Source organism: Pelobates fuscus, chromosome 6, assembly GCF_036172605.1.
Source record: "Pelobates fuscus isolate aPelFus1 chromosome 6, aPelFus1.pri, whole genome shotgun sequence".
In the NCBI taxonomy this organism is placed as follows: domain Eukaryota; kingdom Metazoa; phylum Chordata; class Amphibia; order Anura; family Pelobatidae; genus Pelobates; species Pelobates fuscus.
The window spans coordinates 104,706,879-104,995,236 of NC_086322.1; the positions used below are offsets into that span (position 1 = coordinate 104,706,879).

The 288,358-nt window shown below is 41.0% G+C and overlaps 2 protein-coding genes across 3 annotated transcripts; one reads left to right on the plus strand and one right to left on the minus strand.

Moving 5' to 3' along the window:
* Positions 1–14,254: 14,254 nt before the first annotated feature.
* WWC2 (WW and C2 domain containing 2) lies at positions 14,255–160,741 on the minus strand. 2 transcript variants are annotated; one of them, XM_063458143.1, is made up of 23 exons: positions 160,247–160,741; positions 115,537–115,646; positions 101,232–101,435; positions 100,150–100,226; positions 98,110–98,189; positions 89,621–89,750; positions 82,279–82,425; positions 74,231–74,304; positions 70,925–71,167; positions 67,878–67,967; positions 61,477–62,078; positions 55,525–55,654; positions 54,455–54,526; positions 54,290–54,373; positions 44,909–45,101; positions 44,079–44,237; positions 36,526–36,641; positions 33,726–33,918; positions 31,948–32,112; positions 21,902–21,994; positions 21,358–21,600; positions 20,220–20,347; positions 14,255–17,494 (listed from the first exon to the last, which is right to left on the minus strand). In XM_063458143.1, exons 1-23 carry the CDS (start codon positions 160,372–160,374, stop codon positions 17,428–17,430), a joined length of 3,528 nt encoding a protein of 1,175 aa, XP_063314213.1. In that variant the 5' UTR covers positions 160,375–160,741; the 3' UTR covers positions 14,255–17,427. The 2 variants fall into 2 exon arrangements, with proteins under 2 accessions (XP_063314213.1, XP_063314214.1); XM_063458144.1 differs by lacking the exon at positions 115,537–115,646 and having other exon boundaries at positions 160,247–160,329.
* Positions 160,742–260,918: 100,177 nt separating this feature from the next.
* On the plus strand, positions 260,919–278,828 carry DCTD (dCMP deaminase). The gene is made up of 6 exons (XM_063458153.1): positions 260,919–261,044; positions 262,612–262,723; positions 265,318–265,453; positions 272,519–272,635; positions 275,142–275,238; positions 278,251–278,828. Exons 1-6 carry the CDS (start codon positions 261,016–261,018, stop codon positions 278,327–278,329), a joined length of 570 nt encoding a protein of 189 aa, XP_063314223.1. The 5' UTR covers positions 260,919–261,015; the 3' UTR covers positions 278,330–278,828.
* The last annotated feature ends 9,530 nt before the right edge of the window (positions 278,829–288,358 follow it).

The window sequence follows — 288,358 nt, forward strand, 5'->3', positions numbered from 1 at the left end:
ACACTGACACCCATGCAAATACACACACATATATACATACCCTGACACACAGACACACTGAAAAACAGATACACACTTTGACACACATGCAGATACAAATACACATAGATACACATATGCAGACACATACCCTGACACACAGACACACTGACAAACAGATACACTCTGACACCCATGCAGATACACAGACATACATGCAGATGCACAGACACGAATACATATACACAGAGTCACACAAATTGACACACAGATACCTGTACTGACAAACATGCAGGTACACAGACACATATATACATACCCTGACACACATAGAGATACACAGATAAAGACGCTGACACACATCCTGACACACAGATACACACATACCCTGAGACACAGATACACACATGCAAATACAAAAACATATAGATAAATACACTGACACACAGATACACACCCTGACACACATGCAGATACACAGACACACAAACATATACACAGATACCTATACTGACAAACATGCAGATGCACAGACACATGTATACATACATACACTGATACACTTAAGGATACATTCCCTGACACACATCCTCACACACAGATACTGATCCTGACACATACCCTGAAACACAGATAGACACATGCAAATACAAAGACAGATAGATACACACACTGACACACATACACAATGACAAACATATACACACTCTGATACCCATACAGATACACAGACGAACATGAAGATGCACAGTGATACATACAGATACAGATTTTCTTCCACTCAAATGTGTGGTTTTTAATTACATGTCCTATTTAAAGGAAAACTCCACATACTAGAAGAAAACAAGTCACTATTTAGTAAATAAACTTCCAATGAAAACATGCACATATTTATTGCTAAACGTTTTTATGGGTGGTATATTAAGGAAAAACATTTTTTTTTGCCTCTTCTGTCTGCAGTATTGCAAATCCTCCCCTTTTTCCTTGACACAGACTTTCAGTGTACCAGGGAAAAGATCAATTAGAGGCTTCTCATTGGGAAGTCTCAGATTCTGAACCATGTGCCCAGTCGGAGTCTGGGAGAATATGAGCTGGGGAGAATATGAGCCGGGGAGGATACAGACATGGAGAACAATATAAAATAAACCACTGTGGGGGAAGGGTGATCACAGTGTCAAATGGGAGAAGGCAAAGCAACCCTGCCTCTTCTTTTAGCTCAATAGAACACGTAAGACGTAAGTGCCAGTTTACCACTTCTACATGCTACTTACACATTATTATTATTATTATTATTTTATTAATTATATAGCCTCTTCAGACTCCGTAGTGCTGTACAATGGGTGGACTAACAGACATGTAATTGTAACCAGACAACTGGACATACGGGAACAGAGGGGTGGAGGGCCCTGCTCCATGAGCTTACATTCTAGAGGATAAAACACTTCAGCATTTTTTTTGTTTTGTTTTTTTCAAGTGTACTGCCTCATTTATTTGAAAAATCATATAATTAAGGTAATCCTAAGTACCAGAGGGTGTCTAGGGAACACGGATTCATTCTCAATACTTAAAGGATCACTATAGGGTCAGGAACACAAACATGTATCTGCCAGCGCTGGCTCCGCCCCCTTTGTGACCATCAAAATGGCTTATTTTTAGCCAATCCACTGCTTTCCCATAGGGTTAAAATTGGCAATTGGCCTTTCAGGACCTCCTCATAGAAATGCATTGAATCAATGAATCTGTATGAGGAAAATTCAGCGTCTTCATGAAGAGCGTGGGGACGCTTACTGTGCAGCCCTGAGCCAGGAAGCCCCTCCAGTGGCCATTAACTAGTGGCCACTTGGAGGTGTCCCAAGAGGCAATGTATACACAGCCTTTTCTCTGAAAAGGCAGTGTTTACATGAAAATGCCTGAAGGGAGCTAGTACACTCATCAGAACAACTACATTAAGCTGTAGTTGTTCTGGTGACTATAGTGACCCTTTAATGCTCTGACTTGTAATATTGGCCACAACTCTTATTTCAGATAAAATAAAAAGTTTGCAATGACCTATATAATGCAGTTTGCCCTGTATTTATGGCGATAACCTTGCAGTCTATAAACTAATAACGCATTTTAGTTGGCACATAATACAAATGCATGCAGCAGGCTTCGTGTGAGGGGCCTGATTACAGGTCACAGTATTCTGCTGCACTGGGACTCGCATACACAGAATGGATTCATCTAGACAGGTACTTATTTTTAATCATTGGTTCAGCCAGTCCCTGGAAAGGTTGTCTGACAGCGGATCTAGGGGTATGGTAATTATGGTGACTTGAGACTTATTCCCACCCAAACTCAACCCCTTCACCATGCCACCTCTCCCATGAACAGTAATTACATCCAGGTCTAGTTTCAGAGATGGTCTTTGTTAATAGAGAGGAGTCTCTTCATCTGTAGTTTGGCTTAAAAAATAGAAAGCCTGTCACCACATCAAGGTAAACCCTTTGTGCAGGAACCTAACCGGTTATCGGTCACTATCTTATCTTCTACTTTTGTAAATGAAAAAAAAAAATAAACAGATTAGCAGCAATACTATCAACACAAACTTACTGATTCACAGAGACACACACATTGAGAAATACAGACAGATACACATGTGCATTGTCTACCTGTGTATGTGCACAAACAGGGAGTTTCCTTGCATGTGAATGTATGTCTCTGTGAGAATGTGTATGTTTGTGTCTAGGTCCATACGTGTGTGGGGTGTTGTGTGTATGGGAAGCTGATTGTGGTCTTTGTGCATTGTGTTTATAGAGAAGCTGTGTTTCATGACTGTGTGTATGATGTTTTCAGGGCATTACTGTAAAAGGGTGAGTAAACGGGTAACTATGAACAAATAAGTGTGTCAGGACGGGGTGGGTGATAGAGACATGGTTGTGGGGGTGAGTGTGACGTAATGAGGAAGGTTGAGTGTGACAGAATAATGGGTGTGTGACATGATTACAGGGGTTAAAGTAACAAGATGAGTGTGGCAGGGTGGGGGGGTGAGTGTGATAGAGTTGGGGATAGGTGTGGCATGGTGGGAGAAAGGACTGTGACAGGATGAGGAGAGGCAAGTGTGACAAGATTAGGGCTGTTAATGTGTCAGGGTGAGTGTGACATGGTTAGAGGCAAAGGCATAACTAGAAACCACGGGGCCCTGGTGCGAAAAATGCCATGGACCCCAACCAAATGTATGTCTCATCCCCTCCCCTTCAAGTACTCTGTTAGCACTTCCTGTCAGACCACAGTGCTTGTCCATGCTACACACAAAGATCCTCAGGAGGAGAGCAGTACAGAGCAGCGCACCCCTCCTGCTGGTCACCTGGCAACCACGGGCCCCAGGCACGACTCTGAAGTAATGCCGGCGGTCCATGGCCACAGTGGTTACAGCTGCAGCCGGGCCCCCTGAAGTGAGGGGAGTGTGACAGGGTTAACAGGGGTTAATGTGACAGGGTGAGTGTGGCAGAGCGAGGGGGGAAAGTGTAGCAGGATTAGTGTTATTATTGCAATAGGACGGGTGTGGCATGGTTGGTGGTGAGTGTGACAGGATTAAGGCAGATTAATTCAACAGGGTGAGTGTGGCATGGTGGGGGGGGGGGGGTTTAGTGTGACATGATTGGAGGGGTTAATGTGATAGTGTGAGTGTGGCATGGTTGGGGGGTTGAGTGTGACAGGTTAAGGAGTTAATGGGGCCCGGTGAAGGGGGGTTTCTAGCTCAGTGTGGGGGGTGAGAGTGTATAGGCAGGCTGTGTTTCAGTGACCAGCCTCCCCACACTGTAATACATTTTCTTATGCAGAAAAATAGATTCCCTGGTGGTCCAGTGGTCTTCCTCTCCCTCCTTGGTGGTCCTTGCTATGGGGTCTGCAGCTCCACTGTGTGCAGAGTTGCAAACCATGTGGTAATTGTCTAGCAAATTCTGGCACTTTAAGTATGAGCGTTGCCAAGGTAACTTGCAGCTACGCTATGATTGGCTGAGCCCACTGACAATTACTCCATGGTCTGCAGCTCTGCAACCGGCAGAGCAGCAGGCCGTAGGCTGTGCTAGGTAGACTGTGCAAAGAGACCCTGCATCCAGGGCAAGCTGCTGGCCCCCCTCTTGGTGTCCCTCTTGGGGCCTGACAAGTCAGTCTGACGTGGCCTCCCCACTGATCCTGTGCCCTCTGGGCTCCCCAAGACCACCAAGAATGTGACAATTGTCAACCCCCCCCCAATGGTGGCCCTGGATTTATAACCATAAAAGTCAACAACAATTTTGATGTAGTTGCCTTTCTTCAATGGCAGTAGCCAAAATGTATTAACTGCCAAAATGTATTAGTCTACTTCTAGGACCTGGGACTTTCTGGATTTTCAGGAAGTAGGGGCAAGTTGTAAAATGATCTGCCTAAATAAGGAGATCATTAGTAGTGTTTGTGGTACTGCACTCACTCTCATAAATCTGAGCCAGGGTGCTTGCTGAACCGGAATCAAACACCAGATTTCCAAAAATGAATAAAGTAATAGAGGTCCAGGCACTCCTTGGTTCAAGACAGGTACTTTATTAGGAACCACAACAGCAACATTTTGACCCCAAAAGGTCTTTGTCAGTTGCTGTTGTGGTTCCTAATAAAGTACCTGGACCTCTATTACTTTATTAAATATGGAGATCAGTGACTACAGCATGATACTCTTTTCCAAATCTTATGCGTTCTTCTAATTAATAATCTACGCTTACACCAGAATGTGGGTGGTAAGACAAGTCTGATACACAAGGCTATCTTCAATCTATCTACACATTTCTAGTGGCTGTATGTGTGCATAGAGGGAGAGTCCAGAGTTAGGAGTATGAGACAGGGACAAAAATTGGCCAGCATTTAGATGCATAGCAGCCCGATATGGAAGAGGGGCACCAACGGTAAAGCCAGAGAGTAGGCTTGTTGTGTCATCAACAAGGACACTCTCACTCTGAGTGTGATGTCCCTCGAGGGCAGCTCGTGCAGAACCTTATCAAAGAGCTCTGGCATGGGGAAAATGTTGTGTTTGCTTAGCACAGTGCAAATGTATTTAATGACAAACTTGTTCTGCGTTTCTTGACGAATGGTTTCTGGTGTTCCTATAAAAGATATATCAGAGGACAAAAGAGGAACAGGATGTTGTGTGTGTTGGAGTGTACAGTGAAAAGATCATTGATGTTCCAAATCTGAGCACTCCAAAGAAGAAAACAATAGCAGAAGTTATAATGAAAAACTTTTCTTTACTGACCATATAAAAGATCAAAGCAAAAAATATGTCATAGATCAGCAGTAAAAAATCCTATGGCCATACCAGTCTGAAAGTGCTTGATCTCATCAGATTTCAGAAGCCATCCAATCCAGACTCGGGCCTTGTTAGTACTTGTATGGGAGACCAACTAGGAACCTCAGGTGCTTTTTGGGGGCTTTTATTTATTTTCTTTTCACCATGCACTTGGGTTGTGGGTGGTAGCACTTGGTTATTATTTTAGTCCCCCTATAGGACTAGTAGTGATGGTAGGCAATAGCTCTATGCTATGCTGAGGTAACAGGGATTCAGCTTAGGTAGAACTCAGTTGTCAGTATGGAGTTATAGACAGAGTGGTTTCCAGATTATCTATGGCTGTGTTATGTATAGATGGAGCACTTTGTTGTCTACTCACTTAGACTAGGGTATACACCTTTTTTGTAGTACCCCTGAGAGTTACCTGCAGCTTTGCTTTAGGCTTTTATGCCTACCCTACTTTAGTACCTATTAGGTAGGAGACTACGTTTTTTAGCTTCATTAATAAATATAAATATTCTCTTTTTAATCATTAAGCATTCCTACAGGGTTGTACAACTTTTTCCTGACCTAATACCCATTTGGGCATTTGTGTTGGTGAATTAGTATATTTTTTTCTTTTTTTTGTGTGTTTACTATTTCAATTAGGGTTACCCCCTGTGTACTAGTACAACCCGGTGACATCCTTTTTTAGACTTCGGGTTACCAACTGGACCCGGTGTCTATTTATAGATGCAGAGTGTGTGTTTGTGCAGTGGATGTAGTGTGTGTAGTGACTGCAGAGCAGGGCTGGACTGGCCCACCGGGATACCGGGAAATTTCCCGGTGGGCCGCGGCACCTGGGGGCTGCTCTGGCAATGTATGTGCCACCGGGTGGCCGGTCCGGTGGCACATACTCTGAGGGGGCCGGCCGGCCGGCGGCCGCATTGCACGCTGGAGCCGCCGGACCGGGTGGCAGCCTCGCCAGTCCGGCGGCACTCCTAATGCTGGGGGCTGAGGGAGGAGCATGTCTCTGTACCATGCTCCCTCGCGGTTCCCACAATTCACAGCACAGGAACCGCGAGGGAGCATGGTACAGAGACATGCTCCTCCCTCCTCCTTCAGCCCCCAGCATTAGGAGTGCCGCCGGACCGGCGAGGCTGCAGCGTGGAACGTGCCGGCCCCCCTGACTCCTCTCAGGTAGGGGGGGTAAGAAAGAGACAGAGGGGGAGGGAGAATGGGGGGGGGGGGTGTGTGCAAGAAAGAGACAGAGGGGTGGGAGAATGGGTGGGGGGTGCAAGAAAGAGACAGAGGGAGAGGGAGAATGGGGGGGTGCAAGAAAGAGACAGAGGGGGAGGGAGAATGGGTGGGGGGGTGCAAGAAAGAGACAGAGGGAGAGGGAGAATTGGGGGGTGCAAGAAAGAGACAGAAGGGGAGGTAGAATGGGTGGGGGGGTGCAAGAAAGAGACCGTGGGGGAGGGAGAATGGGGGGGTGCAAGAAAGAGACAGAGGGGGGTGCAAGAAAGAGACAGAGGGGGAGGGAGAGTGCCACAGGGAAAGGAGGGAGAATAGAGAGACAGAGGGGGGAGAATAGAGAGACAGGGGAAGAGATGTGGGGGAGAGAGAGAGAGAGAGACACATGGAAAGGGGGGAGAGAGACAGAGGGGAAGAGATATGTGGGGAAGAGAGAGGAAGAGAGACACCGGGAAAGGGAGGAGAAAGAGACAGAGGGGAAGAGAGATGTGGGGGAGAGAGAGACACAGGGAAAGGGGGGAGACAGAGGGGAAGAGAGAGACAGGGAGAAAGGAGAGAGACACCCAAGGGGAGGGGGAAGAGAGAAACAGAGGGAGAAAGGAGAGACACACACAAGGGGAGGGGGAGAAAGGCAGAGGGGGAAGAGAGAGACTGGGAAGGAGAGGGGAGACTCCCCCCCCCCCCCCCCCCCCCACGAGGCTCTCCCCTGGTGGTCGCAGTGTTGAGAGTGAACTCTAGCCCCATAGACACACTACTCCCACACACACACCATACACATGCACACATTGCCCCCACACACATTCACAGCGCCCCACACACACACATTTCCCCACACTACACCCCCCCCCCACACACACACATACACTGAACCTTTCACTCACACACACACTGCACCCCTCACACATTGCACCACTGCTCCTATACCCTACTACAGCCCCATATCCCAGCAGACCCCAGGTAAGTTGTCAAACTATTCTTAACCCCTTAACCCCTTAAGGACACATGACATGTGTGACACGTCATGATTCCCTTTTATTCCAGAAGTTTGGTCCTTAAGGGGTTAAGGACCAAATTTCTGGAATAAAATGGAATCATGACATGTCACACATGTCATGTGTCCTTAACCCCTTAAGGACACACGACATGTGTGACATGTCATGATTCCTTTTTATTCCAGATGTTTGGTCCTTAAGGGGTTAAGGGGTTTTGACTTCTTACTCTGTGAAGGGGTCCCGGCACTCCTTGCACCATAACCACTACACAGAGCAGTAGTGGTTATTGTGCATGGATTTTTTCTTTAAAAAATCTACAAGTGCCCCTCCCGGGATCAGGCTCTGGATCCTCCAATGGTATATGACATGTATATTAATATGTGTATTAGTTAAATACATACATACATACATATACACACACATACATATACATATACACACATACATATACATATACACACATACATATACATATATATATATATATATAAATATATAAAATTATGCCTTTTATATTTACACAAATATTAATGTACATTTATATATGCATAATACACAGAGAAATGTCATTGATATGTACCATATGTAATGAGCAGATATTGGCCCAGTCTTGTTGCTAGGTGCATACTCCAGCACAATAACATATTTAAAGTGAAGAGCGCACCCACAGGACCTCAAAATAAACAAGTCAACGTCAATTTTTACAGTTGTGCCCTACATACATTCACCATTTCAGTCCCATTACCAAGCTTTCCTTAATATGTCAAGGTAGTTGGACTGAAACATTGATTACATGCACGTCTGCTTAAAATAAATCAGCACTTTTGTTTATTTTGGAGCCTATGTGTGCTTTTCTTTACGTTGGAGTAATAGTTTTTAATTTTAAGTTCTCATTTCTAACTCTGTATCTGCACACTATGCTGGTGCGACGCATTATGGGGCTGGTAAATATTTTTTTCCAGGGCTGCTTTTAATTCCCAGTCCGGCCCTGCTGCAGAGTATGTTTGTGTAAGCATATCTTGTGTGTAAATAGAGCCGGATTCTGTGTGGAAAAAGCTTTTTTTGGCTGTTTTTAAAAAATATTTATTTGCACACGTTATGTTATTTCCCCCTCCCTGCTTCTTACCTGGAGATTGTATTCCCTGGCGGCATGGTGGCGGAGCCGTATGCTGCAGGGGGGCCCAGCACACATTTCGGCTAACCTTGGTCTCTAACTCTCGTGAGACCTGCCTGTGTGCAGCACGGAGCGTTGCCATGGTAACCGGGGCTCGCGAGAGTTAGAGACCAAGGAGTTGGAAAGTGAAGTCGCTGGAGTGTGCTGGGCCCCCCTGCAATATACAGATAGTCAGGCGCCTGCAGTGCACATATATCTAGCTAGATAATCGCTAGATATATGTGCACATAGGGAATGTGGGGCTCGAGACTGCCAGAGCAGTCCGGGCCCCCCCGGTACTACTGGGTCCATGACAACCGTCATGGTTGTCATGCCCTGATGGCGGCCACATGTGTGCATAGATCCCATCAACACTACAAACGACAACACTAAATACACACTTGTGCAATCCTATGCCAAAACTACACACAAAACACAATGCTGCAATCAAAACGTAAACATTACATTCAAACACACACAAGTAATAAAAAGTCAACATTATAAACAAACATACCCCAGCATTCAAACACCAAAACTACACACAAATACACCCTACATTAAAAAAAAAAAAAAAAACCAGCACTATATACACACATACACCCCAGCATTCAAATGCAAAACACAGAAGTACACCACTGCTTTCAAATGGCAACACTAAACAAAAACCGACCCATAGGTTCACACACACAATTCATACAAAAACATGCTTAGATTCAAACACTGCTCACAAATAAAATCCTGCAAAAGTGTGCAAATGGTAAATCCCTAGTTGGCAATGCATGCGTGACAGATCGGAATCTAGCTTTTTGCCACCCTTGCACTGGGAGGGGGACAAAAACCATGTCTTGCACCAGAGCCCTTTCAACGTTCCGCCACTGTGCCAAGTCTAAAAAAACAGATCTAGAGCTTTATTCCCCAGTATTGCTACAGATCAGAATTTTTTTTTTTTTTTTTTATGTATAGAAGCAAAACTATTATTTTGTATAGAAAGTTTAAAACTTTAAACCAGATTCCTTTAAATAAAAATGTACACAACTTGAATTTTGTTAAAAAATGTTTTGTTTTTTTCTTCAAATCACGGAGACACATGGAAAGTGCAGAGACAACATTATTCTAAGTGATGTAGCATTTCCACACTATTAACGGACAGACTATGAAAACACATAACATATTCAGCATTTAACCAGAATACATACTTCGTTCAGTTCTGAGCACTTCACATTTAATACAGCTACATACATATAGTAAAAAAATACTTAAGCATTTGATTTCAGCGACAGATTGAAAAAAAACAAACAAAAAAACTTGTTCATTTGGCCTTAGAATAATATTTTCCAACATGTGCCTGTAATACTTAGATTTTTTTTTTTTATATATATATATACATAACAGTTGTAGAATATTAAAATTAACAATAAAAGTTAAATTCATACTACACTTTGTTTTTTTAATTTAACCAAGCACATATTTCTGGAGTAATAGGTAAATAATAAAGCGAAAATTAAGTACACAAGCTGAATATAATTTTGATGATTCGGTAGGTAAAACAAAATCCCAAATTGTATTCACCTTTTTCTGTTAAAAGTAGCTCTTTGGATTCTGCAGAATCAGAATAATACATTAAATGCTTTGAAGGAAATAGGGATTAGAAGCTTACAGGGTTATTCACTATAGCAGTGTTTCCCAACCCAGTCCTCAAAGCACACCTACCAGTCCTCAAAGCACACCTACCAGTCCAGGATTTAAGGATTACCCAGTTTTGTCAAAGGTGTTTTTAGAAAAAAAAGAAAAAACACCTTAGACAAAACTGGGTAATCCTTAAATCCTGGACTGGTAGGTGTGCCTTGAGGACTGGGTTGGGAAACACTGCACTATAGTGATAATTCAATTGTAAATTTAGAAATTCAAGGCCAATATAGCCAACCTGGTAAAATTATCTTAGCTACTTTGGCATTAAATTTAAAACTCACTAGGAATTCTCACTGTAGTGAATAACCCTATAAAGGTCAGTGTATAGCGCAGAGGACAATACCTACAAAAGTTGTCTAAATTGGTGTTAAAATACCGTGGGGCTTTCTATGCTAAGCCTTGTAGTGTGCTTTAGCTATTCAGTTTCCAACTTGCATCAAGAAAATGTTGGGCTAAAAGCACGCTACATCATCATTCGGTTAAATAGTGCATTTTCTATTGGGGGAAATAATAATGTATTTCACAAGTCATCCCTCCTATCTTCAGTTGGGTAGCACTTAAGTAGGACAGCTTAGTAGATAAAGACACTATTGCAAACACACAACCCTCTCTAAGGGGGAAGAACACGTTTCCTTTCAAGAATATAATTATACAAAATTCCACTGTTATAAACTAGTAGATTTGGGGAAACCATTTTGCTGTGCACTTGTTTCTAAGTTAATCTCTTTAATACTTCCTGTCGTATGCTATAAGCCAATGTCCTAATACATTTCTGCAATGAAAACAACTTCCACCCTTCCTGTAGTAAACAAATAACATTAAAAAGCTCTGATAAGAGGGCAAAATACATTACATGTTGAAAAAAAGAAAAACTAATTTTAGCTACCGTAGTTCTCCCAAGTTATTAAAAATATCCTACACTAGACTAAATGTGATCTGACCAGGTAACACATAATGTTAAAGGAACACTATAGGCATTTTAACAACTTCATATTATTGACGTGGTTATAATGCCTGCAGCCATGCCCCCCTCTCCTACACCTCCAAACTCTTTGTTTCATTAAATTTGAAAGCTCTGAAGTGCGACTTCAAGTCATGTCTCCAAACCCTCTGGGTATGAGAGCAGGGAGAATCTTACTGTGCTTACCCGCATACGCAGTGCCTTCACGGTCTGCCATAGAGAATCATTGTATTTAAGGATTCGCTATTACAGAATCTTAGGCGCATGGTGGCAAGCACCACGCGTGTGCCTAAAGCTCCTTTATTATGAGTATTGGATTTGACCGTCATCCTGGAGAATGAGGTCTCCCTTAAGGGTGGAGTATGCGGCAGTGCCAAGGGAGAATCTGCACTGGAGAAAAGGTGAATAATTCAGTTTATTTCAATTTTTTCTCTATATGTGTAGGCTAAAGTAAATAGCAACATACCTGTATTCCTAACGCTACAGTGTTCCTTTAAGAAAAATGGGGCTTGTGTGCTTATTTCAATAATTTTCCTTAAAAAATAAATAAAATTGGGTATTATTCTGATTATTTTGTAAGCTGCACTTGTTTCGTGGCAAAGTATTATGACAGAAAGAATGGAGGCAAGGCTATTTATACAATTACAGAATATCACACAATGGCATGAAATGGAAATATGATCAATGGGGACAGGCAGGTTTCTTTGCTCAGAAAGAGAGAGCAAAATCAGTGAAATGGATTCTAGACTGCTATAGTGGCTTGCCTTAGAAATCACAATAATATAATACTTTAATATTTTTAGTAACAGTTTCACACGTCAAACAATCTGTATGCAATTATCCTTGTATCATATAGAACATAAAAATGACCAGACTTGAGCTACATGAAAGCAAAACATAAATAAGACAGTAAATAAATAAATGGTGAAAAATAAATCATCAAACAGACACTACAGTTCTACACATCATTCTACATTGAACAAAACCAAGCTGACAAACAAGAAACCGTCATTACACCTTCACATTAAGCAATCAGATGAGGCCTGTACTAAGCAGGTCCTCCTATTAAGGAAAGGCTAGATACCTTCAAATTTAGCCCACTTTCCCCACCGCTAACTCTTTGACCTTACAAGTGTGATTATAGGATACAAGTAGTAGTCGTTGATGCAGGTAGCGTTAAGATGTTGCAGCCTTGAACTGGCTTAGAGAAATCCATTGCAAATTTCGGCAATAGTTGTGATTGTCTTGACAGAGACAACTGAAGTCAATGGCTCAATGTCCTGGATTCAAGCTTTGGAGTTCCAGAAGAAACAACAACCCAGAGTTAAAAGGGACATTCCAGTCACCACTTTTTGATCAAGCAAATAAGCATCCAGAATTGAAAGCCTAGTACTAGATGGGTATTTGAAAATCCACCATCAAAACATACAAAATGTTATATATGTATATGACACCACACCTTGCCACATTGATGAGCTACCTAAACGGGATATTAGCAGGAGTTTGTTTTCAAAATGCACAATCATTATATTCCAATGAAATGAACAAAACTGACTAACACAATGCAGTTGAATGAGTCTTTACTTTCTCTTGCTTAAAAGCTCTCCATTCTTTTTAATTAAGGGACTGATAAGCAGAGTGTAACTACTCTGTACTTGTTTGTGCAAATCCCATTAATTTTAATACCAATCATATAGCACACAAACACATGATCCCCAGTGCCTGATAAAGATCCACATCATTCAGCTACCATGACAATTCAGGTAACAAGCAAGATGGTGCAGTTATGAGGTTCATGGCACCTGCATGAGATTGGATGGTGGCGGTAGGACCCTAGACAATGTAGGCTGTCCACACATCATATACAGTCCATAAAAAATTATTTAGTGAGTATTTAGATGCTCTTATTTGGCAGAGACGCAACATATTATTATTATTGACACTCTATAGCTCAACACATCAGCGTTTGTAGCTTTAACCCATGCCTGTACATCTGTACCTGGACCAGAATGTGATCCTGACCGGTCAACAGCCTTGTGTAGACCATGATCTTCCTGTCTTGTCCCTTCTTTTCTATAATTTCGGTTGCTGTTCTGTTTTTGTTTCCTGGTGAAAGTTTATGCTAGATAACCTGTGGTTACACAATTGTAGGCGTCTACTAAACTACACTTCTATGCTGCCTCCAAGACTCTAGGATAAGAATTGACAATAATATAGATAAAGCCCCCTAAAGAATTACATGATTTAGGTTCCATTTCCTCATTAGTCAGATTCCACATTACTTCCATTTGGTTTCCGGTTAGCCCCATTCTATCACCCACCTCTATAGAGTCTGTTTTTGCTACACCCTATTAATGCATGTGTGTGTTTATATCCTGCTATGGGCTCTACAATGCTCTATTACTTTCCTTGTTTGGCAAACATTTGTGCACAGTAATTTACAAACATCTTAGGAGTGATACAGGTACTGGATATAAAATAGTATGTAATACCCAAGACACTTGCCATTGTATAATCCTACCTAGGTCCCTTGAACAGATAACAAAAAAACTAAGGTGCAATATTAATCAGAGAACTTCAATATGATTTAAAAATTTAGCCTTTACCAAAAATAAAATTCTAAAACCTTAAAAATCACTTTCAAAACATCCAGGTGTAAAGTGATAATCTACTCAGTTACCAACATACAAACATGCAGTATGCAAATATACAGAACAAGCAACAATTTTATTTCATGTAACAAAAATAGTGTTCTTGGTAGAAGCCTAAAGCAGTGGTGACTAACTCCGGCAATGCTTGGTTTTTGGCCTACAATTCCCATGATGCTCATTGAGACAGTGCCAAGCTTAGCCATCACAGCGATTTTACTACTACTCCAACTAGTAATTCTTTTAAATGAAAGGCTTTTTGGTTACAATTTTGTGCCAATCATCTTTTTAATACACTTATTTGGAATTTTTAACCTGGCTTCCTTTTATCTTCGTGTGATTCCAAGTATATCCAAGGTGGGGATCATGCCACCAACGCTGACATTACAGTGCAGTTTGCCTGCACTTCACTTGTGAGTAAATTTTTATTTATGTTTACTGCATATTTTATTCTACTGAGAGCACTATTGGCTGTCTTTCATATATCCATCTCCTGAGTGTTGGATACCATCCCTCTGAAGGACTCCTATCACGCCCTTCACACCAGAGCTGGCTGTAGCTATTTTAAATGTGAGTTGATTGAACATATTTGTTTATTTTACCCATTTTGGCTTTTATATACTGCATCATTGGGTCTCCTAGTTTTTGTCTTGCATATAAGCGGGACGGTTGGACCACTAGGGACATTGAGGACTCTACACCCAAAAACAGGCACCTTATAAAGATACTTCTAAGTGAGACCTCAATATTATTGGACTTTACCTTAAGTTACTCCATCAGAACTTTAGTCCCACCATATCAGTGAGACCAACTACGTTATATTGCCCTACCTATTCAGATGAACTTTTGCACCTTTTAACTATTGGCACAGCCCTTTTCCTGTATTACTTTGTGTTACATCTTCTATCAATCATGCTCCATCAAATTCCACGCACCCTAAAACGACCTTTTCCCAGGTCCATAAATTTAAATCCCTTCCAAAAACAAATCCTTTCCTTAGTCCCAAGTTTAAGCACTCAAACGCTAAACCTGAAAAAAATAATTTTTAAGAGGAGTTAAACAAATGATCACAGTAAACGCCCGCTGTATTCCAATACTAAACTTAATCCCACTGTAACTGTAAATCCAATAATCCTAAACACCCCTTATACCACAACTGCAAACACTCTAAAGCTTTTAATAATCCTATTTACACCCTAAGTAACCCAATTTTGGCATTAACCTCTCTCTAACTTGATGCCTCCCGTTACCATAATAATTTCTAACTTCATCTTGGACCCTGTCTGCATTTACACAGCTGCAAGCACACCCAGACGCGAACAATATTACAAGCAGGAACATGCACAGACATATACACATATGCAACTTTTGTCAAATATGAAGAGAATGTAGCTATGCATTATAGACTTTTTGTCAGGTGCCAGATACATAGACTCTAAATACATGCATAAAAAAAAAAAAATAATCTGCACTCACCATCTTTCTAGAGGGTCTTTTCTCCCTTTATTTATTGAGTATAAGTTTAAAACCGCACGATCTGAACTTTCCTCAGGACAAATAAAAGTTTCAAAATACAAAACATTTTTCTATGTACTAATAATGGACTATAAACTAACCCAACCCATGTGCAGGTGTTCATTTGGCCCGAGGAAAGTTCAGGTCCGGACTGAAACGTTAATAATGATATTAGCATGCGGTTTTACATTTGTATTGAAGAAAATAAGGAAGAAACCCATTGGAAAGACTGAGTGTAAATAATTTTTTGTAAATCTTTCCCGCCAGCTTTCGCTGCCTGCCACGTGAGAGACAGAACCAGCATCCAGCTTCTTCAGTTCTGCAGAAGTGTGATATCGTAAACCTGCCTACAAAAGGAGACCAGGAGCCTGGCGGCACCCATGTAAGAGGGAAAACCATTGTAAAACGATATGCCCCATTACCTAGAAACAGGTCTAGCAGGCTGTAATAGTTATGATGCTTGGAGTAACCCTTTCAATGAAAAATAAATATCACATTCTGATATTGCCACCAGGAGAGAGAACCAAAAGATCAAATTGGCAAATGCACATCTATTGGGTGTGTGTTATACAAAGCGGATTGTTATTGGAAAGATAATGGATTTCATTATTCAGAAATACTCACTTATTTTATTTATAGAAAGAACCAGCAGGTTAATGCATGTCCCTCCACAAATTACATTGACGATAAAGATAGAATGGATGAGAAATAAGTCATATATGTGAAAGATCCAGACAGACACTCAATGTGCTTTGCATTATGTTGGCCCTCACGGTTATCACTGGCATGGTGTATCTCTATGAATCAGGAGCATACAGAGAGAGCCTTACTACAATAAACGCCTAGCTTGACTAAGGAACTAAGGATTCTGGTCATACAAAAGATAGACATAAGACTATGGCAGGTGTACAAACCCACCTATTTTATAAGACATACAAGAGAATCAATTAAAGCTTCACAGTTCATTTATGTGCTCAGAGATGTTAAGTAACAAGTGCAGGAATATCTGTGTGCTAGATAAAGGTGTTCATTGTGAAGGATACAGGCTCTTGGGGCAATATCACACACAAAGGGAAATGTATCATTAAATAAATAAATAACCCTATCGAACTTTAAACACAGCTTGCCTTAAATCTTCGGACAGTTACATTTCTGGGATTAGATGCACCTTAGAGCAAAGTTTATGAATAGATTTTACAATGTGCTATAGTAAGTATGAGTGACAAATCAATGAACACACACACACAAACAAACACACAAAGAAACGCACAGTAAAAAAGATGCACTAGCACGCCATATATGCTAATGTAATTTAAACCAGTTTGCTTTTTGTAAGCTTTGTTTTCATGGTTTTATAGTAACTTTATACTCCATTATCAGGTCATTCGTCAGGCAGTTTGCAGATTTGGGATGTTAATCTCCACTTTTAAAAACTCACTTAGTTAAATTCGCTCTGAGTTAATAATAGTGATATCAAAGGCACCACTGAGAGACTCCAAGTGCTTGGGATCAAGAGACAGTCTTTTTGTTTTGGAAAATTATTTTGACTTCTAAAATTCAGTCTCTGGTGCAAAAATGAATATTCACAGTCAGCTTACATACATATAAAAAAAGTTAAACAAGTCCATTGAATGTAAGATGTCTGCACAGTGCACTGCAACAGGAAATACACTTGATACGCTTGCGTCTTCTTGCATCTTTGATCCAAATTTACAAAATATATATATAACATGAAGAAACTGTACAAATTTACCATCCATGGACCAGATTAGTCTACTTTGGTTGTTGTATGATGATTTTTTTTTTTTTTAGAAATGGTAGGGATTTTGTTAAAATATTAATTTTTTTCCCCCATCAAAAAAGCAGATATCTATACTAGAGAAACATTTAAAAAAAAAAAAAAAGATTAACAATTGAAGAAAAAAAAAAAATACAGCCAAGATTTTTCTTTTAAATAAAAACTATACATCATCAGCTGATAGAGATGGTATGCTGATTTTTGCTCTGGTGAAGTAAGCAATCTTCTCCCTAGAAATAAACACATACAACATTTTGTTAATGGTACTGTTAAAACCATAGGTATACAAAATGAATGAATGCCTACCAATGCTAAGGTTGACCTAAAAAGGGGGCATGTCAATCTGAAGAGCATATATATAGGCTTATCAACAAACTACAATCTTTGAGTTTGGATTCCAATATTGTTGAATGGGTAAGGCAGTGGCTGAGTGACAGGCAACAGAGGGTTGTAGTCAATGGAGTATATTCAAAGCTTGGGCTTGTCACCAGTGGGGTACCTCAGGGATCTGTACTTGGACCCATTCTCTTTAATATTTTTATTAGTGATATTGCAGAAGGTCTTGATGGTAAGGTGTGTCTTTTTGCGGATGATACTAAGATATGTAACAGGGTTGATGTTCCAGGAGGGATAAGCCAAATGGAAAATGATTTAGGTAGACTAGAAAAATGGTCAGAGTTGTGGCAACTGACATTTAATGTGGATAAGTGCAAGATAATGCATCTTGGACGTAAAAACCCAAGGGCAGAGTACAGAATATTTGATAGAGTCCTAACCTCAACATCTGAGGAAAGGGATTTAGGGGTGATTATTTCTGATGACTTAAAGGTAGGCAGACAATGTAATAGAGCAGCAGGAAATGCTAGCAGAATGCTTGGTTGTATAGGGAGAGGTATTAGCAGTAGAAAGAGGGAAGTGCTCATGCCATTGTACAGAACACTGGTGAGACCTCACTTGGAGTACTGTACACAGTACTGGAGACCCTATCTTCAGAAGGATATTGATACCTTAGAGAGAGTTCAAAGAAGGGCTACTAAACTGGTTCATGGATTGCAGGATAAAACTTACCAGGAAAGGTTAAAGGATCTTAACATGTATAGCATGGAGGAAAGACGAGACAGGGGGGATATGATAGAAACATTTAAATACATAAAGGGAATCAACACAGTAAAGGAGGAGACTATATTTAAAAGAAGAAAAACTACCACAACAAGAGGACATAGTCTTAAATTAGAGGGACAAAGGTTTAAAAATAATATCAGGAAGTATTACTTTACTGAGAGGGTAGTGGATGCATGGAATAGCCTTCCAGCTGAAGTGGTAGAGGTTAACACAGTAAAGGAGTTTAAGCATGCGTGGGATAGGCATAAGGCTATCCTAACTATAAGATAAGGCCAGGGACTAATGAAAGTATTTAGAAAACTGGGCAGACTAGATGGGCCGAATGGTTCTTATCTGCCGTCACATTCTATGTTTCTATGTTTCTATATGCTGACCCGACCATGCAACTGATTAGCGTATATGCAGTTTGCACATAATTGATATACTGAAGACGTGGCATAACTGTGTTCGATGTCTGTCTACAATAGATGTTTCTGTCTAAAAAAAATTCAGGACTGCCCTGCTCTGTCCAGGGAGGTGTGGCTTCTGTAGTGGGATGATCACCATACAAAGGGTGAATGCAGCACATCACGTCATGGCTCCTTAAAAAGTAATGCAGAAAGGTCTGGCAAATTTAAAAAACAATAACCATCTAGAAAGGGAGCTGTGGTGCAGGATAGAGGTTTGCAGTGAGGAAAAACGTGTTCCTATAAATGGGGATGGTTGCAAAGAGTTGAAGATATCTGTGAGGCCAGCAGTAGTATTCCCTGCAATTAATTGGCTGATAAGAGCATATGCCATGTATTAAAAATAGACTTAACAACTATAATGAAAACGTACAGCAGCAATAAATGAGTAGAAGAAAAATTGTTATGAAGTCTGCGTGCATGTGTGTGCATTGGCATAGGGGGGATTGTTTTTTTAACCTCCACACTAAGCTCAGTATTTAAACAAAACTTTTAGGTAAGGGGGTGAGATCGATTTTGGTCTGGGAGAGTTGCTTGGCATGTATCCATCACCGAGGGTTATAATAGGTGGTGGATCAGTAGGCACAGCATGCATGTAGTCTGCACTTCTTGCGGGTGCAGACCTCTTTCACGTACTCTGTGAATGAGTCAGAGCATTGCATGGTAACCCAACTGCAGCACTCTGAAACATTCACTGAGCAGAAGGACTGCGAGTGAACAGACCTTAATCTGCATCCGTTGCAGGCACAGATCAGGCAGAGAGATCTATTGATCTTCCTATAACATCCTGAAAAAGTAAGGCACCCCCTGCATATATTCCTTGCTTTCAAATTGACTATCCCCTGGTACGCAAACCACTGGTTAGGACCCTTTCAAGGAGTCCACCTCATTGCAACTGTTAGCAGTGATATTTATTATTCTGTCTGGGTCAGAGCACAAACAAGCAAACAAACACACACTAACCTAACCACTCTAGGGTAAACAGAACACACTTTTGCCAAAACTTCTTGATGTATTATTAACACCATTTAAATCGATAACACTGGAACAAAAATAGAATGAGGATGGGACAATTTCCTTAAATGAAGCACGCAGAGTCGAGACGGAACAAGCAACAGGCCAAGTTTGATACATTTTGTATCATGCAGTTGTGAGAACATTGCAAAATCCAATGACCCAGAGCCAAGAAAAAAGTCCTTAACAAATTTGCTTTTGTTTCCAAATAAGTAATCGCAAAGCAATGTAAAGAAGTGGCATATTTTGCAATATTTGTGTAGTGTTCTTGAAATGTTTTGATGTTTTATCTAGGATAATTGCTTCACCTGTCCCCCAAACTGAGGCTTCCAGCACCAAGGGTTATTTAATCAGTGGTCCAAGCATTTATCACCTGAAAGACTGTACTTGAAGAGGTACATTCTGGCTCTGTTCCCGTAGTCTGCATACATCCTTTGAGGCTTTTCTCATTAATTTTTCAGCGCTTAGACCTTGCTTTTGTTCTTCTTTTGATTGTTCAGCCTACAGAAAAACAAACAAACAAATCTGTTTTGTTATTAAAGGTTCAAGAAATTGCTTGACCTGGATGTATTTAATACCTTCTACAAACCCATAATGAGCCAATAACACTTTGCTTCAGCTCAGAGCAGGGTAGAAAAGTTGTCAAGGATGATTCCTAAACCTCTCTGGACTAGATAAGATATTTAAATTTCCTAATGCCTATGAATGTGAAAGACCATAGATCGCCAACATTTGACACCTCTGCCGAAGAAGATATAGTGCATTTTATCCAGCTAGCAAAATAATAGGCTGAGTATCATGGGAAATGTATTCTGCGTAAGTTGTAGTTCAAAAGGTTAGCTGAAAGTGAGGCACATGCTCTTCTGGTTCAGAGCCCTGAAGACATATAGAAAGAGTTGGAACAGAATGCCAGGTTTCACATACTGCATGTGCTGGAGTCAAAGAACTTAAGAACCTGTAGCTATTATCTTTTAATGGAGGTTAAATTACAGTTTGACATTCAGAACAGACAGACCCCTGGACATACCAAATAGGAAGAATGAAAGACGGAGAGAGAGAATGACGGAAACAGTCAGGCAGATTCAGTATATAAGTGTGATGTGCTCACAGGGCTTCATAAAGAATTGAGATGTATTATATAGACCCATTCAGTATTTCAGCCAGATAGATTCAGTGGTTCCTGCTTCGATGGAATTTTTTTTATTTTTTTAATTATTGCAAGTGAAAGGCAGCCTGATGGCCAGTGCATCATGCTACCCTGCATATCTATATCGATATACATCTCTCGCTATTTTCCTATCTTTGTCCAAACAGTTTAATAAATCTTGGTCTATATTATTTCTTTGACACTATGTTTATGAAAAATACCCCAAAATTCCCTTGTTTGTGCATCCTTAATTAATTAAAATTTCAAAAAAATAAATAAAAAATACACAGCTAAATCGATATACATTCCCAAGGAAGTATATTCAGCGTTAAAGAAACATTATACTGCAGAGTGCAATCGATACCTTTTTTTCAGCTTGTTTCAAGAGCTTCTGAAACCGATCATCTTCCAAGACACACAATGGTAATTCTGTCTGCCCCCTCACTTTCATATGCTCCAGTTTTTGCTTCAGATCTCTCAGGGACTGCAGTTCATCATTGAGACGGCTCTGCCTGGTCCGAGATGCTTGGAGATCCAGCTCCAAGTCTAGAGAAGTTCGCTCACGACACTCGTGCATGGCTCTTCTTGAGATCGTCTGACAAACAGGCTAATTAAAAAAAAAAAAAAGACATGAGATTTATAGGACAGAATTGCACAGATAAAGGACTTAGTTTGGGGTGTCAGATTCGCACCCAGATGTAAATGTCAGTGGATTAGCATATGGGGGAGGGGAAGTAAAACAAATAAAAAATCCTCTCTCCCCCAACTTTTCTTTTCTCCATTTTTTTTTTTGTCAAACAGGCTTGTTCTGTAAAGATGTTTTGTGAGGCATTGCTCCCTGTAACATGACAATGGAATGTTAAGAATAAAGTAAATCAACAGTTTTGGTATCACCTAACTATACATACCCTCTTTACTCTTAAACTCCTTCTCTCTGTTGCATTCCTAACAAATGGAGACTTTTTGGCAAGGGTGGAGCTGTCACTGTCACTTCGATTTAGCTGTAAAAAGCAAAAAATCACAAACACTGTTAAAATGGATGAATTTATGTGTTGTGTAATATCACTGGGGTGCGGTATTTCTTTAAGTGCACCCATTCTGTTAATGCTTGAGCAAACAAAACACATGCACATGAATGCGTTCTATGAATCTCCAGTTAATCCAATATTCTCTTTATGGTTCCAAGACTTAATGTGCTCTCTGCAGTTATGCAACTGGTATTAACATAAAGCAAACATATCTGAACAGTTTATGTTAAAGGGACACGGTAGGCACTCTAACCATTTAATCTCATTGAATTGGCTACAGTGCCTGGAGTCCCCTGACACTGTCCCTACATTCAACGATAAACCATTTTTGAGCATTATAACAGAATAAGGATCCATAACCCACATGGAGATGACGCTGAGGCAGAGATTACACACTGAAAAAGAGAGGAACGTGACCCAAGCTGAATCAGCTTCAGGAACACTAGAAAATAGTACTGCAATGATGATTCTACCTGATGTAGCGACCTTAAAAGATAATAAACTTTAATGCGGGCATCATAGAAAGTAGGTATGATCCCAGTAAAATTATATAGAGAAAAAAGGAAACTTAATACACCAACACAACTATAAACCAAAGGGGGGGAGCTCGTAATAGACTAAACCTATATAAGAATATAGAATGCCTATACATAGAGCTCGTAGTGCCTATAGAAAAACAGCCCTGCTGAAAAGTACCTCTATATGGAGACTCTCTATGTAGAGAGGCTAGAGGTGTATATACGCGTGGGCTGCAAGCCAGGCACTGAACAGTGTAAGGAGAGGCTCTCTATAGCAACTATCTGTATAACAGGAGTGAAGGAGTGTATGGGGAAAGAGAGAACAAAGTATCTCTTCCACTCTTGGAAAGTTGTAACCATATAAACTAAATCCAATTGGTAGATCTTGGCAAATGCTGCAGAGCTTCAGTTTAAAAAGAAGGTTGCAACAGTATGTGCTTGATCTGATTAGTGGATCTCTGTAATTGCTACAACACCCAACTAAAGAGAACACTCTAGCCTGTATATAGAAAAGCTAGTGGTGGCTATAGGGAGAAGAAAATGTCTACACTGTAAAGGCTCAGAGGCTAGAAGCTACCCCTGGTATCTCACTGATGAGTCTCTATAATTGCTGCAGAGCTTGCAATCAACAGCTGGAGAGAACTCCATCTCCTGTATAGGAAGAGGAACTAGTAGTACAGCCTGTAAGGAGAAAAAGATTTCTACACTGCACAAGTGGAATAGCTACTAGCTACTGGCTAGCTCAAATGTCAAAGGCTTCCTCCCCTAGTGATCACATCAATCCGTGTATAATAAAATAAAAAAGGCATGAGACCTAACGCACGTTTCGGCGCTGCTAAAGCGCCTTTGTCAAAGGTAAACCATGTACTCCAGCATACAGCATTTAAATACTGGGTCATATGACTTAAACAGCCAATCAGGGCGCTGGGCGTGTACTGCCTCTTGGCGCCGAAACCCTGGATAGCTGTCTGTGTTGTTGTCACTCATCATTAAGTCCGCCCACGTGGGTGTGAGCGGGGTGGAGTCAACGCACTGTATCCCTTTCGCCGACTGAACCTGACTGACCGTAATCAGTCAGATTCAATTAATGTCGAACGAAGTGAACTGTAGATAGACAGGCTCATTTATCCGTTAGCCGTATAAGTAATACCATTCATAGATCTGATGAAAGGATATGGATGATCGTGAATGGATGGAGCATAGATCGTACTTAGTCATGAAATGAATGGACTCCTCACTCATTCATAACACATATACATGTGATGTAAGCCCAAAATATATATATATATCACTGGAGTGCTTAGACAGAGATCCCTATAACAAGGAGTATCAGAGGATTCTGAGGCCGTATATAGTGTAAATAGAGCCAGGTTTAGCAACTATTTATTGTGACCAAATGGATGTGACATAGGGGCCACCCTACGAATACATGAAGGGGTGGTCTTCTTTACTTCAAGGGCAATCATAGAGAAATATGTATACAGGTTGAGTTCCTCTTAGCTTACAGGGGGACCATAAGAATGTCATCAGTCAAGACTTAAAGGGGTATGTCTTCTATCCCAATATAGGGAGGTAATTCTTGTACATACATTCCCATGGATGCCCCTTATATGGATAGGCTGGATGGACAACCTGATTTAACCATTAGTGCACAGAAGGGTAGAAAACCCATTATATCAATGGGATCACCTCTAGGTAGTGCACTAGTCTTTCCTGTATATATGCTACAAGGGAGACTTCCTTATGTGTGAATACACTTGATAAGCTTTACAGTGTGGGCACTTATACACAAGGTGGTAGGTGACCCTTGAATCAACAGGGTCACCTTTGGAGAGTCCTGATATTATACTTCATCATTGGGCTATAGGAAAGAGGATGAAGACTAGTTCAGTCTATATTAGTGCTTGTGAATTTAGTGTGACAAGATGGAAAAGGTAAGTACATGGTTATGCTAAACTATGTGAATACAAGAACATAAAATCCAAAATTCAAATTTCCTTTTGGATTTTATTTTATTTTCTTGTATTCACATAGAGTTTAGCATAACCATGTACTTACCTTTTCCATCTTGTCACACTAAATTCACAAGCACTAATATAGACTGAACTAGTCTTCATCCTCTTTCCTATAGCCCAATGATGAAGTATAATATCAGGACTCTCCAAAGGTGACCCTGTTGATTCAAGGGTCACCCACCACCTTGTGTATAAGTGCCCACACTGTAAAGCTTATCAAGTGTATTCACACATAAGGAGATCTCCCTTGTAGCATATATACAGGAAAGACTAGTGCACTACCTAGAGGTGATCCCATTGATATAATGGGTTTTCTACCCTTCTGTGCACTAATGGTTAAATCAGGTTGTCCATCCAGCCTATCCATATAAGGGGCATCCATGGGAATGTATGTACAAGAATTACCTCCCTATATTGGGATAGAAGACATACCCCTTTAAGTCTTGACTGATGACATTCTTATGGTCCCCCTGTAAGCTAAGAGGAACTCAACCTGTATACATATTTCTCTGTGATTGCCCTTGAAGTAAAGAAGACCACCCCTTCATGTATTCGTAGGGTGGCCCCTATGTCACATCCATTTGGTCACAATAAATAGTTGCTAAACCTGGCTCTATTTACACTATATACGGCCTCAGAATCCTCTGATACTCCTTGTTATAAGGATCTCTGTCTAAGCACTCCAGTGATATATATATATATATATTTTGGGCTTACATCACATGTATATGTGTTATGAATGAGTGAGGAGTCCATTCATTTCATGACTAAGTGCGATCTATGCTCCATCCATTCACGATCATCCATATCCTTTCATCAGATCTATGAATGGTATTACTTATACGGCTAACGGATAAATGAGCCTGTCTATCTACAGTTCACTTCGTTCGACATTAATTGAATCTGACTGATTACGGTCAGTCAGGTTCAGTCGGCGAAAGGGATACAGTGCGTTGACTCCACCCCGCTCACACCCACGTGGGCGGACTTAATGATGAGTGACAACAACACAGACAGCTATCCAGGGTTTCGGCGCCAAGAGGCAGTACACGCCCAGCGCCCTGATTGGCTGTTTAAGTCATATGACCCGGTATTTAAACGCTGTATGCTGGAGTACATGGTTTACCTTTGACAAAGGCGCTTTAGCAGCGCCGAAACGTGCGTTAGGTCTCATGCCTTTTTTATTTTAATATACACGGATTGATGTGATCACTAGGGGAGGAAGCCTTTGACATTTGAGCTAGCCAGTAGCTAGTAGCTATTCCACTTCTGCAGTGTAGAATTCTTTTTCTCCTTACAGGCTGTACTACTAGTCAGTAGCTAGTAGCTATTCCACTTGTACAGTGTAGAAATCTTTTTCTCCTTACAGGCTGTACTACTAGTTCCTCTTCCTATACAGGAGAGGGAGTTCTCTCCAGCTGTTGATTGCAAGCTCTGCAGCAATTATAGAGACTCATCAGTGAGATACCAGGGGTAGCTTCTAGCCTCTGAGCCTTTACAGTGTAGACATTTTCTTCTCCCTATAGCCACCACTAGCTTTTCTATATACAGGCTAGAGTGTTCTCTTTAGTTGGGTGTTGTAGCAATTACAGAGATCCACTAATCAGATCAAGCACATACTGTTGCAACCTTCTTTTTAAACTGAAGCTCTGCAGCATTTGCCAAGATTTAGTTTATATGGTTACAACTTTCCAAGAGTGGAAGAGATACTTTGTATAACAGGAGTGAAGGAGTGTATGGGGAAAGAGAGAACAGATAGTTGCTATAGAGAGCCTCTCCTTACACTGTTCAGTGCCTGACTTGCAGCCCACGCGTATATACACCTCTAGCCTCTCTACATAGAGAGTCTCCATATAGAGGTACTTTTCAGCAGGGCTGTTTTTCTATAGGCACTACGAGCTCTATGTATAGGCATTCTATATTCTTATATAGGTTTAGTCTATTACGAGCTCCCCCCCTTTGGTTTATAGTTGTGTTGGTGTATTAAGTTTCCTTTTTTCTCTATATAATTTTACTGGGATCATACATACTTTCTATGCCCGCATTAAAGTTTATTATCTTTTAAGGTCGCTACATCAGGTAGAATCATCATTGCAGTACTATTTTCTAGTGTTCCTGAAGCTGATTCAGCTTGGGTCACGTTCCTCTCTTTTTCATTGTGTATATACAAGGGTTATGCCCTCTTAGTTCTGCAACACACTCTAGTTCCCATTCATTGGGAACGCCTGCACCCTCGTGCCTTCTTCCTAGAGATTACACACTTCCTTGGAACCATACCAATTCATACCTTCAATGGCACTGTGATAGGCTCAAATCAGTCCGCTATCACTCTCAGTTGAACGCTCGCACCTTCCACACCTCCCTGCTATGTCAGTCCCTGTATTGGCTTCCAGTTAGATATAGGGCTGAATTTAAAATTCTGGTGCTTGCTTACAAGTCCCTACATAATGCTGCTCCAACCTACCTATCCTCCCTAATACACAAGTATGTCTCGTTGAGGCCCCTGCGCTCTGCCGAAGACCTACGTCTATCCTCTGTCCGTACTCCCACCTCTAATGCTCGCCTCCAAAACTTCTACAGGGCTGCAACTCTTCCGGGGAACTCCCTTCCCTTCTCCGTAAGACTTTCATCCAGTCTCCGCTCATTCAAAAAATCATTGAAAATTCACTTCTTCAAGAAAGCATATCAATTAAACTCTTAGCAGGTTTTTATCCCCCACCCACCATGACTCCTCTCCTGCAACTGTCAAAAATTACCAACTAAGCCCTCAGTGAATACTTTTCTAACAGCCTACTTCGTACCCCTACTTTTACCCTTTGTGTCACTATACACTTTTCCCTCTAGATTGTAAGCTCATTGAGCAGGGCCCTCCACCTCTCTGTTCCTGTACGTCCAGTTGTCTGGTTACAATTACATGTCTGTGAGTCCACCAATTGTACAGCGCTACGGAATCTGATGGCGCTATATAAATAATAAAATAATAATCACAGCTCTCTATTGTTTCCTCATGAACACCAGCAGCACTGCAGCAGAGGGGATGAATGGTTGGAGACTCTTGTTTGGCATTTAAACATTAAAAGAAAAAGTTTAATGATGACTGGAAAGACAGTGCCAGGGCACTCCAGACACTATAACCACTTCAAGCACTTACAATGCCTACAGTGTTCCTATGGGTATTAAACTCTTCAATATGCCACTTTATGTTTAGCAATAATGTACCTGTAATGTTGGCACCTTATTTTTATGAAGGGAATGTTGCACCTTTTATTTAATGAGAACATCAACATTCTAAATCTCCTAACTGGAGCTTTTAATTTAGGTTAAGAGGTTATACAAGTAGTGCACTGAGAGCCGTGATGCCAAGATACTGGTCACCAATCAGGGTACAGCCAAATGACCAATGGAAGGACAATAGGATTTCAAGCCTGTGGCCAGATTGCGCATTATTTTCCTGTGTCAACACTTTCATGGTGCCAGAAAATGACTTATGTCATGTGGTAAATTTGCAGGTATTAAGCCTTGTTTTAATTAGTAGACAAAGAGAGTAGCAGTATTCGAGGTATTGCATCCAGGGCATCTGCAAATAATAATGGTGTCAGGCTTAAAGTGGATTTATCAAACACAAAATGTACCTAAATATAGGATCAGGATAAGAATAACATTGCAGTACTGCAACTAGAACTGTGGACTATAGAGGGGTTCTCTCTTCAAGCAGAGGGTATAGCAAAGTTAATTTATAAAAGTGCCAATTTCTTTTGGAATCTGCACTTTTTGTAAAATGAAGAAAGAAAAAAGTACACACTCTTAACACATAAAGCACTTTAGCAAGCATTTAAAGAGGCCCTCTAGGCCACTAAAGCACTTCAGCTTTAAATGCTTTGTATAGAATCACAAGTTGGCTTCTGCTCAGACGATATACACTGCAGAGGCCTTTCCTTTTCTTTTTCCATTTTATGAGGACAGAAGTGGGAAAAAAAAAAGTGTTTAACCCCTTAAGGACACATGACATGTGTGACATGTCATGATTCCCTTTTATTCCAGAAGTTTGGTCCTTAAGGGGTTAAATGAGAATAGAATCTACACATTTGCTAGTACCATACAACGTTATTAAATATTGACCTGCTGCATCAACATCCTGGGTCTGCATACAATTCTAAAGCCCAACATGACCTGTGCTAACGAGTTTCATAAACCCGAAGTGGTACTTAATGAATGTATCTCTGCTCTGTGACAACGCAAACTTTCAAACTTTAATGTCATCATTTCTGCAGCTCCACCATTAGTTATAAAAGTCTAACTTCGGCATATTATGAAACACTAACAAAACGACTTCAAATGGGCCTTAGGCAATAACTGTGCTTACTGAGAAATGACTACATTTGCATTGTGTGGCTGTTTTGTAGAAGAAAATGGGTTTAATGTTCATTGTGGGAGTATCTATTGCAAACATAATATGAAGAAAACAGGGAAAACTGCTGTCAATTAACTATATACAGACTCTTAACTGTATGTGAGATGATTCAACAAACACCACCATCCCATTCGTTATTAAATATGCCAAAAGATAGCCTTGTCATTGTCAGAATGCTTGTTATTTTCTCCGGCATTAAACTACTGCATGTGCCCATTAAAAGCTTGGAAAAACAGAACAGATGTGTAATTAATAAAATTTCCTTCAAGTACACTTCGGTTTAATTTAGAATTACTTATTATACTAGTATGCTCTGTTAATAGCTTGCTAGACCCTGCAGGAGGCTCCTGTATGTAACTAATGTTCAAATTACAGAGCAGGAGATTACATCTGATTAAAAGTGAAACTATTTTTTTTCCATGCAGGCTATATGAGTGACACTCAGGGAAGGTGTGGCTTGAGCAGCATAAGCAGAAACAAAAGTGATTTAATGGAGCGCTATAAGGTCAGGAACACACACATGTATTCATGCCCCTATAGGGTTAAAACCACCATCTAGCCACCCAGGTCCTTTCATGCCTCCCTAAATATAGTAAAATCTTACTTGTATTCAAGTCTGCAGCTGCTTGCTTTGTCCCGATTTCCTTCTGACCTGCCCACTGCCTGCTGACATCAGCAGAAGTGGTAGCCTGATCCAATAACAATGCTTCCCCATAGGCTTGGCTGAGACTGACAAAGGGGCAGATCAGGGGCAGACCCAGCACAATTCAAACACAGCCCAAGCCAATTGAATCAATTAATCTCTGTGAGGAAAGTTCAGTGTCTGCATGCAGAGGGAGGAGACACCAAATGTTTGGATGCATTTTAGGCAGCCTCGACCCAGGAAGCATCTCTAATAGACATCTTAGAAGTGGCCAGTTAAGTTATCACTAGGCTGTAATGTAAACACTGCATTTTCTCTAAAAAGACAGTGTTTACAGAAAAAAGCCTGAAGGTAATGATTCTACTCACCAGAACAAATTCAATAAGCTATAGTTGTTCTGGTGACTATAGTTTCCCTTTAACACCTATATGGCAGAGAATTGAGCAGAGAGAATGCAGAGGCATGATCTATACACAAAAACAGCTTCATTAAGCTTCATTCACTAAAGTTGTTTGGTGACTATGGTGTCCATTTAAGTTCAATACAGTTCACTTACAGTGTAGACTGAATGTGCCAACCTAACAAACTGTGGTAGAAAGAGGATCCATGCACTCCAAGTATCTTCAATTTTATTTATTTGGATAAGTGAGACACCACAACGTTTTGACCCCTGAAAGGGTCTTTGTCAATCTACTCCATGTGGCTGGTGCTGGCCCATGGTCCAGTTTAGCACCCGGATCTGATTGGAGTGCGGTTTGTTTGTTTTCTCTTTTTGCTACCTGCCAAACTGGACAGATGTGATTAAAATCCTCTTTGTTTTGGGAACCTTCAGCTGGGCTACTGTATTGTACAATACACATCTAGAAGTGGGGTGCTTGCATGCATACCCCATCTGGCCTTCACCTGGGATGGAATTCCCCCAATTAGAACTCTACTGCTGGTGCATCGGGTGCTTAATGCAGCTTACGGCAAGTTGCCAGTAAAGAGCCGTGAGATGCATAATGAGGAACTAGGTTTTATTGAAAAGGTACTGTTTTACAAATAAAGAAGCTTCATTGTAAAATTATTTTAATATCCTTTTCCTTATGTGCACTTTATTCTCCAACATGCAGTGTACAATCCCCAAAGTTTAATTTATTTTTGGAGAGAGTATAATTCGATTCTGTCACATAAAATCAAATTGGAAAATCAGGAAATAACCCAAACCTTAAATGATTTTACTTTGGTTCACACACCTTTTGAGATTGCCTGGGCTAAGATGCAAAGTGAAGAAGTAAATGCATTTACTTCCAGAATCCATGTCAGCACACATACAAAAATAGAACCGCTACACTCTAGGAAGTTCAAATGAGGAATCTTCTATCAGAGGTCTTTTAGGAGAGGTGTGTCTTCATCCAGGTTGAGATAATGTAATTTTTGGATGTGGTTCAGCTTTTAATGCAGGATTTATAGACATGCAGGTCAGTTTACAAAAGGAAAAAAAAGATCTGCACATTTTTGTTTGATGTCTCTGCATCGGTTTAAGTAACAGAGAGGAGGGGTGCCAGACACAGAGAGTGCTCTTTAAAATGAATTCAAATTATCCGGTGATATTTGATATGTATGTACAATGTGTGGTGGGGATTGGTTTACGGCATGGTTACAATCCATACCATTCATGAAGAAATTTGAACAATGACTTTACCTCTAGTGACACGGAATGGGTGCAGGCCAGGTTTAAAGAGAAATAGCTCATCTGAATGGATCTTCAAATCTTTGGCCAAAATATTTTTAAAAGGGTTGATTTTAAGAAACTAGTTCATTGTTACTAAATAACCAAGTACGGTAATAAAATCTGAAAAATCTTCCTGAAATATTTCTCCCTCAAATAATACTGAGTAAGGTACACTAATTGATCAACAAATAACTCCTCAACTAGAACGTTGATTACAATAATCTAGGGGTTACACCAGCACCTGCTGCTGCAGAATCACTAAAAATGTTATACAATAGGGCTAGTCTACAAGCTTCTGGAACACAAGACACTAATTATTATTATTATTTATAAAGAGCCAAAAGGTTCCGTAGCGCTGTAGAATGGGTGGACTAATAGCAAAGTATTTGTAACCAGACGAGTTGAACACACAGGAACAGAGGGATTGAGGGTCCTGCTCATTGAGCTTACATGCTATGAAAAGCTTATGAAAGCATCAATAAAACAAGATAGTGGACAAAGCATATTACAAGACAATATATAACAATGTATTGAGATATAAATACACATTTTTCTTGTTGTTTTTTTTTTTTTTTAAATTGAAATTATTAAATCCTAAAATAATGTGTACTTTTCCAGATCTTACCCTACATATATACTGGTTCTTTTCCCCTGGAGAAAAAGTCTGTGACCGGACGATCATACTGTTTCGCACAAATGGTCGCTGCCTGGAGCCAAGGTTATTCCTGTCTTTGGGTCGGACAGAAATATTTTCATGAGCTGCTTCTTCTGTGTTGGTCTCTTTGTCAACCTATAAAAATAAATTGAAATGCTAAATAATTGTGTTTGTGTCCATCAAGTGCATGTCCTACAAATGTCGATTTTTAGAAAAGAGACACCACAGGCCTCACTAAAACTCAGTAATGTATGTTCGAACTAAATGTTCTATATACATCTATATTCTCCGAATATACACATACACACACGTTATACATATATATATAGTTTACATAACTGGCAAAATTGTCCCTCTAGTAAACTAGTGCCAGCAATAGTAAGCTAAATATATGTAGTTATATACTTTGCATTTCAACCTTCATATCACATCTTTTAGTACAGCTATTGTACAAGTCAAAGAGGCATCCAGCCACTATGATGGTGTGTACAATTCCCGGTGATTTTAATTTCTAATTTTGATTACACTTAAACCCCTTTGAAGCACATGTGCCATTGAGGGGTGCATGGAAATATTCAACTAAAACAAACACACACACGTTATTTTTGTGACTATGTTTCAATAAACACCATTGAATTTATGGAAAGACCTGTGATTTGCACCCTTTTTCTAATTTGGTATATATGTATTTAAAAAAAAATACAAAAAATTATATATATTTTTTTTTTTAATGGAGTGCACATATTCTCCTATGTAAGATCTAAAGTCTACAACAGTCTATTAATAAATGCATGTTTAGATGAATATTTCCATGCACCCCTCAATGGCACAAGTGCTTCATAAAGGGGTTTAAAGGGACACTATAGTCACCAGAACAACTACAGTTTATTGAATTTGTTCTGGTGAGTAGAATCATTACCTTAAGACTTTTTGCTGTAAACACTGTCTTTTCAGAGAAAATGCAGTGTTTACATTACATCCTAGTGATAACTTCACTGGCCACTCCTCAGATGGCTGTTAGAGATCCTTCCTGGGTCATGGCTGCCTAAAATGTATCCAAACATTCAGTATCTCCTCCCTCTGCATGCATATACTGAACTTTCCTCATAGAGATGCATTGATTCAGTTCATCTCTATGCGGAGATGCTGTTTGGCCAGGGCTGGGTTTGAATTGTGCTGGCTCTGCCCGTGATCTGCCTCTTTGTCACTGTCCGCCAATCCTACGAAGAAGCATTGGATTTGGAACATGATTACCACTTCTGCTGATGTCAATAGGCAGTGAGCAGGTCTAAAGGAAACAGTGACAAAGCATGCAGCTCCAGACTTTAATACAATAAGATTTTACAATATTTAGAGAGGCATGAGGGGAACAGGGTGGCTAGATGGTGGTTTTAACCCTATAGGGTCAGGAATACGTGTGTGTTCCTGACCCTATAGTGCTTCTTTAAAATGTAATAAAAATTTGAAATCAAAATCACCGGAGAATTGTACACAGTAGTCATGATACAGTTTTTAGCTATAAACAATATATTGTGTAGAACAAACAAAACAAAAAACTGAAGACCAGTTTTAAAATGCACAGCTGTCATTTTCCAGAAGGAGTGTACTTTAATTATTGTTATTTGCTTCTGGTTCCAAAACCTTTGTTTTGGAGAACCATGCTTTACAATAAGAAAAATAAAATAACCTTTCATTTTTGGCAGTCAAGTGATTTGATTCTATGCCTAGAAAATAGATTTTATATTTACCAGAGTTGGTAACTCAACAGCAGTGAAAGGACTAGAGGTACTCTCCCATTTGCCTGGATCTTCATACATTCCTTTTGATGACTCTGCTGCGTCACCAGATAAATGCAATGGTGCTGAGTATTCGTCATCCATGAGGGCTTCTGCTTCTGGCTCTCCAAGAACATCAAAAGGTACTTCTGGTGGGATTTCTGACCTGTTTCACAATAAAATTCTGAAGTGATGCCATACATGTTTCCCCATTAAAACGACCAGTGAGATTTTGATATCAGACAAGTTACAGAGATGCAGATAACTTCGAGACAAACACGAACAAAATGAGAAAATTTTGAAAAGAATATAAAAAATGTAAGCACAGTTTCTAGAATAAAATCAGAATAAGTGTACCTACGAAAAAATGGCTTTAGAACGGTTTCATTTATCACATTATTGACTACAATTCTGAATTCTGTAGTTGCAGTCACACACTGGCTCAGTAACCTGTAAATGATGGCTCAGGGCTGTCTGGTGAAGCTTTTGAGAACAATGCCAAGATTGTTGGTGGAAAATATCCAGCTTGAAGGGACACTATAGTCACCAGAACAACTACAGCTTATTGTATTTGCTCAGGTGAGTTGAATCATTCCCTTCAGGGTTTTTGCTGTAAACACTGTCTTTTCAGATAAAATGCAGTGTTTACATTACAGCCTGGTGGTTTTAACATTATACGCTTAGAACAGACTTTTAGTACAGCCCTGAGATATGCTCAGTATGCTTCTACAACTGATTTGTGACATCACTCAAAGTTTTCATTGCCAACTCTGGGAATGCCTCCCTTGTAGGGATATCTCGGTTCACTTGCATACCTAAACCCAACAATGGAGTTCGTACATAAGGCGTCAGAAAGAAACTCAGAATCTTAGATTTCTGTCACTTTGGCAAAAGGCCTGATCTGAGGAACAAGCAAATCTCCTTGGACTTGCCACATATGTCCCAAGAAGCCAAAGTGGGTATGAGCAGTGTTCAGCTTTAGGTGACAAATAATGTCTTGCAAGTACCAAACAAGGAGACCCTCAGTATGTTTAAAGCTGTGGTGCCAGTTTTTACATTTACATGATGCAAGTTGCAGTCCACAGCAAGTGAGCCTAATAGATCTGGAAAACTGAAGGGGCCAGGCATGTCACTCAGTGAATCCTTAATATACGTTTCATCACTCAAACAGAAAGCAACTGGAAGTTCATCAGTACTCTGTGGAATATTGAGATTATTCATTGACTAAATCTCAGACTATCACAAGCGATCAGTTGGGTGCTTTTTATTTGGTCAGAAAAACTCTACTTAAATATCTGTTCTAGCGTGCTTTTATGCTCACCTGTCATGGAATCTGTCTCAAGAGTTGCCTACTCAACGTGCTTCTTAATACCAAGTGGCTGCAAGGAAAAGGTTGCTAGGAGACAGGTGAGGCCCACTAACTAGTCTACTTTTTATCGTCGTAGGTTTAGAGCAAAAAGAAGGCACAATAGATTGATGTGTGGTGTTATTTATAACCAACTTTCTCCCTTTATTAACATATAGAAAAAAGAATTTTAGCACATTATTGAGCTAATTAACCTAGTAACGGATAAAGTCACCCATTACTAGGTGAATTAGCTCAATATCCTAAAGCATTAACAAAGCTTAAATCTCTTCCCCCTCTCATTCTTAATGTTGGTTATAATTCACACCAGGCTAATTAAACACACTAATGCAATTCTGAAAACTGACCACTAGATGGTATAATAAGCCTATGGGTTAATTCTTCCTCTATAGATTGTAAGAAGAGGTTTTAGTACTCAGCACACAGAAATTTGATTTTAAAGAGATGGTATAGTAAATAAACCGAATTACTAGGATTAATAATTGAAGGAAGATCGTGCAATATTTTGAGGCATCAAGTCTCCACTAAATTCTTCACTGCGCACTACGGCCAGATGCACAATAAGAGCTCCTTATAAAAATCCTTTATTCAAAACCCACGAAGGAAGCATGAACTACCTTTTAATGACAGTAAATTAGCGTGGCTAATTTTAATTTAAAATTATGCTAAACAATAAATGAATGGTTTTTGTAGGATACTTTTTTTCCACTCCTCGCAAGTTCACTACATTGTACAGTTCTAAGGATTTGCGATGCCTGATGTTGAAAAATAACATTGTGGCACATCACACAAAAGTAGTAATCCTGAGCATAGAGCAGACCACAAAACAATGGGTGGAACTTGAGAGGGAATTAATCTCTACTGATTAAAACACTGAAGTGGTCATGGTGCTTGAAGTAACCCTTTAATATTATTATAAGTTATACAACGCCAATATAGAGCTTTACAATTAAAAGCAACTGAGACCTTGAGAAGCACTACACTACTAAATACAGACATTTTTAAGCTTATTCACCAACATGTGGACTATCAGTCATTCGCGGTGAATTAAAGGTTTCCAACAATTCTCACTTTAGTGAATAACCATTTTTGTTTAAAATTATTTAATTTTATCCCATTAATTATGGTCTGTTAAAAAGGCATAGGTTTTCTCTCAGGGCCCAACCATACAAGTTGAACTTGCAAACTCTACTTTGCTATAAAGATTATATATCTCTAGTTTTTAGGACAGCTACAACTGGCTATATCTAATTACATGATGTCTGTGAAAGAAGCCTTTGTAACTATATTATTTAATGAAATGTCTTTGTGCTATACACGTACTTTGAAGATCTGAGTTCCAACGTATGTCTTCAAAGACAGCAGGAGAAGGAATACAGTTAAATGAAAAGGATCCTCATAACATACCATTCTTCCCCAGAACATTTCTGATCCTGTACTTCTTCATCTTCTTCCAAGGCCAGTTCTTGCTCTACAGCTTCAAGCTCAGCAGATGTCCTCTCCAGCAATGCTGACACAGCATCCTGACAGTGAATGAGATAAAGCAGTGAGCAGAAATGACCATGAAAGGAAACATGCAAGCAAAAATCATGTAATTACAACTTCAGCATCCTAATCTTTAATTGAAATTCTGTTTGACTTCGGTCGTATGGTATCTGAGATTGCAGAATAAATGAAACCGTATACACCCAGATACTTTTTGAATGTCCACTCATTCATGTAGACTTCTGCTTCAAAATGTAGGTGTCAGTCGACAGGAGTCAATTGTTCTTATTTGCAACTGGGAAAAGGAAGAACCAGATAGAATTCTTTATTCCTTTACTATGTTCATTTTTCCAAATTACCAAAAACATTTAAAAGGAAAATGTCAGGATTACAGTTGATCCAGCACACAGAATAGTATCACACAGGGCCGCCATCAGGGGGTGACAACCATAACTGTTGTCACGGGCCCGGCGGCCCTGGGGGGCCCGGCCGCCCGGGCCCCATGTGTAGCGGCGGAATTGCCGCCGGTGCAGTTGCACCGGTGCCCGCACGCTGATGGGGCCCATCGGGTGGCCCATGCACTTAGGGCCACCCGATGGACCCCATATCTTCAGGGGCCCGGTCAGCGCTGTGGCCGTGGTATAGCGCGACCGGGCCCCTTTAAAAAAAAAAAAAAAGCAGCCGCAGCAAGTGCTGCTGGGAGGAAGTGGTCACTTCCTCCCAGCTCACTCCGCGCGGGAGGAGCGCGCGTGTGCGGCAGTGAGGGAGAGCCGGCCGACTACTCCCATCAGCCACAGCCACCCTCCTGCAAAGACAAGGTAAGAGACAGGAGGGTGGCTGGAAAATGAGCTTTGTGTGTGTGTGTGTGTGTGTGTATGTATGTCTGTATGTATGCATGCATTATGTCTATGTATGTCTGTATGTATTTATTAATTTTGCACGGGAAAACGATCAGAGAAGTCTAGATATGAATACAGTAAAGTGCATGTTGGGTCTCTTACTAGGGAACACGTGGCCATTGTTTCCAGTGTTTCATCAATTTCTAGAGGTATGAAATCAATGTTTAGTAATCAAATAGTAATTATTTTCCAAAGTACATATTCAGGGGGTGACTAGTTTTTGTGTATTTAAATACCATAATTTATTGCAAATTTATCCTGGTAAACATGGGAGGAGGGAGGGAGATTTTATAAATGTAATCATAACCGAGAAGTGGAGCAAAGTTTTAAAAGAGAGCAATCAATCGTTGAGGACATTTATTGTTACCACTATGATTGCTCTTCTTTTCGAACTTTGCCCAAACCTCCTTTTATCAAAACATTTCTAAATTCTCTCCATGTGTCATTCTATGCATGTCAAGGTATTTGTGTGCATCAAAATAGATACGCAAAAAAAGTAGATTGTCATAACTTGAATTATTTATTTATATATCTTTAAATAGAAAAACTGAATTTAGTGGAGCATAAAATTCATCTTCATGGATTTTCTTTTCTGTATTTTCAGTATATACATGTATGCCATTAACATTGTGGGATGTCAAATTTGACATTTGGGTAGAAACTGATGCAGTGTCATCCACATATAGAAAGTGCCCTTACTCAGGCACTTCCTAAAAAGATTTCAGTTTGTGGTGGATGTGAATAATTTGGGGGCATGCATTATGTTTGTCAAAACAAATGGACTTTCATTTTTCTCAGCATGATATTGGCTGTCTGTAATAGCATGCTATTTGATGTTACCTAAAGATCATATTCAGTATGGGAGATTGATTATGGTAGTCTGAATTACATGAAAAACTATATGTAGACAACTGAGTAGAATTCAGGTACAAGCTGGGGCGATTTTGTTAAGCTTCCAGCACAAACATAAAAAGCTAAGCTGTTCTAAAGTTTGTTGATGTTGGAAAAAATGTTTTGATAGCACTTTGTCGGTAACACATCATCTACATATTGTACTAGGCAACCAGCTGGGACAAAACCACAAGGTACGTATATAACTTAGTATACATATTTATTTGATCTCACTAACACAAGGTGTAAATAGGGTTGTATTTAGAGATTCAAAATTTCCAGAAATTAGGAAGTCCCGTTCTTTTTCCGAAAAAAATTGACATTTTTAAAATATGCATAGTGTAGTAGTTTTACAAACTGAAAATAATTTTGTTACACTGGGAACATGAAATGCAGTGTATATCAAAGTATTATGCTTGAAATAAATGTACAGCATAATCAGTAAATAATAAACTAAATTTGCTTCTTTTTTTTTAAAACTTCATTTTTTTTGTTACAAACGGAACAAGGTCTGTAAATGTTAAGAACATTTCAACTATACATGAGAACAGGTAACTCATCCCTTTCCCTCAAAAGCTGCAAAAAAACAAACAAAAATAAAACCATCAACATAAAAAAAATCTTCTCTAATCCTCCTCAAAATCTTTCACTGGGTGAGTGATCACAAATACCCTATCAGATTTGCACATTGGCACAAATTGCAAATAAAAGGTAAGTAACTGGCATTATTTGTGCCGGTAGGATGTGGCCACATGGCATTGTGGAGGTGGAAAGACCACCTCAATATTTAATCTTCATATTGAAGGTTTAACATTGGAGTTGTCCTTTAACTGGCATAAGAACTTTGGAGGAAAAAGCTACTTGCACTTTCATTGCTATGGCCCTCATCGTTTAATTCCATAAAGTATTTCTTAATGTCTTTAGGACACTTCTGGCGTGCAAGGGTGTGTTTTGTCATCCTTGGAGCATTTGGGAAATAATATTTCTTGTCATAGTATTTGCAAATTACAGCATTGTTCTCAGCAGAAATTGCATTGTGGAAATGTTTACCAATACTGAATGTTGGTCTACCCATCTTACTGAGAGGAGGAAAAGAAAAGCCAATTTACTGGCCAGACAGACTCAGACTATAGGTAAACATTACACAGTTAAGGGGGAGAACATTAATAGGAATCTTATAGATAAAGGTTATAAAGATAACATATTTTTTCAGAGTAATTTAACTTGTTACCTGTCAACTATAGACTGTAAGCTAGTTTGAGCAGGGTCCTCTCCAACCTATCGTTCCTGTAAGTTTTCCTGTAATTGTCCTATTTATGGTTAAATCCCCCCTCTCATAATATTGTAAAGCGCTACGGAATCTGTTTGCGCTATATAAATGGCGATAATAATAATGATAATAATAATAATGTATGTCTATGTATGTCTGTATGCATGTATGTCTGTCTGTCTATGTATGTCTGTCTGTATGTCTGTCAATATGTATGATATTATGTATGTCATTATGAATGTATGTCTGTATGCATGTATCAATGTATGTCATTATGTATGTCTGTCAGTATATATGTATATATGTCTGTCAGTATGTATGTCTCTGTCTGTATGTCTGTATGTATGCATGTATCAATGTATGTCATTATGTATGTCTGTCAGTATATATGTATATATGTCTGTCAGTATGTATGTCTCTGTCTGTCTGTATGTATGCCAGTATCAATGTATGTCTGTATGTCTGTATATACGTCTGTATGTATGTATGTATATATGTCTGTATGTATGTATGCCAGTATCAATTTATGTCTGTCAGTATGTATCCGTGTCCTTTTGTATCAGTGTGTGTGTGTGTGTCTTTGGGCGGTATTTGGAGGCGGATCCTGTGGGCGGTATTTGGAGGTGGGCCCCAGGGGGCCCAGACCCTGAGCTGAGTTAGTTAAAATTTCTGGTGGCGGCCCTGGTATCACACCTAGGACCAAGGATAACATCTAGCCGGACATTAGAATGGCAGGACTTCACGTATCAGAGAATAGTCAAAATACTTGCAGAGGCCAGGGACATAGAATGCGATGCAACAAGGAGGAGAGCCAGAAGTCAAGGATACCAGAAATCAGGGAAGTTAAAATAAAGCCAAAGTCAAATACCAGAAAAAATACAATCAAGAACACATTATCTGATAACCAGCAAGTGGAAACCACGACGGGCAATGGAAAAAAAGGCAACTTGGGTTCAAATAACCCTCTCTAGGCTGCAATTGGCCGTCTCTGAATTCTGACCCCAAAACGTGAATGCACTTGTATGACTTGACATAGCACGCACGTTGGCACCATCTTTAATGTGGGCGAAGGCAAGTTTATTATAAAATCCTGGACCCCAGCGTCCGGCGTTCCTAAGAACGTCGCACCCGCTAGGGATCATAACGTTGGGAGACCGGGCAGCTAGTTTGAAACCTTTCTGTCGGCGTGGCTGCCACGGCGTCAGAAGAGCCGAGAGCCGTGACAGAAAACTCCAGGCACTATACCAACTTCATATAAATAAACGCACTCTGACACGAAGGGGTTAAACCATTCTCAGTTTAACCCCAAAGTTGCCTCCAGCTCACCCACCCCCGGCAGCATTTGAAATTTCACTTTCAGGAAGAGTGGAGTGCCACTGGGCAGGGGCACCGCTAATTGCCTAAATGCAGTCAGCTGAAACTCAAAACTAACCAGTGACTCCCCATTCTTAAAACAGGCTTGGAAAGAAACGTACCTTTTCCATGTGGAAAAGAATAGGGAGTCACCGATTGGCTTAGAGCGTCAGATGACCGCACGCAGCCAGCCTACTGTGCCCCATATCTGCGACACTCTGCGCTTCCAAAAACTGAAACTTCAGAAGAAGGATGTCATCTGGGGGGGAGGGCACATCCTGCGTTGCCCCATGCCTGCGGCACTCCGCGCTTCCCAATACTGAAACTTCAGAAGAAGGAGTTCATCTGGGAGGGTGGGGGAGTGGGGGGGAAGTCACATCCTACTTCCAGCCTGTGGTGCCTCAGCTCTGCGGCACTCCGCACTTCCTAAAACTGAAACTTCAGAAGAAGGATGTCATCTGGGGGGGCACATCCTGCTTCCAGCCTGCGGTGCCCCAGCTCTGCGGCACTCCGCTCTTCCCAAGACTGAAACTTCAAGAGGAAGGATGTCAAACGGGGGGGGGGGGGGATGGCACATCTTGCAGAGCCCCATGTCTGCGGCACTCCGCGCTTCCTAATACTGAAACTTCAGAAGAAGGAGGTCATCTGGGAGGGTGGGGGGGAGGTCACCTCCTACTTCCAGCCTGTGGTGCCCCAGCTCTGCGGCACTCCGCGCTTCCTAAAACTGAAACTTCAGAAGAAGGATGTCATCTGAGGGGGAGGGCACATCCTGCTTCCAGCCTGCGGTGCCCCAGCTTTGCGGCACTCCGTGCTTCCTAAAACTGAAACTTCAGAAGTAGGATGTTATCTGGGGATAGTGGAAATCAGCACTGAAGGCAGCTTTGGAGTTAAACTTTTCCTTGAGGTAAGAATGCACCGTGGGCTTCCTGGCACCATAACAATGTCATTTAGATGAAGTTGTTATGGTGTCTTAAGGTGACTAAACTGTCCCTGAAAGTCTCATTAGATTAAAAGGGATTTACCAAAACTTTCTTACTGTAATTACTTGGCTTTAAATGAACTTTGGAAAACAAATTTCACCAAACTGTTTATGAAGCCCTATTAAAAACTTTAGCAAAACATGAAAAACAGATTTATAGATTTTTGGATCTTAGACAAGAATATCTTCATAGCGAAATGCCAACCTAAAGCATGGGTTATCTTACATGTTAATATAGTGAAGACTATATTGGAAAATGTGAAATCATACATTTTATATATGAATAAAAGTTTTTCAGAAACTTTGTGCATGCATGTTGCGTGTAAATTATATGACACTTCAAATGTACCTGCCACGGTACACACAAGTTAGATTCAATTTGAAAGAGCATCTAAATCTATTTTGATAACAGAAGCAACAAAAGCAATGCATGTCAAGGTTTACAGTTATATTATTTATACAACAGATTCCACAGAGCTTTACAGCTATACAATTAAGGATGTACAACAGAAAGCCAGTGATGACAACATGTTGATAGAATCACAATCTAGGATAGGCAAAGCGCATGCAGCATCTCAGTTTCAAAGTCTAATTTTAGTAGGTCTGTCTGCAGCTACAACCAGACCCCTTCCTCATTTAGAAGAGATCTCTAGTCATGAATAGCTCATGGGGTCTATTCTTATTCAATCAAGCCATGTCCAGCAGAAGTTTATGGCATGAGTAGTTCCATTCATCACATGGGATAAACTGAACTGTTCAGTAATAAAGAGGCAGCTATAAGTTTACACATAGGACGGCTCATTTTTAGTGATTCAGGTTATTATTATTATTATGTTATTTATATAGCACCATCAAATTCCGCAGTGCATTACAATGGGTGGATGAACAGACATGTAGTTGTAACCAGGAACAGAGGGGTTGAGGGCCCTGCTCAATGAGCTTACATGCTAGAGTGGGGAAAAATGACACAAAAAGGTAAGGATAGTATTAGACTAGTGACAGTTGCAGAAGAGGAATCAGTCGGGAGCTATTAACAGTTTAATTGATACGCTTTTATGAAGAAGTGTGTTTTTAACGATTTTTTTAAGGAGTGGAGACTGGGTGAGCATCTAACGGACGAGGGAAGCGAGTTCCACAGGAACGGTGCAGCCCTCGAGAAATCTTAAAGGCGAAATTGAGCTCTATGTAGGGACTGACAGAAGGGTAAGGCATGGGAGGTGCGGGCGGACAGGAAGATGAGCCTCGCTGCCGCATTCATTATGGACTGTAACGGTGCAAGTTGGGAGCACGTAAGACCACTGAGAAGCGGATTACAGTAGTCAAGGCTAGAAAAGACAGTGGAATGGACCAACACGTTAGTCGCATCTGGCGTTAAGTAGGGGCAGATGCGCACAATATTTTTTAGATGGAAATGACAGGATTTGGCGATAGACTGAACATGAGGCTTGAAAGAGAGGTCGGCGTCAAAGAGAACAGGTTATGTGCACCGATTGGCAGAGCCATTTCTGGAAAGAAACAGAGTTCTGGACAAATGGTGTGTGTAACATACATTAAACACATGCACCATTTTGATATAATTTACCGTATATTGAATTGCTACACTCAATCCTGAAAGAAAGTGCTTGCTTCACCTTCAACTTCACAATTGCGCAAAGTGTAGTCACTCTCAGCATAATATTAAATATTTAAAAAAATACACAGGAAGTTGAGCACAAAAAAAATCAAACCAAACCAAACAAACAAAAACCTGCATTGAATAGATTAAGGCATTTGTCTACTTTATGGTGGTGGTGGGTGGTGTGTGTATATATATATATACACACATATACATACACATACACACACACACACACACACCACCACCACCACCACCACCATTTCTTTCCAGAAATGGCTCTGCCAATCGGTGCACATAACCTGTTCTCTTTGACGCAGACCTCTCTTTCAAGCCTCATATATACATACACACAGATATATTTGCTTCATGGCAGTGTACATTTCTAATGAAAAAGACATGTCAAAAAACATTTTATTAAATTAAGCCCAACCTCACACGCTAGGAGTCAAAATGAAAGATTCTTACCAAATCTAGAGCTGCAATCCTTGGCTTGCTTGTATCGAACACTGACTTTACAGAATGCTCCTTCTGTAGAGGTATTGGTCTGCATGGTAGCAAGTTATGCCACTGAGTATATCCTTCATTATTTAAAGCAAAGTCTGCCAGACTGATCTGTGTCCCAGCCTACAATAAAAAATTAAAAAAATTAAAAAAAAAAATGTAAAAGTATTATGTTTCACTTATTTTTATTTAATTTTTTTTAAATCTTAAAATTCTTTCACCTAGTGGGGATATATTTTTTTATGCTTCCGATTTTTTCCTTTACAACCCATTGTGCATTTACTATAGAGCCTACTGGGCTTTCGCTCTGCACAGGTCAAAAGGAATAATTTGTGTTTTCAGTCTTCTTGCCTTGAAACATGCTGTTATCAATAAAAACACTGTCTGTTTAAAGAGAAGCAATTCATGTAGTGGAGACGGAGCAGACAATATATCATAATCATCGAGCAGAACAGTGACCTGACAAACAAAAGGACATGTCACCTAAGCAGTGCTGATGGATTAAAAACACCTTTCGGTGACTTATACAGCAAAAATGATTTATGTAATCTCTCCAAAGTAATGGGGTCACCATACCTCATTATTGAATCTTCACAGATCAACTCTAGGGTTATATTACATGTATAACATTTCCTTAATGTTTAATTGTACAAAATAAGGAAAACAAACAAAATTTTCATAGGATATTAACTATGTGCCTAGCAGTCAGCAGGAAGTTTAAAGACGCTACCTATCATACTCAGCATGCCCCTTAAAAAATATAGGTATACTTGAAAGTAGTAAGCCGATCATACCATGCATTCCTCTCGATGCGTCTTGCCAACAGAACACACATCGACTCTCAGAGTCTTTTGCTGTAATGATGTCTGAGAAATTGACATTCGAAACAGCTCATTAAATATCAAAATCTCAGCAGATGGGTAGACTTTGGTCCGGAAAAGACAGCTGATGTCACTGGAAGATGGGAGGACGGCTACTCTGAAATACCTGCAACACAAAGTAACATTTTATTTTTTATTTTTTTTTAACATCACAATCTGAAAGCGTAAATAGCATTCAAGCATTTAACGTCTTGCTTCTTTAGTTATGGCAGAGTACTTTCACTAGTGGAAACAGGATATTATGTTTACTTATTCCCTTTATTTAAAAACTTAATTGTGAATTCCACACTTATTTATGCATTCTGCAAATGGGTACCATTTGACTCCCTGTCAATCAATAGCAGCAATAATGTAGAGAGGTCCCTGGTGCAAGAAGTTATTTTTTTGTCCCCGCTCTAGTGCAAGGGTGGCCAAAAGGTTAATCCTCAGCTACTGTACAACTCCCGTCTCCCACTGTCATGCCAACTGGGGTTCTACCATTTGCCCATCCTTGCAGAGTTGCATTTGTGAGCAGTGTTTGTGTGTTTGAATATAAGCATGCTTTTGTGCTTGAATATAGGATTGTATTTGTAGGTACTGTTGCCATTTGAATGCAGGATTGTGTTATTCAAATTTGTGTGTAGTGTTGGTTTTGAATGCAGGTGTGCAGTTTTGTGTAGTGTTGGTGTTTTAATAAAATGGTGTTTGATTGTGTATTGTATTGGTGCTTGAATGCTGGGATGTATGGACATATACACACACATACACACTGGCATACAAACAGTTACACACATGCATCACAGCTTACATATTTCTAGCCACTCCCCTGCTTTTGTACTTTTTGATTGCAGGAGGATGGCTAGCCTGGGGTCCAGATCTAATTGCTTTAACCCATTAAGGACACATGACATGTGTGACATGTCATGATTCCCTTTTATTCCAGAAGTTTGGTCCTTAAGGGGTTAAACAGACACATGATTGAAATATTGCTGTTTGCGCATTGCAAATAAAGGAAATCGACTTAAATTACATGGAATGCTGGACATCATATTCGATCAGATCTGGCTGTTGTCTGAGGCTGAGGTCCAGGCTCTCCGCCTCCCTGCACAGCATTCTGTTAGCTTTGAGGAGGCATTCCTAATGGCCGCATATGTCCCTTAGTGTAAGGGACATCCAATAAGCCCCTCAAGTTTGTGGGCACGATGCAACCGCACTGGCTGCACAGCTGGAGGTTCCGCCATTGTTATAAACTCTGTCCTTTGCACCAGATAGTCATCATAGAGAAGGCGCACAGAAAGGAGAAATTAAACGGTGTTCTATTTCTTCCCTTTAATTACAATGTGTGCCCCCTGGCTGTGTCTGGACTGAATTGGATTGTGATGTAATTTGCTACATATTCAAAATAACCTTAAACACTAAAGCATTAGGAATACAGGTTTGTATTCCTAACACTTTAGTGTCCTGTCCCTAGTTACAGAGCCCCCCCCCCTTCTATTTCCAATACATTTTAATAAAATAAAGGTTTTTACTTGCCTATCTCAAGCGCCAAGGCTCTGCTAACCTCTTCTCTTCCCGCAATGTCAAGGAAAAGGCATGGCCACATGTGCATCTATGCTCCCACACAGGAAAGTATTGAATCAATGCTTCCTTATGGTGGCTTCCGATAGCCATGTCCATGGAATTATTTTGCCCACACTGGAGGTGTGTCTAAAGCAGAGACTACACACTTTCTAGCCGTAACTATTTATACCTGAATTGGTGCTGTGATTGGCTGATCTATGTTAGCCTATCAGTTTTTGCCTAGGTTAGGTGTTTTTAATAAAACTAGTCAAATCTGTCTAGACAGTTGTAAGTGAGAGTAGGACCTGCCAAAGATGGGGTACATTGACGTTTGTGGCAGGCTTATGCAATGTATGATCATATAGTGTAACTAAACCCCCATTATTTTTTGCCTAGATTAGGTGTTTTTAATAAAACTAGTCAAATCTGTCAGCATCCAAGTAGCTGTTTAGTTGATAGGTGAGTGCGCTGGATTTCTATTTTTACTTAGCCTATCACAGTTGGCCATTGTTGCTCAGGCTAATGCTATCTCTTTACCCCAAGCAGCACAGGGGGAGATGACGTTCTGAGGACTCTCCCACAGCATTAAAACTTAAACGATTTAACACTAAATGAAGGATGTTGCCAGGAAAGCTCAGACACAGCAGCCCACTTCAATGACATGAAGCAGTTAAAGTGCCTTCACTGTCCCTTTAAACTTCACATCGGCACATAGAATGCAAAACTCAAAATGTCTAATTGTATTTTGCATGGAATCAACCAATTATTCAGGAATTGCTTTTATTCTTATGTTTTCTTGTGAACATGTACAATTTCATCCAAAGGCTGCCAAAATCCCCATGCTTAGGTAAGGTTATCTATAATGACGACACTGTGGCTGGGGCTTGCAATGAATTTTAAGAAACCTTTAATATTTTATTGATTTAAAGCTGTATTTATATAGGTTTTTTCAATTCCGAAATTTCAAGAACCCCACGTAATCGCACCGGATTCCAATATCCCTTTAACTTTTACAACACACATCGTATCTGCTAAACATAAATAAAACATTTCATCCCAGTTTAGTTTACATAGTCTGCATGGAAAATATTCTGAGAAACATTAAAACTATACCAGCGTCTTTCTAAGTCCCTTGCAGTAGCCGGAGCTATTTATTTTATTTAAGTTGCAGGCAAACTAAGCTCGTAAATGATTTATGTCAGCAAGGAGTTAAAAATATGCAAGAGATTTTCAATTATTAAATTACTTTTATTTTCTTGAAAGCTCTTAGAAGAGGTTTAATCCTCAGTAAAAAGAAGAAGGAATAAAAAAAAAAAAAAAAAGCTTATGTAGTTGCAATTAGGGAAGGCAATACCAAGATGAAAGAGATAACTCAGACATCAACCAAAACAGCAGTCTCCATTGTATCTGCTTTACACCCTTTGAACTTGTATATCTAGTGCAACACAAAGCACTTAGTACTTGAGAGTATTGTTTTCCCCTTTAACTCTTCTAATAAAGCGAACTCTCTAACTTGCTCCCTGAAGGTTGTTTTGAAGAAGTCAATGTGAGGAAAATCTGCCTATAGTCTTAGAGGCTTACGTATGACTATGACCGTAAGACAGATAACCCTAGTCCTTGTAGCACCAATGCAATTAAAGAGATGTACACTTCCTAATTCTGGCAGCATTATAAATAATATTCTAGTCCAGTCATGATTAACCTTTGCACACCCCAGATGTTTGTGAACTACATTTCCCATTATGCTCAGCCAACCCTGTGCTCAAAGTAGGGTTTCTAGAGACATTATAATATATCACAAAAACAAAGTGGTTTATAAATGTGTCTAGAAACCGGACATGGAATTATTCCCCACCCCCACCCAACACATGCCAAGTGTTGGAGCACTGTAGGGGTTAATAATTGGCGTGTAAGAGGTTAATGCTTAGTGTAGCATTTCAGGGTAATGTGCAGTGTGTAAGGTGATGTAAGGGTTAATGGTTAGCTTTAGTGTGCATGTTAAAGGGACACTATAGTCACCAGAACAACTACAGCTTATTGCATTTGTTCTGGTGAGTAGAATCATTAGCTTCATGCTTTTTGCTGTAAACACTGTCTTTTCAGAGAAAATGCAGTGTTTACATTACAGCCTAGTGATAACTTCACTGGCCACTCCTCATATGGCTGTTAGAGATCCTGCCTGGGTCGTGGCTGCCTAAAATGCCTCCCTCTGCATACAGACACTGAACTTTCCTCATAGAGATTAATTGATTTAATTCATCTCTATGAGGAGATGCTGATTGGCCAGGGCTGTGTTTGAATCATGCTGGCTCTGCCCCTAATCTGCCTCTTTGTCAGTCTCAGCCAATCCTACGGGGAAGCACCAGGGCCGGACTGGCCCACCGGGATACCGGGAAATTTCCCGGTGGGCCGCGGCACCTGGGGGCTGCACTGAGCAAGTATGTGCCACCGGGTGCCCGGTCCGGTGGCACACACTCTAAGGGGGCCGGCGGCCGCATTCCGCACTGGAGCCGCCGGACCGGGTGGCACTCGGCAGTGGCTACATACCAGGGTCGTAGCCACTGTGGCCAGCCTCTTCTCCTGGGGGGCCCAGGAGCCGGCCACCTCAGGGCCCCCCGAGGCTGGCACTGCTGACACCCCACGGCCGGTCATGCGGGCGCGCGAGGGAGCACTCTCCCCTGAGTGCTTCCTCTTCAGCTCCCTCGCGCACCGCACCGATACCGGAGCCGGAAGATGACGTCATCTTCCGGCGCCGGCATCCCTACGCAGCGTGCGAGGGAGCTGAAGAGGAAGCACTCAGGGGAGAGTGCTCCCTCACGCGCCGGCCAACCAGATAGACAGCCCACCCAGTGACCGGCCGCCCAGGAGCCCAGCAGCACCACTGGACCCCAGGGAAGCCCCTCTCTACACTCCAAAAGGTAAGGAGGCTGGGGGGATTAAATTTAAAAAACCGTTCGTGTTTTAGCGTTCGTGTTTTAGCGTTCGTGTTTTAGCGTCTGCTAGTGAGTGTCTGAGTGTGTGTCTGCTAGTGAGTGTTACTGTGTGTGTCTGTTACTAAGTGTGTTTGTGTGTGTTAGTGAGTCTGTTTGATATCTGTTAGTGAGTGTGTGTTTGTCAGTGAGAGTGTATGTTTTGTGTTAAAGGACCACTCTAGTGCCAGGAAAACATACTCGTTTTCCTGGCACTATAGTGCCCTGAGGGTGCCCCCACCCTCAGGGTCCCCCTCCCGCCCGGCTCTGGAAAGGGGAAAAGGGGTAAAACTTACCTTTTTCCAGCGCTGGGCGGGGAGATCTCTGCCTCCGATCCTCTTCCGTTCCGCCCTGTCGGCTGAATGCACACGCGCGGCAAGAGCTGCGCGCGCATTGAGCCCGTCACATAGGAAAGCATTTACAATGCTTTCCTATGGACGCTTGCGTGCTCTCACTGTGATTTTCACAGTGAGAATCACGCAAGCGCCTCTAGCGGCTGTCAATGAGACAGCCACTAGAGGATTTGGGGGAAGGCTTAACCCATTAATAAACATAGCAGTTTCTCTGAAACTGCTATGTTTATAAAAAAAATGGGTTAACCCTAGCTGGACCTGGCACCCAGACCACTTCATTGGTGCCTAGAGTGGTCCTTTAAATCTGTTTTTATTGAGGTCAACACAATAAGCAGTTTTCCCACGCAGGGGATAAAGCGTAAACAATTCATTCATTATGGAAAAACATGAATAGATATGTGTACAATTTTATCATAGCATGTTATAGCCCTACAATGCGGTACACTTTTCATATGTTTTTTCTGCATTGGCTGAGTTCAAAATGGGGCCTCATATGTTACTCTGCCGTTAAGTTGTGGTAAAGCTTTCCGTATATGATCAATTGTAAGCATAAAGTAATAACAGTCAGGCTACGCATGTCCGCTAAGGAGATCTTAAAACGTTGCCAATATCAGTACCTGATTGGAACGTAGGCAAGTAAGACTGCTACTTTCAGAGTTTAGGGATGACCCTTTTAATTACAGCAGCTATTTAGGCAAAACATAAGGCATGTAGCAAAATCAAGAAACCCCGCACTTTACAGTATAGTAGCCCAGTTGCAGAATGGTATTTGGCCAACATGCGACCAAAGCATAAAGTACTTCAGAAAGTGGTAAAACTTAGCCTGAGTTGGCGGGAGGAGGCATTATGCTGAGGCGTTAATGATGTGCATTGCGTTATGTTACCAGGTATCGTATGGCTAATGTGTGTGTCAAATAATTGTATGCATATACCTGAAGAGTGTATCATTACTATGTTAATCAGCATAGCGCCTAAAGTAAACGTTCTGTATAGAATAAACTGAGGAAAATGGATAAGATAACTTAATTAACTAAGACCTGATGTTAACTGTGTAATAAAAATGTCCATCTGCTTGCAAATCATTCAAGACTATATGCGGATAGTCTAGCGTATGACTATGTGGCAGGTTAACACTGTATTATGCAGACAAGCAGAACCTGCTATGATAAAAAGAAATGTGGTTTAAAGTCATTGCTGCAGGGTCCAATGCGTTTCAATCCGTAGTGACTTGTAGATAAAAAAAAAATTAAAATAATGTAAAAGTACTGAAAAATAGAAGAAATAAAGGTGGATATGTAAAGTCAAGATGACCATAGCCAAGATTTCTGTGATAATCCGATCGGGGCTGTTCCCAGCTTAGCAGGTATGACCCTAGTGTGTCGGGTCTCCATCAGCCCTCCCCAGGGAGTGTATGTTTTGTAAGTGAGTGTGTATTTGTCTGTCGCTGAGTGTGTCTCTGTCAGTAAATGTGTGTGTCTGTTAGCAAGTGTGCATGCGTCAGTTCGTGAGAGTGTGTGTCTTCAGCACTAACCTTTCCCCAGCGCCGGACTCCCTTGGTTCTGGGGATCCCTCCGCCTCTCAACTCTGAATGCGCATACACGGCAAGAGCAGTGCACGCATTCAAACCGCCCATAGGAAAGCATTACTCAATGCTTTCCTATGGACGTTCAGTGTCTTAGAATCGTGGAAGCTCCTCTAGCGGCTGTCAGTGAGACAGCCACTAGAGGCTGGATTAACCCTCAGTGAAACATAGCAGTTTCTCTGAAACTGCTATGCTTTCAGCTGCAGGGTTAAAACTAGAGGGACCTGACACCCAGACCACTTCATTGAGCTGATGTGATCTGGGTGTCTGTAGTGGTCCTTTAAGTGTGTGTGCATCTGGATGCACTGGCGTACATACCGCGGTCGCAGGGGTCTCAGCCCTGCAACCCCTGCGACCAGGTGCCCGCCGCCATGGATCAATTTTCGCACCGGGGCCCCATGGATCAATTTTCGCACCGGGGCCCCATGGATCAATTTTCGCACCGGGGACCCATGGGTCATGTGTATGCCCCTGACTCCTGTCACTAATGCTGGGGGCTGAGGGAGGAGCAACGTCAATTTTTACAGTTGTGGCCTACATACATTCACCATTTCAGTTCCATTACCAAGCTTTCCTTAATATGTCAAGGTAGTTGGACTGAAACATTGATTACATGCAAAGGCACGTCTGCTTAAAATAAATCAGCACTTTTGTTTATTTTGAAGCCTATGAGTGCTTTTTTTTACGTTGGAGTAATAATTTTTAATTTTAAGTTCTCTTTTCTAACTGTATCTGCACACTATGCTGGCGCGACGCATTATGGGGCTGGTAAATATTTTTTTCCAGGGCTGCTTTTAATTCCCAGTCCGGCCCTGGGAAGCACTGTGATTGGATCAGGCTACCACTTCTGATGATGTCAGCAGACAGCTTGTTTTTCTGAGGCAGACAGGGCCAGCAGCTCCAGGCTTGAATACAGCAAGATTTTTACTATATTTATGGAGGCATGAGGGGCCCCAGGGGGCCAGATAGCGGTTTTAACACTATATGGTCAGGAATACATGTTTGTGTTCCTGACCCTATAGTGATCCTTTAAAGGGTTACTCCAACCCTGGTAATAAAAAAAATTACAAGGCGTAGCTGGCAGCGGAGCAGAGCGGTCGCACTCACCAAGAGCTCCCCAATACAAACCACTAACAAAGCGTTATTTCAGGTGAAATCCGACGACCACCCGGGCTCAACAACCTACACCTGACACAGGATTAGCCATGGAATGCAAACACAAGAAAACCAGAGCAGATAAAGACCCGACTACCCACGATATCGGGGAACTTCTCCGGCGCTCGCAAAAGTCCGCATGGTACAAGATGGCGGCGGGAGATGACGGCTACTCATTTTCATCTGATGATCTCTCTATAGACCCCGGAGAAGGTATGGCACAAGCCCTACCATCCAACCCAAAGCCCTCACAAGCCACTGCAGAAGACCCTGTCACGCCTTCTATCCTTAAGAGCATGCTGGCAGAGCTTAGATCCAATATCGCAGCAGACATGGCCGGTATAAAAGAGGCAGTAGGGTGGGGGTCACTACCAGGGTCCAGCGACTGGAGGCCTCAACTACCTCCCTAGAGGCAAGGATAGCGTCCTTAGAACAAGCACTTACTGAGGTGCAATCACAGAAAAGCATAACAAACAACTGGATAAACACCCTTGAGGACCTTCGACGATGCTATAATATCAAGATCCGTGGCATTCCGAATTCAATAAGCCAGACAGACCTGCCGCCCAGACAGGCAAAAGCAATATATAGCAATGATAAATGCCCTATAAGGAATAATTAATAAGTTCTCCCTGTAAAAAAGGTTTCTAAACGTACCTTAATCCAGGGCCAGGCAAAGCTCCTGGCACAGATTTTCCATGCCCGTCATGATATCACCCTACACTTTTGTGGTCCAATCACAGACTTCTCAGAGAAGCCTGTGGTTGGACAGTTTCATTGGCTCAGAGCACATATACACAATCTGAGCTGGTGAGAGGAGGAGGGATGGAGAGAGTAAGAGAGGGAAGCAACGTTTTTACATCTGTTGGCGGCGTGCAGGGCGTTCTGAGATGAAAAATATGCAAACAATTGACGTTCAGGAGCCTGGAACAGAGTTCTGGGCCTAAGTCACATCTACTGAGGATGCAACTAGCCCCAAACACACAATTAAGAATAGCTCTGCATGTTAAGCGTTTCATGCAGAAACACTGCACATCCAAAGTCGTATCACAATAACCACATCAAAGAACTAAAGTGGCCATGGTGGCTGGAGTAACCTTTTAATCTGTAGGGCAACGCAGGGAAAGGGAAGACTATTATAAGGTCACAATTTGGCCATGTCCCAGAACTGCTTAAGATTAGTGGGAATTAGTATTGGTTGGAAGCAATTTCAGCTGCTGACAATAAGATGGTATTAGGTTCTACTTGTAACTTGCACTAATATCAGCAGACATTACATATATGTACTGGTTCTGATTCAGATTAGGGCCATTAGAATACATGGAGATGATCTATGCATTATAGCACATTCACTGTTTGAAATAACACACATGATTTCACCACTCATACGATACAGGACTCTAAAAATAAAACAACAAGCAGATCATGTAATATACATACATTATATACATATACAGTATACACACACAGTTTTATTATATTAACCCCGTATTTTAATACGTTTCTTCATTACAGCACTGGCAGGAACACAGTAGCTACCTGCCAACAGGAATGATTACACTTCTTAATGTTTCAACTGGATTTAGTTCCCTGCGAAAAGCAATGGCTGCAGGTAAGGGTGTATCTTACTAAGTGCTAATGGGAACTCCCTTGCTTGTATCAACCAATATGTAGCACATGCAGCATTTTTACTTACATTCTGGACCCATACGGGACACATGAGTGATTGTTTTGTGCCTGGACAATGATGATGACGAAGCTGGATTTTCCTGAATCATATCTAAAGAAGGAAAGACAAAAAATGATATCGCTCTGATTTTAAAACAAAAATATTAAAAACACTCAGAATTGCATTTCTCACCTGAGAATTAACTGAACTTGAACAGACCCTAGAGATGTATAGTCTTCCGAAGAAGCTGGATCCTCACACGCTCTGTAATATGAAGAGAAAGAGCTTAATCTTAATCCCGACAGACTTATTATGACGAGACAGGGAAGCCAGGAAACCCCAAAAAAGATCTTTGGCAGAAGCACAATTTAAGGCTTTAGAACGATATCAAATGTTCACTAAATTCTTATTTTACATATTTCCTTCTACTTAAAAAAAAAAAAAAAAAAAACTCATGCGACCAGAGGGTTTATTTACTAAGTAAAACGCTGAGAAAGCCAACAACCAAGATAGCAAAATCTACTTAAAAAAGAAAAAAGAAAATATTTATTTAGACAGCGGAGATTTTTTTCTTGGCTAGCGTTGATACTATTACCCACGTCTGGTAAGTCATTTGTCATCAGATCACTAAGCACCATTTAGTGAACAAAGCCCCAGATGTCCCCCACAATTCGTACGCTCATTGGAAATGTATACTGGAAATCGGCAGTGAAGTCAAAATTGGCCTGCAGTCTGGTAATCCGGTTGCATCCTGGTTAATTTATTGTGGCACATAATCAACATTTTGGTTCACAACGATGCCTTCATTTAGTCTTGAGAAAGACTGCTCCGAGAGTCAAAATGTTGCTTGTGTGTGACAATAAGTTAATCAAGACACTACGTGTGCCAGATACTTTGTATGTATTGCCATTTAGAAGCTTGGCCATTCTAGACGTCCATGTGGCTACTGGTTGTTTGCGTTTTTGGATGTATGCCTTCCTCTTTTTGCTTCATCTGGTAAGATGGCAACACGTCAGGTAAGGCAGCTTACATCTAAACATCACTCAAAGATGACAAACCTGGTTCTTTACAATAGAGCTCATTCAGAAACATTTAAAAGCAGTACAGAATATTTATCAAATGTGTACAGTACAGCTTTTTCTGCTCACGGCATACAAGTAGGAAAATTAAAGCTTAATGCACACTTCTAACTTGAGTTTAATAGATTAATTTAGCATCTGCAACAGAACAGTAACATGGATCTATTTCAGCAGAATACATACGCTTTCACACATGGTTCATATACGCCACTGTCTCCTGCCACAGACTCATCTGACACTGCCGCAGACACACTGCATGCTGCAGTCTTTTCCTGTTGAGTGTCACTCTCCGATTTTCCAGAAAACTCAAGATCTAAGGCAGGGAAAACAAAACACAAAAGCATTGTCACATCACAGTAAGCGTATGTTACACAAGGTGTACAATGTACTCTACAAAAATGGCTGTATTAATCTTCCATCCTTACTGGATGACTAGGCAATAGAACAGTTGACTTATCAAGCTTGTGTTCTAAAATGAAAACTATGTGTTGTCATTTAAAAACAGTGTATAAATACTTCAAAGTTTCTGGTTTCTGAGGATCTACTTTATCTATTATAAATATATATTTTTTTCTTTCTTTTTTGAAAACTGTGTTCTAAAAAGAACACAAAAGAGAAACCTTCCACAAGGGTAATATCTACAGACAAAAACTTCTTTATTGTTCCAATGAACAAGTTCCACCACGAGCTGTAACTCCTAACTTTTCATCTGTAACCCTTTTTGAGGAAAAGGTTCCCCTGTGGCTCACCAAAACTAATTTTAAGGCATATTGTAAAGTACCATGTGGGGCTGTCATTATGTGCGAGCGAGTGCGTATAGTAGTGCACTCCTCTCCCTTACATCTTGTTCTGATGTGTTAAGATCTACAATATAAAGCCTTGAAACTTATTGCTGGATGTCTTTCTTTAAGCTTGTACAGAAGTATGCTGATTTTTTTTTTTATATATCACCTCTTATGATAAAAGAAGCTTTTTTCCCCTCATATTTGGTTGTGTGATGGGGAGAAGGTGGTGACAGAATTTATTGATTACCCCCGGGAATAGCTCAAACCGTCCTCAAAATGACAATGACACAGACTGACTTTAGAAGGACTTGTTATTGCGCCTTGCATCCTGACAGCAGGAGGTCCCCACAGTTCCCCAAATAACAGACGCGACTTCAGATGTACCTTTCAAGAGATGTGTGCCAGGGACGGGTGTTTCAAAAGCAGAGTGTAGACTTAAAACATTTAACCCATCTACATTTCAAGCAGAGTACCATGGAGTGTAGGAACAGCAGTTAAATGGTGATTATTATAGTATTCACGCTGGGTGCTTGCTGTGTTTACAGGCTATGAAACAATCCCTGTAATTTCATTTTAACCCTGTACTGGCCTGGATTTAATTGATATATGTATGTATATATAAGTGTCAAAGGCGTGGGAAGCTATTAGGGTATGGTACCAAGGTCACTGAAAGGGGAAAAGCCAAAGACTGTCATGTGCTTCTCTCACGACTACCATTTTGCATTCTAAAAATCATGGACACTGATATATATGCACCATGTATCCACAAAGAATGTAATTAACAAAAAGCCCTAAAGAATTCATAATAATCTCTCGTCTTTATTACCACATGCTTGCTACAACCAAACCATCCAACATTTAAAACCGAGAAAGGAAAGACATGGAGAGTTTTCTCTTTTAGTAACTTCATTACATATTGATCACCTGAGTTATTTATAATAAAAAAACACAAAAAAACCAAACAATGTATCTTTCTTACATAAACAAATTGCTAAAAACATTACTGTAGTTCAATTCCAGACACATTGCTTGAGTTTTATAAGGAGTTAATACAAACTAGAGGCAGCAGAATAGAATAACTGCGGGATTTGAGTCCAAAAGAGAAGCAATATAACAGTATGATATTAACTAATATATGCAGAAAGCTAAACATGGGCTGGCATCTTTGAGACAGGACTGTTATGGTATCTGGGGTTTGCTGATCAGGTGCCCACCACATGACTCCATGGATTGAAAATTACAATATGGTCACATGCATAGATATATCATGTGCGCTCCAGTGCTAATGTATGTTCTGAGCACACAGGAATGACCCATGCAAATTAAATTTCTTTGTCCATTTTTCAATGCTTGGTGGTATTAAGTTGTGTAAAGTGACAAAGTGGGACACTTTCATTGCATGGTTGATAGTGTGAGTGTGGTCAGGTGTGGTGGGGCTGTTGTAAATTTTTTTTTTAATGTGATTTACTAGTAATTTAATCATAATAATAAACATATTTATGTAGATTCAAAGCACATTATTGTGAGTATTGTTGCTGTGGAGCTCTGTTATACAGTCAGACAAACTAATAACATGGAGCTTCAAGAAAACAGGGACATGAGAACTAGAAAAGAGGAATATTATAGTCTTGCAGTTTCTGTCTTTAGGTCTCCCATTGACGGCGTCCCAAAATACAATTCACTGACTTCACAGTGCAGGTACTCTATACTTATACTAAAAACTAAATGACACGCAGGGCCGGCCTTAGGGGTGTGCGAGCTGTGCGGCCGCACAGGGCGCCATGGAGCAGGGGGCGCCCTGCGGCCGCATAGCTCACACGGCAGGGGCGTATTAGCCGCGAGGCAAACAAGGCATTTGTCTTGGGCGGCATTTTCCAGGGGGCGGCAAAAAAAAGCCACCCCCAAATGCCCAAGGCAAATGTCTTGTTAGCCTTGCGGCTAACAGACATGCTGCTGGGCGGTCGGGCGGCGCTGGCGGGCGGGCGGCTGGCGAGGGAGCACTTCCTCTGAGCTGTCTGCTCAGCTCCCTCGCGTGCTGCAGAGTGAGGCTGGGAGCCGGAATATGATGTCATATTCCGGCTCCCAGCCTCACTCTGAGGCGCGAGAGGGAGCTGAGCAGACAGCTCAGAGGAAGTGCTCCCTCGCCAGCCGCCCGCCAGCCAGTGCCGCTCGCCCAGCAGCCACTGGACCACCAGGGAGGAAGAGATACCCCCCTCTCCCCCAGCATTCCCAAAGGTAAGGAGTGTTTAAAGAAATTTTAAAAAATGTGTTAATGTGGGTGAGTGTGTGTGTGTCTGTTAGTGTGTGTCTGTGTCGGTTAGTGTGTGTCTGTGTGTGTCTGTTAGTGTGTGTGTGTGTGTGTGTGTCTGACTGTGTGTGTATGTGACTGTTTGCCTATGTGTGTGTGTATGTGTGTGCGTGACGGTCTGCGTGTGTGTGTGTGTGTGTGACTGTCTGCCAGTGTGTGTGTGTCTGTCTGTCTGTGTGTGTGTGACTGTCTGCCAGTGTGTGTTTGACTGTTTGTCCGTGTGTGTGACTGTGTGTGTGTGGATGTTTGCCTCTGTGTGTTTGGCTGTTTGTGTGTGGCTGTCTGTGTGTGACTGCCAGCCTGTGTGTGTGGCTGTCTGCCTGTGTGTGTGTGTGTGTGTGTGTGTGACTGCCTATGTGTGACTGTCTGGGCAGACTAGATGGGCCGAATGGTTCTTATCTGCCGTCACATTCCATGTCTGTGTGTGTGTGTTTGTGTGTGGCTGTCTGTGTATGACTGCCTGAGTGTGTTTGTGTGTGGCTGTGTGTATGACTGCCTGAGTGTGTTTGTGTGTGTGTGTGTGTGTGTATGGCTGTCTGCCTGTGTGTGTGTGTGTGACAGGGTGTGTGGGAGGAGGGGACGGGAAGGGGGAAGGAGTGGGGGAGGAGGGGACGGGAAGGGAAGGGGGGGCGCTGTGAAGATTTTTCGCACAGGGCGCCCAAATGCCTAAGGCCGGCCCTGATGACACGTCCTTAATTATGTGAGTGAATCTCCAAAAACACAACTAAAAATGAAAGCTAGAAAATTGTGTGTCAATATAAATAAAGAGTAAACAAGTAACAAAAAGATGGGCTGTCCCAAGACAATGAAAAGTGCACTGGGATGTTTCCCTAAATGTGGAAATTACAATGCATTTTGTAAGTTCCTTTAGTATGAATATAGAACTTTTCTATAGGTTTACTGGATTCGATGGTGCGTGTCAATTGAAGACACAACTGAAATCAAGGATTGTGCTGGGGAAGGACTTACCCAAGTTGGAGCCCTGAGAAAATAACCCCTCCAATTACGTAATTTGTGACGAAGCAACTTTAAAACACGATAATTGGAGTTATTCACACAGCATACTGTGGGGGTAATGCTGTGGATGCAGGTTTAAATATGTAAGTTTGCAGGTGTAGAGTTTATAAATTTAGATAAATATAATACTCTGAGTTCTTTCATAGATTTTGCATCGTTTATTGATGTAATTTACAGATCAGGTTTTAGGCTGAAGCCCCTGATTTTCTCACCACTCCGCAATCACCATAATACTCACTATGGGTCAAATCACCTTATCAGAGCTTAAATAATATGGGAGTTTTGTCCTGCGACACGCGAGGGAGCTGAGCAAACAGCTCAGAGGAAGTGCTCCCTGTGAGTGTGTGTCTGTTAGTGAGTGTGTGTGTCTGTTAGTGAGTGTGTGTGTCTGTTAGTGAGTGTGTGTGTCTGTTAGTGAGTGTGTGTGTCTGTTAGTGAGTGTGTGTGTCTGTTAGTGAGTGTGTGTTTCTGCGTATCTGTCAGTGAATGTGTGTGTGTGTGTATTTAGAAGGCGGGGTGGGGAGAAGGGTTGGGTGGGGGTGGCGTGGGGGGGGAGAGGGGGGCGCCTGAGTTTTGTCCTGCCTAGGGCAGCACAAAACCAGGATACACCACTGGCTGGGTATACATAGCCTAGTGTCCAATGTAGTCTCTTAATATGGTGGAGCAAAATGTAAATAATAATCATTATTATTTTTGTTATTATTATGTTATTATTTATATAGCGCCATCAAATTACGCAGCGCTTTACAGTGGGTAACCCACAACAATATGTTGTACTGCAGGCTTAGACAACCTTCTGCACTCCAGATGTTGTTGACTACATCTCCCATAATGCTTATACCCACAATGCTGACCGCAACATTTAACCTACCCCTGCTGTAGTGGATATGGTGCTTTGAATTTCCATTTCAAACTATAAAGCAACTCATTCCCTTAGTCCAACCATTATACTCACTCATCTGAGATTGTGTATTCCATTCTAATTAATTACCAAATTTCAGCCGTCATTATTGGTTTCAAAGAGATAAATTAATTAAAATGAGACGATCGGTGGCTTACAATTGCCTGTTTCTGCCAAAGTGACAAGTACTGTTTCTGCCACTAGATGGCAGGGTAACACAACACACAGCTCACTAACATTTTTTCCTCTTCATTGAAAACACAAATTACCCCAAATAAGCTGAGGTATTAAAGTCACACTGTTTTTATGCAGCAGGAGGTCTATTCAAAGAGAAATCAAGCTGCATTTTTGTCACAAAGTAATACAGGTTTTTGAAAGCTGCTGCTTAGCAGGCGGGAAAAAAAACTCTAACAGCCCCTACAGTCACTTTGTCTGCTTTTGTTTGTATTTGCATAACAACACTAGTCCTTTGCGATTTCTATTCTAATTATATCATTAGATGGCAAATCTACACGATGGACCTGTGTGATCTATAAAATTATATGCATCTCAGCTTACCGCTTTATCCTTAACACAGATTGCTGAATGAATTCCTCAGCACAGGGGTTGGTGTTAAGACACAGAAGTAAATCTTTAGTTGGCTTTTTTGAGCCACTGTTAATATTCTCCCATAAATCTTGAACCATTGTTGCATTTTGCCCAGAGCGGTTACGAACCACTGGGAATAGCTGCCCATTGCCCTCATGAACTACCAGGAATCTTATATAAACAGTTCTCTTGAACTACTGTGAACACTTGCCTATAGCGATTTTGAATCTCCTTGAATCTTGTGCCTTTCGTTCTTTGAAATTATTGTGAATGTTTGCTCATAGCATCTGAAACAATGTGATGGATTCACTGACCAGTAAAGGTCTGCACAGTCATAACATTTTCTATATGAAGCAATTCCCTAATAATCCTTTCAACATAACTGCTTACTTGATAGAAGGCATGGGCATGTCTTTTTTTTGTCCTATGAAAATGTGTTAACACTTTGTTACATTTATCTTTACCTATATTTTAATTTTTTTAAACTTAAAAGCAAAACTTTTTTGCCAAAAACCCTTATTTTTTATATTTCTTACCTATTCTTCCTTCGTGCAATGCTATTGAAGCTTGCGGCCTTCTACATTCCACAATAGATTTCCCTTCAGGCAATGCTGAAGATTCTCCAATGACTGGGTCCAATAAATCCAAATTTTCACGCAGGCTCAAATCTACAAACGTCCCAGAAAGTTCACAGCTCTCAAAATCAGTCCTGAGCGAGTCTTGAGAAGTCAATGAAAAAGCTCCTTCCAAGACTGGGGGAGAGCCAGGTGGAGACAATGATGAAAGAGAAGATAGAGATGATAGTGAGGTCACGGATTTAGGTGGTTTGGCCTCTTCAGAGTCCTGCTGGGGGGTAGGAGAGTTGGTATAGTCTGTCCTGCCATGGCAATGGACCACTTCATTTTCATGGATTGTGGTAATAGGTCCAGAAGGAATGTAACCACTCTTTTCTTGCAACAAAAAGTCTAGCTTATACTGATAGTCCAAGTCTGTCCCATGATCTCCTTGGCTATAGAAGAGGTCAGTGGAACTTAGAGAATTGAGAGAACCACGGCTAGATGTGTTCAAGGAACCACGACTAGATGCTAAGGAGCCAAGGCTGCTTCCTGAAGATACAGACAATGTACTAGCAGACAGACTGTAATATAAACAGAGGAATGGATTGCATTATCAATTTAAGAAAACACATCACTGTTATGTGTTTTATAAAATCAATCTTAATTATTTTAACAGGAAAAAATAAAAATAAATAAAAAAAGTTTAGACCCCCCCCCCCAACCCACACCCCCCCCCCCCCCCAAACATAATGCCGTAAAATTTAAAAGAAAAAAGCTAAAACTGAACACAAAGACAAAAATCAAATCAAGGAACAAATCACAAGAGAAATGCACGGCAGGACAAGAAATGAAAGATTTTAGAGTGGACATGTTAAAAAATACAGACAAAGAAATGTGTGGTGTTCGGAAAGTCAGTGTTACATAGTCATTTAACTAGTCAATTTAAGAAAAGCAGTTAAAATACAATTCTTAATGGCACTTCCCTGTGATTATTCAAGCTAGCAGTCTTGTCAAACTCAATTAGCTCTCCAAATACAATCCCTGTGTTTGTTTGTTTATTTTGCTACAAAATAATTAGGAGTACCAAACAGATCATTATTATTTTTGGATTATTAAATAGTGTTCATTTAAAGAAATTTATATGAGAGGATCACACAAAATTAATATCCCAAATGACAAAGACATTGTGCTAATGTGAAGTCGTATCATTTGAAATCAATGTTTGATTTCCAGAAAACAATAAAATTAACAAGTCAGATATTATCTGAATTTAAATGAATTTTACGTTTAACAGCACACAGAGAAAGGAAGTTCAACTATGTACATAATACTATCATACTCACCTGTTACACATCTTATTGCTAGAACAATAACTGTATTTTAGCAAAAAAGCTGTAAAAAAAGTTGTAAAACACCCCAAGAATCACAACCACTACAGAACACTGCAGGTGGCTAATAGAAACTCCATTGAGGCAGTGACTGGCAGATCTTAGGTAAGTTGTCAAAGAGCTCACAAATGGTCTGCCTACGCACCCTGTAACTACGTACAGTGCAATATAGTGGTTATGGTGCTTTGAGTGTCCCTTTAACATTGTATAAAGAAAAATTTATGAAGCAGTGTATAGGGTTGCTGGACTGAAATGGTAGGGCAGGGGTAGGCAACCTACGGCACTAGTGCCATGCACGGCACTCGAGGTGTCTTTGCACGGCACTTAAGGCTGCTAGAGCCAAACAGGCTCTGGCCTATCAGGATTCTTAGTAAAACTTCAGATATCTGCTATTCCGAAAAGGTGGTGAAGGACAATCCTCAGTTTATGCATTGCAGCACATAGAGGAAGTGAGCTCAGATCACCTCCTCCCAGCACTTGTGAATGGGAATCCACACTGTAGTAGAGCAGCTCGCAGTTGCTGTTTCAGCTCCTGTCCTTGACATGTACCTGGCCAGCCTAGTCTCCACTGGAAGCCACCCACACTGCTAGATATACACAGAAATGCAGAATAACCCTCCCCTCATACAAATAATACGGACAGCCCACACACAAACATACACACAATCCGCACAAACGAAACACCACTAACAATCCACATACATGCACACAACCCCACATGCAATACCCCAAACAGCCCCCACACACTACCAAACACACACTGTGACATATCCATCCCCACACACACAATTCCACAAGCAGCCCCCATACACAGCCCACATTCATATGTATCATACACAATACCATAAACTACTCATGAACATATACAATATATAATAGCTCATGAACATATACAATATATAATAGCTCATATACGCAGGGCCGTCTTTAACGTGGGGCAAACTGGCCAGCTGCTCTGTGAGCTCTGCTGGCCTCAACTATTTCTAACCCTCTGGCCGGTAATCCGCACACTAAGGAGGCCCACCGGGTGGCCCATGCACAAAGGACCACCCGGTGGGCTTCTGTCAGCAGGGGCCCGGTTGCACACTGAGGCACTTTAACAGCGCAAGCGTTTGCTTTTCGGGAGCAGGCTGGGAGGAAGTGACGGCCGCGCATTACTTCCTCCCACAAAGAGAGGAGCGCGCGGGAAAGAAGAGTAGGCAGATTGGAGGGGGGCTGGCCAAGAGCGCTAGACCCCAACTCCCAACACCTTCAGCCACCAGCAGGAAAGGTAGGAAACTGGAGGGTGGTGTATGTCTGTGTCAGTATGTCTGTCAGTGTGTGTGTGTCATCTGTGTGTGTCATCTGTGTGTGTCATCTGTGTGTGTCAGTATGTTTGTGTGTCAGTATGTGTCAGTATGTCTTTGTGTGTCAGTATATCTGTGTATGTGTGTCAGCATGTCTGTGTGTCAGTATGTGTCAGTATGTCTTTGTGTGTGTCAGTATGTGTGTCAGTATATCTTTGTGTATGTCAGCATGTCTGTGTGTGTGTCAGTATGTCTGTGTGTGTATCTGTGTGTGTGTGCAAATTTCAGTGTGTATATATCTCTGTGTGTGTGTATATGTGCATACATCTCAGCATTCACACACTAACACTACACACAAATACACCCCTGCATTCAAATTTCAACACTACGTACAAACACATGTCTGTGTTACACACCAAAATTATATGTAAATACACCCCTGCATTCAAAAACCAACACTACGCAAATACATGCTTGCAATCACGCCAACACCACATACAAACATATTCCATACAAAAACCTGTTTACATTAAAACACACAAAAACTGCTTAGTGCTAAATACAGAGCTGCAAACATGGGTAAATGATAGAGCCCCAGCTGTCAATGCATTTCTGGAGCTGCACGACAGATGGAGATCTACCTTTTTAATCACCCGGGCAACAGGGAGACCCCCAAAAATTCTTGCACCTCTCTACTTTAGGTCCGCCACTGCGTTGAGGTGGAGGACGTGATTGCATGCCTGGGGAGGGGGGACAGGGTCCAGGGGGCCCCAAGCAAATGCTTTGCCCAGGGTCCAGTTACTATTAAAGACGGCCCTGCATATACGCACAAATACAACGATACAAAGCAATTACAGTAAAAATAACACAAGCAGAATACGGCAGCATACACACCTCAAATAAAAATAAATAAAAAATAAGACCGGCACGATACGGGACATCACATTCTTATATCGGCACAGTGCTGCTAAAAGGTTGCCTACCCCTGTGGTAGGGGTTAATCCATCAAACAAGAGGAAACTAAGCTGTCCAGTGACCAAAATTGAGCATAACAATTTACTTTTAATAGATTCAAAATTTAAAAGAGCTGGAAAAATACCTAGCTCCAGACAAATACGCATATTAGGCACTACATAGACCCAATCAGAGAAAGAAGGGAGAACAAAGAGGGTATAGAAAAAAGAGATAATAAATGTAAAATAAAAAATAATGCAAATATTGTCCCTGCTATACTAATAAATAGAAACAGAAACAGTAATGTCTAATTCCCAATGTACAGAGATGTTCTATACTGTTAAATTGAAGCTGAAACAAAATCTCCGTTTAATTGAGACATTGATCATCTAAACAGAGTATCTAATTTGTCAAAGGGAAAGAGAGAGGTTGACTGTTCTAAATTCACAATCTCATAGTGTCAGGCTGAGACAATAGAAATACCCAAGTAGAGGCTAAGTCTGACTGAAACCTATGCAAAAGTGGCCCCGAATGTCTAAACAGTGACTTGGGGTTGCAGCAAAGTTGGTTGCACAGACCTAGACTAATAACAATAGTCTGAATGAAGCCATGGTGAGGCCAGAAGGATCAGCTAATAGGGAAAGTCAATGGCAGAATCTAGTCTAGTGCAGTTTTTCGGTGCCAAAAGAAGCAAAACAAAATGGCATGTTTCGTGAGTTACGGTACATTTTTTATTCCCCTTTGCAGGATTTTCTATTAACCATACAATTACCTTCTCTGAAGCATTTTATTTAAAGACAAGAAACCTTTTTTTAAATGAATCTGTGAAGTAGTTGATAAACCTAGTCAGGAGCACAGGACTCCAGTGCATATTAAAGGGATACTACATTGCCAGGAATACAAAGCTGTATCGCTATGTTACTCAAGCTAGTGCAGCTGCTGAAAGTCATTCCAAAAAACACCCAAAATTAAAGAGACACTATAGTCACCTGAACAACTTTAGCTTAATGAAGCGGTTTTGGTGTATAGAACATGCCCCTGCAGCCTCACTGCTCAATCCTCTGCCATTTAGGAGTTAAATCCCTTTGTTTATGAACCCTAGTCACACCTCCCTGCATGTGACTTGCACAGCCTTCCATAAACACTTCCTGTAAAGAGAGCCCTATTTAGGCTTTCTTTATTGCAAGTTCTATTTAATTAAGATTTTCTTACCCCCTGCTATGTTAATAGCTTGCTAGACCCTGCAAGAGCCTCCTGTATGTGAATAAAGTTCAATTTAGAGATTGAGATACAATTATTTAAGGTAAATTACATCTGTTTGAAAGTGAAACCAGTTTTTTTTTTCATGCAGGCTCTGTCAATCATAGCCAGGGGAGGTTTGGCTAGGGCTGCATAAACAGAAACAAAGTGATTTAACTCCTAAAAGACAGTGAATTGAGCAATACAATTGCAGAGGAATGATCTATACACTAAAACTGCTTTATTTAGCTAAAGTAATTTAGGTGACTATAGTGTTCCTTTAACCACTACAACTCTAGTTTCAAATTGAATGTTAAAGGGGTATGCTAACTACCATAATCACTTCTGATTTTATAAGTGGTCATGGTGGTTGAAGGCTGTATGTGCAGCATTTATGCTTAACCCCTTAAGGACACATGACATGTGTGACATGTCATGATTCCCTTTTATTCCAGAAGTTTGGTCCTTAAGGGGTTAAACACACACACACACACACACACACACACACAGTTCCAGGCTGCCAAATGTCAATTCGTTGTGCTGGAAGTGCTGTCTACAAAGGGAAGCTTGATTCGCCCGCTGCTTCCCTTCGTGTGGATCCTTCTTGATTTCCTTATAGTCATTTGCCTTTTTTTAAAATAACTATATTCTTCCATTAGTCCACCACTCTTTCCCTGCCCTTTCCTGCTCAGAGTGTGCACACGTGCGTTGAGCCTTGAGATTGGATTTCAACGTGGTGTAAGTCATAACTCCGCGTACATTTAAAAAGGGGGTGGATATGATTAAAAGAGCCCAATGGGGCATTATGAGCTTTAAAACGTGTAAGGTTACACATAACAGATATTCTTAACACATGGCTCTGTTCAACTCCTGCATGTGAAAGCAAATGTGGAGTTTCGGTAATTAATTTGTAGTTAATAAGTGCACGGTAGAATCAGCTATTACTGCACAATAACATCTACAATACATTTGGACATCCTTTGCCTGGTAAGCATATCATTGATAAGAAAGTTAAATGCCACAGAAAAAAAGGGAACATTGATGGCTGCTATGGCATATACGGCTACTAAATTTTTTGTTTTGTTTTTTTAAACTTTTTTTTTTTTTTTTTTTTTTTAAGTACCTGACCTTCCCAAAAGTTTACCTAGCTAGCTAAGGGTTAATGGAAAAGATTACATTTTGATTACTGTGCTAAACATTTTGTCTTCATGGAGAATGGCACATCCACCGGCGAGTACACAAAGCATTAAACCTGACTTTCAATTCTCTTTACATTTGTTCAAAGGCTCTGTACTCCAGAAGCCCTGAGTGTGCAGATTACAGAACAGACACACAACAGAATGAAAACATTTAAAGCTTTCACGGTGTGTTCGCTCATGTAACTGCAAATGCTACTTCACCTGTGTTAGTCTGGAAAAGCATGACAAAGAAAAAAAATAATAAAAATAGCATTTCAGTCAGAAAATGCTGCAAGGGGCAATGCTGCGTACGGCAGTAAATGCAGCCAATCTACCTTTTAAGCTGAGAATGCAGATAAGTGGCTAGTTTTGTTGTTTCTTCCAATTTCTTCACAAGTTCTTTCTTTTTCTCCTGAAGTTTCAACCTGAATCAAATAAACAGGATTAGAATTCCCATAGGAAACAAAGAGTTCTCAAAAGCAATGATCTATGTAACATATACTCTCCCATTAAAATGAAACAATTGAGTGTATTTAGACAATTAAAATAAACAAACCTTGATATTTATTTTTAAAACAGTCATACAAAAATGTATCATGAAGGCTACAGAAGTTGTAATAGCAGACCTCATATGAACTACGAAATAGGAAACAGCTGAGATTATTCAGTCTGCCGTGACCCACCTTAACGCGAGTGCTGAAAGCATCTCTGTTTACTAATATTTTAATTCATGAAAATGCATGAATACAATAACCACACAAGCTATAATTGATATTTTCCTGGCCCTATATGTGCCTGTCCTTAAGACAAGCTTCCTTATAGCTTTATAAAATTAATTAGATGGTGACACGTGACGTATATACCACATACTAATACTTGCACTGTATGGGGTAGAGATGGACTTAAGTTTGCAGTGATTTCTTGTTTTTTTTCCCCTGAAGAAGCAATAGATGTTACTATGCCACCAACTTCTTTAATGATGTGTGCCTGCCGTAGGGTGCTTACAGGGATAACCCTTAACTTGACAGGGCTCAGAATTTCATGTCAGGGACAAAATGTACTAGCCACTGCACTCCTTTTATTTTCAGTAAAAAAAAAAAAAAAAAAAACATCTATAGAGTGGATAAAAACTATTTTAGTATTATATATATATATATATATATATATATATATATATATATATATATACACACACACACACACACACACACACACACATACATACATACATATACACACACACACACACACACACACACACACACACACAGTGGTACCTCGGTTTACAAATTTAATGCATTCTCCAGGACGTTTCTTATTGCGAAAAATTTGTAAACCGAAACGCGGTTTCTCATAGGAATGCATTAAAAAACAATATTGCCATTCTGGAGGTCAGAAAAAAGTCAAAATTAGCTGGCATGGAAACCAACCCACAATGCAGAACACACAATAAAAGGCATGCAGACAACGAAGCTCAGCTTCCTACCTTTCCACAGCTTGAGAAATGCACCAAAAAGTCCCAAAACAACAATTTACAGAATGGCTCCAAAACTCTATGCAAAAGCCGCTCCAACACCTCCACCCTCTACGCCACATGCTACCCACAGACTCCAGCATGCTGGGGTCGGTGCTATAAACCTCCCAGGTGCAATGCATCCTGGGGAAACTTGCTTTGTATTGCGAAAAAAAATTGTAAACCGAGGCATTATTTTAAATAGATTTTAATTTGTAAACTGAAAATAACAGGCGTTTGTAAAATATATATATATATATATATATATATATATATATATATATATATATATATATATATATATATATATATATATATATATATATATATAGATGAAAAACCCCTGCACTCCAACCAAAAAATCCAAAATACCTGGTGCTCTGGTTGCTAGATAATACATAGGGGAAGATACCGGCACTCCAAGGATTTATCATTCAAAAGTTCTTCTTTTATCCAACAAATAATTGACGTTTCAGCTTCCCTAAGGAGCTTTCATCAGGAGACACCATCTGATTTGTTAGATACATCTCCATTCGAACATGTAGCTAATATGGTAATTCAAACCACCATATATCTAGCTTTTTATGGATTCTTACGTCCAAGGGAATTCACCATCAGTAATGCAACAGCCACAGAATACCTTAAAATAGTTGATATCCACAAATACATAGATCATTACATTCTTTCACTTCACCACTCTAAAACTAGCCAGATGGGACGCACGGTTGACATACCTTTTTTACCTACCTATAATAAATGGTGCCCAGTTAAGGTGATGGATACATATTTGAAAACCTTTCACAAACAACCACTACTAGAACTACACGGTTCACTACTGCTAAATTCATGCTCTATGTCAGTGTGCCATTGACTAGACTTGGCCTAAATGTAAATCATTACCCAGGACACTTTTTGCATAGGAGCAGCATCATCTGCATTCTCCAACCACATCCCAGCTCATATAATCAAGGCTATGGGACGCTGGAAATAATCCGCTTACACTCTATACATACCAGAACCAGTTAAAGAGTTACGGCAGGCATTTAATGATTTTTTTTTCCCCAAATAATTGATGTTCTGTAGTATGAATACATTTTGTATGGTACACTTCTTTTTTGCCCTCTTTATTACAGACCTACTGCATTGTCGGTTCCAGCACACCACACCTGACGGGTGTTATTAATTATGTTTATTGTATACAAATTAAATGTTATCTTTCCATCACGGCAATATTGCCCTAACCACAAATTTAAGGCTGAGCCTGCAGTTATGGGAGGGGCTTGGGTCCCCTCTATAAGGACTTCCAATCCTCTCCACTTTACCGTTGTTGGTCTGGCGAGTTGCCCCTGCCACCACTCCCTTTTTTCACATCACCCTCTAAGGTGTGCCTCTTTATTACAGGCCTACAGCATTGTCGGTTCGGCCACACCACAACTGACTGGTGTTATTAACTATGTTTATTATATATGAATTATATGTTATCTTCCCATCCCGGCAATATTGCCCTGACCACAAATAAATAAAATATATATATATATATATATATATATATACATACACAGACAGACATATTTATATCCATCCTGATGAAAGTTTGGGTGACAAACTGAAATGTTGATCTTTAATTGAAGAAAATAAAAGTTACGTTTTATTATTCAATACCTTTGGAGTCCTGGGAGTGCAATCTTTATGCTATTTGGTCATATTTATATGTATGAAAGTGTAATAGTTTTAATTCCAGCCTGAAGGCTCTCTTCAAGCCATGCATTAATTGAGGCATGGTCATATATGATTAGATCACAAGGAATTACAAGTTTTACAGTAATGACCCACAAGTGTTCCAAGCTCGGAATGAATCCAGTGATATACCTCTCCGTAAGTGCTTCGCTGGGAGTATTCTTTACAGACAAGAGATCTTCTTCCAGTCGCCTCCTCTCTGCCTCTAGCCGTTCCATCTCATCCGTAGTGCGCTTTCTAGTTGTGACAAACTGAAGTTCTTTCAGAAGCTCTTCCTTTTCATTGATCAACATAAGTTTCTCCTTTTCGATATCGACAGCCCCTGGCCAGGCCTCACTATCCAACTTCGCTAATTCGATCTTTAGATTGGCCATGCTGTTAAAGACATACAAACATGCAAATGAGATGGGTGCAGAGAATATCTGGGTAAATCGATTCTCACTATTCAATAGTACAGAGTCAAAAGAAATATTGTATTTACCAACTCAAAAGATGTTTTAGATAAAGTTCTTACATGATCTAATTATTCCACTTGCTGCTGGGAGAAAGGAGTAAATGAAAGATTAAAAGAAAATCAGTATGTGCTACATTTAGAATCTCTGAAGGAAAAAAAACAAAAAAATGCCATCCATCACTTTCCTATGCTGTTAAGTAAGAAGAGTTGCAAGTGAAAGACAATTACTTAAAGTACACACATAGAGTGCTCACACAATGGAGATAAACTTTTAGAACAATCTTGGCGTTTGCTGGCTTGATCATTAACTTTCAGAATGGTTTCAAAGTGACAGATGTTCCAATTACAGACTTCAACTGTGCAATCATTTTTAAAATACACAATAAAGAAATATGTGGACTGGGGAGTCAAGTGCAGGTATTAAAGAATATATATATATATATATATATATATATATATATATAGGGGTTTTACTAAAAATTACTTTAAATAACTTTGTGTTTACAAAAGAGTCATTGTTGAACATACAATGGGATTGTAAAGCAAAACGAAAAGTGCCAAACATGTAACTGTGGCAGCACATTTCAAATCAGAATACAGTCAATAGGGACCAGGAACAGTATAAAATATCACTAGTCCTAATTACTGATAGCATACAATATCATTTGTCTTTAAGGGTTTAAAATAAAAATGTGAAACACTCTCATCTGATCATTTAATAATGTCTCCTGCAAGTGTTCAGCGATTTGAATTTTTATTGGCTGAGCAGACTGCTGTGGAAGCACGAATAAAAATACAGAACCTTTATTAGTACAGAATCTTCCAGAGGTGAAGGAGGCAGTGGATTTATTTTTATTTTAAGGTTACTGCTCCGTTGAGTCTGACTTTGCTAGTGAGGACCGCTTCCTTCTATGTTACGAAGGTGGCTTTTGACAATGCAGTTTAATATTTCCATGCCCTCACACTAGTCTCTGTACACAGAAATCTTTGCGTGCCTCATGTATACGGTGCAATGTTTGTACTATTTACGTATGACTGTAAAAAAATAAAGTAGTCATTTTAAAAAAAGCTGCTGCTCCTTTAAGCCACCTATTGGACACGTGCGACAAAAATTGATTGCCGTGATTATAAACCTGTTAACATAGCAAACAACATACGCCTTGCAGATGGCTAGTGTATTAGCAAATATTTATAGCATCTGCTCACTAACCTAAGATGTGCTGTTCTTAACTTTTGCAAAGTGGCAGACACTGAACATTAACGTTTATTTTTCTCTCTTTTTTTTTTTATCTATAAAATTGCAACTATACATCTGTCCCTTTTGGAAGCATGATTTCATTACATTTTATCTTTACATGTACATGCGCAACGTTTTGTCCGTCTTAGAACACTACAGAAAAATGCTGAGGAACTCAATAAATCCAATTATATGCAAGTTATAGTCAGGAGATCATATATTGTTACGCTTGACGTAAAATGTAATAGGGAGACAACTCTTTTGATAAACTATTTTTTTTTTACCAATATTTTTAATAAAACGATGGTTTGAAATGTAGGATTTCTGTACAAGTCAAGCAATTAAGTGAAATTAAGTTAATTGCGTATTAAACCTTAGAAGTAATTATACATACCACTGAATGGCTACATCAACTTACATTTGTAAGAAGAATACTAAAATAAGAGCACAATACAAGTGCCAAATTCGAAATTTGATACAATACTTTATTCTGATAGGACTAGCGATTTTTTTTTTTTTTTTTACTGTACATATTCCAGATTACTTGATTAAAGAATACTTGTGGGCCTGAATGTGATCAGTTCTTCAAACAAGGGCCCCATCTACCTCTAGGAACAGTAGTGCCTCTAGGCTTACCTTTACTGAAGTGCCATAGTGAATGTAACATAATCAATGTTCTAAAATTATTATTATTTATTTTTTTTAAACTTTTACAACGTCGTGCCTGCAACTGATCAGTTATGGGGTACATTCCACAAAAACAGCATGAGGATGTTTGTGTGCCCTGTAGATCAGAGTATTGCTGTGTTGATAAACACGTTACTAGATCACTTTTTTTTTTTTATAATTAGTGATGCTGTGGGGCTGTGAATTAGAAACCTCAGAGGGTATGTAGAATTCATATGTAGCAGTGGAGTGTACAAAATAATCTGACATATGCCTTTGGGATCCTTGCTATGATAGATTACTTTGGGCTTCTGCCATGATGGTTTGATGATTTGCTTTCCCTGCTGTAGCACGTGAATACTACATAATAATGGGAGTGCACACATCACCAAACACAAAACCTTCAGGCTTCGTTTGCAAATACATGTCAATCTCACACACTACTTTTTTAAAAATATATATCTTTTTTCTGTAATCTTTTCTAATGATACAGGATTGAATGCAATACAATGGTATTTGTCTGTGGAAGCTGATGAAAGATATTCTAAAGCCATAAATGATGGATAGTTAATGAATTAGACAACCTGCTCTTACTGATTACAGTCAATGGAATTATTCTTACCTATGCCATGAAGGCTTTGGCATTGAGGCATTATATGGATCAGGGTCTGTACTGATGTTTAAACAGCTACTGGTTGATTTTTTGCGAAACATAATATTCAGTTATATTTGATATGTAGTTTTACAGCTTCTTAATCCAAGGGGTCAAAAATGTGTTATTTTGATAGTTTGTGGCAATACTGGAAAGCGTTTCAAACTGTTTTTTTTTTGCCTAATGTTGGATTGACAGCGGAAACAAATGTGAGAAAGTCTGAACTTGCTGGACACAAGTCTTTTTTTCAAGCTTCTTTATCTATGTAACTATAAATCAAACAATAGTGTTAAAATAATCTGACACCTTAATGACACAATGATAAGTTTTGTGATTGAATTCAAATGGTGTAATAACTGCAAACGACCAGTAGATGTCAATGTTAAACAATTTTTTCTCTGCCAGTGCAGGTTCACAGGAGCACTGTACCTTCTTTTAGCCTCTTCATATTGCAGACTGAGCCTGACCTTCTCTGCTAGGTTTGATCTGTTCCTCATTCCAATCTGATAATAAAAACCAAAAAAAAAAAAAAAACACAACATGTAGATAGGTAATTTAAGAAATTCATTTTAAACTGCTCTGTACAAAAGCCTTTTTCACACTAGTGGCACACAAACTGCCAGATGGAAAATGTGGACGCAGCTTTAGTGTAAATAAAAATAATGAATCTAAACTTAAACATGGTAAAAAAATATATATATATATATATTTAATATGTACAGCTTTTTGTCCGATTAGTTTTATACATTATGCTGCCTGTTAGATTGTTTTAAATCAGCTGTGTGAATTGGCAAAAACACACACACGCTCTCTCTTTGCCGAATTAGTCCGGTAGACAAGATGCCCAAGTACCAGAGTATTGCAGTATGCAATGAAACCTTTTTTATTGGACTAACATAATACTTAAAAGACAAGTTTTCAAGAGTTGTTCTCTCTTCCTCAGGTCTGAAGAGAATGGGAGAGGGTAAGGAGGGTGTCAGGTGTCATAAATAGCAGAAGATCTGAGAGTGAAATGTGCAGATTGGTTGAGAATAGCTGGAAAACAAGTAAATAAACAGTATTAATCATACTGATCAGTATTGCTTCAGACCCGAGGAAGAGAGGAAAACTCTCAAAAGGTTGTCTTTTAAGTATTATGTAAGTCCAATAAAAAGGTATCATTGCATACTGTAATATTCTGGAATTTGGGCATTATAATTATATTATTATTTAAACATTTGACTAAAGCTTATGCCAACAATGCATCTCCGCTCCAATGGAAAACTGGTCAAAGGGAAAAATAAATACAAATCTTAATCTTAGGAAAATAGAAGCTTTCTGATTACACGAGGCCGGAAATTAAAACTCAGTGCTGCATGTTTTCATTGGGTGCCTAGCGTAGAGTTACATTTCAGAAGTCGTATGTAAATACGCAGGTGACGTGACTAAAGACAAATGAGCACTATGCATTGAAGCCTACACACACTGTCTGCGTTGGATTATCACTTCAGCAGTGCAAACGATAATATCATTAACACATATTAGAACTCCAACGTGTGATCGCAGATTTATTCTTTAAGTTGAATTAACAATAACATTTTTTACACTGAATAATACAATTTAAGTGCAGCCTGCCTTATTGCATACCACTTAATGGTGATGAATAATAATGTATTTTCAGTTAAACAGAAAGTGCAGAAAGTAACACGGGCCCTGCATTAATAATAAACAGCCGCTTTGGTCTCATATGGACTGACACTGAACCTTGATCATATAAAACATTGTGTTTAGATATCAACTATACAGCAGACAGATTTTGTGTGATGTTTCACTTTATAACACCATTTAAGATTTTCTCTATATTTTGTTCTGGAATATTTCCAATTAGCAATTATTTTCCTTCCTTTTGAAGGTTTTGTACTAAATTGTACATCTCATTTCAGGGGTTCATTTTTTATCTTGATTTAAATAGCACGTTAGGTGCTCAAAAATCTGGTGTAGGGCTGTGATGGTGCAATAAAGAAACCAAGTATATCGCTGTAATAGAATACTCACAACTATCAGTTATTCCTGTACTATGAATATTTTGAAATAATGTGTTTTGTTCAGAATTCAGCTGACAAATCAGCTTGGGATTCATTTTTCAGTGAAGTTAGGGCAGTTCTGTACAGGGCTGGCCCAAGACAATATCCTGCACCCACCCCTGTGAGCGTGCCGAACACGCACTTCTCACAAATCACATATCAACATACAAAAAAACTCACATACACAACTGCTTAGCAACACACACTCACTCATCCATCCATACAGGCAGACACACAAACACAAACTCTTATTTCTTGGCTGTTTGTAGCTGAATCAGCTGCCCCCTTAATACCTAAAATGACCTTTACTCCACCGTAAGTTGTCAAAATGTTTTATAGGTCATCTGCTTAAGCTAAGTGAGCGAGCCCTGCAGAACTCTCCATCAGAAGTAGTGGATATAGGGAGCGTTTCCTGGCAGTCACATTGTAAGTAGTCAAACCACTGTAAAATTTTATACACAAAACATTATTTTTTTCCATTATAAAAGCAATCAAACAACACTGATACAGGAGCATGCTAATAATCTCCTTGTTTCCAATGCAGAAAGCACAGCTTTTAAAGGGATAAAAAAAAATGTCTTCATCAAGCTCCAGATCTTGCTCGAACAGCAACGTGTTCGGGAATAAAATCCACTGGATATATGGCAGTCACCTCTTGTCTTACAGACTCATAACATGCAGGATATGATTGTATCAGCAGTTAAAATTTGCTGCAGAACAGAACATCCTTTTTTGGAAATGGATAAGGCATCAAAAAGATATTTAATTTCACTAGTTTTTCTAACATCCTAAAAAATTTTTTATTTTTTTTACATTTAACAAGTGGTGAAGGGTCTGAGAACAAAAGAAAAATAGTCCAAAGCTCACAACTGAGTTATATTAACTATTTAATAAACCAAAATAATGTATACACCTATCAAATGAGCTTAGATAAGGAGCGGATAATTTCCTTCTTTTCTTCAATTAAACTGAATGTTCCTTCATATACTCCAAACTAATTGAGATCTATGCTAAGTCTCTACAACGTCTACAGGGAGAATCTAGGTAGAAAGATTGTGATCACAGCAAAAAGAATAACAAATAGGGAATTAGTCAATCTGCACTCAGCAGGTGTAGTTCAGATACCAATATAAGGATACATTACATGACCAGTATATACACTGACAGCTACAACATTAAAACCACCATCCTATTATGGAGTAGGTCCCCCTCATCTGGTGTGTTGAGGCATGGACTCCACAAGACCTCTAAACATAGTAGAAGTTGTGACGTGGAGCCTCTATGGATTGGATTTGTTATTCCATCTGACAGATGCTCAGATTGAGATCTGAGAAACACCTTGAACTCTGTCATGTTCCTCAAACTATTTCTGAGCAATTTCGGGTGTGTAGCAGGACGCATTATCCTACTAAAAGAGGCCACTGCCATTGTGGAAAACCATTGCCAAGGGGTGTACATGGTCTGCAACAATCTCTAGTTGTCTTCTTCACACGCTGTCTTCTTCACATAGTGCATCCTGTTGCCATCTCTTTCCTTGGTAAATGAGACACACACACCCGGCAATTCACCTGATCTAAAATAAAGCGTGATTCATCGGACCAGACGACCTTCATGCATTGCTCCATGGTCCAGATTTGATGCTCATGTCTATAATAAAAAGGCATTTTTGGCAGTGGACCGGAATCATAATGGGCACTCTGACTGGTCTGTGGTTACGTAGCCCCATACGGAGCAAACTAAGATGCACGGTCTGTTTTGACATTTCTTTTATGGCCAGCATTACATTCTTCAGCAACTTGATCTATAGTGCCTCTTCTGTGTGATCTGGTTAGACAGGCTAGCCATTGCTCCCATGTGCATCAATGAGCCTTGGGCGCCCAGACGCTGGTTCACTGGTTGTTCTTCCTTGAACCACTTTAGGTAGGTACTAACCACTACATACTGGGAACACCCTACAAGACTTGCTGTTTTGGAGGTGCTCTGATGCAGTCGTCTAGCCTTCACTATTTGGCCCTTGTCAAAATAACTCCGATCTTTTTCCTTGCTCTTTTTTCCTGCTTCCAACACATGATATTCAAGAACTAACTGTTCACTTGCTGACTATTATATCCCACCCCTTGACAGGTGCCAGTGTTATACTATAATCAATGATATTCACTTTACCTGTCCCTGGTTTTAATGTTGTGGCTGATCAGTGTAGAGTGCTTTCATAATTCTTTAAAATTACAAAGGCAGAAAAACAGAGTAACCCCCAAGTTTCTCAAGTGTTCATTGAGGGCCGACAGTGAAAGGAGTTCTACAGCATAACAAAGTGCAAACTGCTGGCATCCAGTGTGAAGAAGAAGTCAGGTGATTTAATAAATACATTCCACACTCTGATTAGCCGCATGCTTGACCTGCGTTTGACTTGCATTTTTACCAAATAGTTTAATACTTGAATTACAACCAATTTTCTGCTGCCCAACCAAAGCGAGTAACAAAATAACATTTAAAAAAAAAAAAGTCTGATGAATTAAAAATTTGTGACAGATCTCTCATCATGGCTAAATCCACATTGTGCATCCACTAATAAGCCAGGGTTCTTCTAATCTAAAATGTTTACATGTCGGGTTATAAAGCAGCCATTATAACCTTCAGTACAAAAAATACGTTCGCCACAAAATGAAAGAGGTTACTAATGCCAATCCCTGCATTTTAAAGCCTAGCTCCTAGACAATGAACAATAGGAGGAAATAGGCTTTATTAGACAAGCCAATCAGTCCAACAGGGAAGTGGTCGATAGACTAGAGATTACATTTATCCATCTAAAAAGAGATTTGATATGCCATTAGCTATTCAGAAATGTAATTTGCAATTACTTAAAACTTGGGTAGTGCTGGAAAAAGAACCTTACAAGAACCCATATGCAAGAATATACCATGCCAGACATGGCTATGAGATTAATCCCTGGCTTAGGTGGGAGAGGCACACACTTTGCCCTATACCATGGGTTAAGCTAGTTTTCAAAGACATAGAAAGAAAGAAAAAAAAATTATAGAAATGGATCTTTACAAACCCAGTACAGCATTAAAAAATAAATAAAAAAAATTGTACCTGTTTATATATTTAAAGGAGCAAAATAATGCATGAACTGCATGGCAATGTTCATATTCTGTATGTACACATTGGTTTAAACACAAAATGTATTAGTTGTTTGTTTTTTACATTATCAGTAGTGAATAAATAGAGGGTTTTTTTGTTTGTTTTTTTGCAGAGTTTAGCCAAGAATATCTAGCTTCTCTGCCACTTATCTCATTGTGGATTCAGATAGTATTAAATCAAGCCCGATACACAACCCATACATTCCGATATTGCACTGGTACGAGGACACTTTTCTTAAAACACTGCACGACATAAGACTGGCATACTTTTAGAGTGGACATGTAGAGGTTATATCAAATTCCTCCAGATGGTGCTCTTGCTTTCAATAACACAGCAAGTAAAGCACAAATGGACACAAATCAGAAGTAACAGCAAATTAGAATATTGGCAAAAGGGTATATTTGAAAATCATGATTGTGATCAGTCAGTGCTCCATGCATTTTATTTTTATTAAAGTAGAAAGTGAATTTCCTAAACCGGCAGGTATGGGTACTTGGGGATCCTCCATAGAAATTAGACTTGGACTCCAACAATGCCAGAAGCTGAAGAAAGAAGATGGTGACATCTGCTTGGGAGTGCATCGGGTAAGTATATCGGTTTTTCAAAACACCACTGAACCACTGCACACCAAGCTACAATGTCAAAATCAGGGGTATACCTTAAACGATGACAAACCCACTTTAAGACCCTGTAGTCTGGCCAGAATCATACTTAAGTTACCCGGCACCCAGGTTGAAAATGCACACTGGCACCCTCTTTCCCCTCACTAAACTGTAGATTCTTTTTGTCTCTCTGCAATGCCACCAACACCATTTTGTTAGGAAAATTACACACATGCAATACTCACGTTTATATACACATGCTCGCTTTCCTAACTCCACATGGAAAAAACAATATTACTCCTGTAGCACACAAAACCAGTGGTGAATAAGGGAAACACACAATAATAAGTTACCCTTACTAGGAAGTAGGAAGACTCCTCAAGTTCTTCAAAAATACAAATATAAATAAAAAAGCACTACCTACAAGATAAAATCAGTGAGGAACCACAAATGGTGCAGATAAAAACAAAACCATAAAATAAAGTAAAGTAATCTCAAATGCACTCACAAACGTAGGATAAAATAGGTGGAATATTTAATTCAATTCACACTTCTAGTCTTCTCTTTCCCAATGTTCATGTGCTTTTAGGGAAAAGGAAAGTCACAAAACATTGTTCAAAACTGCATAGAGTTAGCAACATCATAAAAACCAGTCTTATAGAGAACATATGTTTATACACATAAAAATAAAAAAATAAATCAAAACTTAAAGGACCACTATAGTGCCAGGAAAACCAACTAATTTGGGACCCCCCCACCTTCTGGGTCCTCCTTCCACCGGGCTGAAGGGGGAGGAAGGGGTTAAATTCTTACCTTTCTCCAGCGCCCTCGATGCTGGGGACTCTCCTCCCTCTTCCGACGTCATCCGCTGAATGAGCAAGAGCCGCGTGCGCATTCAGCCAGTCCATAGGAAAGCATTCTCAATGCTTTCCTATGGATGCTGGCGTCTTCTCACTGTGAATATCACAGTGAGAAGCGCCTCTAGCGGCTGTCAATGAAACAGCCACTAGAGGCTGGATTAACCCGAATGTAAATATAGCAGTTTCTCTGAAACTGCTATGTTTACAGCAGGCAGGGTTAACCCTAGATGGACCTGGCACCCAGACCACTTCATTGAGCTGAAGTGGTCTGGGTGCCTATAGTGGTCCTTTAAGAGAAGAAAAGAAAGTGAATATAAAACCTATATATTAAGATATATATATATACACACACACACACACACACACATCTATATTGCTCATTATTCTTATATTTTATAAGCATTGGCCACTTTTATTAAAAAATGATCTTTTAAAGGATGAACTTCCCCCGGTCCCACAAAATCATTTTTAAAAAAAGGTCAGGAATAAACAGAAATTTTGACATGCTGTGTTTCCTATAGGGCCCTCTTCTCTGTCCCGGTTTTGAGAATAATGCACAATATAGATGTATTATATATATATATGTTAAGTTTTGATTTATTTTTGGGTGTATAAACATATGTTCTCCATAAGACTGTTTTTTATGATGTTGCTAACGGTTTTATATATTGTTGGTTTACACATGGTGATTATGTCTTTTGTCTCCGCATATTTTGCTCATCTTCCACAGACTTTAGAGGACTGTGCAGCCACATGAATCAGATGAAATGAATGTACGTTGCACCACCAAAGGAGGAAGGGATCGCAAGTACATCAGGTGGAACGCATATGCATATGTGTTCCACTGCCAAAAGAGGAAGTGTGAACAAACGGATGCGATCGGCAATGCAAACGTAATGACGCTTTTGTCATTGCAAGATTGAGGCTTGATACACAGATGACCAGGCAGCATGGAAGAGAGGCTTGGTATGCGGATGATCATTTATTTTTTGATACAGGTGGAATATTTGACGGACTCTTCCCGGATAGGCTGGAAGGCATTTGGGGAGGTCCAAGATGTATATTTAAACAGAAGAGCTTAACAGAACTGTACTTCACAAGCCGGATTCCCCTGATGAAGTCACTTTGAGGACGAAACGTGTAGGGAGGCTGAACTACTTTATTTTGCAGTATTATTTTAAGTCTTTAATTTCTTACTCGCACACTTCTTATTCCTGGTGGATGCCAGCTTCTCCGCCTCGGTCTAGAAATGGATCTGCGATTATGATGGGCTTTTAACTACTTACCTTTTGTAGGTGCAACTTTAATAAAGTGTTCATTTGTGTATGCAGTTTTGCACTATGTTTTGTGACTTTCCTTTTCCCTAAAAGCACATGAAAATTGGGAAAGAGAAGACTAGAATTGTGAATTAAATGAAATATTCCGCCTATTTTATCCTACGTTTGCGAGTGCATTTGAGATTATTTTACGGTGTTATTTTTATCTGCACGATTTGTGGTTCCGCTCTGATTTTATCTTGTAGGTAGTGCTTTTATATTTATAACTTCACATTGAATTGGCAGAGAACGCACTTGGCACATGACAAACACCACCAGTAGACAAGTGCCTGCTCTGACGAGAGCTGCCAGTCACCTGAGACAGACTTCACCCTGGTTTGTTCACTACTCCATCTTACCCCTTTTGTGGCTTATCCAGGCCCCTTTTTCACAATGCATATACACATCTTCAAAACGTGGATATTAACATTGGAATAAACAAGTCTGTTTATAAAAAGATAAACGTTTTGAATACAAAATGTCAAAATAACTTACATCACCAGAAATATCAGTTTGGGATCCAGCATCAAGTGTTTGTCGGGACAGAGACAACTGGGAGTTTACAGGGCTGGATCTTAGGTCTGGTTCAGATCTTCCTCGTTCCTCATCCAGATGAAACCTCTCCTTGAGTTTAGCAAGGCTCTGAAATATCACATAAGGAGAGATCACTATTATAATACATTATTAAACAGATGTAAATTCCTCCTGCCATGTCACACGTTCTATACTGGAATATACTCACTAGATTGATAGTGTTATGTTATAGTAAGGTAGCAAGAAACTGGTGCCTTCCAGCTACTAATCCTGGTTGACTTAAGAATTAATTCAGGAGACTCAAGGCTTTGGCTAAATTGGAAGCTGCTGATTAAGGATTTAGGATAGCATTGCAGCCTATAGGCCTAACATGGAATGAGGTAAAGTCATGCATGCCAAGATATTATTCAAGGATAAATTTGATACAGAAAGCAAACTTTAACGAGCATTCATATTAATGGTGGTCACATATTTATTGACCAGTTATCCGGTCAATAAATATAGGAGAAATCAGAGTTTAATTTTATGGCAAGACAGGAGGCTTCATATTTGCTTATCTTTCTTTACTGTAACTCCCAGCAGCAAAGAAACAGTTCAGTGTAAAAAAGTTTAACCAATCAGCATGCATCACAGTAATATAAGCTGACAGCAGGCTCCTCCCAATTCCTCTTTCTTTGCTGCTTAGCCTCTCAGGTGAGTCTATTCTAATTATATCCCTATTAATAGCTCTTAAGCTGACTATTATCTTTGTAATAATCTTGCTCTTTAGCTGTCAATAATCATTTAATGTATTATTATTTATTTAATATTTATTAAAAATGTGAAGTGTTTTCCTCTTTTAGTACACTTAGTGGGCTGACATTCCAGTCAGCCCACAGCTTTATATTACTTCCTATAGTAACAGCCTACTTAGATTGTGCACTGTCAGTTTAATTAAATCACTGACAGTTTCGCCGAAATTCCCGGCATTTTGCCGGTCTGTTCAGCCGCTTTGTTACTGTGCTCACTCGCCTTCCCCTCAGCGTCTCCATGGTGACGCGTCCCGCCCTTTCCTCTGTGCCGCGGCCATCTCTCTTGCTTTTTCCCGTGTTTTTTGCTCGGGCGCCATCTTGTGGACGGTCTCTGTGCGGCGGTTTCGTTTCTGTTCAGCTCCTGATCTGTGCTTGCGATCCAGCCGTTAGGTAAGTAAATGTTTTTCTTCTTAAAGTCCCAGAACGTTATTTATTTATTTAAAGGTGTACAAACCCAAAACTCAAAATATAAATTTTTCTGTTACAGATTCCCAAACCAAAACAAGTGCCTTAAACCCTTGCATTACTTTGAGGGTGACCCCCTCTAGCCTATATTCTGAGGGTGACCCCCTCTAGCCTCTATTTAAGGGTGACCACCTTTTGCCTCTATACAGGGTAAACCCCTATATGATTACACAGGTACATACCTGTTATTAATGTTGGACGTTATATTGTCCTTTCTTTTTCTCTGGGTGAACCCCACTGATATACTGTGGATGAACGCCACTTGTCTAACAGGTTAATTCTTTATGTATTTTACAACTCCTGTTTAAAGTCCACCGCCTCTAAAATATATATATATATATATATATATATATATATATATATATATATATATTTATTAGTGGTGACCCCACTGTTTTTGACATTATGTCAGATTTACCAGATCCAGCACTCTCTGCTGAACTTAAGGCATGGCTATACAATGCAATTGCCAACTCTATACCCAAAGCTTTAGCGGCTTTCCGCGAGCAGTCAGTTTCAGCCCCTACGGCGACTATTACCCAGCTGTCAGACTCTGAGGAGTCTCAGGGTTCAGACCGGGATGAAGTTCATCGCAAGCGCCCCTGGAAGGGCAATAGCGCTCCCGCCGGTAAAGGCAAAGTGCCTGCCAAACACCCTAAAGTTTCCCTTTCTAAACCCAGGGAGGTACCCTAGATCTGCCGAATGGAAACCCCCGGACCACATTGCCAAATACTGTAGAATGTGGCTCCGTCGGCCTTTAGAAAAAGAGGTGAGAGCCAAATTGAGGGCAGAATGCCCATGTTCCATTATCCAGGACAAGTTAGCCATTACACCCGAATTCGACCCCTTCCTTGTTACCTTTCTGACCAAGTCAGGGAAAGACCCCATAAGGGTCTAGAACAGGGTATGAAAGCCACCCACGATAAATTGATGGATGTGGCGGGCCCGCTTATACAAATTTTCATTTTAGCAGACGAGGCTCTATCAGGTGGCACTTTTGACGCACATATGGTGCGAGAGTGGGCACAGAGGGCTTTATACCTTTTAGGCAATGCCAATGTGGCGATCGACAGAATGGCGAAAGGCCGTCCTTTATAAAATTGATGCCAAGCTTGCCGAATTGGGCATTAAAGAACTTGGTCCAGAGGCTCAAGGCATGTTATTCGGAGACAAGTTCATAAAAGAACTAAGTAAACACGTCTCTGTATTTACTACTCTAACGAAAGCGCAATCCTCCATCTGCAAGGTGTTTCGCACACAACGTTTTTCCGGGAGGGCTGGTCGCTACAGAGGCTGAGCGACTGGCAGAGCCGCCTTCACAGGCTACAGGCCTCGACCCACAGACCATTGAAACTCGGGCAATACCCGATTCCACCACAGGCAGTTTTTTCCCTCTCGCGGAGCTCTCAGAGGACGTGGATCTGCTTCCCTCCGCGGTCGCACTGCTACAGGTAATGGACCTTACTTATTCTCATATTCCTATTGCAGGCCGGTTAACCCTTTTTTCCCAACAGTGGTCTCGACTCACTCGAGATCCTTGGATCCTTCAGACTGTGTCCGGGTTCCACCTGGACTTTTCAGACGAACCAATACAAAAATCTCCTCCTATCCCGATCAAGATGTCATTGTTAGACGAGTCGACTCTTCGGAGCGAACTCAACAATCTATTCACCAAAGGTGCGATCGAAAGAGTTGTTGGCCCACAGGTCTTCATAAGCAACATGTTTCTGGTCAAGAAAAAAATCAGGAGACCTACGACCTGTTATCAATCTAAGAGATCTGAACAGGTTTATCACATACTGTCATTTCAAAATGGAGGGAATCCATTTATTGAGAGACCAGCTCTGGGAGGGAGATTGGTTCTCCCGCTTCGATCTAAAGAATGCATACCTAACTGTGCCGGTAACACCAGCCCACCGCTGCCTCCTTCAGTTTCGTTGGGAACAGGAACTATGGCAATTCACCTGCCTCCCCTTCAGCCTATCTTCCGCAAACTAATTACCAAACTAATGAAACCAGTAATGGCGTTACTGCGTTCCCAGGGAATCCGGTCCATAGTTTATCTGGACAATATTCTCCTCATGGCGCAGGACTCGTTCCGAATGGGACCCGGCAGGCAACTTTCACCCGTTGGCAATCCAGGATCATCTCCGACTAGTGGCTTGGACCGTTTCAGGGGATCTTGGAATGTCTGAGGCCTTTCGACTACTGCTCAGGGACTCCTTTGGGATTCATGGGCCCCAGGAACCAGACGCTCTTACATCTCTGCATGGCATCATTGGAGTTGCTGGTGTTTGGAAAGGAACTTTGATCCCTTTTCAACATCTATAATTAATATTATCAAGTTCCTGCCATCTCTGTTTGATCAGGGTAAATCCTACCAGACTATTAACGTGTTTCGATCTGCTATTTCTGCAGCGCACGTTCCTATTGAAAGTTCGTCAGTAGGCAAACACCCTTCTGTGTGTAGACTCTTGCGGGGCATCCGCAACGCTAGACCTCCGGCTCCCAAATATAATCAATTCTGGGACGTAGCTCTCATGCTCACATTCTTAGAAGCTTGCCAGACAACGAGGTGCTTGCCCTATGCCAATTGTCAGCCAAATTAGCTCTCCTCCTTTGCTTGGTCTCCTTCCGAAGAGTCTCCGACATCAGGGCTTTCGACTTTCATGCCCTCGATTTTACACCGGAAGGGGTGCACTTTCACATCACTAGACGCACCAAGACCAATTCATCTACAGTGAACTACCCCTACTTTACGGAGAAGCCACTTCTCTGCGTAGCCCGTTGCGTAAGACACTACATCTCTCGCACTACCCCTCTTGGGGCACCTACTTGGCCCCTCCTTGTGTCTTATGTGCAACCACACAAACCAGTCTCGAGCCCTACTATTGCTCGGTGGATTAAATGACTGCTAACTCTGGCTGGCATTGATGCGTCTTTCGGGGCCCAATCGGTTAGAGGCGCGGCTGCCTCCTCTGTGTTCATGGCTGGAGGTTCCCCTGGCGGAGATTTTGTCCTCCGCCGATTGGTCTAGAGAATCCACTTTCCGTACCTTTTATTTTAGACATTCTCCACACGTTTCTTTGTCCATGCTATCTACGCGTTAAAATAGCAAATATGAAGCCTCCTTGCTTGCCATAAAATTCGGGATTATTCTAACTTCTAGTGACCTAATAATCTAAATTTTATTAAATACAGGAGGGCGAATATTTTCCCACCTTGGAATACCATTACCCACCCTATTAGGTAAGTATCTCTTAGCACCTCCATCTCTAACTAAGTGGCTAGCCTCCTTTCGACTGGTCTTCTTTTCTGGCCTTTACTAGTCAATTAATTAAGATGTTAAAGTTTGCATTCAAATTGAACGTTAGTTTCATTGCATTTTTAATTTGGGTCTCACTTACCCAAGACACCATACAGTTAGTTATTATATGTTAAAACGTGCACTTAAATTGGACGTTAGTTTCATGGCATTTAATTAGATTTTCTCTTGCCCAAGAGACCATACTTTCACGATGTTTTCTCTTTCCTCCTAGTGTGAAGATCGCTCATCATCTGTTTCAAGTCTCCCCCGCGAGTTGAGCACTGTTACCTACTCATCGTTCTAATGGTTCTACGTTTACATGGTTGACTCTACGACTGTTCGGCTACATCAAGAAAGAGGAATTGGGAGGAGCCTGATGGCAGTTTATATTACTGTGATGCATGCTGATTGGTTAAACTTTTTTACACTGATTGTTAACCGTTTCTTTGCTGCTGGGAGTTACAGTAAAGAAAGACAAGCAAATATTCGCCTCCTGTATTCTAATAAAATTTAGAATAATCCCGAATTAGTAGTCATCTATCCCATTTCTCTCTAAAGGGTTTACTCACCAATCGTCAAGTTATAGCTCAGATAAAACTAAACATTTCTAAACAGGAGGAATATGTTGATAATTTCAATCTCTGCTCGTTATCTCGGTTGCTCACAATAGAATTTTAGTTTACTTCACTGGTAATGGAGTTTAAGTTAAGTGGGTTTTCCAGAATTGAACATTGAGGCCCATATGGTCAACATTAAGTTCACTTAGATGAAAGGTGAAGTTTTTTTTTTTTGTTTTTTTTTTTTAGCAGAACAAATTTGAGTCGATTTACAATCCATTGCAGCCCTCCATGAATAATAAATTATATGCCAATTAAAAAGGGAAATCTAAAAACATAGTGTAGCACTTCAATAATAAACAGTGAAAAAGCAAATATTCAATATTGCAAAACACAACGTAAAAAAATATTTAGAAATATGTCCCAGTTTCAATGGCAAGGTCAAGGTCACCTATAAAGTACCAATGCAACCAACATTTAAATAGAATTAAACAATGTTGAGTACAAATCTTGCAAACTTCAATGTGATTGTTTATCCCAACCAATAATAATATCCCTTTAAAAAGTGTCCCTGCAAACAACTTATAGTGCTATGATACTTTGCAGCAATGGAATTTTCACAGAGATTGGGACCGCAAAAACAAAAATAGTACACAATAGCACAGATTGTATAATACAAATATATATATATTGTTATACCAAAGCCCCCCTGTGAATGTTCACTCACATGAAACAGAGCCCAAGATTTGACTCTAGCATAACACCTTGGAGCCTTTATTTAAGTACTACACCAGTGGTTCCCAAACCAGTCTTCAAGGCACCCTTACTAGTCCAGGATTTTGGGATTACCCAGTTGTGTCTAAGGCAGGTTTTTTTTTTCTTTCTAAAAACACCTTAGACACAACTGGGTAATACCAGATTTGGGAACCACTGTACTACACTAAGTTTTTAGATTTCACTTTTTAATTGGTGTGGGGAAGACACTTGGTAGTGATAAGCAGCCTATTCATTAGATTTTTATTTGGAATTTATTTTTTTGTAAAGAAAATAGATTTTAATCACCTTTATATTTTTCATTTTTATAATTTTCATTGTTTAATAAAACGCTATGCCCACTTGTCTATACTATGCTACTTAATCCTCTCCAGCGTCATTCTCCAGGAAAGTCACAGGTCAAGCTTACAGTTAAAATATGGTATTTCAGGGTAAGTGCCCATGTTGCAAAGCATAATACAGAAAGGAAGGGGCTAACTTAGACATACACGGATGAAGCGTCAAGAATGTGTCTTCTATTGATCTTTTAAATCATGTTTTCTTTCCAAATCATTCTCTCCTGGCTAATAGGTACTTTTACTAGTGTACATTTGAAAGCTGCGATTATACTTCTTTGCAATCAGTCACATACTAATGGACATGTTTACAACCTGCCAATCTAACATCATAGCACTTATAAAAAAAAAAAATAATAATAATAAAAAAAAAAAACCTGTTGGCGCTTTATAAATAATAATAATAACAGGAGATAGCCATAAAAGGTTGGATAACTCCTGTCAAATCACATTTTAATTTTGCTTAACTGGTTTCATCTTGATTCTCGTTGTCAGCTGCTTTTCATGCAAATGCAGCCCATTTTTTACTTGGAAATAAACAGTCACTCAGTTCTGCACTGGCCACAATATAGTTCTAAATAGGATGGAATGTTTAGATACACCGAATAGTTTTGAATAATTATAATGCAGCTCCCATAATGCTTTGCATTCATCAGTCAAAAAAAAATAAAAATGATATATATCCATACACACACACACACACCGCTGACTTGCCGAGTATCATGGAAGATGTACATTAACAAAAACTGAATGGCATCCATATATGTGCAGAATTAATCAAAATCTGCTGCCCAATATTTCACCCAGTTTGTCATTAAATCATGAACAAGACAGAGGGAAATAGGGGAGCAGGGGAACACAAAATGTGAATCAAAAACAGTAATTTGGGGGATTATACAGTCTTAGACAGAAGTTGGGAATTCTGTTGCAACTTGCCATGTATTTTGTCTGACTTGCAGTGCCTCACAAAAATATTTACTTCTTTTAAATCCTTGGCTTTGCACATCATTTCTATAACAAGTACGGCATGTGCGGTGCAGCTGATTGATCTGAAAATAAATGATGTTATCAAACCTGCATTAGGTCCTGTTTCTCCTTCTCTCCGCTACTGATGGCCTTTCTAATACTTTTCAGCTCCGATAGAATGTCCTTTGCCTCTTTGAGCTCATAACCACTCTGTCCCCCTGACATTTTTTGGTCAATACTGAAAAAAACAAAAACATAAAACAAAGAATGAAACAAAAAAAAGAAAGCATAGGCTCACAAGGCTGCAGCATGAACTGGATAGAATTATTGATGAAGTGATGAAGATATATCTATTGCAAAGACTTCTGTAAAATCTCCACTTTGTGCAGTATAAAATTCAAAAACAAAACTATATTTTACAATCACGGGACAATGAGAAGTGTTGTCGGAATCATAACACATCTAGGCTATGCCATTAACCAGGATATTCAACTGACAGCTCATACTTAAACTAAAACTCCCATTAACATTAGCAAGATTATATCAGGTTGAGTATCATCACACTTATACTTAATGTGTGTACGTGTGTGTGTGTGTGTGTGTGTGTGTGTGTGTGTTGAAAAACGTTGATTATATTGTTGCAATGGAACCTGTCAAGGCTATATTAGGCAGCAGTCAGTCAGTTCTTGAATTTCATGTGTTGGAAGCAGACATAATTGGCAACGAAAAACCATACAAAGCTGAATACATTTGACGGAGGCCAAATAGTGATGGCAAGAAGACTGGGTCAGAGCACCTCCAAAACTGCAAGTCTTGTAGGGTGTTTCTGGTATTCAGTGGTCAGTATCTACCGAAAGTGGTGCAAGGAAGCACAACCAGTGAACTGGCATCAGGGTCATATGCACCCAAGTCTCACTAATGCACATGGGGAGCAAAGGCTAGTACGTCTAATCCAATCACACAGTAGAGGTACTGTAGCTCAAATTTCTGAAAACATTTAATGCTGGCCACGATAAAAAGGTATCAGAACACACATTGCCTCACAGTTTGCAGCATATGGGGCTGTGTAGCCACAGGCAGATCAGAGGGCCCACAGCCAAAAGCGCCTACTTTTTGGATCTGAGCATCAGATTTGGACCATGGAGCAATAGAAGAAGGTTGCCTGGTCTGATGAATCACATTTTCTTTTAGATCAGGTGAATGGTCGTATGCGTCGTTTACTTGGGAAAGAGATGGCAGCAGAATGCACGATAGGAAGAAGTCAGGCCGGTGGAGGCAATGTTATGATCTGGACAATTCTGCTTAGAGACCTTGAGGACTGGCATTCCTGTAGATGTTACTTGGACACATTTCACCTTAAAGAACATGACAGAGTTCAAGGTGTTGCCTTGGCCTCCAAATTCTCCATATCTCAATCCAATTGAGCATCTGATGTGATTTGGAAAACCAAATCTGATCAGTGAAGGAACCTTGGAACTTGCTGCCAGATACCACAGGACATGTGCAGAGGTTTTGTGGAGTCCATCTGAGCTTTTTTTGCAGTACGAGTGTGACCTACACAGTATTAGGCAGGTGGTTTTAATATGGTGGGTGATTAGTTTATATACAGGGCTCCAAAATCCCACTTGCTCACTAGCCATTGGCAAGAGAAAATTCACTCCTTAGTGAATCTGCCATAGGCCGTCCAAGCATGAAGGGGTGAATAGCTTTTAGGCGAGTCTAGATGTGTTGGATTTGAAATTTTTAGCCTTGATATTTGCATATGCTTAATACAATATATACATTCTCAGAAAGGTATTCCATATTCTACTACTTTTTGTTGACATACAGTGTGCTAAAAATAAAGAAATACACTGACCAAGTAGTTCAAGGGCCAGCAGAGTAATAACTCTCTTAAGATTGTGTATTCACCATTTCTGAAAAATCAATTCCACCCTTGCCTGCGAGATGACTCTTAATTACGGAGTCTGTCTACTAAAGGTCAGTAGGTGACATTGAGTGAAATAGCCGATTTGGGTAAAATTCTCTAGGTCAGCTAATCACTTGAGTCAACTGCAAAGTCACATTTTGCAATCAACTTGCTATACTTCACTCATTTATTCTTACAGCTCAAGGTAAAAAATAGCCCACATTTCAATGAAACCTACAGCAATATTTAGGTATTCTGAAACACTAAAACTTGACTTGCGGAAGAGATTTAAACGTATGCTATTCAAGGAAAGGGAGTCCAAGACTTTAGGTCAGTACCAGAATAATTAATGATTCGAACACTGAGCAATGTAAATGTTCTGTGCACTCAGACATTAAGTTATTTCATAGTCATAATAATAAAAATAATCATAATAAAAAGCGGATGTAAATTGAACATGGTCATAAAATTCAAAGGCAGAGCGTATGTAGGACACATCTCTCTCCATACCATTGGCTGTAGTCTGCAATTATTAAGAAGCCAATGACAGAAATCCCCTGGCTCATCAGATATTAATCAACAACTCTATTTTATATCCACTAAACACTATATTGCCAATCTTAGGTTAAAATTTAGAAAAATAAATCTGTATATCTTTGGTTACTTTAGCTGAAATTTGCAATTCAGTTTTGAATTAGCTACAAGTCTGGGTTTAGTAGACAAAAAAAAAAAAAAAAAAAAAGGATGTGAAGATTTTCTTTTTATTATTATAATTGTTATCTTTTTACTGTATACCCCCTCGAAAGCTCAATACTTTTAGTAGGCCATTGTATTTGTTTTCGTGTAACACTTAAAGGACCACTATAGGCACCCAGACCACTTTAGCTTAATCAAGTGGTCTGGGTGCCAGGTCCAGCTAGGTTTAACCCTTTTTTCTATAAACATAGCAGTTTCAAACTGTTATGTTTACATATGGGTTAATCCAGCCTCTCATTGACAGCCACTAGAGGCGCTTCCGCGCTTCTCACTGTGATTTTCACAGTGAGAAGACGGCAGCGTCCATAGGAAAGCATTGTGAATGCTTTTCTATGGACTGGCTGAATGCGTGCGCAGCTCATGCCGCGCATGCGCATTCAGCCGAGAAGGAGGAGAGGTGGAGCAGAGTCCTCCGCCCCGGCACTGGAGAAAGAGGTAAATTTAACCCCTTCCACCCCCTAGAGCCCGGTGGGAGGGGGGCCCTGAGGGTGGAGCACCCTCAAGGCACTATAGTGCCAGGAAAACAAGTATGTTTTCCTGGCACTGTAGTGGTCCTTTAATGATTTAAATTCTCTAGCTTAAAGGGACACTATAGTCACCTGAACAACTTCAGCTTAAGGAGGTTGTTCAGGTGAGAACTATAGCTCTCTGCAGCCTCTCTCATGTAAACACTGTATTTCCTGAGAAAATACAGTGTTTCAATTGAAAGCTAGGAACACCTCCAGTTGCAGTCACTCAGAGTGAACCAGAGGGACTTTGGAGTTGATGGAGGCATAATATGCCTCCATCCACTCAGATCTGCTGTCAGCAGAGCACAGGGCAGCACTAGGCACAGCATCCTGTAATTCAGTGTCTCCTCCCTCTGCATGCAGACACTGAACTTTCCTCATAGAGATTCATTGATTCAATTCATCTCTATGAGGAGATGCTGATTGGCCAGGGCTGTGTTTGAATCACGCTGGCTCTGCCCCTGATCTGCCTCTTTGCCAGTCTCAGTCAATCCTATGGGGAAGCACTGTTATTGGATCAGGCTTCCACATGTCAGCAGACTGCTTGTTTTTCTGAGTCTAACAGCATGCAGATTTACAGCTTCAGGCTTGAATACAGCAAGATTTATACTATATTTATGGAGGCATGAAGGGCCCAGGGGGGCTAGATGGTGGTGTTAACACTATAGGGTCAGGAATACAGGTTTGTGTTCCTGACCCTATAGTGATCCTTTAAAACAAAGCAAATATGTAAGCTGCAACGTGGGCCAATGTCTAAACTGACTGAGGTTTTAATTTATGGCATTTTGGGGTAATCTATTCCATATTTGGTTGTTGGAATTTTTATTTTTACACAACACCATCATTAGATTTGTTCATCACCACTACCACCTAACCCCCCTCCTTAATTCTAATCTATGGTCTTTCAGTAAACTTAAAAACTATATTCATGCTCCAAGCATATATCATGGCTAGGTTTCTTTAAAAGGACTGTAACTGACTGAGCATGCTGGGAGTCACAGTGCAGAGTAATTTCAGAATGGGGGCGGCCTTTCTTTTGTACAAGATCTGGCCGTCTCCAAAAACCATCCATTGTTTCTCTATGGTATGTTGTTGACAGTTTCTTAAACATGCTTTGGATTCCTATCAAAATTGCTCGCAAGCAAGCTGATTTAAAACAATACTTGCTTGTTGTATTTATATAATAAGAAGAGCACAGCGCTTGGTTAACCTTTAATACTGGCACAGGGCATGAGGTATGATCACTCCAGAGTAAGAAGAATTAAGGAATACAAGATTGCATTTACTAGTGTCTGGATTTTGCACAAACCAAATGCAACTATTGATTTTTCTCTTCCACTCCAAAGAGCTATGACTACCAAACAAAATAGCCTCCTTTCTGCAAGAGAACGTGTATATTTTGTCTGGGTGTAGGATGTAAATACTTCTGAAAGGTTTAGTTGTGTGAATGCACAAGCAGGGCAATAGAAAAAAAAAAAAAAACTTTTCTTTCAAAACAAATCTATAGTTAAAATCCAGTTTACAAGTTCACAATTCTTATCTTTCTTGCCCTCCACGGAAAAAAAAACAAAAAAAAACTGTTACACACACACGTCATCTGGGATGCAAAAGGACATTATTTAATAGTGAAATGTGGTGACCTGAAAATGAAATTTAGGGCAAAATGGATGGAAAATAAAAAAAGTTGATCTGAATAATCGTTTCTATTTTAATTCATGATTTGTTCAATAAAGTGTATATTAAGCTGGGCTGTCCAAACTGCTAAATTTACCAATATGGACATATATTTTTCACTTGACTTTTAAACGACTGTGTAAATAAAGCTCATGGTAATTATGGTTACTGCACGTTGACACCACTTGCATGAAGAGTCACAATTGCAATTCAAAGGTGGTCTTTGAGTTCCCTGGGAGTTTCTAAGTTCAAATTCAGTTTAGTTCAACGGCAGGAGTATTCAAGCAAACCCTGACACATGTTCCACTGAACTAAGGAGTAGCTGTCTGTGAACTGAGCTGACGAATGACAATTTCATTTACAGTATATTCCCCATTACACACAAACTGTTCTATAAAGTTGTTTCATTTGAGTGCAATCACCTCATAAAAACACTTAACCCAGAGTTTAACTCACTTGCACTCAAGCTACTTTTCATGGTGCCTTCTTTGGAGCTTAAACTGACATTTAGTAAAAACCATTATGACAAAAGGTACAGAAGCTGTAAATGAAGAAGGCGTATTAGGGGCAATTATATGTTTTTATACGATGCTCAGGCGGGTTGTTACATTAATACACAACATACAGACTATATTATTAGGTATTCCAAAGTTTGTTAAATGGGAAAAAGGTTTTATTTTAATGATAATTTCTATGGATAAAGACTAGATATTTAATTATAAAGTTGTTCTCCTTTATAGAATCATTAATGATCATGATGCCACTACATAGTTACTCACACGTGATAATTCTCTTTGTTATACTGCATGGATTGGGGGTTAATGCAGCTCCAGGCCCATGGATTAAACACTTAAAAAAAAATAAAAAGTCTCCTTTCTACTACACTCACTACATCCACCTCTTTCTCTGTCCCAGGATGCATACCAGGAGCAAACATTTGAATGCTAGTAAGAAGAGAAAGAGAGGAGTGTAAATAGGATAGAGTGAGAGGAGAGCTGTGCGGCTTGTAAAATGGGCAGATAGACCGAGTTGAGAGATGGAAGAGAGAGATTGACACTGGGTACGCATAGACTCAAAAGACATCTTGCAAGTGCCCCTCCGCCAAACGCTCCATAGTTAAAATCTATAGTGTTAGGAATATATGTGACATATTGTGATCCTTTAACCACTTTAAAACAAGCTACAACCACAATTACCATGTTATCTCATATATGACTGTATACTACAGTTTAATGCCGAGGGGGGCATGTCAAATCTAAATCTGACTGGCAACACTTAGTATTTAGTTGCAGCACCAAAACATTGTTGGCACATATTATACATGATAAAAAAAAAAAAAATAACCAGCAAATATTTATATTAATCAATATACGTAATTTTTCGGTTTAAATCCTATAAACCAGACATGAGCATAACAGTTCTGCACAGTTTGATGTGCTCTGCACTGTGGAGGGATTCATAGCAAACTTGTAGTTTATATATTTAAGAGCACGACAGGGATACGAGCTAAATGTAAAGTGAAGAATAATAATGTATCCGATCCATGGATGTGCTAGCAATTTTTCTCTGCATTTGTTCTTTTCCATTTTACAATGAGCAGTGAATCTAAAGCTTTGAAATAAAAATACTACATCCATCCTATAATGCATCCGCAGCAAAGCTGTAGCAGTTTAGTAGCTTAGTTGTAATATGGTAATTATGTATGAACGATTGAGCTACTTATGACTGTATAACAGGCTCATTCAGGGACTCGCTACATTCTAGATATCAGTGTGTCAATGCAAATATACAATGACAACTGCTAATAAGATCAATTTATGTAGCACACAGTTATTCAGCATTTTTGTTTATATACATACACTATACAGATTTCTGTAGACATTTTGCTACTAATATATAGGGTCAGAATTAATAAGAGTAACATTTCGGTTTTCTTTTTTGTTCTTTTTTTCTCCCAGATTGCAAACATAATTTGCAGCTTTGATAGTCATGGTGCCGAGCGTGCTGAAAGCACTCCACAGGTTTTAGCAGAATGAATGGTAGTATTTTTAGATCCTCTGCATGGTGTAAGGAAAGTGTTTGCTATATAATAAGCCCAAATCAAACACCCAAAATATGGGCCATTGAAGCTGCCCCACAGACTTTTCAGAGCTCCTTTCTGAAAATTTCTAATGATATTAAAACCCCAAAATGAACCGCTTTCATTAACCTGCCAATTTCAGGTGACCGAAGTGCAGAGAGAAAAAAGGGAGGAGAAATGATTTAATTATCCCAGGAATCGCATTGCATTTAGTTAAAGTTAATTACAATTTACCTATCAGATACTAGCCTCCCCTACTTCCAAACCACTCGTCAAGTTCTTTTGATACACCCGCACTTCTCTCCTTGCCCCATAGACCTTCACTGTTCAAATGGTCCAAATAAAGATCAAACTCTAAGATGGTTGCATAATGTAAAATTTAAAGACATAGCAAAAAAATAAAAAATAACTCCAAGTAAATAAAATACATGAAATAACTGGTGACCGTATAGTGAATAAAGAGCGGTGATGATATATGGATTAAACAATTAGCACTTTGGAGAACAAATGTACAGGTGAGCAGTTCTATAGAAGCTAATGATGTAGAACCTTTTCCAATTCTAGCTCCAAGCAAGCTATGCGTACACTCCATATGCCTGGCCCAGTAATCTCTGCTATGTGTGCAAGGCACAAATCATTCTGTGATATGTAAAAAAAAATGTCAGAAATCTGCAGTTATCTGATACACACAGAGCCATCACCAATTATATAAAATAAAAAAATAAAAAATCTATACATAGGTATTTAGAAGAGAGCGCAGGTAACTTTTTTCCTTTGGTTTTTACAGAATGTATTGGGGCTGATGTGTACTATGGTCGTTGCTGCTGCCCAGGAGTGATGGGAGTTTGAGCGCAGGACTTGTTTTTTTTGTATTTGTATTCACTTCTTGTATCACAGAGCTATGTTACAATGCTGCCGCCCATCCAATGTGTTCCCTTTTAAGGGTTAATAAGTATGAAGGGGTGTAAAAAAAAAAAAAAGTCCATTTGAAGTGACTAAAAAACCTCCATTTGTTTAAATATACATAGGGATTTAGGAGAGAGCACAGGTAACTTTTTTCCTTTGGTTTTCACCAATTATAATATATTTCATTTTCCTATATTAAAATAGGAATGTCGCTGGATGCATGACAAAGTTCTTTAAATTCAAACTAAACTGCATAGTTCATTTCATATAGACTGAATTTAGGCCCCTGTTTAAAATGTTTGCCTAAATCACAATGGATAACGAATGAACACTTAAATTCTGACATTTCCATTTCTTGTTATTTAAGGAAAATCAAAAGAGAACTCATAAGAAACAAATATGCGTCTTCTGCTTTTTGTATAAATGACTGTGACTGTCATAATGTCAGAATAAATGCAGAGGATTAGTCTATAGGAGAATAATCGCTACTATCTGTGCTATTATCTGCATACATCATGTTCTGAACGTCTTCACAAACTCACAATATGTTAAAGATTAAGGGGGGGGAAAAAAGGGGTTTTGTAACAAGTAGAAGATTAGCATTTCAAGGCTTGAGAAGTGCTGTATCTTATGACTTTTCATGGAAAACATTTTTTATTTTCCTATGTGTCCTTAAATATAAAGGTTACGCAGAATGGGAAAGAGCGCTCTGCCAAGACGCTCAACGAGGTGTTGACAGAACTGAAATCCGTACAAAACTCACCGCTGCAATGTCTCAAACCCTTGTTCCTTATAAAGTAGCTCCTGCTTCATTTGTGACAGCTCCCTCTTCAGCTTTTTAACCTGGTGTAAAAAAATAAAAATGAGTCAAGAGGTCTGAGTGGTGGTTATAAAGTTATAAAGTATGAGCAAAATAATGGAGGAATTTATAATATCACAAGTGCATTTTTTTTTATTCACAGGAGAAAATATGAACAGCAAATCACTGAGATCTCAGTAGCTCCCTGCACTCATTAAAGCAGTTTCTCAGCTCATGTTTGTGTTTGCTTTGGGTTATGTATCAGAGATTCTGATATATTCAGACCTTAATGTCATTTGGTACAGTACAGATACTATTAAAAGGTTATTGCTGGGCAAAAGTTCGATATTAGGGGGACTTGGCTAGGAAACGGTTTGTTATGGGTCTTAAAAGGTAACATTTTAGATGTCCATTGATTTAATGCTTTCCTAGGTGTGCATCAGGTGACACTGCCAAAGGAAGGCTCAATGACATTGAAGTGAGCAAGGGGTCTCTGCAACTAGACTACATGTTATTGTTATAGCCAAATAAGGTCCCAGAGATGGGTTACCAATGATTAAAAAAAATATATATATATATATATATAGATTATTTTTTTTTTTTAAATCAATATTTGTGTGTTGCCACAATGTTCACGCCATAAGCAGATATCCAAAATGATCCACTTAAAAATGTAACAAAATATTTCATACAAATGCACACACTCTTACAAAAATGAGTAGGGGAGAAATATTAAATGCCACTGAATTCAATTCATTTTAAAATAGCATTGCTAGAATTGCTCTGAAATAGGTTAACAGCAATACAATTATTTAATCAAGTAAGCATTTAGTTAGCCATTTTTAAGTTTGTTTTGAGTCATATCCCTGAATGTGTATGTTATCGCCAAACATAGTGATTAAAGGAACTAACATCAGGTTTTTATTCTTGCAACCTTTAATTGCAGCTTATGTGCGCAGTGCATGTTTTATTTGGGTCACAGGTCATTTATGGTTGTCATATGTATTTACAAACATGCACCAGAATGTTACTTGTCAGGACGAAAAATATAAATTTGCCCAGATTTACTTAAATCATGGGCTAGAAAGTCAATAGCTGGCTACGAGAACACACCAATGAATTTACATAAGTACTGTGAATGAATTGCATATAAAATCAATCACTCTCATTAATGGGACACTCCAGGCACCCAGACCACTTCTGCCCATTGAAGTGGTCTGGGTGCCAACTCCCACTACCCTTAACCCTGCAAGTGTCATTATTGCAGTTTTTTATAAACTGCAATAATTAAATTGCAGGGTTGACTCCACCTCTAGTGGCTGTCTACTAGCTCTAATGCTCATGCGCGGCAATGCTGCGCATGCGCATTAGTTCTCCCCGGCGGTGGGCGGGATCAGTCTCGCCCACCGGCCGACGTGATAATTGGGAGGAGCGGCGGCAAGAAGAAAGCACCGCCGAGGGACCACCGGCGGGGTCTCAGGTGAGTGACCTGAAGGGGTTTTCACCCCTTCAGCTACTGGGGATTGGGAGGGGACCTGCAGTGCCAGGAAAACAAATTGTTTTCCTGGCACTGGAGTTTCCCTTTAATCATTTTAAACCTCAATGTGAAAATATTCTGCTATTTAATATAGAATGTGCAAGTCACTCTTTCCCAACATGTAATAACTTTTTTATTGTGATGAAATAAACGTTTAGATGTGATTTCAAGTATCTTTTCAAATACGTCCTGGGCTTGGTTGTTATGACTCATCTTGAGTTACTAATGTAAAAGAGGTTTGAACAGATCAAGCAGATGTATTATCCAAACAACGTATCCTGGCCTCCTTTGACATGGTTTTACTTAAACTAGTCCAAGTAGTATGGCAAATGTATTGGGACCTATAAACAGATACATAGGTTTCTACTGAAGAAAATACACACAAGTTAGAACAGATTGAAGTTGTATAAATGCAGATCTACTACTTTGAAAAATCAGAGAAATCCTGGAGACCATGGGAAACTTACCCTTACTTTTGTGGTGGATATTTCTGCCTTAAGGATATCAGGATCATATTTTGTACTAGAGGATGAACCTGAAAACACTAAATTAAAAGAAAACAAAAGAAAATCTTTATTTGAAACATGAAAAGTTGGTTTCAATGTTTAGCTATTGCTTAGTCATAATTCTTAAACTATATTTCTATCAGTCTAAAAAGTGGATGAAATTAATCTGCTGAGCTTTTGTCAGTGCTTCACATAAAAGTGTATTCAGCTACATAATGTAAGTAACAAATTCCATAGTCATTAGCATCATTTAGTGTCTTTTAAATGCCTGCCTACACCTCACAATTCAAAATGTGGTCAGTGGACTATTGAACCTTTGTGTTAGGTGTATTTCAGAGAAATATTAACCAGTGATTTGGAAAGTTACCACTGTGCTGTGCCATCTGATCGAAAAACCCAACCAATCAAATGGCAGGCTCATAACTGAACTACTTGTAAGGTCAAACAAAAACGCTGCTCATTTGGTTATTTGCCATGTAATAGAATACGAATATTTTTGTTTTGATATTGTTATGTTGGTATTGTTCAGATTTGCTGAATATGAGTAATCCTCAAATACAGGGTTACTGGACACAGAAGAAATGAAAATGGTAGTAGGGTGCCAAGAGGTTAGTCATTTCAGGCCAAGCTTTTTGACACTCTATGAAAGACGTCTGTGCACTTTAAAAAAAAACAAAACCAAAACAACGACCACCACTGACTTAACGCAAAGTGCTGAGGAAGTACAGTGAAACAGCTGAAGAATAATTCTATTCCTATAATTCTTATATTTATAATAGTCACAACCAAAGTGCAAAATATTTAGCTTGCTCAGATCCTGCAGCAAGTTAATTTATATATTGTGTCTTGTGAAAGAGAAAAAGGTAGTCTGTCAATCCACGCTCGGCAGCGTTTGAACAGAAAGTGTGTGTGTGTGTATACACACACACATATACAAACACCTTCCATGTGTGCTCTGATTTAGAGACTCACATTTGTGTGGTGTTATCCAGAGGAATTTTTTGCAAACATTAACCTATAATATTTGCTTCCTTCATACTTACAACTTGTGCGGGAACTGGATTTTTCTTTGTAAGCATCGTTGAGCCGCACATACTCATCTAAAGCAAGTGCCAGCCTCTGTTCTTTTACATGGTAAAGTTCTTTTTGTGTGCTGAGGGCATCCTGAGCCACTGTGAGATAGTCCTTCAGCATTCGCTCCTGTTCTTTTCTCCATAACTTTCTTGGATCTTCTATCTGTGTGGTTTCTAAAATAAAACAAAGCTTGGTTTGAAAAATAGTATAGCTTTTAATATTCACAAGCAGTGACAGAAAGAGAGGCTCTGGGTATAGAAACTTCTCACACCTATATCACCCCAATCAACTCCATTTTTCTTGTACACTGACTGTATTCTTTGGCTTAGCTTTGATCCTTCCAAAACATACAAAGTCAATGACGAACCTACAGATACCAGAACATCTTTGGCTATTCAGGGCCAGTTTGCACTACTGGGTTACCCAAGAGATGAGTAACCAAGGACATATGTCACCATTACAAAATCAGTGAAGTGAACATAGAATAGTATGAAACCAACTATTTGTTTTTATATCTAGGGCTATCTGGATTCACGTATGTCTTTCAAAGCAAGAATAAAAAAAAATAAAAAAAAATATTATATATTTTTTTAAAACATCTCTTCCATGAAGACATTGGTTTAATATCCTAATGGGAAATAAATAAATAAATAGTGGTTCACGGTCTAACCAAGCACTATACACCGAGATGTTTACCTCTGTAAATAAAAATATAAATACAATAAAATTAGCAAATAGGTTCAAAAATATAAACACAGCATTTGTTTTGTAAAAAGATTGCAGTATTGTTAACATTTTTGTTTTGTTCTTAAAATAAAGTAGGGAAGCAAATAATTGTAAGCAACGATCTAAAAAAAAAAAAAATAATAAATAATAATAATAAAAAAAAAAAATTGTATCTCTGTATTTATCCATCAGTCGTCACATGCACATATACATACACATAAAATATCTACATCCCTATCTTTATTTCTAACCTCACAATTCACTGGAAAGGTTGCTACAGAGTACTGACACCAATGAAATTACTTGCATGGTAGGCGCCACTCGCATAGAAATTATGGCACCAGGCCCGGACTGGCCATCGGGCATACCGGGCAAATGCCTGGTGGGCCTCGATGGCCATGGGGCTGAGGAGATCACAGGATCTCCCCTGCCAGCCCCTGCTGTGTGCCTCCATGGGCCGGTGGGGAGATCAAAGATCTCCCTCACCGGCCCAGAGACACTGAGATGCGGCCGCCGGCTGAGGAGGGAGGGAGGCAGGTGAGAGGACCGGCGGAGCTCTAACCAGCAGCTCCGCCGGGTCCTCTCGCGAGGTCTGAGCGTTGCCGCAGTTACCGCGGCAACGCTCCGATCTCACGAGAGTGAACTCTAGCCTGCAGGGACTAGAGTTCACTCTCACCACTGGACCACCAGGGAAGGAAGCATGGCAGAACGGCTCCCCCCCATCCCAGGCTAAAGGTAAGAAGGGAGGGTGGGGAATATAACTTTTTTTAATTAAAAAATGTATTTAAATTTAAATAAATACATTCACACTCACACGCACAGCACCCTCGCTCACGCACAGCGGGCGCCCTCGCTCACGCACAGCACCCTCGCTCACGCACAGCGGGCGCCCTCGCTCACGCACAGCGCCCTCGCTCACGCACCGCACCCTCGCATATATATATATATATATATATATATATATATATAAATATATATAAAATAACCCTCAGTGAGTTAACAGACAAAGAAAATTAGAAACCTAGAATGTGACGGCAGATAAAAACACCCTCACACACACAATACTTCCATATAAATATATATATATATATATATATATATATATATATATATATATATATATATATATATATATATATATATATATATATACACACACACACACACACACACACACACACACACACACTACAGCACCCCTCACACAGCACCACTACACACATTACACTCCAGATACACGCTAGATCCCTTACCCTATATGCACTCTTAATCCTCCACACACACACACACGCGCACACACGCGCACACACGCGCACACACGCGCACACACGCGCACACACACGCACACACACGCGCACACACGCGCACACACGCGCACACACGCGCACACACGCGCACACACGCGCACACACGCGCACACACGCGCACACACTCTGGGTCCTTTACACACACACACACACACACACTACATTCCTTGTCAGCAAACACATACAACATTCTCTAAACACACCCTCTCTACAATCCCTACACACACACACTACGGCCGTATGCACACACTCGCTACATCCCCTATAACACTATGCCCCCTATACACACACTCTGTACAGCCCCTAGCCACACATATTACACCACAAATGAAATTGACCTATTTACACAATACCACACCACACTCTACACAAACGCAATCCCACAAGCAGGCTCCAAACACATGCATCATACACTTTCCTGGCCCTTTTGTCCTCTGGTATCCCACTTGTGGAGACACCAGAGACAATTTTAAAGCAAACACAGCTCAAGCATGTTATTAAATTTGCTTGCACTGCGCAGAACAAATTCAGGGTCTTTTTCTAATGCTAGAGCTCTTCAGCGGGGCTCTGCGCATTGAACTAACATGCTCACTTTGAGGGGGGCGTGCTTGTCATTAGTGATGACAAAACACACCCTCTCTGGCCCCGCCCCCCTTCTTAGGGGGCCGCTCTGATTGAAAAATGCCCTGGCCTAATTTTTTTCCCCAGTCCGGCCCTGTCTGGCACCACGAGAGTCACAAGCTAAAACACACAATTTATTTTGCCATATCGTGGTCACAAACCATGACCTTGGAGGAGCACACTTTACAAGTATTATTTGACAATATAACTGCATGCAATAAACTGAATAAATAAAGAAAGTCCTTTCTATAAGGAACATTAAAATGAAATGTTGTAAGGTCATACTGAACATTGTATTTATATAAATAAAGTCAAGCGCTCTCACTGCCCCCCCCCCACGCTGATCACATCACAAGTAAGAGAACGAAAAAGGCTCTAACTTGCATCGAACAGAAATCAAGTTGGTTAAAGGGAAACTGTGGAAGAAATTACGACTTATTTTCTAATGCACTAGATTAGCGGTATGCAACCTACAGCATTCTAAATCTTGTAAACTACATCTCGCACAATGCTCGCAATGCATTAGGGGAGATGTAGTTCACAACATCTGGAGTGCCGAAGGTTGCATACCCCTGCAACACCTGCCTAGATGATGAGCTAAAAAAATTCAAAATAGTTTGCTAATGCTGCGGACAATGTTTAGTGAACCATGGACAGCAATTGTTGAAATCTTAGACAAAGCGGGGGGTCAGTCTTTAACTGCAGCAATGTTTACAAATCGCTGCAATGATGAACCATACTCACTTATGAGAGTCTTAAAGAAACCCTTACATAATGGTTCAATAATGACTGTGTATTTCCTTAGACGACAAACCAGCAATTTACAGACCTGTATTTAACAGTATATAATATTTAGAGAATCACAAAAAACGGTATGCAGTATTTAGTATGCATACATTTGATGAGTAAAATTGGAGAGGTTATAATTTTTTCGCAAATAAAGTCCTTTTTTTTTTTTTTTTTTTTTTTTTTTTTTAACACTGACTATTGTTCTGTTTTCTTTAAGCAATAAACATGTGATTGGAATAGCTAGGCGAAAAACCAGAGGGTGATATTATTGCATTTGTAATGCACAGACAATGCAGTTATCTATTGAATAACCATACATCAGCATATAGGCATTTTGTAATATTATGGTGAATCCATAGCTCTCTAAATGAGTTCATTAAAAAAAAAAAAAAAAAAAATCACAAGCCATTACCATATGTTCATGTGTGTTCACAACTCAGAGACTTACAGTTATCTACACTCAGAATTTTCACAAATTCACAAAAATGGCAAAACTGTAAAATGTAAAAAACATTTTTTACCTGTAAACATTCGCCAAGCCAGCTTTTGTCTTGCTTATTTTAGTCTCAGTATTGCCATTTTGTTTAATTCTGGATTTACTAAAAGGTATAATACACAAACCCCTGTATACAATGTAATTTTCTATCTACAAACATACATGCTTATCCATTGATAAGACCATTGCAAAAGACTTTGATTCTAATTATTCCATATTTATTGTATAAGAGCAACGCATTACCAACGCCATCCATTATGGTGTTACACTCTACAGTGACACTTTGTATGATGGCGGCGTAAGGGAATAACACACTGTAACAATCCACCTAAATCAGTAGCTGCCATTAGAAGTCACCTGAATGTTGCCATTTATGGCTCTCAAACAAAAGAAAGAGCCATGCAATGGTATTTACTTAAATGAATTTACAAAGTATACATCTGATTGAAAAATCGGTGTTATGTAGCTCACTGCAATAGAATATTATTTCACATTTCACACAACAATGTATATAATAGAAATCTATTACAGAGCAAAAATTAACTAATGAGAACTGGGATAAATGAATGACAGGTGAAAATCAGATTTCTCAATTCATCAATAAACTACTGATGATAAAGCCCAAACAGCACCAGCTCTTTTTCAATCTGGATAACAACGGTTACAGAAATAAATAGAAAGCCCTTCGGCTTGTAGCTTTTGCCCAAGATATTTTTTAATGGGAGGGAGGTTATAGCTGCAGCAAGGCAGGGCTACCTTCAACTATGGAAGGATAAACTATACACAAATTAGATCATTTACACAAGGGACATCATGAGTGTTAATGCTTCAAAAGGTTTTCATAACCGATTTGATATTAAGGGGAGTAAAATTAGGGCCGTCAGACTGCAGAGGAGCCTAGCATAAAGGAACACTATAGTCACCCAGACCACTTCAGCTCAATGAAGTGGTCTGGGTGACTGGTCCCTCAGGTTTTAACCCTGCAGATGCAAAACACAGCAGTTTCAGAGAAACTGCTATGTTTACATTGCAGGGTTAAGCCAGCCTCTAGTGGCTGTCTTCTGGACAGCCACTAGGGGCGCATCTGCGACGCTGGAGGCATATTATGCCTCAATAACGCAGAGCGTCCATAGGAAAGTATGAAAAATGCTTTCCTATTGATAGCTTGAATGCGCATGCAGCACTTGCCGACGTCGGCAGAGGGAGCTGACGTCGGTGGGGGAGGAGAGGAAAAAGCTGGAAAAAGGTAAGCTGCTGAAGGGGTTTTAACCCCTTCAGCCCAGCGGAAGGGGGACCCTGAGGGTGGGGGCACCCTCAGGGCACTATGTTTTCCTGACACTACAGGACCCTGCAGCTCCTCCGGGTCCTTCTCTCGCGAGCGCGGAGCGTTGAGCGTTGACGCAGTTACCACGGCAACGCTCCAAATCTCGCAAGAGTGAACTCTAACCATGGAGCTGCAGGTAAGAGTTCACTCTGACCACTGGCACCACCAGGGAATCCCCACCGGATCACCAGGGATCGAGAAATGTCCCCCTTCCTCCCAGTAAAGGTAAGAAGGGAGGTGGGACATAAATATACACATTGCCCCCCCACACACACACTGCCCCACACATACATACAGTGCCCCCCATACACACTGCCCCACACACACTGCTGCCCCCCCATACACATGACCCTCCCATACACACACTGCCCCACACATACATACAGTGTCGCCCAATACACACACACATACTGTGCCCCCCATAAACACACTGCCCCATACACACACTGCAAGCCTCACATACACTGCCACGCACACACACCACTGCTCCTATGCCCTATATCCCAGCAGACCCCAGGTAAGTTGTCAAACTGTTCTTAAATGGTTTGACTACTTTCTCTGGGATGGCATCCTGGCACTACTGGCACCAGAACTACTACACTGAGCTGTAGTGGTTATTGTGCCTGTATTATTTAAATAATCTACAAGTGCCCCTCCCGAGATCAGGCTCTGGATCCGCCACTGCTAGAAGGTCATAGTAGAACTAGAACAGCAGGCTATAGATCCAGCCCACATGAAAATAAGGTGCAATCTTGTTAGGTATTTATGGAGATTATGCACATTCCACACAGAATGAATACCACTCAATCACTACTATTGATAATGTTGGTCTCCCGGGTAATGCTGTGACTGTTGTTTAACCAAGTACGCTACAGACATTGTTTTGTTACGTATGTTCACGGCAGCAACAAAGCCAGCGAGGAACAAACAAGGCATTTACCTATCCTACCTAGCTGCTTCATGTCACTTAAAGGATATTCTATGAAGCCCATCCCTAGTCTATACACAGCAAATATTCAAAAAATGTGTCGACTGCAATGAAGGCCAACCAGCTTTCATCTTTATATTACATTGATGACTGGGTAGTTAAGAGAATACCACTGTGTGCAGCCCTCGGTTGTACTTTAAACAATAGACATTTTCTGAGTCAGTTGGCTCAGGAGAAGTTTAAGAGCCAAACTTGAGAGAGTGGCTGTCCCTTAAACTGGTATTCTGAATGGATTGCAGATTACAAATAGTCAAGAAAAAGGAAAAGTGTCTGCAATAACAAAATAAGTAAATAATCTTTTTTTTTTTTTTCATATTAAAAGCATAGAGGTACATATTCTGACAAAGAGATGGGCTCTACATTCATTTTTCTTCCTTGGCCTTATTTGTTTGTCAAATAATACTTTGCTATGTGCCACAATCTTTTAAGAACGCATAGCATTTCCATCTAACTGCAGAGCTATTCTAATAAGTTACATTTTCAGGACCAATTTTTAAAAAGTAAACTGTAAAATATCAAAAAAGACACAGTTTTGATAAGATTCTGGGAGCTGGCACACAAACCAACATCATAGTTATCTGCAGAATACACTTAATCATCCTTAGATAAAGCAATCATAGGCCATACAGGAGTCCACATTCCAGCAGCCTCCACTGATATGAAGGGGGCAGGGTCGGCGCATCCTATAGGCCGATTAGGCGGCCGCCTAGGGCACTTGTTAAGGGGGGCACTGGGTCAAAATGTGAGTCGCAGGTTATGGCACCGGGCACTGGGTGCATTTACATAGTTGCAGACTAGCTCCCTGGTTCCATTGACCTCAGCCCGCAAAGATCAGAACCGCCACACAATCACAATCAGTGACCAATGCACACACACAATGCAGTGACCCAAGCAGACACACAAGCGCAGACAGACACACACACACTGATCCAATCCGACATACATACACATTGTTTAAATTACTCACACACACACACACACTATTAAGTCCCCTCTTGCCTTAATTTGATATTAGCTCTGTAAGTGCCCCTTAGTGCCCAGTGTCAAGACCTGCGGTACACATATTGACAAGACGCCCCCCTTAACAAGCGCCCTAGGCAGCCATATTGGGCGAATGGGGCAGCAATATTGTTTTTGCCTAAGGCAGGAAAATCCTTGCACCGGCCCTGGAAGGGGGAGACAGTGCATTGTTAGGCTAATACAATAAAACATTAAAGGGCTTATAAAATAAAAAAAACATTATGTCAACCAGAGTAAGGTACATTTTGTAGCTAGTAATATATCAATCAAGTATTAGAATATTATTTTATTGGCTCATGTTAAATTGTCAAATATTAACAAAAGAACCAGGTAATGTTTTTGTTTTGTTTTATACCTTAATGAACTAATCACAGTGGAATTCCTGTGAGTGACATGCACTGCTGAAGGAGAAGAAATTCGAAATGAAGTTGTAATGGAATAAAAAAAAAAAAAAAAAAAAATTATTTTATATATATATATATATACACACACACACACACACACACACATATATATATATACACACACACACACACACACATATATATATTTTAAAGTTAATTAGGGTTAGTGTCGCATCCATCAATCTACTGAAAACCTTTATCTGATATTTGTGGACATAGCCCTATGAAAGTATGATGCGGATGAATATCACACGGATACAACATTATCTGTGCCTGTCTGTTAACTACTTAGCTTGTGTATAATTAAGCATATAACATGTATTACAGACAAACCACATAATAAATTTGACTTTGTAGACCTTGTCTAACCTTTTTACTCAAGAGGTTTCTGAATTGCAGCCACCAGAGTATCATGGGAGATTTTGTTCAGATGGATCAGTTAGTAAGTTGTATTATTTTTTTCCCCCACTGGCTACACAATTAAAGCAACTTGTGATCACCAACTCTCTCAATAATATTAAACTTTTCTACATAGCAATACCAAAACCAAGAATTACACATTAACATGTGTACAAGTCCACGGTCACTTCTACAAAAGATTCCTTGCATTTAGCAATTTCCTATTCCTTGTTCAATGAGTTTAGTTTTACATTTTGTATAACAGGTTGCAAGGTGTTGCCTCTATGGATTAGATTTGTTGTTCTGGCACATCCCACAGATGCGCAAATTGGATTGAGATCTAGGGAATTTGTAGGCCAAGGCAAGATCTTGAACTCCTTGTCATGTTCCTCAAACTATTCATGAATTATTATTATTATTATTATTGCCATTTATATAGCGCCAACAGATTCCGTAGCGCTTTACAATATTATGAGAGGGGATTTAACTATAAATAGGACAATTACAAATATACTTACGAGAACAATAGGTTGAAGAGGACCCTGCTCAATAATGTTTGCAGTGTGGCAGGGTGCATTATCCCGCAGATACTGGTCACTGCCATCAGGGAACACCATTGCCATAAAGGGGTGCACACTGTCTGCAACAGTCTTTAGACACGTGTCAAAGTAAAATCCATGTGAATGTCAGGTCCCAAGGTTTCCCAGCAGAACATTGCCCAGAGCCGTCCTGCTTTCTTCGCATAGTGCATCCTGCGGTCATCTCTTCCCCAGGTAAATAACACACACCTGGCCATCCACCTGATCTAAATGAAAATATGATTCATCAAACCAGGCAACCTTCTTTCATGACTCCATGGTCCAGTTCCGACACTCATGACCCCACTGAAGGCGCTTTCGGTGGTGGACAGGGGACATCATGGGTACTTTCACTGGTCTCTGGCTACGCAGATACATATACAGCAAACTGTGATGCACTCTGTGTTCTGACACCTTTCTATCATGGCCAGGATTACATTACATTACAATCTGAGTCACAGTAGCTCTTGTGTGATTGAACCAGATGGTCTGGCCTTCGCTCCCCATATGCATTAATAAGCCTTAGGCGCCCATGACCTTGACTCCGATTCACTAGTTGTCCTTCCTTGCACTACTCTTGGTAGTTATTCGCTTGCCCATTTTTCCAGCTTTCAATACATGAAATTCAAGAACTGACTGTAACGATATAATCAATGTTACTCACTTCACCTGTCAGTGGTTTTAATGTTGTGGATAATCAGTGTACATTGTACAATTTTATTACTCGACTTGACCCCATACATCATAGATGCATTCTAAAATTAGTTTAGAATGGGTGAGTTAAAATTGTTTTTTTTTTTTTTTAGTTTCTCCTTTTCTCCCTGCCTGCAGAGAAACTGAAATATTTAGATATTATTCAGAGAATGCAAAGAATTGTAATGGACTGTAGAATAGCAGTCATGTGGAAATGCCTGGCATTACTCCAATTATTTAATAGGCAATTTTAAATTGCAAATTTTGGATTGCGAGCCCCATGCTACATTTTCAGGGTGGGTGATTCAAAGGCATGTGTCACTTTACAGAGAATAAGATCTAGTCTGTACATCGCACTAGCCAAATTACTGCAGCTTAAATAATGCAGACAAGCTGCATGGATAGGCTGTGAAAGATGGGCCGACTCAAAGTCTGTCAAAGTCATTTTATTGGATTTACCTACTTTAAAATTAAAGCTATGCTCATTGAAACCATCCTGAACGTGGTATATTTAGTGGAAAACAAAATAGACAAAAGGGTTATAATCTGAAACCCAAAGAGCAATGTTATTTAAATGGACCACTAAAGTCACCCAGGCCACGTCATCTCAATAAAGTCACCTGGATAAACTAGTCTGGTTCTTTTTAACACTGCAATGCAAAACATCATATTGACAGTCACTATGATCCTGCCGTACATCATGCATTTTAGGACAACAATGCTCCTCTGTGACAGGTGGAGAGGAAAGCGGTGCAGAGGGAGCTTTGTTTCAGGAAAAAAGCAAGTAAATGTTGCATTTTATAAATGAGAGACACTAAAACGGCTTTATTTAGCTAAAGTAATTTAGGTGACTATAGTGTTCCTTTAATGCAGGTGAAAATAATGTTGGTTCAATGGTATCACGGACACTGAAGATCAAGTTGCCAGTCCAATATTCCTTAGTAAAGTAGGCCTTGCAGGACACTGGAAAAGTCCCTATTTGTGCCTGAGGGTGTTTTTTGAGAATATTGGTAAATCATGTAGGAGGATGGAAGAGAGTCGGTCGGTGAGATGCCAATTAAGGTGGATTAGAAATCAGAATTCTCTGTACGAGTAGGAGAGGTCCTGACTGCGTACAGCCGAAGAGTGGCACAGGCCACCTGTGCAGGCATTTGTGCTCAATTTAAAAAAAAAAAAAAATATAAGGCATCTAGCCAAAACTGAGAACTTCTAGAATTAAGCCCCAAAAGCAAATAATACCACATTTTAGAAATTGGCGCAGGAGCTAGGGATAATGGCATCCGTTCAGATCAGTGATTACTTTTAAAATTTTGCCAATTTATAACATTTCTGATTGTGTTAAAAGTTACCAAACCGATAAAACATTGTTCGTGCTTATATCATGGTATATGCGATTCCCAAATACACTTGAAGGTATAGAGAAAATAATAATTTTAAGGAATTTTAAAATAAAATGCACAATTTACAGTTAAAGGATAACTCAAATAGATATATTTTTAACAATATAGTGGTATGAAAATATTGATTCATTTAATTATGCATTATTTTCAGTGGGGTACATCTAAAACTGTGTAGATCTCTTACCTGCAGTCTTTGCAAGCCCTCACCTTATTCCCCAGCTGAGACATTCTGTGCCTGTCCAATTACAGACTTCCCAATGCAGGTTATTGAAAAGTCTTTGTAAGGCAGGTGCTCTAGGCAATTGCCAGGCACTTTTATAAATAAACCATGTTACAACCCCCTGTTCAGACATCCATTACTGTTACTAGTTTGGTTTGCTCAGTGGAGCTAAACTCAAGAGGCAGCAAATGCACAGAGCATCTGTCTTGCAAACTATTTTAATTGAGTTGCATTGGGAAGCCTGTGATTGAACATACACAAAGTCTGAGCTTAGTTAAAAGGAGAGATAAGAGATATGCAGTATTTGAGCACGTTTTTTAGATATATAACCTCAATGAAAAAATGCATAATTAGATACATGCATGTTGTCATTGGGGTATATCTTCTATCCCTTTATGCCCATCGTGACATAGAGGTTTAGAAAAAACGCCTTGGTTTCTTTGTGAGAGATGACAAATGTCTTATAAGTACCTGATAATATCGATTAGTGGGGGGCTTTATTTTTTTTATGTTTTTGGAGATGATGCTGAGAGACTGAGGAGCTAATTGTGTCACAATTTGGGGGCTTTTTTTGGAGAGAAAAAAGAAAAATTACAATACCAAAAGAAGAAAAATGAAAAATTATTTTAAGGGCTCAAAACCTTGAGAACCCATTCAGTATGCAGCTCTATGATGATATTTACAGCTTGTATCTCCCAAGACCAATTAACAGATGCCCTGTCTTGAAGCCTCTGGCCAAAGAGGAAGATTAACTGAAACAGCTGCCATATGAGCTTTTGTTGGAAATCTGAACTAATCTGATCTATTTTAAAAACATACAATAAAAAGTTCTTTGTTTAATTAACTGCCTCAATTACATCTTATGCATATTCTTATTAAAAGCAGTGCAGTGGCAAAAGGGAATGTGTATTAAGTTGGTATGGTGTAAAGGTTTATACTCACCCAGTCTCTCTGCTCACTGAGCACAATAGAATGATTAAGTATCACTGTGAATTAAAATTGTTAATATTTTCGGAATGCCTGTCACTATGTGTTGCTACGGGAACAGCTCATGCAACGCAATCTGCTACTATAAGCCTTAACATCTGGCATGCTATACCCAAGAACACACTCCAATCTTACTAATTAAAGCTAGAAGCAGAAAGAGAAAATACAAAAATCTTGAAATACAGTTTATGCAGCAACCTAAATGGACAGGCATATCCAAACCATGCTTTGATTCACTGCACAGTAGCAAGTTTCTGCTGCATTACTTACTGCCAGATTACATATATGCACGGTTATCTCTGACATCACCCACTTCGCTAATCAGGCAAGGATACAGGTGACACTGTGCCCACAGATATTTAATTCAATGTGTTTCCATTGACAGATGCGTCCTGCAGTGTGGAACTCAAAGACATGCTATGTGATTGTGCCACAGCAAGAAGCCATGCCAGAACTTTTCTATCATCCTACTTCCATGAATAAGGATGGAATAAAAAACATAAAATGAAAAATAAAAATCAGCAAACGGTTACTCCACCTTATATTCTCCCCCCAACTTAAGAGTCTATGGATGGCCTCTAAAGAAGAAATAGGTTACTTTTGGAAACACCCAGAGTATGACAAGTGTAAGAAATTATGACACAGACTAGTTGGGTAGGTACAGACACAGGTCCCAAGGAATCAAGTAAGAATCGGATGGGGTTCCAGCTTCTTCTGCCAGGTCAACTACATGAAAGACAGATTTCCCATGTGGAACAAATAGCATCCAGCCATTTTGACACTGTGCCAGCAGGTCACTGGAGGATGCTGTAGGGGTCTTGTTTAGAATCTGAAAGTTTCTAATTAGTTGGATTGCTTTAGCCTGTTTAGGTGATATATCATCTGCATACAACCTCTGAAGAGAGACTCCGATCTTAAGATATTTCAGGCGTCAATGATTTTCTAGCTTGTCAAAAAGATGATCAGCTTTTGTGTGTGGAAGTCCAGTTGGATAGTCGCTTCTCCATCTCAACTCCCTACTGCACACCAGCAATATTTTCTCTAAACCTTGCTATATCTGGAGTTTTATGTAGGTCTGCCAGGAGATTCTGCATTGCTTTGGTCACCAGTTTGGAAGAGACACACTGTTGTGCTGGGCTCAATAGTGATCCAGTAGTAGGAATGTTGTCTGCATGAAAGGATACATACTCTGAGGAGATGCTATGTTAGGCCTATAGCACCACAAGTTTGGCGGAGCAAACTGCCTTTTCCAAGGTTATAAGAGGATCTCTCTGGCATTTCTTTTTGTTTGGCAACCCATTCAGTATGGTCTTTTGTTGAGAAGTGGCATTACTCAAAAAAATATAGAAACAGTGTGATTAAAAATCCCTAAGAGAAAGTTGGGTCAGAGCTCAAGAGATATGCATCTAGATAATTCAATGGATAGCTCTGCCCTTTTTATGATATCACCATGGATTACATTGACACAATAAAACTAATGAGTAAAATTACTAGGCAATACACAATAGGTGCAAGAAAAACCTGTCAAAAGGAACAAACAGAAAAAAGTGGTGCAAGGGCTTTAATCTCTGAAGATTGATTTCTGAAGCACACAAAAAAAAATAATAATTGCAAAATGGAGTCTGAAATAGCCAAGTTGGGTCTATTGCAGAGATGGATTTTTTTTTTTTTTTTTTTTTAAGTCAAGTATTCTGACCAAGTTTGGTTTACAATTGTCCACCAGCTGCGGTTTAGTGAATAGTGTTATAGTTTAAGGTCATTAAGCAACTACAAATATCTACTTGAAGTGTCCTATCTGTATTCTGCTTCTAGAGGCTTTGTATGACCTTGTGACTTGTAAGGTATTACTAGGCACTTGTATAATTGTACTACAGTGTGATCACTTTTCCTATTGACACCATACTAATAGTAGAGACAAACAAAAAACAAAACACTTCTGTTTTCTATGAATACCCTAATATATAGTATATTCATGCAGAGAATACATTGATAAATAAGCTATTATTGCATAACGTGGGAATTTATAACTATAGTCCTAGCTAATCAATTCAGTAAAAACATATATATACACCTGAAACCTTTTACAGCCAAATTATACTGTATATTTTTAGGACTACGGGAGACTAATAATACACTGATTCAGAACCAGATTGAATGAGAAATCACATGACATCATGAAACTGAATTCTTATGTGTAACATTTGTATTAAATACCTAAAAAACTGCAAAGAGTTCTCAAAAATACCATAATGAAATATCTTCCCTGCATTTAAACATGTACAAGAACTCAAGACTTGACCGTATAACAAGAAAATAGCTTACGATTAATATGGTTAATGTAGTAAACTCCAATTTGGGGATCATAGCCAGACTCCCATCCCCAAGGCAGCTCATTCCCAACACAGTCAGCAAACGACAAGGGTTTTGTTAACCTACAAAAAAAATGTAAGTAAATAAATAAATAAAGCAAATTTTGAAGAAGAAATAAGAACTGATCATCTTCAGTTAGGATATACACATGCCAGAAACGGTTGATATGCATCTCTTACAATTCTAATATTAATTCTAGTTCATGTACAGAACCCCAGTTGTGTGGCTTTCACACTAATGTAAATCTACCCAATAATATACATATGCAGGTAAAAATATTTTGTAAGCAACATCACACAAAGGAAATGATAACATGAACAATGTCAATGAATTTGGAGGTAGAAGTGTATGCATGAAAAAGAGAAGACGATTCAGGGAAGCAAGGAAAAAAGATTCTCCACGGTCTAAAAAACAAACAAACCACAAAACAAAAAAATTAAAAAACACCATTGCAAATCATCGCCTCCCTTTTAAGATTTACACCATTGAGTTAAACATCCAGGAAGTATGAGGATTGGTTATCGGATTGACAGCCAGGTGGATGTTTCTTTAAGGGTCTGGAGTGTGTCTTCAAGTTTAATATGGCCCTGCTCAAGTATATTTTCTCTCCATCACATACCTAGGTCCTTTCAAGAAAGGCCTTCAGATTAACATCACAATTGAAACAGTAAAGGGTAACTTTCAAGGATTACTCTAATCAAAAAACAACATTTTACGAAAACACTGCTTTTAGTTCGCATAACACTTGCTGGTAGGTAAACATTCCTACATTCAACTAGGTTTTCCGCTCTGCTATTTACTTCTAGATCTAATTTTGTTGAATAGCCTTGCATGACTTTTACACCTGGCAGTCAGCAAACAGATAAGAAACTGGATTGTGATGTGAATTGCTAAATCTTTAATATAAATTTAAAGGAGCACCCTCGCCATGACAACCCCTTAAGGCAGGGGTGGGCAATCTGCGGACCTCCAGATGTTTTGGACTACATCTCCCTTGATGCTTTGTTAGCATTATGGCCCTAACAGCATAATGGGAGATTTAGTCCAAGAAATCGGGAGGGCAGCAGATTGCCCACCCCTGCCTTAAGGTATTAAAGTGCCTGGTGGCCTCCTGGCAATATAACAACTTCATTTAGATGAAGTTGTTATGATGACCAGAGTTTTACTTTAAAGCTGGGTTCTCCAAACTCTGGGCCTAGAGATGTTGCTGAACTGCAACTACCATGATTCTTTGAATGAAATAGACAGCCGGAGAATCATGGGAATTGTAGTTCTGCAACACCTGGAGGAACAGAATTTGGAGAACCCTGCTTTAACGTAAAGACGTAAAGTGGAGCATCATACAAAATAGGTTAACTGTAATTATCAAAGATTTGTAATGTTTTATTCAACAGTGCAACTTCGAAAGATGTGCCCTTTTAAAGTGGACAAAAGACACATGAAAAGTTTACTGTTCAAACTGGGATACACATGTCAAGAAACAAAATTATAAACAGATATAAACATGCATACATTCTACCAAACTCACATTGCGGACAACTTTTGGATTTATTAACTTCCTCCATCCCAAAAATGTAAAGTTTCACAGTACAAACACTACATGAGTGTGATTAAATGTTTTCTTAACTGCATCCTAATGACTCACTTGCTTCCCCCCTTCACCTTAACTACTATAAATTAAAAAAAAGAGAACGCGAGGAGGGAGAATGAATTATACATGGATTATTTATGGAACAGCAACATGTACATAAAATCAAGCAGATGTAATTTACTCAATAAATCTTTGTGAGGCATTTCTCTCGTCAAATCTAGAGAGCCAGCTCATTTCTTTTGCAAAGCTTTTTACTAGTGAGAGTTTACAATGCAAACACAGGGTGATGGAAGACTCTTTAGGACTGTCCAAAACCCACGAAAATAATGAGCTCACAAGAAACGCTAACATATTTAAAAAATATTGAGCAATGGCTTTTATCAGGCATTTGACATGTTGAAGACATTGCTCTATGCATATACCCCAATCAAAATACTCAACTGAAATGTCAAGGTACAGCAAGGTACAGCAAAATATGCAAATATGATAGACTACAATAATGTGGTTAGTTCAACACACCTCTGAATATATATTCAATTTTTTATGAACAGTTGAAATCAACCATATAAACAGAAAGCATGGCAAGGTAAGATTGTAACTTCATCTTGTATTGGCTCGATTCACGGTTTAGCAATGCCTGAGCAAGATGGGGTCTACATTTCAAGTGCTTTTTTTATGCACAGAAAAAAAAAATAGGCTCCCATTCGGCCTCCCTGAAAAATGCAGAAAAATAAAGAATGCTGTTTGCTACATGATTTGGAGAAGTGGCTCCCAAACCAGTCCTCATGGCCCACCAACAATCCAGGATTTATGTATTTTTTATTCTTCTTTTATTCCTTTTTTATTCTAATGGAGATACTGAACAAACCTGGATTGTTGGTGGGTCTTGAGGACTGGTTTGGGAACCACTGATTTAGAGGGTACACATCTCTCTTTCTTGCATATAAAAACAAATACAATTAGGACTTTAAAAAATTAAAGGTGTATGAAAATATATTAAAATAATGTAAGTTTATAGTCTTCCGAGGTGTCCCTAGTACCTGCAGGCAGCTGCATACTCTTCCGATTGGCACAAATATCACATTGACTCCCATACAACATGAACACTACATAACTATCGATTTTATAAAGATTTTTTTTCAATGTACTGATTGCCATTGTTGCAGTCTGTAAGTGCTGATCAGTACACCTGCTGATTTACATTGCTGCCTATTCGGATTTGCTGGGTCCGCTTGGTGGGAAGCACCTGAGACAATAGGAGTATCTGCAACATGAACCACTGTAAGGTCAGTTGATGGTTTTGTCTGTCACATTACTTGATGCCTGCATTGGCTCCAACACTGCCCAACAACATAGACATCTTCTTATAGTTATAGCAGTATTCATTCCGGCTACATTGTATAACTTATGATATCATTGATAGGTTTATTTCAGAATATGTACACATGCAATAAGGAAAAAAGAATGTGTCCTGTGTTTCCATTTTTGCAAGGGCTGAAATGTTGTATGAATAGTTGAAAGCCGCTCAAAATAAGCAGTCACATGGCGTTAATAGATGGTTTATCATAATTGGTGTTTTCTTGCAGACTTGTGACTGTGAACATGACATTCTATGAATGCAGAGACAGACACGCTATGTGATAATTCAGGAGAACACCTCACAAAAATGATCAAATCAAATGACTGTCAAGCAATTACTACACACATCTCATGATCAATTAGTTCAGATGCCCCCAAAGTATTAATTGTGAAGTTAGTACGGGGTCAGAGAATCAAATATTATTCCTGGTAAGATGAAGAGACAGCATTCATCACATATTCTTGGCAAGCATGTGGTCTTGTGAAAAGGAATTTAGACCAAATACATGGCATCTCTCATGACAGACGGCTCAACAAATTGGCTTATTAACACAGAACTTTATATTCATAGCGGAAACTTTTGACCCTTCCAGACAGTGAATGCACAACACTGTGCTCATATAAATCAAAGAGTACTCCAATGATTAGCACCTAATATACAGAGATATGGAAGCTCAGGAGCATCTGGGGTGGAAAGATTAGCCATCACTATTGGACTGATAACCAACTACCTTCACACTATGGATTTCTTTAGAATTTGCATAGTGCACATAATGCATAAATAAATAGTGATTCATTTTTAAACATTTAAATGAATCTGTATAGATAGCCGTTCTGCAATATACATGATCGGCTTGAAACCAGGAAGTGGCTGAGAGATTTCTGCTCTTCCTGGTCCTCTATTAATTCAACAAGAGTTTGTCTCCAGGGTGACTATGGGAGATCAAAAGAAAATTAAAAGAAACACTTTTGATAAAGCCTGTCCAAGGCAAAGTGTACTAATATATGGTTTTATGCAATTATTTTACTTTTTATCTTTGATTTTATGTTTTTTTTTTTAAATAAAAGTATTTTTTTTTTTTTATTATTGGACCCGATCTTCTGCTGCTGAATCCTGAGCTCTATATCCTTGGTTGGGATAATACCACCCAAGCCAATCTGAGTGAGTAAACCTCATTTTGCACTGAAGTATGGGAGTAGGCTTTTATTACTTTTACCCTCTATTTTATGGTAGGCACTATTGTGGCTTTTTTTCCCTCTTTTATATATACATGGAGATCATACCACTTCACGCATTACTTCTGCAGCCAATACTTAGGGAGTATAAACCTATCTATATACCTGCCCCTGCTTATTAGCTCAACATACTACAGCCATAGCTGTAAGGAAAAGGTTAGTTAACTGTGCCACAATATATCCATAGGTGGGGATATTTCTGCCCAAGCATGCAAATTAGAACTGTATTTAAGCTCCCTGAAAGTGTGAGAGTACAATTTGTAATTTCCTTACTCTATCAACTTACTACACAATCAGTCCTTTTTGTTTTTCCTTTTTTTTTTTTCCATTACATACATTCCCTAAAGGACACTCCAGGCGCTGCACCTTTGTTTCCTGTTTTACTCAAAAGAATACCTCTTATTGGTATCACTGTTTATGGCTTAATGTTTCACCCTGGCATGCTAGACTTTAAAACACAGGCTTATATTTAAATCAAGAGATATTCTGTTTGCACATTATAAATGTAACATGTCAAATCATAGGAAGCAAGTTGTACAAGAACTTAAAAAGTAAGAAGCTGGGAGTCCCTTCCTGGATCAATATACACAGGTAATGGAAAATGAACTTGTACTTTACAATTTTCAGTTTAAATTAATATGTAACTATGCAGGTGTAGGAAAGGGCTAGACAGATTCATTTATTTTCGAAAGAAGACGTTGCCCATTTGGCTTAGTGCCGTGATAATAGAAAAGTGGACCGAGATGAAAGACACATCGATAAATGGCCAACACAGGATACTCAGGTGAACCAATATACCAGTTGGGATTTCAAGTAATGTGTTATTGCACTTGCAGGTCCTATAAGCAATTACAGGAAACACCTTTACTAGCGCAATGGAATGGTAGGAATTCCTGGCAGCCTTTCAAGGTGCAAAGGTCTCTACACAACTCGATTGGAAAATCAGCTGACCTATGATCCTCATGTAACAAGGAAAGAGCCAAGGCTGTCATATTCTGAATTCTCACAGTCTGTTCATAAAACAATCTTATGGTTTAAGGAGCGAAAGAGAGTAAAATAAACTTTCTAGCAAGCTATTTGATTGCCCTCTTACCCTTACTTGATAACTGCTCAGGTTAGAAATATGTTTTATGTCAAAAAGTTATATTTCCCTCTTCAGCGCTTATTACTTGAAGGCAATCGATATTTTTCTCTTAAGAAATAAAGTGAGAAATGTATTTCATTGTAAACTGAAAAACAACCAACACCAATAATAAAAAATGGATTACATACTGTAACATGCTAAGGAGTGACTAATGTTGGTCATGCTGGGGCAGATATCTGCAAACTAATGGTTCTCTGAATTGCTGTAAAAATTCAGTATTAGAGTTTTTAAGATTATCATGTACTCTGTAATGGACTAGTAAACTCTGAAAGTATTCTGAAAATTGAATAACTATAACTACCTAGAGATTTAAATCACCTTTACTGGTCTTCCATAAGTGTGGCAAGGTCTAAAAGTATTGTTAGAACCTATATAGCTCAAATTGAAAATTCACATCAACTGCACCCTGCTTTGCATTAGTTGACATCCACAGGAACATAACTGTGACATGAAGAAAGAGAACTTGAGAGTTTCTCCTTTTATTGTAACAACCAACTTAAAGGGACACTAAAGTCACCAGAACAACTACAGCTTATTGAATTTACATTACAGCCTAGTGGTAACTTCACTGGCCACTCCTCAGATGGCTGTTAGAGATCCTTCCTGGGTCATGGCTGCCTAAAATGCATCCGAACATTCAGTATCTCCTCCCTCTGCATGCAGACACTGAACTTTCCTCATTGAGATTCATTGATTCAATTCATCTCTATGAGGAGATGCTGATTGGCCAGGGATGTGTTTGAATCATGCTGACTCTGCCCCTGAACTGCCCCTTTGTCAGTCTCAGTCACTCCTATGGGGAAGCATTGTGATTGGATCAGGCCACCACTTCTCATGATGTCAGCAGGCAGGTCAATAGGAAACAGGGACAAAGTAAGCAGTCACAGACTTGACTACAAGTAAGATTGTACTATATTTAGGGAGGCACAAGGGTCCCAGCAGGGCTAGATGGTGGTTTTAACCCTATATGGTCAGGAATACGTTTGTGTTCCTGACCCTATAGTGCTCCTTTAAATAAATATTGCTTCCTGTTAAACACACTGTCTTCTATTTTATGTTAAGGTTTCTTTCATAAGCAAAAACAGACTGTCCCCATCTTTTGATGCATACAATGGATTACATAAAAATGTATCTAATCAAACACTTTTTTGTAATTATGGATTTGAGAAAAAACAAACAAAAAAAACCCTCAATGATAAAGTACAATTTTAAAGTCAAGTGTGTTTCCAGCCACAAACAGTGATATATTGTATGAAAATGATCAAGGTCTAACATTAACCCCTTTGTTCTGGCACTCGTGTATACACAATTGCCAGGTTATGCAGTCATACCCCACAATCATGTGTACACAAGTTTCAAACTAAATTTTGCTTGTAAAATTTGCCCTTACTAGAAAGGCCGTGACAACAATTCCAAAAACACTGCCTGGGACACTGTGTGCCGTGATGCCATGGGAGAGCTGAAGGGATGCAGAGGATACTGTTAATGCGGCTGAAGACAGGAGACACCCAGTGGCAGTGCGGAAACTGAGAAAAGTAGAGAGTTTCCAGCAGCCGGGACATAGGGAAGTGTAAATTACTATGTGAGCAGAGGAGGCCAAACTGGGGTGTAAAAAGCATTGTAAAAGGGGAAAGGTAAAAAAAAAATGGCAATTGATGAAATTTGCATTTGGGGGAGAGAGAGAACAGGACAAAAAAGGGATATAAGGAAAGGAGCAAGAAAAATACATTGGCCAGAAATATATGTCTGGCGAAAGGGAGGGGGAGATGGATGTCAAACAAGGAGGAACATTGTAAAGGGGGAGGAAATATAAATACATGGAGAATGGATACAATTTGTATGAAAGAGGGTGGATAAAAAACAGAGCCATATTTAGTAAGAGGTGTCTAGTGACCCAAATATATTACAAGGATATATATCTATTTCCTGGTGATGCTCTGCCTGACCGGTACTGTAATAAGGTTTTATATAGACACTGACTCGTCTTTGCTGCCGTTTCTTAACATGAGGAACAAAGTAAAAATACAAGTTTTAACCCCAAAATCTAAACGATTTGTCAGCCCTCTTGGGCAGGCAACAGCGATGCAGCCCTAACCACTTCCCAAGAAAAGGTTGTGCAACCAATTGCTCATTTTCTTTCAGTACCTTAAAACAGTCAATCAATAAGAATAGCAGTGACACATGTTTGGATGTAAGTTCCCTCAAATTGAAGGGGGCTGTGTGCACTATATCCTCTTTGTCATTGTGTAATTTCAAATTCAACATACTGGAGTACAGAATATATCAGTTATCTATAGCTATGAATATACTAACTTTCTATGCCATGAGCCAGATGGAGTTGCAGCTGATGGCAGGTGCATAATATACTCTTCTAGCAGACAATGAATCCAAATTGTTGATGACCTCAGGGAATGGTGTGCCATAGTTAGATGACCAATAATCTGACAAACTATGGCCTCCATATACATTACTGAAAACAAAATAAACCTCTAATGCACATAAATCAAAGAAAAAGAAGGACCCAACCAGTGCTGGTAGTATTAATATTCTACCGTTTCCAAACATTATGTACACTAAACCATTCTATATGGTCAGATTAAAAAACAAAATAAAAATTCAACAATAAATAATAAATATGAAACGGTTTCACGCAGTACATACTGAAAACATTTTTTTAACTTGCGCATCCTAAAAATATAGCTCCCCCCCCCCCCCAAAAAAAAATAAATATTTAAAAATAAATATTTAAAAATAAACATTTCTGAGAATTTGCCAAGTCTAAACAAAATCTATTAAATGTTTTCCAGTGACCCGGACATTTTGTTCGGCAGTGGATGTGAACACTGAAATAAAGTGAAAAAAAAAAAAAATGTTAAAAAAATTTACATTTAAAATATGGATTTAGTAGCCAGAAGAATAACTAAAATTTTAAAACATCTTATTGAAACATACAATACATGTATTGTTCAACATTTAGGCTCTAAATTATTAATTATACATGTTAAGGAAAGAGGTGTATGCTAATTCTACAAACTAGCGATCGACTGAGCCGATTCAGATTATCGGTCGCCTTTCAGGCTGTTTGAAAATAACTAGTGCCGATATTATGTACATTTAAAGGGACACTATAGTAAATCAGACCACTTCAGCTCAATGAAGTGGTCTGGGTGCTAGGTCCCTTAGGTTTTAACCCATCACATGTAAACATAGCAGTTTAAAGAGCTGCTATGTTTACATAGCAGGGTTAATCCAACCTCTAGTGGTTGTCTTCCTGACAGCCGCTAGAGGCGCTTCCGTGACGCTGGATGCGAAATTCGCATCCAGAGTGCAGAACGTCCATAGGAAAGCATTGAGAAATGCTTTCCTATGGACTGTTAGAAAGCGCATGCGGCTCTTGCCATGCATTCGCATTCCACTCCACTTGGATGCTGACGATGGCAGGGGAGGAGAGGTCACCAGCGCCGAAGGAGCCGGCGCTGGATTACGGTAAGGGGAGCCTGAGGGCGAGGGTCCCCTAAGGATGACATAGTGTCAGGAAAACAGGTTTGTTTTGAAAAAGCAACACAATTTTAACACAAATCTGGCATTACTGAACATTCTGACCGCTATCACACTTCTTTCACACTCAGGCAGCCAGTACATACAGGGGTCAGTGAGATCCCAGCATGTACAGTACTATTACGGATAGGAGTTTGATGTCAGCAATCATACTCAAACTACTCTCAAACATCTGATCAGGGGTGGGGTGGAGATGAGCTGATGTGCAGGGGTGGTGGGGGGAGAGATGAGCTGATGTGCAGGGGTGGTGGGGGAGAGATGAGCTGGTGTGCAGGGGTGGTGGGGGAGAGATGAGCTGGTGTGCAGGAAGGAGATGAGCAAATGTTCAGGGGTGGTGGGGGGGGGAGATTAGCTGGTGTGCAGGCGTGGTGGTGGTGATGAGCTTGTGTGCAGGGTGAAATAAGTTGGTGCGCGGGAGTGAAAGGGAAGATAAGCTGGTGCAGGGCAGTCTTTAACACAGGGCAAACGGGCAGCTGCCCTGTGGGCCCCACTGCCCTCAATTAATTTGGGCCCCGCACTCTAAGGAGGCCCACCAGGTGGCCCATGCACTTAGGTCTTTTATGTCAGTGTATAGGTCAGTGTGTGTATGTGTGTCAGTGGGTCTGAGCACCAAAATTATATATAAACACACATTCAAAAGAAAAACACTACACACAAATGCACGCTTGCATCCAAACTCCAGCACTACATACAAACACTTTCAGACAAACATACTTCAAACAAAAACATGCTTGCAGTCAAATAGTGCAAAATACAACCCTGCACGCATGGGAAACTGGTAGAACCCCACCTGTAAATGTATTGCTGAAGTTGCACGACAGATAGGGTTCTACCTTTTGTCCAACCTTGCAATTGGGGGGCCAAATAAAATTCTTGCACCAGAGATCTTTATACTTTAGTTCCGCTACAGAGTTGAGGTGGAGGGCATGAGTGCATGTTAGGGAGTGGGGGGGGGGAGGGGGGGCAACGTCTATTGGGGCCCTAGCAAATGCTTGCCCAGAGTCCAATCATTACTAAAGATGGCCCTGAGCTGGTGTGTGTGGGTGGAAGATGAGCTGGTGTGTGAGGGTAGAAGGGGTGGAGATGAGCTAGTGAGCATAGTGGTGGAGGAGTGGGAGGAGAAATGAGCTGGTGTGTGGAGGTGGAAGGAGAGAAGCTGGTATGCAGGACATCAAACCCCTGTACTGCCACCTCCCACCCTCTAAGACTGTTGTGACAAATTCAGGGGCAATAATATTCTTAATTCCACAGTAGTAACTCATCTCCCTGTCTTGAGCTGTGATCCTCATGAGGGTGCTCACAGCAGGGAGGAGTGACGTGAAGTTGCGCGATGTGCTGCATCACTGGCTGGCAGATGCGAAAGATGGCATGTTGTGACTGGAGGAGGCAAGTAAAGTGCCTTATGTTATCAACACTATCGGTCATTTATCAGATAGATTCCGATTATTAGAAAATTGCCGAATATCGGCTCTAATAAATCTACTAAATTGATATATTGGTCAATCGCTACTACAAACACCCCTTTGATATTAGCATTAATATGTTTTAGCTTTCAAGGTGACGTACAAGACCACCCTTCAAATGTTCAGAAACTGTTATTCTGGCCTACATTTGGTAAGCTTGTTGGAAACTCACTTCACGTTAATGTTTAGTGCATAATCCTCTTGGTGTGCAACAGTTATGTGGAGCAGACAAGGGAAACGTGGGTCAAAGGGACATTCACAGGAAAGATTTCTGAAAAATTCACGGGTTATTCTAGAAGCACACACACAATTGTGCCTTAATATTTTATTACAATATTTGCATATTGCGACATGACATTTAAATGTATTTGGAAGGTGAAAAACCTTACAATCTGTCTCTGGATATTAAACCCACACTATTAAGAAACAATTCTAAAAATAAATGTATTACAGGTTGATCGATTCACAAGAGGAGAACAGTCTACAGAGGTATCAGCCTGGGTAAAACACTCAAAGCCTTTCAATTGCACTAGTGTTATTTTTAACTATAGTAATACGGGGACAGGTAAATGGTTTTTATTGCTAGGATTTTACTCCAAAATCTTAGTCCAGACTGAGGAAATGCATGTTGTACAACAATAACGACATCCAACCACATTAAAGAATGCTTAGCTATAAAGCAAAATACAGTATATTGGGGGGAAATAAGTTATTTCATTTAAACTAAAAATAGTTTACCATTTCAAGTCTACAAAATTTAAAGAGTAAATATTGATTTGATTCTCAAGAATTTAAAAGAAACCATCAAACTCTAAATTAATCTTTTTAAGCATTAATTAATGAAGCCCATTATTAGTAGTTTAATTACTCTGAGTAATGGTGTTGTAAGTTAATTAGAGGTATAATTAGCCTGACAGACAACACATCAATGTATCTTGTTACATAGCTAGAGTTTGACCCTTTGCAGTTAAACATTGCCTTACACCTAACACTGTCTTATCAGAAAGGCATTTAAAAGATGCATTATCCTTGTCATTCCACACATACCAATCGCTAGTTCAGAGGTCTCTCTACCCATTAGAAGTAAACACAACTGTCCATTAAAGTCCTGTGGTGAAATATTCCTCAAAACTTTTTCAAACAAATATACCTGACATAAAACCACAGGATATAATACAATTTATATAAAGCAAGTGTAATTATACAGCAGGGTGGATTTGATTTAAATCAAGTCTATTTAAAACAATTTAACTGACTAGTCGATAAGACTCTACTTAAATCATGAGTTTAAAGCAACCAGCAAGAATGAGTCTTTACGTTTACATCTTTAATATTTGCTGCTAGATGAAGATTTCACATTTAAAATAGTAACAGTTATATCAGAACTGATTTTGTTAGGTTAGATTCGATACAGTGTACATATGAAGAAATGTATTTATTTATAAAAATAATTTACCAGGAAGGATACATTGATATTTTGCTTGTTTTTTTTTTAAGTATGTTCTGGAAACATAGTTGGCCTCTGCTCAGAAAATACAGTAGCGATTAATAAAATAGAAGATTTTACTTGGTGTAAACTGTAGCAGTCTTACATAATGCCATAATATATCTAAAATCATCCAAAATATCTAAAATCACATTGAAAAAAAAAGAAAAACTACAACTTTAACAGCCTAATAATACATATAGACATTACACAATAGTGCCACCAATATTATATATATCTATATATTGTCTAATATCTAAAGTGTCACACTGATTTCCCAAAGTTTAAATTGAAAAGGGAAAAAAAATACAATAATAAGAGAATTAGAGATTTAAAGTGGGATTATACCAATAAATTAGAAGATTATACTTGGTATAAATACTACAACTATATTGCCTATAGCCCCCAACCCAAACTAAAACATCTATCCACTCTAAGGCTATAAAAATCTATTTACTGCTATAAAAACATATCAGGCTATGTGAACTTAGTATGTGGGATGCAAAAGACTGGAGGAAGGTTGGGTAAAAATATTTGAGTAAGTAAGAATATTTCAGATGAGGTGCCAATCTACAGCAGTGTCCTAAAAGTGCTAAGAATATGGGTTAGTTGGGTGTATTTTTTTTTTTTTTTTTTTTTAAGTTTAAAGGGTTATAGGTATTCCAAAGTCCAATAAAAAAAAGTAAAGGTGTTTCTAAAACCAAATAGAAAATATAATTTTCAAGCAGAGGCCATTGGTTTGAGACAGATCTGTAGTCTTTTAAGCATAGATACATGTTTTAATACTTCAAATATTGCAAAAATAAATTGAAATTCCTTCCCTCCCCATTGTGATTTCCCTCTTTCCGCCTGCTAATGAGCTATTATATTGATGAGGGTTTTTTTTTTTTTAAATCCCTATTTTCCAAATTAATCATATTCTGCTTTTCTTCTTCTTGCATTTTCAAATTCCCTGGTTCTAATGTAATTAAAAACAAATAACAGCAGTGGGTGGGTTGGCTTTATCCATTTAATCAAGAAACTGACATAGGTTAATTTCTATACTTGATCCAAAGACACCTTTAGACTTAACTACTCTGGAACAAGGATCTATACAGGAAGATGATGAAGGTGATCAAATGTTAATGTGCTAGATGGATCAGATGAGTGTCTCTATTAATTATATGCACCATTTCAACCAGCTGCCTACCTAATTGCTACCTTTGATTGAAGTGAGATACCAGCTACCTACGTATCACATTAATTATTGCAATTTTCTACAAAGGCAGGTGAAAGGGTAACTACTCATTACTGCTAAAAAGTTGTCTAATATCTAAAGTGTCACACAGAATTCCCAGAGTTTAAACTGAAAAGGAAAAAATACAATAATTATAGAATTAGAGATTTAAAATGGGATTATACCAATAAATGTTTTTCTTTTTTTTAAACTATTCTCCCCACACAAAAGGTGCATTAAATGGCATAACAGTGAACCATTTAGAAAAAAAAATTAAAAAAATTAACATGCAGCTAAAAATTGCCAATTTTAACATTACAACTTCAATAAGAAAACATTGGAACATTTTGGCAGTTGTTTCTTCATTACCAGATATTTACTATAACCCATCAATAAGTAACAAATGATCCAAGAACACAAAGGGTCATCTGGCCTATACAGATCCAGTTAAATGTTAAGACTCCACACACACACATATCATGAACTTTCATATGTTTACCATAGGAAAGCAATGGGAGGCTAGTACGCATGCTCAAAACGCTGCACCAATCAGCATCTTTTCACAGATATGTATTAAAACAATGCATCTCTATGAGGAACATTCAGGGCCTACATTCAGTGCTTGTTAATGCTGAACATAGATGGGATGATAGGAAGCACCTTTAGTGGCTGTCTGATCTGAGTGACTGCCACTGGATGTGTCCCTAGGCAAAAGTGTAAACACTGCATTTTCTCTGAAAAAGCAGGGTTTACTGATAAGGTTTCAGACACCAGAACAACTACATTAACGCTGTAGTGGTTCTGGTGACTATATTGTCCATTTAATAATTTAAAAAAAAAAAAAAAAATGTTTAACCTTTGCTAAATTAAAAAAACAAAAAACAAAAAAAAAACACCTTTTTTGGCTGGCTTTTAGATTCAAAGCAAATTTGTCAATCCCTGGATTTATTACCCTCAGTGGTTTCAGCTTTTCTATATTTCTGACTTTGTGCGTGCTTACATTTCTGTCTACTTTTGTCATTTACGCATACTTTCTTCTTATTTAATTTCTTATCACAGGTTAGCAAATGTTTTACTTAGATATTATTTCACTTCAACATCAGCACTGTCACATACAGATTTGTGCACGCCACAGCAACACATCCAACGTCCTGTAGGGAAATAACCTTTGCTGATTATATCTTGGGCGATTATTCTTCATTCATATTATTATTATTGGTACTTATACAGGGAGTGCAGAATTATTAGGCAAATTAGTATTTTGACCACATCATCCTCTTTATGCATGTTGTCTTACTCCAAGCTGTATAGGCTCGAAAGCCTACTACCAATTAAGCATATTAGGTGATGTGCATCTCTGTAATGAGAAGGGGTGTGGTCTAATGACATCAACACCCTATATCAGGTGTGCATAATTATTAGGCAACTTCCTTTCCTTTGGCAAAATGGGTCAAAAGAAGGACTTGACAGGCTCAGAAAAGTCAAAAATAGTGAGATATCTTGCAGAGGGATGCAGCACTCTTAAAATTGCAAAGCTTCTGAAGCGTGATCATCGAACAATCAAGCGTTTCATTCAAAATAGTCAACAGGGTCGCAAGAAGCGTGTGGAGAAACCAAGGCGCAAAATAACTGCCCATGAACTGAGAAAAGTCAAGCGTGCAGCTGCCAAGATGCCACTTGCCACCAGTTTGGCCATATTTCAGAGCTGCAACATCACTGGAGTGCCCAAAAGCACAAGGTGTGCAATACTCAGAGACATGGCCAAGGTAAGAAAGGCTGAAAGACGACCACCACTGAACAAGACACACAAGCTGAAACGTCAAGACTGGGCCAAGAAATATCTCAAGACTGATTTTTCTAAGGTTTTATGGACTGATGAAATGAGAGTGAGTCTTGATGGGCCAGATGGATGGGCCCGTGGCTGGATTGGTAAAGGGCAGAGAGCTCCAGTACGACTAAGACGCCAGCAAGGTGGAGGTGGAGTACTGGTTTGGGCTGGTATCATCAAAGATGAGCTTCTGGGGCCATTTCGGGTTGAGGATGGAGTCAAGCTCAACTCCCAGTCCTACTGCCAGTTTCTGGAAGACACCTTCTTCAAGCAGTGGTACAGGAAGAAGTCTGCATCCTTCAAGAAAACATGATTTTCATGCAGGACAATGCTCCATCACACGCGTCCAAGTACTCCACAGCGTGGCTGGCAAGAAAGGGTATAAAAGAAGAAAATCTAATGACATGGCCTCCTTGTTCACCTGATCTGAACCCCATTGAGAACCTGTGGTCCATCATCAAATGTGAGATTTACAAGGAGGGAAAACAGTACACCTCTCTGAACAGTGTCTGGGAGGCTGTGGTTGCTGCTGCACGCAATGTTGATGGTGAACAGATCAAAACACTGACAGAATCCATGGATGGCAGGCTTTTGAGTGTCCTTGCAAAGAAAGGTGGCTATATTGGTCACTGATTTGTTTTTGTTATGTTTTTGAATGTCAGAAATGTATATTTGTGAATGTTGAGATGTTATATTGGTTTCACTGGTAAAAATAAATAATTGAAATGGGTATATATTTGTTTTTTGTTAAGTTGCCTAATAATTATGCACAGTAATAGTCACCTGCACACACAGATATCCCCCTAAAATAGCTATAACTAAAAACAAACTAAAAACTACTTCCAAAAATATTCAGCTTTGATATTAATGAGTTTTTTGGGTTCATTGAGAACATGGTTGTTGTTCAATAATAAAATTAATCCTCAAAAATACAGCTTGCCTAATAATTCTGCACTCCCTGTATAGCGCAAGCATATTCCGTAGCGCTTTACAATATTATCAAAGGGTGGAGATTTAACAATAAATTAGACAATTACAAAAACTTACAGTAAGAGGGCAATATAGAAGCTGGGGCGTAAAACCCAACAAGACAGGAGGTACCGTGTTTCTCCGAAAATAAGACCGGGTCTTATATTAATTTTAGTCACAAAAAACACACTAGGGCTTATTTATTTACGGTACCGGTATGTACATTAAACCCCCCTTTAATTAATCCACCCCCCTCTAATTAATTCACCCCCCCTTAATTAATTCACCCCCCTTTAATTAATTCACCCCCCTTTAATTAATTCACCCCCCTTTAATGAATTCACCCCCCTTTAATGAATTCACCCCCCTTTAATGAATTCACCCCCCTTTAATGAATTCACCCCCCTTTAATGAATTCACCCCCCTTTAATTAATTCACCCCCCTTTAATTAATTCACCCCCCCTTTAATTAATTCACCCCCCCCCCTTTAATTAATTCACCCCCCCTTTAATTAATTCACCCCCCCCTTTAATTAATTAAGTCCCAGACATAAAATACCGCTATCTACTCACAGTTCAAAGAGTCCGACCACTGGGTGCCTCACCGCCCGGAATGGATCCTTCCGCTGAAGATCCGTGAAGGCAGACTGACGGCGCTGCGCACGTCGTCATCACGCTGCGCGATGCCGCGGCCTGCAACGCTCCTCCTCATAGAAGAAGGAAGTCCCGCCGGGCCGCAAAGGTAAAATGCCTAGGTCTTATTTTCGGGGTAGGGCTTATATTGCAGCCCACCCCGAAAATTCAGCTAGGGCTTATTTTCGGGGTAGGTCTTATTTTCGGGGAAACACGGTAGCAATCAAACAAGGTGAGTGAAGCAGAGCTGGAGGATAGAATAGAGTGCTGCCTTTAGGAGAGAGCAAAGGACAGGTATGTGAGGTAGAGGTTACTCTGGGAGGCCATAAGCCTTCCTAAAGAGATGGGTTTTGAGGCACTTAATAAATGATTGAAGACTAGGGGAGAGCTTGATGGTCGTAGGCAGGCTATTCCAAAGAAAGGGAGCCACCCGCGAGAAGTCCTGCAAGCGTACGGGTGCGAGCAGCGAACAGGAGAAGGTCATAGGCAGAGAGGAGAAACCGAGAAAGGGTATACTTGTGGATCAGTGAAGAGATATAGGTGGGGCTAGAATTGGTCAATGCTTAAAGAACCACTGTACAAACTCGTTTTCCTGGCACTATGGGGTCTTTAGGTCCCCACCACCCACAGCATTAATTACAGGAGAGAGTTACAATAATCCATGCAAGAGATTACTAGAGCATGGACAAGCTCCTTAGTAGCATCGTGCATTAGAAAAGGGCGGAATCTACAGGATTTTGTAACAGACTGGATGTGAGGCCAGCGTAAAGTATAACGCCAAGACAGCGCACCTTCAAGGATGGACTGATGTGGATTCAACTAACTTGAAGGGAGAGCGAAGGAGGGGGAAAGACAAGGAGTTCAGTTTGAGAGAGATTGAGTTTCAAAAAGCATGAGGACATCCAGTCAGAGATGGAAGTAAGGCAAGCAGTGACACATTGCAGGACGGCAGGGGAGAGGTACGGGGCGGAGAGGTATATCTAGGAGTCATCAGCGTACAGGTGGTATTGGAATCCAAATGAGGTAAGACGTTTGCCAAGAGAGGCAGTATAAAAAGAAAATAGAAGGGGACCAAGTACAGAGCCTTGGGGGACTCCAACAGAGACAGAACGAAGGGAGGAGGTATCTGTCTCAGGGGACACTGAATGAGCATTGGGAGAGATAGGAGGAAAAACAAGCAGGACCGTGTCACAGAGACCTAGTGATTGAAGAGCTTGGAGAAGGAGAACATGGTGAACAGTGTCAAAGGCAGCCGAGAGGTCAATAATAATAATAATTAGTATGGAGTAGTGCCCTTTGGATTTAGCTGTAATTGGGTTGTTAGTGACTTTAATAAGAGCAGTCTCAGTAGAGTGGAGGGGGCGGAAGCCAGACTGAAGAGGGTCAAGGATAGAGTTGGAAGTGAGGAAACAAGTCTTTGAGGGAAAGGGAAAAGGGAGCAGGGATATGGGATGATAGTTAGAAGGGGAGGATAGAAACATAGAATGTGACGGCAGATAAGAACCATTCGGACCATCTAGTCTGCCCAATTTTCTAAATACCTTCATTAGTCCCTGGCCTTATCTTATAGTTAGGATAGCCTTATGCCTATCCCACGCATGCATAAACTCCTTTACTGTGTTAACCTCTACCACTTCAGCTGGAAGGCTATTCCTTGCATCCACTACCCTCTCAGTAAAGTAATACTAACTGATATTATTTTTAAACCTTTATCCCTCTAATTTATGTCCTCTTGTTTATGTAATTTTTCTTATTTTAAACATAGTCTCCTCCTTTACTGTGTTGTTTCCCTTTATATATTTAAATGTTTCTATCATATCCCCCCTGTCTCGTCTTTCCTCCACGCTATACATGTTAAGATCCTTTAACCTTTCCTGGTAAGTTTTATCCTGCAATCCATGAACCAGTTTAGTAGCCCTTCTCTGAACTCTCTCTAAGGTATCAATTTCCTTCTGAAGATACAGTCTCCAGTACTGCGTACAATACTCCAAGTGAGGTCTCAGATGGGTCAAGAGATGTTTGTTTTTTTAAGATGGGTACTACAGTAGCAGGTACAATACCAGAAGAGAGAGAGCAATTGAAGATGTGTGTTAAGGAAGGTAAAAGACAAGAGGAGAGAGATCGGATAAGGTGAGACGGGACAGGGTCAAGCAGGCAAGTGGTGGGGTGAGAGGAAAGGAGAAGTGCAGCCACCTCTTGTTAAGTAGCCTGGCATAAAGTCTGATGGGTAGCAAAGGCATGATTCAGGTGTCATTCAGAAATAGAGCAGCAAAGTGCTGAGAATTCTTTCCTTAGCTGTTCAATCTAGTCGATAGGTTAGTTTGGGGGGTGGCCACAGCAGGGCAAAGAAGGGAGTTAAGGTATTAAAAAGGCGCCTAGGATTGCAGGAGCAAGAGCTAATGAGGGAGTAAAAGTATAACTGTTTGGCAAGGACAAGGGCTGTGCTGTATGAACGCAACATGAATTTGTAGTGGAGGAAGTCTGACTGGGTGCATGACTTCCTCCAGCAGAACGGGAACATCTCTGCAGGAAGCGTGTTGATTTAGTCTGCCATGGTTGGGGGCATGTTCTCCTCAAAGTGCATGTTTGGAGCCGGGCTGCAGCGTCCAGGGCAGAGATGAGGGTAGTGTTATATGAGGAGCTAGATAGTGAGGGACAGGAGAAAGTAGGGATGGATAGAAGTTGGGAATCAATATTAGCCGATAGCTGCTGGAGGTCAATACAATTCAGATTTCTTCTTAGTTAGGGAGTGTTAGGTTGAGGATGATGGGGTAGGGGGCTATTGAGAGCAAATGAAAAGAGGTGGTGATCTGAGAGAGGAAATGGAGTGTTGCAGAGATTCGAGATTGTACATTCATGAGAAAAAATAAGATCAATGGTATTGCCAGCTACATGGTTAAGTTGCAGATGGTATTAGAGTAAAACATTTTTGATATTATGATTACATTTGTATCCATGTTCTGCACAGATACAATTTATTTAGCATGTTACATTTACATACCAGGTTCAGGAATTTATTTAATTTGAAAATTTATGTAATGTACATACGCCCAATAATATTTGGTAAATCACAAAAAAATCATAGATATCTTTCTTTCCTGAACAAGATTTGTTCTGGCATATTAATTATTCCCTTTGTTTTAGTTTGGTACATTCCCCAAAAACATTTTTTCAGCTTTATTGATAGTTTAACTCAAAAACACAAATCAATTTATTTGTATTTGGCCATTAACCATTTTATTTCTGTAAAATTTGATATTTGACCTTGGCCATAGGAAAAAAATTGTGCACTTATTCTTATATTAAATTATTGATTTTAATTAAAAATTAAGCATCAGTCTGTTTGGTATTTAGGCATACAGCCAGCCCCTGGGTTAAGTTAGTGTTATGAATATTTGTTATATTGTAAATTTTTTAATTCATAATATTACTTGAAGCATTTTCTTGTTTACTGTCAAGCAACACTAACTACCAAGTGCTAAACTACTTCATATATGTATATTCCATTTTTTATTTTGCGTCACAAAAACAACATATAATGTGCACGGGTTGCTATGGTGACATGAGATATAGGATTTCACGTAATCAAGAACATCCTATTCATCAGACAGATGATGTAGCTTGTGTTTAGAAGTCCACATGGATAGATACATTTAATAGATATTTTTTGTATGAATACACCATGCATGATTTTTGTGTTTGATCTTGAGAAAGGCCCATGGAGGGGCCAAAATGTTGGTGTCACGGTTCTCACGGCGACATCCAGACGAGGTCACCCCAGAAGTGCCCGATAAGGGATTTGGAGTGCTGGGGCTGCTGTTTTTGCCTCTGAGACACCATACAGCTCAGGAAATATCCAGAAGTCTACTCTTGCCTTGTATCCAGCACTGGGGGCTGGACATTATCTGAGACTGCTCCTGTCCCTCATGGTTCACCTGTGGCTGATCACTGATTAGCCAGGTATAAGACACTGCCTCTCCCTGTGGGCAGTGTCAGTTCATTGACTCTGGTTCAAGTATTGCTGTTTTGTGTTCCAGTGTTCTCCAGTTGATTCCTGACCTTGGCTTGTTATTTGGTGTACCCTGACTTCTGGCATCCTCTGACCTCGGCTCTCTACAGGTTTATCCTGATTTCTGGCACCCACTGACCTTTGGCTTACCAACGACGATTCTCCTGTTTATGTCCGTATCTGCACTGAAACTTGGGAACATCATCCTGCACATCCCCCGTGCACCGACTCACAGGCCAGGTGAATTCTTACCTGACCACCTTGGCCTGTGTTTACTTGCAAGGGTGAGCACATATATCTGCGCTACAGACTCCAACTCAGGTAAGCCCTGACAGTCACTAATGTAAAAATCAAGTTTAATATCCCCAGAATATAAGAGAAGGATTTCGTTTGGATAAAAAGTCCATAGAGTGCTCCTAATTCTATAAACATTGCTAAATATAAAGTAAGTGTTGGAGGAACCAAGGCACTTGGCTGTAAGTTTGAGTGCCAGTAACTGCAGTTCGTTTAGCATTATATATACATACGCACAATATTTTTTTTTTTATCTCAAATTAATTGTGTGTATTCACCAAGATTACTTTATCTGGTTGCAAAGAGATCAGAAACACCTGTTCATAAATATAATACATTACAGTGCATTTTCAGCCAGGATTTGAAATGCATTAATGTCCTCATAAAACTGGAATAACTGCACCCGCCCCCGCACCTTCAGGGGGCCGGTCTAAGCAGAAGAGTGAATATAACCCCAGATGAAGCCTAAAGAATTGTGTAATTCATTTTGAGAGCGAAATTAAATTTGTAGTGGACTTCCATATCAAAATTTATCTTGGGGCAGAAAGTGAGTATTAATGTTTAATAAAGGGAGTATTAGCATTTCCTTTCAATTTTCTCCCTTTGTAAAATCTGTTTAGTATTTGAATTTTTTTTTAATGCATGTATACACAGTGATTATTTTTGTTCATAGTAAAATGTTAATTTTATTAAAGGAACACTCTGGGCACCCATACAAGTAATGCATGTGATAGATTTTGGCTGCAATATTATGTTGCATTTTTTGCATGCTCAAATCACTATAGTTTTTAGATAAAACAATATTTTTTCAGAATGATGCACCACAAGCCTGCCTGCTTAGCCACACCCCCTCACTCCAGAAAAGGACTTCCTTATCAAAAAGGTATGCACACATCTTAACTGCTGACAGCACTAAGAATACCCACCCAAGGGAGCATATAGTAAGGATCTCACTACCTGTTTGCAGCCAGGTTCTGAATTAAAACACAGCTCACTCACTGTTGGGGCTGACACTGTGTGCATACATTTGATAAGAAAGTTGTTTTGGCATAAGGTGCATGTCTAAGGAGGCAGGCTTATTATGCAGAATTATGCAAAACATGTATTTATTTTGTCCAACAAATTTGACAATGCAAAAAAATGAAACTTTTTAATGAGGCCAAAATCTATCAAAAGGCATTCACAGGGATGTATTTACCACAAGGCAAACAAGGCATTTGCCTAGGGCGGCACTTTCAGAGGGGGTGCCAAAAATTGCCACCCCAAGCTCCCAGACAAATGCCTTGCTTGCCTTGTGTTCTGGGGCTGTCCACCTTACTGTGAGTGAGTAAGTGTAGCTGTCAGTGTGTGCCTGTGAGTGAGTGAAAGTGTGTGTGTCTTTCAGTGAGAATGGGTGTGCCTGTGAGTGTGTGTCAGTGTGTGTATGTAATTTTATGTGTATCTGAGAGTGTGTGCCTGTCAATGTGTGGGTGTGTCAGTGTGTGTCTGTCAGTGAAAGTGTGTGCTGGTTAAACAGTGTGTGCTTATGACTGTATGTGTGTGCCAATGACTGTGTATCTGTCAGTGAGTGCATGTATTCATGAGGGCATGTGTCTGTCAGTCAAAAAGTGGCCTTGACACGAATTGGGGGGTCAAATTTAGATTTTGGGGGTGCCCGAATTTAGTCGTGCCTAGGGCAGCACAAATCCAAAATACACCACTGGGCATTCAAGTTGTATTGGTGCCAAGAGTGTCCCTTTATATTCTGCCTTTGTCCAATACAAGCATCAAGTTACCGAAGAAACTTATAGAATAGTACTGTACTTTTCTGTTAAACTGCTACATCTGATTTTGGTGGGGTAACCTACGACACTGATTTATAAATTGCCTTGGTGGTAGTAGCCAGGGAGGGTAGAAAAATTAATGGACTCTACCATTTCATGTTTAGCATTATATTAGCATTCCAGATATTGAGGATTGCTATTTTCATTTTAAATATATTTAATTTAGAAATATGCGATTTAAATGTGTTCACTGTATGTGGGTTTTATGCTCAAATACAGATTTTTTTTAATTTTTTTTCCCATTTCCTGTAAGCCGTACAGCTAGTAATTCCTTCATGGTCCTTACAAATAACTATAAGCAAGGCAGTTGACCGGTTTATCTAATTTTCGGCATGCCTACTGTATGTATTTGAGAAAAATTGCAAGATAAAGCATACTGTATACAGTCTAAAGCTTTTAAATTTGCCAACTATTTTCTAGTATATATATATATATATATATATATATATATATATATATATATATATATATATATATATATATATATATATATATATATATATATATATATATATATATATATATATATATATAAAAAATAGGTGGGAAAAGAAAAAAAATGATATCACCTGATCAAGTAGGTAATTTGAATGCTAGAAAGGGATACTGGGAGGCAAGAGAAACACTATGGGCGTATTAATAACAGACAAATAGTAACCTTTAGAATATTAAACGGTTTAATCTGGGCAACAGAAACAGTCTGTTTCTTTGGGGACCTCTCAGTTTTAGAAGTTTGCACTGATTTTAATAAACTTATGTATTTAAAAAATAAAAAAAATAAAAAAAAAAGAGAGAGAAGAGAGGCCGCTCAATGTAATCTACCGAGTACGGAACTTTGAAAACACTGAGGGACCAGCAGGGTTCGCAAAATAATGAACAGATTTAGGAAACCTTGCTTAAAAAAAAAAAATTATAATTTAGGGTTGTATTAATTACATTACAGCCCTGAAATGTGTATTTTGGGCACCACACAAAAATCTGATCTGGCAACAGTGTCACTGTCATGGCATCTGTAATATTTGAACAAATAGATGGTGAGCCAAATGCAGTGATGTTCTCTAGAAATACACGGAACAGTAAAAATCCAGTCTGACTTCAGAACAAGCATATTCAACCAGTATCCACTGAAGCATGTAACATGTAGCTCAATGCCTATCTGTATCCTTTAGGATTTCATACGCATCCTATGTTGAAAGCATAAACCAATAGATGATATCGCAACATACCAAGGGTTCCCTCGGCTCACAACATTTCAGCAGTCCAATTAAAGGAATACTTCAAACACCATAACCACTGTAAGTTTTGGTGTCTGGAGTTCCCTGGAAACCCCTTCCATACTGTAATCAAACTATGTTGGGGCTCACCAGGTGCTGCTTCCTGCCTCCTTTAAGCCTTCAGGAGAGCTGGAAGCTACTGCTTAGGTAACTGTAAACGAAGCCTGCCAGGCAGTGCCAGCTCACTAGCTGACAGTAACAGTGCATTGCTCTCAGGCAATGAATTAAGCCCTGCACCTTTTAGCTTAGCTCTAGCAGAGAGCTGCCGACTGCCATAGAGACTCTACTAGAGACATGGGGTGGCAGGCCCCAGGTAAAAAGTAAAACCTTAGAAAATGGTTGGACTACTTATATTATGTGTTGGTGAAGGCTTGCCAGGGCACACCTGGTGCCATAGCCACTACAGTGTGGTGGTGTTCAGGTTCCTTACTACACTGTGTTTTTTTGTTTTGTTTTTTAATTGCCAAGTCATATGAGTTGAAAACCAGTTGAAAAAGTGCACTACAAATAGAATACATGATAGAAGGTATCCTAAATGCAATAGTTGTAAAAGAAAGTAACCCACTGCAGAGATGTGTCTCCTTTACGCAATTGTGGTACACAGTGATGATATCTTATTTCAAAGTATAGTGTCACTTAAAGCTGTGATAACACCAGTTTAATCCCTGGTGATGTGCCAGAACTGTAGTTATATAAATGGAAGCCTGAGTCCTTGACCAAGTGTCATGAAGAGGTTAACATTAAAAATAAATAAATAAATAAATAAATAATAAATAAAGTATGAAGGGAAGCAGTAGGAAAGAACAGCACAATGCAATGGAGTATAAAAAAGCCAATGTACTTGATCATAAATAAGGCACAATTGTGTGTTTCCCGTGTGTGTCTGTGCCAATACATTCCAGCTTATGAGGCGTGGGTAATGCATGAGGCTTGACTACAGGGCTGCTTTCAGTCTGAAGATTCTTTACTACTTCTATGTATTTCTTAACGGGAAATCCCGCTTATTCAGTGCTCAGGACAGGTAAAATGGTACAAATACTCCAGGTGGGCAGGCACACATGGGACACTAAGCTTTATGGCCTCATTCTCTCTCAGGCCCCAATTCAGAAGTAGCAGAATATGACCAACCAGCACCATGTTACAACTCACTTACACTCAACTGTCTGTGTGCTCTGTGCTGGTCTTGAGGATTTTAAAAGAAAGAGAATAAAAGTTATAGAAAGGAAGTATGTGCCCATCCAACAGGTCATATTTGAATGCCTTGCAGGGCAGTTTATTGTATTACTTTTAAAGGGACATTCCAGAGACCGAAGTTGCAAAAAGGCACATGGCAGAGAATAATCTGAAATTAATCTGTATTTTAATTTTCCATGATGCCAGATGTATTTTGCAAAAAACACTTGATTGATTTTTAGGGCCTCCAGAGGTATATCACCATCAATACAACACATAATAAAGGTATATCACCATCAATACAACACATTATTAAACACAAGAGATGCAGTCTGTTCTTTACTGTTTGTATCCTAATAAACAAATTATCCTGTTGGGATAGTTAGTTAGCATTGTATCTGATGATGTAGAACAGCTACATTCCCAGCTGTTCGAGAACCAAGACATCTTCCTATTGGCCACCTTTGACGTATGGAATTAGCCTGGCGGAAGATATTAATGCATGATGGATACATTGAGAACAGCAGCAGTCCTTCACACCAAAAAAGAGCAAAGCACTTACAAAAGAAATAAAAAAAGAGAGCACAAAATAGCCCGTAGTATCCTGTACAAAATACATTTTGTAGATATTAAAGGTTAGAAACGATTAAACTTTCTTAGTCTGATTTTTAGCACTAATATTACAATGAGCTGTAGTAGATATGGTGCAAGCAGTATCTCTTTTAGTGCATGTTACAGTGGATACAATCTATGCAAATGCCTGGTAAGCAGGACACTTTAACTTGTCTGACTATACCCTACGTCCTCTATACTATAAGCTTATTTGAGCAGGGCCCTTGTCACTCACCTACTCAACTACCTACCGTTATGCTACACTTTATTATCCCTTGCTTGTTTTATAGTAGAACTACTACAATATTGCCAAATAAAATGATGCTTTACAAATGGGGGAGGGGGAATACATGAATGTGTACAATTGCATGTCATCAGTTCTGTATTAGCATAACCACATGTTCTAATTCAGCAAAGGCATGTTTCAACAGCGACACATTTATGGCTGGCCGGTCCAGTTTAAAACTCTCTTGTATTACAGCTAATCAATAGGATGCATACTATAAATACTAATCATCTTCAGAATGTACTCGTTGCCAGAATATTGATTTTGAGAAAGCATTAATTCGTTCACGGGAAAATAATGTAATGAGCTCTTCTATGTTACATGTACAAGGGACCTGCGCACTAAGATATCAAAGTTCAGACTAGGGTCATGCATACAGTGGCATAAATAATTCCTACTTCACGCGGCTTTGCTTTTGCGTTCTATTCACTTCCCACTGTAGAAAACTAAAATATGGACACTTCAGAATAGCATGCATAAATTATGTATAGTGTGACAGAGAAGGCTTTCAATGAAGCACCAAGTTCTAAAGCAAGTAAAATATGTATTGAATATATTTACTCAATATGTCCGCTAAAGCAAAGTAATAGCAGGTCAACAGTGCACATTACAATCAGACCTTCAAGCCAAAGTGGAGTACAGTTGTTATTGCAATCATAGTTTATGGCTCAAGTACACAGCATTTAATTAAAGAATGGTGAAAAATGGGAAAATACATGAACTATATACACAAGAGCACTAAAATAATAATTATACCACAAACTAATGAGAAATGTGCCAGAAGATGGTTTAAAAAACAAACTACTGGCCGAATGTGCAGTGTTATTCAGCTTACAAATGAGCCAAAATAAACAAATAACTTGCACAATTCCTACTAGCCATGGAGTTGTGATAGTCCAGACACTATAACCACTTTGAAGCAGATACAGTGCCTACAATTTATCCTTTAAGTGTATATAGATCTTTGAACGCTCTTCAGAAATACTTGTCTTGTCTATATATTTAGTATCTTTGAGAGACTACAATAATAATAACAACAACAACAAAGTATTTAATGAGGAAAGGAACATAAAGATTACTCTGGTTTTCAAGTACGCCCTGAGGATGTTACCTTACCCCAACATCTAGGGGTTGTTACTATTACCAAATTTAATGGTACTCATTTTATCTACCTCAGAAGGATGAAGGGCTGAGTCAACCACGCTGGGATTTGTACCTCCGACCCAAGGGTTGAACAGATTAAAAATATATAATGTTATTAATTATATGAATATTAATGACTAATTATAGGAACATGATCACTATTTTTATTTAAAGATACACCTATTTTTTTTATATCTAAACAAATTCTTGTAGTTCAACTTAATTTTATAATTCAATACAATTTCACATACACAAACTATATTAATTAAAAAATATAATTTATTGTGACAACAACAATCAGTGAACGTACAACATGTACAAAAAGTTGCTTCAAAAATGTCAGCATATAATTTCCAGAGTTAACAACGAAAATTTGGATAATGATCAATTTAGTTACTGGCCCAAAAAATGTATCATCAATGAATGCAACAACTCAACATAACATTTTGCATTAACATTTAATATTCTTCACCATAATATGACAGGGTGACATCATAATATCTTCTGCAATAAAGAATCACAAACCACATTTGCTGCTTTCACAAGGTAGCAATTACTTGTTTAGACAATCTCTAATAATCAACTATTTCCACAAATGGTTGCAAATCAAATTAACTTTTTGCAATCCACTCAGCAACTAAACTCTGTCATCTTGGAATTGCAAACTGACAATATGTAAAGGCATTGAAAAAATATCAACTATGAGTACCATTAAATTGGGTGATAGTAACAACCCCTGGATGTTGGGCTAAGGTAACATCCCCAGGACGTACTTAAAAACCAGAGTAATCTGAATGTACCTTTCCTGGTTAAATGCTTTGATAATAATAATAATAATAATAATAATAATAATAATAATAATAATAAATTGGTATATAATACCATTGTGTAAAACAAACCAATAACAAATATCAAGATAATTTTTTTTTTTTTTTTTAAATACTTGAAAAAATTAAAGTACCATCAGTATCTGTATTGAAAGGTATCTAAGGGGTGTGCGGAGGAATGATTAGTTCAACTTATACTGTGCCTTCATGGAACAGGTACTCCATCAGTGAGCATCTATACTGAAGTCAAGAGGAATTACTGATTCCAAAAGCAACTGTCATAATAAGGTCAATTGAAAAAAAAATTCTGGTAACGGATGGGTAAAAATGCTGCAGGCCTCCATACAAATGTTATGCTTTCTAAGTTTGAACAATTATAGAGAGGTATAAAGCATACGTGGAGGTTCCAAAGAAAAAAAAGAATTGAAGAGACACGTGTTTCATCGCTCAAGTTCTATGTACACACGTGGAAGTAAATGTACCGGTCTTCTGGTTTGCTTGCACAAAGCAGTTTTCCTGGCACTATAGAATCCTACAGTGCCCCAGTCCCTCGCGCACGCCCACCCGTGGCGCTCAACTTGCTTACCTGAAACCAGGCCAGTCAGGCTTAACTGACGCTCCTCCCCTGACGTCAGACAGCGGGAGGAGACCTAATGCACATAGGTGGCAATGGCCGCGCTCACATTATGATTTCCCCCATAGGAAAGCATTAGTTAATGCTTTCCTATGGGGATTCCGGTGACGCTGGAAGTCCTCATGTAGAGCTTGAGGATGTCCAACGTCATTTAGACAACCAAATGTCGTCTAAGCACCCGGGAGTCCCTCTAGTGGCTGTCTGGTAGAGGAGGAGTTAACCCTGCAAGGTAATTATTGCAGTTTCTCATAATTACCACTGTAGGGTTAAGGAACATGGGATATTGCACCTGATGACTTCAATGAGCTGAAGTGGGTGCCTATAGCGTCCCTTTAAACACTTTTCTGATTCCAGCTCTGAAGTCCCTCTGGGCTAGCTCCTTCTCCACTATCCTCAATGTCAGCGCTGAGGGAAAAAACCTAACGCGCATGCGTTGTGCATAAGGATGGTCTATGATCGTTTCATATAATTAAACTCTGTATAAATGCAGGAAGCACCTCTAGTGGCAGTCTGGTAGACAGCCACAAGAAGCAGTCTTAACACTGCAACATAAAAATTGCAGTTTCTCTGAAACTGCAGTAATATTTTCGATTGCAAAGTTAAGAGAAAATGGACTGGGTGCCTATGCAGTCCCTTTAAACATTGCGTGGTTCACAGTGAGCGTGGTTCACATTTTTCTAACAAGACAAGCTAAGTTTGAGAAGTAGCTCTGACTCTGAAAGGCAAGTAACCTAGTTCCGGCACATCAGAATTCTTTTAATACAAAGCTGCAGCTTGCACATACATAAGATTTGTTTTACATCGGGTTAAACGTTTCAGGTTTCCCTGGTTGTCTCAGTTTCTTAGAGAGCTTGTTAGTAAAATTGCTAGGTATATTATACACAAAGCAACCAGTTTTAATCACACATTTCAACTTTGCATTTCCAGACTGTAACCAAACAATCTTACAGTAATCAGATTTGCAAAATAGTTTCTTTCCAAAGAAGCAAAGTGTGACTTCAAGAATTTTGTTTCCCTTTCTGCTTCGATGAACAACGGCAATTAGATTGTTCTCCAAATAGGCAGAACGGTAAGGATAGGTCTGGTGATTTGAGGTCCCAATGTTACCTCGGTCACCCATTCACATCTGATAGCATCCAGCTAATAAGAGTAGGGACTACACACACTTAACAAGTTCTGAGGCTGAATAACAGACAAAAAACACACACACACAAACCCCCCCCCCCCCCATAAAAATAGATTGTCGGACAAGGCCATAGAAATTTCAGATTTTATTAAACAGTGATTATTCCCAGATTCAAAAGCAAGTCCAACACAAACACAACTATTTTTGTTGAAATACAAGTTTTCAACTTTATATTTTAAGGTAGCTACAGGGATATTGTCCCTGAAATCTTAGAATATAAACAAAACCAAGATGCTCTCAGACACAGGATCACAAGAAAGATAGCAGGGGAGCCCATGGGGCTCACAAACTTCAAAAGGTCACTTCCGGCTTATTATAAATAGTTTTAATATAAAAAAATATATAGAGAAGCTCAAATTGGTATGTAGAAGTTACAGATTACTGCGGTATGAAGCTATGCATTCTTGAGAAAGCAGATAATGAGACTATGAGGAAGAGAAAGGTGGAAAATATAACATTATAAATCAAGGTTGCATTCTAGCTGGTTTATTAGTGAATAAGAATCACATTATCATCATAAGTTAGTTTTTAAGAAATGCATTCTCTCTTTAAAAAAAAAAAAAATTAAAAAAATATTTTTAAAAAACTGAGAATAAATGGATAATCCAGGTTAGAATTTATCTCCCCTTTATAGGGATACTATAGTGCTAGGACTACAAACCTGTATTCCGAACACTATACTTCCCTCTGGCCAACCTCTACCACGTACCCCCAGACACTGTAGGGTTTACTTACCTGATCCCAGTAGTCACCTAACAAGCATGAAGTGCCTCTAGCGACTGTCTGACTGACATCCACTGGAGGCAGTCTTAGTCCTGCAAGGTAATCATTGCAATTTCTCTAAAACTGCAATCATTTCCATTGAAGGTCTGGGTGTGACAGGGACATTGCACCAGGGCCAGCCCATCCATTGGTCCCAGTGGGACCATGGCTTCAGGTGGCACTGCCCTGCATGTCCCTGAACTGTGTTTTTAATCACACTTCTATAAGCACTGCTAAATACTCCACTGCCCAGGGGGAGCTCACAGCAGCTTTATTTAAAGTCTGTAGTGCCCCCACTGAACACATATGGGCAGGGTTTGAGTAAGAGGAGCAGGCAGGATGTGGACAGCCCATGGCCTCTGAAGATCAGGACCCCGCAAGAGAGCAACTTTCAGCAGATGCCCTGTGCCTGAAAGATGAACTGCACTACACTACTGCCCTGTACCTGGAAGAGATACTGTTTGTAATGTGCTTCCAGCGCGCGCACGCGTGTGTGTGTGTGATATAGTATGTGTATATAGTAGGAATTGTATGAGAGAGAGAGAGAGAGAGAGAGAGAGAGAGAGAGAGAGAGAGAGAGAGAGAGAGAGAGAGAGAGAGAGAGAGAGAGAGAGAGAGAGAGAGAGAGAGAGAGAGAGAGAGAGAGTCTTTAGCAATTTTGTAGTTTGTCTGTGTTACTAAAATAACATTGGGGGAAAAAAAAAGTTTCACGATATAAGTGAACTCTCAGGGGAACATCCAGCAACTCCTAATAATAAAGGGGTAACCGTTCTAACATTAAAGGGACACTGTAGGCACCCAGACAGCTTCAGCTCATTGAAGTGGTCTGGGTGCCAACTCCCATCACCCTTAACCCTGCAAGCAGGGCCGGACTGGCCCACCGGGATACCGGGAAATTTCCCGGTGGGCCGCGGCACCTGGGGGCTGCAGAGGTATGTGCCACCGGGTGGCCGGTCCGGTGGCACACTCAGAGGGGGCCGGCCGCTTTCCACGCTGGTGCCGCCGGGCCGGGTGGCAGCCTCGCCGGTCCGGCGGCACTTCTAATGCTGAGGACGGAAGGAGGAGGAGGAGGAGGGAGGAGCATGTCTCTGTACCATGCTCCCTCGCGGTTCCTGTGCTGTGAATTGTGGGAACCGCGAGGGAGCATGGTACAGAGACATGCTCCTCCCTCCTCCTCCTCCTCCTTCCGTCCTCAGCATTAGAAGTGCCCGGCGGCACCAGCGTGGAAAGCGGCCGGCCCCCTCTGACTCCTCTCAGGTAAATGGAGGAGAGGAGGGGATGGGGGATAATATAGAGACAAAAGGGGGGGGGGGGGGGGGGATAATATAGAGACAAAAGGGGGGGGGGGGATAATATAGAGACAAAAGGGGGGGGGGGATAATATAGAGACAAAAGGGGGGGGGGATAATATAGAGACAAAAGGGGGGGGGATAATATAGAGACAAAAGGGGGGGGGGATAATATAGAGACAAAAGGGGGGGGGGATAATATAGAGACAAAAGGGGGGGGGATAATATAGAGACAAAAGGGGGGGGATAATATAGAGACAAAAGGGGGGGGGATAATATAGAGACAAAAGGGGGGGATAATATAGAGACAAAAGGGGGGGATAATATAGAGACAAAAAAGGGGGGAATATAGAGACACAAAAGGGGGGGGATAATATAGAGACAAAAGGGGGGATAATATAGAGACAAAAAAGGGGGGATAATATAAAGACAAAACAGGGGGGATAATATAGAGACAAAAAAGGGGGGAATATAGAGACACAAAAGGGGGGGATAATATAGAGACAAAAAAGGGGGGATAATATTGAGACAAAAAAGGGGGGATAATATAAAGACAAAACAGGGGGGATAATATAGAGACAAAAAAGGGGGGGATAATATAGAGACAAAAGGGGGGGATAATATAGAGACAAAAAAGGGGGTATAATATAGAGACAAAAAAGGGGGGCATAATATAGACACACAAAAGGGGGGATAATATAGAGACACAAAAGTGGGGACTATAGAGACACAAAAGGGGGGATAATATAGAGACACAAAAGGGGGGATAATATAGAGACACAAAAGGGGGGGAATATAGAGACACAAAAGGGGGGGGAATATAGAGACACAAAAGGGGGGGGGGAATATAGAGACACAAAAGGGGGGATAATATAGAGACAAAAAAGGGGGGGATAATATAGAGACAAAAAAGGGGGGATATAGAGACACAAAGGGGGGGGATAATATAGAGACAAAAAAGGGGGGGATAATATAGAGACACAAAAGGGGGGATAATATAGAGACACAAAAGGGGGGATAATATAGAGACACAAAAGGGGGGGAATATAGAGACAAAAAAGGGGGGGAAATATAGAGACAAAAAAGGGGGGATAATATAGAGACACAAAAGGGGGGATATAGAGACACAAAAGGGGGGGGAATATAGAGACACAAGGGGGGAATATAGAGACACAAGGGGAGGGGGGGAAATAAAACCGAGATAGGGAAGAAAGAGACAGTGGGAGAATAGAGAGAGACAGAGGGGGAGGGAGAGTGAGACACAAGGGGAGAAAGAGGGGGATAGAGAGATAGTAGAGAGGGAGAGAGAGACAGGGAGAAGGGGGAAAAAGAGACAGAGGGGAAGAGAGAGATACACAAAGGGAGGGAGAGTGAGACACAAGGGGAGAAAGAGGGGGATAGAGAGATGGTAGAGAGAGACAGGGAAAAGGGGGGAAAAGAGACAGAGGGGAAGAGAGATACACAAGGGGAGGGGGAGAAAGAGGCAGAGGGGGAAGAGAGTGACTGGGAAGGAGAGGGGTGACATGGACACAGAGGAGCAGTGAGGGGGAGAAAGAAATATATATATATATATATATATATATGACTGGTGGATCCAGGGGGGGCAACGGGCAATTGCCCTTTCCCCCCCAGATGCTCTCCCCTGCTGGCCAATGCAAGGCTGGCACTGTCCAAGCACCATGTGCCTTCACGAACCGGAGGGGAGATCAGAGATATCCCTCCCTGTTCTGGAGGCACCATGCAGGCAGCCAGCAGGGGAGGGAGGAAGAGAGGACCCGGGAGCTCAGCCTGCAGCTCCTCCGGGTCCTTCTTGCGCGAGTACAGAACGTTGCCGCGGTTACAGTGGTAACGCTCCAGCTCTCGCGAGAGTTAACTCTAGCGCTGGAGCTACGGGCTAGAGTTCACTCTCACCACTGCGACCTCTAGCCCCATACACACACCCAGACCCCCCCACACACACAGCCCCACACACCAAACCTTTCACACAAACTGCACCCCTCACACATTGCACCACTGCTCCTATACCCTACTACAGCCCCATATCACAGCAGACCCCAGGTAAGTTGTCAAACTGTTCTTAAACGGTTTGACTACTTACTCTGGGAGCGGGTCCCGGCACTCCTGGCACCATAACCACTACACAGAGCAGTAGTGGTTATTGTGCATGGATTATTTCTTTAAATCTATAAGTGCCCCTCCCAATGTCAGGCTCTGGATCCGCCACTGGTGTGTGTGTGTGTGTATATATATCATGTATATTTATGTGTGTATTAGTTATATATATAGAATTATGCCTATTATATTTACACATGTATTAATGTACATATATATATCCGTAATACACAGAGAAATGTCATTGATATGTACAATATGTAATAAGCAGATATTGGCCCAGTCTTGTTGCTAGGTACATACTCCAGCACAATAACATATTTAAAGTGAAGAGTGCACCCACAGGACCTCAAAATAAACAAGATAACGTAATTTTTTACAGTTGTGCCCTACATACATTCACCATTTCAGTCCCATTACCAAGCTTTCCTTAATATGTCATGGTAGTTGGACTGAAACATTGGTTATATGCAAAGACACGTCTGCTTAAAAAAGCCTATATGTGCTTTTTTTCACGTTGGAGTAATAATTTTTAATCTTAAATGATCTTTTCTAACGCTGTATCTGCACGCTATGCTGGCGCGACGCATTATGGGGCTGGTAAATATTTTTTTCCAGGGCTGCTTTTAGTTCCCAGTCCGGCCCTGCCTGCAAGTGTAATTATTGCAGTTTTTGTACACTGCAATAGTTACCTTGCAGGGTTAAGTCCTCCTCGTTATCCAATGTTCCCCCAATGTTATCCAATGTTCTACCAGACAGCCACTAGAGCGACTTCCGGTCGTTTCAATGACGCTGGACGTCCTCACGCTATGCATGAGGACCTCCAGCGTCGCCAGAAACCCCATAGGAAAGCATTGACGGACGGTAGCGGGGGAGGAGCGTGGGCAGAGTCTGACCCAGCGCAGAGGGACATCGGCACTGGATTCAGGTAAGTGTCTGAGGGGTTTTAACCCCTTCAGCGACGTAGGATGGGGGGCACCCCTGGATTTACTAGTTCCAGAAAAACAGGTTTGTTTTTCTGGCACTAGAGAATCCCTTTAACTCACTAAACATGATACCGGAGAAACTGACGGAAGCCAAGCACAGAGAGATGGACACAGGTTTCTTCAGGAAGGAAGAGATTCTTTATTGGATCACCGATCGGGACTCAGAGGGACTAATGTCACCAAAATACAGCAAGTTCTGAGCCCCGGACAATAGTGCAGGCTCCTTATATAGGCACATAACTCCTCCCATATTAAGCTCCACCCGCACATTCTCTTGACCAATCAATACAAATAAGAATTAACTTCCTGCTTGACCGCATGGCCTGTCCAGCACAATGGAGGAGGGGAATACTACATCCTGTATTCTTGCACATGCTCCGTACACTACTGATCGTATCTTTGCCTCGTGCAACCAACTGATCGATACGTCAGCATATGCACGTACACATGCCACGTGGTAATCTCGGCCTACTAAATTTATTTTTACCGAGATTCCACCACAAACATAAAGCACTTTCACAATCCTGTATTTATCAGTAGTTATATCTGGTCTGTCTGGATTAATGATGATTAATGGCTTATTAAAGGGGAAGTTTGACATTTGATCAAATTGGCAATAGCGGTTTGTTCTGCTACAAACTCACCTTACAGTTTTCTACACTAACTTTCGCAACCTGTGCTACATGTACTCTTCTGAATACTTTTAAAGATGCCAAAGGCTGTTCCAGTGGCAGTTACAATTTACAGGTTAAAAAGTATTTTGAAAGGAAATGCTGATATTAGGGATCTTTTTTCAATGGAAGATTAACATTGGCAATACTTAATTGGAAAAATCATGTTTTTAAGCTGGCTGAGCCTCATGGTAAAGGTAAATCGCAAACACCTGATGCTAGACAAAACCAAACATTGACATTTGATCAAGGTAAGAAGATTGAGTAGTCACTAATCTGAAGATGCACGTTTCTGAAGATTACGTTTTCAACATATCAAACTGTCCCTGATGCTATTCAACAAAGAAGTGTCTCAGTAGAATATTCTTGGATATGGAAAATATTTTGGCTACTCTATGCTTGCCTTCTTATTAGACACAGATCATGCTATGAGGAAAAAAAAAATACTAATAATAATGCTAAGAATAATAAAACATGAACAAGCTATAGAATGGCACACACAACTACAAACAACATACACTACAAACTACTCAATAAAAAGGAAGACTGTCAAGACCCTAGCCTCGGTCCACCTGTTTGCTGCCACATAGGTAAACCTCATTTGGGAGTATACTCTTCTCTAAGAGAACAATGCTTTCCACAGCTGCAAGTTCATATTTTGAAGACGGAGGGAATGCACTTGCTCCCAACAAAGGATTAATTAGACGGCAGCACACAGGTGGAGAAGTACTGGGGACCCGACAGTGTTCCTTTACATGTTACGATGATAGCTATTCAATAGAAAACCCAGTGTGCATCTCAAGTGCATAATTAAAATGAACATTTACAATTACTAAATCTGCCTGTTTCTGCCTCATCACTTTCTTTTTTTATTATATAGAGAATGTATAAAAATAGAAAAAAGATACAAACTCTGTATCAGTGATCCTGGGGAAGCAAGACAATGTGAAAGCTGTTTGGATCCCGTAAACTTCTGCTCAAAATGCCTGTTTTTCATTAATTTAATAAATATAAATGGTGGATAAATGGTAAAACTCATGGACTATAAACTTGAAGGAACCTGACAAGGCCAATTTCATGTGCCTGTCAACACAAACCTTGTTATCTGTGGGTGGTAGGGCATCTTTAATAAGTACTTTAAAACACAATCTCCTGTCGGATTCAGACAGACATGTATCACTTTAGTACATACAGCCACAATACTTTCCCACAATGCATCCTGGCTTCCTCCTCTCTGTCCTGGAGATAATTAGAGAAGTAATTCAATTATCTCCAAGGACAGAGGCAAGACTCCATTATGCACGTGGTGATACAAATACAGTATATCACTTTAAAATATACAATAGGACAAATGGTACAGAAAACATACACATTTAACATATCCCCAGATAGCTCAGGTCTGAGTGCACATTATTAGGTGAATGGCACTCAGACCACACGAATACAGTTTAACTGCCATGGAGCCAAAGTCTTTAATTACACGAACAGGCTCCATGGCATGGCTGGGTTAAAACATTCACATAAACCAAACTACCGAATTTTCATGCATTCGCCTAATCCATACGAATAGAACCAGGAGTTGGAGGTTCAGCGGTGCCTGCACGTAAAAGTGTCCGGGTTTGGTGCATGAAAGCCGGGCAGACAAGCGCTGGCTGCCCAGGGAGCTCCAGAACACCGCCATCGTGTGGCGGCTGAGTGTAACCGCGACCACCCAGTCACAATCAATTAAGCTGCGGTTAACCGCAGCTACTGGGTGGTCAATTGCCGGCACACGCTTGTTAAGCCGCGGTTAACCGTGGCTTCTGGGAGGTAGATGGGAGGCACGCCAGACTCTGGGTGGCCGATTAACAACGCCGGACGGCTTCCCACGGAGCCATTTCACATTGAGGGATACAATTCTATGTACATTTCACTTTATCATATAGGTGTTAAATAAATGATTTAAATGAACACTTCCACCCCATAACAACTTTATCTCAATTAAGTTGCTAAGGGGGCATAAGTGCTTAGACACCATCTTACCTTCAGAAGGTAAACTGCTTTCGAACAAGCTCATTTAGTTGGTTCCCGTATGTCAAACTTGTATGTATTGGTTTATCTATTGTGGAATGTGTTGGCACTATATAAACAATTGAACAACACAGTTTAAAGGAACACTATACTTTAAAAGCAAATGTGCATTCCTAATGCTATAACATCCTAGTCACCATTTAGGTAACTGCCCACTGTGAGGAGAAGGAAAAAGAAAAAAGTTCACTCCGCTTTCTGCGTAAGTGCCTCAAGTGGTTCTTACATGCTACAAAATGGCACTGTTTTACACTGCAGGGTTTTTGGACCTGTTTTATGCTCTCCATAAGTTTAAAGGGTAATCCAGACGTGGACCCCTTGCTCACGGTGCCTAGAGAGATATCAGCTATGTCTCACTGATGATGCCTAACAAGGCTGAAACGATCGTCTGGGGTTGCTGTGTCTCTCGTGCAGAGAGAGCTTGCTGGCATTTCTGATCTGGACTGCCCGTATGGGTGGGACCAGTCTGATATGTTTCAGAGATGTTCCCTCTGTAATGGCACAAGATGAGCAAAAAACAGCTTGAGAACTGAGCGGGGACCGACCGATGGGCAGGCTATTTCAGCTGCTGCCCGTTCTCATTATTCTCTTGCGACCTGTTTTTTTGCTCTTAGTATGAGAGAGGTATGGCACCCATACCACTTAATTGAGATTAAATGGTCTAGGAGCCTATAATGTCCCGTTAACCCCCAAAGTTTATCCAAAGGCAACATTACCTCTTCTGTCAAGGAAGGTTTATCTTGGTGACCAGTGAAGGTTAACAGCATCAGCTGACGCTTATCATTGCCTGCCAATGGCGAATAATAGTATGCACTATTACTAGTAATACTTTAGCAAGGAGTGGCCAGTGAGGTTTAGCAAATGGATTAGGAAAATATGTCAGCTGAGTGAGACGTGGACTGGATACAAATAATAAAAAATAAAACAAATCCTAAACGTAACAATTTGATGTATAGGTTATAAAAGAACACATTCAGATTTGGCTTGATGGAAGTTTAGAAAATGTTTGTGCATATCTACACAGTGGCGTACACACAATCCATGAGGCCCCAGTGCAAAACTGAAAACTGAAAATGCAGTATTTACATTACAGCCTAGTGATAACTCCCCTGGCTACTCCTTAGATGGTTGCTAGAGGTGATTACTGGGGCACTGCTGCCTAGTGTGCAGCACTGCCATTCAGTGTCTCCACCCTCTGCATGTAGACACTGAACTTTCCTCATAGAGAAGCATTGATTCAATTTATATCTATGAGGAGATGCTGCAGCTGCTGTGGACCCTATGGCTGTGTTTGGCTTGTGATGGCTCTGCCTCCTTGACAGTCTCAGCCAATCCTATGGGGAAGTATTGTGATAGGCTCAGACCACCACTTCTGATGATGTCAGCAGACAGAGGCAGGCAAACAGGGGCAGAGCCAGCACCTGCAGACTTGAATACAAGTAAGATGTTAATATATTTAAGATGGCAAGAGGCGCCAGATGGTGGTTTTAACACTATAGGGCTAGAAATATATGTTTGTGTTCCTGACCCTATAGTGCTCTTTTAAGCAGTGGCTTACATACAGCGGTCGCAGGGGTCGCAGCTGCGACCGGGCCAGTCACCCCAGCAGGTCCGGCCACCCTGCGACCTGGTGCCCACCGCCATATGTTGCGGCCTTGGCGGCAAACCACCGGGGAAGCACATTCAAGGGGCCCATCGGGTGGCCCATGCTGATAGGGTCCCCGATGGAGATCAATTTCCAGGGGAACCCAGTCAGCGCTGCCGCACTTTTACAGCATGACCGGGTCCCCTGTGATGATGTCACTCCTTCCAGCTATCAGAGAGAGCCATGCAGCCTGAGCCACCACTGGACCCCAGGGAAAGTCACCCTCCTGCACCTGGGTGACTTGAACATTTTGTCATTTTGTCTGTGTGTTTGTATATGTATGTCTGTGTGTGTCTGTATGTATGTGTACGTGTTTGTATGGGTCTGTCAGAGGGGGGCCCACGGATCAGTTATGCACCGGGGCCCAATGGATTGTGTGTACACCACTGCTTTTAAGGATTCCATACAAAACACATTCAGTGTATGAGAATCAGGAATGCAGACATTAGATACCTATCCCATGATACCTGTGTTCAGTATGGAGTCTTAGCAGTACTTGGCACTTTAAAGAACCATGTATACATTCTGCTAAACTCCTGAGAGGTGAGGGCATAAACTTGGCATCAGGTTCAGGACTGGTTATAAGAGATTGGTTGCTGGGAGCCCTGAACACAACCACTCTGATATGATATCCCAGAATGCTTTGCGGTGTCAGATAATGCTCAGGCATGCACTTACGCAAATTGTCATGTCCTACCAAGGTTGGATGTAACTATCAGGTAAATACATTTTTACTATTTGCAAATCTTTACACAAGCTAAACATTCAGCTAGCACAGTATACAGTTCAAGCCATTTGAAGGTAAAAATAAGTCTTATGTTATGTATGACATACAGTAGTTTTAAGTAAATCTTTTTAAAAAAATTCCCATCATAAAGCCTTTGCCAAGCATTTCGTATCATACAAAAGTAGTCATTTTGGAATGAGCATTGTTTCAACAGCCTTCTATCTGCTCATATTCAAAACCTGTAATGGTGACAAAAGTCTGAAATAACCAAATAATAAACAGCTGCCAAAAATGTGTTCCTTGCTAGGTCAGTTAACAACAGCCAGAGTGTGCAATGATCTATTAGTTTCAAAGTGCACTGTGGGGCAAACATAAATTTATCAGCATTCCGGACTAAAACACATTCCTGCAACAGGTATGTCATGGTACGGCTGACACACCAAGCTAACACTGCGTAACCACAACATAAAGACCCAGGTCTGTTTATTTTGTTCTGTTACATACACGGGTAAACACCTGAACAGGCTTTTTTTTTTTTTTTTTTTTTAAGCAGCAGTTTCCTATCAACATGTGATTTCACATTTCTTGAGAAATCTTTCATAATCTGAGAAACCACGAGCAAGGTAAATACCCCACTTTTAGTATGTGTAAGGTGCCCAACAGAATGACAAAACAAGAATGAAAAGAAAAACACACTGACAATGTTCTTGCATTGCCTTGGAATGTAGGCAAACTACTAAGTATTCTACAGTTACACTCTTGAGCATTCAAGCAGCTAAAGGTTTATTATATATTTTAGGCAATTTATGCAGCAGAAATAAGATTTAGCAAACTCAGCAGTGCTCTAAAGCATAGCTCAGAAAGCTTGAAACATGGGTACTAATAATTTGGAACATCTCAAACTTTGGTAAACAATGAGCCAAAGCTAAATCCTGGATTTACAGAAAAGCATGGCCAAGCCAGCAATTATAACAGAGAAGATCAGAACAATTTATAAGCAACAAACTTAGTAATGCTGCTTCCGTATCCTGTTTTTGGACAAGAGGAAGACCAGCACTTACTCTTATCAAAAACAGTGTTTTATGAAAATGTTTTTTGGGTTTGAGTAACCCTTTAATGTTTCTTAGTACCATGATCTACACTTTTTAGCAGGTGACCTGTACATAGCTATAACCCACTCTGCATGTTTTGCTTGAGCAGTTTCATTCAGTTTTCAATAAATTAAATAATTCCCAATTAAGTCTACTAAATTAAAATTTGTACAAAATAGAGCATAGACCATTGTGCTCATTAAGTTAAGGTGTACATAGATAACTCCTTTTGAGAGGCAATAATTAGTGAAAAGATCTCCTGGTCCTTGAAGAGGTCAATGTACAGAAGATTTCTGTATGACCATATATTGTATTAGAAGAACAAGAACAAAAAAAAACAGTTGAGGTGGCAACTCCAGTCTGCAAGATCCCTCTAAAATAACTGAGGTTCATCATTTGTGCTGTATAGGTTATGAATGGACGGTTTCAAGATCCACTATACTTTCCTGGATGAATAGAACTTCTTGTTCTGCGGTAGAACCTGAGGCATGCTGCCTTGCAAAATGTAGTACTTCTGCAACTGTAAGGAAATAAATCAACTGATCAAAGCAAATCCTTTTGGATTCCTCCATAATTAGCCAGCCAATTTCCTTTTTGCAGCAATTGAGATGTACACATTATAGGGCAGCACTTTTGCATACATTAAAAATTAAAGATAAATCACACAAATATGGTATGTATGACAATGGTGTATGAGTGTAGATGTGCAGAGGATTCTGGGTAAATCATTCCAAATTTTAACATTTCCTCAGTAGCACAAAGAGTAAGAAAAAGAAAACTGAAAAAAAAAAAAAAAACCTACAACCTCAAAACGAACATAAGACGAGCCTAGCATGTCCTAAACATTTGTTACTTCAAGGAGCACGGTTACTGAAAACGATCTCTCACAAACCAGTTTAAAACGTCAATATTAATATTAATTCTGTTCCTCTAAACAAGCTAAAGTAACTATTTGAATTACCACTTGAAGATTTGTCTGTTTTGTAGAGTGGAGACCTCCTAGACATCTAGGAATGCAATGACAGTTACTGATAAAGTTGAAAAGAAATTGTGATGTTAGAAACCAATCAAATACTAGGCAAAAATGCACAGTTGAAGACAGTGAAATGTGAGAGTTTTTCCAATCTACTCTGACCTAAATTTCTCTACTCTACTCTACAAACCCCTGTGAAGATCTTGAGTAGATCCCAATTTTTCAATGATGAAAGAAAAGGTTATTTTGCCCATATTTCTGATGACATACACTTTGAAAGCAACAGTGCATTCAAATCTGAGGAGATTCTCACATTGCTCTTCCCACAAACAAAGAATGCAAAACTACCGTTGCAATGGAATTGGACTTCCAACCAATTAGCCCACATTCCGCCTTCACAACCTGTGCTGGAGAGGTTGCGGATTAACGGGTTCTCTATCACATATATGGTGATCATGCCTCGAGATTACTGCTGTGGGAGTCCGTTTTGGGGTATATTCATAACCGCTCTATATACTTAACAGCCATTTTGTGCTTTCCCCCCCCCCCCCCCCCATCAACATTCATAGATATTTTCTGTTATTATAATAATCTCTAAAAATGTATTAACTATTTGTTGGTAGCTACAAAATAAGATTTACCTCACACATGGAGACAGACACAGTATGAATGACGATGTCAACACACATATTTTACAAAACCTGACTCCAATCCACAAATTTTAGAAAATAATTACGTAAAAGGTTTAGAGAAGAATAAAAAGTAAAATTGCACACAAGTTCCAGTTCCAATCCTTTGATTACGTGTTTTTTATTTTGGTTTTTTTTTATTGAATACAAATGAACTACCCCTCTCATTTATATTATACATTTTCATGTCTGAAACAAATCATTTTAGTTTGTTAAGCATTGCTATGTTACCTATAATTAAAAGATGCAAAGAAAAAAATAAAACAAACAACAAAACAAGGAAAATCTAAAAAAAAAAAAAAAAACTAATTATATATATATATATATATATATATATATATATATATATATATATATATATATATACACACACACACATTACAGTGTTAAACAAAAAACTGCACACCAGTCAAGCCATTGGACTACACATACACAAGTTGGCTTTATAAGCTATTTTAGTCGCTTACTATACTTCCTCTATAAAATAACAGTATCAGGTAACAATATAACTTGGGTCTACCTGGCTTTGGCCCAGGATCAGTATTGATGCAACCCAACAACTATGTCTAATAAAGAAAACACTATAATGCATTGAACTTTTTCAAACATCCCATGAATCAAATTCGGAATAAAATAGACAAAGCCTAACTTGGCCTTAGGCCACTGCTTACTTAGCAAGAAAACCCCCGGCATGCACTTTCACCTTTTTAAGGTAACGGACAATAGTTGGAAAACCCCTAGTTCTTTATTTGATTTTGTTCTATTTCATTAAGAGAAACATATTTAATCTATACATAAAATATACAAGGCCTATTGGGCTGGAACCGTATTTCTCCTGTAGACCAGACCGACACAAAACCAAAAATCATGATCGTATTCTTAGCAATGCACATTCCTAACCAACTTTACCTGACAGCAACTTTAACAACTATGAATGTGATACTAGATTAGAGTATGTCCTATTTGACATTCTTCCAGTGGCAAAATATTTCAAAACAAAAAATATAAAATTCTGCAGATCAATGCTGTGGGTAGTCTGCCTTTCAACCTTTTACAAAACAAAAGAAAAACTGCATTCAACACCCCTGAAAGTGTTATCTATAATAATAATAATAATAACACAACATAAACAAAGTAGCACTCCTTAGCCATACTGTGTTAGGAGTTCTGTAGTAGTATCAGTACACATTAAGCAATGAATAACCAGTGTTACATTTGCCATGATTCTCAAATAAAAGTATGGAATTAAAGCACTGAAGGCCTATGCAGATTGTTTATGTAGAGTGTGGGAAAAAAAACTTCTTGACTCTCAGCAATGGAAAGTTGTCCTGTGTCCCCACCCCCCTCAGGGTTAAGCTCCATTGCCTCACCACATTCTCTACCCCCCCCCCCCCCCCTTTCCTTTTTCTCTCTCTACATGCATAGCCCAACATTCCTGAACTAACTCCTCCTGCTTTCATTACCCAAAGTGACTGATACTTCAATTCCAACTCCCATGTACTACCACCACCCCTCCTGTCCTGCCTGCCTTTCTTCCAAAACTCCCTCCCCCTCTAAAGCACAGATACAACAGAACCTTACAACTCAAACAGCTGCTACATTATAACTCAATATATACATATATGTCTTCATATCCCAGCCCAGCAATAAATGAGTTTATTAAATGCCCTCTCACTGTTCACAAGCCACTAAAGCATTGGCGCTCACAGCCTGGCAGGCACACAAGGCTCCCATAGGTCACAGAGATGGCTGATCTTTGACACTCCAGCTGCTGTGGACTACCTTTCCCATGATGCTCAGCCAATAAGCATCCTAGACCATGCAGACCACAGCAGTTAGGAAGGTGAGCCATTAGTGAGAAGGAGGTGGTGAAAGTTATAGTTGTTGGGGACAATTGTCAGCTTACCTGTCCCTTGGGTCTATCCAGCTGGTCTGCCTGGTGTTGTGATCGATATAAAACACCTTCCCGTCGTAATCTCTGGCTTCTTCCCAGCCATCCGGTAAAGGCAGCTGCCCATTTCCTTTCCTAGGCATGATAAGGCTCTGCAAACTCCTCCATAAGTACAGAAAGAAGGCTGGGGTGGGGGGCCTGGTGGCTCAGTAGCGAGGGCTTTAGGCTGAGATGGAGGGGGTGCTATGTACTAAAATAAGAAGGAAGCCTGTCCTCAACTACCAAGCCGAAGCCCACTAGTGAAAGCCAAAAGCTGGCCCTGTGGGCAGGGGGCTGAGCTGGGTATAAGGCAGCAGCATGTCGGCCAGGGGCTCCTGTAGGAAAGGGGGGGAGAGCTGGAGTTCTATACAGAGCGAGCAGCAAGGAGCCGTCTGGATTAGAATCCGGGGAAGCCAATAACCTCGGCCCGTTCCCAGCCACAGACTGATTAGCATCCGTCTCATCTGCATGCACATTCCACACTGCTGCATTCCACAGCCTTAACCCCTTACTGCCTGCCCCAGCTATACTCAGCAAACTCTACTCCACAGCACTGCAACCACGTGTGGCTGGGTCCTGACACACTCCTGCCATGGAGGACTTTAGCTTTATTTATGTCTATTTAGTTTTCTTGAGATTTTTGCTGTTGTTTTTCTTTTTGTTGTTGTTGTGGTTTTAACTTAGATCAATGAAAATCATTTGTTCTCTCTTTGTTTATTCATTTTAGTTTTTAGAATTTTAGAGTCTATTCCAATTTATGATTTTCCTCTTGTTGCTGTTGTTGTTTGTCTAAGTTTCACACACTCAGATATACATTTTTAAGTGATGATCTAGTAGGCACATTCCTGTGAATATTAAATACATTGTTATATAAGAATGGGCGCTGTGCAGCTCAAGAATGAGTCACTCTCCGGTAGATAACAATTTTTTGTTTCCTGGGACATTGAGCAATAAAGTGACTGTCCTGGGAGTACAGTGATATAACATAGGTATGGAGAACATGCTTTATGGAGAGACACTCCCTTCTTCTGAAACCCATGTCCATCCCTCACTGGTGTTCCCATTTACTACCCCAGAATATTTTGGCATTATGACTAACGACTTGTAATTTTATGCCCATTAGTTATTCATATTTTATTTCATGCATAGCTCTGGTATTTCCCAGGATACACGTCATTACTAGTGATGTCGCGTACATAACATTTTTGGAACGCGAACTTCCGCAAACGTTCGCGAACCAGCGAACCGGGCAAACCGCCATAGACTTCAATGGGCAGGCGAATTTTAAAACCCACAGGGACTCTTTCTGGCCACAATAGTGATGGAAAAGTTGTTTCAAGGGGACTAACACCTGGACTGAGGCATGCCAGAGGGGGAATCAATGGCAAAACTCCCATGGAAAATTACACAGTTGATGCAGAGTCTGGTTTTAATCCATAAAGGGCATAAATCACCTAACATTCCTAAATCACAATAGATATGGATTGACACCTGACATATGACATATTGACACCTTGACATATGGATTGACACCTGTCCTCAGAGACCCTGATACACACTGACACAGAGCAGAATAGGGACTGTTCCCCCTACATAGAGTCACTTGGCAGATATGGATTGACACCTGTCCTCAGGGACCCTGATACACACTGACACAGAGCAGAATAGGGACTGTTCCCCCTACATAGGGTCACTTGGAAGATATGGATTGACACCTATCCTAAGGATCCCTGATACACACTGACACAGATCAGAATAGAGACTGTTCCCCCTACATAGGGTCACTTGGCAGATATGGATTGACATCTATCCTAAGGATCCCTGATACACACTGACACAGAGCAGAATAGGGACTGTTCCCCCTACATAGGGTCACTTGGCAGATATGGATTGACACCTGTCCTCAGAGACCCTGATACACACTGACACAGAGCAGAATAGGGACTGTTCCCCCTACATAGGGTCACTTGGCAGATATGGATTGACACCTGTCCTCAGGGACCCTGATACACACTGACACAGAGCAGAATAGGGACTGTTCCCCCTACATAGGGTCACTTGGCAGATATAGATTGACACCTGTCCTCAGGGACCCTGATACACACTGACACAGAGCAGAATAGGGACTGTTCCCCGTACATAGGGTCACTTGGCAGATATGGATTGACACCTGTCCTCAGGGACCCTGATACACACTGACACAGAGCAGAATAGGGACTGTTCCCCCTACATAGGGTCACTTGGCAGATATGGATTGACACCTGTCCTCAGGGACCCTGATACACACTGACACAGAGCAGAATAGGGACTATTCCTCCGACATAGGGTCACTTGGCAGATATGGATTGACACCTGTCCTCAGAGACCCTGATACACACTGACACAGAGCAGAATAGGGACTGTTCCCCCTACATAGGGTCATTGGCAGATATGGATTGACACCTGTCCTCAGAGACCCTGATACACACTGACACAGAGCAGAATAGGGGCTGTTCCCCGTACATAGGGTCACTTGGCAGATATGGATTGACACCTGTCCTCAGAGACCCTGATACACACTGACACAGAGCTGAATAGGGACTGTTCCCCCTACATAGGGTCACTTGGCAGATATGGAATGACAACTGTCCTCAGGGACCCTGATACACACTGACACAGAGCAGAATAGGGACTGTTCCCCCTACATAGGGTCACTTGGCAGATATGGATTGACCCCTGTCCTCAGAGACCCTGATACACACTGACACAGAGCAGAATAGGGACTGTTCCCCCTACATAGGGTCACTTGGCAGATATGGATTGACTCCTGTCCTCAGAGACCCTGATACACAATGACACAGAGCAGAACAGGGACTGTTACCCATACATAGGGTCACTTGGCAGATATGGATTGACACCTATCCTCAGGGACCCTGATACACACTGACACAGAGCAGAATAGGGACTGTTCCCCCTACATAGGGTCACTTGGCAGATATGGATTGACACCTGTCCTCAGGGACCCTGATACACACTGACACAGAGCAGAATAGGGACTGTTCCCCCTACATAGGGTCACTTGGAAGATATGGATTGATACCTGTCCTCAGAGACCGTGATACACACTGACACAGAGCAGAACAGGGACTGTTATCCCTACATAGGGTCACTTGGCAGATATGGATTGACACCTGTCCTCAGAGACCCTGATACACACTGACACAGAGCAGAATAGGGACTGTTCCCCCTACATAGGGTCACTTGGCAGATATGGATTGACACCTGTCCTCAGGGGCCCTGATACACACTGACACAGAGCTGAATAGGGACTGTTCCCCCTACATAGGGTCACTTGGCAGATATGGATTGACACCTGTCCTCAGAGACCCTGATACACACTTACACAGAGCAGAATAGGGACTGTTCCCCCTACATAGGGTCACTTGGCAGATATGGATTGACACCTGTCCTCAGGGACCCTGATACACACTGACACAGATCAGAATAGGGACTGTTCCCCCTACATAGGGTCACTTGGCAGATATGGATTGACACCTGTCCTCAGGGACCCTGATACACACTGACACAGAGCAGAATAGAGACTGTTCCCCCTACATAGGGTCACTTGGCAGATATGGATTGACACCTGTCCTCAGAGACCCTGATACACACTGACACAGAGCAGAATAGGGACTGTTCCCCGTACATAGGGTCACTAAGCAGATATGGATTGACACCTGTCCTCAGGGGCCCTGATACACACTGACACAGAGCTGAATAGGGACTGTTCCCCCTACATAGGGTCACTTGGCAGATATGGATTGACACCTGTCCTCAGGGACCCTGATACACACTGACACAGAGCAGAATAGGGACTGTTCCCCCTACATAGGGTCACTTGGCAGATATGGATTGACACCTGTCCTCAGAGACCCTGATACACACTGACACAGAGCAGAATAGGGACTGTTCCCCCTACATAGGGTCACTTGGCAGATATGGATTGACTCCTGTCCTCAGAGACCCTGATACACACTGACACAGAGCAGAACAGGGACTGTTACCCCTACATAGGGTCACTTGGCAGATGTGGATTGACACCTGTTCTCAGAGACCCTGATACACACTGACACAGAGAAGAATAGGGTATGTTCCCACTACATAGGGTCACTTAGCAGATATGGATTGACACCTGTCCTAAGGATCCCTGATACACACTGACACAGAGCAGAATAGGGACTTTTCCCCCTACATAGGGTCACTTGGCAGATATGGATTGACACCTGTCCTCAGGGACCCTGATACACACTGACACAGTGCAGAATAGGGACTGTTCCTCCTACATAGGGTCACTCTGCAGATATGGATTGACACCTGTCCTCAGAGACCCTGATACACACTGACACAGAGCAGAATAGGGACTGTTCCCTCTACATAGGGTCACTTGGCAGATATGGATTGACACCTGGCCTCAGAGACCCTGATACACACTGACACAGAGCAGAATAGCAACTGTTCCCCCTACATAGGGTCACTTGGCAGATATGGATTGATACCTGTCCTCAGAGACCCTGATACACACTGACACAGAGCAGAACAGGGACTGTTATCACTACATAGGGTCACTTGGCAGATATGGATTGACACCTGTCCTCAGAGACCCTGATACACACTGACACAGAGAAGAATTGGGACTGTTCCCCCTACATAGGGTCACTTGGCAGATATGGATTGACACCTGTCCTCAGAGACCCTGATACACACTGACACAGAGCAGAATAGGGACTGTTCCCTCTACATAGGGTCACTTGGCAGATATGGATTGACACTTGTCCTCAGAGACCCTGATACACACTGACACAGATCAGAATAGGGACTGTTCCTCCTACATAGGGTCACTTGGCAGATATGGATTGACACCTGTCCTCAGAGACCCTGATACACACTGACACAGAGCAGAATAGGGACTGTTCCCCCTACATAGGGTCACTTGGCAGATATGGATTGACACCTGTCCTCAGGGACCCTGATACACACTGACACAGAGCAGAATAGGGACTGTTCCCCCTACATAGGGTCACTTGGCAGCTATGGATTGACACCTGTCCTCAGAGACCCTGATACACACTGACACAGAGCAGAACAGGGACTGTTATCCCTACATAGGGTCACTTGGCAGATATGGATTGACACCTGTCCTCAGATACCCTGATACACACTGACACAGAGCAGAACAGGGACTGTTCCCCCTACATAGGGTCACTTGGCAGATATGGATTGACACCTGTCCTCAGAGACCCTGATACACACTGACACAGAGCAGAATAGGGACTGTTCCCCCTACATAGGGTCACTTGGCAGATATGGATTGACACTTGTCCTCAGAGACCCTGATACACACTGACACATATCAGAATAGGGACTGTTCCTCCTACATAGGGTCACTTGGCAGATATGGATTGACACCTGTCCTCAGAGACCCTGATACACACTGACACAGAGCAGAATAGGGACTGTTCCCCCTACATAGGGTCACTTGGCAGATATGGATTGACACCTGTCCTCAGGGACCCTGATACACACTGACACAGAGCAGAATAGGGACTGTTCCCCCTACATAGGGTCACTTGGCAGCTATGGATTGACACCTGTCCTCAGAGACCCTGATACACACTGACACAGAGCAGAACAGGGACTGTTATCCCTACATAGGGTCACTTGGCAGATATGGATTGACACCTGTCCTCAGAGACCCTGATACACACTGACACAGAGCAGAACAGGGACTGTTATCCCTACATAGGGTCACTTGGCAGATATGGATTGACACCTGTCCTCAGAGACCCTGATACACACTGACACAGAGAAGAATAGGGACTGTTCCCCCTACATAGGGTCACTTGGCAGATATGGATTGACACCTGTCCTCAAAGACCCTGATACACACTGACACAGAGCAGAATAGGGACTGTTCCCCCTACATAGGGTCACTTGGCAGATATGGATTGACACCTGTCCTCAGAGACCCTGATACACACTGACACAGAGAAGAATAGGGACTGTTCCCCCTACATAGGGTCACTTGGCAGATATGGATTGACACCTGTCCTCAGAGACCCATATACACACTGACACAGAGCAGAATAGGGACTGTTCCCCCTACATAGGGTCACTTGGCAGATATGGATTGACACCTGTCCTCAGGGACCCTGATACACACTGACACAGAGCAGAATTGGGACTGTTCCCCCTACATAGGGTCACTTGGCAGATATGGATTGACACCTGTCTTCAGGGACCCTGATACACACTGACACAGAGCAGAATAGGGACTGTTCCCCCTACATAGGGTCACTTGGCAGATATGGATTGACACCTGTCCTCAGAGACCCTGATACACACTGACACAGAGCAGAATAGGGACTGTTCCCCCTACATAGGGTCACTTGGCAGATATGGATTGACACCTATCCTAAGGATCCCTGATACACACTGACACAGAGCAGAATAGGGACTGTTCCCCCTACATAGGGTCACTTGGCAGATATGGATTGACACCTGTCCTCAGGGACCCTGATACACACTGACACAGAGCAGAATATGGACGGTTCCCCCTACATAGGGTCACTTGGCAGATATGGATTGACACATATCCTAAGGATCCCTGATACACACTGACACAGAGCAGAATAGGGACTGTTCCCCCTACATAGGGTCACTTGGCAGATATGGATTGACCCCTGTCCTCAGGGAAACTGATACACACTGACACAGAGTAGAATAGGTACTGTTCCTCCTACATAGGGTCACCATTTTTAGCCCAAGGCAGCTCATCTCATCAGGCCTTTTTTAGTCGAATGTATCGCCCACTGTCAGTCCCTTCGGGATCCATCCCTCATTCATCTTAATAAAGGTGAGGTAATCTAGACTTTTTTTGACCTTCTCAGTGACAATACCTCCCTGCTGCACTGAAGGTCCTTTCTGACAGGACACTTGAAGCGGGGCAGGCCAGAAGTTCTATCGCAAATTGGGATAGCTCAGGCCACAGGTCAAGCCTGCACACCCAGTAGTCAAGGGGTTCATCGCTCCTCAGAGTGTCGATATCTGCAGTTAAGGCAAGGTAGTCTGCTACCTGTCGGTCGAGTCGTTCTCTGAGGGTGGATCCTGTGGCGATGCGTAGGACTTAAAAAGCTCCACATGTCCTCCATCAACAACACGTCTTTAAAGCGTCCTGTCCTTGCCGGCGTGGTCGTGAGAGGAGGAGGATTACTTTCACCTCTTCCCCTGTTAGATTCCCGTTGTGCTGTGACATCACCCTTATACGCTGTGTAAAGCATACTTTTCAATTTATTTTGCAAATGCTGCATCCTTTCCGACTTGTTGTAATTTGGTAACATTTCAGCCATTTTCTGCTTATACCGGGGGTCTAGTAGCGTGGTATGATGGTATGATGCCGCTGATGGTGCCTTCGGTGCGACTGACTAGGTTTGTCACCTCCTCAAAAGGACGCATGAGCCTACAGGCATCGCGCATGAGCGTCCAGTAACGTGGCAAAAAAATTCCCAGCTCCCCAGAGGCTGTCCTAGCACACCGGTCATACAAATATTAATTAACGGCTTTTTCTTGTTGGAGCAGGCGGTTGAACATTAGGAGTGTTGAATTCCAACGTGTCGGGCTGTCGCAAATCAAGCGCCTCACTGGCATGTTGTTTCGCAGCTGGATATCTGCAAAGTGCGCCATGGCCATGTAGGAACGCCTGAAATGGCCACACACCTTCCTGGCCTGCTTCTGGACGTCCTGTAAGCCTGTGTACTTATCCACAAAGCGTTGTACGATCAGATTACACACATGTGCCATGCACGGCACATGTGCCAACTTGCCCAACTTCAATGCCGCCAACAAATTTGTTCCGTTGTCACAAACCACTTTGCCGATATCCAGTTGCTGCGGAGTCAGACACTTTTCCACCTGTGCGTTTAGGGCGGACAGGAGTGCTTGTCCGGTGTGACTCTCTGCTTTCAAGCAAGTCAAACCCAAGACGGCGTGACACTGCCGTATCCGGGATGTGGAATAGTACCTGGGGAGCTGGGGGGGTGCCGTTGATGTGGAGCAAGAAGCAGCGGCACAAGAGGACTCAGCCGAGGAGGTTATGGAAGAGGATGGAGTAGGGGGAGTAGAAGAGGTGGCAGCAGGCCTGCCTGCAAGTCGTGGCGGTGTCACCAACTCCTCTGCAGAGCCACGCATTCCATGCTTGGCAGCCGTCAGCAGGTTTACCCAATGTGCAGTGTAGGTGATATACATGCCCTGACCATGCTTTGCAGACCAGGTATCAGTGGTCAGATGGACCCTGCCCCAACACTGTGTGCCAGACATGCCATTACTTCCTTTTGCACAATCGAGTACAGGTTGGGGATTGCCTTTTGTGAAAAGAAATTTCGTCCGGGTACCTTCCACTGCGGTGTCCCAATAGCTACAAATTTTGTGAACGCCTCAGACTCCACCAGCTTGTATGGTAAAAGCTGGCGGGCTAATAGTTCAGACAAGCCAGCTGTCAGACGCTGGACAAGGGGGTGACTTTCTGACATTGGCTTCTTACGCTCAAACGTGTCCTTGACAGACACCTGACTGTGGGCAGATGAGCGGGAACTGCTCAAGGCGAGAGACGGAGTGGCGGATGGTTGAGAGGGGGCAAGGAGGACAGCAGTGGTTGACGTGGCTGAAGATGCTGGACCAGGAGGAGGAGGCGGCTTTGAGTTTGTGTGCTGCTTGTACTCATGTGTTGATCCCATAGGCGTTTGTGATGTGCGATCATGTGCCTACGCAAAGCAGTTGTACCTAGGTGGGTGTTGGACTTCCCACGACTCAGTTTCTTTTGGCACAGGTTGCAAATGGCATCGCTGTTGTCAGAGGCAGACACACAAAAAAAATGCCACAATGCTGAGCTCTGCAATGACGGCATTCTGGTGACGGACACAGCATGCGTTGATTGGCGTGCTGTCGGGCTGACCCCGGGTGCCGATGCATGCTGTCTGACTGTGCCACTAGCTCCTTGCAACGACCTCCCCCTGATTCCAACTCGTCTCCTCCTCCTCTCTGTCTCCCCATCTGAACTTTCGCCCTGTTCTTCTTCTTGCCGAGCGGGCATCCACGTGACATCCATGGACGCATCGTCATCATCAACCGCTTCACTTGTATCTGACAACTCAGCAAAGGAAGCAGCAGTGGGTACAACATCATCATCATCACACCGTACGTCCATGTGTGTAATGCTGCCTGCCTGAGACATATCCCTGTTATCTACATCCTCTGGCAATAATGGTTGCGCATCACTCATTTCTTCAAACGGATGTGTAAATAACTCCTCTGACAGATAAAGCGAAGCAGCTGTGGTGCTAGTGTTGGTGGTGGCGGCAGGCGGGTGAGTGGTACCTTGAGAGGTGCCCGAAGCTAAGCTGGAGGAGGATGGTGCGTTAAGGTTCCGAGCGGAAGCTGTAGAAGATTGGGTGTCCTGTGTTAGCCAGTCAACTATGTCCTCAGAACTTTTCAAGTTCAGGGTACGTGGCCTCTGAAAATTGGGCATTATTCTAGGGCAAAAGGGAATCACAGCACCACGGCCACGACGGCCCCTGCGGGGTGGCCTGCCTCTGCCTGTTAATTTTTGGGGGGATTAGTGGTACTATGCATGCAAGCTACTGTGAGACCAGATATGAGTGGCACTGTGCAGTGGCAATGTGCACTGGCAGAGGTTGGCAGAGTACACGCTGTAGGCCTGACACCCGCTTGAAGACAACTAACTGCTATTCAATCTATAACAGTGAAAAAGGTTTTTGGTTTTAAATGCACGCTATTGTGACACCAGATATGACTGGCAATGTGCACTGGCAGAGGTTGGCAGAGTACACGCTGTAGGCCTGACACCCGCTTGAAGACAACTAACTGCTATTCAATCTATAACAGTGAAAATAGTTTTTTGTTTTTAAATGCACGCTATTGTGACACCAGATATGAGTGGCAATGTGCACTGGCAGAGGTTGACAGAGTACACGCTGTAGGCCTGACACACCCGCTTGAAGACAACTAACTGCTATTCAATCTATAACAGTGAAAAAAGTTTTTTGGTTTTAAATGCACGCTATTGTGACACCAGATATGAGTGGCAATGTGCACTGGCAGAGGTTGGCAGAGTACACGCTGTAGGCCTGACACCCGCTTGAAGAAAACTAACTGCTATTCAATCTATAACAGTGAAAAACATTTTTGGGTTTTAAATGCACGCTATTGTGACACCAGACATGAGTGGCAATGTGCACTTGCAGAGGTTGGCAGAGTACACGCTGTAGGCCTGACACCCGCTTGAAGACAACTAACTGCTATTCAATCTATAACAGTGAAAAACATTTTTTGGTTTTAAATGCACGCTATTGTGACACCAGATAGGAGTGGCAATGTGCACTGGCAAAGGTTGGCAGAGTACACGCTGTAGGCCTGACACCCGCTTGAAGACAATACTTCCTGATACTAATTTTAAACCTTTGCCCCTCTAATTTAAGATTATGTCCTCTTGTTGTGGTGGCTTTTCTTCTTTTTTTTTTCTTCTTCTTTATTTTGAAGGTGGTATCATAGCAATACAATACAAAAAGCCTCTAGCACCACACTTTTTCTGTGTATCAAAAAAATCATAAAAGTCCAACATAACATAATATTAGAAATTTGGCATATATAACGGACCAATAATATTGGGTGATCAAGTTAGGGAATATACCTCTCTCCTGTCAGGGCACCCACATCTATACTCCTCCTCTCAGTAGTAAGTGATAAGTCACCCCATAAAAATTATGAATCTTTACCGGTTGGGAGGGGAATCAAATAGGCGTGTAGCATTAATCCTTGAATTTGCCTCCGCTTATGTGCGGTTACAGGTGTTCTTTGTTACCCTCCTGTTCCTAACGGCATGTGGGCTAAGCCTGTGTCTGGTGCTCTAGATCGTCAGGGTCACAGCCATCCCCCTCGAGGGCTTGTCCTCGGATTATTGTTAGGCTGGCAATATTGTTGCCCGGGGCTAGCCATATGTCAGGGATGTGCGTCCCTCATGAATGCAACCAACTAATTGAACAAAATTAAACCAAATTAAAACATAACCTGGCTGCCTATGGCATGTCCAACTTTCACTGTATATTGTATAGGAACCCCAAGTTCCGTAACTCTCTGCAGGGTGAGACAATCTACGGAGGGTCTTGGGTTCTGTCCTTAACTGATTCTCTCAGTCTAGGAGCCGGGTCAATCAGGTCCGCAGAAATGTCCTGTAGATAATTTGCAAATGCCCACCCAGAATCCTTTGCGGTAGTAACATCACTGCAAATTTGTGATTTCTGTGGGAAAATCAAGTCTTATGGCTTGACTGGTGTGCAGATTTTTGTTTAACATTGTATGAACTAAATATACATTCAAATTCAATAATGCTACAAGATTTATTGGAGTTTTATTTCTCAAAATGTTATTGTTTTGGAATTTCTTACAGAGATCATCATACTCTAAGTTTATATTATTTATAGTTTTCTTTAGTTTTGCTTTAATTTCCATTTAATTTTCAAACTGTTTTGCATGGGCGTGTTGTATTATTACTTCTCTTTTACATTTAACATCCATGGTAATATAGTAGTTAAGGTTGAAAAAGACTCATGTCCATCAAGTTCAGTATTGCTCATAACTTTTTTTTCTTGATACAAAAGAAGGAAAAAATCTCACTTTGAAGCAATTTTTAACTGTGTCACAAAAAAGAAAATAGTTCCTTTCTGACTCCAAAATGGCAGTCACATATCTCCAGTGGCGTTCCTAGAGCATTGGGCACCCGTGGTGGACCCTGTGTTTGGCACCCCTTACTCCCTCCCCACTTAAAAATGTAAAACATTTTTTCAAGAATACTTATTGCACATAATAATTGTGCACCCCCCACACATATAAACCCTGCACCCACACTACACATCAAGTTAATACCCCCTTCATATAAAAACCCTGCACCACATCACATAAAGTTCATACACCCCCCACACATAAAAACCCTGCACCCACTTCACAAAATTCATACAGCCCCTACAGGTAAAAAATCTGCAACTCCCCCTACACATCAAATTCATGCACCCACCCTACACATAAAAAAAACCTGCACACCCCCTTAATAAAAAATAACTCATGCACCCCCCCTTAATTAAAAAAACCTGCGCACCCCCTTAATTAAAAAAAATCTGCCCACCCCCCTTATTTAAAAATACCCCATGCACACCCCCTTAATAAAAAAAACACCTGCACACCCCCCTTAATTAAAAAAAACCTGCACACCCACCCTTAATAAAAAAAAACACCTGCACAACCACCCTTAATAAAAAAAAACATGCACACCCACCCTTAATTTAAAAAAGAAAACCTAGACACTCCCCTCCCCACATAAAATTCTATTCTCTACTCACATTTGATGATGCCTCTGCGCTGACTTGCTCTGCTCCGAGCCTCCAACCACATGGATCCTTCCGCTCCGTGAAGGCGGACAGGTGGCAGCGGTGCACGTCGGCGTGATGTTGCGCGATGCCGCAAAACTCCTCCCCCTGCTACTCCATATTACTGGGTCAGTGCGGTATAGTGCGGCCGGGCACTGATGTGGCTGAAAGGCAGTGTGGCGCATACTATACGAATTAATGGGGGGGGAGGGGTAACTCATGGCACTGGCAGTCATGGCACCCTCCTAGTGAGTGGCACCCGGGGCGGGCACCCCCTCCTTAGTTCGCCACTGCATATCTCCTAGGATCATAACATTTCTCCACACAATTTAAAAATTATAAAATGGCATTCAGGATTTTTTTTTTATTTTTTTTAAATCTCTACAGAAAACACAACATATTTTAGGCATCGAATACTACATCTTTATTGTTGTTGCTGCATGGAGATACCTTCCCTTTGCTCGTGGAAAATATCCCTCTAGAGAGGTCTGAAAAATAGAATTTAGCGTAGAAATCGACAACACTCTATCCTTGAACTGAGCACATCCATCTTGGTACCCTGTCAGTTATTGTTATAAGCTCTGACCTTTTCTGTTATTGAACATAGACTGAGAAGGTAGAGAAACAGAAACAATGTGTTCTGTGGCGCGTCTGGACTAAAATGGATTGTTATTTCATTGACTTAATCTATAAAATAAATGTGTACAATTCTGTCAGGAGACTCCGTTTACACAGAACTGCATTTGTATGTTTTCATAATATTTGCCCGGTATCTTTCCATTCACCAAAACTATAAGGATGGGCTGGCACTGTTTCTTGGTAAAGTGCACAAACAGAGGCATAACTAGAAAACACTGAGCGAAAATTGCCCTGGGGCCCCTGCCACCCCTCCATACGTCAAACCTTTCCCTTCCATACGGTCCCCCCCACAAACATACACATGCAGACACACATAGACACACACATACACACAGACACACAGGCACACATATACATACAAACACTTACACACACACACACAGAGACACATACATACAGACAGACATACGCGCATACATACATACAAACACACATACAGACACATACGCACACACACAGACAGAGACATACACACATCCATACAGATACACAAACACACACATACAGACACATACATACACACACAGACAGATACAGAGACAGAGACATACACACATACATGCAGATACACAAACACACACATACAAACACACACATACACAGACACATACAAACAGACACACATACAAAATGTTTTATTCACCCTCCTGTTTCCTTCCTTTTAGATGCAGGAGGGTGACTTTCCCTGGGGTCCAGTGGCTCAGTCTGATGGGAGTCAGAGTTCCCAATCTGACTTCCTCCTCTCCTTCCTCCCGGATGTCTCTCTCTGATTGCTGGGAGGAAGTAACTGGGGCTGTCACTTCCTCCCAGTGCTGATGTCATGTTGGGGGGGCAGTCGTGCTGCTTAAGCAGCGCTGACCGAGCCCCCTGAAAAGACATTGCCATTGGGTGGCCCTAACAGCATGGGCCAATGGGCCCCTTCAATGCGGCCCCCGGCGGTAATACTGCGCAGGCCAGGGCCGCGGTAGTTAGGCGGCGGCCACCACGGCCGCAGGGATCCGCAGGGAAGACCCCTGCGACCATGGTAGTTCTGCCACTGTGCACAGGGGTTGTAGGCACAGGAAGAGCCTGATGCTCCTTCATTGTTTACAGGGGACTTAATGGACTACATTCATGATTTCTTAACCCTTCACTCACAGTATATGGTGCTTCCAGTTTGCTGGTGTTACAGACTTGTGATACCAACACAGTAATGGCAGGCCAGTAACTGACTTATATCTACCCTCACTTTCTACGATAACAGTCCAAGCTGGGGTGGCCCATGGGAAATCTTGTGGTGTGCCAGTAAAGCCCTGACTCTTTCTTCACTTTTTTTTATTTAAGTGTCAAGATCCATTGTTCATAAAAGAGATACATAACATGTGCAAGTTCAACGCATGTCCCAGTTTTTAAACTTTTACAACAAACAACAAAGAATTAAAAAACAAACAAAAAAAACAGAGTAAGATAGAGAACGGTATAAGGAAGGTTGGAAGGGTGTGAGGAGTAACCCTGTAAAGCCTCCTTTATTGCATAAAATCGGATCAAATAGTCCATTAGTCAGTTAGTTGAAGGTGTAATTTAGCAAATGATCCCACACACAATAAACAAGGGGACAGTGTTTTGGACTATTGTTGTGTCAGGATCGGGACAGGGATCCAACACGCAGAGTACAAACAGTAGCCAGATACGTATACCGGACCTTAGAATGGCCGGACTAACGTAAGTAGTACAGTATAGAATGGTCAAAGACAAGCCGAGGTCGAGGGTAACAGAAGACAGGTAAGCGAGAGACAAGCCGAATCAAGGGTAACAGAGATAAGCAGAGTAAGGTAAACAAGCCGGGTCAAAACCAAAAGGGATAATAGAATACACAAGCACTGAGTGACTAGAACAAGCTACAACCACGACAGGGCAATGAGCTAATGAAAGAAGCTCTGTTAAATACCCTGTTCAGAGCAGTAACCACGCCTCCGAGGCGTCCTGATTGGTCCTGCAGCAATTGAGTGACAGGTCGTTCCGGAGGAGTGTCCTGATGACAACTTCCTGCCTAGATGCTGTAAAAGGCAGTCACTCCCTCGCGGCCGGCCTTGCATGACCGGATAGACCGTGGGGAAGGGAGCCATCAGGCCGTCTGGATGGAGGAACAGCTAAGTCTTTACCTCTTTCAGAGGTAGAGACCACAGGTACCCTGACAGTACCCCCCCCTCTCAGATACGCCCACCGGGCGGAATACACCAGGGCGAGAAGGGAATCGAGAGTGAAACGCCCTGCGGAGACGGGGAGCATGCACCTCCTCCTGAGGTACCCAACTTCTCTCCTCAGGACCATAACCCTTCCAATCGACCAGATATTGCAGTTTCCCCCGGGAGATTCGAGAATCAACAATGGAATTGACCTCATACTCCTCCTGACCCTCCACCTGAACTGAGCGGGGAGGGGCGATCGTGGAGGAGAACCTGTTACATATTAATGGTTTTAGCAAGGAAACATGAAATGAATTAGGAATGCGTAAGGCATTAGGCAACGCTAAACGATACGCAACTGGGTTAATTTGAGACAGTACCCTGTAAGGTCCAATATATCGAGGAGCAAACTTCATGGACGGCACTTTTAACCGAATGTTTCTAGTACTTAACCATACTCTATCGCCTGGAACAAACACCGGTGCTGCCCTTCTACGTTTGTCAGCGTGTTTTTTAACCAGCGTAGAATTGTGCAGAAGGATTTGTCGAGTTTGATCCCACAACTTTCTTAAATTGGCAACATGAACATCCACCGACGGTATCCCTTGAGAAGAAGACTCCGAAGGAAGGATGGAAGGATGAAAGCCATAATTCAAGAAAAAATGGCTAGAATGCGTAGAATCACAAATGAGATTGTTATGTGCAAACTCCGCCCAAGGAATCAAACCGACCCAATCGTCCTGGTGTTCTGAAACGAAACAACGTAAATATTGTTCAACTTTTTGGTTAGTGCGTTCAGCAGCTCCATTGGACTGAGGATGATAGGCAGAGGAGAAATTCAATTTGATGCCTAGTTGGGAGCAGAATGATCTCCAAAAACGAGAAACAAATTGGGAGCCTCTGTCAGAGACAATCTGGGAAGGTATCCCATGCAAACGGAAAATCTCCCTGGCGAATATCTCCGCTAATTCGGGCGAAGATGGGAGTTTAGGTAAGGGAATGAAGTGAGCCATTTTAGTAAATCTGTCTACCACAGTGAGGATGACAGTCTGCTTTTTAGAGATAGGCAAATCAACAATGAAGTCCATTGCCAGGCAGGACCAAGGCTTTTCAGGAACCTCTAAAGGGTGCAGAAATCAGCATGGAAGCGAATGGGGTAGCTTGGTCTTGGTACAAACTTCACATGCCCCGATGAATTCTTTAATATCCTTGCGTAAGTCAGGCCACCAAAAATCTTTAGAGACCAGCGCATAAGTCTTGCGGATGCCAGGATGCCCAGCCACCTTGCTGTTATGGAGACAGCATAGCACCTCCAGTTGGAGAGCGGCAGGAACGAAGTGTCGATCCCCAGGGGTCTGTTTGGGTGCCAAATGCTGAAACTTCATGATCTCCGAAAGCAATGGAGAGTGAATCCTGAGATTCGTGTTCGCGATGATATTCCCCTTAGGAACTATGGAGGACAGAAGTGGTTCAGTTATAGTGGATGGTTCATATTGACGAGACAATGCATCGGCTTTAGAGTTCTTAGAACCAGGTCTATACGTAAGTACATAATTAAAGTGAGTGAGGAACAAGGCCCAGCGAGCCTGCCTGGCGGACAAGCGCTTCGCCTCCCCAATATAAGACAAGTTCTTATGATCCGTTAGAATAGTAACAGGGTGTAGTGTCCCCTCCAGTAAATGTCTCCACTCCTTTAAAGCCTTAATGACCGCTAACAGTTCCCTCTCCCCGATGTCATATCTGCTCTCAGGCCCAGAAATTTTTTTAGAGAAGAAACCACAAGGGTGTAACGGTTTATCCACCCCTAACCTTTGAGACAGAATAGCCCCAACTCCTGTCTCAGAAGCATCGACCTCGAGCAAGAAAGGCAGAGTCGTATCAGGATGAACTAGAATGGGAGCTGAGGCAAAAAGTTCCTTGAGAGTCTTAAAAGCACCAAGAGCTTCCTCAGACCAGAACTTAGTATCAGCCCCTTGTTTGGTCATATTGGTAATAGGCGCAATGATAGAGGAGTAACCCTTAATGAAGCGCCTATAGTAGTTGGAAAAACCAATAAACCTTTGGATAGCCTTGAGTCCTTTGGGCAAAGGCCAGTCTAAAATAGATTGGAGTTTACCAGGATCCATTTTAAAACCATCCCCAGAAATCACGTACCCAAGAAAGTCTACCTGAGACTGATCAAAACTGCACTTCTCCAATTTGCAGTATAGACCATGTTGCAGAAGTTTGTGTAACACCTTTCTAACCTGTCTATGGTGAGTCTCAATCTCCTTAGAGTGTATTAGTATGTCGTCCAGGTAAACAATAACACAATCATGCTGAAACTCCCTAAGTACCTCATTAATCAAATCTTGAAATACTGCAGGAGCATTGCATAGTCCAAATGGCATAACAGTGTATTCGTAATGGCCATACCGGGTATTGAATGCCGTCATCCACTCGTGACCTTGCTGGATTCTCACCAAATTGTAAGCCCCTCTGAGATCTAACTTGGTGAAGATTTTGGAGCCCTTAAGACGATCAAATAACTTGGTAATCAGTGGGATAGGATAGGCATTTCTGACAGTTATTTTATTCAAGCCTCGGTAATCGATACAAGGTCTCAGCGTGCCATCCTTCTTCTTAATGAAAAAGAACCCCGCCCCGGACGGAGAAGAAGACCTCCTGATAAATCCCTTTTCTAAATTCTCCTGAATATACTCCTCTAGAACCGAGTTTTCCTGAACAGACAAAGGATATACATGACCCCTCGGAGGCATAGTCCCGGGTAGAAGCTTAATTTTACAGTCAAATGACCTGTGTGGCGGCAAAGAATCGGCATTCTTCTTGTCAAACACTGCCCTTAAGTCTAGGTAACGGTCTGGTATTTGTCTCTCTGTGGACTGAGTAGGATTCTCCTGTGTGTTAATATTAGCTAATGGAGAAACCTTGCACAGACACCGATCCTGGCAGCCCTGGCCCCACGAGAGTATCTCCCCTAACTCCCAATCGATAATAGGGTTATGTTCTTTCAACCATGGGTACCCCAGAACTATGGGAACGGAAGGAGACGAAATGAGCAGAAGAGATAAATTCTCCACGTGTAGGATACCAACATTTAACTCAATGGGTATGGTCTCACGAAAGATAACAGGGTCTAGTAGTGGTCTACCATCTATGGCCTCAACGGCCAAGGGTGTCTCCCTTAGCTGGGATGGGAAATTGTTTTTACTAGCAAAGGCTTGGTCGATAAAATTCTCAGCAGCACCGGAATCTATCAAAGCCATAGCCCTTACTACTTCCCTCCCGCAAGTTAAGGAAACTGGTAGCAGAAGCCTGTGATCTTTATAATTAGGAGTAGAGGACAAAATAGAAACACCCAAGGCCTGTCCTCTAGAGAGACTTAGGTGCGAGCGTTTCCCGGGCGGTTAGAACAGTTCGAGAGTAAATGACCCTTAGCTCCACAATACATACACAAACCCTCTCTTCTCCTGTACTGTCTTTCCTCCTCAGAGAGGCGGGTATACCCTATCTGCATAGGTTCAGGAAGCAAAGATACCGTGGAGTCAGGACTTGGAAAAGCAGGGGCTAACCTAAAAGAAGGTCTCCGGTTCCTCTCTCGAGTGTTCTGTCTCTCTCTTAAACGTTCATCTATACGAGAGATGAACAAAATTAAATCCTCTAAATTCTCAGGGAGTTCTCTGGTAGCAACCTCATCAAGGATTACTTCAGATAAGCCATTCAAAAATACATCCATATACGCCTGCTCATTCCACTTGACTTCTGACGCCAGAGACCTGAACTCTAGTGCATAATCCACCAGTGTTTGGTTCTCCTGTTTCAGACGCAACAGTAATCTGGCTGCATTAACCTTTCTACCTGGAGGGTCAAATGTTCTTCTAAAAGCAGTTACAAAGGCGTTATAGTTATAAACTAATGGGTTATCGTTCTCCCATAATGGGTTGGCCCATCTCAGAGCTTTCTCAATAAGTAGGGTGATAATAAATCCTACCTTTGCCCTATCTGTAGGATAAGAGCGAGGTTGCAATTCAAAGTGGATACTAATTTGGTTTAAGAAACCACAACACTTCTCAGGAGCCCCACCATAGCGTACTGGGGGGGTAATGCGAGAAGAAGCACCCACTGTGGCTACCTCTAGACCTGAACCGACAGGAGAAACAGGGGTATTACGTATCTCCTCTGGTGGGTTATTGGCACGAGATAATAGAGCCTGTAGCGCAAGCGCCATCTGATCCATTCTGTGATCCATGGCTTCAAACCTAGGATCAGGAGAAGCCAGCTGACTGTTTGTACTTGCAGGATCCATTGGCCCTGTCGTAATGTCAGGATCGGGACAGGGATCCAACACGCAGAGTACAAACAGTAGCCAGATACGTATACCGGACCTTAGAATGGCCGGACTAACGTAAGTAGTACAGTATAGAATGGTCAAAGACAAGCCGAGGTCGAGGGTAACAGAAGACAGGTAAGCGAGAGACAAGCCGAATCAAGGGTAACAGAGATAAGCAGAGTAAGGTAAACAAGCCGGGTCAAAACCAAAAGGGATAATAGAATACACAAGCACTGAGTGACTAGAACAAGCTACAACCACGACAGGGCAATGAGCTAATGAAAGAAGCTCTGTTAAATACCCTGTTCAGAGCAGTAACCACGCCTCCGAGGCGTCCTGATTGGTCCTGCAGCAATTGAGTGACAGGTCGTTCCGGAGGAGTGTCCTGATGACAACTTCCTGCCTAGATGCTGTAAAAGGCAGTCACTCCCTCGCGGCCGGCCTTGCATGACCGGATAGACCGTGGGGAAGGGAGCCATCAGGCCGTCTGGATGGAGGAACAGCTAAGTCTCTACCTCTTTTAGAGGTAGAGACCACAGGTACCCTGACATGTTGTTAGTTTGTCCATCTGGTAGTTGTCCTCTATCATAAATGCATCATCCCAATTGCAGCCATGCTTCTTTATCAATTATTTATTTATTTAAATTAATAATTTCACAAACTATAGGAGTAGTTTGGGGATTTCTAAATAATTCAGTCCCAAGTAATTTTTCTGTTTTTCTGTATTGTGGGATGTTTGAAGAATGATGAGCTTTCATTTATAGCTGGTGCAGACATTCTCAGATATGGGTTTACAAATTTTGTTGGATTAAAAGTTCAATGAAACGCGTCTGAAATTCTGCCTCCAACTGCATCAGTTGTTTTAGAATTTGAAACAACAAAATATAATTTTGGATCGCACTGAATTACTCTTATTCTTTTTATTCTTTTCTTGAGCTTTTTTGATCATTGTCCACACTGACAGTCTATTCCAGAGCTGACCTCTGGCTGTTAAATCTTTGACCAAGACATGCGATATTGGCCAATGCCATGTAGAACCCTGTACACATGTTAATGTATACTTAATGAGGCTCATCATATCTTAGTTGTACTGGGCCAATTCAGACATTAGTGAACAGACTCCCTTGTGCTTGCCTAACTAATAAATGCTATGTGTGCATAGTTTGCCAACATTCCACAGATAAATGAAATGTGTTATCCAGGAAAACAACTGTGTGAATAAAGTGATTAAATCCTGACCTACCCAGAAGGGGCAGAAACAACCTGTTCTCCTGCTTCTGATAATTCTTATCATTGTTTCCAGTACTAAACATGCCTTGTATCAATCTAAGACCTTTTAAAGTCATTATGCTTCCAAGGTTGTGTAAACTAATAGCAATATATTCTATTTACACCCCCTCTATTTGATTTGATTTGAAGTCAAGCTTCTGGTGGATAAGAGGATCCCTGTCGAGGAGGATCTAGCCTGTGTGTGGTCTGGAGAAGAGGACCATCCAATAACTGAATCTTGTTTTTTTTTTTCAGTGGCCATAGTGCATCACATTGTGTAGATTTATAAATGCATTATTAAATAAACTTGTAATTGTGGACAATCAGGAAGCTGCAAATTTAACTACAGTCTGCCAGGAAAACTTCTTGAGTTCAGCTATTTTATCAGTTAAATATTTTGTCCTAAATGTTGCATTTCCTTGTATCAATGAATTCTTGGTTTACAAATACAAAAAGAAAAAAGTCCTGCGCTCACTCCCATCACTCCTGGGCGGCAGGAATGACCACAGTACACATCAGCTAATACATATAGTAAACACCAAAGAAAAAAAGTTACCTGCGCTCTCTCCTTAATCTCTATGTATATTTAGACAAATGGAGGTCATTTAGTTGCTCCAAAGGCCACTGGAGGGAACGCACACCTGCCTACGTCAAAGCAGATCCCCCTAGACGGGTCCTACTCTGACCATTTACCTTGCTTCCTTGAGCTTCTGGCAAAGATATCTCTAATGAGACAGAGAGGGGTAATTTTTTATTTACACCCCTATATACTTATTAACCCTTAATAGGGAACATGTGGGATGGGCGGCAGCATTGTAACCTAGCTGTGTGATACAAAAAGTGTTTAATAACTCAAAATCAAAGCTTCATATGCACAATGTAGATGTAATGAATTGCACAATATTGGCATGCAGTAGGGAGCCTCATCATTTGGGATGGAGACTCCAGCAGTGGTATCATATATTGATTGTAGTGGTAAACAAATCAGGGTCCTCCAAGGACTTGCAAGACACTAATAATTAATTTGTACATATGCCTCATCAGTTCTAGATTGTAGTCAGCTGACTTGCTGATTTAGCATATTTCTGAGACGAAAAAAACACCTACTCTCGTATATCCTTAGTGAAAAGGAAATAGGTGAAGGTGGGTAAATAAATTACAACATATAATCGATGATATATGAATGAAGGGGAAGAAGAAAGCTTATAAAATGAAAGAGAAGAAGAGACTGGTACAGAAGTAAAGTAAAGGGAGCAAGTAAAAGCCATGGGGTTGTGGGAAAATAATATTAGGGAGCAGACAATGGATGGGAAATAAGGGGGATTGGGGGAACCAATTGAATTAGAAGAACGAGGTTGGTGGGTAAATAATGATCATGGGGAAGGTCAAATGTACATTTTGCTTTGGATGTAATAGGATTTAGGGTTCACCATCATAAGAGTACATAATAAAGGGTCAGGTTATGGTATGTATTCTTTATAATAAGTTAAACTGATGTTAATCCCTTTCAGCAAGGGTGCCCCAAAGGTAGATCCCTAGATGTTTTTTTTTTTTTTTTTTTTTTCCAATCAATCACACTTTAATGAAAGTGCATTCATCATTAATTTCTTTAGAGGTAATAAGTCATTACAATATAGTCATAAAGTGCAACAAGTTAAATTTATTCTGTTAGTTATTTAAACATGACACTATTAAATGTATCTTGTTTATCACTCAAGATCAATATTCAAAATCAGCCAAACATCAGTTATATAATCTGTCCATGCCAATAACTAGGCTATTTTACATGTCTGTATGGTTTGTAAACATTTTTACATAATTTATTACATGCTGTCCTGCAGCTCATGTGACATAACAATGTAAAACAACAAAAATCTGAGTACTTTCAATTATGTTTTCTATCTAACTGTATTTTTTGCTTTGCAAAAAAATTAAACCCCCTGGTATTTCTACTGCTAAGTCATTTTAGGGTAAGTATATACCATCAAGCTAAATAATCAGCTTTGTAATTATGAAGGTTGTACCAGTAAAAACCCAAATGTAGAGAATAAATGAAAAAGAAAGAACAGAAAAATCAATACGATGCCTAGATGTTTTAAAACTACATCTTCCATGATGTTTTGTCATTCTAAAGCATTTTAAAGGAATCCAAAGCATCATAGAAGTCATAGTTCTACAACATCTGGAGATCTACCTACTGGGCACCCACACCCTACAGAAATGGCCAGAATGTTGCCCCAGTTTGGTATCATGTATGAAGAATTGCTAGTAGAGGATCAGAGAGCATTATAAAATATATTTTATTAATTTGCCAATTTTAAATAAAACAAGGAATTTTCATTTAAAAAGTAAATGAAATTAAACAAAGGGGAAAAATAATATACTAATGTAACAATGGAACTACTATATTTCTACATACAGAATCCCTGGCACCACCTGCTGGCCACAGAGCAGACCTACACTTGCTGTAGGTGGCGACAAAGTTGGAATCCATCTTTAGAATCTGCAAACTGTATCTGCAGGTGGACGTCAATCTAATCTGGAGACTGTTTCTCTACTTAGACTTCGATCTAATCTGCACGCTGTATCTGCAGTTGATATTTAAAGTAATCATATATTTTTGGAGGATATTTATCAAATGTATCAAATTGTTCTGAAAAGTGATGGTTAAAGTCAGCCTAGTGTTCAAAAAGCGATTTCATGTAAGATAGTTTTCTTTATAGCAATTTCCACCCGTTTCCATTATAGGAGGCCGCCAAATTTAGAGCAGCGGAAAAGGAGAAGGGACTCAACACTTTTCTGTTACAAAACGTGACTGAAAAAATGCTAAATCAGTAAATCTGTTGCGTTGCTGAAAAAATAGTTTATATGCAAAAATAATGTTTAAGGTGCAAAAGAAGAAATCAATGATAATAATCTTACAGGTTTCATATATACTAGTAAAAACAAACAAACAAACAAACATAGAACAGTGTCCCTACCTGGTACTGTGTCTCTATCTAGACTCATCTAGAAAATTATTAGAATGATCCTTCATATATGTTAATCAGAGATATCACACCTTTTCAATTAATAATGCATATTCAAGTGGCTTATTGAGTGTATCAATAATTGGCAAGTGTTCAAATGTTTGTAACGACATTAATACCTGCAGGATGGGTGTCTTCAACTTTGGTGTCCTCCACCCAACCTAAGTGCATCCAATGCCAATCTACAAATTCTGTGGTGTCCATTCCAAACGTCTAGCTATTTCTTTCCTTTGCTCATTGTACCACTACTGGTACTGTAAGAGGTGCCAATCTGTAGACAGAGATTCAGCATAGAGAGAAAACATTCTCCATGGATACTGGTAAAAATGAATGACAATACCCATCTTACGTAACTTCTAAAACGCACCATTTTGTTTCTCAGTGCCATAGGTATCCATAAAATAAAGCTATAATCCTTTTGCAAGTGACAATTCTTAGTGCTTCTGAGGTTGATAAAAAAAAGAGTACTGATTAATTGAGTGTTTGGTTTATACTTGATTGTATTTAGTGCTATATATCTTTTATATAGTATGTAAAATAATAATAATATTAAGGGTTGTTAACTTTGACCCATGTTGAGTATATTATATTTTATGAATAGCTGAGCAGATTTATTCTTGTAATTTTCACCCACATGAGCTGCCGTGTGCCTTACATAACAAAACTCTCTGATTTACGCTGTTTCACAAAATTAAGAATTGCTTATTTAAAATGTTTTCTGGCTGTGAAAATATAGAAATATACAGTTTGAAAATGTGTAAAATGCCATATTAGACCACAGGATGTAATTGGATTTGTTGGAGCAGAGAATACCAAAAGGTGGATAATTGTTTTCCATTAAAGAAAAATAAATCAATACGTTAAATAATTAATGTTGAATATAAATATTTTCAAACAATGTGAATCGCAGGCGTGGATTTACCATGATAACTCAAGTTGATTGGACATACTGTGTAAAATAAGAAATGGAACCATGAAGCCCTTTTTTTATCTTAAGATGACTCAATCGCACAATGGAAGTTGGGCCGCTTTGTAAATACATACTGCATTCCTTAACTGTGAGGTAAGAATTTATTTTCCTTCTGTATGAGACATGGCCTTGTATATCTTGACCACATCTATTTAAAAAAAAGTACTTTAGAAATGTCTTCTACGAAACATTTAACATTCACTGTTTTCTCTATAACTTTGTCCTGCTAAACTCTTGGGTGGTCGACAGGTCATGCAAAGAGTTGAGTGCCTTACCAATGTGCCTGCATCGTCAAATATTTGTTTAACCATAGTTGATGTCATTGTACTCTTAACTCGAAAAATAAATAGATTTTTTTAATGTTACTGGAATAGTATATAGTGTTGTACTTGTAAGCTTTAGGGCATATATATGTAGCTGAATGTGGAAACAGCACCTGAGCATCAGTCTAATCTGCAAAGTATATCTGCAACTTGACATGAATCTAATCTGGAAACTGTTCCTCTACTTGGGCTTCGATCTAATCGGCAAACTATATCTGCAGTTGGACGTCAATCTAATCTGGAGACTGTTTCTCTACTTCGACTCCGATCTGATCTGCACACTGTATCTGCAGTTGATATTTAAAGTAATCATATATTTTTGGAGGAAATTTATCAAATGTATCAAATTGTTCTGAAAAGTGATGGTTAAAGTCAGCCTAGTGTTCAAAAAGCGATTTCATGTAAGATAGTTTTCTTTATAACAATTTCCACCAGTTTCCATTATAGGAGGCTGCCAAATTTAGAGCAGCAGAAAAGGAGAAGGGACTCAACACTTTTCTGTTACAAAACGTGACTGAAAAAATGCTATATCTGTAAATCTGTTGCGTTGCTGAAAAAATAGTGTATATGCAAAAATGATGTTTAGGGTGCAAAAGAAGAAACAGATGAAAATAATCTTACAGGTTTCATATATACTAGTAAAAACAAACAAACAAACATATAACAGTGTCCCTACCTGGTACTGTGTCTCTATTTAGACTTATCTAGAAAATTTACCTGCACCCAAGACTAATTTGGAATCTTTATCTGCACCTGGCATGCTAGTTTTTGCTAGCAAGAAATGAAATACCGTATTTACTCGAATCTAATGCGGTTTCAAAAAATTGCATGCACATTAGATTTGATGGCTCATTACATTTGGGGCAAAATTCGAAATTTTCCTGTGAATTTCCTTCTGGCGAATTCGCACAGGCAAATTAAAACTGGCGAATTCAAACAGGCGAATTCACATAGGCAAATTTTGTTCCTGAAAGAGGGCTTGAGAAAGAATAGTCTAAACATGTAACACTAAAATTGAAATACCATCAATGTTACTATGCTATGTGGCAATAATCATTTTTATTGTAGCACAATGTTGTATAGTAGTATCTTCTTGTATATTAGATGGCGCATTTTATTCAAGTATATATACGGTAGTTGTTGCTAACAAAAAAAATATGTTTAATAGAAAAGTAAATCAAGGAGTCATGTGCCTGTTTTTATGTTCAGAGTTCAGTTGTTGGAAAACAATGCAAGCACAATAAATATATAGGTAGTATAAACATCTATTGTTGCGTTATATTTCCACTGAGAGAATATCTGTCCGATTTACCTTTCTATATAAATAACATCATTCTCTTGATTCTCTTGTCAGAATGTAGAGGATGACTCATTACTAATATAACAGTCATATAATAGCAGAGACCAATTGTTACCCAGTGAATTGATATCTAAAGGGCATGACAAGGCTGAGGTTGTATGCCAACCTATAGTTTCAGTGCATAGAAAGAAAGACAAGAGCCATAAGTTCAATTTAAAGCAACTCTGTCACACCAAACTTATCTTTCCTAAATTGATTCCTTTTCTCTTCCTCTCTCTGAATATTTTCTTCCATACTTCCTCTCTGATCTAATACTCATAAATACATAAGACAAATATGGACTACTGTCACGACTTAATCCCTATGTATATTGAGACAAATGGAGGTCATTTAGTTGCTCCAATGGCCATTGGAGGGAATGCCCACCTGCCAACGTCAAGGCAGACCCCCCTAAGCGGGTCCTAACACTGACCCTTCAGCCTGCTTCCTTGAGCTTCTGGCAAAGATACGTCTAATGAGACAAAGAGGGGTATTTTTTAAAATTGTATTTTATATACACCCCTATATACTTATTAACCCTTAATAGGGAACACATGAGATAGGCGGCAGCATTGTAACAAGGCTGTGTGATGCAATGTAAATACAAATACAAAAGAGAAGTCCTGCACTCACTCCCATCACCAATGGGCCGGCAGCAATGACTACAGTACACATCAGCCCCAATATATAGTAAAAACCAAAGAAAAGAAAAAGTTACCTGGCAGCGCCCCACTTTAAACTTCACCAGCCACCACTATTTGTAGCTGCAGTAATTGTCACAAATTGCTGCAGTTTTAAACCACTCTCATAACTGAGAGTGGGCACAGGGTACTCTGGGTATCAGAACCTTTGCAAGCTTGAGCAGCATATACATTTCTGCCAACTACCAGCAGACAGTATGCATAACGTCCAGTGCAAAAAATACCTGCTTTTATTTTTTTAATTGTAAAAAATACATGAGCTCCTGATTAAAAGATAATCTGCCACTATAAAAAAAAGTAAACAAGACCTTAGATACCCAGTCTGTATTCCTTGAAAACGTCTTCAAAATAAACATAAAAAGATTTTTACAAAAAAAGAAAACAAGAGAGAAGGAAAACAGAGAAATCATAGCACAGCCAAGTCTATTTTCAATGGCACAGAGTGGGTCACTGGTACCTCAAGGTATGACCTAAGAGGGGAGAGGGGGAATTAAAATAGCTCCCATTATGGCATAATGGACATTCAGCATTTCATGAGTAGTCCATACACTGACATACATACTGCTGCCTTGCTCTTTCTCCAACACAGCATCAGCCAGGCATGATTGGCTGCTTAATACATATCCTGGTTTCCTGGTGGGTCAGACTGGCCCTGCCCAGGCCCCCTGTAACACACGGATCAACCTTGGCAACCCTGGGTGTTCCACCGTTGCTTAGGGCACTTCGGTAACTAAAAGGTCTAGACTGGAAATTGAGCATACTGGAGACAAGCTTTGTGTGCCAGGCTGGTATTTGGGGAGAAAAGGATGCCCCCTCATTAAAATAAAAAAACGTCAATAACTCCCATTCGCTGACCACAGGTGCATGCCAGTGGGTGGACAGTGGTCTGTACACTCCCCATTTTTTAATACAAAGTCCCCGTTCCAGAGCCCACAGGTGGGGACACCGGTAAGGCTATGTCCAAAAGTTATTTTACAGGACTTTCTACAGACTAGGCAGCAATGGCTGCCAAGTCACTGGTTTTATAGCAGGAATGTGGAACTGCACTCAAACCCATTTAAAATGTATCCAGGTGCACCAGACCAGTCCCAGCACCAGGAACCAAATATCTGATGAGGAAATATAGAAGAGAAGTCCAAACACACTCAGGATACAAAAAGGCAAATTTATTGAACCCACTACAACGTTTAGACCTACACGGTCTTTGTCAAGCTTGACAAAGACCGTGTAGGTCGAAACGTTGCAGTGGGTTCAAGCTTGCAGTGGGTTCAAGCTTGTTAAAGACCGTGTAGGTCGAAACGTTGCAGTGGACTCAATAAATTTGCCTTTTTGTCTCCTGAGAGTGCCTGGACTTCTCTTCTATTTTTCCAAGTCACTGGTTTTAAACATTTAGTAAATATGCCCCATGCAGCTGTATGGCAGCCATTGCTGCCCAGTCTCTAGAAAGGCCTGTATAGTAATATGGGGGTTATTGACCCTCGCATAGACAAAGCTGTATTCCTGTCCCTATTGCTCCCTCTGCCTTCCCCCTCCCTTGCACCCCTCCCTACGATGTAAATAAAGGGTTGAAAACACTCTGCGCTGGGTCGTTGCTCCGCCTCCTCCAACATCCCTCGACAAGCAGGCGCTAATGACCTCCCAATAGGAAGGCATTGAATCAATGTTATCCTATTGGGTACAATCTGACTGTGAGGACGTCCATCATCCTTCACCATCCTTTACCACAGTTACCAGACCAAAGTTTCCGGTTTCTCTGGAACTGCAATGTTTTACATTGCAGCACTAAGTGCAATAGGGACATTGCACCCAGACCACTTCAATAAGCTGAAGTGGTCTGGGTGCCTATAGTGTCCCTTTAACTATTAGCATATAGTTAATAAAAAAAAAAAAAACATTCCAACCCCGCTGTCCATAGGTAGGGCAGGGGGTGGGCAGTGATCTGTCCACACAACATTTTTTATTTAATGCCCCCATTATGGCCGCAGTACATGTTCGTTTTAATCATTTGGTAGACAAGCCCCCTTCTGCCACATGGCTGGTGGCGTCATAGGGAGGGTTAAAAAGTCCCTTATGGTAATTAACATTTTAAAGTGGCAGTTGTCTAGCATTAAAATAAATAACTGTAATAACTAAATAATAACTGCAAGAAGCAGCTCTGCAATGTGTGATAAAGATATTATTCTAATAATTCAAGATGTTACAGTAATAATTTACTAATAACAGGTTTCAATACAACTACAATGCAGTCAGGCAAGTGTAATTGAGTGTAATGGACCATTGTGTATTTTCTAAACACACACTTGTCAAAATAAAAATGGAAACTTGAAATATTCATTTAGCTATAAAATGCTATGCCTGATTAAAATGCACAGACTGCACTGGCATCAAACACATTTTATTGAAGGTTATTTACTAAAATTGGAATAGTGGAGAGTTCACAGGAGAAAAATGATCCAACTTGGCTATATTCGTGCTCAGCTATATCTGTCTAAACTTTGCAATCCAGTTATTAATTCTCCACAATTTCCAGTTTAGTAAGTAAACCCCAAAGAGTCTAAAATACATGATTGGCCATTTGGCTGTGCATGAGAATACAATTCACTTCACTTGGCCTATTTAGAGTCTACTTATACAACTTAAACTCCCAGATACATTAGGGGAAATGTATTAACTATATGTGGGGCAATCACCATGGAAACCAGTGGAACCAACAGGCACATTCCTTGGGAAACCCGTCACGCCCATTTTGCACCACTTTTTAGTACAGAACATTTTGATAAATCTACCCCATACTGTATGAAACCATAGATCAACAGATACTGCGCTGTAGTTTGTTGTATACAGGGCTGGCTGATTCAGTGAAGAATACAGAGGGATGATACATTAGAAGGCTTGTTTTAAATGTGCAGCAAACTGGGACTTCATCAATGATGGCAACCATGCAGCAAACTAACATGGCTTCTCATCTTCTATCTCACTCGTGCACGTGTTACTTCATACTGCAGTGTGTAGAACTCTTTTATGTACAGCTAAAAATCACTGCGGGCCGCCAATCAATAGGTCCTTTCACAGACACAATGCCCCCAGGAAGAGCCATAGCTCTATGCTTCCTTCTAATTGGAGAATGTGAAAAACAGTGAGTGATGTCTTTCACTCAATGGTTAAAGTGCCCTGTTTTCTCTAAGGGTTTCAGCCCTGTGTCTGATTGAGATTATTAAAGTGAGTAGTTGTAAAACTTAGTTAGTGACAAATGACATTCCTGATTGACATGGAGTCAACAAGCTAAACAACCCGAATATGACTGTAAAAAGATGCTGGATGAGCAGAGGGTGATAGGATATATTAGGGGTCTCTAGATGAGAAGAAAACAAGATATGGGGTAAAATATAAAAAAATATATATTTCGTGTTTAAACATCCGTGGTATGTCATTCGTGTTAGGCAAATCCCTTAGACTAGCGCTGATGTGGAGCTCATGAAGTCTTTTCGTGACAATAAAAGTGGCACCCTGCATTTCTGTGGGCCATGGCTCTTTGAAAAAATTCATAAATGAGAGACACAAAATATGCAGGAAGGAAACCTAACTGTGCAGTATCTTCTTTCAGTGCTGTTATATACTACAGACAGTTACAGTGGTGTACATTAGTGCTCCTCAAGCCTCTCCTCAAGGCATACATAATAGTCTAGATTTAGGAATTACCCAGGTGTGTCTAAGGTGTTTAGAAAAAGAAGGGAACAAAACACCTTAGAGTCTAAGTTTTTTTATTTATTTTTTTTAAACATCTTAGACACACCCGTGTAATTCCTAAATCTTGGACTGTTAGGTATGCCTTGAGGAGAAGGTTGAGGAGCACTGGTGTACATGACCTTTTTACCCTTATATCTCAACAGGAGACCGAAGGAATAACAGATTACTCAGTATTGCTGAGGATCTAATGGTAGAGTCTGAATAGTATCCCTCTTTGTGTTCCCAGTTACATGTTGTAGAGCTGTGGATCCAACCCTTGTGTAATAGTCTGGGTGTTAATTCTGTTGGTTAACACCAATTACCCATTTGATGCGGATCAGCGTTGTGGAACTTTTCGAGTCCCCTCTGCCCCTCAGATAGCTCCTTTTGAGATATGTCCGTGGTGCTGTACAGCACAGTGTATGAGGTCCTGGCTCTGCCTGTCTGAGATCTGCTCCTCCCGAAGTCCTGTGTATCCGTCTGTCAAATTCAAAATCAAAACCCTATCACCTATTTATCCAACCTCTCGTCTTTATCCAACCACTGAGACCGAGGCCTGTTGTGCATATTATAAGTTACCTCCTGTTACTAGATTGGCTATTTTATTCTTCGTTGCTTTGGGTGAGTCTGGCCATTACCCTCTAACTGCTCTCAGTCTCATGAACAATGTGTGTTCTGTCTAGACATGTCATTGACTGAGTGCTTTCTATTTACTATAGTGTTCAATGAAAGACTTGAGACAGTAGTGCATGGACCATGTGCAGATCCTTCAAGATGTTTGACAGTCTTGTAAGGTATCAAGGTCTAACATAAAGCTATTTTAATTTTTAGCAGAAGAAGCGTCAATCCTAATCATAATTAAGCCATGTGTTAAAAATAAAGGTGAGGAGCCTTATTTCTAACACTCAATGCTTCCACCTAGTGGACATTTGCATAAATTAAATTATAATGCTGTTAAATAGTGAACACAATTTTGCAGCGTGTTTACCCATTTATATCTATTTTTGTTTTGGTTTATTAGATTAATTCTAATACTGTCAGAGTACTTACCTAAATCAAGAATTGGTAGGGGTGCATTATTAGGCCACGATAGCCTAATTGGAAAGGATCGTCAAATTAGCTATCTCTCCGGCTCAGATTAATTTGGTCTAACATTGGCAATTTCCTGGTGAATTACTGACAATCCATAGTTTAATAAATAAACCTGTCTGAATGAAAAAGGTGAGTGGTAATTGATGGCATGCAGTATGTTTTATCATGCCGTATGATTCTGCTAATTAAGACAACAATACATTTTCAACTAAGCATGTCCATCAATATGATATAGCAACACAATATATAAAATACTTTGTATTTGCTGTTTTACCAGGGTTCAACAATGTTATCACATTTAGTTATGCTTGCTGAACTTTAGTGGGATTCAAATTAATGCATTCAACTTTGTATTAAAACAGGCATTAGCTTTGAAACAGAACACCGAACTGTCAGATTTAGAATGAATGAGTCATATGAACAGTTGTGCTACATTATAAAACTATATAGCTTTATTGCAGCTCCACTTATTGACCAGTCTGCCAAACACACTCCTCACATATGAAGTTTTTGCTCAAATATCATAGAAACATAGAATGTGAAGGCAGATAAGAACCATTCGGCCCATCTAGTCTGCACAATTTTCTAAATACCTTCATTAGTCCCTGGCCTTATCTTATAGTTAGGATAGCCTTATGCCTATCCCACGCATGCTTAAACTCCTTTACTGTGTCGACCTCTACCACTTCACCTGGAAGGCTATTCCATGCATCCACTACCCTCTTAGTAAAGTAATACTTCCATTCTCAATAGCATGTCTTTCATTATATATTGTTTATCTTCTTCTGTAGTTTCAGATGTAGAACTCTGTGCATATATCTATACTCGCCTTATCGGATAGAAAGTACTGGAGCTGAATAACATGTTGGTCTTGCAAGTCCCTGAGTAGGGAATGCTTTCACGTTTCTGTGCTTAGTCCACTTATCAAACCTTGGTCAAGAATTGTATGGAATTCAACATGGCCAGTTCCATGTATGTCAAGTACATTCAAATTACATCCGGATAAGCAAAGGATGCTACACTGCACTCTGTTTCAGTAGAAGAAAGTGCAACAGTTGCTTGATTTTAATGTGAGCAACTAATGGCCCCTACTCTTTATTAAAGGGTCTCTCTTATCTCAAAACACCTTAATCTCAATGAAGTTGATTTGAGGCCTAAGGTGTTAAGGTGTTAAATCTTTTTTGAAATTGCTTGCCGGACACCTGTCCACACTAGGTTGTCCCTTTTCTAGTCAGCCATCATACTAGCCAGAGAAGCGACTCTTGCCATTGACTTTTGGCTTCTCAGTGGACACCCATTGGGAGTTACAGGTACCCAGTGCTTAATTTGTCCATTTAGTATGGAATACGGGCACACAAGGCACTGTGTGTGTGGACAGGCACCCGAGAAGCAACTTAGGAGTTAAAAAGTTTGAAAATGACCAAAAGGTAAGAAAGACAGCAATAAACTCCCGCCCTCGAAACAACTTAATTCTTATGAGGTTGTTTTGAAGAGTGCCTTAAAAGCATAAATATTTACACATTAGCACCCTGGAGTGGCCCAATCAGCATCTAAAGTCCAATTTACTTTCAATAATCAAATTGCATGAAAATGTCAATCACAATATCCCTACAGCGGTGGCAATATATAGTCTTGTAACATCCGAGTTTGGGGGGTTAGGAGAGGTACAGAGGTAGCAGAGAGAGAGCAAGTTGCAGAGCATACCCTACCCATTATTACTGGAGTTATTCTTATGGGGGTAAAGAGCATGTGGAGGATGTGGGGCTAACACACAAAATTTCAATTCCAATACACTGCATTTCCCTGGATGGATTTCTATTATCTTGTTGTCACTTTCAAGTTTATACATATTTCCTTGTCAAGGATTCCAGAGAGCTGTCAGTGACTTCATTTAACAATGGAGGTATCATCAAATGTACAGAGACAGATAGAGCTCTAGCAAGTGACAAGCAGTTTGCAGCTATAAATGTGGAAAAAATGAATGCTAGGTTTGCGAAACATCAGCATGTACACATAGACGCACCATGTAAAGTGTGCATTGCAGTACACGGATAGGTGTGTTTTGCTGCCATTTGGTTCACAGATTCCCAATAGAGATAAAAAGAGGAGGAACAATCTATATTTAATAAATATAGATTTGTTTCCTTTACTCTTTCTCCCATGTACCCTATATTGGTCTCTTCTCACTTGATCTGTGAGTAAAATCAGCATTTACTAGCTGTCTCCTAGCCATTATCTTTGTTTCCCATCAATCTTCCTTTTTATGGGCACCATGGCAGTTGGATCTTCGAATCATGAATCAAACAAACATGCTTGTCCATTGCGTGAGTTGTTTGTTTGGTTACACGTACCTATGGAGCTTTGCAGTTACGGAATTTGGACGACCGACCAATTGGCCTAAATTCCTATGAAAGCAAATTCTGGAGTCTACTATACAAAGAATTTAGAGCAAAAAACAAACAAACAAAACACAAAGCAGCATGTTGTAAAGGTATTCCACTTAGTAAATTCCATTTGTGGCTGTAATGCAAATGTCTAAAGCACCAGGCTGTAAAACCTTCTTTGGGATTATTATGGGGTAGCTGAATATAATTAAAGAAGCATTGACTGAGTGTCTGGAACTCCCTAGATTAATAATACAACTGAAACAATATTGTTATTTCATTGTGTGTTTTTTCTAAAACTCCAGGGGGCTGCATCAGCCTATGGACCTCCAGTTATCCAACTGTAGACATATATCTATTTCAGTGATAGGCAATCTTCTACGCAAGATGTGGACTACACCACTCGAGATGTTTTAAAGACTGCATATATAAATTATATATTTCATCATTCTCTCTCTTAGTTCACACCCTTTCCAATGGCAGATATTGCCTGCGCCTGCTTTAGTGTATCAGCATCTGCCTTTCCCACCATAAGACAGAGAGACAGAAATGGTAGGAAGTTGTATCTGAGATTCTGCAGTGTGAATAAGCGTGAATAAGCAAGTGTGAATTATTTCTATTTCTGACCATCTGGGACCTGTTTATCAAGCTCTGTATTCGCAGTGATGTACAGTCTCACAGCTTGACTTTTATTGGTGTAATGTAAAGTGGTGGATCAATTTCCATATTTAGCAAATGTCATCCTGCCATGAAAATAATTTCACAGCCTTCCCCATCTTGCCAACACAATGAAGGATAAAGTATTGCAAGGCTCGGACAGAGTTTATAACTGAGTGCTTCATGTCTCTCCCCCCGCCTCCCCCCATGTATTTTCTAGCAGGTGTAATTAATGACTTTGTAAATGTATTCCATAGATTATTGCACACATACAGGTGTGAAATTCCCTATTAGACATAGAAGGAACACTTGATAGGGTTACGTGGTCACTATTCTCTCTGGAGGTGTAGTTAAATGATAATCAATATACACTTGCATGTCATTGACGTTTTTTTTTTCTTATTTTGAGAATGATTGATGACTAGTTTCTATATATTTAAAAAAAAAAAAGAATTGAAATCTTAAAACGGTTGAAATGTGAAATTATAAAAAAAAAAAAAAAGAGTTAATTAAATATGCTTTTGAATGACATGTAAAATAATTTGCAGCTCCCTGGCTTAAAACTGTCATTAAAATGTTACAAACGTGTTATGATATAAAAGCCAATTACTGCTTTCATGCAATAGTCTACGATTTAATCATAGTTGGTGTTTAGTGCAAATGACAGTGTTTTCAGAAATTGTGCCCTGTATTGAGCAATTAAGCAGAATAATTATAGCTTGGGTTTTATTAGCTAAACAGTGAGTTGTCCTGCATTGACTGGAGAATGCAGGTTAGCATAGATCTATTATATTTTTTGACTGAGAATCATAAAATTTTTCGGCTGAAATCATAAAAATGAGTTCAGTTAATAACACATGGGTTTTGGTTAGGGTAACCCTTACTGAGTTGCACCACCCCCAGCCCCCCAAAAAAGAAGAAAAAACAAAAACAAAAAACCTTAGATTACTGAGACCAAGTTTTCCCTGCAGCCCAATCCTCCTCCTGTGGTGTCACTCCTTCTCATTGTAGGGAGTGGGATGCAGGGAGCATATAGGGGGTGGGTGTAGCGGTAGTTACCCTTTCCAGGTGCCGGCCGGGGTCCCCTGTTCAAGCCGCGCGCGGCTCATCCGACGGCTGGAACTGGAAGGCAGGCAGTGACCGCGAGAAGTGGTCACGTGTCCCGCCTGACTCTAAGAGCGTGCCGCGAGTCTCGGGCGCGCTCTTAAAGGGACAGTGGGAGCCTAAATTAGAAAAGGCCTCCCATTGGTCCCTGTCATGCCACACTCCCCATACAATTACCTTTTGGGGGCGTGGATATGACAGGGACCAATCAAAATAGATGTTTAGTTATATATACTTACCTCTTTCCCTTAGTTCCTTGCCATATCGTGGTTCTGTTGCAGTTCCCTTTAGCACTTGTTGTGTTCAGTAGTGTTCTTTCGTACTTGACCTTGGCTTTGTATTCTGACTTCGTTTACTCTTTATCCTTTTCTGTTCTGTTTGCTGGCTTGCTGTTTACTGTGTACCAGACCCCGGCTAGTCCTAGTTTACGCTGTCTCTTTCTGCCCTTGACCTCGGATCATTCCTGACTCTGTCCTTCTCTTTTATACGTCGAGTCCGGCCACTCTAAGGACTGGTAGACGTATTTCCCCTCTGTGTTGTCTTCTGTTTAGCTGGATCCTGCGTGTTGGGGTATATTCTCGTTACATTACGATAGGGCCATGGACCCCGCAGATTTAGCTCAGCAGATGGCGTCCCATGAGGCTAGATTTGTAGAGCAGGATCACCGTATGGATCAGATAGCCCAGGCTCTCCACACGCTCTTATCTAGAACTATTCCAGCAACCACACCTAACCCTCCTACACCTCTTCTTTCTGAAGTATCTACTTTGTCTAATACTTCAGCCCATTTAACACCTCCTCCTAGATATGGAGGGGACTCTAAGACATGCAGAGGTTTCATTAATCAAATAAAATTCCACTTTGAGATGTATCCACGTTCCTTTCCCACAGAGAGGTCTAAGGTTGGGTTCCTTATGCATCAACTTACCGATAAAGCACTTGAGTGGGCAAATCCTATTTGGGAAGCTAATGGACCTATGGTGCATGATTTCAATAGTTTTCTTACGGCTTTTCGTAGAACTTTTGACACAACGAAAAGGTCAAAAAATGGCGCAAGAGCATTAATGAGAATTAAACAGAGTTCTAGGTCTGTGGCTGATTATGCTATTCAGTTTCGTACTCTTGCTTCACAGGTAGATTGGACCAACAATGGGTTAACTACTGCCTTCATGGAAGGTTTATCAGACACTATATTGGATGAGGTAGCAGCTAAGGAGCTTCCTATTGCATTAGAGGACCTTATTGACTACCTCATTGATATAGATAATAGGATTCGTGACAGGCTCTATACTAAGAACAGGAATAGACGTTTTGTTACACCTATTAACCCCAGAGTTGATAAACCGGAGAGTGTTAAAGTATCTGAAGAGGAACCCATGCAATTAGGGGTTGCCAAACTCTCTGATACTGAAAAATTACATAGGAGAAGGGACGGACTCTGCCTATACTGTGGTAGGAGAGACCATATGGTGAAGGAATGTCCTTTGCTTCCGGAAAACTCTCGCACCTAAGACCTTATAGGGGACTGGCCTTGGGTGTGATATCTAAGTCTCCTAAATTGCCTCCTAACCGTTTGCTTCTCCCTGTTTCTTTACATATGGGAGAGAGTTGTATAACTGAGCACATATATGCTCTGGTTGACTCCGGGGCAGCTGAAAATTTTATAGACTCTGGTTTTGTTAAGAAAAACAACATTCCCATCAGAGAGAAGGAGATACCCTTGGCAGTTGAGGCCATAGATGGTAGACCATTAAGTTCTCCAGTTGTTACTCATGAAACTGTACCATTACACATGTATACAGGGGTTTTACACTTTGAAACCATTCGGTTCCAGGTCATCACCTCTCCCTCTTCACACTTAGTGTTAGGGTTACTTGCTCACAATCCCATTTTCGACTGGGAGTCAGGGCAAATAAAATCATGGAGCGAAGCCTGCCATGAGTCTTGTACTATTGAAGTCACACCTTTGAATTCCATTAATGTTCCTACCACTCCTCCTTTGTCTACGGCTATACCCCCTCAGTACTTATTTCTCAAGACTGTCTTCGATAAAAGGGAGGCTGACAAATTACCGCCTCACAGACCCTACGATTGTGCTTTCGATTTATTGCCTGGCACTATACCTCCAAAGGGCAGGGTGTACCCTTTATCGGTTCAAGAAAACCGTGTCATGGAGGAATATATTAAGGAATCACTAGACAAGGGATTTATTAGGAGATCCTCTTCTCCGGCTGGAGCGGGATTCTTCTTTGTATCGAAGAAAGAAGGTGATTTAAGACCGTGTATCGATTATAGAGGTCTAAATAAAATCACCATCAAAAATGCATACCCTATACCGTTAATCACGGAATTGTTCGACAGGCTCAAACATGCTACTGTATTCACCAAATTGGATCTTAGAGGTGCATACAATTTAATACGTATTAAGAAAGACCACGAATGGAAGACGGCATTCAACACTAGATCAGGCCATTACGAGTATACTGTTATGCCATTTGGTCTATGTAATGCCCCAGCAGCATTTCAAGAATTTATTAATGACGTCTTAAGAGACTTTATTCACACATTTGTAATTGTGTACTTGGATGACATATTAATATATTCTACAGATCTACACACTCATCACAGACATGTTACAACAGTTCTGAAGACCCTTCTTGCTAATGGTCTTTATTGTAAGCTGGAAAAATGTCTATTTGACCAATCCGAAGTCCAGTTTTTGGGGTATTTGATTTCTGCTAAAGGTTTTCGTATGGATCCCCAGAAGCTTTCTGCTGTCATAGAATGGCCTCTACTACAAGGTCTGAAAGCCATTCAGCTTTTTCTTGGTTTCTCTAATTATTATAGATGTTTTATTAAAGGATTTTTGTCTATTGTAGCACCTATTACCCGTATGACAAAAAAGGATGGCAATACTCGTGTCTGGTCTCCTGAGGCACTTCAGGCTTTTGAATTTCTTAAAACTACGTTTGCCTCTGCACCTATCTTACAGCATCCTGTCCCCTCACTGCCCTATATTCTTGAAGTTGATGCTTCTGAAATCGGGGTAGGTGCTGTCTTATCCCAAAGAGAGTCGCCTGAAAAGCCATTGCATCCTTGTGGCTTCTTTTCCAATCAAATGTCCAATGCGGAAAAGAATTATGGTGTGGGTAATCGCGAACTCCTTGCTATTATTTTAGCACTTAAAGACTGGAGACATTTGCTAGAAGGAACTAAGGATCCTATCCTCATATTTACGGATCACAAGAACCTATCCTACCTTAGTGAGGCTAAAAGATTGTCTTCTAGGCAGGCTAGGTGGTCACTGTTTTTGTCCCATTTCAATTATATTATCACCTACAGGCCGGATGATCGCAACACTAAAGTGGACGCTCTGTCCAGACAGTTCGAAACTACTGACAAACATTAGATTGAGGTTACTCCCGTCATTCCCCCAGACAGGATAATAGCTACTACTATTTTGTCTTTCCTCATCCCTCTTGCAGGCCATACAAGTGAAACAAAGCATGGCCCCTAGCGAGAGACCTACTGATAAACTATTCGTTGATGTTCCCGAGAGACGGGATATTCTGTCGTTATATCATGAGACTAAGACTGCTGGACATCCTGGTATTTCCAAAACGGTGTCAGCTATTTCTCTGTATTTCTGGTGGGATTCCTTACGCAAGGATGTCACCGACTATATAGGTGCCTGTACCACTTGTGCCTGTATGAAATCTTCTCGTAGGGTTCCTTGTGGGCTGTTACATCCGTTACCCGTTCCCGAGAGGCCTTGGTCTAACCTGTCCATGGATTTTATTGTTGAATTACCCCCTTCAAATGGTAACACTGTTATCCTAATGATAGTTGATCGGTTTTCCAAGATGGCCCACTTTGTGTCTCTTCGCAAGCTGCCCACGTCTAGGGAACTGGCACTTATCTTCGCTAGCGAGGTGTTTCGGTTGCATGGCATTCCCATATCTATTGTGTTTGATAGGGGTAGCCAATTTATTTCCAGGTTTTGGAAAGCCTTTTGTTCGGAAATGGGTATTACTCTCTCATTTTCTTCCGCATACCACCCCCAATCTAATGGAGCTGCTGAACGTGCCAATCAATCTCTGGAGCAATACCTTCGTTGTTTCGTGTCCCACCATCAGAATATTTGGTCTGACCTTCTTCCTTGGGCTGAGTTTGCTCGGAATAACGCTACTCATGATTCTTCCGGCAAAAGTCCTTTTTACGTTGCCTATGGCCAGCATCCCGTTGTTCTTCCGGCTGCTTTCTCCTCACAGGGAATGCCGGTTCTGGATGAGAATTTAGCTGGTTTGCGTAATACTTGGGAGCAGGTTCAGCATTCTTTGGTGGATTCCGCTGCTCGCCAGAAGGTGCAGGCTGACAAACATCGCAGGGCGGCTCCTTCTTATGTCGTGGGGGACAGGGTTTTGCTTTCCACGCGAAATATTCGCCTCTGGGTGCCTTCAATGAAATTGGCTCCCCGCTTTATTGGTCCTTATCGTATTTTGCATAAGGTTAATCCTGTCTTGTATGCCTTGAGTCTTCCTAAGAATCTGCGTATTCCTAATGTCTTTCATACTTCTTTGTTGAAGTCTTACGTACGCAACCGCTATACGCGGCATACTCCTCCTCCCCCTCCTGTCTCTGTGGCGGGTCATGAGGAGTTTGAAGTTTCTGCCATTCTTGACTCTCGTTTCCTTAGGGGTCGACTTCAATACCTAGTGCATTGGAAGGGCTATGGGCAGTGGCGTACATACCGGGGTCGCAGGGGTCGCGGCTGCGACCGGGCCCGGACCACCAGGGGGCCCGGCCGCCCTGCGACCCGGTATGTACGCTCTGGGCCAGCCTCTTCTCCTGGGGGGCCCAGGAGCCGGCCACCTCCGGGCCCCCCGAGGCTGGCCCTGCTGTCACCCGGCTGGCCGGTCCTGCGGGTGCGCGAGGGAGCACTGTCTTCTGGGTGCTTCCTCTTCAGCTACCTCGCGCACCGCAATGATACTGGAGCCGGAAGATGACGTCATCTTCCGGCTCCGGCATCAGTACGCGGCGCGCGAGGGAGCTGAAGAGGAAGCACCCAGAAGACAGTGCTCCCTCGCGCACCCGCAGGACCGGCCAGCCGGGTGACAGCAGGGCCAGCAACACCACTGGACCCCAGGGATTCCCCTCAGTTCTCCCACAGGTAAGGAGGCTGGGGGGATTAAAAAACAAACAAACATGTTAGTGTGTGTTTGTGAGTGTGAGTGTATGTTAGTGTGTGTGTTAATGTGTGTGAGTGTGTGTTTGTGAGTTTGAGTGTATGTTAGTGAGTTTGAGTGTATGTTAGTGAGTTTGAGTGTATGTTAGTGAGTGTGAGTGTATGTGTTAATGTGTGTGAGTGTATGTGTTAATGTGTGTAAGTGTATGTTAGTGTGTGTGAGTGTATGTTAGTGTGTTAGTCTTAGAGTGTGTGTGTATGTTAATGTGTGAGTGTGTGTTAGTGTGTGTCTGTTACTGAGTATGTTTGTGTGCGTCTGTTAGTGAGTGTGTATGTATGTCTGTCACTGAGTGTGTGTCTGTCAGTAAATGTGTGCGTCTGTTCATGAGAGTGTGTGTGTGTGTCTTAGGCACTTACCTTTCTCCAGCGCTGGACTCCCTTGGCGCTGGGAATCTCTCCGCCCCGATCCGCCTCTCAGCTCCGAATGCGCATGCGTGGCAAGAGCCACGCGCGCATTCAAACCGCCCATAGGAAAGCATTACTCAATGCTTTCCTATGGACGTTCAGCGTCTTCTCACTGTGATTTTCACAGTGAGAATCGCAGAAAATCCTGGATTAACCCTCAGTCTGGACTCAGACTGGATTAACCCTCAGTGAAACATAGCAGTTTCTCTGAAACTGCTATGTTTTCAGCAGCAGGGTTAAAGGGACACTCCAGGCACCCAGACCACTTCTGCTCATTGGAGTGGTCTGTGTGCCAACTCCCACTACCCTTAACCCTGCAAGTGTAATTATTGCAGTTTTTTTTAAACTGCAATAATTACCTTGCAAGGTTAAGTCCTCCCCTAGTGGCTGTCTACTAGACAGCCACTAGAGGGAACTTCCTGGTCCCTAGCACAGATTATCCCTAGCACAGATATATGCTTTCCTATGGGGTGCGCTAATGCTCATGCGCGGCATTACCGCGCATGCGCATTAGGTCTCCTCGGCCGGTGGGCGGGATCAGTCTCGCCCACCGGCCGACAGAGGAAGAAGGTGGAGCGGCGGGGGAGAGGCGGGCAGCGACGTGGGACATGTCGCTGCCTCAGGTAAATCACTGAAGGGGTTTTCACCCCTTCAGCAACTGGGGATTGGGGGGTGGGAGAGGGACCCTCCAGTGCCAGGAAAACTGATCGTTTTCCTGGCACTGGAGTTTCCCTTTAAAACTAGAGACCTGGCACCCAGACCACTTCATTGAGCTGATGTGATCTGGGTGTCTGTAGTGGTCCTTTAAGTGTATGTGTTTATGCATGCACTGGCGTACATACCATGTGTTGCAGCCCCAGCCCGCACAGAGTAAGCAAGCGCGTGGGGGGGGGGCCCACGGATCAGTTTTCGCACCGGGGCCCCATGGGTTGTGTGTACGCCACTGGCTATGGGCCTGAGGAGCACAGTTGGATTTCCGCTGATGCTGTTCACGCTCCTCGCCTGGTGCGTTCCTTCCATTCTCGTTTTCCTGCCAGGCCTGGCCCTCCCCGCCCGGAGGGCGTGTCCTCAGGGGGGGGTACTGTAGCGGTACTTACCCTTTCCAGGTGCCGGCTCTTTATCCTTTTCTGTTCTGTTTGCCGGTTGCTGTTTACTGTGTACCAAACCCCGGCTAGTCCTAGTTTACGCTGTCTCTTTGTGCCCTTGACCTCGGATCATTCCTGACTCTGTACTTCTCCTTTATACGTCGAGTCCGGCCACTCTAAGGACCGGTAGACGTATTTCCCCTCTGTCTTCTGTTAGCTGGATCCTGCGTGTTGGGGTATATTCTCGTTACAGTGGGATGTAAGAGATAACAGTGGAAAGGATTACTTAGAGAGTATGAGGATGTGTGTGCCACCATTGGCCATCTGTTGCCAGCATGCTAGGTGTGCTGACAACAGGCCACCAATATGGAGAGAATTTTCACAACCTTGAACTCTCTCCGCCAAAGGTGGAGTTAAAGCTCCAGTAGCAATGGACTACATGTCTGCATATCCAGCAATTTAAACTGAAGTGCTGCACCTACACACTGCAAACACTATGACCACTTCAAATCACTGACGTGGTCATAGTGCTTGGAGTAACTCTTTAAGTTAATAATTATTGATAGATGCACAGAGCCCTCTAAATGCTATTGCACATGAACAGCGTCTTCGATCTATCTGTGGTTGATTGCAGTTGACCAGTTTTATTGATTACTTTGGTGTCCCAGATGAGTAGAACACTGCAAAATAATCCAGAATGTTGGGGCACAGGTATTGATACTCAAGGGATCACTAACATACAGGGATATCATTTCCAATTAATGGGGTAATAGCTGCTTGATCCAAGGAGATATCTGAATGCTATTTTGGGGTCAAGAAGGAATTTTTTCCTAGTTTGTTGCAAAATTGGAAGCGCTTCAGACTGGGATTTTTGCCTTCTTTTGGATCAACAGCAAAAACATATGTGAGGAAGGCTGAACTTGATGGACGCAGGTCTCTTTTCAGCTATATAACTATGTAACTATGTAACTTGTTCATAATTGATATTAAAAGAATCATTATGTCTACCAAGAATCCTCCTCTAAACTACTAACCTGGTGGTATAGAACATATTCACGCTATATTCCACAGCAAGATGGATCACACTTGTATCTGATGAAGGTGTTTTTAAACTGGCATCTTTTTCACATATGGTGATGTCATGCCTCATTTCTCCATATTTTAAGCAATCCAGAATGTTTTTGCCAAGCCAATTGACCTCTTCTATCCTTTGCTTCTTGCTACTATACTGTACTGCCGTAGTTTTCACGTATTCAAGCCACTATCATGAAACATACAGTTGATAAGTGCCATTTACCTTTAAGTATCAGTGATGTAACAAGCTTAAAATCTTATTATAAATAGAAATAATCGATTAAAACAGATGGCGGTAGTGCTTCGAATATCCTTCACTTTATAGGGTAAGCTTTTAAAGAAAATCTTGAAGGTTGGAAACTCAGGTGCTTGACGTATATTGAAGGAATAAATGCATTCCAAAGGCTGGGGATAAATCAATGGAAAGCCTTGTAATAAAGAGAGATCTGTAACTATGACCGTAGTATTTCAGCATATACTGCAAATGTGTGCAAAAGCAACATTAGTTATGTATACTTTGAGATAATTATATCTGTATATCCAGTTTCACAAAAGATGCTATAAATGATAATTGCTGTTGACGTTTTAACAGAAGGCCTTGACTCTTCAAAGATACTACTGTTGGTTTTGCCGTGTGGCCTATCTCCACGGGTGCAAAACTATATGTTATAAAATACATTATTGCACAGTGTATATAATTAGCCATCCTTAAATAAAAATGTTGCTTAGTTTCAGTAATGATGCACTCCATGCTTCTTCATTATGGCAAATACTTATGACCCCTGGAGCTCAGCTGTAAACAATGATAGTTACTAGCCTCATTAGAACTACGGCAGATGGCCTATTAAGTTATCGCTGACGTTTTCATCCATTTTTGGCTTGCTGAGTAAAATTGTCACCTTTATACATCACGCAAACATATCAAAAGCAACAAAGAGAAATCTACATTTTATTGAAATCTGCTATCAGAATGAATTCTTTGTTGTTTCTAGCGCATCACAACTGCATTGTCCTACTTTTGATTATATTCCCAATTTATTCAAAAGATTCAAACAGATTTTTTTACTAATAATAATAACTTAATTGGGATTTTCGAATATAAGCAAGGAGAAATATGTTTTCTAGTTTTCATTTTTTTTAAGTTGATTTTATATATATTAATGTTGATGTAAAAAACTGTCATTATTTGCTTTTCAAACGAGTTACAATAAAATGGTTTAGAATAATGACTCAATATATGTTATTATTTTTTTTAATGGCAAACTATTAAATTTGAAAGGTAATGCCAGAAAGACTCTAAATGTGACAGTCATAAATGGTTAATACTAGTGGCATTGTTTATAATAACATGATTCTAGTAAGTACCCATTGTAAAACGTTATGTCAAATATATCTGTATGTAATATCATACATACCGGTATGCTACATACAATTACAATGCTGATTATTATTATTATTATTATTATTATTATTTTATTATTGTTGAATATTGTTTAATATCTAATCTATCATGCCTGAATATGGCATGGTGGTCATGTCTGGTGGTTAGATAATCCCTGGTAACTAAAAAACTGTGAGTCATATTTTGGCATTTTCTCCCAATTACTTCCCTCATCTCCATTGTGTGGTAGGCTGTTTGGATCTAGCTCAGTGATGGTTAACCTTGACACCATAAATTGTTTCTGGACTACATTTCCCATGATGCTCAGCTAGCTTTTAGAGTCTCATGGTAAATGTAGTCCAGAAACAATTTCAAGGTTAGTTATCACTGATATAGCTTGTTCCTCACCATGGCATGACCACAGCAAGACTTCACTCTTGCAATAAAGTGCATTAACTTCCAGACTCATATACTTTTCTACATAGTCGATGACTGTATATGACATTTTCCTTTTCAATTTTGACAAGTTATCACTTGCTATTCTTGAGCTCAGGGGTGTTTCTTGTTAGTTCTCGCAGTCTCATTGGCTGAGAGAAATCAACTGAAGCTCTCAGTCAATGAGCTAAACCCTGCAATTCAGACTTATCTCCGGAGAACTAATGCAAATTCCTTTTTGAGAACAAATTCCTACAAGTTGATAGTGGTGGTGAAGCCCAGGGTAGAATTTAAACTAAACTAAAAAAAAATGGTTTGACTATTTACAATGGGGACCAGGGGGGGCAGGGCACTGCTGACACCTTAACCACTACAGTAAGTTGTTATGGTGCAAGGAGAGTTTCTTCAATTTCTAAGAATACTGTTTTGAATTAATTATCTGTAATTGGTATTAATGTAAAAAAATTTAACTCATAGACATCTCCTTTTTAAACTGCTTTTTTTTTCTAAAAATATGTTATTTATTTGAATATTTTTCAGATTTTATCTCTGTTGCCACGAGCCATTGATAGCATACTATTTCTTGTTGAATATATTACTTGGTCCCTTTAAAATTGTTTTATTCTTTGTTACAAACAGACTTGCAAACCTAAAATTGGCATATAGCACTGACAGTTGGCATTTCACCTTGGCAAATTTCCAAATATCTTTTAATAATGATGAACATAACATTTTTGATACACATATTTCTGTGCTAATTAATTTTGCGTGGTTGAGTTATGTTAATAATAACTACATTCCCTTTTCTCTTGTTGGCCCTAGATATAACATCAATAAACACTCGCTATTTTGAGAGCACAAATATTCATGTGTTTTTAAAAATAATACTATAAGGATATATGTTTTATACCTATGCTACTCTGAGTTTTGTAGTCATCACCTATATGATTTGAAAATAATATTTGCAATGCAATTTGTTACAGATTTGATTTTGTTACACATTTTTGCTTCTATGGTTAAGATATATTTACATTTTTTTTTAAAGAACGCAATATACATTGTTCTCAATTCTTTATTTTTGAGTGCAGAGATGATTACAAGCTTAATCTGTGACATGTTTAGAATACAATATCATTGCAAACAATTGGTACATATAGTCAAGAGGTGCTGCACTTTTTTTTTTTTTTTGTCGAGTAGGAACATAAAGTATACAAGAAAAATTGCAAGATAAAGCAGTAGTTATAGTCGTGTTGTGTAACATGCTAACTTGTACGTTTTACATACTGTTTGCTTGTGTGTAAGGAAACTAGCGTAATGCATAAACTGGTTTATGGCATAAAATATATATTATTAACTTATTTAAGATAGAGCCTAAGTCTAATGCAGGATAGCTGTTGTTATTCGTTACTTCAGACTAGGTGGATATAACTAAGTAAAATAGAGACGTGTAACAGCGCTATTACGTCTACGCTAGAGAGCTAATTCTGACATGGCGTATAATAACATGGTGCTATGGGTGTTTAGCTGAGGGAGTTTCTCATTAAAGTGAACATTGCCAGTAACTTCTCTATAATATATACTATTTCTTAACATTGTTTTTCTCTCTAGATGCTTGCCCTGTAAAACATTGCTATGTCCAGCCTGTCATTCAAAATAGCTGTCCTATGCATTCTAGGCATGGGTAGTAACACATCTTTTAAGTGACCGTCGAGCAGAGAGGCCCAATGGTTAGGGAAAGATTGCCTCATGGTTATAGTCCGCCTAGTGAAAACAGGTCTTATCTCCTCCATTATGGCTGTAGGAGAATAGTCCTTCCTGGGTATAGTCCACTTTGATTAGCCGATACCGGCTCTCGGTACCTGCCAGGCCAGCCGTGGGTAGCGGCAGGGTTGGTGTCTCGATGGGATGTCAACTCTGCTGTGCTCCTCTTGGCCCCCAGTGTGGGTTCTTGGCTGTCGGGTTGCGTCTTGCTGGTCGGTGGTCCCCGGTGGTACTGGGCGATGGGTAGGTCGCATGTGTTCAACGGTCTCGCTCAGATATGACGTAGTGTGAGTGCTAGCGCCTGCAGGACATGTCGCTGTTGTCCGCCGCTTAGATCGCTGGTTTTGCCTCCCTCGGGAGAACGCTTTGGGAGCTTGCGATAGTCGGCGTCGAGTAGCTGGGCGGATCCAAGCTGCTGCCGCCTGCACCGCCAGCCTGAACGGCCGTTCCTTGCCTCTGAGTTTTATCCAAAGGTTGGTGCATAGCTGTGTGAAGAACTCCTGAGTATGTCTAGGTGGGGTGGCATGGATGCTGTTTGTGGTGGGTTGCGTCTCTGTCGCCATAATTGTCGAATCTCCTGTGGAGCCTTCAACGCTAGGTTGTGGTCGATTTAGGCCACGTGTAGTGATGGCAGGCACGTCCGCCATTTTGGGCTTCGTCGTTTCTATGCCGCAGAAGGGTTCCCCAGTAACTGCTGTGCCGTTTGAGCTCATGGTTTCCCTTGCTGGCGGGGACCGGGATAACCCCCTCCGGTCCATGGGGGGGGGGGGAGCGATATGCGATTGTCCCCTCTTCAGCCTGAGAACTGGGAGAGCGGCCGTCTCTCCACAGCTCCCACCCGTGTAGGCCGCGGATCGCGAGTTAGGTATTTTGTCGGCGGGGTGCCTCGTGTCGGGTATCCCCGGGTCTCGCATCTCCTCCTGAGCTTGAGGCTAGTTGTCCGCAGCCGGCACGATCCGGTGGACGGGCGTAATGCCCAGAATCAGGGCTTCAGATGCGGGAGCTCTCGCCAAAGACGTCTGGCTCGCTCGGCAGGTAAGCTCCGCCCCCCTCAATATACATTGTTATCTTGCATTCTTATTCACATTACAATCACTTTTTTACCATTTTTATTTACATATTTTTGTTAGACCTACAATATGTAATAAAACGGTACTTAGTAGCATATGTGATATTTTTTTTAGACATGTTACAAAGTAACACAAGACAATAGGTACTATATCATCTCTAATATTTAATGGTACACTTTAGGATCAGGAGCAAACCACCATCTAGCTCCCCTGGCCCTCACTTGCCCTCCTAAATTTAGCAAAATATTACTTTAATTAAAGTCTGCTGCTGCTGGCTCTGCCTCTGATCTGCCTGCATGGCTGACATCATCAGAAGTGATTCTCTGAGTCAATCACAATGTCTTCACATGGGATATGTGAAGGCATTCTCCCCTTCCCAACCACTCTGTGTGTTTTACTCCCCCCAGCCACTTTGTGTCTCTTCCCCCACAGCCTCTCTGTCTCATTGTCTCCATTGTCTCTATTTTGTTCATTTCCTAGCCTCTGTCTGTTTATATTGCCCCTTCCCAAACCCCTCTATGTCCCTCAGCACCTCTGTATATCTTTCTCTCCCCAGCCTCTTTTGTGTATCTGTTTCTCCCCTTCCCAACCCCTCTGTGTGTCTCTTCTCCCAGAACCTTGTCTCTTTTTTGACCAGTGCTTCTCTGTCGTTTTGTTTCCCCCACAACTCATCTGGGGTTTACCCCCGTAGGCTCTGTCTATTTCTTTTGTCCCTTCCCCAGCCCCTCTATGTCTCTTTGTGTCCCCCACAGCCTCAGACTGCTCTTTTGCCCCCCGCAGTCTGTCTCTTTTGCCCCCCAGTCTGTCTCCTCTGCTCCCCCATAGGCCCAATCTGTCTCTTTTGTCCCCTGGTCTGTCTCCTTTGCTCGCTCATAGCCCTAGTCTGTCTCTTTTGCTCCCCCAGCCCTAGTCTGTGTCTTTTGCCCTCCCACCCCCAATCTGCCCCTTTTGCCCCTACTATATCTCTTTTGTCCCCCTCCATGCCAGCTCACCAGAAGCGTGGCCATGCCACAGACTGTAGTAGAGGAGCTTCATTTTCCCTCCTTATGGTCTGACAGGAAGCAGTTCAGCATTCTGTGTGAGCACTTTCTATCAGATCGGGTAGAGGGAAACATAAGTTCCTCTACCCTGGTCTGCGCCTTGTCCACACTACAATCAGTGATCTGCTGGAGGGGAGCACTGTGCGCTCCCCTTCTCCTGGTCAAACAGGAGGTGCGGTTACAGCTGCAGATCTTATGCGGGCTGCACCTCTATGTCTAGCTGGCAGCATTTGGCCCTCAGGCCACATGCTGGATTCCCCAGGTATAGGGTTTAGGTGCATATGGCTAATAGTGAATAGTGTTATAATCTACTGCATCTTGAAACCAGACTTAGTAAGAAAATATCTGGTTTATGATGCAGTAGATTATAATGCCTATGATTCTCAGGCAAACACTATAATGGTGCCAAAGTCATTTAAATTCATCAAATTTATATCTCTGCTGTAATATCACACAACTTTTGAATGTAACTAACATGACTATGGTTTGAGTTTAAACCACCATGTAATGTAGGATTATTCTAAGTTTATTCTGAGCCACCACCTGTTGTCTATCTTACTAAAAAAAAAAAAAAAATCTTACTGGGAGGAACCAAGAACAGGCCTTATGGCTTTACTTGGACAGACAGACAAAAGCAAAACACAAAATATAGTAAAATGTATAGGTTAGTTAAAAATCTGTACAAGCTTTATAGTATATCCTGTTCCATTAGATATGAAACAATAAATTCTACAGCTCCATCTACTGTCCTGTGTGCTATTCTTCTGACACTATTTACACATGGCCTACATCCTAGTGTGAATCAGAGTAAGTCAAAAATATGTGGTACAATTATGGGCATCAGTTTTAAAGAAAGTTATTGTAGAACAATTGCACAATTGCCAGCTACAAAATGAATAATGAGAATGGAAAACATTAGTTAGGAAGAAAGATTAGAAAAACTACAATTGCTTTCTCAGATTGGATGATAGATTATAGCACTGTACAAATATATACAGAATCGGTAAAAAAAACTAGGTACTAACCTGCTAGATTTACCATTTTATCTCCCCTAATGCTTTGCTACCAATATGGTTGTGAGGGCATTATGGGAAATATAGCCCTCAACATCTAAAGTGACAAAGGTTGCTTACCCCTGCACATGTGTATAAAATACAATATGAAATACACACAGAACATTCTTTTACCACTGTTCAAAATCATTCAAAGTTATTGTAATATAACAACTGAAAGCATTAGACATAAAATATAAAATAATTAGACTAGTGCTGGGGGCTAAGACCAGACTTTGTAATAAAAAAAACCATAATAACTATGTGATAATTACAGTCAGAAACCAATATCTTATTGCCAGTAGAACCATATGGTCTTGAGAAATTTCAGGGGACTGAACTTTAAATCTGTCAAGTCTGAAGGTCTCCAAGATAGAATAAAAAATGATGACAGAGTTTTGTCAATATAGTGGCAAATAACCTTTTTTTTCCAGTGAAATACAACTGACCTGCAACAGATGTAACTGATATTACAAGAGATTTTATATTTCATCAATCTAATTGTAGCTTCCTCAACATTTAAGTGGAAGTTTTATAAATTAATGCTCTTAATATATTGGTTCTTTAAACAAACGGCACAGAAATATCTCTTGTTTCTTAATTAATTCATCACTCCAACATAAGGGAGTCTAGCAATGTTACAGAGCCAATGATGCTACTTATGGATGAAAAAGTCCATTTATATTATGGGAAGCAGAAAGATATTTCCGCTCATCTCATAAAAAATGTAACCAAGTCTTGGCTCAGCTAATTGAGCTCAGTTTATAAGGATCAAAAGTTACAAGTTGAGAATCCATTTCTGCTATAAGATATATTATACATATATATTTATAGCTAATATATAAATGTTATACAAAAACAATACTACTAAATATTCAATTCTAATAAACCACTTCAGCCAAACATTTTTCTCTAGGGACAGCAGAAGTAAAGGTTCATGCTGCAGTTCATCTTTGGCAGAATTTCAGTGCAGAAAAAAATTTGAGAAAGAAATCGGGGAAGCCAAAAATGCAAGAAAAGGGTACCTGCGACTGTGTTGACATGTAATAATGGCTACGATATTGTTTGGCCTAATGGCTACTGAATATCACACAGTTTTATGCAAATTCTGAGTAGTCAAAATTAGATGATTATATATCTGGATTAAAAAAAACAACACAATAGGGAGCAGAAGTCATTTTAAGTTGGAAATTGAGGGTTTATTAAACCATGAAAGGAAAAAGGTCAGTGGGCAATTCACTGCCTACTCACCTGTTCCAGGCTGACAACAACAAAGATTTCCCACTAGTGATGTCGCGAACATAACATTTTCGGTTCGCGAACGGCAAAGCGAACTTCCGCAAATGTTCGCGAACGGGCGAACTGGGCGAACCGCCATAGACTTCAATAGGCAGGTGAATTTTAAAACCCACAGGGACTCTTTCTGGCCACAATAGTGATGGCAAAGTTGTTTCAAGGGGACTAACACCTGGACTGTGGCATGCCGGAGGGGGATCCATGGCAAAACTCCCATGGAAAATTACATAGTTTATGCAGAGTCTGGTTTTAATCCATAAAGGGCATAAATCACGTAACATTCCTAAATTGTTTGGCATAAAGTGCTTTAAAAAATCAGGTATGATGTTGTATCGATCAGGTAGTGTAAGGGTTACGCCCGCTTCACAGTGACAGACCATACTCCCCGTTTAACGCACCGCAAACAGTCCATTTGCACAAACGCAAACTCCCCATTTGCACAAGGTTGGATACCAAGCTAGCCTTGTCCTGTTCCTTGTCCTCACGCCTGCTGTGTTTGGTCTTCCACCTCCTCAAAGCCACCTTCCTCCTCTGACTCCTCTTCTTCAGACTCTTCTCTCTTTGCGTTGCCTCTCTCTGCGTTATTATAAGGTGTGTTAAGTAGTACTATTCCTATCAGTTTAATCCCTGTTATGTCCCCTATCAGAAGACAACCCTGGAGAAGGTCCCAGCGGGACTTCACCAACTAATGATAAAGAAGAAGCTACAGGTTCCAGCCCTGACAGAGACTGGCAGACATCGCCAGAAACACAGTTGGTCCCTTCTACCTCTGCTCCTTCTCCTTCTTCCCCCTCATCTGGATTGAATCCTGAAAGTCCCAGCTTTGTCCCTCATTCACCAGTTAAGGACTCTAACTCTATACGAGGATCTGGACCTCTGTCTACCAGATCCCTTCCCAATGGTGTGGGCGAAAGACCCTGTAATGAAGAAATTAGTGGACAACCACCGAGCAACCTAGGTAGAGGCAGAAGAAATCGGAGGGCCCCGAGATTCTTGACCTATGACAACATTGGGGAACCCACATATTCTCAGAACCCCCACACGTGCACTAAGTTAATCAATGTATTACATACTTTGACTGAAATATTGAGTGATAGAATTTCCCTGTGTTAGATTGTATTGTACCATCTTGTTAAACGGTTATAAACCAGATGGACTGCTCTTGCCAGTGGAAGGCAAGGATTCTACAGAGGGGAGGATGTAACAGACTGCTATATTTTACTGTTTTTACTTTAAGTTTTGAGATATTGAACTTTGCCCTTTGCCCTGTCTTGTGAGGAGGAGGGGCTAGGATGGCAGGAAGAAGAGGACAGGGGAGAAGCCATGTTCTCTGAGTCTGCTATAAAGAAAGTGTGTTCCTACCTGTTTATATGGTCTATTACTGCTGGGACAGTGATAATAACAGGGGAAGGCTAATGCACTGCAACTACAAGAAGTTGGAGACGGTCTACTGCTCTGCTAGGAGAATTAGAAGACTGTCATTTTATGTTCAACTCCCCGCAGATTCTGGAACTCTCTGCAGGAGGAAGAGAAAGGATTGCCATTGCTGTTCTGCTGCTGTCCTACATTCGGCTGGATCTCTCTGGAAATATCTGCAGTTACAGAAGTCACTCAAAGGTACTGTCTCCAGCGATTGCTTCAGGATTCTCCCTTATAACTGTACCTGGGTAGCGCTACCTACACCTAAGGGCCCCAACAATGTGCACATAATTTACCTGCAGGTACCTAGAAGTTTAACTGTTCAGATGTAGTTATTAATGTTAATAAGAGAAGTTTGTTTTCTGCATTTCTGCTGCTAAAGACTCCTGTGACTGTCTTTAACATAAGCCAGGAACTGCGTTGTTATATGTGGCTGTTATATGTGTATCCCTTTGACCACAATACAGTGTTTATTCCCATGTCTGTATTTATTTCATGTTTCTGAGGTATTAAGTGGAGGGTACTCATCTACTCAGTGGGGTGGGTTCCCCATAAATAGAAGTTGCACTGAGTGGAGGCACTGCGTCAGAACAAGATGTCCCGATCTCCCAACTATAGCGGAGGCTCAGGATCCCTGTCAGCCACAGAAGAAGGTGTAACTGCTGCCAGCTACGGCTTGTTGCCAGAAGCAGGGCAAAAAAGGGCAAAAAAGGGTTACAGGGTTACAATGGCATCGATTTTAGGAAGCGGGAGATGGAAAAAGATCCTTGGTCGGTCCTCCTACTTCAATTTTGGGGCACTGCGCGTGCAATCTAATGTGCCACCAGATAGGAGTGGTGTGTTAAGTAGTACTATTCTTATCAGTTTAATCCCTGTTACGTCCCCTATCAGGGGACGTGTATATAAGGCATCGATTTTAGGAACCGGGAGATGGAAAAAGATGCTTGGTCGGTCCTCCTTCTTCAAATTTGGGGCACAACGCATGCAATCTAATGTGCCACCAGATAGGATTGGTGTGTTAAGTAGTACTATTCTTATCAGTTTAATCCCAGCACGCACAAACTATGTAAACATATATATAGGCAAGAAAAGGAAAATTAAAGGACAGAGCGTAAACCGGACCTTAGAATGGCCGGACTAATACGCTAGAGACAGAGAATGGTCAAAGGGAAAGCCAAGTCAGGGAAACCAGAATTCAGAATAACCAGGGAAAAGCCAAGATCAGGATACCAGGAAATCAGATTAACAATGATAAAGCACTCTCAGGAAACCAGGAACAGGAAACCACGACAGGTACTGGGGTGAGTTGGGATTTAAATATCACGCGGCGGGCCGGCAGCCGTGACACCCTGTTACGTCCCCCTCATCAGGCCTTTTTTAGTCGAATGTATCGCCCACTGTCAGGCCCTTTGGGATCCATCCCTCATTCATCTTAATAAAGGTGAGGTAATCTAGACTTTTTTGACCTAGGCGACTGCTCTTCTCAGTGACAATACCTCCTGCTGCACTGAAGGTCCTTTCTGACAGGACACTTGAAGCGGGGCAGGCCAGAAGTTCTATCGCAAATTGGGATAGCTCAGGCCACAGGTCAAGCCTGCACACCCAGTAGTCAAGGGGTTCATCGCTCCTCAGAGTGTCGATATCTGCAGTTAAGGCGATGCGTATGACTTAAAAAGCTCTGCATGTCCTCCATCAACAACACGTCTGTAAAGCGTCCTGTCCTTGCCGGCGTGGTCGTGGGAGGAGGAGGATTATTTCACCTCTTCCCCTGTTAGATTCCCGTTGTACTGTGACATCACCCTTATACACTGTGTAAAGCATACTTTTTAATTGATTTTGGAACTGCTGCATCCTTTCCGACTTGCCGTAATTCTGTAACATTTCAGGCACTTTCTGCTTATACCGGGGGTCTAGTAGCGTGGACACCCAGTACAGGTCTTTCTCCTTCAGCCTTTTTATAGGAGGGTTCCTCAACAGGCACAACAGCATGAAAGACCCCATTTGCACAAGGTTGGATGCCGAGCTACTCATATCCTGTTCCTCGTCCTCAGTGATCTCACTGAAGGTATGTTCTTCCTCCCAGCCACGTACAACACCACGGGTACCAGATAGGTGACAACAAGCACCCTGGGATGCCTGTTGTGGTTGGTCTTCCTCCTCCTCCTCAAAGCCACATTCCTCCTCTGACTCCTCTTCCTCACAATCCTCTTCCAGTGTTGCCGCAGGTCCAGCAAGCGATGCTGATAAGGCTGTTTCTGGTGGTGATGGTGACCACAACTCTTCCTCTTCACGCTCATCTACGGCCTGATCCAGCACTCTTCGCAGGGCACGCTCCAGGAAGAAAACAAATGGTATGATGTAGCTGATGGTGCCTACGGTGCGACTGACTAGGTTTGTCACCTCCTCAAAAGGACGCATGAGCCTACAGGCATTGTGCATGAGCATCCAGTAACGTGGCAAAATAATTCCCAGCTCCGCAGAGGCTGTCCTAGCACCCCGGTCATACAAATATTCATTAACAGCTTTTTCTTGTTGGAGCAGGCGGTCGAACATTAGGAGTGTTGAATTCCAACGTGTCGGGCTGTCGCAAATCAAGCGCCTCACTGGCATGTTTTTCCGCCGCTGGATATTGGAAAAGTGCGCCATGGCTGTGTAGGAATGCCTGAAATGGCCACACACCTTCCTGGCCTGCTTAAGGACGTCCTGTAAGCCTGGGTACTTATGCGCAAAGCATTGTACGATCAGATTACACACATGTGCCATGCACGGCACGTGTCAACTTGCCCAAATGCAATGCCGCCAACAAATTTCTTCCGTTGTCACAAACCACTTTGCCGATCTCCAGTTGGTGCGGAGTCAGCCACTGATCCACCTGTGCTTTCATGGCGGACAGGAGTGCTGGTCCGCTGTGACTCTGCTTTCAGGCAAGTGAACCTCAAGACGGCGTGACACTGCCGTATCCGGGATGTGGAACAGTACCTGGGGAGCTGGGGGGATGCCGTTGATGTGGAGCAAGACACAGCAGCAGAAGAGGACTCAGCCGAGGAGGTTATGGAAGAGGATGGAGTAGGAGGAGTAGAGGAGGTGGCAGCAGGCCTGCCTGCAAGTCGTGGCGGTGTCACCAACTCCTCTGCAGAGCCACGCATTCCATGCTTGGCAGCCGTCAGCAGGTTTACCCAATGCGCAGTGTAGGTGATATACCTGCCCTGACCATGCTTTGCAGACCAGGTATCAGTGGTCAGATGGACCCTTGCCCCAACACTGTGTACTAGACATGCCATTACTTCCTTTTGCACAATCAAATACAGGTTGCAAAGAAATTTCGGCCGGGTACCTTCCACTGCGGTGTCCCAATAGCTACAAATTTTTTGAAAGCCTCAGACTCCACCAGCTTGTATGGTAAAAGCTGGCGGGCTAAGAGTTCAGTCAAGCCAGCTGTCAGATGCCGGGCAAGGGGGTGACTTTGTGACATTGGCTTCTTACGCTCAAACATGTCCTTGACAGACACCTGACTGTGGGCAGATGAGCGGGAACTGCTCAAGGCGAGGGGCGGATGGTTGAGAGGGGGCAAGGAGGACAGCAGTGGTTGATGTGGCTGTAGATGCTGGACCAGGAGGAGGATGGCGGCTTTGAGTTTGTGTGCTGCTTGTACTCATGTGTTGATCCCATAGGCGTTTGTGATGTGCGATCATGTGCCTTCGCAAAGCAGTTGTACCTAGGTGGGTGTTGGACTTCCCACGACTCAGTTTCTTTTGGCACAGGTTGCAAATGGCATCGCTGTTGTCAGAGGCAGACACACACAAAAAAATGCCCCACTGCTGAGCTCTGCAATGACGGCATTCTGGTGGTGGCAACAGCATGCGTTGATTGGCGTGCTGTCTGGCTGACCCCAGGTGCCGATGCATGCTGTCTGACTGTGCCACTTGCTCCTTGCGACGACCTCCCCCTGCTTCCAACTCGTCTCCTCCTCCTCCTCTCTGTCTCCCCATCTGAACTTTCCCCCTGTTCTTCTTCTCTTCTAGCGGGCACCCACGTGACATGCACGGATGCATCGTCATCATCAACCGCTTCACTTGTATCTGAAAACTCAGCAGAGGAAGCAGCAGCTGGTACAACATCATCATCATCACACCGTACGTGTGTAATGCTGCCTGACTGAGACATATCCCTGTTACATCCTCTGGCAATAATGGTTGTGCATCACTCATTTCTTCCAACTGATGTGTAAATAACTCCTCTGACATACCAAGTGAAGCAGCTGTGGTGCTAGTGTTGGTGGTGGCGGCAGGCGGGCGAGTGGTAACTTAAGAGGTGCCCGAAGCTAAGCTGGAGGAGGATGGTGCGTCAAGGTTCCGAGCGGAAGCTGTGGAAAATTGGGTGTCCTGTGTTAGCCAGTCAACTATGTCCTCAGAACTTTTCAAGTTCAGGGTACGTGGCCTCTGAACACTGGGCATTATTCTAGGGCCAAAGGGAATCACAGCACCACGACCACGACGGCCCCTGCGGGGTGGCCTGCCTCTGCCTGTCATTTTTTTCCGATTAGTGGTACTATGCGTGCAAGCTACTGTGACAACAGATATGAGTGGCACTGTGCAGTGGCAGAAGTTGGCAGAGTAGACGCTGTAGGCCTGACACACACGCTTGCAGACAACTAACTGCTATTCAATCTATTACAGTCAAAAGATTGGAATGTATACCTTTCCACAAAGACTATCTTCAGGCTAGGAAACTATGATCTTTTCTAACTTGACTGTTTGAGACCTGATCTTGCAACTTTATTCTCAACTCATGATAAAAAGGGTATGTTCAATAAAAGCAGTAAATTGTAGTAAACTGAAAAAATAGATTAAAAAATTCCAGCTGAAATGATTTCACTGTGACTATCGTGGAGATGAGAATTGAAGATTATATTAGCTTTAGTGTACTAATAATCTTAATTTTAGTAATGACAGGAGGCGAATATTTGCATATCTTTCTTTACTGAAAACTCCAGCAGCATAGAAACAGTAACAACCAATGAGAAAAAAGATATGCTGCCCATAAAAGGGCCTGTCTATGACATCATTTCCTCTTTCTTTGAGGCGAAAAAGTAACAGTCAATACATAAAAACATCAAAACAAGATTAATAATTCAACAACATATAGCGAAGATGAACTTTGGTAGGTCCAAGATGTGACGGAGTGGAAGATGATACTTCGTCCCATAAAGTGGATATTCACGCTGAAAGAAAAAGAAAAAGGTGAAAGGTTTCTGGCGTGGCAACGTGTCCGCATATCATAACCATTGATAACTGAACGGTAACCTATAGTAAGATGCGTAGCCTTAAACTAAACATAGAACATCAAAGTCAGAACGTGAAAAGCAATACAATCAAATCAAAGGAAAAACTGATAATTTACTTATACTCCATGCATAATACCAACAGTGTAAGTCATATGCTAACATATACAGCAAGAACCTGCATGCTTACCTGAGCACTAGGACTCAATCCTGAGAAACTAAATAATCTGAGGGGGGGAAAACAAACCCTAGGGCGGGAAATATTCGCCTCCTGTCATTACTAAAATTAAGATTATTAGTACACTAAAGCTAATATAATCTTCAATTTTACCACATACAGGAGGCTTCATATTTGCATTTTTAAAGCTTAGGCCGAACTAGTGTGAAGGAAGCATGTGAAATTTGGCGGAAATAGAAAGTACGAAACGTACTTTCCCTAGACCAGTCCGCACACCGCATAATGTCGGCTAGGGAGGCGCCTGCCAAGAACGCTTGGGACGCTGCCGCCCCTCTGACCGAGTGTGCTCCAAAGCTAGATTCGATTCCTGCCAACTGAAGTAACCATCGAACCCATCTGGCCAGGGTTGTCGTAGACACTGGGCCGTGGGGCTTCACGTAGGAGATCAGCAGCTGGCCCGACAAGGAGCGTCGGAGGGCGGCTGTGATTTCTACGTATCTCCTAAGTGTCTTGACAACGCACAGCTTGGAGTCAGATTCGAAGTAAGGGTAAGACACAGAGGACGAATCTGATTTAGTCCGTCTTGCGATGGAAAAAGTGACTCCCTCTGGAGTGAGAGAGAAACCGTCCACGTCAAAAGCCCTAATGTCAGACACCCGTCGGAAAGAGACGAGGCATAACAGCAAGGCCAATTTGGCTGAGAGTTGTTTTAGCGATAGCGCTGGGTTGTCTGGCCAACCCCGAAGGAAATCCAGCACTCCATTCACTTGCCAGAGGTTGGAATATTTGGGTGCAGGTGGTCTCGTCAGTCTGGCGCCCCGCAGTAAACGACATACCAGCGGGTCCTGACCCACCGGTCTGCCTTGTACTGGGACGTGCGCCGCTGAAATGGCCGATCTGATCACGTTGAGGGATCTATATGATCGACCCGTCGAGAAAAGATGAGCAAGGTAATTGAGTATTAGTGGGACAGGGGCAGTAAAGGGATCGGAATCCCTTTCCATGCACCAATCACTCCAGGCTGACCAGGCGGAGATGTAACATCTCCTGGTGCCCGGGGCCCATGAGTCCCATAGGAGATCTTTAGTAAATTGCGATAGGCCGTGGACCGACCAGGAGCCCCTGAAATCGTCCAGGCCACCAGTTCCAGACGTCCTTCCAGGACGAGGGGGTGAGGTTCCCCTCGCGGTCCCGACAGGAGGAGTGGAAAGGTAGGAAGTAGGACAGGATTGTCGTGGGACATCTCCAGGAGATCCGGAAACCACGGCTGACTCTGCCAGAGAGGCGCTATGAGGAGGAGCGATATCCTGTGGGTGCGTAAGTACCGTAGAACCCGTGGAATCATTGAAAATGGAGGGAAGGCGTAGGCCCCGTGAGGGGGCCAGTCTTGAAGGAATGCATCCGCTGCTTCGCCCATCGGGTCCGGAAGCCAGCTGTAGTATCTCCGTAGCTGGTGGTTGGTCCTTGAGGCGAACAAGTCTATTGATAGCGGACCCATCCGGTGTCGTATTGCCTGAAATACCTCCCTGTTGAGTGTCCAATCGCTGGTGTCTCTCCAGTGTCGGGAGAACCAATCCGCCGTCAGGTTGGAGACCCCTGGGAGATATTCCGCCTGTAACGTGATGTTCTTCCGTATGCAGAAGCTGTAGATGTCCTTCGTGGCTTCGGTCAGGTCTTTGGACCTCGCTCCGCCCAGGCGGTTGATGTATTGCACCGCTGAGATGTTGTCCATGCGGAGTAGGATGCAGCAGTTCGACTTGTCCTTGGCCAGGCTGCGTAATGCGAAGGAACCCGCGATCAACTCCAGGCAATTGATGTGGAGATCGGTCTCCTCTTCCTGCCATGGGCCCCCCGTGGAGGCCTCTGAGCAGTGGGCGCCCCATCCCCATAAACTGGCGTCCGATTCCACGACGAAGTCCGGGGAGGGGCCGAAGATCGCCTTGCCGTTCCAGGCTTGTATGTGTAGTAACCACCATCTCAGCTCTGATCTCACCTCCCGAGTGAGTGGGATCCAATGGTCGTAGGAATGTCCGGTGCGCAGGTATCCCGCTTTCAGCCGTTGCATGGCCCTGTAATGTAGAGGGCCCGGGAATATCGCCTGAATGGATGAGGACAGGAGTCCTACAATCCGAGCGAGCATCCTGAGCGGTATTGAGTCCATCCTCAAGACTCGCCTGATTTCTTTTCTTATAGAGGTAATCTTTTTCGAGGGAAGGCGTAGTACGCATTCCCTCGAATCGATGTCGAAACCCAGGAATTGTACCGACTGGGATGGAGAGAGAGACGACTTTTGTCTGTTCACCACGAATCCCAGGGATTCCAGTAAGTGAACTACAAATCTCGTCTGCGATCGTAGCCTGGACGCGGATTCGCAGAAGATCAGCAAATCGTCCAAGTATACGAGACAGCGTATGCCCTTCGTACGGATGCGAGCCATCACCGGTCTCAACAGCTTCGTGAAGCACCACGGAGCCGAGCTGAGGCTGAACGGCAGACAAGTGAACTGGCATACCCGTCCTCTCCATCTGAAGCGGAGAAATTGACGGTAATCTCTGTCCACGGGAACCGTGAGGTACGCGTCCTTGAGGTCCAGGCGTGTAAACCAGTCGTTCTTGACGAGAAGGTCTTGTAGAAGATGGATACCCTCCATCTTGAAGTGTCTGTAGACCACAAAGGCGTTCAGTTGTCGGAGGTTGATAACCGGTCGATACTCGCCTGTCTTTTTCTTGACCAGGAAAATATTGCTTATAAAGCCTCCCCCGTCTGGCGCGTATTGAATTGCGCCCTTCTCGAAGAGCGTGTGAATCTCTTCGTCCACCAGTCTGCTTTGCTCTAATGACATGTGGATCGGGGGGGGGGGAGTGGTTTGAACGGGTTGCGCGGCAAAGTCTATTACGAAGCCGCGCACCGTTTGGAGAACCCAGGTGTCTCTGGTAATCTGTTCCCAGTTCTGGAAAAAAGAAGACAGGTTGCCTGCAATAAACTTTGGGACACTGGTTTGTACAGTTGGACTCACCATTATTGAAGCGGCCGCGGCCGCGGCCCCTGAAGCCTCTGGTCCTCCCTGCACCTCGGAACGTAGAGGGCCTTTGTGAGGAGGACGGGAAGAAGGTCGACGTCTGTGGAAGCGACCTGGAACCTGAGGACCAAAATCGGCTGGCGGCACGGTTCCGCTGTCGGCCAGCCCTTCCAAAAACACCTCTTGTGGGAGGAGTGTGGAACACCTGCCTGAGGGAGGTCTGGGCCTTATTTAAGGTTGTGAACAAGTTCACATGTCGCTTCAGCTCTGAGATGAAGGCATCACCAAATAGTAGGCCCTGGGCCTTCGGTCCGAATTCCTTGGCTCCTAGTTCCAGGAGCTTGCTGTCGATCTTGATCAGCGCCGATCGGCGTCTCTCAACGCAAAGTGCAGCATTAGCGTTGCCCAGTAGACAAATTGCGCGTTGGGCCCACTCGCGTATGGCATGAGGGTCTAGCTGCGAGTCCTGGTTGAGGGCCAGGTCAGCGAGATACAGCATCTTGGCTATGGGGCCTAGCAGATCTAGCACCTTGTCTTGTGCCGCCTTCATGCCCTTTTCCACCCCTTTGCGCGGGTCTCTGCCCGAGCGCGACATAAACACTACCATAGTGTCATCGAATTCTGGCGTCAGTGCCACTTTGTCGGGGATCAGCGGCCTAGGGCATTCGGCCCGGAGGCGCGTCCGTACCTCCTTTTCCAGTGGCTTGCGCAGCCAGTAATGAATGAATTTTGCCAGGTGTTCCGGCAGTGTCCATTCCGAGGACCGAGGGTGTCGGATGGTACGCGGGTCAAATAGCAGTATCCCCTGGTCATCCATAAAGACCCCATCACCGGGCGGCCCGGTGGGGCGGTCGTCGTCATCATCCTTGGCTAGGAAGGTCTCCTTGACGTAAGTGGAAGAAGTGGGTGGTAGGTCTTGCCACTCCTCGTCGTCTGAGGGTGAGCCGTCCCTTTGCCACTCGTCCACCACATTCAGGGGGTGTGGGCCATAGGTCTCGTCCTCGTCCGAGGACAGGGGTGCGAAGGGTGCGGGTTGTCGGTCCGCGCTCTTCACCCGCTTGACGGGCATCTTGCCCCTCGCTTTGGCGGAGGGGGGGCTTGAGGCCTTTCTGTGCCTTTTGGCCTTGGGCATTTCGGAGCCCGAGGCATCCGTGCGTTCCGGCGGGCTAGTGTCGCCTTGATTGTGGGGGAGGGCTCGCAAGAGGGCCTTTTCTACAGAAGCCGCCACGGCGGCATTGATCATGGCCTGAAAGTCTGGGTTATTTTGGGTATCCTCCATGATCCGAGGTATCTGTGACCTGTGGGATGAGAGCGAGTTTCAATGGAAAATCGTGGAGGTTTAACGAATTGGCAAAAATTTATATATATCGGTTCCCGCCACAACCGGAGTAACCCGGTGTAGGGGTATATGTATAGAAGGCTCGATGCACGTAATATAATCAGGTAGGGCTGTATATAGTAATGAAGCCCTTGTGCATACGCTCGGGGTTCACCCCGGGTGGTGTGCCGTGGAAACCAGAGGACACCCACATCAACCAAAACAAGGTGGGCTGTAGCGCCCTGCATGCGTATCTGGGGGGTCACCCCAGGTGGTGTGCCATGCAAAAATACCCAGAGGACACCCACATAAATTTCACCCTTAGGTGCAGTAATGAATATGACCCTATGCAGGGTAAGTATATGAAAATTACCCTGAACGGGTAAGGAAATTCCAGCAAAATCCCTTGAGGGATGTAAATATAGGCATATGTCACTTTAAATTGCTTTGTCCTGTCAGTGCAAGGACTATGTGAGCTGTATACAATGAGCCTTCAAATACATATATGTATCATTGCATGCATTTATCCTTGCCTATGGAGGCAGATACACAGGAAAAAGGACACTGTAGAAAACTTCTACCCTCTAGGGTAGTAGAGTGTGATCCTCCCCTGCCTGAACGAAGGAGGCTAGGGGAGAAGGCGGGGGGAGCACCCTTGAGGGCAAACCCCGATATTGGCAGCGGTCGGGTGAGTACCGGACCGCCGTTTAGGAGAGAGACGGCCGCCGCGGATCTCGCGATAGCCGCGAGATCCAAGATGGCCGCCGGCCGCGTGAGGAGAAAGCTCCCGCTCGCGGCCGCGAGCGAGATGCCGAACGCGGCAAAACACAGGTGAAATAAAGCAAAACCCCGGCTACCCTCCACCCGTCCCCACAAGCCCCTGTAAGACAGTGAAACAGGTCCGCGCGGCGGGCGAGGCACAGAAAAAGGCCGCGCCGCCCGCGGACCGCAGAGAGGGAAAACTTCAAATAAAACAGGGACAGTTGAAAACAGAGAGGGGAAAAAACGGGTACAAGTAGTCAGGGTAATAATGTATGACAGAAACTAACATAAACAAGTACACATTAATGATTATCAATCAGATTAAGCGTAATGAAGTAGTAGGAGAAAAATACTCTGACCTGTTGATGGCTGGAGCAGCAAAGAAAGAGGAAATGATGTCATAGACAGGCCCTTTTATGGGCAGCATATCTTTTTTCTCATTGGTTGTTACTGTTTCTATGCTGCTGGAGTTTTCAGTAAAGAAAGATATGCAAATATGAAGCCTCCTGTCATGTGGTAAAATTTATTTTAACATTTTACAATTTGGTTTTCAATTCTCTATAACTTGATGTTTAGTGAACAAACTCCAAACAGTTTCGTGAATAATTACCTTGATATTATATTCATTGAGAAAATTATACAAATCATAATTTTAAAACCACTCTCATCAGTAAATGAGAGCTCAAAAATAGCAATAGGTTTTCACGTATTTTATAGTGCTATGTTGTTTATAAAAATTCTATTAAAAGCCTTACTTACCAGGGTCCTGCATTTCAATTACTTACCAGGGTCCTGCATTTCAATTACTTACCAGGGTCCTGCATTTCATTTTTATCTTATTATATGTTATTTTCATTAGTATTTCCTATTTGATAATTTATATGCTTCAGTCAAGCACTTAATTGATGGTTTACAATTCACTTACATTCAATTACAGTTACAGGAATAACTAGATGCTATGTAATCAGTGTAGCACAATACTATAAATTATCCCCACCCAGTGAGATAAATAAAACCTTCCAGCATTTTTTTTTATATATCTGTATATCCGTAACAAATAATAAAAAAGACAGAAATTCATATATAATAATTAAAACAGTAAGCATGTAGAACACAGTATATCCTTTCCACTGTCATGATTAATCGTTTACTGTGATAAAACCAAAATTGCAAAGTTATTCATTGTAAGATTTTCTGTGATGCTGTTTAATGCTTGCTTGTTGTACATTTTTACCAGTATCAAGGAAATGCTTTTAAAGCATTTGTACTGGTTCTAGTGCATTTATACTGTTTCTAGTGTCTGTTATATAAATTTATTTTTATTGTTTAACCCCTTAAGGACACAGCTTCAAAAGATTGTCTTACCCTTAAGGACACACGCCATGTTTGCATTCTTTGCTTTTTGTTTTCAAATGCAATTTGCATCTGTCATTTATTGCACCAACATATATTATATACAGTTTTTTAGAGGACAAAAAGAGCTTAAATTTGATGTCACATATACATAGATAAATTATCATTAATTATAAAAAAAATGCCAAAAATGGGAAAAACAAAACTATTTTTTGGCAATAATAGTGTGTGCATAATATGTCCAGCTTAGAAAAAGTAATTAAAAATAAATTCATTTATGTGTCTTGATTTATAAAGTACATAATATGTATAGGATTTCAGATTATTTTGAAAGTTACAAGTCACAAAATAAAAGGACTAAAATAAAATTTCAATCAGAAACAATTTTAGAAGTTGGTATGTTTGCCTTGTAGGTTTAGTAGCCATAACAGAAAACAAAACTGCCACACAAAAGTATGTATTCATATAAAGAAGACATCACAGGCTATTTACCTAAGGTTAGTTTGACACTTTTTATGTAACTATTTCATTGCCAATCTCTGCTAGATATTGGAGTAAAATTGTGTTTTTTTCTCTATTTTGGTGTTTTCACATATAACAAGATTTTTGTAATGTGTATTTCGTAAAGCTCGTGTGTGCTATTCCTGCACAGAACCCCATATTGTGTCCAGCTCCATCTGTTGAGTACAACGATACCCCCATTTTATGCCTTTGGCACTATTCTGTGCAGCTACAACCCACTAACAGAGATAAGGCTATTTCAGCTTCTATAGTTAGAATTTTCGTACATGGATATGATGGGCCTATGTCTAATTTTGGGGTATTATAGCAGTTTGACTGTTCAAATAAACCCACTAAGGGCTTCCATTTGATAAAGCAGACACCCCAGGGTATCTTATATGGCATATATTGTGCCTTAACTTGCCACCATTTTTTTCACCAATTTATGTCAATGTTTGTGGTGAGGGGAAAAATAATGGCATTTTTAGATACATGTTGCATTCTTGCGGGGTATTTCTTACACTTTATATGTACCACTTTCATAAAATTCCCCAAATTATGCTCTGCTACATCTTCTGAGTAAAACAAGATGCCTAATGTATGACCTAGACACTATTTTGTGAAGTTACAGTGCTGTAAAGGAGACGTGACAAGTTCAGGTTTTTAAGTGTGAATTTTCATGGAGGGTTTTGATGTGTTCGTGTCCCACTTTGGATCACTTGAGCAGGCTACATATTCCAACTACACCATAAAGGCATACCATTTCTTCAAGAAGACATCCCAGGGTGTTTCAAAAGGCATATTTTGAACCTTAGCATGGGATAATTTTTCCGCTAACTTGTTCCAAATGTAGTGGTAAAAAGCATTTTTTCTGTCTTTTTGACACACAAAGTAAGTTTCCCACCCACCCCAGCTGGCAAAATATATATTTTTTCAAAGTATTTAAATTAATTAATTAAATAAATTGAACCCCTGAGGGTAAAAAAAATAAAAAATCAGATCACAGTACAATACTGTGATATGTATTTTGATCACTGTACGCAGTGATCAATTGGCAGGGAAGGGGTTAATTTTAATAAAGCAGGGAAAAGCCTGACAGCCTGTGGCACAGCATAGAAACCAAAAAACTTTAATTGATCTAAAATACACAATATAAAATAACCATTAGACATGTGCAATTCATTTCAGTCCGAATAGCCGAATTGCCGAGGTCCCGAAGTTCCGAAATTACCGAAATTTCCGAAGTGCTGAAGTTGCCAAAGTGCCGAAGTTCAGAAGCACAGTATTGCCTAAGTACTAATATACTACCCAGTGGAAGAAGAACAATGTTACACTGTATACAAGTTTAAATAAAAAGTATACAAACATAGCCAGGATTCAGCTGTAAGCATTTGCAACACTTACAGCAATCAAGTAACACACATTCATATCAAATGTAAGTTACTTAGCCTGTCAATGTAATGACAGGAATGAATAAGTAGATAACTCCCTAATTCCCACGGTATTAGGGAGCTATCTACTAAAAGGCTGAAAGATCTAAGTTGGTCTTTCAGCCAAATGTACTAATACTAAGTAAAGATTACTTAGTATTAGTAAATTATGCCAATACTCGCTATACCGCGAGTAGGGGCATGTCTATTAAACAGTGAGCAGCCTGTAGCTGCTCACTGTAAAAAACAAAACAAAAAAACATTCTCCCCTCCCAAGCCCCCACCCGTGCCAAACGACCTTCTAACCTGAAGGGGGGACCTATTGCCCCCCCCGGCCCCCACCCCTGAACGGCGGGTGGGGGCCCTAAAGTAAAATAAGGGGGGGACATATTGTCCTCCCCCCGGCCCCTACCCATGAGCGGCGGGTGGGGGCCCTAAAGTAAAAAGGGGGGGGGACGTATTGTCCTTTCCCCTGGCCCCCACCCCTGAGTGGTGGGTGGGGGCCCTAAATTAGAATGAGAGGGGGGACCTATTGTCCTCCCCCCCTGGCCCCCACCCCTGAGCGGTTGGTGGGGGCCTAAATACTAATTAGGGGGAGACCTAATGTCCTCCCCCTGGCCCCCACCCCTGAGCGGTGGGTTGTGGCCCTAAATTAGAGTAGGGGCATGTCTATTAGGCTATTTACCTAAGGTTAGTTTGACACTTTTTATGTAACTATTTCATTGCCAATCTCTGCTAGATATTGGAGTAAAATTGTGTTTTTTTCTCTATTTTGGTGTTTTCACATATAACAAGATTTTTGTAATGTGTATTTCGTAAAGCTCGTGTGTGCTATTCCTGCACAGAACCCCATATTGTGTCCAGCTCCATCTGCTGAGTACAACGATACCCCCATTGTATGCCTTTGGCACTATTTTGTGCAGCTACAACCCACTAACAGAGATAAGGCTATTACAGCTTCTATAGTTAGAGTTTTCGTACATGGATATGATGGGCCTATGTCTAATTTTGGGGTATTATAGCAGTTTGACTGTTCAAATAAACCCACTAAGGGCTTCCATTTGATAAAGCAGATACCCCAGGGTATCTTATATGGCATATATTGGGCCTTAACTTGCCACCATTTTTATCACCAATTTATGTCAATGATTGTGGTGAGGGGAAAAAAATTGAATTTTTAGAAACATGTTGCATTCTTGCGGGGTATTTCTTACACTTTATATGTACCACTTTCATAAAATTCCCCAAATTATGCTCTGCTACATCTTCTGAGTAAAACAAGATGCCTAATGTATGACCTAGACACTATTTTGTGAAGTTACAGTGCTGTAAAGGAGACGTGACAAGTTCAGGTTTTTAAGTGTGAATTTTCATGGAGGGTTTTGATGTGTTCGTGTCCCACTTTGGATCACTTGAGCAGGCTACATATTCCAACTACACCATAAAGGCATACCATTTCTTCAAGAAGACATCCCAGGGTGTTTCAAAAGGCATATTTTGAACCTTAGCATGGGATAATTTTTCCGCTAACTTGTACCAAATGTAGTGGTAATAAGCATTTTTTCTGCCTTTTTGACATACAAAGTGAGTTTGCACAGTATATTTTGCAAACCTTATGTGTGCTACGACTGTATAATACAATATAAGTTGCTCAGCTATGTCGTCTGAGTACAGCAATACTCGTGTATTTACCTTTTCCAGGTATATGTGGACACTGAAGTGGCACATTTGAGACACAGCCATTCCAGTTTTTTTTCAAACCTAAATTTTTATGCAGTGTCCATGACTTATTTTGGAGTATCTTAGCAGGCTATATATTCCAACTACCCCATACAGGCATACCATTTCTTAAAGAAGACATCCCAGTGTGTTTCAAAAGGCCTATTTTGAACCTTAGTATGGGATAATTTTTCAGCTAACTTGTACCAAATGTAGTGGTAATAAGCATTTTTTCTGTCTTTTTGACACACAAACTGAGTTTCCCACCCACCCCAGCTGGCAAAATATATATGTTTTCAAAGTATTTAAATTAATTAATTAAATAAATTTAACCCCTGAGGGTAAAAAAAATAAAAAATCAGATCACAGTACAATACTGTGATATGTATTTTGATCACTGTAGGCAGTGATCAACTGGCAGGGAAGGGGTTAATTTTAATAAAGCAGGGAAAAGCCTGACAGCCTGTGGCACAGTATAGAAACCAAAAAACTTTAATTGGTCTAAAATACACAATATAAAATAACCATTAGACATGTGCAATTCATTTCAGTCCGAATAGCCGAATTGCCGAGGTCCCGAAGTTCCGAAATTACCGAATTTCCGAAGTGTTGAAGTGCTGAAGTGCCGAAGTTTCCAAAGTCCCGAAGTGTCAAAGTGCCGAAGTTCAGAAGCACAGTATTGCCTAAGTACTAATATACTTACCCAGTGGAAGAAGAAGAATGTTACACTGTATACAAGTTTAAATAAAAAGTATACAAACATAGCCAGGATTCAGCTGTAAGCATTTGCAACACTTACAGTTACAATCAAGTAACACACATTCATATCAAATGTAAGTTACTTAGCCTGTCAATGTAATGACAGGAATGAATAAGTAGATAACTCCCTAATTCCCACGGTATTAGGGAGCTATCTACTAAAAGGCTGAAAGATCTAAGTTGGTCTTTCAGCCAAATGTACTAATACTAAGTAAAGATTACTTAGTATTAGTAAATTATGCCAATACTCGCTATACCGCGAGTAGGGGCATGTCTATTAAACAGTGAGCAGCCTGTAGCTGCTCACTGTAAAAAACAAAACAAAAAAACATTCTCCCCTCCCAAGCCCCCACCCGTGCCAAACGACCTTCTAACCTGAAGGGGGGACCTATTGCCCCCCCGGCCCCCACCCCTGAACGGCGGGTGGGGGCCCTAAAGTAAAATAAGGGGGGGACGTATTGTCCTCCCCCCGGCCCCCACCCATGAGCGGCGAGTGGGGGCCCTAAAGTAAAAAAGGGGGTGGGGGATGTATTGTCCTTTCCCCTGGCCCCCACCCCTGAGTGGGACCTAATGTCCTCCCCCCAGACCCCCACCCCTGAGCGGTGGGTGGGGGCCCTAAAAACTAATTATGGGGGGGACCTAATGTCCCCCCTGGTAATCTTTACTTAGTATTAGTAAATTTGGCTGAAAGACCAATTTAGGTCTTTCAGCCTTTTGGTAGATAACTCCCTAATACCGTGGGAATTAGGGAGTTCTCTGCCAAGCGGCTGCAAGAGAAGTTCTGAAATTCCGAAGTGCCGTAGTTGCCGAAGTGCCGAATTGCCGAGGTCCCGAAGTTCCAAAATTACCGAATTTCAGAAGTTCTGAAGTGTCGAAGTGCCGAAGTTCCGAAGTGTCGAAGTTCCGAAGTTCCGAAGTGTCGAAGTTCCGAAGTGTCGAAGTGCCGAATTGCCGAAGTCCCGAATTTCAGAATGCCGAACTGAAATAACATTTTTTCCCATGCACATGCCTAATAACCATTAAGCGTTTCGCCAGTATAGGCTTTCTCAAATGGCATAAAGAAAACTTGCCAATGTGCCAATTCTCTTTTTATTGTATTTCTATATATTTGTTTTACTATTTTTACTTTCCTGGCTTTTTACTGTTGTTCCTGTACTTAAAGAAATTTGAGGTGGGGATTATACCACCAACGCCTTATTAATAGACCAGTGTTTCTGCTCTACGCCTGTGAGTATTATTTTATTTACTTTTACTCAGTTTTATCCAATTGAGAGCACTATTGTCGCATCTTTTTATTCCCTATTGGAGTTGTGGATGACCAGATGGTGCTGACAGACGCATTCTCTTCACATATCCCATAAGCGAGGATTATACCGCTGTACGCCCTTCACACCAGAGCTGGTCATAGCTCTTTTAAATGTGAGTTCTCTAACTCCTATGACTATTTTACTCTTTGGATTTTAGACTTATTGCACTATTGGCTGCCCTTGTCTCTTTTTTCTTCTATAGATATGAATACCCTGAGACACTAGGACGAACCCACAACCATTAAAAAGTCTACTCATCCACATTTTATCAAGCATTTTTTCTCCAGTGAGACTCTTTTGGACTATTTTATGTTATCCTATCTCTCTACTGGCCCAGCCCTACCCCATTTTTAAGTATTTCAAGTTGTTTTTAACCCTTTCAACACCGGGGCATTGAAGGAAATAACTTTAGGGCAGAGGAACATCAGTAAATGAGAACTATAGCGTTGGGAATACAGTTTAAAAGGACTCCTGTTCTGCATTTTTCATTAATACAAGATAGCAAAAGATTACAATCAATCATTATAAAACTATAAATTCTCTTGCTTCCTATTTTTTTAATCCAGATATATAATAATCCAAATTTGGGAAACTTGGCATTGTAAAAATACATGATATTGAGTAGCAGATAGTCTGGGCAATATTATAGCAATGTTTGCCTGCTAGCAGAGTTATATTTATATTTTTTTCTGCTTTCTTGCTGCCTGAATTGCTTTCCCAAATTTTTTTTGTTACTCAAATTCTGCTGAGCTGAACGGTGGTATTGACTAAATTCTGCAGTCCTAAAAAAATGTTTTCATCCGAAGTGCCCCAAAAGAACCATGCTTTTTGCCGTGCAAGAGTCTTATAAGCACGTTAAATTCCTTGTTCATTAAAGGTACCCTTGGCATTACTATCCCTACCTCTAATTTCTAGTTGACTATATAGGAGGGACATACATGTTTGTAAATTTGCACACCTCTGCTGCCTCACCAAACAAATCCCATCCACTTAATACGAATGGAGAAGTGTCCAGAGCTGTTTTGTCATGAGTTTAAGGTATCTCAGTAACCTTGTCAAACCAAAATCAACCAATTCCTTCCAAGTTCTCTCGGAATATTTACAAATGTGGCACAGTCTTCACAGCGACACATTCAATACTTGGAGCTTTTGTCTCCTTATAACTTTTGCCCATGATCACATTGATTTCAAAATTTATATCTCCCCTGCCATGAAATCTTGTTGCAATTTGCACAGCCTTCCAAAGCCATTTTTAAGTCTCAATAAGAAAAAGATACTGGAAGGAACATTTCTGATGGAGAAAGAGACACTTTCATTGGAAACATGTGGGATTTAATTCATTGTATGAACTGCACCAAGTAGTATGATTTTACAAAATTGGACAAATGAGAACTGATGACATAGTTGTAAATAATCTGTATGATGTTCTTAGCATTCTGATTCACAATTTAGGGGATGGCTTCTATAGAAGGATGACCTTGAACATTACATCTGAACATCTATACTTGTGCTTACAAGTATAGTACAAATGGACTACTTTATCCTTCCTCTAAAGTAATGTTATATTTACTAAAAGAAGTCAAAAAGGGGTCAGATTTCGTGTAAGAAACACATTTTAGTATAATTCAACGTGTAATTAATGGTATAAAAACCACGAAGAGCTAGGCTTTAATTTCGCACGCATTGTCCTTGAATTTCATGTAATGCATTTAACATTTGCTCTGTGAATGTTTAGATTTTTTTTTCTGAAGGACGTGTGTTTTTACTGGAATAACAAAATCCAAGTATTGGATGGATTTCATGGCAAAAATTTATCTAGCAGTAAATTAGCTTGTTTTTAATTAAGTGGTTTCTTTGTTACAATAGTCTATATTGGGATTGCTTAAAAAAAATATTTATGATTAGATCAGCTACTAGAAAGCGCAGATTTCATTGTTTAAAGCGAGGTATGGAAAAGAAGGGGAATTGATGACATTGTATTCAAAATCCCATTAAAATGAGGTTAGATGCTGCTGTAAATTGAATTCTGAGTTGTGTATAGTGCACTCAGCCTTGCCATACAGATACAAGCTATTATGTGCAGCAGTCTGTGCCTGTAAAATGAATACATGGCTTATGAAGTACGTTGCGTATAATGTTACTTTATGGTACTATGACTGACCAGCACAGCACAGTTACTTTGAAAGATATTATGAAAATAAAGGAAATAAAAAGTATATATATTACAGATACAGCACCCTCGCGAGGAGGCACGTTTGGACGGGTATCGATTGCTGAGTTTAGGTTCTGTATATTTGTAATATATATTTGACTGTAAATCCAGTACACAAATTTAAATCTGGTTGTCACCTATCACCTGGGTGGACCGCTTCCACCACTTACCAGATTAGTATTATACTGGATGCAAGTACCGAGTCAGTGGTTTAATTACAGTTTTAACCCTTACCGTTACCGTGCAGGTAATTGTGAGACCTCCTACAGCAACAAAAATATAACTATAGCAAACTGTAATTTTTGCATGCTAATTCTTTGCCCCATTAGTCGATTTGAAATAAGAGTTATTGTTTGGGGATGGCTAATGACACCAGCAAAAGGCTTCAAGCCCATATGTAGAGCATTACGTACTGAAATACTGCAAATATAAATTCCAGGCACCACGACCACTTCAAATCACTGAATAAGTCATGGTGCGTGGAGTAACCATTTAAAGTATGGTTTGTATAAGTGTATCACAAAGCATCACAGCAATAAAAATGTAACAATATGCAGTGTGTACACATTACAGAGCACCAATGCATTACATTTCACAATCTCACCAAAAACCTCAGGAAAAGTTTATCATTGTAAATACATTTTGCACAACTGCTTCCTACTATTGAAGTGGTAATAATGTCTGGAGTTCCGTGGCGCTGTCCTTCCATTCAACATTACCCTGTTTTTAATGTTTTAAAACAACTCTACAGCCATTGACTGTCAGAGACAAACTGTCAGCCATTTGGTAGGTTGGAAGTCCCCTCTGAAGATTGGCAAACTGAAACAGTCCGGCTGCAAGCTCTGATTTGTTTCTGGGTGACCTGGGGCAATGGGATGTTATAATACAAGTGCTTTATCTGCATTAAGCAGTTGATTGGAGAGACAGTCACCTTACGTAGAAAATAATGTTAATGTTACCCGGTCCGCTTCTGCTTGAATGATCCAGGGCTAAGAGATCCCACATTTAGGGTTCTGGCCCTTAAAGACCACGCACATTGGCTACCTTTTTCTATGCTTATTTTCAGTAACTGGCTTTGATTTTAACCCCTCACCTTCCCTTTGGTAGCTATCTGACTAAACCCATCTTTATTTAGTCTTCCTAGCAGTGACGGCTGGAGATGTTTTAAGATGTCCTGACATATACTGTATATATAGCCTCCACTGATTGGATTTGTAGTTCCAGCACATGCAGCAGATCTGGGGAAATCGGAGGCCAAGACAACACCTTGAATTCTTTGTTCTCTACTGTAAGAAAATTATCCAAATAAGAAACGACTGTAGGATATCTACATGAATTAAGAAGTAACTAGCATAGTGTGTTGGCGATCATATCAAAAAGCCTGGGGCTGATCCAAAACTAAACCTGGTAAAGAAGGTTTCCCACTTGACAGCATGTAGATGTCATAGGGATGGGTGAAAAGGAAGGTGTTCGAATGCCTGTGCAATATCTGTCTTGCTTAACCATACAGCAATTCCATCTGAAATGATAGCTTGAATGGCATTGTCTATTGTGGTGGACTGTAGCTAGATTTCTTCAAACGGGATTAATGAATTTAGGCTAGGCATGGCTGTAGAGTGGGGGGCTGATAAGTCAGCTATTAATAATTTTTTCTAATTGAAGTTTTTTCTATAACAATCCCTATTGGGTTAGTATGCCATACAAAGAAAGGGGTAACTTTAAATGGGCCTATTAAGAATCCTTCTTCTAATTCTGATTTTATTTGCGAGTTTACTGCAACAGGATCTATCAAAGCAGACTGCAAATGATTACATTCCAATTTGTCTGTTGGTAAGGAAAGTAAACCGGTGTGAAAACCATGAGTAAACCCTGAGATTAGGAACTCTTAATTGTGGGGATGGATTGTTAGACAGTAGTTCTGACAGAACATCGATTTTAACAGACGTTACTGCTTAGGGTACAATTTATTGAAGCCCATGCCCTGAAACATACAGAACAATCGTATAACAGTCTGCAAGAACAAAAACCACAAGAACCAGCATTGAAAGTATTGCGGATTTGGGTTTCCCAAGGAAAACAATACGCTGACCCGACTTCAATTCTTATAGTTTTGGCTCGTGTTGTGTTAGTAGTATGATGAGGGCTAGTGGTAGGTGTGTTAGTATTAGTAGGGCATAGGTTGGTGGAATGTGATGTATTTGTAACCCAGATCCACCAACCTGTGCAAATATAAATCAAAATGTTCTCTACCGTGTGGAAACGGGAGCATACTACATCTCTGTAAATACCGAAAACTAGTACGAATTCCGGAATAGATAACTTTTTGTTCAGCCTTTGGTCTCTTGCTACAAGAGAACCATGATTAGAATTATTTGTTTGCACTGGCTTGATGACTAATGCCAAGTGGCAAAAATTTGATCTAATTGGTGATAGGTGAGGCCCTGATAGGTTCCGATTAGTTTGAGAGGCTCTATCTATGCGTTGGATACCTTAAGTAATTATATTGCACATAAGGAAATGTATATACAAAAGGACATTTCCATACCTTAATATGCCAGACGTAGAGAATAAATCACCTGGCCACCAATACTGTGATAATCTATAAAATGCAAGAGAGTGAGCTTTGTGACTATGAGTTAGCACCTAGACTGGCATACAGGCAGTGGTGTATTTTGGATATGTGCTGCCCTAGGCAGGACGAAACTCAGGCACCCCTCCATCTAAAGTTGCCCCACCCCTACCTGTTTAAGAAGAGTACGCAGTTTGACTGACAGACACACACTGACACACCCATTCACTGACAGGCAAACTCACTAACCAATACACACTCACTCACAGATATACACCGACAGACACACACATTCACTCACAGACAAAGTGACATAAACACTCACTTGTACACACAGTGACAGACATGCACACATTCAGTCACATACACACTGACAAACACACACATTCATTGACAGATACACACACATTTATTCACAGACACACTGACACATATAATCACTAACAGATACACACATTCACTGACAGACACATAAATTCACTGACAGACACACACATTCACTGACAGACACACATTCACTGACACACACACACACACACATTCACTGACCGACACCCTTGTAACGGATTACCTGGCACCCCGACTGGGTACCTCCGTTGAAGGATGCTCCTAGCGCTTCCTGAGGGCTCCAAGCACTCCAGCAGACACCATAACCACCGCAGACCCCACGAACCGCCGCAGCTTGGTTGGGGTCTCGCCGTCTCCTTCCCACCCTGGACCTCCGACAAGGCTCCAGTTTCCAGTGGGTGAACCTCTCTTCCAAGAGAGAGAAGCAGGAACAAGCTCTTACAAGAGCTTAGAAGTGATTATCCAAGGGAGCATGCAGAGCATAGCAATCCCTTGTAGTGATATAGCAATTCCCCCAATAAGAGACAGGACTCTAGATTGAGGGTGAAGAAGAACTAAAGCTTTTAATCAGACACTCTGCTTTTATGCACATTTTGCACACATAGTACTGCTACAGGGTTTTGCAAAACAATCAATCAACAGGTACAATACACTCAGCCACTCCCAGCAATTACACACAAAATCCTCCCTTCTGCCTGTGATACAATTATCTCAACACAATAGACTAACTTAATTATCACAGGCAGAAAATATACAGTTTTTACAAAATATTAATAACTTCCAAAATATACATGCCATTCACATACATTTTCAGAATCAGCATGCTTTAAACATAAACATACTCAAAAATCATACAAATCCCTCTAGTATTTAAAAAGTTAGCTGGGAGTCCTTTGTGACCGACTGCAAGCATGCTTGCATGCCCAAAACAGTTCCATGGATTTGGGCTGTGCGGTCGGTCTATCTTACACTGAGAAAATGACTAAGTCCCATTCGATCGAGTGTTCAAATCTTCGAACGGGACTTAGTCTCCAGCTGCAGTGTCGAAGTGGAGGAGAAGGTACAGGTCAGCGGTGTTCGTGCAATTGGGTAGCCGAAAACAGTTCCATAGATTTGGCTGCACACACCGCTGACCGCGTTCGAATGAGTTAAAATGGCCGCCGCCACGTGTTTGTTTGTCGAATGGCGGCCACTTCGACTACTTCGGCTGTATCCGAAGTGCCCATTTAAAGTTGCAACACTGCTCCAAAGCAATTAAAGGGCCAGAATCAGCATTATAAAATCCATTATGCCCAAATCAGTTCCTTAAAGGGCAATACATCCCAGAGCCATAGTCACAGGGCAGGAGGCTGGCAAACAGGCCTCTCCAAAAACCAGTGGCGAGGTCACTTTTGCCACAACCCTGATACTGACACACTCACAAACGTATACATTTTTTATTTTAATCCACCCAGCTTCCCTACCTTTGGGAGAGCTGGAGTGGATTCTTCCCTGTGGTCCAGTTGGGTTTGCAGAGCATTCAGGCAGGCACACAGTTGTGGCAGCAAGGGAGCTGTAATCCTCCTGCTAAGCTCCCTCGTGCGCCGCTCAGTGATGCCAGGAGCCGGAGTGACATAATATCCCGGCTCCTGGCATCACTGAGCGGCGCACGAGGCCAATAACATGCCAGGTAATAACCGAAGATGTGTCTATTAATTGATTACTTAAGACAGGATAGTGGAATGTAGAAGGCCTAATAGAACGTATAGAAGCGTAAGTAGCGTAATTTGTTGAATAGTAAGAATTAATAAATCGTATACACCCTCCTCCTAATACATATACGTAAAGTTTGATCATTGTATTCATAACAGAAGATCAAAGTACGAATCATGCTGCACTGATCAAGATACAATTACTGGCTAGAGAAGGTGAGTAATTTAAATAGCTGCAATTACTCCATCCCACAACACCAGGCTCACACCTTTTATAAAGATAGTGCATAGCTGTTAAGTCTCATCTACTTTATACATTTAACACTCCTGCTGCATCAGGCATTTGGTATGTAGGAATCTTGGGCTCCTCTTCTCCAAATAGTGAGTTGTAAATTGAGAGACCCCAAAAAATCTCCAATGTAGCAGTGTAGTTTATTTCTTTACATCTCGGTTATTTTGTCCTACGTTTTTAAACTTTGTCTCCTCAAATCTTCACAGTTTGGTGTTTAGTCAATAGACCACTAAATGATTTTGCATCAGAATTTCAACAAAGTGATACAATGTCAGTACAATAAATGTGCCCCTGTGTTCTCATGCAGCAATTTGGTCAAATTCAGGCCCAACACTATATGTCACAAAAGTGTCTCTTTTTTTCATGCATTCAACAGTGCTGCATATATTCGTATTCGTATTCCATCTTCCAGTCTCAGTTACACAAGAAAATTATACACGTTTTACAAAATGATAGAAAATTCACCTTTACGCCTCACAGAGATAAAATAGTCCATTTCATACCATGCAGTCGGATCACAAACACATCTTCTTTCCTATGCTTTTTTAGCTGCTTGCGTTAAGTTAGTTCTTTAAGTAAAAGGAGTGATCACTATGGGTATGCTCGCAACGTGTATTGTATAGCTATGATATGGTGCTGAGAGTCAAAAATAGATCGCCAAGGGAATATACCTAATGGACGTTCAAGGAGAAGAGACAAGAAGCACAGAGCTGCTGGGTAACTCCATTTCAAAATGTCTTCATGTGCCAAAAAAACACTTTGGTGGTCGTATTTACACATGATCTGAAATGGCATCCCAGGGTTTGTCTAATCTTTTGAGATATACCATGTGGCTATAATGGTTTAATAAAAAGTCACAAGTGAAGGTTTTAAACAATGAGAAATGGAGGGCATTTACTACCAAGATAATGACTACAGAAAAGTTCTATGCCAAAGGCTTGGAAAATAAAGCAGAATTTTTCAAGGTCACCTTTCATCTTGAAGCCTACACGTGAAGGGTGCTGTGTAAGATTAAAATTACTCTGTGAAGGAGAAATGATAAAGGGAAAATATTTTCCAATAGTTTCCTGCACGGTGGGGCTTAACGCTACGATGAAAGTGTTCTGCAATTTTTTATGAATTCCTATTTAATTGTATACTGTGCAGCCTTAACCCTGTAATGTCTGGCAAAAATGCCAGTAGCTTGAAAGTCATTTAGATTTAATGAAAGTCATTTAGATTTTACTGTCTCTACTTTGTCATTACAATAGTTTTGTGTGCGCAGGATCCCACATGTCCAAAATGAGTTTGGCTGTCAAAAAACATAAAAATAAATTGACAAAGATCTGTTAAATACTAGGGATAAATGTCAGTACCCTTCTGTCTGACCTATATAAAAAAAATAAAATTTAGGCCCACTGGATCACTTACATTTTTATTATTTTAGTCGTCATAGTTTTCTGCTGGTAATGATGGGGCTGCTGTAGCATTAGATGTAATTGGGCTTACTGTGTTTTGAAGGGACAAAGAGTTAAAAAATCAATTAACTTAAAGATGAACCCTTAAACTCTAAGTACCATTAACCCCTGAAGGAGATATGATGTAAATCTGTCATGCTGACCTTTTACTTCTGAAGCTGTGTCCTTAAGGGGCTAAACCTATATTATCAAGTACAGTGCTGAACCCTATATCATTACAGCACTAGGTACAGCAAAGACGGTACATGGTAAATTGACCAAGTACACATGTGCGCTGTGGGGTTATTTAGTGGGAAGGTTTTTGGCTCGCACGCTGCTGGCGGGTCACGAAGGCATCGGCAACGGTCTTTGCAATGCCCTCGTGTACATTTCTAATATAGAGGTTTGTGCGGACAGCGCTCTGATTGGAGGGCTTGTCCGCGAGGGCACTGTAAAGTGGGAAAACTGCAATATATAAGGCGCCCTGAGCAGTGGCGTACACACAATCCATGGGGCCCCGGTGGGAAACTGATCCATGGGCCCCCCCCGCCTCCCTCTTTCTTACCCCTCCTCCCCCCACGACAGACACACACACATACATAGAGACACACATACATACAGAGACACATACACACATACATACATAGAGACACACACATACACACACATACAAAGACACATACATACATACAAACAGACAGGCACACATACACACAGACACATACATACACACACACATACAAAATGTTCAAGTCACCCTCCTGATTCATACCTTTTAGGTGCAGCAGGGTGACTTTCCCTGGGGTCCAGTGGTGGCTCAGGTTATTGGGAGTCAGAGTTCCCACTCTGACTCCCTCCTCTGCTTCCTCCTGCGCGGGCTCTGTGTGATTGCTGGGAGGAGTGACCGGGGTAGTCACTTCCTCCCAGCATGTGCTGTCATCACAGAGGGCCCTGTCGCGCTGTTAATCCATCCCCTGAAAATCCTTACCCATCGGGTGGCCTTAACATCATGGGCCACCCGATGGACCCCTTGAACGGCGGCCCTGGTGGTTTGCCGTGCGGGCCAGGGCCGCAAACATGACGGCGGGCACCCGGTCACAGGGCGGCCGGGCCCCCTGGAGTGACGGGCCTGGTCGCAGCTGTGACCCCTATATGTACGCCACTGGCCCTGAGGTAGCTGTTGGCGCCAAAAAGAAGAGGGGAAAAAGTAATTAGTATCTAATACCTGTTTCCTGCCCTCCCTCCCTATAAATTTTTATCTTTATGTTGTGTTTTTTTTATTGGGGTTAAGGTCACCTGCCTATTTTAAAGGGGTGAACTAGCTGAGTTTGGTTATAGATTTGTTTAAGTTCTGGCTAATAGGATGGAACTCTGGTAAGTCATGTGTTAAATCTCTGGGGTTTAACCCTTTCAGACCGGAGGGCGTACTATTACGCCCTATTTTAAGCGGCTCTAAACGCCGCCGGGCGTAATAGTACGCCCTCTGGTTTTTTGTTACTTACCCGGTCGCCGGCGATCCCACGATCGCCTTGCGAGGACCTCACAATCACATGGCCGGGTTAGCTGGATCAGGTAAAAAAAAAATAATATACTTAGATCATATATATATATTATATATATATGATCCAAGTATATATATATATATTTATATATATATATATATATATATACACATATACATACACAAACATATACTGTCTAGGTGTATTTTACTATTAATATATATATAAAAAAATATATAGATGTGTGTTATTTCGTTCTAACTGTATTGTGATATTAATATATATATATATATTTATATCAAAATACACATAGAACGAAATAATATATATATCTATATACATAAATATAAACGTATATATCACTATATGTATACCTATATATAAATAACAATATTAAAAAAAATTATATATATATACATATATATACACATACGTATATATATGCATATATTAATTCTACATATATATTTATGTCATATTTTTACATAATTAGGTATCTTAATTAATTACAATTAGCGGGACCTGCCTGACAACCCATACCGAAAGTAAAGGGAATTTAATTTGCTAGCACTATATTTAACCCTATAACTTTCCAAGACACTATAAAACCTATACATGGGGGGTACTGTTCTACTCGGGAGACTTCGCTGAACACAAATATTATTGTTTCAAAACAGTAAAATGTATTATAACGATGATATCGCCAGTAAAAGTGAAATTTTTTGAATTTTTCACGCACAAAGAGCACTTACACAGACGATATTATTGCTGCAATACTTGTTTCTGTTTTGAAACACAAATATTTGTGTTCAGCAACGTCTCCCGAGTACAACAGTACCCCTCATGTACAGGTTTTATGGTGTTTTCAAAAGTTACAGCGTCAAATATAAGGCTTGTGTTTCATTTTTTTCACATTAAAATTCGCCAGATTGGTTACGTTGCCTTTGAGACCCTATGGTAGCCCAAGAATAAAAATAACCCCTATGATGGCATACCATTTGCAATAGTAGACAACCCAAGGTATTGCAAATGGGGTATGTCCAGTCTTTTTTAGTATCCATTTGGTCACAAACACTGGCCAAAATTGGCGTTTTTTGCATTTTTCACACACAAACTAATACTAACGCTAACTTTGGCCAGTGTTTGTGACCAAATGGCTACTAACAAAGACTGGACATACCCCATTTGCAATACCTTGGGTTGTCTACTATTGCAAATGGTATGCCATTATGGGTGTAAATTTAATTCTTGGGCTACTATACAGTCTCAAAGGCAACGTAACCAATCTGGCGAATTTCAATTTCAAATGTAACGTGCTATATTTGACCCTGTAACTTCCCAAAACACCATAAAACCTGTACATAAGGGGTACTGTTTTACACGTGAGACTTTGCTGAATACCAATATGTGTATTTTATTGCAGTAAAAGCAAACAGTATTATGACATTGACAGTTAAAATGTCATGTAGAACTAAAACAATAAAAACATTTCTTCTTTTCGCCCATTTTTTTCATATTAAATTATGTTTCATAGCTAAATATTTGATATTAAATGAAAGCCCTGTTTCCTCTGAATAAAATGATATATAATAAGGGGGGTGTGTCATGCCTTAACTATGGTATCCTCTTACTTCCTGGTTCCACGGAGCCTAGCCACACCCCTTTATGACACGGTCTCCTTATTTAATCCGACCGCACCAGCTGATCAACGCTGGATTATTGAACTACGTTCCGTACTCACGAACCGGCTACAACTTCGTTGTGAAAGCCTTCTGTTACCGGACCGGACTGGAAGACACTTCAAGTTCCCTTCACCTCTCCTCATCCACGACTAAAGCTGAACTCTCTTCACTTATGATAACCGCCTCTGAGGAGATCTCGGGAACCAGTGTTCTATGTGCCGGAAGCTAAGTAAAACCTCTGTGATAAGCGTTACATCTCAAAGCTGTTATTTCCTGTCTCCAAAGTCTTTCTATAAAACAACCCAGTTACAGCTATCTTCAACTCATACACTATACAAGTTAGCTGCATCTGTCTTGCTTCAGTTAAATGCTATGGAACAGCTATTGTAACTTCTTATCACCTAATTCGTTAATACTACTAAGAGACTCTTTCTGATTCAGTGTCTGCTAATTACTACCGTTTACTACTTAAAGCTACAGTGCCTGTAATTGTGGACTTCAGTTATCGTTTACTACTTAAAGCTACAGTGCCTGTAATTGTGGACTTCAGTTATCGTTTACTACTTAAAGCTACAGTGCCTCTAATTGTGGACTTCAGTTATCGTTTACTACTTAAAGCTACAGTGCCTGTAATTGTGGACTTCAGTTATCGTTTACTACTTAAAGCTACAGTGCCTGTAATTGTGGACTTCAGTTATCGTTTACTATTTAAAGCTACAGTGCCTGTAATTGTGGACTTCAGTTATCGTTTACTAATTAAAGCTACAGTACCTGTAAATTGGACTTAACGTCACAATATCTTCTACTTTTTATAATAAATATTCAAACTATAAGAAATCTGCAGTTGTGTTCCTTCATAACAAATGTTTAAACATGACAGGGTGCATTTAATATGGAAGAGGTGAATTACGGTTGGACAGACAAATAGCGCAAATGTCAGGTTTTGTTTACGTTTTGTTTTGTTCACAACGTGTACATTTGGCTCAGTCCTTAAGGGGTTAGGGGGTTTAACCCGTTAAGACCGGAGGGCGTACAATTACGTCCTTTTTTAAGTGGCTCTAAAACTTTACTTACCCGGTCGCCGGCGATCCCACGCCGGCGATCGCGGTTGGGGGGACTCCCAGGGAGCCCCTCGCGGCACGTCCGCCCTCCAGCAGCCCCCCCGGTCATGTGAGAGTGAGGTCCTTGCGAGGCATTGCCAGCAGGGGGACTAACTGTAATGACAGTTCGTCCCCCTGCTGGCTGAAATCAAATAAAAAAGTAAAATCAGTGTAAAAAAAAACAATTATATACTTAGATCATATATATATATTATTATATATGTATGATCTAAGTATATATATACACATATACATACACACACATACACTGTCTAGGTGTATTTTACTATTAATATATATATAATTATATACATATATATATTAATTTCAAATTACATGTAGACTGATACTGATTAAATATATATATATAATTATTGTTATATATATATATATTTATATATAATATAAAAAAACATGTAAATACGTAAAAAAATAAAATACAAAAAATAATTAAAAATAAATAATTAAAAAATATATAGATGTGTGTTATTTCGTTCTAACTGTATTGTGATATTAATATATATATATATATATTTATATCAAAATACACGTAGAACGAAATAATATATATATCTATATACATAAATATATACAGATACAAAAAGAGAAGTCCTGCGCTTAAGCAGCAAGGACTACAATACACATCAGCCCCAATATATAGTAAAAACCAAAGAAAAGAAAAATGTTACCTGCGCTTTCTCCTTAATCCCTATGTATATTTAGACAAATGGAGGTCATTTAATTGCTCCAATGGCCATTGGAGGGAATGCCCGCCTGCCAACGTCAAGGCAGACCCCCCTAAGCGGGTCCTAACACTGACCCTTCAGCCTGCTTCCTTGAGCTTCTGGCAAAGATATCTCTAATGAGACAGAAAGGGGTATTTTTTATATACACCCCCTATACTTATTAACCCTTAATAGGGAACACATGGGATGGGCAGCAGCATTGTAACCAGGTTGTGTGATACAAAGTAAATACAAATACAAAAAGAGAAGTCCTGCGCTTAAGCAGCAAGGACTACAATACACATCAGCCCCTAAATGACCTCCATTTGTCTAAATATACATAGGGATTAAGGAGAAAGCGCAGGTAACATTTTTCTTTTCTTTGGTTTTTACATAAATATATACGTATATATCACTATATATATACCTATATAAATACAAATATTTTAAAAAAATTATATATATATACATATATTTGTGCTCGGAATTTAATACGTAATGGATAGTATCTGTAAGGGCAAAGTTGGTTGTGGTGTGCTGAAACCAACGTACAAGTGGGCCTGTAAATAAAAGAGGGCCGACCAAGGAGAATGTAATTATAACAGGGTCTAGGTGGGTGTGGACAATCAGCTGAACGGCAGAGGTGAGTAGGGGCTGGGAGTTTAAGTTGGGACTAACTCCTCCCACAAATTCAGGCCTAATGGCCTTTCTACTTGTGCTCGGAATTTAACACGTAATGGATAGTATCTGTAAGGGCAAAGTTGGTTGTGGTGTTGTGAAACCAACGTATGAGTGGGCCTGTAAATAAAAGACGGCAAAACAGAAGTTCATGAAAATACACACTTTATTGCCTTTTTACATAACCAAGTTCCTGAAAGCTTGACGAAGTTCTTTCTCTGGTCGTGGAATATAAGTATGGTATATGGAGGATTTCCATCGCCCTAGTCTCTTTGTAACGGACCGTTTCACTTACAAGAGGATAAAACCCAGTTTAGGCGATAATCCCCTTTCCAGATGCACAGGCAGCTACTGCAAACACCATTCTCCCGACTGGAACCACACGAACACTGGAACAGCTGAACAAGAAAAGCATACAATCGGCTTACACTCTTGGCAGTCAGCTTACAATCCAATCCCCCCCAAGAACGAGACGACACTTCATTTTGAGGGTTAAGCAGGAACTCTAGACTGGGACACCCAGTCTGGCTTTTATTTCCAACTCACACATACAGGCCACACCCAGGGGGAGGCATAAAAGAACCAATGACATAGATGTTACCTCCCACACATCCCCTCCCCTTAGTGTGACACATAATCCCATTATGCATACAGAGTAAAATATACTTTTACACAACTTTCATAACTTTAAAACCATACATCACATTCACATAAAAATCCATATCCACAATCAATCCATTCAGGGGAACAACATATTAAAAAATGGCATGAATCCGACCAGGGGTTTAAAAGTTACTAAAAGTATCTTTTATTCCCCCTGGCTCAAACAGTAAAAGTAAAACATCCCCACAATGCATCCTGGCTTCCTCCCTTCTGCCCTGGAGATAATTGGAGAAGAAATCTAATTATCCAGGCCTAGAGGCAGACTCCATTAACCACATGGTTGCAAAAAGACAGTAAAAGACATAAACTTACATACTGATACATTTAACACATAAAACACACATTTCTACATATCCCCAGTTTAACTGAACACATAAATACCTACATAATATTTAAGACAGTATTACTGTGATATGTTACAAAGTCTTAAAGGGACATTAGTCCCAAAAGTCCCAATATGTCCATTGCTGATTTTAAAGGGCCAGTAGCAGCAATATAAATTATTACATGCCCAAATATAGTGTTTATAGAGCAATATGTCCATGGGCCGTAGTCGCAGGGCAGGAGGCTAGCAGCCAGGCCTCTCCAGTTCACAGTGGCGAAGCTGGTTTCGCCACATTTCTCCCCTTTGCCAATTAGACTAACAGGGTACCTGACTTTCTGCCGGTCAGTGCCCTGGTTAGTCCAGCAACCCACCCACGAAACAGAAATAACAGAGCAGCCCACCCACACTAACCGGTTACTACATCTGGGTGAGGAAGGATTTTGTCCAAGTTCTGGTGTTTCACCACTGCTGGGTGGGAGACGGGTAGGCTGCCTTGGTGGGTTGCTGAGGGGGCAGAGACCAGCGGTACTCTGTCCTGTTGCCAGCACTACCACGGGAGTAGTCTGGTGGGCGCCTGGTTGTTGGAGACTGGCTGTCTCCCCTTTAGGTGCACAGCTCGACTGCCGGAGGGGGAGACCGACTGTCTCCCCTTTGGATCCATCACACTGAGGCTGGGGAACAGGACCGACCGTCCCTATCCCTTGTGCTGTAAGTGCAGAGACTACGGTCCCATCTGCACAGTTGTGGGGCTTAACATCTCCCCTTGGTGGGTTAGGTTGCCGTGGGAGAGAGGGTGTAACAAGTTCCTCTCTCTGGATGGCAAACTGCCGCTGGGGAGAAAGGATGGCACCTTCTGCTCCCTGGGGTACACACTGCCGCTGGGGAGGAAGGATTGCACCTTCTGCTCCCTGAGGTACACACTGCCGCTGGGGAGGGAGGACGCTGCTCTCCTCTCCCTTCACCTCACCCTGCCTTCCTGGCACATCACTTTGTTGCTGGGGGGCAGGAACAACAACCTCTGCCCCCTGTAACTCAGCCTGCCGCTGGGGAGGATGGACGACACCATCAGCTCCCGGAGACACACACTGCCGCTGGGGGGGAAGGACTGCACCTTCTGCTCCCTGGGGCACACACTGCCGCTGGGGAGGGAGGACGCTGCTCTCCTCTCCCTTCCCTTCACACTGCCTTCTTGGCATATCACTTTGCTGCTGGGGGGCAGGAACAACAACCTCTGCCCCCTGTAACTCAGCCTGCCGCTGGGGAGGATGGACGACACCATCAGCTCCCGGAGACACACACTGCCGCTGGGGAGGGAGGACGCTGCTCTCCTCTCCCTTTACTTCACACTGCCTTCCTGGCATATCACTTTTCTGCTGGGGGGCAGGAACAACAACCTCTGCCCCCTGTAACTCAGCCTGCCGCTGGGGAGGAAGGACAACACCTTCATCCCCCTGGGACACACACTGCCGCTGGGGAGGAAGGACGGCACCTTCAGCTCCCTGAGACTTACTCTGCCGCTGGGGAGGATGGACGACACCATCAGCTCCCTGGGTTACACACTGCCGCTGGGGATCTGGGCCGACTGCCCAGCATCCCTGTAGGGCCGGTAGAGAGACCTCGGTCCCATCTCCACCTGCCTGTTGTGGTTCCTCACAGGACCAATCTATGAGGACCCCTACTTCGGGTTCTTCCTGCCGCCTCGGGGGGGGGCGGCTAACCTCCTCGGATGCAGCCTCTACTCTGCTGCTGTACCACTCTTCCTGCTCATCATACTCTTCGTCCATCTTTGAGTTTTGCTCAGCCATGACCTGGTTCCAGATCCCCTGGAATGTGTCCATGGATATATAACCCCCATACTGGGCCACTTGCTGCCTCACCTTGGCCATAAAATCATCTTCAGCGTCAGAGCCTTCCATACTTGTCTGCTCCAAGTCGCTGGATACCTCTGCTGCCAGGGGCGCTGCACGAATGCTAACGTTGCCCTCAATTTGTAACTCCAAGGAATTGGTGTTCTGTAGCTGTCCTTCTGGCTGTGGGAACAATCCCGCAGCTTGTTGGTTCCTCTGCGTCGTTCGCAGCAATAGGTACGCCTGTACATCGTTGTAGACCCGGTCTGCCATCCGCTCCGCTCGGGCTGGTGAGAATAGAGCCATCCTGCTCCTATATTCCCTGTCAAACTCGGATTCCTCCTCCTCCCTCGGAGGTGCTGCAGCAGCTGCGACTCTGTCTCCTTCCATTTTCCTGATTTCCTTTGTAGATAGGGTCGCTGTACGGATACTAGCGTTGCCCTCAATTTGTAATCCAGAAATGGTGTTGTCTGTAGCTGTCCCTCTGGTTGTAGGAACGATCCCGCCGCTTGCCACCAATTGTAACGGACCGTTTCACTTACAAGAGGATAAAACCCAGTTTAGGCGATAATCCCCTTTCCAGATGCACAGGCAGCTACTGCAAACACCATTCTCCCGACTGGAACCACACGAACACTGGAACAGCTGAACAAGAAAAGCATACAATCGGCTTACACTCTTGGCAGTCAGCTTACAATCCAATCCCCCCCAAGAACGAGACGACACTTCATTTTGAGGGTTAAGCAGGAACTCTAGACTGGGACACCCAGTCTGGCTTTTATTTCCAACTCACACATACAGGCCACACCCAGGGGGAGGCATAAAAGAACCAATGACATAGATGTTACCTCCCACACATCCCCTCCCCTTAGTGTGACACATAATCCCATTATGCATACAGAGTAAAATATACTTTTACACAACTTTCATAACTTTAAAACCATACATCACATTCACATAAAAATCCATATCCACAATCAATCCATTCAGGGGAACAACATATTAAAAAATGGCATGAATCCGACCAGGGGTTTAAAAGTTACTAAAAGTATCTTTTATTCCCCCTGGCTCAAACAGTAAAAGTAAAACATCCCCACAATGCATCCTGGCTTCCTCCCTTCTGCCCTGGAGATAATTGGAGAAGAAATCTAATTATCCAGGCCTAGAGGCAGACTCCATTAACCACATGGTTGCAAAAAGACAGTAAAAGACATAAACTTACATACTGATACATTTAACACATAAAACACACATTTCTACATATCCCCAGTTTAACTGAACACATAAATACCTACATAATATTTAAGACAGTATTACTGTGATATGTTACAAAGTCTTAAAGGGACATTAGTCCCAAAAGTCCCAATATGTCCATTGCTGATTTTAAAGGGCCAGTAGCAGCAATATAAATTATTACATGCCCAAATATAGTGTTTATAGAGCAATATGTCCATGGGCCGTAGTCGCAGGGCAGGAGGCTAGCAGCCAGGCCTCTCCAGTTCACAGTGGCGAAGCTGGTTTCGCCACACTCTTGATGATGTGAACCGGTGTATTAACGCTGGAGGCTGAAGAGGTGGCTCCTATGCGAAAGGAGTGCCCGGATAATGAAGTCGGATTGAAACCCAGTTTAGATAATAGCATTCTGACGTGAGCCGTGAATTTAGCAGTGGTAAGCGGGTGCCCTTGTATTGATAAGAGCGGAGAGTCTGGTAAGTGTGCGTGAAGGGTTGACCGTAGGTGGTCTAGCGCCTTGACCGGACACCAGTCATTATCAGTAGGGAAGAGAGGAATTACAGTGGGGTGTATGGTTGGTTTTAGTTGATGGGATCGAAAGTAGATAGTGATCCTCCACCTTTGTAAGGTGCAATGTTTTTAGGCTGTGCGTGATATCCCCTTGACGAACAACAGTAATCTCTAGGTCTGAGAAAACCGTAAAAAGCAAGATAGATAGCTGCTTTGATCACCAGGTTAGTGTCGTGATCAAACGGGGATTCGTCAAGGAGATTGAAGTGATCTGAAGATAGGCCCATCTATAGGTAGTCTTGTGATAGTGAGAGGAGCTGAAACCTTTAACATACCTTTCAATACCTTTTTAATGGGATATGATGACAAGAAGGGGGTGTTGTTAGGGAAATTTGTGAGGCTATGGTGCTGCACCCCAGTGAGATAAAGTTTTATGGTGTGGGAAAGTTTAAGATGTAAGTGGCAAAAAGAGGCAAAAGCCACCATGGTTTGTATAGAAAGGTCGCCTTGTAAACCGAATTCTGCAGTGAATTTGTTAAATATGGTAAGTGCCCTATTAAAAGAGATAGCTGTGTTAGGTGATAGTGCTTGGTGAGTGAGAGTCCTAGCGTGATGCATTAGTGTGCTCAATCCAGGATTAGTTCGTGAAACCGTGGTGTCCTGGATGGCTGGTGGTGAGCCTTAGGGAGTGCCTGAGAGAATACCTGGAATTGAGAGCGAGAAAGAGCGTCAGCTGCAGTGTTGTGGATACCCGGGATGTGACAACAAACTAAGTGAAACTGACCGGTTGCTGCTAGCCAGGTCAGCTTGCGAATCAGCCGCATGATGGTCAGGGATGATGAGCGCCCCTTGTTAATGATTTTGCAAGCTGCCGAGTTGTCAGAGTAGCATTTTACTGCCTTGCCGAACCAGAGATGACCCCAGGTGTGTGCGACCGCCACAATGGGATATATTTAAAATATTTCCTGAATCCTGGCAAGGCATCCGTCTCAGCGGGCCAGTGACCCCTAAACCAGTGGTTGCCAAAGATGGCTGCGAAACCAGTGTTGGCTGCAGCGTCTGTGTGAATGATGGGTGAAGAAGTGGAGAGAGGGGGGATAAACATGGAGATACCGTTCCAATCTGCCAAACATAGCTAAGTCAGCCTTGGCGTGGGAGTCCAATGAAACTGAGCAAGAGTCCGGTACCCCGTGGAGCAGGCAAAGGAGCCTGGATATAAAAGACCTTCCCTGCGGATGATGCGCATGGCGAAGTTCAGGGATCCCAGAAGGGACTGAAGTTCCTTCCTGGTGCAAACATCATTCCGCAGGAACATGTCTATCTCCCCTCTCAAGCGGGTCAGTTTGTCATGGGGAAGGCTAGCTCTGAGGGTAACGGAATCTAGCTCTATCCCCAAAAAGGTTAATTTAGTTGTGGGGCCAATTGTTTTAGCTGGGGACAAAGGTACTCCAAGTGTGAAAAAAGTGCTGTAGTGCGGCTGATAGCGGTGGGTGTTTGTGCCCCTGGTTCTATCAGTAGGAAGTCGTCTAGGTAGTGAATAACGGAGTGACACCTGAGGACGTTCAGAAGCAGCCAGCATAATGTCTCAGCAAAGATATCGAAAAGTGTGGGACTGCTTCGAGAACTGAAAGTGAGTCGTGTGGAGAAGTAGTACTTTCCTCGCCATTTAACACCGTGCAAGTGCCAGAGTGAGGGGTGCATAGGTAATAACTTAAACGCGTTTGTGATGTCTGTTTTGCTGAGCCAGGGGTGATTACCAGAAGGGATGATGGCCTGTATAGCGCCGTCAATAGTTACGTACTGGAGTGAGAATTCGTCTGCTGGAATGAGTGCGTTTATGCTGGGAACAAAAGAGGAGTGCGGTGCCGATAAATCGATAATTAGACGTTTTTTATTAGAATATTTGTGAACTGCGACACCGATTAGGTTAGTGCGCCAGGAGGAAAAAGGCGAGGAGGTGAAAGGCCCGATCATGAAACCATTGGTAATTTCTGAGGAAAGGAGAGTGTCCGTGGAGACTGGGTCTAGACGTGCTGACAGGAGATTAGGACATTCAAGTGTACCTGTGGGGATGGCTACTATACCCATGAGAAACCCCTGTGTGAACCCCGTGGTCAGATATTCCACCAGGTGCCTGCTAGGGTGTGACCTTAAAGGGACACTCCAGGCACCCAGACCACTTCTGCTCATTGGAGTGGTCTGGGTGCCAACTCCCACTACCCTTAACCCTGCAAGTGTAATTATTGCAGTTTTTCATAAACTGCAATATTTACATTGCAGGGTTAACTCCACCTCTAGTGGCTGTCTAGAGACAGTCTAGAGACAGCCACTAGAGGTCACTTCCTGGGTTCTAGCACAGGTTTCCTGTGCTAGAGCGTCGCTGGACGTCCTCACGCTGTGTGAGGACCTCCAGCGTCGCTCAAAACCCCATAGGAAAGCATTGAAATGATTTTTCAATGCTTTCCTATGGGGAGACGTAATGCGCATGCGCGGCATTTCCGCGCATGCGCATTAGGTCTCCTCGGCCGGTGAGCGAGATTAGTCTCGCCCACCGGCCGACGTAATCATTAGGAGGAGCGTCGCGGAGGCGGAGACAGCGGCGAGGGACATCGCCGCTGTCCCAGGTAAGTGACTGAAGGGGTTTTCACCCCTTCAGTAACCGGGGATTGGTGGGTGGGAGGGAGAGGGACCCTCCAGTGCCAGAAAAACGGATCGTTTTTCTGGCACTGGAGTTTCCCTTTAAGTAAAAAAACAGGTTGTCGACATTAATGTCGGTTAGTCATTTGTTAGGGGACAACCTGGCCGGACACATGGTCTTGGTATGTGCCCTGGAGCAAATGGAGCAGGCAACACCTGTGCCTTGCCTAAAAAGGAGATGGGCCTACCCAGCTTGTCACATAGACCACCCGCTGGTTTGTTGTTAGGGGTGAAAGAGGGATGAGGGCTGGGAGTGGAGGTGGTGGGATCTGCTCTAGAGGGACATAAGTCCGCCATGTGGGAAGTGGAATTACATATGGCACAAGACGGGGGCCTAAGACCAGCGAAGTGGCGACAGAATAATGGGGACTCTGGGACGGAGTGAGCTGGTGACTCAAAAGGAGCTATAGCTGTGACTGGTGTAGGTGAGGGGAGTATGGGGGGGCATGCTGGTACAGCGGGGACAGCCGGGGTGGAGTCTGGGAGGCCCGGGGTATTACCTGGGGAGGCGATGGCGCTCTCCACCTTAGATAGCCTGCTCTTAAGGGTCTGTAGGTTGACCAAGATTGCTGCCAGGGTATCCTGGGTGGCCGTGCCAGTGCTTGGTGGATGTCCTTGAGAGCTAGTGCTTGGCCTAGGCTCAGGGGCTTGGTAGGTAAGTAGCCTGTAAAGTTCTGCCTTTCTAGCTGTGGCTGGAAAAGGGATTCCCCTGAGCCTAAGTTCGGACGTAATTTTAGGAATAGTCCATGCTCTCAAGGACGTGGGAGTTGAAGGGGTGAGAGATTCGCCTGGAGACTCTGGTCTGGTTGGCATGAACGGTATCTCTTCTGGCAGTTCTTCGATGGGGATTGGTTCTTGGGACATTCTAAAAGAAATGATTTTGTGAATGAGGTATTAGAAGGGGAGTGAGGAAAAGTGTGTGGGGGGGGGGGGTATGAGATATGGTATTTATTGGAAGAACTGGACTGTAATGCTAGTGCCGAAGCAAAAAACTTATCTGTGAGATTATTGGTAGGTGAGGCCCTGCTAATGCCAAGTGGCGGTGAGATGCTCTACCTATGATTTGGCTTAGGAAATTGAGGCCACAGATGTGGTGGCAGGGTGTTGGCCTCTCGGTGACTGTAAAGAGAATTCAAAATGTGTGGCCGTGACAGGTGAGGCCCTGACTAAAGCCCTGTAGAAGGGTGGGTAAGGCGTATAACTATGATTTGGGCGTGGGGCCGTACCTCCGTGATGAGGTGGGAGATGGCCTCGCGGGACCGGATTTCCTAATAGGGTGAGCTAAGGCGGTAGCCTAGACCCAGTAGCCAGTTCAATAGTATACTTAAAGTTGACTGGGAAATTCTGGTGTAATGTGTGGATACTAACCTTGAAAGGTTGTAAATGATAACTGCAACCTTCTAGTATTTTTAATGTGGCGAGTCTTGTCTGCTGCTGTTCTTGAAGAAGAAGCCTGAGGATTAAGACAGATGTTGATGTATTTATGCGTATCGTGGTGACGTATGGTTTGTAGTGAGGAGCGCAACGTGAGATCCTGAATTGAGGGATCTGAAAGGTTTAGTATAGGATTGGGACGAGTTTGCGTTAAAGAGAAAGGCTGATTGAGGCCTTGGGGTAGTGATTGCCGTACATGGGTAAAGACGTAAGTACCTGGTGGTATGCCTGATTACCGGATCAGGTAGGTAGGATGTTTTCCTTGGCCTGATGGCAGTATGACCGTAGGCCTGGGTAGAGAAATTGTAAAGAATTAACATACTGTGGGCGTAAGACCGTGAGTCAATCGTAATAAAACCGAGACCGCGTAAGGTCTTGTATAGAAAGGTCTTGAAAGAGTGGGGAACTATACCTTGAATGAAGTACGAAACCTGTGATGAGCGTAACTGGTTTAATGTGTAGAAACCGGTGGAGGCCCAGAATAATACTGGAGCTAAGGATTAACCAATGAATATTTCAATAGTTAACGACAGATGTGACAGTATGTAATAAATACCAACAGTTTAATTAAATTTTGAGGCCTAGACCTAGATGAAACCAAAGTGAGAAAAGGCAAAAAAAGAGGAAAAGGAAGGCTTAAACGAGCACTCAATGGGTAGGGGGTAACCCTCAAAAACTACCAGGGTAGTCGCAGAAAAAGCAGAAACAGGATGAGTGCCCTGTGTTATTAATACGTAACCTTTAATAATATATATTAAGAAGATAGGTGAAAAACCACCAAAAAATATGAACAAATAAAATCTGTTATAATTCCGATAGAATTCAGTATCCCACACTAAAGATGAGTACTGAATATATGGGTCTTAACGGATTATATAACAGATATTCCAACGTGTGAGGGGTTAAAACCCAATTATGTAGACCCCCACCATGTTGGAAATACAAACTGCTTCAAAATTCAAAAAAGAGAGGACATGGACAAAGGTAACCATTCTCCCCACGGATATACCCCTGCACACTAGGGTGAAAGTGGTGTTAACACTGATACCAGGTACAATGATAACAATATTAGCAGGTATAGCCGTGAGAACAGAAACCTCAATCAATAGATCCCTGAGGCCATAAGTAAGGCTTCAATAGTAAATTAGCAATCATAAGTTTATACAATGGTACGTAATAGCCCTAGAGAGAGGTCCTGTTCAAAAGTTTTCAGTGTCCTCTCTTAAATACCTATGTGCAAAAGAGCAGTAATTTTGCACGTAACAAATACCGTATTTTTCGCTCCATAAGACGCACCTCACCATAAGACGCACCTAGTTTTTAGAGGAAGAAACCCAGAAAAAAAATATTCTGAACAAACTGTCCCATAGTGTTTCTTACTATGGGACAGTTTGTACAGAATATTTTTTTTCTCCACTGTCCCATAGTGTCCCCCCCTCCCATAGTCTTCTCCTCTCTCCTATAGTCTTCACTCACCCCCTCCCCATAGTCTTCACCCACCCCCTCCCCATAGTCTTCACCCACCCCCTCCCCATAGACTTCATCCACCCCCTCCCCATAGACTTCATCCACCCCCTCCCCATAGACTTCATCCACCCCCTCCCCATAGACTTCATCCACCCCCTCCCCATAGACTTCATCCACCCCCTCCCCATAGACTTCATCCCCCCCCTCCCCATAGACTTCATCCCCCCCTCCCCATAGACTTCATCCCCCCCCTCCCCATAGACTTCATCCCCCCCCTCCCCATAGACTTCATCCCCCCCCTCCCCATAGACTTCATCCCCCCCCCTCCCCATAGACTTCATCCCCCCCCTCCCCATAGACTTCATCCCCCCCTCCCCATAGACTTCATCCCCCCCTCCCTCCCCATAGACTTCATCCCCCTCCCCATATTCTTCTCTCCCATACTGTCCCCCTCCCCTTGTCCCATAATTACTTACCTGTCTTGTAGCGTTGGCCGGCAGCACAGGGCGCACCGCGGTAGTGGAACTTGAATTTCATGTTCCGGTTTCCGGCGGGACTGAAAGGAAGTGCGCACTCAGCTTGTGCACACTTCCGTTCAGTCCCGCCGGAAACCGGAACATGAAATTCAAGTTCCACTACCGCGGTGCGCCCTGTGCTGCCGGCCAACGCTGCAAGACAGGTAAGTAAAGCTTCATATTCGCTCCATAAGACGCACAGACATTTCCCCTCACTTTTGAGGGGAAAAAAGTGCGTCTTATGGAGCGAAAAATACGGTATATATGAACGACTGAGACCTCCAGTATGTGAGGTATCAGATAGGTCACATGGACATATAGTGTAGGCGTAATGGGTAATAAGCTGTATGCCTAGATAATAGGTACAGCCTTGATGATTGGTATAGCACAAATGTTAATCAGATTTACACCCCTCTATCTCATGGGTTACCCTAAATAGCCAAACACATATATGCACGGGTAGCACACTCGATAATGTGCCCTAAGTAACAAGACTCCTGATAAGTCAGAGAGAGACTTCAAAATATACCCGGGAGAAACAGGATACAGCCCGGCCAACACAATAGTTGATGATAAAAAGGTTTTGGACTGCTACAGCATCGCAGTAAACCTTAACCACTTCTCCGGGTTTCGCCTGATGGGAGTTTGAAGTCAACTCAGGATCCATCATATCTCTGTTGCCATGATGAGCGAAAAAAAGAGAGATAAAGCTGGATCGTCAGCCCCTGACGCGCGTGTTTCGAAACGCGCGCGTCAGGGGCTGACGATCCAGCTTTATATCTCTCTTTTTTTCGCTCATCATGGCAACAGAGATATGATGGATCCTGAGTTGACTTCAAACTCCCATCAGGCGAAACCCGGAGAAGTGGTTAAGGTTTACTGCGATGCTGTAGCAGTCCAAAACCTTTTTATCATCAACTATTGTGTTGGCCGGGCTGTATCCTGTTTCTCCCGGGTATATTTTGAAGTCTCTCTCTGACTTATCAGGAGTCTTGTTACTTAGGGCACATTATCGAGTGTGCTACCCGTGCATATATGTGTTTGGCTATTTAGGGTAACCCATGAGATAGAGGGGTGTAAATCTGATTAACATTTGTGCTATACCAATCATCAAGGCTGTACCTATTATCTAGGCATACAGCTTATTACCCATTACGCCTACACTATATGTCCATGTGACCTATCTGATACCTCACATACTGGAGGTCTCAGTCGTTCATATATATTTGTTACGTGCAAAATTACTGCTCTTTTGCACATAGGTATTTAAGAGAGGACACTGAAAACTTTTGAACAGGACCTCTCTCTAGGGCTATTACGTACCATTGTATAAACTTATGATTGCTAATTTACTATTGAAGCCTTACTTATGGCCTCAGGGATCTATTGATTGAGGTTTCTGTTCTCACGGCTATACCTGCTAATATTGTTATCATTGTACCTGGTATCAGTGTTAACACCACTTTCACCCTAGTGTGCAGGGGTATATCCGTGGGGAGAATGGTTACCTTTGTCCATGTCCTCTCTTTTTTGAATTTTGAAGCAGTTTGTATTTCCAACATGGTGGGGGTCTACATAATTGGGTTTTAACCCCTCACACGTTGGAATATCTGTTATATAATCCGTTAAGACCCATATATTCAGTACTCATCTTTAGTGTGGGATACTGAATTCTATCGGAATTATAACAGATTTTATTTGTTCATATTTTTTGGTGGTTTTTCACCTATCTTCTTAATATATATTATTAAAGGTTACGTATTAATAACGCAGGGCACTCAAAGTGAGAAAAATACTATAATTGTTCCTGTAATAAAAGAACTTGAAATAACAACTTTTGAGCAGGAATGCAAGAAACCGATGCAATTTGTAAAGCCAAAGTCTATAAGAAGTCTATAAGAATTAATAAAATGGATTTTAAAACGTGGGTTATTAGTTAAGTAGGTGTAGGAAAAAGAACCGTATGTTATAAATAATTGTAGAGATTTTAAATGTTTTAGATATATCAAACCGGCCAACACAGTTTAAGAAAAAGACTGGTAGTTAGACCGGATTGTATTACCAAATACTGACATGTAGGTATCAGCAGTTAACTGACCGAACAATGAATATACGTTTATATTTAGAATTTGTGTAAATGAAATTCATGAATTTGTTTAGCATGGTTTAAAGGAATTAACCGTAATAGGGATTTGTACCATGCGTTCGTTTAAACCATACGAATAGATCGGTACTGAATGACCGAACGGAAATATAGAAATACAACGAATAATATGAGCGTTATACTTATACATAGTTCGGTAGTTTTCCGTATGAATACGAGAACGATGAGTAAGTGTGACGAGCGTTCGTCCGTTTTGGCGCGAACGCTGAATATGTTAAAACGAGCATGGATACGTGTAAAGAAGATAGAGGGAGCCTACCCCTACGTTTTTAGGCCTGAACAGAGGGAAATAGCCAAATGCTCTTTCCCTCACTTAGCTTACGTGAGGAAGCCGGGTACCGCGACTGGGAGGAAAAACCGCGCGGCGGGCCTCAGAACGGACGGAGGAAAGCTATGGACCTCTTGCTGCAGGAGACTGAAGTTGATCTGGCGGGAAGCTCGGACCGGAAGTGCTGGTTGCTATGGGGATAGACAATCAGCTGAACAGCAGAGGTGAGTAGGGGCTGGGAGTTTAAGTAGGGGACTTAGTCCTCCCACAAATTCAGGCCTAATGGCCTTTCTACATACAAATACGTATATATATACATATATTAATTCTACACATATATTTATGTCATATTTTTACATAATTAGGTATCTTAATTAATTACAATTAGCGGGACCTGCCTGACAACCCATACCGAAAGTAAAGGGAATTTAATTTGCTAGCACTATATTTAACCCTATAACTTTCCAAGACACCATAAAACCTGTACATGGGGGTACTGTTCTACTCGGGAGACTTCTCTGAACACAAATATTAGTGTGTCAAAACAGTAAAATGTATTACAACGATGATATACCCAGTAAAAGTGATGTTTTTTGAATTTTTCACAAACAGCACTTACACGGACGATATTATTGCTGCAATACTTTTTACTGTTTTGAAACACAAATATTTGTATTCAGCGAAGTCTCCCGAGTACAACAGTACCCCTCATGTACAGGTTTTATGGTGTTTTCAAAAGTTACAGCGCCAAATAGCTTGTGTTTTTTGCATTTTTCACACACAAACAAATACTAACGCTAACTTTGGCCAGTGTTTGTGACCAAATGGCTACTAACAAAGACTGGACATACCCCATTTGCAATACCTTGGGTTGTCTACTATTGCAAATGGTATGCCATTATGGGTGTAAAGTTTATTCCTGAGCTACTATACAGTCTCAAAGGCAACGTAACCAATCTGGCGATTTCAATTTCAAATGTAACGTGCTATATTTGACCCTGTAACTTCCCAAAACACCATAAAACCTGTACATAGGGGGTACTGTTTTACACGTGAGACTTTGCTGAATACCAATATGTGTATTTTATTGCAGTAAAAGCAAACAGTATTATGACATTGACAGTTAAAATGTCATGTAGAACTAAAAAAATAACATTTCTTATTTTCTCCCATTTTTTTCATATTAAATTTTGTTTCATAGCTAAATATTTGATATTAAATGAAAGCCCTGTTTCCCCTGAATAAAATGATATATAATAAGGGGGGGGGGGGGGTGCATTTAATATGACAGAGGTGAATTAAGGTTGGACAGACATATAGCGCAAATGCCAGGTTTTGTTTACGTTTTGTTTTGTTCACAACTTGTACATTTGGCTCAGTCCTGAAGGGGTTAAAGACTGGAGATGTTTGGTCATAAGTTATTTATTTTGAAGTGAATATACGTTTTGTAACATTTTTTTTAAAACGAAATAAGAAACTGCCTTTTTCATCACATATTTCAATCTGTATTTTTTATTATGTTCATTCTATGTTTTATGTTCATTCATTATTTTGTTTATATTATGTGTGTGTTAGAATTAACCCCTGCAGTACACATGCCCCTGGCAGCATTATGCCAATGAAATCAAAAGCATTCTAATACATCAACTATGTTTTTAGTGTAACATTTTTAAGTCAACAGTAAAAAGCCATCATTTTAAAAGTGAGTTTTATCATTGTAATAAAGAGTGTGCATTCATTGTAGCCATGCAGTATACATTTTCTATAAAACATCGGGAAAAAAGGTTAATGCGATTCCTCGTCTAGTAAACCACTCGAATCTAGTCTTCTCTATAAAAGAAAATCCCAAGGCACTGAATTCTTAACAGAATGTAATGCTACAGAGTCTCAATAGCAACAAGTAAAAATATGTAGAGAGCTAGTTTAAAGCAACATATATATTTATCTAATTTGCTCAAAATTAAAGTTGACTAAAATGCCACATTCAAGTGCACATATAGTTCCTTGTATAAGAATGAAAAATTTAAATATAGAAAACAAATATATATATATAAATCATAGGTAGTATGTAAAATCACTGCCTTAAACAAACAAGCTTTCAGAGCAGTGCAGCAGCTGCGGGGTTAAACTTTAATTTAGGAGAGGCACAGGGGAAGAGGAGTGACCCTTTTCAGCCAATAGATGCTGCCGAATAGACCGGGACAAAGTGAGGAAGTGAATTAGTGAGAGCAGGTTTATGTGCATGAGGCTGACTGCACTGATATCTCTCACACTGTGAAAAGGCTGCTGAACACTGACAATGAGTGAGGAGCTCCCCCCTCTCAATGGGTAACATCACTGACTGGGGGTTTAATGGGGGTGGCATGACAGGGGCTTTAGGTTGTAATTTGGGACAGTCACGTGACCTTTGTTTAGCTTTTGTTGGCAGGATGTGTCATTCATATACATGTACTAGACAAGATATGAGTGTTTATAATCCAGGGGGAGGGGGCAGGAAGTAGATCCCCAGCTGTTGCAGAAGAACTGCAACCCCTTTGATGCTTTGCCAACCTTATAGCTGGTTAAGAAATATGGAAGTTCTGTTTCTGCAACAACTGGGCTGCTACCTTTTGGTTTCCCCTGGTTTACATGGTAGATTATGGTGTTGGCTTATCTGTGGCATTCCAGGAGCATGGGGCTGTTTCTCATTACTCTCAGCCAGCCATCTGACTGTATAAGTGCGACGGATATGCAGTTAACATCTGTATTACAATACCTAAGCTAATTCTGATCATATGCTATGTCATTGTTATAGTAACTGACAGTAAGGGCTCTGCAGTGTTCATTGTTTCATGTACCGCACCGCACACTCTCCAGCAACGAATGATGTTTATTCACTAAACTGAGTTATAGTTAAATTTGGAAAGCACCATGTGTTCTATTTATGGATGCAGTGCAGCCCCCAAATCCCTCTTCCAATATATTGCCCTCTGTATTTGATGGCATAGGTACATGAACAATAACTTGGCTGCCTGTCACTTCTATTCACATGGTTTCTTGCGGTGTAGGGTTTGGCATTAGATCCTTTCTGCACCCAGCTAGGGCCACACTCTGCAAGAGAATACCTTGTAAATAAACACATCACTAATGCTAGGAGTTATTGTAGATGTACACCAGAACACTGTATCTGATACTCCACCACACACCCATTTTCTTATCACTCCTACTGGCCTTATCATTCCTATCCCCCCTTCTCTGCAATGTCATGTTACTCTCTTCTGCCATTTTCTTTCTCTATCCTCTTATCCGTTCCACCACTCTGCATCCTTATGTTACAACCACCAATTCCCTCTACTACCCGCAGCATGTTCTATTTCCACTGTCTTTCCTCTCCCTGTGCTCATATTACTCCCATCCATATGTTTCCCATGCTTGTATGACTCCCTATCATCCTTTTTACTGCTCAATATTTGTGATGGCAGTGAGCCTCACAATCTAGTCTAAGTCCCTTATTGTATAGGCCCCTGTCCAACAGTTATCCCACCGCTGCTTGAGTGGAATAACTTTTGATAAACTGAAAACTTCCATAGAGCAACTGCTATCAATCTACACACTGCCGAAATCATTAAACTAGCAAACCAGGCTATGTGCCCTGTGTGTCAATGCCATGCTGTTGTGCATGTTCTGGCTACCATGTTGAGGGATCCTAGTGTAAATATGTGTTTTTATTTATTTTATTTTACCAACACAATGCATTTATAACCCTATATCTTCCAACACCATTTAAAAAAAAAAAAAAAAAAAAAAAAAAAGGGGGGTATAAAAAAAAAAAACCTCTCTTGGTTTAGATTCTTAACCCCAAACCTGGATGCAGTTTACACTGAAGATGTCGTAACTCTCTCAATTTGCCTTCTAGGCATGGAGCGGAAGCTTTGTCCAAGAAACGGGAAGATTATTTGGAATGGTGTGAATATTTTATGGCTGTTGCATTTTTAGCAGCTCAGAGAAGTAAAGATCCCAGTTCCCAGGTAAAGTATGTACATGGAAGTGATGCCATGAGCTGGTTGATGGTACAGGTAGTCCTCACTTTATAACTTGCCTGTTTAACGATGTCTTGGACTTATGGCCAGTTCTCAAGTGCGGGGATTTGAGGGATTCCCCACGTTAGAGAGCTGGTCTATGTTCAGGGAAATTTCCCCGAACATAGACCTGTTCTGGTGCGCATCCTCACTTACCGACCAATTCGTTTTACGACCGACTCGTAAGAATGAAACGTGGTCGGTATGTGAGGACTATCTGTAATGTGCTTTCCCTGTGTAGTAACCTTTTTATTGTTTGAGATTTGTGGGGATTTTATGCAATGGCCAGCCATAGTTACATCTCATTAAGGAGCATTGGACATGTTTACATTTTCAAAGATTTAAAGAAGAAAGATAATCTTGTAACTCAGTCTGACAGCCGCTAGAGTCATCGTTTGAGACAAATATTGTTTCAGAGAGAAAGTAATATTTGCTCTGTGCACAGGTTCTAAGTGGACATTTTTTTTGTTTAGAGTGTCCTTTAAAGGGTTACTGTAAACATAAATACCATGCCCACTACAGTGTTTAAGTTGTCATGGTGCCAGGTACTTCATTATGAATTGCTGCACAAACTTAGATATTTAATATTTTTACTGCAGGTGTACTCCCCAGCTCCAGCAGTGTCAGTAGGCATCCTTGAGCGAGAGATGCCAATGAATGACCAGCTGGATTGGCAGTAGGCTTCTGCAGAAGCTGGATGCCATTCAACTGCTATTAAAGGATGATTGACGCCCAGTTAAGAGGCAAAACAGTTAGCTCTAGGCACTAGGACAGGGCTTGACAAATCCCAGGTTCCAGGTTGCCACGGCAACTAGAAATTTTGCCCTGGCACATGGGATATGTCAACCCTTTAGTTAAGAATGCTAGCTGAGGCAGCAAGGAAGCAGCGCTGGAATATAATGTAACAATAATTATATATATATTTAATCAGTATCAGTCTACGTGTAATTTGATATATATATATATATATATATATATATATATATATATATATATATAATCTAAGCCAGCAGGGGGACTAACTGTCATTACAGTTAGTCCCCCTGCTGGCATTGCTGCAGCCAGCTATACCGGCCATGTGATTGTGAGGTCCTCGCAAGGACCTCACTCTCACATGACCGGGGGGGACCGGAGGAGGAAGATCTGCCGCGGGGGGGGCTCCCTGGGAGTCCCCCCAACCGCGATCGCCGGCGACCGGGTAAGTGAATAAAAACCGGAGGGCGTACATTTACGTCCTGCAGCGTTTAGAGCCGCTTTAAAAAGGACGTAAATGTACGCCCTGCGGACTTAAGGGGTTAAATTAAAATTTGTGAGTGTGTGAGAAAATGTGTGCGTGTGTATGCATCTCTGTGTGTGTGTGTGTGTGTGTGTGTGTCTGTCTGTTTGTTTAGGTACCTGCCCTTCCAATCACACAAGAAAGGTGTTTGTACTCGCCTTTTTTTCCCCCACACTGTGCTCGTTTCGCCATGCCTGGTTTCTCCTCCATAAAGATTGATGATCTCCGCTAAGCCAATTCTTTCCCATAGAAAAGCATAAGAAGGATATTGTGCACGCGCAATAGTGTTTACATTGAAAAGACTTGCAGGGCAGACTATAGACACCAGAACAACTACATTAAGCTGTAGTGCTTCTGGTGACTAGTGTCCCTTTAAGAATTGCATGTTTCTTGCCTTAAAATTAAACTTGGTCAGTTAAAAAAAAAATGGCTCTTCGATTCCAAACAGCCCTGCATTAGGATACTTCTAGCATCAAACCAGCTACAACATTCTATAGTGGTTATGATACTGAGACTAACCCTTTAACCCCTTAAGGACCAAACTTCTTGAATGAAAGGGAATCATGACATGTCACACATGTCATGTGTCCTTAAGGGGTTAAATAGGAAAGTGATTTTGAGATGCGTCATGGCAGGTTTGCATCATGCTGTCTACGGTCAATGCCCTTCAGTTTCTATGCAATCACCTAAAATATATGTTAACTAAGGGGAAAGATTGCCATATAGTAGAGATTTTGAAATCTATAATATCAAATATTGATCCTGTAGTGTTGACTATGCTGTATATCTTTTTGATTGTTAATTAATTTCAGTAGCATGTGTACGTTCACTTATAACTGCAGCACTGACTTTGTCCACATATATATGATGTTGCTATGTAATACTTTGCCTTCCTCTGACGCTAATGTCTGAGGACTACCTGTTATTGTGGTATTGTGTCAGAAAGAACTAACTGTAAGGTGTTTATGTCCAACATTTTGTATGTATACAGTATTTATACTTGTGTGTTTATAGATCTTTCGGCTACATCAGGGCTGTCCAACCTGCGGCCCCCCAGATGTTGCTGAACTACAACTCCCATGATTCCCTGTCTATCTGTTTAATTGAAAGAATCATGGGAGTTGTAGTTCAGCAACATCTGGGGGGCTGCAGGTTGGACAGCCCTGGGCTACATTGACCTGCAGTTGCTTTATGGGCCAGTAGCTGGTCAATGTGATGGAGTTCTGTTTTAACTTGCAAAATGTTTTTTTTTTCTTCTTTTTTTCAGGTGGGTGCATGTATTGTTAATTCTGAGAACAAGATTGTTGGAATTGGCTACAATGGGATGCCTAATGGTTGCCATGATGATGTGCTTCCTTGGGCACGCACTGCTCAGAATAAACTGGACACGAAGTATCCGTATGGTGTGTAAAATTTGTGTGGCTCGATGACTTTGATATGGGGTTAAAGTCTAATTAGGACAGGGTATGACAAATTTGCTTTGAACGTACCAGCTAGCAAACAAAAGTTAGACAAGGTTTATTTATTTATTTTAAATAACAATTTTCAATGACTAAATTACAGTTCTTAAAGGGACACTATAGTCATCAGAACCACTACATATTAATGTAATGATTCTGATGTCAATACCCTGTCCATGCAGGCTTTTCAGTGTAAATACTCCCTGGTAACAGTCTACATACCTAGGTGCAGTCACTCAGATGACCACTAGAGGTGCTTCCTATTCAAGTGCAGCACCTCTTTTCAGCGTCTCCACCTCTGCATGGAAGCGCTGAATGTTCCCAATACAGATGCATTGACTCAATATATCTCTGAGAAGATGCTGATTAGCACATGCGCAGTCGCCTCCTAATGCTTTCCTGTGGGTAGGCATTTGATTGGCTGAGATTATCAAGATTCATTCTCAGCCATTGAGGCGGGGAAAGCCAATGTGAGACCGGAACAGCATGAGGGGGGGGGGGGGGGGGGAGACTCAATTCCAACTCGCCGATTAGGATCTATTTATTCAAGAACGAAAAACACATAAATAAAAATGGGCATAATATGTATAAAGGAGTATTTACACACTTTTTATTTTATAAATACTACATTTTAACATCTAAAGTAATACATTAACTTACAAATCCATTCCAGGGCTGAACATGCAATATATGTAGCCCACATATGATAAATGTTATCAGGGTTATTCACTAAGGTTGAAATAGCCAAACTGTAATCATTCTCTAAGTCGGCTATGCTTTCAGTTTGGCTATTAATTCGAAATTTTCAATCACTAAGTTACAGGGCTATTCTGCCCTTTAATTTGAAATTGACTTTGAAATCTCATTTTTGTGGATAGCCCTGTTAATGTTAAAAAATCTGAATAAAGGTATAGTAAAGTGATTAACTTGTATAACCCACAAGCCATTAAACCTTCTCAGATGCTGCTTAAGTCAGAGGTCGTATAGTCCTAAATCTGCCAAAATACGGATTAATGATAGGCCCTCCTAAATTATTTGGGAAACATTCTTAAATCAATCTCCCAAGTCATTCAAAACTAGCTGATGGAAAATAAAGATCCATCATCCTGCAAGGTTCCTGTGATGGTCTATTCATTTACTGTTCCTTTGTTTCAAATCTCCAGTATCTAGTCACTCAGAGATTCCAAACCTAATTCAGTTTTGTTGCCATACACAACAATTAAATGAAATTACTAGTCAACACCAGATGTCTGTCACCTACTGAGTATCCTGTTGTTACCAGAAACCCATGTCCACATTATCAATGTAAATTCTGACCAAGCTGGACTGCAGTGTTCATTTTCCTATCATTTTCAGTCTAAAAATTTTTTTTTCTCTCCCCTACCCACAAGCTAATAAGGTATACTCTGATTAAAGCCCATGTGCTTTCGATTTTAACAGTAAACAAAGATTATAGCAGCCCCTCTTCACTGCCCAACTATTTATTTACATATATGCTACTGTTTAGCTGAAGGGAATGACTCTGTGTGCACATCTCAGTCTGATACATTTTCTGGAATAAGTATGTGGAAAACAAAATATCTGATTTAAAAATAATTTAGAATGACCTCTAGAATAAGAGGTGAAGTTATCCTGTTCAAATGAGCTTGTAATGTAGAAAAGAATAACATATCCAGAAGAAAAATGAGTTTACACCGATGACTCCTGTATTGCAAATTTTTTGAAATTTTACACGAACTCGGTAAGAACAATATATTTTTTTCCGACATCTGGTGGCAGTACGTGTGGGTTGTGCTTCCTAATTGGGACGAGCATCTGCAAGATAGGTGATTTAAGAAAAGTTCTTCCCCTTTACCCTATAAAGGGCTTCCCTGGCGAACCCACCCCAGTTCTTCCTTGTCCCAGCACGGGACGGATCAAGCGTCTGTTGGAGATGAGGCACACAGGTTGCTGTCTGGGGGAGGAAGCCCGATAGCCGCCCGGGTGGTAGGCTGAGTGGGCATGGCTCTTTCCTTTAAACGGTTATGAATTTAAATTAATTTGTTCCTCTCTTGAGGATCAGAATTGAAACTTCTGCTTCTGTAACTCTGTTATTGCAGAACGGAATTTCATGGTGTATATAGATCACAGAGATATATTCCCACATATCCCTATTATGGCCCCTCAAGAAGTTTTCCGAAAATACACTGTAATACGTGGATTATAGAGATTTCATTGCTCTTGAAAATGCTCCCAAAGCAGCCCATTTTAGGGAACGAGGCATTCCCTACATGGGAGTTTGGCTACTTATTGCTAATCTGGACATTTGCCCTTTAAGTATGTTCGGGTAGCTAGCAGAGTGCTACAGCAACACGGTTGGATACGGAGACTATAAAGTATTTTATTCTTCGCAAGGAAACATAGGGGTTTTGAGGTTTGTATTAATCTTAAAACTTTACCTCGGCATCTACTGCACTCCTAAAGGAAAGGTCCAATTGTGAATAAAGAGAATTCCTCCATAAGGAGGAATGAGATTGCTGGGATGTCTGACACCTCCACTTCCTGCAGTTAACTGGAAATCTTGGATTTTTGTCTCCTAGACTCTTTGAAAAAAGCGAAAGCTGTCCTTTCTGCCTATAGAAGGAATAATTTTCACCACAGAATTCATCTAATACAGGCTGGGTCGCTCGTCTAAATTCTCTAATGTGCCAGTGTTCTCGGTCCTAAGAAAAATAGTCCACTAATTTCATAGCTCTTAAGGCAGTTCTTCACTCCCCTCACCGATTCAGATCTTGGTTGATTGAGGGACCAATTACAATGCGGTCAGACTACGACACTGTTTCCCCTCACGTCAACAGACAGGGCTGAGCCAGAGGCAAGGTCTGTTTCAGCTATGTACCAAAACGGTGTACTGGGCTCAGGATCACTTGGAGGTCCTCTCTCCATTCCACTCATGATGTGTTGACAATGTCATCACCTACAACCCTGGTACAAGAAGTTGGGATCAAGGGTAAGGGTCTATATTTCTGATCATGTTCACGGTCTACAGAGAGTTTTGGAGTGCCTGGATAGACTATATGGCAAAGAGAACATGAAGATTCTCAGGTTTGCCCCTCTGTACAGGACAGAGAGTTCACGTTGAATAGTTGGCCTATCTATGTAAGGGTATTTCTCTGGGCTTACATTTTTTCTTCTATAGACTGTTCCCAAGACTTCTTCAAAGAGGTAATGGACAGAGCATTGGTTCTGCCAATCTTTCCTTACTGGCCAAACACGAGCCAGATGACTTTCAGGTTTGGGGATCTTCCGATCTCAAACACTTTTGGAAGGCAGGATATCCTACTGGAAGTGTTGAATAGGTTCTTATTGACGGTAGGGCACTGCATGGTGGATCCTTCATCTCATGAGTCAGGGTCCACTTGTTGCGTATAATCTTCTAGTCGTTCCGCCTCTAACGTTTACATGAGGATTTGGGTAGAGTGTCTACATTGTCATTGTCTTCTAGTTGATATGTCCGGTTGGTTCAAATTTATACCTTTTTGTAGGAGATTTCCACAGGTTGGGTGTTTCCACGTTAAGACCAAATTGTATTCCCAAAGTTCTTTCTGAGAAGGGATTGGTCTTCGTATATATTGGTTAGAAGTTTCTTTAAAGCAATAGGCTTCTTAGGCCACCCAGGAGTTCTGTTTCCCTCCTGGGATCTTTCTTCAGTCTTTCAGGTCTCCTTTTACTTTTGAAGGTGGTTCTTTTTAGTATGCTAAAGCTTAACCAGCATTCTTAGTGGCCAAGAGAGTAAGCGAGCTTCAGGATAGATCTTCTTCAGTGGAATTTCTTCTATTCCATCAGGATGAAAGTTGTTTCATCCTAAAACTTCAATTCTTCCAGAGTTATCTTTTAGAGCCTTTTTCTAGAGTTTAAAAAAAAAAAAAAAGGCATTTCAGATGTACCTTTCAACATCAGCTGAATTCAGAAGATCAGATCACCTGTTGTCAACTTCCAGGGGAAAGTTTTAAGGGGAATGAAGGCTCTCGTAATTCTATTTCTCGTTCTTTCGTCAATAATGGCCTATACTTCAGTTGTTTTGATTTGCCAGAGTCTTTACAGCGCATTCCACAAAGGCAATGGCCACTTCGTGGGCAGAGAAAAGTTTTTGCTTCACCCGAAGAAATCAGCATGGCTGCTTCTTGGTCAGCTTTTAGCATCTTACAAAACGTCAGGCATTTTCAGGCTAGATTTACTCTCTGCCCTTAAAATTGCATTTGGGCGTAGGTACTTCAAGCTGTTTAGGCATAAGGCCCCCCGATTGGGAATCTTGCAATATACCAAGTGTAGTGCCACCATATGTCAGAAAAAAAATAAATTTTTACTCACCGTAACTTTTTTTTTCTTTTCTTTTTTTTCTTAATATGGTGGCAGTACAAATCTCCCTCCCTCTAAAATACAATTTTGCTTAGTGTGTGGCTTAGGTGTGTATTCTTGCTACGCCTGAGGTGGGTTTGCCGGGAAGCCCTTTATAGGGTAAAGGGGAGGGACTTTTCTTAATCACCTATCTTGCAGATGCTTGTCCCAATTAGGAAGCACAACCCATACGTACTGCCACCATTTTAAGAAAAAATAATTTTACGGTGAGTAAAAATTTCTGTTTTCATTAATAAGAGAGTATCCTAGTGTTGTAGGGTTGCTGTAAGTCATCTTACTGCAATAGCATATATATATATTTAGTTATTAAAGGTTACTACTGTTTGCTTACAATGTCTGGATTTTTCTGACATAGTATACCCTCACACAGAATGTTAAAAAAAAAAATCCTGAGCAGTAACCGTTTGCTTTTAAGCTGTTCGTGTTTGTTTTACGTTGCCATCCTCTCTAACAATGTGTGAATTAAGATCCTTTCAAGCCTTCAATTAAAACAAAATGTTTATTTGGATGATTTCCCCCCCCCTTCCCCCATATGTGTGGACACTGGATATATATTTGTACTGCCTTGATATATACTTCTCTTTTTGCAGTGTTTGCTTTCATGGTTATAACTTAATCTATAAAATTCCCTGTGGTATTTTGATTACCTTTCCAGTCACCTCTTTTCAGCTTCAATTGTAGGACAGGTTGATATATGCATTTAGAATAATCCTAACCTTATTCAGTCTCGGAATAGCCAAATGTAGGAACTTATTTTTATAAACCCATCTAATTTTTCCTACTAACTGAAATAGAATGTGTGCGGTAGTGTAAAAAAAAAAAAGGCCTTTGAATGGAACCAGCTGTGGCACTTTCTGAATGTGGTATGTAGATGAAATGGGATTTTGTAACTTTTAAAAACATTTTTTTTTTTTTTTCAATTTACTAGTTTTATTTTAAGACCTGTTCTGCATTTGAAGTTAAGTTTTTCAATTGTAAACATCCATTTGGAGAAGGAATACTGATTGCTGCAAACAAATGTTTTTTTTACACTTTTTATACCCTACCAAAATACATTTCTATATATTTTAAAGTGTACCTGCTATGATACACACAATTGATTTCATTTTAATATGTACTGTGCTAGCACAAATATCTAATTAATATTTATATATATATATATATTAGATATTTCACCTCAATGTCAGTCTACACACCAAGTCAGCCTGGAGACTGACTGTATGCTATAGGAAGAGACTTCCTTGTTTTACATTGATTGAGAGGAGCAGTAGGAGGAATCTCCTGTGTGCTCCCACAGCCTCCCCCAGACCTGGCTCTGCCTACCTCCACTGTGTTTAGCCTTGAGGAAGTGCTCCTAAGCAGGGTTAATTATGTTGAATGGGGGCAAAAGGTAGGCAGAGACAGATGGAGTGTAGCTTTAACACCCATAAAGACGGCAACATTCTAAGCACTGCATAGGAGGTTGTTCCAGGTCTAACAGAAAAAGTTTCCGGTTAACCCTGAAAGATGGCTAACATTTGGACGCTCCACGGTTTCTACAGATGCAGACAGTGCCTGGAGAATGGCAATTTGGCTGATTTTTATCTTCATTTGTGATGGATAGAAATTAATGTTAGTAAAATGTCTATTTACTATATGTACCAGTGTTCATTCACTACTCAAAATGGCCACTTGAACACTCCCTCCCATTGACTAAAGAATTTCATGTAACAAGATGGCGTCTCCATCCGGAGCTGCACCCAGGATGCTGATGACCTCACACCCCGTAGGAAGTCCATCAAGATAAAACACTTAACCCCTTAAGGACACATGACATGTGTGTCATGTCATAATTCCATTTTATTCCAGAAGTTTGGTCCTTAAGGGGTTAAACAAATACCAATTAAAATGTACATTTCGTGTCCTCCTATATTTTGCATATGATGTATTTTTGCCTTTATAAGGGGCTTGCCGCCCCCTAAGTAAAAATTCCTCGAAGCTTTCATTAACTGATTCTGTTGTCAGTGTGATTTCTTCGGCGTGCACGCATTTGTACTTTGAAATCTGGACAGGGGCAGATATTCAAGCAAACATTTGGTTTGGTCTAAAACACTTTTCTATAAGAACCCTCTGAAGTATAGCGAATGCACACATTCACATGAATTGCCTTTTAGTAAATCTCTCACAAAAGTACACCTTTTGCACCACAGTAATTTATCTTGTAGTTTATAGCTACCTGTTTTGTGCTATTAAAAGCATACTCCAAGCTTCTCATGATGCTATGATGCCAGGAGTTACCCTAGCTGGGTTCCTCTGTACTGGGGCAAACTGCTCAGCAGTGGTTTGCTCCCTTACCGGGGGCATTATTCATGGGTCAAGAGTTACAGCTGACCGCTCTCAATCAATGACTCATTCTGTGCATTGAAAGTTGCACAGAACTGGCATTCGTAAACCTGGAACTCTAATTGTGGGCTCACTGACACTGCAATCACACTGATGTGAAGTGGTCATGGTAATTGGAGTAACCGTTGTAAAATTACCTGTAGAAAAAATATTTTTTTTCTTTTTTCTTATTTAACAGCTTCTTGAGTTAATCATTGTTTTTTTTTTTTTTTTTGTTTTTTTTTCAAGTCTGCCATGCTGAGCTTAATGCCATCATGAACAAGAACTCTGCAGATGTGAAGAACTGTGTCATGTATGTGGCTTTATTTCCATGCAATGAATGTGCTAAGCTCATTATACAAGCAGGTAAGTGTATATATTTTATTCTCTCACGATCAACATATGTTTATGTCCAATATATTTATTTGTAGTTAAAGGAACAAATACATTTATGCATTTAACTTGCCTTCAATGGAGCACCAGGACAGTGTTTAATCTGCTGCCCAAACATCTATTATAAGATTATCAATCCCGATGACCTCTGGTTCACTCCGATGATTCTTGTAGAAGCATTACAGACCTATGGTGCATCAGTGGCAATCTGTTACCTGCCAATTCAATGCTTCTCATAAAATGTCATGTGTGGCGAAGTCCTGAGATAATGAAATGACAGCAACTAGAGGTGTGTGCTTGGCATACTGTAAACATTACCATTTTGTCTGAAACTGCAATGTTTTACATATTCTGAGAAAGTGGACAGCATCTATGCACTGTATTAAAGGGATTCTATAGTATAAGGAACAAAAATCTGTATTCCTTACACTACAGTTCCCTCTGGATCCCCCCCTCCCCCTTGAATCCCCTTTGGCATGGAAAGGGTTAAAAAAACATTCTCCCTCGGCAATGGGTCGGTGCCTTGCCTCCTCTGTCACCGAATGGGGGGGGGAGTTAATGTGCGTTGAGCTCCTTGAGAGAGCGTTCCTATGTGGATTTTTCAGACGCTCGATGTCCTCATACAGAGCGTGTGGCTGTCCAACGTCAGGCGACCAAAAGTTGCTTAACCACCAGTGTAGCGGAAGGTTGATATTCCACAGGTTATCTCCACTCAAAATCCCAGTGAGGCTCAGGAACAAGTATTTAAAATCCATAAGGCAATAATTCCAGCAGGCAAGACAATCCAATAATATCCCAATGACTGGACGACACACAGCATCAGGAGCAGAACTGAACTTTTAATCACACAACCTTCTTTTAAAGCTTTCTCCCATGGGAGGGATTTACAGTAATTATACAATACACCAATCATACATGAGTTGCCACCCACACATTCCCTCCCCTTAGTATGACTCATAATCCCATTATGCAGTACACAGTTCCCCTGGTTTTCTGGATGTACCCCTAAACATGGGGGTACCTCTTTAAATATTACATCCCCTGGTAGCCCTGATCTGGGTGAGAAACATATTCAAATATCACCCAGATTGGACCAGGGGTTCGGGAAATCCCTGGATGTAATAAAAAGACCGACCGCGCTGCAGTTAGCAGCCGAAAGGGGTTCCAGACATTTTGGCCCTGCGGTCGGTCCCAGAAAAGGGGAATAAAATACACAAATGTCTTGGGTTATGGAGACTGGGGAGGATTCGGGTAAACCCCCTTGTTCGTGGGGTTCTTTCTACCGAACGGGGAGCCGTTCGGTAGTTCCTACACGAATTGACGGCAGTGTGGAGGTCTCAGCGGTGTTTGCCTAATCGAGTGTCCGATTTGAGTTCCAGACACTCGACTGAAAAACACAGTTGTTCGGGAGTTTAAGATGGCCGCCGCCATGTGTCCCGAATGGCGGCCACCCAGTGGACAAAGCACACACTGCACTAATTGGCAATTACCCGTTTGCAACATTGTTGCGTACGGTAATTGGAGGCACACTTATTCCTGGGATGGTCTGATTCAGACGAAAGCTGCATACACGTATGGCAAAAATTAACCGAACACATACAAATACACATTCTGAGGACAGCCCAATGCCATCCGCTACCACCAGGAAGTGCCTCTAGTGGCTGTCTGACAGCCACTAGAGGCAGTCTTAGTCCTGCAGTGCAATTATTGCAGTTTCTCTAAAACTGCAATTATTTATATTGCAGGACTAAGGGGGACAGGGACACTGCAACCAGACCACTTCAATAAGCTAAAGTGGTGTGGGTTCCTATAGTTCCCTTTAAGAGTTAGTGATTTTGGTGCTTAGTGTCCCTCTGTCTGCACTAATTTGATGAAACTGAAGCCTTCCATTTTATGTTTTTCTCAACCATGTTACAGATCCTAGATATATGATTAATGTCCTATATAAATGTAACTGTCACAAAATAATTTGCATTTGTTTTTATGGCTTCAAAGCTGTCCTTTAATATAAAACAGGCTTTGCATCCCATATGGTGAAAATGCATGTATGTACCAAACACCCAAAATGTAAAGAATGCAAATATGTTATACACACACTTCGCCTCTAATATTGGGGATCTAAATTGAAAGAAAAGCCAGTGGTAGAAAAATTTTATGGAAAGTTAAACCAATAAGGATTTTGATTTTCTATTCCATACACAATCCTATGTGGCATTTTATAAAATGGGGAAAAAAAATAATATTATGGAAACCAAATCCTATATTTACCTCTTATGATATAAGCATAACAGCCTAACAGGATTTTAGACCCCACCAGAGACAGTGGATTGTGAGTTCCTGAACCTTTTTGAATGTAATTCGATACAACATGCAGGTTACAAGTTTTGAAAATTTTCTGAAATGTTTTTGTTCTGGAAGAATATTAATAGAATCTTAATCTTTGTGTGCTATTGCTGACATTATTCTTTTATGTCCATAGGTATAAAAGAAGTAATATTCATGTCTGATAAGTATCATGACTCACCAGAAATGCAAGCATCCAGACACATGTTTGACCTCTCTGGAGTCAAATACATGTAAGGACATTGTTTGTTCTTTTTAGAGTAAATTGTCATGTGAATTTATTTTTCAAGATAACTAGAGGGTTTGTGAAGCTCCACTTCAGCTTATTGGTCTTCAGGAACAATGTATTGAATAGGTTACGGTGCTAGGATTTTGTCCCTTCTTCCTTTCTATGCAATTAATTTTCATTTTGACGAAACCGTGCTTTAAAGCAGAGCTTATAGCTCCCTCTATAAAAAAAGGTTCTATGACTGTGTTACACCCATACAACAGCGTAACAGCAACATGTGTCTTAAAGGGACACTATAGTCACCCAGACCACTTCAGCTCAATGAAGTGGTCTGGGTGCCAGGTCCCCCAGGTTTTAACCCTTCAGATGTAAACATAGCAGTTTCAGAGAAACTGCTATGTTTACATTGCAGGGTTACTCCAACCTCTTGTGGCTGTATTCCTGACAGCCGCTAGAGGCACTTCCGCGACGCTCAATGCGAAACTCGCATTGAGCATGCAGAACATCCATAGTAAAGTATTGAATAATGCTTTCCTATGGGTGGTTTGAAGGCGCATGCGCCTTCGGCTCCACTCGTGAGCTGACGTCGGTGGGGGAGGAGAGGTCACCAGCGCCGAGGGAGCCTGGCTCTGGATAAGGGTAAGTGGCTGAAGGGGTTTTAACCCCTTCAGTGCCAAGGGAGGGGGGTCTCAAGGATGCTATAGTGTCAGGAAAACAAGTTTGTTTTCCTGACACTTTAGTGATCCTTTTTAAGTGTTAACAGTCACAGAGGTGATACACCAGTGAGATACTCCAGGGCTGTCTCGGGGCTTAACCCCCAATGTATGAAAAGGGCTATTCCTATATTACATGAAACAGGTCTACCACACAGTATACATGACTGGCTTAAATGTTGGTAAAAAGTAGGTCCAGTGTATGGTAGATTCTGTATGTGTATTAGTCAGATTTGAGCAAAGGACATCACAGTATGTGTATCAAATTAATATACAAAGTAATCATGCCAATAGTATCGATAATATGATACTAAAATAATACCTGATGTGACAGGTCTACTAAACAGTGCACAAGACCAGGTGGTACAAATAGCAATAATTTGTATCACCTGGATACATTTTTTTTGATTTTTTTTTTTTTTGATTTTTTTTTGCGCCATCTCCAACAGAAATCTGATTTAGAAATATACACAGGATCTATCTTATACCAGGCCAATTTTGGCAGATTTTTTTTTTTTTTTTTTTTTTTTTTTTATAAATAAAGCTGGTCATGTGCACTGTTTAGTAGACCTGTCACATCAGGTATAGGAATAGCCTTATACGGCTAAGTTCTTTATGTATATAGTTGGTTTGTAAATCATTGAAGTTCCTGTTGCAATCTTTTTTTTTTTTTAATGTATTTTTTCCTATTTTTTTAACGAGTTAGATTTAAAGGGAGAGAGGCTTACTACAATTTTTCTCCTTATATCTCCTTCTTACCAGTCTATGCGAACACCAGCCATGCTGAGATAACACACCCTTTGACTCTGTATTAAGCACATCACTTCATTGGTACTATCCTGCAATTACCATCACAACATCAGAAGAAACCCATGCTAGTATTATCGATACTATTGGCATGAGTACTTTGTATATTAATTTGATACACATACTGTGAGGATCTTTGCTCAAATCTGACTAATATACATACAGAGTCAACCATACACTGGACATACTTTTTTTTTTTTTTTTACCAATATTTAAGCTAGTCATGTATACTGTGTGGTAGACCTGTTTTCATGTAATATAGGAATAGCCTTACAAGGCTAAGGAATTTATGTATATAGCCATTTTGCTGGTAAGTAAATTTTTTGTTTTCATTTGTCTCCACCACAGAGATCACACCATTACTTTAGATACTGGTATATATCCAGGTAGCCCTCTCCTCACTGATGTGAGAAGATTTTGGCTTGTTCTTTTCCTTATAGCTCCCTCTAAAAGCATTGTAAATCTGTGAACAGGGAATTATACCTCCTGGCTCTCATGCCACTGAAATGGTATGTCAATTTTGACATAAGTACTTGGAAGAGGAGCTGTAAGTCCAAATATTGACTAGTCCCTGTGATGACTGGTGTTGTTAATGGTGTGAGACAGCGACAGACAGTAGTCACTGCACGTTTTTCACATTGACCTACTATGTTTTACCTGTACTTGTTTTTTTGACTGGTTTTGGCACTTAACATGTTACAGTATAAAATAAAAAGTTATTTTTATTTTTGAGTTTTGCGGCCTATGTCTTCGTGGTAGGCTTTTATGCAAATGTGTAAACCATAGTGGTTACAATTTACACTTCAAAATAATTGGTGAGGAAAAGAAAAAAAAACACGGCATGGTGAAGTCTGCCTTTAACCCCTTAAGGACACATGACATGTGTGACATGTCATGATTCCCTTTTATTCCAGAAGTTTGGTCCTTAAGAGGTTAAGATCAACCTCTGCAGCTAGTATTGGTGCATACCATTTACAAATGGAGGTGCCAGGGGTGCTTTGAGTAGTGCATGTAAGTTTATGTTTTACAAAAAGTTCACATTTTAACTTCTAGAACAATAAAACCGCTACAAGGATGAATGTCACATATTTTAAATTCCGTTCAGAGTAAATGGAGATGTTAGAACGATTTTGCTCAAATGAAAGCGAGAAAAACTTTAGCAATGAAACCAACTCCTGGAGCTAAGTTGTTAAAAATGTTTTCTTTCCCTGATAATTTGTGATCTCTGTTAGCTGAAAAACACACAGCCTCAGCAACCCCATGTGTCTTTTTGTTTCAGTCTATCCCTTCTAAGGATTCTCTCTGCATGGGGCACTATAATTGGCTCCTCCAGAGATAGCGCAGATCCTAAGAAATATTTATATAACTGGGTTTTTATGGGGTGGGGGGCAGAAGGAATCCAATTTTATACATTAACAAAATCTGCTTGTGTGACCTATTTCAACATACATGTACCTTTTATTCTCTTATATATTTAATTTCTTCTTCCTTTTCAGGAAATTTGTTCCGAAGCGCAGAAAGATCGTTATAGATTTTGATTCGATCAATACCAGACAGAGTCTGAAACCACTGTAAAAGCTCTCTTTTGCTAAATTCAGAAATAATATCAAAATGGCTTTTTCACGTATATTAAACCATAAAATATTCTATATCTCACACGATTATTATATATTTTTTCTCTGTATAGTTTTAGTATTACACAGATTTTACTGAACGTTCTGCTTTTCTTGTATATTCGAACTAGCTTATGTGTTTATTGATAAATTCCTGTGAATTTTTACTTTTTGGAAAAAACACATGGATGTATCAATTTCACCAAACATGCTGTGTTACATTAATATGCTGTAGACTCCTTATTAAACTGATGAGAATCGGCTTAATTAACCAACTGTTTACTAAAGACTGTTACTGTACGAAGTCCTGGTATGGAATAAATATACGTTTTCTAGTGCGAGAACAGAATTCAAACTGAAATTAGTGGTTTTAAACCATTTATGTGCTCTGTTGGCATCACCTTCACTTTTTTTTCTCTTCTCCAAATAGTAGTTTTTCAATTTTCATATGGCGGTTTGCTTTAAGATAGATATAGATATATATCTATATCTATGTGTGTAAACTTATAAAGTTAATGTTAGTAGGTTAGTATGGGTTAGTAGGTTTTACTACTTCATGTTTAAGTGTCTTTTTTTTTTTTTTTAAAAGGTGCTGCTATTAAAAACACATGTAACTGGTTATTGGTGTGTTTTTGTCTTTTCTACTTTTAAACTGTGATACAAGGTTAGGATGTTGACCTTGTGTGCTTATTTGTATTTTCTTTAAGCATGTTCTTTAGAAAGATGTTTATCTTGATGGCACAAGTGAACCACATTTTGATTTATAAGGCGCAAACCCCCATCCCATGCTAATTGTTACTAATGTTGATTTGATTATTGTGTCACACCTTTTGATACATGCACTAGATGTAGCCATTATTTTTTTTTTTCATTCTTCAATAAATTGTATGATCTTGATTTCAATAGGGAATGAAAAACGTTCTACAACCACTTAATAAAGCTAAGGTATCTGACCCATAAAGGTCGTATCCTAGATCAGTTTTCCCCAACCCAGTCCTCATGGACCACCAACAGTCCAGGTTTTGTCAGTATCTCAATTAGAATAAAACAGGGAGACACACAAATTCTGAACTGTTGGTGGTCCATGAGGAGTGGGTTGGGAAAACACTGTCCTAGATAATAGGATAGTATTTTAAGTCTATTTTTACATTTAACCCCTTAAGGACTGGACTTTTTTTGCGATGTTGTACATTTGTGACCAGGCATCTTTTTGACACTTTTGTGGTGTTTGTGTTTAGCTGTAATTTTCCGCTCTCTCATTTACTGTTCCCATACAAATTATATATTGTTTTTTTCAGGACAAAAGGGGCTTTCTTTACATACCATTATTTATATAATCTCATCTAATTTAATTTAAAAAAAATGAAAAAATATGATGAAAAATTGAAAAAAATACACGTTTTTTGAATTTTATGTGAAAAATCTTTTACTCATCTACAAAAGCGAATGAAAAAAACTGCTAAATAGATTCAAAATGTTGTCCTGAGTTCAAAAATACCCAGTGTTTACATGCTTTTTGCTTTTTTTTTGCATGTTATAGGGCTATAAGTACAAGTAGGATATTGCGGTTTCAAAACATACATTTTTAAAATGTATCAATAGTGACATTGTAACACTGTTATCTGTCATAAATTGCTAAATAACACCCCACATGTACATATTTTTTTAAAAGTAGACAACCCAGGGTATTCAATATGGGGTATGTCCAGACTTTTTTAGTAGCCACTTAGTCGCAAACACTGGCCAAAGTTAGCGTTCATATTTGTTTGTGTGTGAAAAAAGTAAAAAAAAAAATTGAACGCTAATTTTGGCCAGTGTTTGTGACTAAGTGGTTACTAAAAACGGCTGGACTTACCCCATTTGCAATACCTTGGGTTGTCTTCTTTTGCAAATGGTATGCCATCATGGGGTAATTCTCATTCCTGGGCTACCATATGCTCTCAAAGGCAACGTAAACAACCTGGCCATTTTCAATGTAAAAATATTTTACCTATATATTTGACCCTGTAACTTTCAAAAACGCTATAAAACCTGTACATGGGGGGTCCTGTTCTACTCAGGAGACTTTGCTAAACACAAATATTAGTGTTTCAAAACTGGAAAATGTATCACAACAATTATATCATCAGTAAAAGTGCTGTTTGTGTGTGAAAAATGCAAAAAAAGTCACTTTCACTGACAATATCATCGCTGTGATATGTTTTACTGTTTTGAATCACTAATATTTGTGTTCAGCGAAGTCTCCCGAGTAAAACAGTACCCCACATGTACATGTTTTAGGGTGTCGTAGAACGTTACAGGGTAAAATACAGTGATAGCAAATTAAATTCTCTGGTCTTTCGGCCTGGGTTGGCAGGCAGGTCCCTTAAATTGCAATCAATAAAATAACTTAATTATGTCAAAATATTACCTAAATACGCACGTAGAATTTAAATATATATGCATATTTATATATTTGAAGTCTACGTGTATATTTATATCATTATTTATGTAATTTTGTATATCGACATATGAATAGTTCGCATTCTTTTTATTTATTTAAATATACATAGATATATATACAATTTCATTCTAAGTGTATTTTGATATAAATATATATATATATATTAATATCAAAATACAGTTAGAATAAAATTTCGTATAGATATATAATTTTTTTTCAATTTTTTATTATTATTTTTAATTTTTTTAATTTAATTTAAATTATTTATTATTCGTATTTTATAATAATATATATATACAATATATATAGTTATTATATATATTATATATATACGTGTGCAAATTAATTATAAGTGTATTTTTATATTAATATATGTACATATTAATATAAAAATACACTTAGCATGACATTATATATATGATATATAGACATATATTATATAGGTATAATATATGTCTATATATCATATATATACACATATATAATAATATATTTTTTTTTATTAACTATAACTTTAAATTTTTTTATGATTTTACAGCAGCAGGGAGACTGCCTGTCAGCACAGACAGTCCCCCTGCAGGCAGAGTCTAGGACACCTATTGTGACCATGTGGTCGCCCTGTTGGGCGATCACATGGCCCCAGGGGTCCTAAACCGCCATGGGGAGACTGTCTGGGCTGCAGGCAGTCTCCCCACACCGGGAGCACCGCCGATCGCCGCCGGGGGAACGACGGCGATCGGGTAAGTACATTTTAAATTTAGGACGGTTCAGGACCGTCGTCGGTCGGCAACGCAAAAATGCCGATGACGGTCCTGAACCGTCCTGCGTCCTCAAGGGGTTAAAGTAACACTCCACACACTAAAGCTCTTCAACGTGCTGACATGCTTTCTGTCTGGAGTCCGTTGTATGTTGGACTGGGAAAGAAAAGGCAGCAAACGAGATCTGCAGCTTTTGCTAAATATTTTTTTTACATATTGCATATGAAAAAATATGTAATTCAATGCAATGCATGTTTTTCACTGTTGTGCTTTTTTTTTCCTTTTTTTTTTTTTTTTCTTTTTCTTGTTCAGTATAGCATTTTGAAAGGATTACAGTTACACTTCAAATGCTTTTTGTTTCCATAAACTGTGGCAAGATGTGTGCCCATGTATTTGATTCATGATAATATGGAGTGCAGATTGTTTGTGTTTTTTTTTTTTTTTTTTTTGTGAACATGCATTTTTAATTTGTGGTAGGGTGCAGTATTCACTTGTCAATATAAACTTGTAATATGTACTGATGCTGAGACTGGCAGTTGGGTTTATACTAAAATATATCTTTTGAAAAGGGACAATTTCAATAAGATTAGGGCAGCTTTACACCTTGTTGACTGGCATAAACTGTTTAGTGACTGAGGATAAATGGAATGTTTTTAAATACATTACTAGTATGTACCATTGGGTAATACATATAAAATAAACAACAACAAAAATAAAAAACCAAAGTGGCTTAGTGTGAAGGCAAACTAAGAAATTTAAATAAGACAAATCGGAGGTATTCTATATAAGGTAACCATTAATGCATGCAAAAAGGCGATTGGTTTGGCTGAACTAGAACATGAGAATGTGAAACCCAGAGTGAGCAAAACCAACCTCAAAGAATGCAAGTACAAAAATCATGTGGAAAAAATAGAAGATAATAAAAGTGTAGGTACACTGAAAAGAGTGGTGTTATTTAAAATTTCTGCCTTTTCCTGGTTTTCGTTTATTTTTTTTTCCCTCTGTATATGTTGAGGAGGAACCTATGGACAAAAGATATGCTAATGACTGGTGCAAAAACCTTGCAGAAAATTTGTGATTGGATGACTCAAGACAAGGTGCTACAGCAACTAAAGAAAGTTAATCTAATCAAAGCCTCAGGGCCTGACTGTATTCATCCACGTGTACCCAAGGTGTTAATTGTAGAAATAGGTGAACCTGTTTTTAATTTGTGATTATTTTATTTCATGCATTGTACCAGAGGATTGGAGGAAGACTGATATGGTTCCTATAGTTACTAACAAATTTCTTGCCTGGAAAGAATAGATCTGTGAGCTTAACTTCTGTGGCTGGGAAAGTAATTTGAAGGGTTATTAAAGGATAATTTTTCAGGAATTAGTTAGTAAGAACATTATTAGCAAATATCATCATGGTTTTATGAAACACAGGTCATGTAAAACAAGCTTAATTGTATTCAATTAAAAAGTAAGTAGAAATATAGAGCAGGGTGAGTGGATTTGAAATACTTGAATTTTTCCCAGGCATTCGATACAATGTTGGGTAGGACATTGGGTAGAACATTGGCTTGTTCTTGTTCAGGCTGGACAAAAGTAGTAAATGGTGTCCCTCAGGGTTCTGTTTTGGGACCGCTTCTATTTAACGCATTTATGAATGATCTTGAAATAGACATTGAAAGCCATGTTTCATTGGTTGCAGATGACACAAATCTTTGTAAATTAATAAAATGTGAGCAGGATATTGCTTTGCTGCAGAGGAATTTGGATCGATTGGGGGACTGGGCATGTCCTATCTCGCTACTGCCTTTTGCGTCCAAGATCCTTGAAAGAGTTGTGTATGCGAGATTGACAGACTTCCTCAAGTCCAACTCTCTGCTAGACCTGCTTCAGTTTGGTTTCCATGCTAAGCACTTTGTGGAAACGGTACTGACCAAAGTATCCAATTATCTACTCGCTGCAAAATCTGGTGGTCACTACTCTATCCTAATTCTCCTTGACCTTTCTGCGACTTTTGACACTGTTGATCATCAACCGCTTCTTCTTCTCATCCTCCGCAATATCGGTCTACAGGATTTTGCTCTCTCCTGGTGCTCCTCATACCTCTCCCAGCACTCCTTTCAGTGTTTTTCTCTTTCTCTCCGTCTTCTCCCTAAATCCTTTCTGTTGGTGTCCCACCAAGGTTCAGTCCTTGGTCCTCTACTGTCTCCCTTGGTAAACTCATTAGCTCATTTGTCTTCCAATATCATTTCTATGTGGATGACCCGGAAATCTATCTCTCCTCTCCTCTCCCCGTCCTCCTTGACTAGTATCTCTGCCTCTCTGCTATTTCTTCCACCTAATCACGCGTGGAAAATATCAATTTGAACTTAGCTTTTCGGATACTTGCTTCCCTTAAGTTACCTCCCACCTTGGTAACGATACACAACTATTACAAAATACAAATCGACCAGGGATCCAGCTTGTACCACTAGAATATAAACATTAAATGCAAGATAGTGTAATAAAGTTAGAATTTAAATAATCATTTTATGTTTCAAGGCTGTTTTTATCAAGCCCTCAGGTTGCCTACCCTATGGTTATGGGGGTTCCTCCTGTTGTTTGGTTACCATGCCAATTCCAGAATCAGGAAGTCCACACGCTCCCTAGGAAACCTCCCCAGGGACCAAAAGTAAAACCAAAGCTGTTAAAACATATACTTACATAGGGCTTGATAAAAATCATCAATTTGTGAGTGCAACCTTGAAACATGAAGTGATTATTTAAATTGTTACTTAATTACGCTATGTTGGATCTTATGTTTATACTCTAGTGATACAAGCTGGATCCCTGGTCGATTTGTATTTTGTAATCTCTGCTATTTCTAACTGGATGGCTGCTCACTTCCTAAACTCAACTTGACCAAAACTAAAATTCAAGTGTTGCTACTCCTGTGTCTATCTCCCTCCAAGTCAACAGTGCTACCATCAGCTCCACCACGGAGGCTCGCTGCCTAGGTGTTCTCTTTGACTCCGACCTCTCCTTCATGCCTTATGTTCAGTTTATCGCCAAATCCTGCCGGTTCCATTTCAAAAACGTTGCGCGCATTCGACCCTATTTAACACCCGATGCAACTAAGGTGCTGGTCCATTCCACTGTCCTTTCTCGCTTTGACTACTGTAATCCGCTTCTCAGTGGTCTTACGTGCTCCCAACTTCTGCCATTTCAGTCCATAATGAATGCGGCGGCAAGGCTCATCTTCCTGTCAGCCCACACCTCCCACACCTCACCCTTCTATCAGTCCCTACATTGGCTTCCTGTAATATATAGGGCTCATTTTAAAATTCTGGTTCTTGCTTTCAAATCTCGACATAATGTCTAGGGACTTTTGTCCGTACTCCCACCTCTGATGCTTGTCTTCAAGACTTCTTAAGGGCTGCACCATTCCTGTGGAACTCACTTCCCTCCTCCGTTAGATGCTCACCCAGTCTCCATTCCTTCAAAAAAAAATCATTTAAAACTCACTTCTTTATAAAAGCATATCTATTAAACTATTAATAGCTCCCAACTGATTCCTCTCTTGCAACTGTCAATAGTCTAATAATATCCTTACTCTTTGTGTCACTTTCCCCCCACTCCCTCTAGCTTGTAAGCTCATTGAGCAGGGTCCTCAACCCCTCTGTTCCTGTGTGTCCAACTTGTCTGGTTATAACTACATGTTTGTTCGTCCACCCACTGTAAAGCGCTGCAGAATTTGTTGGCGCTATATAAATAATAACAATAATAATAATGTAGAGAAATGCACCGTTAATATATTGGTATTGGTAAGTCCAAAATAGGTATATAAAAAAAAAAAGGGGGGGGGGGGGAGAGAAAAAAAATCTAATAGTGAAGTATATTGAGTACTGTGTAACTTATACAAAAATGTATAAAGAACAAACTCACAAGTGAAGAGCCAAGCGTGGGACTAACTCAAATCACGACCACTTTGGTGTATTAAGGTGACACCCTCTTCTTTCTTTTCTCGTATACTCAAAAGGAAACACAGAGAAATTGCTTCTAGTGTAGTAAGTCAGGTGTCATATATATATATATATATATATATATATATATATAAAGGAATAAACAAAAAAGATGTGCTCACCTTATCAAGAGCCAATATAGATAAGCTGGCTCTGAGTAAAAAAGATTGTTACCCACTAAAGTATACCTTCTTTTTGGAGGTATAGCAGGCTAATTTTAAAGTTGATCATTTTGTATGGCCCAAGAATTACGTTATAAATATCCAAATGGCCCTTGACAGAAAAATGCCCCACCCCTGCTTTAAGTCAATGTTCTACATAGTTACATAGCTGAAAAGAGACTTGCATTCATCAAGTTCAGCCTTTCTCACATATGTTTTTGCTGTTGATCCAAAAGAAGGCAAAAAACCCAGTCTGAAGCGCTTCCAAATTTGCAACAAACTAGGAAAAAAATCCTTCTTGACCCCAAAATAGCAGTCAGATATCTCAAGCAGCTATTACCCCACTAATAAGAAATTATATCCCTGTATGTTATGTTTTTGCAAGTATTTATCCAATTGCTGTTTAAACATCTGTATGGACTCTGATAAAACCACCTCGTCACGCAGAGAATTCCATATCCTTATTGCTCTTTCTTTGCCTTAGATGAAATCTCCTTTCTTCCAGCCTAAATGCGTGACCTTGTGTCCTATGTATAGCCCTGTTTATGAATAGATTTCCAGATAATGGTTTATGCTGGCCCCGAATATATTTTTATAATGTCATCATATCCCCTCTGAGGCGCCGTTCTTCCAAACTAAAGAGATTTACATTGTTTAACCTTTCTTCGTAACTAAAATGCTCCATTCCTTTTTATCAATTTTGTAGCTCGTCTCTGCACTTTTTCTAGTGTAATGATATCCTTCTTTAGAACAGGTGCCCAAAATTGCACAGCATTTTCAAGGTGCGGTCTTACCAACGATTTATAGAGACACAATTATATTTTCATCCTGAGAATTTATGCCCCTATTTATACATGACAAAACCTTACTGACCTTAGCAACTGCAGATTGACATTGCATATTGCTGCCTAATTTGTGGTCTGTAGCAATTCCCAAATCCATCTAGTGTGTGGTTATCCCTAATTCACTACCATTTAGAGTGTAATTTGGTTGTGCATTCTTATATATATGACACCTGACTTACTACACTAGAAACAATCTCTCTGTGTTTCCTTTTGAGTAAACGAGAAAAGAAAGAAAAATACACCAAAGTGGTCGTGATTTGAGCTAGTCCCACGCTTGGCTCTTCACTTGTGAGTTTGTTCTTTATACATTTTTGTATAAGTTACACAGTACTCAATATACTTCACTATTAGATTTTTTTTCTCTGCCCCCTTTGACATTTTTTTTTTATATACCTATATTGGATTTACCGATACAAATATATTAATGTTGAGTGTTTATTTACAGTGCTCCACTTAAGGGATTAATGGTGGATGTTTCCCTTTAATTTCTTTTATCTGTACAATAGATGCTGTTGCAGCAGCAGTTGCTGTTGCAGCAGCAGATAGATTGGCATTTCAAATATATTTTAATCATAAGCGCCTATTTGTATGCACAGAACACTTTTCACATTTTAAAAAAATTTGTATGCTTCGGCAATTCAGACCAATGGCATTCGGTTCGGCACTTCAACAATTTGGAACTCCGGTAATTTCGGAACTTCAGTAATTCGGACCCTAACCCCTAACCACTTGTTTTGCCACTTTTCAGAAATCCAGAGCACTTCGGCAATTCTGAGGTTAAGCACTTCGGAACTTCAGCACTTTGGCAATTCAAACTGAATGTACATTCGGAAAGAAATGAATTGCACATTTCTACCCTTCAAATACTTTCCCAGCCACAGAAGTTAATTGGGTTTTTGCCTTTTTTTGGATCAACAACAAAAACAGACATGAGAAAGGCTTGATGGAAGCAGGTCTCTTTTCAGCCAATGTAACAATGTAAGTTGGTGAATGCTGCGTTCTCCTTCACTTGATGGTAAAGGCCTAAAAGTTATGACCATGGCAGTTGGTGAATGTTTCTGTGTCTGTGTCACGTGACGACGAAAGCCTTCCAATAAGCTTGGGATCACGTCAGAACACAAAAACTAAAGACAGAAAATAAAATGGAGACTTTCACACAGCTGTCTGAAAGTTTAGCAAAAATGAACAATTGCTTGCTCTCCGTTGACAGCCATAATAAAAACAGTATGCTAGGTTCGAGAAACATATTGACGTGGTATTCCATTTTATTGACTCACATTAACGTCATATAACCCTTTTCGCATTGACTATTTACTCTTTGTTGTTGTTATCATTGACTATTTATTTCCTTTGTTGTTAAAAGTTAAATATATCATGTCCATACAGTTAATTTAAGTATAAATAAAGGCTCTTGTCTCATGAGATCGTCCAAGAGTGCGGGATACCTTTTCATTATAGCTTCAAAACACAGCAAAAAGAATGTTGCTTTGGGCAAAAGAATAAGGAACACTTTGATATTCATGAGCGAGAATGACAGTTGCTTGCGTGCTGACTAGTTGAAAATGGATGACTGTTTTTTATTTTATTTTATTTTTTATTCAGACCATAGTGCTGTGTATAGGACAAAACCATTGGTAAGAAATTTCCATTATAACATTTTATTGGAATATTCCTACAAAGAATATTATTCAGTTTCTGTTGCCGTGCTCACTGAGTCCTTTAACCCCTTAAGGACCAAACTTCTGGAATAAAAGGGAATCATGACATGTCACACATGTCATGTGTCCTTA

What these genes read in the sequence shown, in the direction of transcription:
- WWC2 (XM_063458143.1), bottom strand. Translation starts at nt 160,374, where the DNA reads ATGCCTAGGAAAGGAAATGGGCAGCTGCCTTTACCGGATGGCTGGGAA. An exon ending in TATGAACCATGTGTGAAAGC is followed by an intron (nt 54,527 to 55,524) that starts GTATGTATTCTG and finishes TTCATATTACAG; the next exon opens with AGCGTGTGAGGATCCAGCTT. An exon ending in AAATGTTCTGGGGAAGAATG is followed by an intron (nt 33,919 to 36,525) that starts GTATGTTATGAG and finishes ATTGTGAAACAG; the next exon opens with GTCAGAAATCCCACCAGAAG.
- DCTD (XM_063458153.1), top strand. Translation starts at nt 261,016, where the DNA reads ATGAGTGAGGAGCTCCCCCCTCTCAATGG. An exon ending in GGACACGAAGTATCCGTATG is followed by an intron (nt 265,454 to 272,518) that starts GTGTGTAAAATT and finishes TTTTTTTTCAAG; the next exon opens with TCTGCCATGCTGAGCTTAAT. An exon ending in TAAGCTCATTATACAAGCAG is followed by an intron (nt 272,636 to 275,141) that starts GTAAGTGTATAT and finishes TTATGTCCATAG; the next exon opens with GTATAAAAGAAGTAATATTC.